The sequence below is a fragment of the Phoxinus phoxinus genome (genome assembly GCF_949152265.1).
Source record: "Phoxinus phoxinus genome assembly, chromosome: 9".
NCBI classification, from domain to species: Eukaryota; Metazoa; Chordata; class Actinopteri; order Cypriniformes; family Leuciscidae; genus Phoxinus; species Phoxinus phoxinus.
Genome location: NC_136884.1, coordinates 6,274,058 through 6,562,415, shown reverse-complemented (window position 1 = coordinate 6,562,415; position 288,358 = coordinate 6,274,058). Strand labels below are relative to the sequence as shown.

Here is a 288,358-nt window from a genome sequence, read left to right as displayed (position 1 = left end):
TTTTGGGGCGTCATTCTCTTCTCCTTCTGCCGCCGGTTGCAGAACCAGACCCGCACCACTTCCTTCTCTAGCTGCAGGCTGTCCGCCAGCGAGGTGATCTCCACCGCCCCGGGTTTCGGGCACTTGAGGAAATGGCTCTCCAGGGCCCCTTTGACACTCACCTCGATGGAGGTCCGCTTTTTCCTCTTCCTCCCCTGCGCGGCGATCTTATCCAGGCTGGTCGGGCTTCCCGAGGTGGAGTCCGCCTCCTCCAGCCATTTGTTGAGCAGGGGCTTGAGTTTGCACATGTTCTTGAAGCTCAGTTGGAGCGCCTCGAACCTGCAGATGGTGGTCTGAGAGAATACGTTGCCGTAGAGGGTGCCCAGCGCGAGCCCCACGTCCGCCTGCGTGAAGCCCAGCTTGATCCGGCGCTGCTTGAACTGCTTGGCGAACTGCTCCAGGTCGTCCGAGGTCGGCGTGTCCTCGTCCGAGTGCAGGCTCTGCGGGTGGCCGTGCTCGCTCAGATGCGGGCTGTGGTGGTCCTCGTGGTGCATCCCCGGCTCGCCGTAGACGGGCTGAGAGTAGATCAGGCTTTGCCCGTTGGAGGTGCTCATGCTCGGCATATGCGCGGTGGTGGTCGCGCGCCAAGCGCCCGCCTCGTGATGCTGGCTCTGCTGCACCAGATGCGCTTGTCTCGGCGAATGCTGCAGCTCCTCCACCGGCTTAATGTCCTGCTCACCCAGCGGGCTGGCGGGCCACGGCGACCCCTCTCCCCCGTGAGACAGCGCCGCCGTCAGCCACTGGTGCGCGTGGCCGAGCGTGCTCCCGCTGCTCTGCAGAGTGGTGTACTCGCTCTGCAGAAGGCTGTGCGCGTCCCTGTAGGCCGGCGGCGGCGTCTGCTGCATGCTGCCGGGCTCCGAGCTGGACAGGATGCTGTAGTGGTTGGACGCCGCGGTCGCCATAGTTTCTACAGCTACTCTGTGCCACAGGCGGCTCCCCAGCGCGCCAGAGCCGCGAAGACGCAGAGGCGCGCACCTGAGATCCGCCTCGCGCTGCTGTCTATTGGTCAGGACGGCTTGACAGATGTGGCATCGGCGCGTTCATTGGTCGCAGTAGATTCGACACAGAACCCCCATCCCATTGCGCTCTCCCGAAAACAAGCACAGAGGGATCAGCAGTGACAGGGCGCAATGGGCTCCAAAGGTATCCAGCCTGGCTTTCATTAAGTTTTTCATTAAGTTTAAATGTTTCAGTTCAAAATTATTATAATGCTGTAAGGTAATGATTGTGCTGATATGTATAGGATGATCATGCCAAAAGAACAAAATCATTAATTCTGACTAGCATTCGTTACTATTGGCTATTGTGAGTGTTTTCTACAAAAAGGACTAATTTTTTTTTCTTTTTTAAATGAACCGTGAAAACTAGCACATGAAAACAATTTAATATTTTATTACTGTCGATAGCCTATATTGTGCATGTCAAACAAACAATGAAAAAAGACAATACAACGGCGCGTGTTTTGTATATCTTATATTTAATTAATATAAGTGGATAAAAACAAGCTGCTTTTCAAAAATGAATAAACATACATGCGAGTGCGTAAGATAGTTCATACCGAAAAAGAAAAAAGACTAAGACATAATCATGCACAGAATTAATAATTGTTACATGCCCTGCACTTTAAAATATCTTCATCATCCCATTTTAACTTCTATCTAATTAATGTAGCTAATTTGTGTTTGTGAGTTTTAATTTCATTTTCTTCAGTAATGAATTCAAAATGGTTGAAAAGTGCAGTGAGCTTTAACTTTTAAAAAACTTAAACTTAAAAAATGAAGGCAATAGTTAACTGAAGGTTTTAACGTTTTTTTTTAGCACAACCAAAGCATCTTAATAATAGAGTTAAATTAATTTACAGAATTAAATGCTTACAGTAGCTATGGAGATTAAACAGGTGTCTGAGAATGAATAATTATTCAGGAATAACTAGCCTATATAATAATAATGACATTTGTTTTATATTTGATTTGTTTGTATTTTATTTTCATGGCTGAAATAACTGCACTCTATGTTCTGATGGGATTTCAGAGTCTCTCACATGGCTCAAGGAGGGGACATATTTCTCGGGCCCCTGTCCGTTGCCATGGCGAGAGGTGAATGAAACAACGCCGCCCACGTCACAGCTGCTCGAGCCTTTTCTCTCTCTCTCCTCGCGCACATAAAGCCCATTTCAAAGCCTGAAAAGCGCATGCAGGGCATCGCAGGGCCGCAGGGCCAGTGAGAGGTGAATGGCAGTCTCTACCTCCACCCCAGCCACAGCCTTTTGTAAACATGCACCCACACAATTTTCTGGACACTTTTTTAGCATACACTCTTGTAATGCATCATAAGACACTGCAGTGTAAAAAAAAAAACACACACAAAAAAAACATGATCGTCCCTTGATACTTTTTTATGTGAATGTAGATTGCCAAATGCTCAGGAGTTTTGGTGAAATGCAAAAAGCGGTCGTGTTAATTGAGTTGTAATTTTAAGATTCAGAAGCTTTAACACAGTCGTGCACGGCCAAGCAGAAAATACATTAGCTTAATAAAGTAATATGCAAACTATGGGCTGTTCAATTACACATCCTAATAACGCATAAACGATGCTAGAACCGTTAAAGGGACGAAAAGGCCCGGCGTTTACTTGTATTAAACAGTTATCTCTCTGCTATAGTTCTCCACTCGGTGTTTGAGAGAACAAGAATTAATGATGAATAATCTCAGCAATAAATTAGCAGTAATTATATCGACCCTGTGCTGGAGTTATTTAATTTCTCATGGCTTAATTAGATAGGACTGTTGAGTAACTAAATGTTCCAATTCAAAACATGATCATCATGGGGATTTTTCTTTTTATACTTTTTCATAGCACGAACAGAACACTCTGGTAGCACCGAGTGTCCTTAACAGACATTATATCATCAGTTTGCTACATTATGAATAGCTTAAATATGAAAATATTATATATTTATATATATCTATAAACATATTATAAACATATTTTAAATATACTAATCTATTGAGCATAATATAATATAATGAATATAATTGCATAATATATACAGTGTTTATATATTTAAGGTTCAAGGTCCTTATATTTTCCATATTGCATACATACAAATTACTCTCAGTTGTGCAACAACAATAATACAAATATATGATCAAGAATATGACATGAATAAAAATAAAATGAAAAATGAACACAATTTAAGTAGGCCTAGAATAGTACAAAAAAAGAAAAAAGTATATTTTCCAAATATACAAAAATATATATAAAATGTTTACTAACACATTTCTATAAATTGTTGTGATTGAAAGTAATACAGGAACAAATTTCTTATTTTGTTATTGCTCACATTTATAATAAAGTGCACTGAAAAACAAATCAATTGCAATTTATTTCATCCTATATCTCAATTGTGTTGTGTTTTCTGTCTGTGACATGAGTTTGAATGTGTGAGTGTGTTTGTGTGTGTGTGTGTTTGTTTGGGGTTCACCTGTGGTAGATACAAGGGGTGGATGAGCTCCTACAGACCCTCATTCACATGTAATTAGTCTGCACAAAGGGCTCGTTAAATCTGTAATCCCACATGCCTCCTCTCCCTTTGATAGCGTTGGTCAGCTGTGAGCGAATGGCTATTATGCTCCTTATAAAAGAGGGGCAGTTCAGCTCTCTGTATTAAGACCCCCACTGTGCACAGCAAAACTGGGGTCAACAGCACCCCAAACACACATCCATGCAGCAGAAACACTGTCTCGCCACATGTGTCATTAGATCAAACTGCAGTTCCACCTGTTTCTAAAATATGATGGCATGAAAGTGAGTTAAAAAATAGCAAAATACTGATTAAAGCTCTTGGCAAGCATAATGGCAAACGGCACATTTTACAGAAGAAATATTTAAAATCGAATAATGTAAATAAATTATTTTGTGTAAAAACTTTATTTGACCAATACGTAATGCAATTTAAAATAGTATTAATAATAATACTTCTCTTCCTCTTTTTCTCTCACAGCCAGACCCAATATCTCCCTAATTTTTATTGGGCAGTTGTTTAAATATGTATAATTTTGAAGCCCAGCAGGCATGTCCATCATTACAACAAAAATGCAGAATTACATATATTTTTCACAAGGGTGTGGGATTTTAATGGGGTTATAATTTGAGCTCCTGCGTGCTTCTATGGTCTGAGCATTCAGATTTTAGCTCCATGTCTGATGTTCTTCTAGAGCATTTGTGAGGATTATGTATTTTCCATCTAATTGTGACAAACATTTGGCGCTGGTTCGGGTGAGTGGGGAAATGACATTGCATCATCAGATTAAGTAGGTAATCCAGAGGTGTCTGTGTCTCTGGCTTTGTGTGGGAGGATATAATGAACACACTAATTAGGGGTATTATTTAGATAATGGGTGTAAATCTTTGTCTGAGTAGCTTAGGCGGTTATGATAAAACTGTAATGTGCAAATCCAAAGTCATTAAGATATTTAGTTGATTGTCCAAGATCTTTGGAAGGCGGCTAACTGATACCGCTGATTGATTCCCTTGTTCCCTGAACTTTTATGACTTGATGGAGGAAAAAACAACTCAAGTCTCTTTCTCCTGTGCTCTCCTGTGCAGGAGTTTGGTAGTTTAATGGCTGATTGGATTTTACCGCCTTTGCAACAGACCATTAAAAATCCACATGGATGTTTTTTCTCCTCTTGTATCCTGATCTCAAGATGTGAGAGTATAAATATAAGAGGTCATGTTTTCAGGGTCACTGTGGCTTTAAATTTTCTTCCAAATCGAGGCACATAACCTTTCTTTATGTACTGTATGCTTGAACCTCAGCATCACAACATCCTCATCATTCTAGCTAGCACATTTAACACTAAACTAGGGGAAGTCTATACTTGATTCTGATCGGTCAATATCGCCATCTGATATTTATTGATATTTGTCATCGTCCATGGCAATGCTGTATCAGAAATCAACATAACTAAAACAGATAATACAAACGTAAATAACGCTATCTTGTATTTCAGTTAGAGATTATCATGCAAATGACTTTAGTATTTAGTCTTTTCTGAATTATTAAATAAAATGATTCAAGTAGAATTATAAACTATATTAAAACTCAATATTAACTCAACATTTCATGTTCAAGGAAACAGATGACTGTACATAATCTTTTATATTCATATATATGAAGTTCGGCAGTAATACTCCAAGGACACCAGAACTTTAAAATAATCTTATGTTAGCATCAATGCATTCCCAGGCCTAGAACATTTGAACTCTCCAAATGTATGAACATTCCAATTCTAGAACATAAAAAAGCAAGAATCTCAGCATCATTTAATGTTCTAATGTCGACATACATTTCAACATTATATCAGAACTCTCCTAATTTGTCCTCCACATCAGATTCAGATCTAGAACAGTACATATACATGTGTGAATGTCAGCATCAAAACACCTCCAATGCTATAGATATCTTCTATAATGAAGGATAACATTTGAACATTATAGAATATTGGAACTCTCCTAATCTTTTGAGCATCAGAGGTGGACAAAGTATAACTTCCTTACTTGAGTGAAAGTACAGATACTACTGGTCAAATATTACTCCGTTACAAGTAAAAGTTGTAAGGACCTATTTTTACTTAAGTAAAAGAAGTACTCGTTTTTTAAAAGTACTTAAGTATCAAAAGTAAAAAGTAAATGTCAATGCATTGTTTTATTATTGTTGCATTGTTGTATGTAATACTTATAGTACCTTGTGCCCCTGAATCTATGCCTGCCTATACCTACCCTCATATCAATATCAAATTTATTTCTAGTTCCATAGAGGGATTAAATGAGATTGAATAAATGCACTCAATAACGTCCACAATGGTTTCGGACACCCAAATGGCTGTTCCCTCAAATAGTGCCCTATTTAATGTTTTTTGGCTTTTAGTATGAATATGTTAGCCTTACTGTTATCTATAGTGTTCTCCAAAACAATGACAAAATTCGCATTTAGAAGACCAAACCCAACGTTGAAAATGAAAATTGGGTTGATGTCAGTCGGGTTCTGACGTCAACCTGACTTTCATTTCCAACCAAAATCCAACGTCTGTCCGACGTAGAATGTTGACGTCAACCGGACACGTTGGGTTCTGACGTCAAACCGTTTCCAGAAAAAATAACACTCAAGTAAAGTACAGATACTCAAAAAGTGTAGGCCTAAGTACAGTACTCCAGTAAATGTACTTTGTTACTGTCTACCTCTGGATCTATAACAGTAAAATTATATTCATGTGTGAATATTAGCATCAAACACAGATGATGTTCTAGATATCTATAATACAATTTCAACATTTTAGAACATTAGAACTCTCCTAATGTCTTGAGCATCAGAACATTCCAGTGATCTAGAACAGTAAAATTATCTTCATAAGTGATTATCAGGAACAAAACTACCTTTCAGTGAACAGTTCTTGAAATAATAATTTTTTGATTCATCTAAAGAACCTTTTTACACTATAAATAACATTTTATGCAATGAAATGGTTAATGTTTTTCATGAAGCCACAGATGCTGATAAATAACCTTTAATTTGAAGAGTGTAAACAACTCTCTTCATGTGTGACCTCAGCATCAGAACATTCCCATGGTTCTATAGAACTCCCCTCATGAACCTCAGAACACTCACATAATTCTAGAAGAGTAGAATCCTGAAAGCCCACGGATCGATAAAGATGGGCTAACCTCAGATTAAACCCAGATTTCAACCCCGGTTTGTTTCTCTGGGGATTTATACAGAAGTATATCAGTCCTGATCAATACAGCTGTCTGAACTAGGGGTTAAAATGGCTGTTAATCTATCTAGTTGAACACTGATGGCCACACTAACAGCTGAAGCAGGGCTGAGTCCGTGCATACGAATCCCAGGTCAGGACAGACAGCAGTGATGGACTGTGTGTGTGTGTGTGTGTTTAGCTGTTAGTGAGCATTAAATTGTTCAATTGCACATTAAAAGAATACTACTACTTTGTTTAGAACTTTCCCCACTAACAGGGAATGTTCTGGCAATGTTATGAACAAATGTTCTTCCAGTAACATTTATATACAGTTAGTTTAAAGTAATCTGGCCTTTAATAATGTTCTCAAAACGTTAGCACAAAAACATTATTATATTTTTTAGTTGAACGTTTATACATTTTTTATTTTTAAATGTTACTACTTGTTTCAGAATGTTTAGAGAACATTCAAAAGTAACATTCCCATAATGTTTGAAGAATGATCAAATGTTTCCTTAATGTTCGCATGGCCGAGTAAAAATGTTGTGTAAAAAGTTATGAAAAAAATTCATAACTTAATGGCAACATACCAAAACATTCTTCGGACATATTTTTGTTAGCTGGGTTGTGTGTGTGGTTAAGTGGGTGTTAAAATATGATTGTGTATTGTATATATGTTCTATGCATGAATATGCATGTAAATAAATATGCTTAAAAAGTGTGAGACAAACAAGAAATTCTGTGTTTTTTTTAATACACATTTTCTCTTTTTCTCCTCTCAAGTCTCACTAAAGCGTTCACCACGTTTAGGTCACTTTCCCAAGAGCCTGTCTCCCCCTTCCCAAACAGATAAAAAATAGAGAAAGTAGGAAAAAAAGAATTGAGTGGTTTAAGGCAGGACACCATCTGTCCTCCGCCATAAAGGACCAAGGACATCTTGCGGTGTTTGTGTGTGTGTGAGTGGGAGGGTGAGATTGTGAAGTGGTTTGCTGGCCCAACAGAGGGGCTAGAGGTGAGAGATTTGGAGAATGAAGGGGTGAAACAGAGAAAGGCTGAGTGGCTGCTCACAGAATTCCTGCTAAGAGTGAAGCAGTCTGCGCTGTCGCTGGTGCTTCATTTAAAGCTGCCTCTGTGAGTGTGTGTGTGTGTGTGTGTGTGTGTGTGATTAGTGGACCCCCAATTGTTAGCGATCTCCTAAAGCTGCCTCTTGCAGCTGTGACCCCCGCGACCCTGTGGCACCATGGCAACCGTGAGACCTCCATCCTCTCCCAAAACTCCCATTAGTTTCCAGTGTCATCTTCTAATAGACCAAAATAATTCAAAATATATAGGGAACTGCAAAACTGGCCTCATTTTACACCCAAAAGGGGGATTTCACAGCAATGCAATAAAATAAAAATTTTTGGTTCCCCAAAGCACCTTTCAGTGAACAGTTCTGAAAATAACCAATGGTTTCTTAGTGTAATGAACACTTTAAAAGTGAGGAAAGAAACTTTTTACACTATAAAGAACCTTTTGTGCAATGAAAAGGAACTTTCTTCATGGAACCATTAATGCCAATGAAGAATCTTAATTTTTAAGAGGAAGTTGAAATCTGTTTCTAGATTTGAGTAAACACAAATACAAATGTATCCATTTAAAGAATTCCACATTGTAAGATGTACTTGTCATTTTCCGCCAGGACATTATGTGTTGGGTTTACGGACATTTACTTTAACAATATAATGCAACACAATGCAATGAGAATTCAAGACGGAAAATTCCTTATTACCGCAGTATATTGTGCCCTATTATGGAATTTATTATACTTAATTTATAAAATCACATTTGAATTATTTCTTCCATATAAAACAATTATTGTTGTAAAAGTCTAAGTTTGAACTAAACTAGAAAAAAAAATCAATTTCAGAATGGTTGATTAAAAACTCTTTACAAGTAGGCCTATCTTCCAAATATCAAGTTACAACACTTGTATTAACTGTTGCAAACCATCATAGTTTAATATTATATTTTTTTGTCATACATTTCTTGGTTTGATGATAGTGATGGCTGATTTTACAGTATTTTGGCAGAAGCTATAGTTTCTATGGTAATTTTTTAAGGGGAGGACAGCAGAAGTGAAAAATGCCTCTGGGATGATACAGTTTGTCTTCATCAAACGGAAAGAAATAAAGATAAATTGATGAAATAGCCGTAACAGAAGGGGAACAAAGTACCATGACACATGCTAGTGCCGTTCGACTACATTTCCATACACAAAGCAATTCATGTACACACACACACACATTACACACACAACCTCCCAGCAGTGGCTAATGAGATGGTTCTTCTACTCAAAACAGTCAGAGTGTGTTTAATGAAAAGTGGTGTGTGTGTGTGTGCGTGTGTGTGTGTGTGTGTGTGTTAAATGAAAGTGTAATTACTTTGTGTATATTAACAGATGTGCTCTGTTTGCCATGGTCCAGTGCAAACGGACCGAGGGCTGTTTCATGAGATTGTGTGTGTGTGTGTGCTAATGTGTGTGTCTATGATGGCTGTGAGAATACTTCATAAATTCACTTGCGTGTCTGTGGAGGTCAGCGTGTCTCATAAAGACCCTCAGTGTTAGCAATAAATGCTAACGCTTTTTATTGCTAAAATGCGTCCGAAAAAATGCCACAGCAGCACAGCACCAAGTGTGTCTTAATGTAAACATTATAAACTAATGCTCTCTTTGGGACAAATCAAAAATGAATTTTTGCAGTGATGCCATAGCAGAACCATTTTTGGTTCCCCAAAGAACCGTTCAGTGAACAGTTCTTAGAAGAACCAGTTTTTCCCTTTAGCGTCGAGAACATTTAAAAAACAAAGGTTCTTTATTGGCATCTGTGGTTCCAGGAAGAACCCATATGGAACCTTTCCATTGCACAAAAGGTTTTTTATAGTGTAAAATGGTTCTTTAGATTTTTTAAATGTTCTTCACACTAAAAAAAAAGGTTATTTTAAGAACTGTTCACTGAGATGTTCTTAGGGAAACCAAAAATGGTTCTTCTGTGGCACAACCACTTTATGAAACCTTATTTTTAAGAGTGTAAACAATATGTTGTTCAATGTAAAGCTTCCACAGACGTTAAAGGGTCTTCATGGAACCATTGATGCCAATAAACAACCTTTATTTTTAAGATTGTAAAAACCAAGGAGGTCTGTGTCCTTCTTGAATACAAATGAATGCAAACAGAAATTTGATGCTTGAGGCTTCACTCAAGATGCGTGTGTGTGTGTGTGTGTGTGTTTGTGTGCACATGAGCCAACGCGAAATCTCCTGTCACCGTCAACCGGCACACATCACATACTGTTTTTCTGGAACGCTCTGCTCTTGTTTCTGACTGTTTGTTTGTGTGCTTGAATGTTAATGAAGTGGGAGCCCAGCCGCTGTTTACAGGCTGGAACAGTCGTTCCAGGAGTCTGACCTCCTTAGAGGGACACGCAACACTCTGTATGTGAATGAGGAATGTGTGTGTGTGTGTAATTATGTGTATGTGCCTGTGTGTTTCAGAATGTGTAGGTGTGTGTGTTGGTCTGAGGAAGGGAAAAAAGAGGCACTCACTGCTCCTATTGAACTTGACCTGCAGGCCTGATCAATGTAGCACAGCGTGTGACGGAATGAGAGAGCCGACTTATTACCCTGGAGAAAGAGCGAGGAGAGAGAGAGATGATGGAAGGCAAGACACTTTAGTTAAAGGCAGAATCTTGAAGGGGTAAAGAGAGCCGACGGGAAGAAGAAGAAAAAAATGTAGTGCAGCATTTGTATTTTTCCTTTGCTGAGTCTGTGTATTTCCATTACTCAGAAGAGGACGCTCTGTGAGGTTCATTTGCACACAAGAAAAGCTCTTTGATCTGTGTTATAGGGTGTTTAAAACTGCTGAGTTTGCCCCAGATTAGCTCTCTTGTTTTATTATCTTAGCAGAGATGAATTTAGGGATGAATGATCGTTGCAAAGGTTGTCCAACACCCTCTTTCCTTTTGCTTTTCTATATGCATCCTGCTCAATTTAATAGTCATGATGTTTTGTTTACATTTTATTGAGCATGTTTAATATCTAAGGTTCAGGTGTCTGATTCTGATACAGATTCCTACATGTCAGAATCTTGATCCTGGTTTGGATTCTGACTCTGATTTTGATTCAGATTCTTATCCTGACTGTTCACACAAGTGATATCTATAAAGATTATTATAATAATAACTATATGAACATCCACACCAACGAACAATAACATTCTGTTATTCTAAGCGCTAGCTGCAGTTATTTTGCTTTTTAAAAAGTTTCTGATTGGCTGTTAATATTTTTTTAGTGTTCATCAGCTAGAAGTAAAATAGTTTTGAAAGTGATTTTAATAATATTGTTCCTCTGCGTTATTATCATTATGAGGTGTGGGTGTCTCTATTATCAATTAGTATAGTTATTGTTGTAGTTATCATCCCTGGTGTGAACAGGCCTTGATTCTAATTTTGTTCCTGATTCGAATCTTGATCCTTTAATTAAGGGTGTGTTCACATTTGGCAGGTTTGGTCCGAATACATTTTCGTGGGAACACATTTTTAGGGGGAAACAACACAGACCGAAGATGCAGCAGCAGATTTTTGTTTGTGTGTGATGGAGGAATGCTTGGCACTCTTTTGACATATTTCTCAGTTCTCAGCTAGTAAAATCATATGTATGCACATACAACCAGCACATTTAGCCCAGAACACAGCATTGTTTTTTTTAATTCGGTAAGTTCTGCCACAAAATTGGTCTTAAAAGCCCTTTTTTTTTTGTATCTTTACCTTAAATTAGAAAAATTCTAAGCAAACCAGGACTAAATGCATCATTTATTTTGTGGCCCGGACCAAAATAACCAAGAGAACCGAACAACAAGTGTGGACACTGATTTTGAGTTTTATTTTTATTTTGACTCTGATTTTGATTCAGATTCTGTTCCTGACTCTGATTTGTTTTGTAGTGGCCAAATGTAAGTCTTTGAGTAGTTCTGATTGGCTGCATCCAAAAGCTTAGAAAAGCTGCCTTCAGAGGACGGATTCCAAGGTAGGAAGGCATCAAGGCACGTCCCAATCCAATGTTAGCTTCACTTCCTGTCTCCTGAGATACCTTAATCTGATTGATTTTTGAAGGCAGCATAGATGTATCCTTCACTGCCTTTGATATCCCACAATTCTGTGCTTTCCATTCTGTGACAGTAAAAAATAAAGATGGCATCTGAAAGTTGCCGTGGTCAGTTTGTGTGTAAATCGTTTTCCACTTCTGATGTAATTTCTGGTGATAAATTTCTATTGTAGAAATTAAATATTAGTTTACTTCTCACCAAAGATCGCTCTATTTTGCTGTAGATCATTAAACCGTTATGCTGCCTCAGAAGTCTGTCTGAAATCAGTTTCGTGAGGTAGCTTTGTGCGCAAACGCTGCCTGCAAAGTCATTGCCTGCAGGGCAGTTAGGTAACAAGTCACATGCCTGTTTTTGGACACAGCCGTTGACTGTTAATGCAGCAAAGCATCATGGGAATGTGCTGTTTTTGCTCTCTCTCTCTCTCTCTCTCTCTCTCTCTCTCTCTCTCTCTCTCTCGTAGGAGTGTATTTAATTGGGTTTAATTGGGTATATATATTTATTTATTTATTTAGGTTTTTAGTACCATGGGCTGTTTTGTCAAGTGGTACTTGTGTAGTCAAGGCTGTGAGAGAGATGGTTGATCTGGGTAGAACTATTTACCCATAACTCTGCATCCAGTGCACATCAGGTGTGTGTGTGTGTGTGTGTGTGTGTGTGTGTGTGTGTGTGTGTGTGTGTGTGTGTGTGTGCGCGCGCATAAGGCAATGATGCAAAATCCAGCATCTCTCTGATTATCCTCCCACGGCAACAGTGGCCTGATTGTCATGGTTACGGTCATGGTTAAGGTCACCGATACGCCTGTCTGGGGCGTGATGTAAATTAGAGGTTGTGGTCCTGGGTCCCGTCCCTCTGGTGACCTTTGGCCTTTACTCACCTGTTTGTAATCGATGGATCTGGAAGGTTTGATTGATTGCTCCTCAGAAATGCCACAGGAGCAAACTAAGATACTACTTATCTGCACACGCTCATTTGACTTCTCGTGAGGTCACAGATGTCGGTGCATGCGCAATTGCATGTGTCTTCAAATAATATATGTTGCCCGTCTGCATGCATGCGGTGTGATTTCTAAATCAATTGCACGTCAGCCAATAGAAATTGATGTGGCTTTGAGTAGCAGAAGGCCGTCCCACCCACAGGATCCCTCAAATTCAATTTGGAATCAGAGGGCAGAGAAGAGGTGAGCGACTCAATATCTCATTCATTTCAACAACACACAAACACACACGGACGCGCACACATCACAAATACCCCAGAAATAGACCCCCACCACTGCTACCCCACATAAAACCTCAGATCTCAAGAGCAGGACTTATTGAAGACCACTTGCCCAAAGTAAATCCCCCCATGCCCTACTCTCCACGCATGCTGGGTAATGACTTGGCTTGAGTTTTAATGTCTACCACTGCCCCTGGGAAGACAGCGTGCATCTTTTTTTTGTTATTGTAAAGCTCACAAAACAGCCCTGGCATTCATCAGGAACGCTAAACGTTAAATACTCAGTGAAAATGTTCATCAACCTCCTGCTCCCTTCACTCCTCCTGCCTGTTAGTGAGTGAGGAGGAGAAGGAGCGAGTGTGATGGAGGAAACGCTCCAGTGCTCAGAGTCGCAGTGCCCCCGAACTCTAACCCGTGATAGATTGGGTGCTCCTGCAGCGTGACAGACGAGCGATTGATGGAAGGAATGGCGGATAGATGAAGGGAGAAGCGTAGAGAGATAGTGTGAGGGGAAAACAGAAGGGAAATAAGCTTGAAGCGGGTGCTTTCTTTAATTGTATAGTAAATGTAAAATGTTATTTTACCTTTATTGGAACATTAATGGTGTTTTTATTATTATTATATAAATTATATAATTATAAATTATATAAGTATTGTTATTATATAAATGATTTACATTTAAAAATGAACAAATAGTTTAAGATCACTGTCAGATATTAAAAGAATATTCCAAGTTCAAATCAAGCTGTATTGACAGCATCTTGTGAATGAAGTTGAGTTACCACAGAAAATGATTTTGACTGTCAGTGGTTCCAACCTTTAACATCCATAGAACATTTCCATTGCACAAAAGGTTCTTTAAATTGGAAAAAGTTTATATAGATATTCTTTGAAGAACTGTTTACTGAAAGATTTTTTGGGAAACCAAAAATGTTTTTTGGCATCATTGCGAAAACCCCCGTTTGGAACCTTTATATTTAGGAGTGTTGTTCCTGTGGCTCAAACAGTCAGGGTTTGATCCGAAATGCATGAACTGATAAAATTACAACTTAAATAGATAGATAGATTTTATTTGTCCTCTAGAGGAAATTTGTTTCCACCATATGCGATCCAAACACACATTGAATATTAAGAACATGAACATATAAGCATATACAAAAAAACAAAAACAAGAGAGCATACCTGACGTATCAATGGTCGTGTTTTCTATGTATTTAGAGCTCATATAGATACATGAATACAACTCTAACTAAACTTGGCCTTTCTACACATCGGCAACCTATACGGCCAGAAGGCAGAAGGATAAAATACTTGTAAAGTGGGTGTTCTGAGTCATTTAAGATTTTTTGTGCCTTTCGCAACGTAAATGTCAAGACACTATCCGATAAATTGGGGGTAGGGATACCAATAATTTTACTTGCTAAATGAGTTATCTTTAAGAATTTGTTCTTGTTGGTAACTGTAAGCATATGAAAAAACAAATGGCACCATAAGTAAGGACGGGCTCAATAAGAAGCAGAAGAAGATGTGGCTGAACAGACAAGTGCCTAAGTTTACAAATAGCTGTCTTTGTTGACAGCGTTTGTAAACCCCTAGAGTGTGCTGGTTGAAATTGAGATTTTGATCCAAAATAATGCCAAGATATTTGAAATGCAGTTCATATAAAACATAAATATGTAAAATATATAACTCACTGGGCACTTTATGTACACCTGTTCAATTGCTTGTTAATGCAAATATCATCACGTGGCTGCAACTCAATGCATTCTGAAGTTCATCAGAATGGGGAAGAAGGGTGATTTAAGTGACTTTGTGAAATCTACACAAAGAATTAAGGCAGTTCTGAAGGCAAAAGGGAGTCCAACGGTACTAGCAAGGTGTACCAAATAAAGTGTCTGGTGAGTGTAAATGTAAAAAGTTATTCAACGGACATTTAATTGAATTCCAGGCAGAGGAACTTCTATTTATGTGTTGCTGACATAATTCCTGTGGGTATTTTGCATTACTTGCCTTTCATGGTTATAAGATAAGCTGAAAGATTTGCAGGGACGAGATAAGTGATTTTATCACACACTTATATAGTTTTACTTCATTTATCGATTTGTGTTCAATTTACCAATTGAGGGACAAATGACGATCATTTTCTGTGGTAATCGACAGCATCTGACGTTTGTTTTGAACCCAGACTACTGTACTGAAATAATATTGAATATTCATGATCAAATCTTTATTATTCATAGGCTTCCACAAAAATATTCATGATATCAGTGCCTTTGGCTATCATGTGTTTTCAGAGCACAGAAATGATTCTTCACTAATTTCATCTGAGATCTAATCTTATCAAAATTCTGGTAGTGCGGAAGGCCCGACTCGAGGTTTGTGTGTCTCTGTAATGGAATTTGTTTCACTGCACAGAGTTTAAGCACAGCTAGTGATTCAGTGCAGCAGGGCATCTGGGTCTCTCTCTCTCTCTCTCTCTCTCTCTCTCTCTCTCTCTCTCTCTCTCTCTCTCTCTCTTCCGGCCTCCACGGCACAAGCGTCATTTGTTGACTGGCAGGCAGCGTGCCAGGAGCAGCATCAGTAAAATGCTGCTGAATTATACAGCCTTTACGACTCACGCTATAAAGCAGCCGTTTAAGGGGAACATCGCCATTTAAAGAAAAGACATAGTGTTGCTGTTTAAAGCTTTTATTGTCCATAAAACAGACTCACATTGATTGTCAGGGAAGGACCCTCACTAGGTTGAGCATAATAACTTAAAATGAATGTGAAACAGGTGTGTGTGTGTATTCTTAGGGATGTTTCAGGTGCATGTGCATGATAATTCCTCTGTATATTCCTAAAACATATTTCTTTAATTATATGTTGTTTGTGTGTGTGTGTGTGTATATATACAGTAGCCTATATATATATTTAATACATCAATTAGTTAAATGCACATACACATATCTATGTACACAGGCATCTCTCTCTCTCTCTCTCTCTCTCTCTCTCTCTCTCTCATCACACACACACACACACATATATATATATATATAGGCTAGTTGCTTATATGTGAATATGCATAATTTCACACCAAAATTAAAAGAATTAAGTAATTTTATTTTGTTACAGAAAATGCTGATTATGATTTTTTTTCAATGTGACATTTTCATAAAATTTAGAAAATAAATGAATTATTGTAATGCATAAAATGTATTATATATTATTGAAGTAATTTAAAGTAAATTATTAGTATCTCATGGTATTTACTGCCTTTATATTCATCATTAAAAAGACCATTTTACTTGTTTTACTCACTGTATAGAAGTAATAATAATCTATTGAGAATCATGAGAATATGGCAATTACAAAAAAACTCATTACAATAATGAGAATTTAAAAGGATGATGTGCTTAATTGTTGTTAATATAATGTCACAATGCAAAGAAAAATATCATATCAACCTAATCATATCGACTGAATTATTAATTTTCCCAAAATATAATTTCTTATTTTTTGTCATACGGTTTTAGTTTCATTCACCCATATGGGTGTGTGTGTGTGTGCAGGTATTTGTTTGATGAATTGGTGGCTGCTGTTTCTTACTCTCTGTAAAGCTGTTTAAGAATCCAGTCACATTCTAGACCGGCAGTAAAAGAGCCCTCTCCCCCTCCTCTCTCTCTCTCTCTCTCTCTCTCTCTCTCTCTCTCTCTCTCTCTCTCTCTCTCTCTCTCTCTCTCTCTCTCTCTCCTCCCTTCATCGTTTTCTCCTTCCCTGTAGCTCTTTCACACTCCTTTCTCTGTGTGCCCCCCTTTACCTCCCCCACCCCTCTCTCTCTCTCTCTCTCTCTCTCTCTCTCTCTCTCTCTCTCTCTCTCCGTGCAGCTGATAAACCCTCTCACTGCGTTTCCAGGTCTGCCACCCTCACATCAGCTAGACACTGATCTCTGCCAAGCTGTCAATCAAACACGGTACAGACGACTGATACGCAGGTGAGAGACAGACAGCGAGAGAGAGAGAGAGGAGAAGGAGGAGGGAAGGGCTGCTAAGGTCTCTCTTGATTCCTCACCGTCTCTATGATACACTTTCTCTCCGTTTTATGACTCTCGCCCCTTCATCTTTCTCCTCGTTTCTTGTTTGCGTCTTTTGGTTTTGTTTAGTTTCGTCTGACTGCCAGTATAAACACACCTGCCTCGTCCTCGCAGGTTTGACACGCCGATGATTGACAGCCGCACTGAGGGGCGTTCAGTCAGCGCGAGGGTCTGAGAAAGAGAAGGAGAGAGCGCACTGACAAACAGTATGGCGTTTTAAATGTCATTCTTCATATCTGTCCACTTCAGAGTGTGTGTTCAACCCGTATCACACTGCTGCAGCCTCAACGCACACACATACGGCGGCCGGAGACCAAAGCAAATCTACTTATTGTGAGCTCCTTTGTATTATTTCTTTTCGTGCTTGACACACAGAAAGTGAATAATCTGGTGCAAGCGATGCGATAGCGACCGAACAAAAGAGAGATTCATTCAGCAAAATGCCAGTCATCATTTTCAGCAGAATATGTCACGGTGATATAACATGCTGGGCATACCACATAAAACCATAGGCTACTATTTGAAATTTATTAATTTTGGGACATATAGCATAAACTTAAAAAAAAAAGTCAATGTGCCTCAGTGGTTCTCAACTTTTTTTTTTTTAAGGACAAAATTAACTGAATACACCATAAGATTTTAAGTAATGGGCCAAACAAATTAAAGTCAGCATGAAATGGAAAGTATGATTTTATTTTCTCCCCTATTGGGACGTATATACGAGTCAAACAGCTTCTTAAACTAGCTATACAAAATGTTTGGTTGGATGTTGGATAGTTGTCATTTGCCAATAGTTCTGTGATGACTTATTTTTGTAGGCTAACCCAGAAGTTAGCATCACCCAATGCTATGATTTTTCCATTTGATTTTGGATTATAGCAGAAAATAAGGTATGTGACCAAAATAAGTGTTTTATTATACACTTTATCATGATAATCTTCACAAATGAACACAACTTCAATGAATTTTGAAACCTAAATACAATCGCCTTATAAACAACTACACTACGGTCGCCTGACTTCAACATCACCATCATAGCTTCTGACAACTCTTCCAGTCTTTGTTTAAAAACATTTTCCCTGAATGTTCGAGTTATAGTTGCAAGAGTGTGATTGAGAGTTTACCTGTTCGGCTTGTGATGTTTAATGTCCCTGACAACCTCCGCATCCCATTTAGACACTTCAAGACAAGTAAAAGCTTTAAAAAAGGGTGAGGCTACTGAAGTATATTATTTAGTAGAATAAAACGTGAAAATATCCTGACCTTATTTTAGGTAGGCTCCAAATTCATAGTAGGCTATTCATAAAACAGTATGTGAAAAGTACCTGGATGACTACCTCCGGCGAGATTCTGAAGTGTGCATTTGACACTTTACTGTCCCATAAGTCCATTGGGAGAGGATTTGTGAATGGAGGTGAAGTGACAAAACTGACGACGGTCACACGGTAATGACATCATGGCAGATGTAGTATGTCCAAATTTCATTCATTCTTCACATTCATATACAGAACATGCTTTTTAACAGTCGTGCAGTAAGTTTCAAACCAAATGTAGTACCTGTATGCGATTTCGGACACAGCAATTGACTTCGGGACGATGGAACCAGAAATATCGATTCTGGGTTTTGGCCTACAAAATTACATCATCGCTGCAGGACATTACTGCGATCTCATGTAAGGGGGAAGTTGCTTGATGGGATAGATCTTTGTCAGGGAAACTGTAAAAAAAACAAAAAAAACAGTAATTCCCTGTGTGCCAATTCACATAATATCCACCCTTAATAGTATTCAAGATTAGTGGCCTTAAACAACCTAGATGGATAGTATGCGTATTGGGATGCAAGGATTATTTTTGTGTTTGGTACAGAAAATACTTGTCACCTTTAGTTTAGATGGTAACACTTTTCACCTGAGAAAACATTTTCTACTGTGAATTTTGTTCCCAAAATACAGCATGACAAAAGAAAGAGTCGGAAGCAATTACAATTCGCATTATTGTAACATAAAAAAATATGATGACAGTAAAAAAGCGTGTGACTGTTGTTGTACTGGTGGCTGAATAACTGATCAGTTGGAGACATAAGAGCCACCATCATCTTCATCTGAACAGCTGGAAGTTAGCAGGCTGAACGGTCACGGGGTCACGTTCAGTACAGCAATAGCATGACATTCAAATTGCACATAAAGCATAATTGTAACCCAAACCGGTGAGGTGTCTCACCATGGCAGGGGCCAAAGAACTTCACCACACTAAATTCAGCTTTATTCAACCGTCCATTATGTAATTACACTCACGCATACACAGACACAAAGACTTGAGCAAATGATCATCTAATTGCTGCGGAGCGGTTAACTGTATGTGTTGCTGTCCTTGTTGATTAGATTCTGTTTCAGTCTTTGCATCTGAATGTGATGTGTGAGGTGTTCGTGTGTTAGCGCATTAGCGAGGTGTCGGAACGAGGGGCCCATCAGCTCGTTAATGAGCAGAAACGCTAATCGTGTTTCACACTGACACAAACGCAATTAAAACATCTGTACCGCGGCGACCTGATCTTGCACGTCTTTCTCTCCTTTCCCTTAATGCTAATGTTTTGCAAACAGAGAGCGAGAAATTGCCAAGTGCAGTTGACTGTTATTATGACACCTGTCAATCATAATGGCTTTAAAGTCTTAATTCAGAGCAGTGATGTCTCACTTTTCATAAATGAGAAGACGGTAATAGCCTGTATGAAAGCTGCTGCCATGATGCTAAAGTCTTTAGAGTGATTGTTAGCACTTTGCTAAGTAGTAACATTCTGGTTGTTTGCTAGGTGGCTCCTTGTGAAAAAGAAGTAAAGTCACATACAAAATACATATACATACACACAGATACACACACACAGTGTATTTACAAACTTTTATGTTAGATGTGATTAATCTATTTGACAGCACTATTTAAAATGTACTTCAATGTAAAACTTTAAATTTGACATTATTACAAATTGCCTATCTTAAAAGTGTACTTAAGTGAGAAACATTGTCATGAAAGTGTTCCCTCTTTAAGTGTCTCTTTAATATTAATTTCATTAATATTATACAATGTGTGCAGTAACTACTGCCTTGTTGTGCCCAGGAGTAAATCAAAAAGACATGAACTTTCTTTTATTCCACGTGCTCTTAAACTGTTTTATAAATAACTTACAGGTTCTCTTTGTATGAAGCCTGATGTATTTCTGGTTTTTCTATGCACCTGTTTTGCTCCTCCTGATTGTTACTTCTATTTAAATTTTAAAATTTTAAATTAGGTACATAAGGTTGTTCTGAGTAGGCCTATGTGTTCTGTTTGATACATTTCAGGGTTTTGTCCTTCAATATCCTGCCTTGTCAAACTTTTAAATAAACTAAACTAAACTAAACTAAACTACAAGTGCACATTCAATACAATTAAGTGCACTTCTTTTTCACAATGGGTCTCTATGACATTCTATTATGACATAAATCTCTAAAGTATCTATTTTTCCTATGTGTCAAAGTCAGATTGTCTAGAAAAGTAACAAGTCTCTTCAAAAAGCCACTTTTGGGGATAGTGGTGTTTAAATCCATAACTCTAAATATAAGCAATAGCAATAGTTATGATTGCGTTGCATGAAAATAATAAGCATAAACAATAAATTAGGAATAGGATACAAGCTATTGATATGCATTTGTGGTCAAACACACTCAGCATGCAGAAAAGGCCTTTAACAACCCAAAGAAAGGCACATGTCTCTGCAGGGGAGTGGGGTTTCTCATTTATTATGACAAATTAAAACCAGCGTTTAGATTATGATATTCTAAAGCTCACCGCGCTGCCTCGCTCTCTCCGTCCCACCCACAGCCCTCCCTCATCCTCTAAAATGATGCATGGATGGTCGGCCTGGTGTTGTCCTTGTGATGGATTAGAGCACTTTGGGGAAAATTTCAGTTCACGACCACCCTTGAAGAGAAGCTTAAGTAAAACTCTCTTTAATATTGTAATGGAGAATAGAGAGAGAGAGAGAGGGAAGCACCAAAAATGAAACCCCTTTAGATGATCTATGTAGGCTATATGAATCGCATGTAACTTTGAGAGGAGGATACGGGATGATTGATTTGCGGTTTTCCAGGTAGATTCACTGTATCCAGGAAAGAGTTGCAGATTAGGTCCGTCACAGTGTGGATTTCAGCTGATTTCTGTGGACAACGAGAAGTAATTATCACACTGAAGAGATATCAGATCACCTGCTGGTGTTTAATACACTTGGATGGCCTAACACCCACACATAGACCCTGATATTATTAAACCACTTCCTTAAGTAACCAGCGGCAATAAACAGATCAGATGTCCATTTATACATCAGTGCTCTTTAAAATATGATTAGACAAAATAGCCTAATGTCCAGTTAAGGTAGGCTATATAGAAATGTGAATAGTGTAGAATGAAATGACAAACAGAACGATTTTAAACCCACTACCATTGACTCCAATATGATAATGAGATTGTAATGATATGATAATTGTATGGTAATCTGGCAAGGTTATTCAGAAGGGGAGGGGAGGTTTCTGACGGAGCAACTGTCAAAATGTCACACGTTATAAACATTAAAAACAGAAACACTAACTGAAATACACATATTGAAGGATAACACTGGATGAGACGGCTTCTATAACTCATAATTAGACACTCAAATAATGCAAGTGGCTAATAAACGGTTACATTGTGATGATACAGTTGATAGAATTGTACAATGATAGCCTACTTACAGACAGGATCAAAATAAGAAGCATTATATAGCAAACATGCCAAGACTGGCATAAACTGGCAAATATACAGGACATAATAAGGCTTCACTGTCGAGGAATAAATATCGAGTTCTTCACAGTTTTTGGGGACGAGGGCTGGGAAATGTATGTGCAGTGCTGCTCTCTAGTGGTGAGTATTAGTAGTAGCGTCGACATCTACTTCCACTGAAGTTTGTTTCCCCCACAGAAGTTTTTTATTATTATAATTTTTTACACCAATTAGGCCTGCTACGACTGTCTCTCAACGTCGTATCCACCACAGCAATGACCCCTAAACGTACACATCAATATGTTGATACCACATGAGTAGCGTTTTTCCATTACTTCGCAGGTTTTTTAAGTGAGTATACTTTCCAAGGAAAAGTGTCAGCTTGAGATGAGACATAAAAGACGTGATGTTCAGGGTAAATATCCCTTATTTTTACTGTATTTTTTTCCCCAATTATGTAAAAAGATTGAACATATCATTAAGCTCATGATAAATAAAGAGAAAACCCTGTTAACTGATCTTCCTCCTTCCTTTGAATCCTTGCTGACCTGTTCTTATACCGTTCATTTAAATCGGCTAGGCATTCTGAATAAATGAAAAATGGATTGTTCAAATGAACTGGTAAAATGAAATGCAAATAGCAGGTTTCAAACAGAAGCTATATGGTTTATGTTGGCCTGTTTTGTCTTTATGTCTGATATTGTGACATTGTGTCTTTGGTCAGAGTGACTCAGCAGTGTATGGGACGATCAGTTGATGCGATTACAAACTTGATGTCATTGTGTGTGTGCATGTGTTAAATCAATTGCTGTTCTTCAGAGTAAGAAATATTTCTATACAACCATCAATGTAGCACTAGCATTTAGCCAATTTGGTAATCAATCAATCAATCAATCAATCCATCCATCCATCCATAAGCTGGATTCTGAGCCCTTCTTGTTCTTTCTGACAGTTTTACCTGATTCAATCCCTGATGATTGAAGCGGTGGAGGCCATCTCCAACTCCTCCATGTTGAAAAATCTCACATTTGGCTACAAGATCTAGACACCTGCTCTGATGTGACACTGCACTGCAACACTGATGTCTTCAATGACAAAAGTTCTGGTGGCAATTCAATGTTTTAGACTCTAATAGGAGAGTACCATTCAGAGGTTTCCATCACAATGGTGCGGTTTCTCATAGGGTTTATGCCACAGGTATGTTTTATTTAATGGTTTCAGAATGCCATATTTAAAAACTTTTTTCAATGTTCTTATTATGATCACAGATAAGTTATGGTTCAACAGCTGGGGTTTTGAGCAATAAAACCTGTTTTCCGATATTCAAGAGGACTGTGATGGATGATGACCACCAGGTATAACCACAGATGGAGATTTTGGATGCTACGCCACAGATCATCTTGAGGCGCACACCAAAATCCAAAAAATTACTGTTTTACTGTGTCGTGTTACCTGATTTTCTTGACTCAATGAAACTTTCAAACAAATCGAGAGCACCCCAAGAGTTAATGTCATTGTGTCCTTTGCCAAACCTCACCACATGTTTTCTTTGTTTGAGGAACTCACTCCCAGAGCATCTGGACGTTTCTGGATCGCTGGTGATAGTTGGGCTGAGTCAGTCGAAGTGCTAAACAACCTTCCCCTGAATGAGGTTGGATTCTTGGAATAAACATTTTTTCAGGATACTACTCTCATTTCATAAAGTACCTGAATAATCTTTATCTAAACCCAGATTCACATCCAAACAACACCATCCTGCAGCACTTACTAAGAGGCGAGTTAAAAAAAAAGCCCTGAAGAAATAAGGGTAACCCTGATGAAAGCTATATACCTTTGTTCAGTGTTTAGCATAGGGCTGGCTGTGAAGTCTGTCGCTAATGTTGTTAAAGACATCCGTTCCTGAAAAACCTGCTGTGGAGGCTTTGATATCCAACGCTCTGAAGTAGCCTAAGTAATCACCTCTGTTATTCTCGGTAAACTCAAATAACAAATATTCAAAAGCAAATATATTGTTATATTTTCCAGCTAAATGAGGCCTTGGCAAAACCTAGGTTTAATGATATGCATCAATTCAGCAAATCTGGAGAATTGGATACCTATGAGGTCAACATTTGGGAAGAGGCAATTTGGGATACCTCAGAAAGATGTGGTGACACTGTGACTGAAGACTGTGAAGCGCTGCATGATCAACAATAGCATGTGTTTCCTGAATGACGGATACAGAAATTGGGTGAAAAAACATCATCAGTAAGTGTCTGATACCAGATTTGATCTTATTCGAGAATTTCATTTTGTGTATTCCTATCATATATGGTAACTCTCCACCTACCTCTGGCAGAACATTAAATAAAATGCAACCACTTTTGTTTGCAACTGTGCTTTATTGCTCCTTTTGAAATGTTTTTAGGCAAAAACAGGGTTGACAAGTCTGTGGTTTTCCTGTGGAATTGGGAAACTTTTTAACTGTTGCCGCAGGTTGATTCCCCCCACATATTGTATAAATCATATTTGACTGGAATGCTTGTATTGAAATATTTTATATTCTAAATGATAAAACTGCAGCTAGATGTCAAGTTGCGTGATCACTATGATAGTGGTTTTAATTTTGCATAACATTGACTGGATATGTAATTTGGGGAAAGGCATATTTTGTGTTTGTGGTCATTGCGCTCGCTCATTGGCCATTGCTAGTTTTGTTGCGCAGACCTGGCAAGACACATAACACTGTTTAAGCAATAGCAGACACCATTATTCCACAAACACCATTCATTTATAGGTAAACATCTATTGAAGAGAAATCAATGGGTGCAGTAAAAGCCATTTACACATGACAGAACAAAATATGATACAATATTCCTTTTATAGGGCTCATTTCCATTTACTGGTAAAACTGGTCTACCTCTGTTGCAATTTGACCATTGTTTAAATAAATAAAAAGTTACTCTACTCTAGAATAATCTCCAGTCTGTGAGTTGTAAGTGAAATGTAGGCCTACAGCAAAGAAAGAAGATTAATGCTGCACACTCTATTTAGTGTGTTTACAGTAGTCTAACCAAGCAAACATCTGAATGAGAGTGTGTGTATGTGTAGACTTTGACTGTTCATTTGCCACTCATGCCAGTTTCTTGACTACACTGATTAGAAGCAGTATTCCTCAGCTGTCAGGCTGACTGAAAACAATCAAAGCCTCCATACCCCCAATCACCACAGCTCTCTCCCCGAGCGCCGCCGCCGCAATCAGCCGCTGATTAGGGAACCTGTCGCCCTTCTCCAGCCTGCAGCGGGGGTTAATTCCTGCGTCAGATGGTGTCGCAGAGGGCCACGCAGAGGGGAATGAGAACGTGAGCTGGATGATATTGGACGGATATAGCCGCCCTGTCAATCACTTGGGATTCACTGTAAAGGCTCAAAGACTCTCTTCATCTCTCTCTCCCCCTCCTCCAGGGCTGGGATAATCTATTTAAGCCAAATGTGTGGATGCACCAATTAAATCAGACACTGTTTGGAATTTTTTTGCCTATTTTCAACACCTGAAAGCAATCTGATAACATGGTTGGATAAATAATGCATTTACCTTGCGTTGCACATAGCATGTTGCATATTTTATTTCACCACTGATACTATTTTTCATTGCTACTTTTACATATTTATCTTTGGGTATTGTTTCTCCCATCTATCGGTTTTAGATTTTGAATATTTTAAAAATTAAGATTTCTCTTATTTTGTTCTATTTCATTTGGTCTCTCTGGAGCTGAAAGAAACAACACTTCATTGCCAGCAATCACTAAATTATCAATTTGATCAATTGACTTAATATCATCACATTAGACTTAGAGAATGCCTAGTCATAGTTATTATACTTGTGAATGGATACAATACTATTATTTTATTTATGATTACTTAATTTTTATTTTAAATGTATTTATCATATTTCTTAATGCAATCTTTCTCTGCACTGCGGGACTTTTATGATGTGCTTTTGATTCATATTTCATTAAATAATTTATTAAATTTTCCAGGTTTATTTTGAATTGTGACGATGAAAATTTGAATTCTATACAATGATAATTAATAAACAATAAAATAAAAGTGTGCTTTTGTACCAGTGTTGTAATGGGACACTGGGCGGAGATGAGTGTATCTGCGCATGTGCGGATATGAGTCATTGTAAAGTTTCGTAGTTTAATCTCAGCTCAGTTGACAATCCGACCGTTTTTGGACTACCCAGAAGCGGAAAAATTCAACCGAGGTATGTTTTTGTTTCATAACATATTTACCAAAGTGGAGAAAGAGCCACTTAAGCGTTCGGTTAATGAAGGTAAGTTTGTCCAGCCGTTATACAGATGTTCTGTATACGCGTCACTCACAGCATGTCGATGTATGAGTTTAGTGGCACGTTTTTGTTTGTTTTGGTGTGTGTTTATAATAAGGTGCGTTTACATGCTAACATGAGTCTAACTAGATTTAGTTTAGTTGCTAGTTAGTAATAATGCTACCCGTTTTTGGCTTTATAAGTTACTCAACCAGCGTCTAGCTATGACAGTTCTGACATCAGCTGTCAGTTTGGCAACAGTAAGTTTCCACATCATAAAGAAGTTTTCAGTCATGCAAAGTGTTGCTAAACTATGGCATAACACTAATAGGCCTACACTATTCCCCGGTTTCACAGACAAGCCTAGTCTAGACTAAAATGCATGTTTGAACTGTCTTAACTAAATTGACATCTTAAAATATGTCGGTGCCATTGTTTTGTCTCAAGATGCACATTGTCTTTTTCTAAGGCATGTTTACAAAAACTATTGAAATGTACTAAATGAATTTAGGCTTAATCCTGGCTCTATCTAAGCTATGTCTGTGAAACCAGGCCTATGATAAGTTAATGTAACTGATCTTAAGAGAAGTAGAAAGTAACAGGTAGAATCATTCATCCTTACATTAGGAGAAATTATGTTTCTAAAATTAAATCTCTGCTGAAATGTGTTTTGCTTTCACATTGGTGGGATTTCAAAGTTCACTCAGACACATTGTAAACCAAAGAATTTCTCACTTCTGTCTTTGTTATTTGACACATACTGTAGGAGTGTGACTTGTTACTGTAAATTGTTTTGGAGGTAGCTACATTATATATTTTTTCATTTAGTAATTTTGTCTTGTTTTCCAGTACCAATATCTAAACATTCTTAAAATCAAGATACACTCTTATTTTGATTAAAACAAAACAAAAATTTAATTCAAAGGGAAAAACAAGATTTTTCTTACCTCACTGACAGATATTTTTCCTATTTTTAAGCATAAACTCACTTGATTTTGACTTAATATCTTAACTCTATTTCATTGTCTTGATTGTCTTGATTTTTTTTTTTTTTTTTTTTATGTTTTATGTAACACAATCTGTTTTGTTAATCTGTTTTTTTTTTTTCAGAGCCACTTCAGAGTGAGTAAAACTCTTATGCATGACCACCGGACAGTGAAAACGCAGAGCAGTATGTAATGAGATATGATTATATTCCATAATTTAAACATGAGTCACCTGACCAAGTTAATTTTTTTTTATCTAAAAGCAGAAGAGGATCTGTAGGAGGCTAGGAGCCCACAGACACAGGGTGGAGTGAAAAAGTGGTTAGACTATGATTATGCTATTTTGTGCAGTCAGCGGTTATATTATGATCCTGTCTTAAATAGCACATTCTTGTAGCATATAATGGCAGTAGCCTACATTGAATCATTGTGATATCAAATGACAACACAAGGTTCAAACGTTTATCATCAATACAGTCACCAGTAATCCACAATTTACAGCACTTTACAGTATTATCATGTTTACAAAGCCCTCCAAACCTTTTTTTTGGTGTGAATGGAACATAGTCATGTGATCTAGACCAAGGGGTTTTCAAATCTCAGGACAGGTTTGAAAACCCCTGATCCAGACCATTGTGTAATTCTGGTTTGTTTGCAATTTAAAGTTATAAAGGACTCCCCTTAGAGTTTGAACTGAAATGCATGTGATATTTCACGTCCTTGCACTGATTTGCCATTCACAACACTGAATGGAATCTCATGTGGCAGTACCAGTGATGGCATGACTGAGAATGAGATGGAAATGCTGTGATCTATTCATAGTGTAATAATATAGTTGGTATACTGTATATTAATTTTTAGAACTTTGTTTTCCGATTTACACCAGCTTACCTTCAAAATAGTGTTCGAAGCCAACCTGTAACGATCCACACTAGATGAAGTAATCTTCTCAATGTTCCTAGAAGAAAAAGCTCCTATTGTTCTGCTTTTTAATTTTGCTGCTCTACTGACTGGAATAGTTTACAGAAAATGTATGCATATATTTGTTTAATATTTTACAAAATTGGTCATTAGTGCTCTGAACAACTGCTGCTATTGTTTTAGATAGCTGAACTATCTAAACTTTTTTTTTTTACTAAAAATATTTTGTTGTGTGTTTTTGTATATGTCTCTGAATGTAATGTATGTACAGCAGTGGCCAAAATTCATGTCCGGACTTGGAAAATTGACATCTTCAACCTTTATTTAAATATTAATAGAAATGAGTTAAAATATTTGTAATCCTATTACATAGTTGTGTTTGGAGTCAATTGTTTTATTTGTAATAACGCAATGAAACTGTGGACATAATTTTTGGCCAGGCTGTCATACTAAGAAATTATGAACGCATGCAAAAACAAGAAAGAACCAATGAAATATTAATAACTGATTATGTTGTAGTCAATATATGCTTTTTCCTGTGAGCTTTTTTTTTTTTTCTATGATGATTTTTTTTTTTTTTGCAGAGTAAAATCAAACCTGTAGGAAACCTGTTTTTTGCCAAATAATTTTGTCAGATAAGTACCTTAACCAAGTTTAGTTTTTTGTTCTTCCCTCATATTTAATGATGGTTTAATGAAACTTTTAGGGTCATGAAAACAATTATACCCTCCGGACAAAATTGCAGGATGACGTTTCTTTCCCTGCCATGGGTCATTGTAAATAAGAAACGGACTTGTCTGTATAAATGAAGGAGAACAAACAAACAAATAATAGTCACCTGGGATGTTGATGGCATATGTGCCACCGAAACAGAGCTTTTCAGAGGCTGCAAAAAAAGCTGTTTGTGTGCCCTGAAAAGAAATCCTTGTATAATTTGTATCTGTTTCTCCTCCAGATGGCCTCCACGTGGTGGGGGCAGCTCTCCGTGCCGGTGGATAATGGCACTGCCCATGTGGACAACAGTAGCTGTTTCAGTGCCACGCAGAGCACTGTGCTGAAGGGGGTGAATTTCGGAGGTGTGCCCATCGTTCTGCTGCTCGATTTTATAGTCTTCCTGGTAAGTTATGTAGTAAGTTGGGATTCAATTGACTTGCGCTGTTAGCGCCATCCAATTACATCTGCACCAACCAATCAAACCACATAACGCTGTGTATCATCCTGCAGGTGCTGCTATTGGCCTTCACTGTGATTAGAAGGAGACTGTGGGATTATGGGAGACTCGCTCTTGTTACAGAGACTGAAGGGTACGTGACATGAAGGCAGTACTAGTTGCAACGGAAACATACAGTGCCATACTGTTACTCTAGAGAACATAGTATGTAAAAATGTATTGTGAAATGAAGCTTTAAACTAGCCAATATTAGTATTTGTAAAACATTATTATAAAACCATTGTTGCCGTTTCAGAGACTACAGTAAACGGCATTACCGTAGAATGACCTCATCCATATCCATTGAGGAGCCGGACTACGAGAAGGTGAGTTTAGAACACATCATCTTCATTATGACATAATTCATGACATCATCAACATCTTCCTCATTTCCTGTAGGGTTGCTGCTCTTGGGTCACCTTTATCGTCAATATGGAGTAAGTGCTGTTATGTTTATACCCGGAAAGCTTTTGCCTGTTGATATTGTCACTTATTCCTAATTTAAATAGGGAAGTGCACATGGGCCTTAATGAAATAAACGGAGAAGTGAAACTGATCTGTGTGTGTGTGTGTGCAGTGAGACTACAGTCCAGGAGAGATGTGGGGTGGATGCAGTACATTATCTGTCATTTCAGAAGCACTTGGTCACCCTGCTCTTGCTCATCTGTGTGCTGTCTGTGTCCGTCATCCTACCAGTCAACCTGTCCGGGGACCTGCTGGGTAGCTCGCTCATGCAATTACAAAAAAAATTCAATATGGTCTCAAGAATGCTTCATACAGTAGCTTGGCTATAAACCTGAGTGAGCTGCCTCACTGTTCACTGTCCAGAGAGGTACTCAGCTACTCTTTAAGGCAGGGATTTGACTAATAACAGAGATGCTGAATTAGAAAACTTAATAGGAGAAATAGGGTGACTGTAGTCCAAAATATGTTTTTGACATTTTTATATAAAAATGTCTATATTTGTGAATTTAATTAATATAATATGATGATTTATATATTTATTTAATATATATTTTTAAATTATAATATAGTATAATAATTTGTGATACTATTATTGATAGGACTTGAAAATGCTCATAGACAAGCTTGAAAAATACATTTCATTAAGCATGCTTTTATTTGTGATACTGCATTGTAATATTTTCTTACCGATTTGAAATATAAAATGTAATCATGACAGTGTTCTAGATTCTGTTCTTTCTTTTCTTTATTTATTCAAGATGAAAGGGCATTCATTTTTATATATTTTTAATATAATATAATGGTTGCAAAAATCTAATATTTGTCTTCAAAAATAATAAAATACTTGTTTTATTTATTTATTTAAAAAGCTGAATGAAGACAAACATATTTAATTTTTCTTGTATTGGATTGAATTGTTCTTTATTTTTGGACAACATTTTCTTTCTTTTCATATGGCATAATTTTGCTGCCTTCTGTTTGGGACAGGCACTGTTATTATGATGCCTAAATATGTTGGATTTTTTGGCCCCTCACCAGGTTTCGGAGGGTGGTAGTGGTTTATAATTTCACATAATGTCATCATATGAAATATTTAAAAATTCCTTTTCTTAGTCATATGTATCAGTCTCTGCTGAAGGTAAAAAGACTGACATATAACTGTGTTCCAGGCAATGATCCATACAGTTTCGGGAGAACCACCATAGGGAATCTTAAGCAGGGGTATGTACCGTATGTGTCTATGCACATATGACTGTAGGCATCTGTGTGTGTGTGTCTATTTGAACTGTATTTTATATGATGTCTTCGCAGGGATAAGCTGCTTTGGCTGCACACTGTATTTGCAGTTCTATATCTCATGATCACGGTGGCCCTGCTGAGACGCCACACCTCTAAAATGAAGGGAACCAAGAGAGAGATAGTAAGCCATCCTGACATTTCTTTCTCTCACACACACATACATACATGCTGGTTAGTGTCAGTCTAACCCTGGTTTATTTTTCCATAGGCCAGAAACACCCTGTTTGTGAGGTCTGTACCCACTGCAGCCAGCGATGAGAGTATAAAAACTCACTTTGTGTAAGTGGGATGACTTTTCCAATCTCTTCATTTTTAGCCATTTATCCAGACATCTTTTACTGTACATCACATCTCCATGCTATTGCTATTGGATCTCAAAGGCATGGTCAGCATTTGTTCAAGCACAGTAATGATTAACATTAGTTATGGATTATACTTAAATAATAATAATGATAGAATTTTGGCAGCAAATGGAATGTTCATTTGAGCGACGATTGGTTCAAACAATGGCTTGAGTTGGGTCAGTAGTACCTGTTTGTCTGAGCAACGGTAGACAGGGGATGTGTTTGAGAAAATTATCATTATTTTTGCAATTCTGCTTGGTGCCACTGATGCGGAAATCACTCAGTTAACTTTTAAGGTATTAACATGTCTTGATGTATATTTGTTTTCAGGGAGGCATACCCTACCTGTCAAGTGACTGAAGTTAACTTGTGTTATGATGTTGCTAAACTGATTGACCTGGACAGAAACAGGTGAGAATGACAATTTGACCAAATATTATTTGTAGTTGCCCAAATATCTTATAGGACATACTCTCACAGACAATAGTGTTATTTTAGTATCATTGAGATACAATTATATTTTTTATTTTTCATATTTTCCATTTTAAATTCTGTTGAAGTTAGTCATTTTGTTGTGTATTTTTGTCATTTAAATATGTAATAAATTTAGTTTTAGTTCTATCATGGCAATTCTCGGAAGAGTTTGACATGGTAATGGATATGGAAATGTTAATGTATTTATTCTTGGCAGAATAGATATGAATAGTTTAATCGTTATGAAAAGAAACCCTAATTTGAAATGACCATTAACTGGTTCATAACATTATTTTACCGTTCTGTTTAATATTTTAATTTGGCAGTCACCCAATCATGAATTTAAATGATGCATTTTGTTCATGCATCATGTTCTCAACTTCTTACAGGTTACAAAGCTGATTGTGTGTGGGTGCTCAGTTTTGCATGTTGTTTAATACATTTGGCAAAAATCTACTATGATTACTATGATTAGACGGGCAAATACCAGACTGACTCTCTTCTCAGTTCCTCAAATACATAAAACATTAGCCATTGCAAACTTTGTGAAGAACCAGTTTCAAAGAACCAGTTCTTTATTTACCCTTGCACTGCAAACAAGCAGAGACTGTCTCAAAATTGTGCAGCACTTCATTCACGATTGAAGCAGATGGAGCTATACCGTATGAGGTTTTGACAACAGTTTGAGGATCTGCCGGAGTTACGGGGTTTGATCACAAGCTCTAGTATACAGTTCTGTTCAAGTTCTGGTATAAAGTATTGACAAAAAAAAAAATCGAACCATTTTCGGAACTGTAATGTAAAAATACTGATTCTGCTCAGAGTAAACAGATTTTTTTTAAGCCCTTATTGCGGCTGCTGTTGATTATTGTGCTGCTGCAGAGCAAGTACAGAGACTTCTGCTTCTGCCAATCCATACATGACTACACGCTGCTGTGAGCATCTACTGCTGCTGCACAAATAGCATAAATGAAATTACCTGTAGCAGATCTATACAGGGGGAGGTGGAGGGTTTCAGAGGAACTGCAAACACTGACCAACTATTTAAATGTTAAGCAGCAAGCTCATTGGCCGCAGATGAAACTGAAACCAATCAGCTTGTGCCATGTAGTAAATTATGTAATTGTTAGAAGATCGCGTAAGGATCCATCAGCCTGCTCCATCTAGAGTTACATGACAGAACTTCTTGGTATTTATTTTACTACATCAAGTTAAACTAAATGAAAATTGGCGAGGCTTCTTTTGCTACTAGCTTTTAGATTTTATTAAATGGTTTTATTTTAGTCAAATGTAATAACCCTGGTGTATGATCATTAATATTTTAGTATTATATTAAAAGTTCTAGCATTAACTTTTTGGTTTGTGTATTTTTGTTGTTGTAATATTTTGTAACAGAAAACGGGCAGAAAACAACCTGCAGCATTACCGTAAGATACTCGATCGCCAGGGACAACGTGAGCTCATCAACCCGCGCCCATGCAGCCACCTGTGCTGCTGCTGCCACTGTGAGGGGTGTGAAAAGGTGAGTACGACCATCATTAGCAGTGGCCTTGTTTTGACCAAGATTTGGGCATCTAAATAATGTGTGTGTTTGTGTGTAGGTTGATGCTATAGATTTCTACAGCTCACAAGAAGCTGCTCTGCTTGAGGAGGAAGATAAACTAAAGCTGAGTAGGCTGTATCCTCTGGGCATGGCATTTGTCACCCTGCAAAATGAGTACATGGCCGCTTAGTAAGTGATTCACACTCAGACTCAACTGCAAACCTATTTAAAGAAACTATGCACAATAATTATGCTGGCTTATAAGTTTGTTTTAGATTGTTTTTACCAGAATATAAGGCAGAATGATTTACGATTATCTCCATGAAAATAATCCCTAAGATCGTGGATCGGTTCAAAGAAATCTTGTTTATGAATATAATTTTAGACAGAAGCATTTTCTTGTATTTTCCAGTATAATTTCAGCTCACGTGGGTTTTAAACGTATGTCCTTTGTCTTTCCTGACAGTATTCTGAAAGATTTCAATGCTCTAGAGTGTGGAGGCGGGGCAAGGGGTGTGGCCGGAGAAGAAATGGGTGTGGGAATCAAGTGTGGGTGTGGCCGAGAGCCTCAGCCGTCCTCTAAGAGTGCAGAGCTGAGTGTGCACAAATGGAAAGTGTATTACGCTCCTCATCCTCATAATATTTACTGGTATGTCCTATTATGCCTTTTTTGAAACAAGATCTTTAATATTACAACCTGCTTGTTATAGACAATATAATACCAATTCACAATTGTGCTTATCATAATCTCACCTTCTGTCTCTTTCAGGGAGAATTTGTCATTACGTGGGTGGCGTTGGTGGCTACGCTGTGTGCTTCTGAATGTTGCACTCTTCTTCCTCCTCTTCTTCCTCACAACACCCTCCATCATCATCACCACCATGGACAAGTTTAATGTCACCAAGCCCATTCACTATCTGAACGTATGTGACTGAACACAGCACTTATAATGATGTGTGCACATGGATGGAGTTCAGTGGTGTGAAGACTGTTTGTTGTTTTTGTAGAGTGCCGTTATCAGCCAGTTCTTCCCCACTCTTCTACTGTGGACCTTCTCTGCCCTGTTGCCCACTATAGTGTATTACTCTACACTGGCAGAATCTCACTGGACCAGGTAGACATCAACACAGAAACACACACTCAAAGTCAAACATGTTCACTCAATAATGCATGCATGTCTGTCTGTGTAGGTCTAGTGAGAATATGAGCATGATGTACAAGCTCTACACATTTCTGATCTTCATGGTGTTGATTTTGCCGTCACTGGGCCTCACCAGGTAAGAGCTCTTTAAATCTTTCTCCACATTTCTATACACACACTTTTACTGTAAACTAAACTAGGTTGAGGGTTAGGGCTGCACAATTAATTAATTGTGAAATGTGATGATTGATTGACATGATTGAAATTATTTAATAAAAGGGGCTATATGTAAGAATTTTCATGTAATGAAAATTAAAAAAACGAGACTTCCCTGACTTCCTAGGTTGTCTAATGAAAGTCTGTAGACTGATTTTTATGTGAAGGACTTCCTGGGAACATTTGCGTGCCATGCACTCCCGGGAGCCTCCCTACCGTTCAATGACACATGGAATGAATGTTTATACAATGTTTAAGATAATGAGCTGTACTATGTTCTAAGGAAGAAAGCAAATAATTTAGTTAGTTAGTTCTAAGCAAACAATGAAAAATAATTTCACTTTGAGTATTTCGGGGTATTGATTCATGTTCAGTCACTTGCACGTTATGTGTGCATGAGTGCGAGCACGATGGTTTGCTGCAGTTCACTTAATGGCCACCTGTGTCGCTAATGACAAGGGTTTCTGAATTCTGCATATAGCCCCTTTAAATAAGCATATGAGCAACCTTTTTCAGAGTGAAGCGCAACACTGTTCATTTACATGTGAGCAGCTCATGATTCAGTGTTTTCAAATTACTATTATTATTTATTATTGTTATTTTAATTAATATTATTATTATTATTAGTAGTAGTAATATTAGGATTATTAGTTTTCCTAAATACTTTTTTTTCACAGTGAAATAGTTCAATATTAATATTACCAATTTTGTTTAATATTTATTTTATTATTATTACAATCATATTGACATATAATCACAATTTTTTTGCCAAATTTTGCAGCCCTACAAGCACAGCAAACATGAGCTTATAACGTGGAGCTTTAATACAAATTTAATAGTTTGCTCTGTTGTGGATTAGTCGGTTTTATTGTTAACCTTGTCCTAAAAAACAGCAACCACATGTGATCAATGGGCTAAATTTAACCCACAATGAAATGACCATAAATCAGACCATCTTGATTAGTGTATAGTGGGTCTAAAATGTTCCCAAAGTGAGCATGTATAGTATACAGATGTGCTCTCTTTCCACTCAGTCTGGACGTGTTTTTCCGCTGGTTGTTTGATAAGGAGTCTGTGGGAAAGCTGAGGTTTGAGTGAGTATACTTGTGATTTTATTCGCTCAAATCAGAATGATTTACTCGTTTTGTGGCATGCACCTAAAAAACAATGGCTTGGCTTCCCGGCTCCTCTCTTTGTCTGTCTCAGGTGTGTGTTTTTACCTGATCAGGGGGCGTTCTTTGTAAATTACGTGATCACAGCGGCTCTGGTGGGCACAGGCATGGAGCTGCTGCGGTTGCCAGGGTTACTGCTCTACATCGTGCGTCTGGGACTCGCACATTCGGCTGCTGAGAGGAAATATGTTAAACAGGTTGCTCTGACTTTCGATCTTTCACAAATTATTTGGAACTTTTTCTATCCATTTTAGTATTAAGTTGTTTGCTTAAAGTATCCTGGTCTCTTTTCAAAATATAATGTTACAAGATCTTTGTGTGTTGAGTATTTAATTATTTTTCAATTGTTCTTATGAAACCAAAGTGTCATAAAAAAAAATAAAGAAGTATTTTTAACCATCCGTATTTTTTATTGATTATTATACTTTAATTTGAATTGAGCATTGACATTACCAATAAGCTGTATAGGCATTAGGTAGAAAATAAGCCGGATTATCCCTTGAAACTGATTTGAATAGAATTTACAGGAATGTGTTTCTGATCCACTTGTAATCTTGTCTCTGCAGAATCAGGCGTACGAGTTTCAGTACGGCGCAATGTACGGATGGACTCTGTGTGTGTTCACGGTCATCATGGCGTACAGCATCACCTGCCCTGTCATCGTCCCTTTCGGTCTGATTTCTTTTCTCAAGGCCTTGTACACATTATTAGTGTGTGTAACATTACATTAACATAGTCAATTGCAGGTCTGCTGTACTTGTTGCTGAAACACCTGGTGGACAAACACAACCTGTACTTCGCTTACCTGCCCGCCCGCCTTGACCGGCAAGTTCACCTGGGAGCTGTCAATCAAGCGTTGGCTGCACCAATCATATGCCTGATGTGGCTTTATTTTTTCTCTGTGCTCAGGACAGGTAACGTCCACTAGTTGGCTGATTAAATCAGTGTTTTTCAGGCATTTTGTTTATTGTATTATTTTATTTGATTCATAGTGTGTGTTTTATATGTTGACTTCTCACAGGCTTCATGGCAGTCACGTCACTGTTCACACTAGTGGTTCTGTGCGTCACCATCTTTATCTGTATAAGCTACACTTGCTTTGGACACTTCAAATACCTCAGTCCCCACAACTACAACGTAAGCTGCATTGTTCTGTATCAGAGTTTTGTCCGACTTTACAATGCCACTATTGTTATAATTGTACCATAATTTAATAGGTATGATTTAACCACCCCAATTTAAATCATGATAATTTAAACCGCTTACACACACACACACACACACACACACACACACACACGCAAAATTCCTCTACTACATTTCAACTCTTCTCTGTTTCCAAATCCAGATTTCTTATGAAACTGGCATTGTACGCATAAATATAGTTGGCTATATATGTATTGCCTATGATCCTCTACTGTAAGTCGCTTTGGATAAAAGCATCTGCTAAATGCATAAATGTAATTGTGTATGTCTGTGATTCAGATTAAGGAGGAAGATGAAGACACTGCATCAACATGCTCATCTGCTTCGGCAAGTTTCACATTTTTACAATAAACATTCACACATTTTGTTTTCAATTGATAGATTTCGTAATGACCAAAATCTCTCTCTCCATCTTTCTTACTCTACGTAGGCGTATCTTCCTAAAGTTCTGAACCCAGACGCGTCGTCCGAGTCGTCTGATGAGTGCAGCACTCGGCAATCCTACGGCACGACAGACACAAGCCCACCCTTCCTCAGCACTGAGGAAGACTGTCCAGACTCTATCTAACAACAATTATCAGTCTACATGTAGACTGATCCAACTGCCTTTTGGAGGAAATGGTTCTTGCCATATTGGCGGTTGGAGGTCAGTGTGGAGATGGAGGGGAAATACTTTTGAAAAACAATCACTCTCAAGCTTTTTTCATTGTTTTTTTTTTCATACACACTAAGAACAATGAGGAACATTTAATCATAAACTGCCATATAACAAATGCAAAAGAGCTTTTTGGGAATCCATTTCTTCTCACCAAAGAAAAAACTCTTTTCTAAATTGCCACTCAAACACGCTGTCCATACATTTCTACATTACAAAAGCAACTTCGCCAATGAGCACTTGCCAAGGAGTACAAATATATAACTTGAGCATATCAAAGCGCACATGAACACTTGAATCATGGCACTTGTGCCTTGTTGGAAACAACTTAACACACTTTATAACTGTAATTTGTGTGTGTAAATTAGTGTGTGCGTGCGTGCGTGAGAGAGAGAGAGAGAGAGAGAGAGAGAGAGAGTAGAGTGTGCTTACATATTGATTGTCATTCTTAATGTTTTATGTTTAAAGCTAAGATTTATATACATATGTTAATATATTTGATATATTGAGCTCATGGCTCAGTGGCCTTTTCATTGGTCATTCTATAATTTAGGGTACAATTCACATCAGCAAACAAGTGTAAAAACAATATGCTTTCTCAATAAAACAGCTATTGGTTTCAGTTTATATATTTGTATTAGTTTTTATATTTTATAAGTTATTTTTGCAAAGCTTGATCATTAAACACCATTTTGATATTACAAAAAACAAGGTTTTCCCTGGCGACGAGTTTGTCAACTATATAACAAACAAACTATATGCCACTATGTACACTGGTTAAGTGCTACACTTCAAATTACTTAAATATTAAATGTTTTTGGTCTAGTCTGCCATATGTACAGAGATTATTTGAACATACTTTTAAGAATTTCTCTAAGAAAAACTCCAGTTCATGTGGATGTAACTATACCCTGAAATAATATCAAAAGCAGCAGTCTAAATATTTAAAATGTAAAAAATCTGTCAAAACATAGTTGACAATGACATTATGCCTCATAGTTTCAATGGCAGGCCTTGTATGGCCAACCAAATGTTTTTCTTGATCAGGTTAACCTAACATTTTAATATTTATTTGAAATAAAATCAAATATAGAAATATAGAAAATTATAACCGCGTACTCAACATAGTTGACACTGACAGGCAATTCATATACTCCTTGATAATAGGTAATTGGAGATAATGTGTATACAAAATTAAGAGGATATTTACCATAATGTGTTCAAAATATCTACAGCAGAAGAAAAGGACATCACATGATGCTGGTCACATGGTTTTGGGATAACCATTTTTTAGTTATCAGGGGGTGTTTAGGTAGTAACATAGTTGACATAATATTTGCGGACATTAATAAAATTAATATATTTTCTTATTTGAAGGAAAATTAAATTAAACTCAATCTATTTTTCTAAGGTATTTAGATTGTAGAATTTTTTTTAAACTCAATCTATTTTTCTAAGGTGTTTAGATTGTAGAAATAAATTTAATTTGGATGAAAATTATTTTCTATCCATTATTTTGAACTCGAGACCCACTCAAATGTGGACATTGCAAACACTGTAATTTAAGGGATACAAAAACAATTTCAAGCAAACTGAAAAACTGGATGCATAAAATATTGGTGTGAGATTATAGTCTCTTAATGGACACAATATGAAATGTCACGAAAATTTCCACGAAAAAAATATAATTATCATCAGAGGACATGAAATGTACCCTAAATTGTATAATGACCCATTTTTTGTGTGTGTTCTTGTGTATATATGGTTTATGAGGACACAAATTTGCATAATGACATGGGTATTTCAACGTAAACATGGTTTATGGTTTACTTCCTGGGACCCCATAAATTGTGTGTGTCTTAAAGAATGAGTAGAATGTATTTGGCTGATAAGTGGCTTTTTGAAGGCTTCATCACTAGGTGGCACTGTTGCTTTCTGATTGTTCTTGGACTTCTCAGAGCAGTGGTGTCAATTACTAGAGAAAAAAAAAACAATTATGTAAAGATTGAATTTACAGTAAGGCAGTTAGAATAAAGCAAACAGGGCAATGCATAAACCTTAAAATAAAACACTGCTTTGAAAGTATAGCCTCAATACTAGCATTCATGAGACTAGCGTGATAATATATCGCTTGCTATGTAAAGTTCAACTTAAGTGTCCTGATCACATAATGCCTGTAAACCCGGTAACTTTTGCATGATATCTGCAAGTATACCAGAAATGGACTGTTTACATGGAGCAAATTCTAGTTGCAGGAATTGCAGTTAACTAGAAATGAATTACCAAGAAAAGTGTTCCTACGTCAAAGGACTATTTAGAAAACACTGATCAAATAAGAAACAGGGCTTTGCTAAAAAAAAGTTATATTTCTCCTTACTGTAATGCAATGGGAAGATATTGTGTACATGAAGAGAAACTGTTGATAAACTTCCTGTGCATGTGTTTTAGTTCTGTATTAATTATATGATTGTAACAGAAACGAATTGCAGTGTCTGATCATTTAAACGGCTCAACCTCTGTACACTGAGTCTCATAGTCTTAAGCTTTAGATTTTCCTGGAAATGGATGAATGAACGTCCTCTAAACACGCACTTGACATTTCTCCTGACTGCGGTTTTCAGCTCATTAGTCAGGATAGAGCAAAATCGTCTTACTTTAACACCATTAGCAGCCCACAAACTCTGGGGCCGGAGTGACCTGCTACAAACGCCAGGATCAGCGTTCAGAACTCCAGAAGAACAGAAACTGATATAATGACTGTCATTTTTTTTTTTTTTTTTTAGGCAATAACAGACAATAGTGAAGATCTCTTCCAGTGTTTTTCCAGTCAGCTTATAAAGCAGGGTACCATCATGTTGACAGCTGGGGTTCACTTTTAGGTGGCCAAATATTTTATTGCACATACAAAAATCTAAACTTTGGAAGCAAGTTAAGCTTAAGCTTTAGCTTTGTTGAAGTCAGCATTAAATGGAAGTTTGTGATAGTCTTTTATTCCCAATTGTGATGTATGTTCGAGTGAAACGGCTTCTCGAATAAGAAAAATATATGGTGGGACTTGATTCTGTCCATGTGGGTTTGATTGGATGGTTGTGGTTTGCTATTGGTCAATCTTATGTGAGTGACCGATTGCCCCGCTCTCACGCCAGTAAAAACGTCATCAGAAGTGAAGAGATGGGCACATGAATTTATAAAAAATGTGTATGGACAAATAATTTATAATCAACATTTTATAATCAACATAGCAAGATTCCATAATACAGTAAGAATAGTCAATTTTGATAACACGATTTTTTTCCTGAATGTGTGTATTTGGGTGTGTAATAGATCTTTATACACAACACTTTTAAATCAAACATCACAGATCTTACACTACAGGTCACATTTTGGTGTAAAACCACATGTGCACAATCATGTAGTTTTACAACTTCAATTCATTCTGTGAGAGCTAGAAATAACAGCATTTACAGTCTTTGACACCGTGATAAACTCTAATAGACGCAAATGCCCATATACAACTTCAGACAAAAGATGCATTTGTATCAAATAAAGCATGTCAGTAATTATTTATATGGACTGAAACCTGCCGAGAGCAGGTCAAGTTTCACTGAATGGTGTTTGCTGGGAGCCTCAAGGTGGCAAAACTCCCAGACCAATGCATTCTGGTTATAAAGTGAGTCAAGTGTTGGCAGCCAAAGCCAATCTAGAAAAACCTTATTGCTCCTCTACAATAAGGGTAACAGTTTTTTTATTTTTATTAATTTAGCTTGCTAATACAAGCATCACTGTTACTATTCCTCATGATTATGGATTTAAACAAACCCTTAATAGTAAATATAAACTTTGCAATGTAACTCAACCATTGCTGTTTTTGCCACAGATATGAACGATAAATCACACTCTTTTTTCACATGACAAAAAGTTTCATAGAGAAGAGATGCAAGTTGTATATAATTGAGCAACCACATAGCAACACATTAGAAACCGCTTACAAATGGCCTGGCATCATCATCTTAGTAACTTTTGTACAGAGAAAAAACAAAATCTACTTTCTTTTTTTTCTTTTTTTAAGAAAGCACTATTTCTTAATCCTGTAAACTGGACATGATATGGATTCTGTCATGTAACTCTTCTGTCATAATTGAACATGCGCGCGCACACACACACACAACAACACTGAATGGTTCATCTACAGCTGCGTTTGGTCTATCAAACTACAGGAACTAATTATTGTTGCATTTGTATGTGATGTCTTGAAATAGCCCAAAGATGATTCATCCCTCCATTAACACAGGCGAAGATGTTTCCTCCTCTCCTCCCTTCTTCTCTCCTCTTTTCAGATGGTGCGCGCTCTTTTCGGAAGCCGTGATTGATGCCTCTGACCTCGTGACCCGGAGTACGTATGACTGATCTCTATGCCAGCCAACCACAAAGCCCGACGGCATTGATTTCCCCTTCTGATCCCTCCCTTTTGTCTGCTGGGATTATTCCCATGGCAACGCTGGTGGTCCGTAAGGTAACGTTCTCAGAGCCGAGAGTAATAGACCCACGCCAAGCCCTGGGGGTAAACTTATTCCACTTCACCCAGACAGAACTTTAAGGGAAAACTAATAGCAAAGTTTTGTTTCCTTGCCAGACGTCTCTAAAGGTTTGCAGAGTTTACTCAGCGAAGAAACCGAGCCAGAAAAAGGGGGAAAAACGAGAAAAGAAACTGAAGAATTAGAGGGAGAATTCCCAGATTGGGATTTGCTCCGTTATCTGATCATCAGCAGAATAAAGGGATAGTTCACCAAAAAAAAAATCTGACTTTATCTCGGTCATCGTTTACTCAACTTCATGTCATTGAATATGATTTTCTGTCTTGTGTGGAAGAAACAGAATGAGGACAATGACTGAGATGTCTCACTTTTTGTGAGGAACATATTGAAACGTTTTAATTTCCTCTCAACTCCTATCATTCCGTATATGGAAATATGGCATTAGCACTGATGTCGAAGATGTCCTATGTTATCTTACAACATGGTGCACATAAAAGTCATGTGGAGTAGGCTACTTTTAAGGGCCATTCATTCACACAGAACGCATTTTTGTGGCAAGGTCTAGAGATGTGTTTTTAAAAGTAGAAATTATTTTAGCTTTGTGTTATGAGAACGCCTCTGCACGAGAAAATGCAAAAGATGTGAGCACACTGTTAAAACGCATTCGTCTAGCGCGTTTACATTGAAAAACAAAAGTAGGGCAGTGGAATGGAAAAATGTGTTGTGTGTGTGAATGGCCTCTTATGGCGCATTTTGTTCATTTGGAGCTTGACAATCTCATTCACTTAGACTGTACAGAAAAAGATCATCTGAATATTCTTCAAAACATCTCCTTTTGTGTTCCGCAGAAGGGAATAACGTCATATGGGAACAATATGTGGGTGAGTAAATTATTACCGAATTTTTGGAAGAACTATCCCTTTTAATGTAACTCTTTGGTTCCACAGTAAAAAAGAAAGTGTATAGTGAACTGTAAGACAAAATCCAAATAAAAATGGAAAAGGTACTAATAATTTTCTGTAACCCTAAAACACAATAAAATGCATAATTTAAAACACTGGGAAAACACCCGTGAATAAGCAATATGGAATATTCCTTCATATGAGCACAGTACATTTGACCCTATTTTACAGATGGTGTAAATAAACTAAAAGTTAGAGAAGTTCCTTAACATAATTACATAGCATATAAATAATAGCACTGGCTTTTGTATCCATGCCAGAGGTGTCGATTTACGTCAGGCAGCAAAACCTAAACAGAAGTTACTGCACCTATAAGGCCTTCTTAATCGGTCACGCGACTGAGACTAGCATGAGACAAATCTTGCCCAAAGAACTGAAATCCAGACATCTTTACTTCCTTTCCACCCTCATTTCTCTCTTCCTCTCCTCCTCATCCTCCCCTTCCTGTCTCAAATCAAGTCTGCTCATGGTCTTTCAGAGGGGTCTGCGCTTTGTGAGTTATAGCCCGAGGCGGGTGTGATGTTGTTTCCACTAATCTCCTGTGAATGAGGCTGTCCGTCTGTGTGCGTGTTGAACTTGTGTGCCGCTAACTCAACGGGGCCTTTGTGGCTAACCGTTCCTTGACAGCGCTGAAGTACCGTCCCTAATCACAGTAATGCAGACATACGAGCCAGCTAGTGCGCACACACACGGATCTGCTTTAAGAGCGTAGAGAGTGCTAAGCACTTGACACCTGTAACGGATGTCGCTTGTCAAGGTTTTACCGTGCAGGAAAAAGCTCATGCTATAGAGCAGACGTACAGTTTCCACCTAATTTTGTGCAAGACTTACGGTTCATTAGCTCCTGTAGGTAAATAACCTGTAAAAGAATAACAAAGTGCGGTAAACGGTAAAACCATTTGCGCTATACAAACCAGTGTGTTTATGATAATGAAATTAAAATAATATGATGACAAATAAAAGTTTGCAATATAAACAGCTTAACTGGAAACATATTAAAAAAGAAAACAAATTTACAAAGTATGTGAAGTTAGAACTGCCACGATTCTAACAATTTAATCCCAAAATTAAAAGGAAAATAAGAAATTATATTTTGCATAGAATTTAAAAAAAAAACTTACTTTACAACCTTTGTATGCATTTATTTCCATGACAATTATGCAATTTCTATTTAGTGTAATGATTATTATTCTCATTACTGCAATACATTAAGGCAAATAATCCTGCCGGACACAATTATTATTATTATTATTATTATATATATATTTTTAAATAGTTTTTAGTTTAATGCAGCATAAATCGAAAGCAGTATAACAAATGCTGTCCTGGTGTATACATACTTCACAAATTTATCTTTGTCAATTTGGGGATGAAATGTTCTTAATTGTCATTAAAATAATGTCACAATACAAATAAATAAAATTATTATTATTATAAATATATAAAACCATAATTTCATAAATGTTTTCTTTCGATTAACTAACTAACTAACTAACTTGAATAATTTATATATATATATATTTTTTAATGATCATAATTTATATAATTATTATATAATATAATAAATATATAAAACTTAGTTATGTCAATCTGATTAATCGTGATAAATCGCATCTAACTTTAAACGTTTTTGTTTACAATATATAATAATATATATGTACATAAATACATATATATATATATATATATACTTCTGTTTGCTATCATCTTAATCAAACCGCCACGCACACCCTGTATCTTCACACACATAAACATGCTAGTGTGTTCACAACAGGCAGCTGACTTTTCCCGTCACCCAGGGCTGCTGTTAACAGCACGAGTTCACACGTTCAGTGTGTGAAGCTGTTGGTATCACGCAGAGGGCATTAGGTCGGACAGAACACACATCCTGCCAGCTGTGTCTGATGCTTCCTGTTTGTCTCTCAGCAGATGAAGTGCGACCAATCTGTTCATCACACATGCTATAAAAAATTATAAAAATATATATTTGCATTATATATTTATAATATTATTTGTAAAAATATAATGTAAATATATTGCTATGTGAGCAATAAACTATTAATGTGTTTCTCAAAAGTTAATTTTCTAAATAAGATATTTCAGTTTGTGTACCTCTAGTGAGCTGAGTGTCTGTGAGTAGCTATAGCAACAGGCTACTAGGGCTTTTGTTTACCTTAGCAACCACAGAGTCACTGGAGAGTGAGGGTGATTAGCTTGCTAGCAGCAGCTTTCTAACAAGCAAAATAAATACAAACCACTCAAGTAATAATTTAAATTCTTTTGTAAATATACATTTGTCAGTGAATAGAGATGGACTCCGATTCTTTGCATTACTCTGTGGATTTAGCTGCTGGTAATGGTTTGACTTTGAGCAGTGAGCAGAGAGCTGCTCTTCAAACCTCTCTGGTCATACTGAAGAGAAGTTACAAATTCAGCCGGGTTTTATTTTGGGGAAAGATTTTGGGGATAAAATGTGACTATTTTATTGCTCAAGGAGTTGAAGAGGATGAAATGAAGAAAAAAAAGTCTTTGTACAGGTAAGAAATTATGCTTATTCCTTATATAACGGATTGTTATTAACTCATTGTGATTGTGTAACTTATTGGCTTAATGCAGGGCTGTAACATTTGGGGAATACCCCCCAATAATAAGAAATGGCCAATTTGCATTTTCAACATTTTAGACATAAGTTACGATATGAGTGAATGTGTACATTCTTCTTATTCATATTTGTTTTCTTTATTCCATGAATTCCCCTTTAATACTTTAATTAGCCTACTTAAAATGTAAAACTTTGGTCCCTTCCAATGTTCAAGACATGGTTACGGCCTTGGCTAAATGCGTCTCTGCAAAGTTTGACACATAAAACTTTATATTTAATACTTAAATTACTTAATATTTAAAACTTTGGTACCTTCCAATGTTCAAGACATGGTTACGGCCTTGGCTAAATGCGTCTCTGCAAAGTTCGACACATAAAACTTGATATTACAATTTCAAGTCAGTTCAATAGGTTTTATAACTCAATTCATTTTGCAGATGTGATCTTAGTGCCCATTTAAATGAAAGTTCCAAAAACGTGTAATGAAATATTTTATATTATTTTAGTTTTATAGTTTTTTTGGTCAGTTATATTCAATACCAGTATTTCATCTTGTTAATGAGTTATTTTTGAAATAATTTTTGATTCCATCTGTCTGTCTGTCTATCTATCTTTTTTAATCATTAAACAGTTTAAACTGCTTAGATTGGCACCTGCTGCCACAAGCCACTGAGTCCATGACTGCAGACGTGGCATTAGCAGCACAGGGGCGATTCACGGGCGACCTGTCCCATGAGTACGAGCACACAGAGACACGCACTGAGGGAGAGGGGGACGAAGCCACGGAGGTAGAGGTCACGGTGAGAAGAGGGACCATTGGGATACACGACACAGATGGGGCTATAATAAGCATGAGGAAAATAGATTCAACAAAATTAATAAAAGCTCATCTTGGTTTATTTGGTGTATCTGCACTTCATGATTGTGGCATGTTTGTGTCTTTATAAAATGCAGATCTTGCTTTGCTGACCAAACTTTAATTTTTAGAAATCAAAGTGTCTAAACAATTCGAGGAAAAGTGGAAGCTTCAACTAAACACGCACGCACACACAAAGCATGATGAATGTTGTTTATGTGGACGTGGTAATGTTTGGATGTAAAACAACTGTTATTATTTATCCGGTTTTCTGTTTATTCGTGGTTTATAATGTAGTAAACATGGTAGATGGCAGGCGGCTTGTTGAATGTTTATGGAGCGATTAACATGGCTCCCTTTCTGCAGGTGAAAGTGAATGAGGCGAGTCGATTGGCCACGACCGTGTCAAACATCGATAAAGATGTGTCTGTAGTGCCACGTGGTGCATTTACAAAGAGTCCCAGTGGCAAAGTGCAGATAAACCGAAGCTTTGGAGGTATGCTTACAGCCAAACCCTTAGTAGTGTTTGTATATGCTTTCCACCGGAAATCAAATGCAGCTGTGTGAGTATGAAACTAAAGTGAAATGAAATGTCAGCTCACTTCAGTTCTCTGAAGACACTTTCTTGTATCAGTCTTCAGTTCATCTCTTTATGTTGTCATGTATTTGAATGGCCCGTCCCCAGATCAGTTTTAAGTTTTGCACATGATCGCAGGTCTACATCCCACTGAAGCTGCGAAACTTCGCAACTACCTGCACTTTCGTGAGCCGGTTAACCTGAAAAAGAAGTCCATCTTAGAAATGTCTGATTTGAACCCTGCTCTCGACTTTCTAGATCCTTTGAGTGAAGACATTCCCAAAGGTAATTAAAAGGAACAATCTTTCATTACCTTTTATGTGTGATTGATTTATTCTTGATGCGTTTTTATTTCCAGGCACAATATTTTTTTTGAATGTACATGTGGAAGTCTCCAGCTCCCACCCTGTAATGAAACGTTGGCACTGAAGTCCGACCCCTCTTTTGCTTTAGACTTTATAATTCAAAGGTGAACAACACCTGTTAACACCACTATACTTTCCCAAAAATTATGCTGACATGCAAATTGCATTTAGGAAGTCTTAATAGTGGTGGGAAATATGAGGATGGTGTAAAAATCCTTCTGCAAAGCATCCCATGATCCCTGTTGTTGGATTTCCCTGGGTTAATGACAGATATGATTTGGCAGCTGCCTAAGGCCGAGCGAAAGCCAAGGAGACATCTGGGGTGTTGTTCGGCAAACTATGATCCCATTGTTCTCTTTTCTTTCTGGGAAGAAGCGTTTGAGGGATTGCCATTTTCTACATCAACGATAAATTTCCCGTCTCATATATCTTGGTGTGTCTTCCTGCAGTGTTTGTCATTTGGGAGTGAACTAACAAAACAATTATTCAGAAAACTATTCGCCTTGGCTATTGTTGTTCTCCGCAAATTCAAGTCAGACATAAGCTTGCTGAAAGGTATTCATCCAGCATGCTTCATGAAGCTTTGCCCCTAGCTTGCTACAGACCACTACTGATTGTTTAACATCAAGTGTCTCAAGGAATATCTGATTCTGCTGATCCTGAATCTTAACCAGATGGAGTCTGATTTGTTTAACGTACAGTACCGAGCAAAGCACTAGAACATCATTGAGCTGACTCTGCTAAAAACATGACTCTGGCATTTATACCACATAGATTGCAAGATTAAGAGTGACCTCCTGCTAAATGTGACCTTATAGTGTAAAGATAGTTGAGGTAGGAGATAAGTTTATCACCCGTCAAAGACTACGTTAGTTATAGGATAAAGAAGCATTTCCTCGCAGGGAATATTGTTATCAGACTCCGATTTAGAAGGCAAATGCTGCTTTGTTGTTTCTCAGTAGAGTTTGAAGGCGCAGTCACCCTACTGGAGACATGCCCAGACTTAAAGTGTGTTAGAAACATCTCAGCTGTTTCATTTAAGGAGGCGATCTGTCCTTTATTTCTCTCTCTAAGGGATAGCCCCTCACCTCAGGCAGCTCCCAACTAGGCTAAGTTCATTTGTTTCGTCTTTAAAAACTGAAAAAGTAGAGCAGGTCTCAGACAGGGTGCATTTATCCGCCCTGCCTTGCAGTTTCCACTTTTTCCACTTGACCAATCAGGTGGAAATAAACCCCCAATCCCCTCTCAAGAAGTGCCAGAGGTGAACAGGTTCATCTGGACGTCTCAAATAGTGGGTAAAGGAGACTGGGAATGGCAGTGGTATTTACCGCTGCCCTCCTTCGGCTTCACTCAGGTTTCCTTGAATGTGGCCTGGACAAGGAAAAAGTAGGGAGACTTCCCAAGAACTTGGAAAGGTAGAAAATGTTGTATAACCGCATGGTTTTTAAACAAATATCACTGTAACCGATTAAGGGAAATGGTTTTGTCCAGTGTTGAGGGAAGTATCTTGTCTGATCTGCCAGTCTTATCTAATATCTCATTTCTCGGACGAGAAAATCTAATTACTACATATGTTCCTCAAAAGCTTTTCTAATTAGTATAATGTCATGGTTGTGTATTTTGATGAGCTCTCTATAGAACCACAGTCTTTTAAATATTTGGACTTTTTGTAGACTTTTGAGTGTTTTAGGTTAAACATTGTTAGCATTTAATGTTCAGAGCTGCAGTTCAAACACAGACTTCATTGGCACTGAGCTTTGCGGTACTGGGCGCGAGCCAATGTCGGCAGCTGGATGCAGGGGCCACCCAGACAGAAAGACCCCAGAACGTCTCTTCTTTATACACTGCTGTGATAATAGTTATCCATAACTGAGCCAAATCTCTGTCACACGACTTTCTTCTCCAGATTTTACTCTGCTGCTGTCACACTATCAGAGTCTGGACTCTGTCAACGGTTATGTTTAATGGTTTAAAATTCAGGTTCAGTTTATGCAAAATGCTTTTTGATCCTGCACAGTAGGATAATTCTAGTCTTTTTCTTGTCATTTTGCTTACTGTGTGTGTTCTTTATGCAGGGTCATGGAGCCTGCAGCTTGAGCGGGGCGGCACTGTGTGTGTATTACGCAGTTTGCTCTGGCTGGGTCTCACCTTCTTCCATGTTCCCCAGACCCCTCAGCATGGGTACATCTACATGGGAGATGGACTTATAAACCTGGACCTCCCTTTCATGTTATAGCAAGCCAAACTGACTTCAGAAGCACAATCTCCTTGATTTTGGTGCCACATTTTAAAGACAGCACAAGTTATTGTGTAATCAACTCTGTGACCTTACATTCACTGTAATTTTCTTTCTGTCAAGAAAACATAAACACGTCAACATGTTTGGAAAGTTGAAGTTGCGTTGGTGTTTCAACCCTTAAAGCAGACACGAAAGTGTACCTTGCTTTCTCTCTGGCACAAACACTGCACACTCAGAAACAGCTGCTATTGAGGTAAACAACCACTTTATTTGCACATCTGCCTTTACAAATCAGACAGTGGAAAGGTAACCAAAATCAGAGGGATGAACAAAGATCTTTGAGTGTTGATGTTTCAGTGCACTCTGGTTCATCAATTAACAGTCTCTTTGTGGCTGAGGCAATGAACACGAAAAGGTGCAAATTCTTTGCCATAGATCCTCTCTGTCCCATTTAGGAAGTCACTGTTTCGATTGGGTAAACAGCTCTGTTTATCAGTGCTTTATGTACAGTGGTTTGGGGCTGTATGTGACGTTGTTTTTCAGGGCAGGATGTCCGACACTCATTCTCTTCTTACACCACTTCAGCCCTGTCTTTAAGATGGGCTTCACAGACTTCACAGAGTAACGTGTCAGATACCTGCAAAAGACCGTAAGAGACAGTTAAGATTTGTGGGATGCACCCAATATAAAAAATGGCACAAGCAAATATGGCTCATCAAATGTGTGACAAGCACTACTTGGTGCTGTTGTGGTATCCTGAGGTGACCGTACCGGTTGAGAGGTGGGTTGGGTTTAGGTTTTGGAACATGGCCCTCAGGTAAGCGGGGTCTATGATCTGGTAGGAGACCTAGGAAAAAAAATGAAATCGAAGTAGTTGACTTATCGTAACTATTAATATGTATCAAAACAGATAAGGGTAGTTGATGCTTAAATTAAGATATTTTTAAATTTGGGCTAAATGTTTATATGAATGTATAAGGAAAAGTGTATATCTGATGTCCTTTAGCTGGCTACCATTTTTTTACAGTTTAAAACAGTTTTAGATGCTGTATTACATCCACTTTATTGAAATTGACACTGACAACTGGCACGGTTTTCATACAACATAAATAGGGTAACACCAGATTGAGTCCATGATTATAATTCTCTCAAATGAAAGTTCCAACTCACCTGCTCGATGGGCCATCTGTAAACAAATTGCTATCTTGTTATGTTCCTGAGCACAGAGGCCTGTAATGCGCCGGGGGAGCATCCCGCCATCTGAGCGAATGAACTGACTGAGTAACAGCACATCCTGCATCACATATTAGAATGAGAGAGATACAGATAATGGTTACAGATTAAAGATATTTTTAATTAAATTAAAGATAACGAGATACAGATAATGGTAACAGAACTGTCACATGTGCAAGCACTTACGGTGTAGTTGTACTTGTTCTGTAGGTTCCATCTGTAGATAGGACAGGCAGCTTTGGGATTGGGAGGTTGTGGTCGCTCCGATGTAGGCTCTATAACACCCTCAATCTGAGAAAAGAGTGACAAGCATTATATTTTAGGCCTGGTTTCACAGAGAGAGCTTAGATTAAGACAGGTTTAGGCCATAGTTCAATTAGGACAGTTGATTTGAGTAGCTTTTATAAACTTGTCTTGGAGAAATAAAAACATTGATGTGCATCTTGAGATAAAACAAGGGCACTGACATATTAATTTAAGAAATGCCAGTGCAAATTGCTTTCAGTTAAAACAGCTCAAACATACATTTTAGTCTGGGACTAAGCTTAAGCATTATGTGTGAAACCGGGGGATAGTATTGAAAATAGTTCCAAGCTAAATTGGGACTAACATAATTGCTGGTTCAATCCAAAGAAGAGATGAGACAGACAGTTCTATTCTGAAAGCTTGAAGGACCGTCCTTGCAACTTGAGTATTGTTTTGTTTATTGTATGATAAATTGCTTTCTTAAAATGTACACTCGGGATGCTACTTACAACTGTTGTTTTGCCCTCCTTGTGCTCCACCACTGTGAAATACAAAATGCACAAGAATTTATAACATCCCATGATGCAGACATTCAGAATGACACAGAAGTAAACTTCTTGCTTTAATAGCATTGGAGTGCTAGTCAAAATGTGCAAAAATGCTTTTATTTTGCATTCTTCTAATTTATAGTTATTTTTTGGCATACAAATTATGTTAATCGGCAGAACGGAGTAAAACGTTGGGTCGACATTCATTCTGGAAAGTCTGTGCAAAACCACCATACACAGATACTTATTATAAGTATATCAGTCTGATGGTTTTCTCTTATATACTGTCTATGGTGGTTTAATAATAAGTTATTTGATTAGTTGCTTAAAATTGTGTAGAATGTTAAATATTTATTATTTCCTTGACGTAATAACATGTCTTTGAAAAGGTCCTATTACATTTCAATTTCATATAATTAATTGTTCTATTAAATATCAGATTTTCAACGTGCGCTCATGCTTTTAAACAGCACTAGATAAAATATAATATATAATGCATACAAGCTCAATAACAGCTATGCCATAAAGAGAACGATGCTATTGCAGACGTCCCGAAATCATACTCCAGTAAACTCACCATGTCGAAGTCCGCGACACTGCACACTCCCCAAAAAAGAGAACTGTGGTATCCTCTGAAATAAGCCCTTATTGATGAAATTGCTGTGGACGGACCTCAGCACTGTCCTTGCGGACTGCACAACACAGCGCGCCGCCATTCTTTCTCAGAAAGTTACTTCCTGGTTGATTACGCATTTCCGCCTCCTTGTAAACGTGAGTGGAGCGCCAGTGTTGTTTGGCGGTTATTAATGCAAATTCGTCATCCGAGGAAATAATTCATTAAGTAACGGTTTTATGACTGAACGGTTCTTGAGGTGTGAATAACACGGATAAAACCCTGCTCCATTTCACTAGCTTTCGTTTTTAACTTACGGTTTATTTCATTTTACAGGTAAGAGTGATAACTTAAGCACACTTCCACTCCATTTTTCGTCTAGAGAAAGTTACAGTCAACGGCTGGGCCGGAGAGAATGAGGTAATAAGCAACAAATTGTAAATAATTACTAAACTACATTTATTAAGATTAATCACGATCTTTTTGTGCACACAAGGCATTCATTGCAGTTGGTCAAACTGATTGACCATGTATTTTCTGGAGGAACCATCTAGACAAGAGCTGATGTCAGTGAAAGGTAACATAAAAAGGTGAGTTGTTGGTGACATGTAAAAACAGACTATTATTTTGTAAGTGTGACATTAATTGACATATTTGCAATTCAAATATATTGTATATTTGCTTACTGGTTTCTGAAAGAAAATATTAAATTAGCTTAATCAGATGAGCAAAGGTAGATTTAGTAAAGGTAAGTTATTGCTTAAATTTTTACATTCACTGTGTTCTGAGCAACAGGTGTGGAGATATGAATTTGTTGACCACAATTACTGATAGCACTCTTATAATCCAAGCTTTTTTTTCTTAAGATGACAAATTTGATCTAACCACACAGTGAGCTATAACCACGTGTAGTTAGCCTAGTTTTTGCTTTTGCAACAGTTAAGGACTTTATGCTTATCATGAATGCAGTGGAGGCTAAATTCTTCTGTAAGAGTTATACAGTAACAGACGCTTACCTTAGTTATATATCTTATCTACTGTCTACTAGCACCACATGAAGCAACACAATTCAAAGAAATGAACCAAAGGCGAAGAATTCATTCGTTTTATCTGACTATGAGATATCTCTCAGGAGCATCTTAACATTGTGCTGTGATTTGTATGCACAATAGAGTATAAAGGCACTTTGTGTTGATGCAGTGATTTATTCACATACTATCAGTCACTAATCTTGGACTTTTTTTTTTTAGGTTACTGTTACCAAACTGCACCTGCATAACTAGATTTTAGCATACGTCTGTGTCTAAATGAAAGTACTGAAAGTCATTCATGAATTCAAATCAAGTTTTATGAAGTTTGATCTAGACAGTTTGAAGTTGATTTACAGTATAGCTTTCACTGAAACATCTCCCATAAACTTACCAGAGATTTACAGTTGTAAAATTGTCACTGTTTCTAGTCTAGAACAATCATGGATACTATTACTGGAAACAATTGTGTCACTGAATGTTTTTTGAATAGCTTTTTAATATGAATACTTTTCATAAATCATATTAATTTGAATCAGACAGAGCAAAAAAGGTAGGACTCAAATTACAGTTTATGTATGAGCCAAGACTTCACTCTGAATTTATGAGGACTTGTGGTCTGGAAATGCTTTTCTTCCAGATGTTTTCAAGATTTTCACAGTGTGTAAAATTCATTGATTTGTGTACTTAGAGAGTGAAATAACCTCAAATATATCTACAGTGTCTTGATGGGAAATTATATAATAAATAAACATAAAATATGTGTTGATATGAGACGTATTTTAGACATTACGCCTGAAGTGGTGTTTTGTTTCAAACACTGAAGCAGTTAAACAATGATGTAGACAAGCTGTAAAAATCCCCAGCTACCTTCAGAAGAAAAACTAAAAGTTTAGAAAAAAATGACAGAGCTTAACGACACAGGAACATGTCCTGACATTCTCTTACAGTGTTTGAGATGCAGGTGTTTTGCCTTAGGTTTTCGTTTTTGATTGTGATTGTAGAATCTTTGCTGACCCCCTATGTCCCTCATGTAAACAGATTTTCACAAAACATGCAGATTAGGACACAAAGAGACAGTCATTATGTGATTATGCATGTGGATGTTACATATATTGACATCAAGGAGTTTTCATTCTGTTCAGCTTTCTTTTTATTATAAGCTGAATTGTGTGGGTTGAAAAGGAAAACCTCTAGAAAGAAAAGCTTTGACTGATGGTAGGTGATAAAATGGCTCAGATTTGGTCGTCTTGGTGTACTCTCACAAAGAAAGGCCTTTTTGTGAGTTTGTAAAATTACGTAAAAAGCCTTCCCATTTATCTCTCCTCATTTTTAAGGGAACCGAGAATGCCTGAACACCTTATTCACAGTCCTTGGCAAATATCTCAATAGTACTGATGTTAACAAGGTCGTCTCTGTAGTGAACAAGCACATAAATTCACACTGATAGTTATTGGCCTTTACACTGGCGCCCCTTGGATCTGGTGGGCCTTTTGAATTTCTGGCAGCTTCACTAAACTTATTGGTGTGTTGAATAATAGGCTCCTCTTGTACTTTCACACAAAACAGTCGATTAGAGAGCTCTTATGGTGGGGTTGAAGCCCTCTGATTGTTATTATGTCTGTCCTTCTTGATTTACAGATGTAGGTGATGTAGTGTATCACTGAAAGAGGGCAAGATGTCTTAAAAATAAAGGGAACTTCGAAGAGATCTCAGGCAAAGACTTTCAGCTTCATGACATCATATCTTGGGAGCAGAATTTGAGGAAAATGGTGGGAAACCTTTTCCATGAACCTCAAATGTTGTTTAATAAGAGGAATCTTTTGAAAACCATTTGTTGCTTACGATAAAAGACTGGAAATAGTGTTTGTTGTTTAATAATACTTAGTATATTAATATCTGTAATATACTGGCACTCATGATCCTGTGCCGAGTCCCGCTGATATAAGAGCGTCTGTAACAGTAATGTAATCAGTATTGGGACATCTAATCTTGGATTTGACCCAGAATTTAACAGCAGTAGTCTAAAGTTTGTCTATTTTGGGATCCAGAAAGGGCTTTCTGATCAGTTTTGTGTGTCTGTGTGTGTTGGTTGGGTTGCACAAAGCAGGCTTTGTTTCTCCAAACTCATTTCTTTGGTCATTAACACATCAGTGGTCACATTCCTTGACAAAAGAATGGCATGTAAAGTGTCTGGCCACCTTCTCACAGGCTTTGATATTCAAATGAAATGTGTAACTCCCTAAATAGCAGCTGAGCTGAGTGTGGACTGACGGGGAGTAAATCAGATCACTTTCAGAAGATGAAAAGAGTGCTTCTGACGTCCCTACAGACAGAGATGGAGGACAATGGCTCCATGTTGATTCAGTGTCACAGTGAGAAGTTATGGGTGTGCGCAGGAGGTTAGCACCACAGAAACATGTAGGGGGTGACGAGCTTGACTGCAGGAAGAGCCATGTAGAGGTCACAGACGTTATGAGAGTGCTGATGCAGACAGTAACATTGCCTGAGGAATAAGAGCGCTGGTCAGAAGGAAGTCATCCTTATCCGGTATTGTGTTCATAGATAAGCCATCCTCTGAAGGAGTTTTGGATTCATTTTGGATTTAACATGTTATTGTCTCGCTGTTTATGGATAGTGCCGTTTGACTGTGTTTGAATTTAGCCTAGTAAAAATGCCAGTGCAGAATCAGATTACATAATTGTTCTCATGCAGGCTCACTGTCTGACTTTGGTATTTCCCAAATTACCCAAGTTGAAAAGCCCCTGTAATTCAATTAACGCAGAGAGGTTTTGCTGCTTGAATAACCTCAGTGCAAAGCTGCTGTAGCATGAGTCAATTAAGACATTTGAAAACAGACCATCATTAGTTCCATTTTCCTTGAATTAGTTGGAAACCGGACCTAAGTGCTCTGCAAACACACACTTTCACTACACTAGGGTGCACCATAAACGCACATGAACATGTAAACAAACCCTTCTTATATTCAGCATTACTACACAAACTCAAATAGTGTCTCATCACAGACCTCATTCATCAGAAAAAGCCTTTTCAGACACTTCCCTGCTTGTCTGAGTCCAGATGGAGTGATACATGAATGATGGCATTCACAATATCCACAGTGTGTATTCACGGCCCCCTGTCCGTACAGAAATCTGGGATATATCGCACTGCCAGCAACGTGAAATTTCACCCATCCGCACACAGCAACAAATGTGTCTCTTTCATCCTTTCTCTGCCTCCCTTCCTCACACCCTCCCTCCCTCCCTGCCCTTGCTCTCTCTCTCTCTCTCTCTCTCTCTCTCTCTCTCTCTCTCTCTCTCTCTCTCTCTCTCTCTCTCTCTTTTTCCCATTCCCTTTCTTCTCCGCTCCCACACTGATGCCAGGCGGCTGGAGAGGCTCTGGGTGTACGTGCAGAGTGGCAGAGGCTCTACTCAAAGAATCAATGCGCTTTTGGAAAAGCCTCAGGAGATTCAGGCCTCTCCATGTCCCCGTTCTTTCTCTTTCTACCCAGACTCTTCACATCCGCCAGCTTCTATCCTCATGTGCCCTTTTCATTCTCTCACTTCCTCTCTCTTTCTCCTTTCTGTCTATCTCTCTCTCCACCTTTCTCTAGTTCAGGCAAATATATGCGTACGCTTCGGCCCCATTAGCGTTAATGTCATGCAAGGTGCATCCAAGTCAACACAATGACTGATAGACTCCTGAGAGCTTGTGGTGCAGGAAAGGAAACAAATAGCTTTTTCTTTGTCTTTTGCACTTTGTTTGATTGATTTGCGGTGGAATTGGCTCTTTTGGAGGAGACTCCCCATCACTAAGTATAAGCAAAACATGACTCAGCCCTGCATTTAAATGTGGTTATCACTCCTGAAACTTTACAGTGTGTACGGGGCCTTTGAGAGTAAGTCACATTTCATTTATTATAATTAAAACTTTGAAATATATTTACAGTAGGTGTAGTTGCGATTCTCGTGACACCCCCTATGTCAAATGTGCCCTTCGGAGGGAGTGAGCACCTGCCATAAAGATGACATCATTGTCCTCCTCTCACTGTCACTATCAGTCTTGTTCCCCTGTTGAATTATTTGCATGACCATTTGCTTATCATAATCCACCCACTGGCAGCTGGGTAGCTTTCGGTAATAAATGTGGCCCTGAAAAGTGTTTAGACATTTGAGCAGCACTATATATATATATTGCAATAGATACAAAAATATGAATGTAACATCTGCAAACAAATAATGTCAGATATTCTCCCAGATCTAGACTGTCCAAAAACATTTCAGGGTTATAGCCTGCATTACTTAACTGACCTGCTGTGGAAACCTCAGGTATGTTTACCTTTTACTGTTGTGCTTAAACTGTCCAATAGGGGGTAGTATAATTGTTAGAGAGAAAGCTTGCGCTAAACATTGCATTGTGATCATCTTTTACTGTCTGTAGATCCATGTGGACCAGGAGATGTGCCAGATATGAGATATTTGGGGAAAAAACTGAATATAAATTAGTAATATTGCAATCAGCCCTTCTATAATGTTTTTGAATGGACCCAAGATACATTTTATTCTAAACATACTCACAGAAGAGCTAGTCTAGTCTAAACTATAAGTATCTTCAGCACTATAAAGGGAGTTAGTGATGCTAGTCGGGAAAGTATGTGCTTCGATAAGAAATGTTGCTGTTGACAGGCTCATAAGTTAAAAGATGAAATGTAAGATTTTATTAATGCATCATTGTTCTTGTTATCAAAATGACCTTCATTAGCCCCCAATTTATCATTCTTAAGTCAACACAATGAAAAAAAAAATCCTAGAAACAGTCTACAGTTTGTAAGTCTGAAGGACACTCAATTCACATAGTTACAGCGCATTGTGTGTGTCTAAGGTGGAATTCTGTGAAAAACCCCTATGCCCTGTTCTCCGCTCAGTTGGGGGTCATTCACTGTCAAAGACTTGAGACTGTCTCCTTCAGCTTGCCTGTAAGCGTAGAGAGGAAAAGCAGGTAGTCAAGAGCTTCTTTAGTCTGAAGTATAGGCCTAATTAGAAGACACACTCTTAAGAAAAGTGAGGAAAAACAAGGAATTAAGCTACAAAGGTCAGAAACCTAGATAGATCCCATCATTTTAATATACATTTATGTGCACAGAAAAATTGTAGGACATTCTATCTAGTATATTCTTCAGTATAGAAAGAATAACTTTTAAAAACATTTCAGTATTTGTGAGTCAATGTTTTATGATATGACATAAATAAGTAGTACTGGGAAGCAGTGTTGGGGGTAACTCATTACAAGTAACTTGAGTTACGTAATCAGATTACTTTTTCAAGTAACTAATAAATTAACGCATTCCTTTTTTTCCTTTTTTCTTTTTTCCATTAATATGCATTTCCTTCAGCCTGAGGCTTATTCAGTTCACTTTTGGTGTGAAAGGGCCTTAACATTTGCCAAAATATAACTTTTTTTGTTGTTATTAAAAAACAAACAAGAAAGACCAGCCCAGGTGAGAAAAAGTAACGCAAAAGTAATGTAACGCATTACTTTTCATAAAAAGTAACTTGGTAACGCAATTAGTTACTTTTTTGGGGGAAGTAAGGCAATATTGTAATGCATTACTTTTAAAAGTAACTTTCCCCAACACTGCTGGAAAATATAACTGCATGTGCCACTATGTAAATCATCAGAGCTTGACATCAATGCACAAATGGTTTACCTCACCTTTGAACATTTTAACCAAAATTTTAACCGCTGAGTTAGAATAATGTGAATGCAACTAGACTAACTGCACTGATATTGATCCTGATATTGTGTTACAGTACATACATCAAGATGTAATTATTGTTGAGACTAACTTCTGACCAAGAGAATTGTCCAACAAGAGCAGGTTTCTTTGTTTACTGGTCTGTTTATTGGTAGAACAGTAGATTGAAGAGTAGTTTTTGAGATTCCCTGGGCTTGAGTTTTAGTATGCCATCAATGTTTTCCTTTCAGTCATTGTGCAAATCTTTTTTTTTTTTTATGCTCCTTTGGCTCAGAATAGGATCTTTTTTGTACCTGCATCTTATGTACCATTAAACTTTTACCAGGCTTCTGTGGATTCGGTGGGTACCTTGGTGGGTACCCACCACACATTGTGTATTTTCAGAGTTAACCTCATGTTTTAAACCTTTTCATTTTTGCTATGTTTCAAGATATTTTGATAATATTTAGTTTGAAGCACTGAGGGAAGACTGACATTGAAGTGAACCCTACTGTGTTCGGTCTGTGGGGTTTGTTTAGCTGCTTTTGAGGAAGAGGCACAAGTGTTTGGTTTTTCCTTTCTTGCATACTGCCTCCTAAGGATTTCTATCCATCCAAGCAAAGCTCAGTTGAAGCAGGACATTTTCAAAAAGGACTGGACGTTGCCAAGCGGTTGGCATCATGCTGCTTGAAGAATCTCCTTTATGTTTACTTTTCTTATTCTCTTTGGCAAGTGGTCTGCACTCCTGGTCTGCATCACTCCCTGGAGAAGTACTATCCTATTTTATGCTATTCTGCACTTATTGTCAAGTCAGCTGGAAGTTCAAAGATCAATAGCAAGCATTTGTTTTTTAAGAGAACCTAGATTCTCATTTGAGCAGAAAAGCCAGACCTTTACCGAAATGCATGAAGAAATGTGTCAATATTGTGATTAATAAACCTCCTGGAGTTTCCCCATGAACTAAGGCGATGGATAAGGAAAGTTGAGGAGTTTCTACTGCAAATGTGAATGTCAACCCCTGCCAGTGGTTAGTTAGAGGGCAGATGTCAGGCCTCAACACATGTTCTGAGGCGGTGCAGACCTGATTAATCGGCTTGTGAGGTAGCCAACATGTATAATAACTTTGGAGTAGTTTCAGCTATCCTCATACATATATCATATCTTATCATAGAACCCCTCTGAATTCCCGTTTTAAGTTAATATTAAAAATAAGTTACATTGGAAGTTTTCACTCTGTCAAAACGTTCGAGGACATAGTGATTTATTAAGTGTGAGTGTAAGAGGTTTTTTTTCTTCTGTTGGTCACCTCTGCATGAAATGTGCCTTTTCAATAGTAATAGTAAAAAGTCAATAGTAATTACATTTTTTATTTCACTTAGCTAACCATTCTATAATAAAACCATACTGTAGATTTCTGTCCTGAAACAACTCTACAGTACCCTAGTGCAGTATATAATACAATTATAGGAGGAGAAAGGGAGAACAAAATCACAAGACTCCAGCATTAGGGAAACACAACCTTCAAAAAATGTGTTGAAACCACAATCTTTTAACTCACGTCCTCTCTGTCTCTTTACTTAGACACTAGTGTTTATGGTGGGAAGTGTAGGAGAACACTGCACATCAAAGAGATGAGCATGGCTTAGAACTCCTGCTCTCACATCTGCTTGAACAACATGGGAGAGAATCCCAAAGTATTTGGGAAAAATTGATGGGTGTGAAAGACTTTTTTTATCATCTTTATTCATAACATAAAGTCCACTTTAAGTGAGTCTCCCCATGAGCAGTTGTTTGGACTTTGCTAGTGGACTTAATTAAAGCTCTGGCCTTATGAAGCATCTTTCCATGACAAGCAATAAAACACACCCCTGATGCATGACCCTCAAGAGCAGATGGAAGGACGGATGCTTGACACCAAACCAACATGAGATTGTGTCTAAGGAGGGATGCCTATTATTGTTACATCTGTTTCTGATCAATGTTCTGTCAATGGCACGTTAGCCTGTCGGGAATTACTTAGCAGAAAAAAAGGGAGACGTTGTTCTAAACTGTAAGGCAATGCCCTGGACCAGTTTGCTCCGAACCAAGCTAGACCCCAATTTAACTCTCCTCATTTCCATGCAGGAAAACTAAAAACAGAGTTACTAGTTTACTTAATGGAATATATAGTATTTAGGAGGAGGTTATATACAAGAAAAAATCAGAAGAATGTAGTAGTGAACAAGGCTATTTGCTCCTAACCATAGCATATTACAGTCTGTTGGTTCCATAGAACTGACTTGCTACTGAGAGACAGTTTGATTCACTGTTCTCAGTAACCCATAAAAGACAAACCATCAGTTTCCACAGCTGTGCTGCACTGTCCAAAAGTCCAAGAGGGACTTCCTCCGTTCACATGAAGTCTGCTTTCCTCCCATAAGCCTGACAGGCTGTTGATTACTATATAGGGCTCATATGTTAACTGGCTCCCCTACCGGAGTAAGTATGGACCTGATTATGGGTAAGTGCGTTGAATAACCAGAAGCCTCAAGAGAGGTGGTCAATATAAAACAGACCTCTCTACAACACCAACAAATCATGAAGAGGCCTGTGTGTGTGTGTGTGTGTGTGTGTGTATACACGCACAGTATAAATATATTTGCCTATGAATATACTGTCTGCGATTAGAGGAGGCTTTACACGCCAATATTTGGATGTGTGTGAACTAGGATAAGTCCTGCTTTAGGGTTTGTTACCACAGTCATGGCCATAATCTCTGGAGAGGTCTTTGGGAACTTGTATTTGAGAGTTCTTTGGGAACTTTTTAATATGCCCAGTATATTAAAAAATACGTTGTTTACTTGTTTCTCTCAGAGCTGAAGCAACCAGACAGCCCAGAGCCTGGTTTTAAACCTGTGAATTATCCTACAGAAATATCGATAAAGATTTGAACGTAATGCAGATTAATCTTTTGAGGAGTTTGGTTTAAGTTTTTATTATTACGTTTTTATTTGAGAACCATACTTCTCTTCATTATGGTGACCCTAAAATACAGTTTTTTGTCTTTAACTATTGATCTACTAAAGATTCAGGTCTCTGAAGAATGTGAAAAGCACAATCAGATATGGATGAGGTTATCATATCGCTACATAAATGCATAAAGTCTGAACTTAAGATAAAGATTAACTTTACACTTGCACTGGATATGCTTGGACCGGACATTTCCTCTCAGTTTCTCTTTTTGCTTGTTTATCTTGTTTGAGTCTAAAGGTCCTTGCACACAGAGTCTGAAATTTGTGTCCGAAATTTTTGCACGTTAAAAAATAAATAACAAACTTTTGTCCGTCATAAACAAATTTGGATCGGGTTCGATTTTCTACGTTTTTCGTATTCCGTAGCAAGCATTTTGAATGGTGTTTTGACAATTCAGAGCCACCGAATCACGAATACGAAAAACGCATACGAAAATTACGGACTCAGTGTGCAAGGACCTTAAGGGCATTTTTACACTGGGAACGTTTGCTGAGTCTGAGCGTGATTTTCCTGGTGCCCCTTGCAGCGTTGGTCTGATTTCACACTCAACTTGATTCTATCGAAACCTGGTGCACTTGTGTTCATCTTACGTCAATCCAAAGTGCACGACCCAAGATAGAAAACAGAACGTGGGTCAATATATTTCGCTTTTTATGCGCAGCTGAGTAAACGACACTTGGGTTCACTTTCACTAACTGTTTGTGTGTCGCATGAAGGTGGCTTTATGCTGCTTGCTAACTGACTCTTTTGAGGAGACAGTGGATTGCCATTCATTTGCCTCCCTGATTGTACTCGCTATGCACGAATACACTGCAGGCTCACTCTTGCTCGTGTCCAAGGTAAATCGCTGGTTACTTTACTTCCTGAACAAGTGGGCACACAAGTCCCTGTTGCTTTCACATTTACTTGAATTGCGGCACAGTTCGAGTGCAGCCGAACTCAGACCACCTCCTCCAGGTATTCCCGGGTTCGGTACCCTGATGCGATCCCTGGTCCGCATGACAGCTTTCATATTAACAATTTTTCATGCAAACCGTGCCCCGTTCCTAACTAAACTGCCAGTGTAAAAATGCACTAAGTTCCAACCACCTGGGTATTCAAGAGGACACAAGCATCTTGCCTTATTTTGCAGTCAAATGAGTAATGAGACTTCTCTTATTTGACACTGTAAACCTCTGTCAATCCCCAATGAATTCTTTTGGAATCCCCTGTTGTATCAGTGATGAAGAATGGTATTGAAGCATTAATTTGAGAAGACAAGTTCAAGATTCATATAACCACAACCTCTAGTGGTTCTGATATAAGAGAAGCCCACTTGGCTTCATGCCTAATAGATAAGTCACAGACACAAAAATGGCTGGGAGCTTTGCCAGAACGGGTTCAAATAACTTGCCAATCACAGACTGTCAACCCATTTGGGTCTTTATCACATGTTTTTTTTCAGTACTGTATATTTTCTTTAATTAACCAGAAGATTTTTAACAGTGACTATATTCTACTGTGGTTTCTCAACTTTCAGGGGCACGACCCTGTCTCCAATATATATCTTCAGATGCTGAATGTTCAACCACTGCGGGACATTTTATCCATGGACTATGATGCCATTCTCATCTTATCTTGTGCATATGAAAAAGCTTTGTCTTTCCATGTCTGGAGTGACCTCTAGTCTGAATCGTTTCGTACAGTAAGTTTGAACATGCTTGTAATGTCTTGTTTAGGAAGTAGGCTCAGTTCTTTGTTGGATTGTGTGCACCGGTGGGTCTGGAGAACGAGGCCTCTGTTCTCTCAGGTCTTCCCTTTAGGAATGTCTGGCTAGAGGCACTGTGAAGGCCTGTAATCCTAGTATCCTGGCAGTGGAACGCAGTGGACCTGCTCCAGATATTGCTAAGAAGCTTAAAAAACACAGGCTGGAAATTCAATTACCCTTTCCTTCAGAGCACTCTGGTGGTCACGTGAAAAGAAATCACTCTGAGTAATAACTTATTCTGCTCTATCATCGTGAATAACAGCATCTCCTGGGATGGCTTCCCCAAGTGCCCTTGGAGTCCCCCCCCCCTACATCCATTTACAGCATGTCACGTTTTTTTGGACAGTATGGTATACACTGCCTCGAGAGAGAGGAAGGCTGTTTTTCATGGATATTCTTCCATATCACAACTGTCCCATGCAATACCCATTAAGCCGTTCTAAATTCCAATGCTCATATTATCTACTCAAATTCAATATTTGTGTATATTAAACATGTCTATTTGTCCCGATAGATGTCAGCATGTAATGTCATGGTTTGTTTTAAGAAATTTCTTGCTTGATCCCTCAGGCTTGCTTGAACAGAAAACAGACGGAAGTTCAATTGGAATTCTAAGGGGATGAAGTACTGTTGGACGGGGTCGCTGAATTACATTATAGCTATACTGCAACCATCTATTGGAAAGGAGAACAGGGTTCATGTTTAAACCTCAAAACAGATTTTTCTGTTCCTAATGTTCTAGTGATGATAATACCCCTGTTAAATTTCAGCAATAAGGCCAGAACATAGGAAAAAACATCCAACTTTGGCCTAATACTAGCAAATTGCAATATCGCACACAGCAACCTTATAGAAATCCAAAATAATCACTGCACATTTATGAATTATTCAATTATGAGTTTATTCAGTATCTCAGAAGACTGAACGTTTCTCCAATACTTTTTGATTTCTTGATTAACGTTTTTTGTCAATATTTAGCTTAATGACGATATATTGGTATACGATATTGGTGACTCCTGAAGACCAATGTTGAGAGCAGACAGCTAGTTGATGTTACTTCATATTTTAAAGCAGTAGTAAGCAGAACAACATTGCATTATTTAACTTGCAGCCAGGATGGGACCAAACCATTTTATCAACTTTTCTCGGCTTTTGACTTGTGTTGCTTGGGGAATTGTGTTTTTTTCTATTCCCTGTAGAAAAAGAAGGTAAAGGAGTTTATTCTAAACCTGATAATGTGAAGGATGGTTGACAGAGAACATTTTAGTTCAGTTCCCTTCAGAATGTCATCACTTTGAATGAAGAAATCGGGCCCTACAAAGTAAACAATCCAACAAACAAAAAACTAAAAGCTAAACAAATTTAGCCACCAAAGGCACAGCTCATCTTAAAACTGATTGATTTAAATTGTTGATATATTTACAGGTGTGATTTGAAATCAATGTAAATATATATACTTGATGCACTTTTTATCCAAAAAATAGAAAGCTGACACTATTGCTTTTTTGAGGTTGACTGACTCACACATCTGGGTTTGGTTAAGAGTGGAGGTGTTTCCTCTGGGCCGTTCAGCTTTCTTTCACCTCTCGCCTTTCAGAGTGTCGTCGGACTTTACTCTCTACATGGTGCTACTCTGAAATATGACGCATCCATCAACATCTTAGGATTTATTCTTGGTTTGTAGCTCCTCTGAGACCCCTTATCCTTCACTTATCAGCTCATTTTTCTGTCTGTAGAGACCTAACACCCCCATTATCATCTAACACAGCACTCTATGGTGATAAACAGACCATGGAGTTCATGTCTTGGTGATCTGCTCACGTGAATAGAGCCTGTGTTACCTGCTTACCCCTCAGGCTTCCAGAAGGTGATGCTAAATCTGGCCACAGGTGAGGTATGATGTTAGGAGAAAAGATGTTATCCAAGGTTTCTGTCTGTCCAGTGTTCCTGCAGTGACCTCAGATCATTAAGCACATCTTGTTACTGTTGAGGTAGGGTGCTACTAAAATATATCCTCTAAAAAAGACAGCTGTTAATGTACTGAGACAGCTAGATGGTTACTGGTTATAAAATATGAGAAAAGTACCTTTCCCCCCTGGAAACAGGTAATTAAATACTGAATAGATGAAAGAGTTTGTCTGGCTGATTTACGGCAATTCTTACCATAAGCTTAGACCTGTGGTCAGGTTCCTGTTTCAATGCACAGATGAGTATAAGATTCACAGAAGTGGATGAGTTCAGAGAGCCAGACATTTACATTTATCAATTAAAAAAGTTGATTTAATGTATTCATGTAATAAAGTGTTACATTGTCCCATTTGCATGTAAAGACTCCATATTTTCAGTTTACATGGTGCTGGTTCTCATGTCAGAACCAGTGTAATTAACATCATTTATTTCCCTGTTTTTGTGCTTTTTATGATTGGGCAGAGTAGATAGATTTGATGATTATAATGGGAGTGATCTAGTTTTGATGCATAGCACTGTGCCATTCGCTTAGAGCATAGCTATGTCATGCGCACTGCGTAGGCGTACATAACCACATGACCATATGGGGGAAAGTAGAGTTTTTCAATTGTATTGTCAGTAAATAAATAGAAAAGTTAATCTCACTTGTAAATTATGGTGTAAATTCAAAAAGTATCATGTTGTTCTGATTATGCTATAAAGTGTCGTAGTCTGCGCAATAGTTCCTTTGTAACATTTTCAGCTCCCGGACGATACAGCTGGGGATTAGTGCATCTTGATGAGTTTGATTGTGTTACTGTGTTTGTGCATATGTTTGAGACAGCTTTGTTTGTTTGCTTTTTTTTTCTCTTTCACTCTGTCTTTGTCTCCTGCTCTCTTTCGTCCTCTTATTTCCATAATAGGCCTTAGGGTTGAGGTCTGAAATAGAAACAGCTGTCTCCCTCTAGAGCCACCTGGCCTAACACAAACACACAAACAAACATATTTGGGTAATACTGCTTGTCCAACATTATAAAACACAGAAACTCATCATTCTGTCTTGCTTTTTCTGTTATTTACACATACACAAAAGTGACAGTTCTGGTTTGCAATGGGGCACCAGGAAAGAATAGTGTGGTAGTGCCAGAACCCACTGATGTTAGTCAGACTGCAGAAATAGCAACAATACACACACATATCCATATACCTCCAGACAGCAGACAGGGAGTTTGTGCCAAACCTCTCAGCCGAAAACACACATCCACACGCAAATAGTGACCTTAGAGAGGTTTAAACAAACTTGCAAACATAAACACACTGAAATCCTAACAGGCAACCTCATTTTTGCACAATTCGGTTGCTAGACCAGACAAGCATTGCACGTGTAGCTATCCAATCTCACAAAGAAAGGCTGAGCAAAGGCCTCTGTGCTTTTCATCTCCAATGCTTTTACTCATTCATCTGACAAGCGTGGAATTCAGTGTAGAATCTTCTTATGCGCACACACATAATGGTGGTTTAAGTTTAGGTGCAGTGTAAGGTAGTGTCCAGACCACCATGCTCACTGTCCTGTCCATAGACGCAAATTGTCGGTCGCTAATCCGCCTAAAGAGTGGAATCCTAAAGCAGCAGTCAGCTTTGATCCACACCCAGAGAGATAAAAGCTTTTAAGCCAGACAACTGCTTTTCCACTCTTTTTCCGCTTTCCTTGATGTGTTCTCTGTCCTTTTACTCATTTGTCACATCTTTTTTTTGTCAAAATAACCTCACATGTGATAGAAAAGAGAGACCGGATGGCCTTGATTACAAAGACCGGACAGATAGATGTCATTGATGTGAACGTTTGCATTATCAGAAACTCATCCTGCTTTGTGCTGAATGCCATTTGGTTTTAAACATTTGTATATGTTGCACCTGAACCAAGGAGAGGGTGTGCACATTAAAGGGGCAGCAAGCTCAAAGATTTGACTGCAAAATAAATAGAAAATATTTTTGACTAAAATGTTCAAAATGATGTGCACTTATGTGAGTTTTAAAACTGTTTTCTTACTTGTTTCAATTGCTTGGTCCAAAGTTTGATTCCAGCCACCTTCCGCTGCACAAGCAGGTCTTATTTCTCACAGCGTTATTGTTTTTCTTTTTTCTTTTTAACTACAGTATGATTGCACCTTCAATTGGAGTACCACCTGTTTATCACTTTAGTTGGCTAACAAGTCAGCCTTTACTAGTTTACTTGTCTTGTACAGAACAAGCAGAGAATTTAAAACTTTTTGTGATGCTACATTCATAACGATAGATGTCAGTTCAGGAGATGACCAAGTTGTCTGTTAAGTTATAGATGACAAAGCTTAACATAGATATATATACGGTTGTCTTACTGAACACAAAAAGAGATCTGACCAAGGCATTGACTGATTTGTTGTACACACTCTTGCTTGAAAAGAGAACACCCAAATACACGGCTTGTAGAGGTTAAGGAGTACAGCTGGGAGCAGCTTACTGGGTAATTTATCTTTCAGCATAGTAATTAACCAAGAGAGGAATGAAAGCACAACCACCTTACTTCCCTTCCTTCTCTCATCCCTCTCTCTCTCCTAACTACTGAACTGCATTTCTCGCTCTCTTTATCTGAGTATTATTCATATCAGACTTGTACATTATCCCTGGCAACTACACGTGATTCTACTGTGTGTGTATGTTGGCTCACAACTTGTCTCATCACTCTCTGAATGACTACACAGGCACATGCACACACTCCCTGCTTGACTGGACTTCTTTCATGTACATTGCAGTCTGCCTTTAAAAAGATAAAAAACATTTTTCAGTATGATTTTTATCTTCTCTAAGAAGATAAAGATATTTCTCAATTCTACAGCTGCAGACTTTATTTTAGTGTGAACTCTTATGGTTGGATAACAGGTTTTCTGGATTTAAGAACCTAAGATAAAACTCCTCATCCCAGAAACCACTAACTTTCATATAAATATGAGACATAAAACATGCTTAACTGATTTGCTGCACGTATTTTGTCAATGTGTCATCACTATGTTTCGTCATTTAGGAGAAGAGCTGATGTTGTAAGTGTGATATCTGCATCATCACTGCAGGTGGAGGGGATCTCTGCATGTCAACTTTCTGATGTAGAGTGTCTTTATAAGAGATACTTGGCATAACGTTTGGTAAACTTGTGCAGGGTGATTTGAATACAGTTTGTTTTACAACAGACTTTCAACTGACTCTCTTAGAAATAGTAATAGCACCTAATTTAACAGTTATGGTTGAATGAACTGTGTGTGAGTAGAGAGGGACCTTTCCACTTAACAGCATAAATCCATCAGTCACACACAACAACAGATTAAAGTAATTATTCTAAACTCATTATGGTCACAATTTAACCTAATTTGGCTCCTTTCCAGTGATCTCAGAGATCACTGCCTCAAGGAGCTGATACAACCCAGTCTGTTCTTAATTAGATAGTCATCTAATTAGTCAACTTTAATTTGAGTTGCAAATTGCCTTGATCACTGTAAGTGTGATTATAGTATAGATTTATTGACTTTCTTAGCCATTTGTCATGTATGTTTTTTAGCTTAAGAAATGGAGTGTGTAAATGTCAAACATTTCTGTGAAAAGTTTATTAGTGAGATTGAATTTTTTTTTTTTTTTTTTGTGGCAGTGCTGACAGAGAAGCACCTCAAATGTGATCTTTCTTAAAACCATATGACTGGGACCTAAGTGTCATGACTGCATCTCTATAAACACCAACTCCCATCAAAAGTCTGACCACGTCTCATCCAAAAAACTATCCAGAGTGCAAGAAACAGAAAGAGTTTGAATGGGATGGGTGGGTTGTACAAGCAGAGCGTTGCACTGACAATTAGACAACCAAAAGTAAGTCGAAATGAGAAACGAATACCAGCACAAATACAAAAGAGTCTTCTCAAACATATAGACTTCAAAAGTAAATGTTTAGAGAGAGAAGAAGGAAAATAGAGGTCATGACCTGCTCAGTGTTTACAGCTCCTCACGGTTGCCAGGGTACAAATCTCTTAATATGCATTCTCAGTGAATATATTTCTTAACACTTAGGAGCTAGTGAATGTCTTAGAAAGAGATGTGAAAGTGGAGAGAGGGGACATGAAATAAGAAAGGTCAGAAGATCAGAGAGAAAGTGTCCTGTAAGCCCCCTGCTATGGAGGAAATGAATATTTGGGTTGTGACGGACATGTAACTGAGAAGGGTGGTCACCTCTATCTGACTCTTTGTCGCCCCAGCACTGCATGGGATGTTAAATTAGATGGAGAAGATTTAGTGTGTGTTTGTGCGTCTATATGTATATGGTATACTTATCAATTTGTTTTGGTAATCGTGCTAATTGATGTTAAATGTGCCATTACAATGCACTCTTATCTCAGATATCACCCTAGACTCAAAAGTTTAGCGAAAAATATATCAACATTGGTTTCGGGCCCAAATTGACTGAAACCCCTATAATTACTTATAATTTTGTCTGAGCTTTTTTTTCTTCTTTTTTCTAAATTGCACCGAGCACAGAAAAAATAAATGTATACTCTGATGACCCAAAACATTATAACCACCCACAAGTGAAACAAAAAATGTTGATCATCTCCCAACAAGGTCACATGTCTAGATCTGGGTTGATTAGATGGTAATCGTACAATCAGTTCTCGTAGTCAACATGTTGAATGCAGGAGTAAAGACCTGAGAGACTTTGACAAGGGCCAAATTGTTAAGGCCAGACAAATAGTTCAAAGTATCTCTGAAACGGCAAGGCTTGTGGATTTCTCTGATTGTCAGCAGTGATGAGAACCTACCGACAGTGGTCCGAGAAGGTACAAACCACAAACCGTGTTCTGCTGACTGCAAACTAAGTTTTCCCTGATGGCAGTGCATGCATTGTTAAGGGATGGTTTGAGGGACATGATGAAGAGTTCAAGGTGTTACCCTAGCCTCCAAATTCCCCAGATCTAATTCTGATAAAGCATCTGTAGGATGTGCTGAACCAACAAGTCCAATCCACTGCAGCTCCGCCTCGCAATGTATGGGATGGGGCTAATGTCTTGGTGTCAGATACCACAGGACACCTTCAGTGGTCTTGAGAGTCCATGGTTCGGTGGGTCTCCACTGTTTTTTCCGGCACACAGACCAACAGCATATTAGGCAGGTGGTTTTAATGTTTTGGCTCATTGGTGTATACTGAATCATTTGTTCAATACTAAAATTATATATTTTTAAATAGTTCAGTGTAAAATGTTTTGCACAGTATTTTTGTGTGCAATGTATTTTTGTTTATTAGGGCTTTGGGCCAGTTCCAGAATGCTGATTGTTAGATTAGCAACATGCTAATGTCAAACTCGTGTGTGGATGCCTTTAGTTTTTGGTATTTGTTGTTGTTGCCTTTGTAGAGTATGATTAAATAGCATTTTAAAAGCTTGCTGCATTTTTTAGGAAGTGATTAGAGAAAATTAGAGAAATTAGAGAAAACATGAAATTGCCCAACTCATCAATTTTATTTTGACTAAAAGCACGTCACATTGTAATTTGAGCTTGTAAGTATTGCTAGGAGCTTTTTTCCTTGCCGTGCTTCAGTGCTTCAGTGATTGATTAACGAGTGTTAGTGTGGCAAGTATAGTGTCGTCTAATGAATGAAGCTGTGACATTTCTGCTGTCTGCTTAGGAACACAAACTCAGATGAGGATAGGAGCTGAACCCTGTGCTCCATTTCTATTTTTCTCTCTTATCAGCTGACATAATTAAATTTTGAGCCCTAAAAATATAGTCTGCAATGTCTACACTTTTTAGGTACACGGTTTTACCTTTGTCTTTGCTTGGCTATTTGGCTCTTTATATTTAAAACTTGCGCAAACAAGCAAAGCACAAGCACCATGGCCAAAAAAACCAGTCTGAGCTATATTTGAGAAACCAAAGAAAAAGGAAAGACAAAAAAAGAATGACAAAAAGGAAAAAGAAAGGAAGGAATAAACAGGAAAACAAATTACTTGGCTGGGAGGGTTTAGAAGACAGTAAGAGGTTGCTGCTGACAGTAGATTTCTGTTCTCAAGCTAAAAGAAATGTAAATCACTTTTATATCTCTTTTCACACTCTCATATCAAAGATCAAATTTATTAAAAAAGAAAGAAAGTTTACATTTTTGTAAAAATGTAAAAAAAAATATTGTGCGGTGGCTGCGATATATATATATATATATATGTAAACCTACCAACATCTGTTACCATGATTTTTGGAGTGACTTATCGCGAGAGGAAAAAAAAAAGTGTTAGTCACATAACATCGGAAAATAGAAACGCTGTTATTTCGCAATATTTTTTTTGCAAAAGTTTTGTGCAAATCTGCAATGGAAACGTGGCTAATAGTAGAAATGACAAAAAAAAACTGCTTGCGTCATAATGCAAAAAACATTCACATGCTTCATTTTCATTACGCAAACTATAATTTATTATTTTCTTTCTTTGATTTTAGGGTGAAATGTGACATGTTTTCAGATTCACCAAAGTGTTTCCATAGAGACGGTAATGACCTCAAGCAAGATAGAACGCGAAAGAAAGAGAGGGGAAATAAGAATGATGAGGGTGTCTAAAGATAATGAACTTTTTTAAGTGCCGTACATTAACTGCAGGTCAGTGGAGTCTGACGCCGTGGAGGGGGGCTGCAGGAGAGCAGTAGAGCTTTGTGGGGAGAAAAGGTCAAGGCCGGAACGGATGGAGAGGATGGCGAAGGTCAAATGCTGGGGAGGAAAAGACAAACAAGGAGAAAAAGAGGAAGAGGGAGACAAACAGAGAGAGAGAGACAGAGAAGGATGGGTTGAATATGGCCACTAAATCACTAAATGTGGATACAAAGACATCAGCAGCTTTTTATGTTCCCATACAGTCTGTTCTTGTGTTTGTCTTTTGTGTTTGTGTGTGTGGATAATGGAGTTACAAAGAGAGTTTACCAGAAAACAGAAAGGAGGTGATGGGTGCAATTTCCTGTTTCCAAACAAGCAGGGTCTGGCATGAATCATATTTCCACTTTATTTGTGTTTTACATCAACTCAGACCGTAAGCTGTTTTATCACAGATCCACAGTATATTCCCAGGCGTATTTGAGTATTATAGCTGGAGACCAATTATCACACAGGAAAGTCAATCTGTTTATTTAATCAGCCTATATAGCTGCATATCATTACTAAAGTTCAGCTCACACAAGATTGGCTTTGTGCTGGTTTAGTAGATACAGTAGATAGAAAGACATACTTAAATCAAACCTCAAGGGAAAATAAGGACTTGCAGGAAACGTAACCGGTTTAGACTAGCACAAACACGTATGACAAACTATGACATGCCGTAATAAAAGCGAGCCAATGAGGTATTAGATATACAAAGATAGAATGGGAAAAACCATGCCGTGTGTGTGTGTGTGTCTGTCTGTGTGTGTGTGTGAGATTCTATGTGTGGTTTTATGGCTATAATTACATTAAATGACTGGAAGGGCCCATTTCCCCTCCGCCTGCTTAACCGGGTGATTAAGACGGGTCATCGCTACTCACCCGTCAATACTCACACACAGCTCCATTTACACCAATCCTTAACAACACAAACGTTGTGTGATGGAGAGAGAGGGGTTGTGATCAGTCACAAACTCACTCACGCATGCTTATTATCATAGTTATTTTTGCACTAGTTTCCAGTGCTGTTGATACTTATCTGCGATCACGTCTTTATCAGAGCGCTTTCATTCACACACTCTAGGTTTCAGTTTACTGAGAAGTTTGATGAGGCTCCTTCATTCTTCTCTTGGAGGAAAATTGTTTTAGAGGTAGCACAAGTTATCATGTTTAGATGAAAGATTACAAAGAAAAACTGCATGAAGAAGAATGCTTTTCACGTTGACTTTAATGAGAAATTTTAGGAATTTTAGACATTTTCCATAAAACATATAGGTTGTAATAAACATGTGTTTTCATTTATGCTTTTGGTTGCCACATGACTAGCGTATTACAATAAAGTGAAATAAACACCCCCCACCGCCATCACCACCCTTGCAGTTTTACTGCGTTCGCCTGAATGTGCTTTGATGTCGCTAACCCTAATGCAAACACACAAATCAGGGCCACAGAGAGTGTCTGCATTGCGTACAACAGCTTTCATTTGCTAATGGGCTTCTGACCCAGAACCAGGGCCCACCTGTCGCCCCGGGCAACCAGACAGCAGGCGCTGATAAGGTTCTGCAGGCCTACAAGTGCTGTAGTTTGTGGCCGAAACACTGATTCAGCTGGGACATGCCATCTGAGTATGAGACTAGGGTTAATACTGAACTGTTGTGATTGTTTCAGGCAGTTTGTTGACGGTTTATTTTTTACACCGTTTATGTGTAGTCAATGTTTACTACTATTGTTTACAATGATTTTGTTGAAAGGTTCAATTTAATATTAAACATGATGACAGATAAAAAGCTTTCTCACAAAAACCGTACCAGAAAAATGGTAAATTAGCCAGCTATAATGTTATATTATTGCACCCTTTCACCTCACCTCAATTTTTATTAATCCAGCTTTTTTTTAAAGGAGTCTTTGACCTTGATGCTCTTTCTCTTGTCTCTCTTGCTTGTCTCTTTCTCTTCATCTTATCTAAACTCTTTGAACTCTTGTTATATTCTTCTGTGGATTAGTGCAGTCAGCTGTGTTTGGGTGAGAGTGTGAGAAAGTCAGGTTCAGTAGCGACTGAGTTCATCTCATCCCCCCACACTATCTCTTTCCAGGCCTTTTCCGAACTCTGGCTTTCTGCCTATTAACCGTCACCTGTCTGCTCCGTACCATTCATAACTTGTGAAGTGCCTCTTGGAGCAAGAATGTGCCCATTCACAAGAGCTCTTGTGTCTTCCATTTATTCACATAGTGCAAGAAAATGGGGAGGAGGGGTCTTGATACCACAGTGCATACTGGAATGTGTGTGAGTGTTTTGATAGTGCTTGATTGCCCACAGCTTCAGAACACGATCCACTTTAGGATAGATCTGTCTAAATCACAATGCATCACAATATCATATTGTGGATTTTGACTGAAACTGCGTCCACTGTGCAAGAAAGATCCATTGTGTCTGATCCGCAGGATTAGTCTCACTTTCAGCTCACATCATAATCTGAACGCCTTTCGGCACTCTAACCCTCAGATTCAGTACTGTGAACTCTCTGACTTCTGAGTCATCAGCAGGAGATGATTTGAAGTGAGAAGTACTTTAATGTGTAAATAAACCACATGTTCCTATACAGTACTTTACAAGTTGTGAAGTTGTTTCTAGGAGAAAAACAACTAGCTATGACACCTGTTAAGACATTACGACACACTCATTAGCATGCACAACACACACATCCCATAAAAGAAAACAGTGATTAAATTGATGGACGCTGTACTGTTGTTGTTGTTTTTAGTATGATTTCTGACTAAATGCATCTAAATGTCACTGAGTTCTACCTATTTTAGCCAAGGGTTTTCCTGTGTCTGAAATTCCTGTAACTTATGCACATGAGCATTCACATGTAAAGTTTGATGATTGCATAATTGCTTAATAACTGATTATTTAATAATTAACATACTTGTTATATGTAATTTTGTTTACATGGGTCATCATTTTATCTAATGATCTTAATGATTGTAGTAATATCTTGAAATATCAGATGGCAAATGGCTAGGTTTTTCAGATAGTATCAGATAATCTATAAAGCAGACTTCCACCTTCCCCTAATTGATTTAATATGATATTTAATAATAATAACATTTGTATTATCATAAAAAATTATCATATTTAATATAACCTTTTTCCATCAATTTTGTCTAGGCATGGAATACATTTTTGCTCTAAAACATCAACATGGTTGCAGCATTGATTGTTGAGTTATGTCTTTCGCTTGCATAGTAGACTGACTGCTATTTAAAACACAGAGGTTTTGTGCATTTTTGTCAGTACTTCTCTGTGTTGTGTAAGCAGGACTGACGTGGCGTGAGTAAGGTGTCTGTGTTCTTCACTGCCAGTTGTCGTTGTGGGAGGATGTCGTCTTCTTGTAAACCAATAGACACTCTCTAAGCAAATATGTACATATACACTTAGCTGTGTGTCCATTGGTTAAATATCTTCTTTAGCGCTTTGTAGATTATGTTCTAGAACACACATTATACCCTCTTGCACAAGTTTGTCTGTTTAAATGCAAAATAAAGTGTAATACCAGATGTAAACAGGGCTTTAGTCACAATGGTCACATTCAGATTTTTTTCAAATATTCTGGAGATTAGTACTGTTTTATGTATTTCATGTAAAACCAATTGCCATAGGTTGATTTGACAACTAGAATTGAGTAGATTTGCACTTTTTTTTTCTATACCAATTTCACGGTTATGCTCCTGACATGAATGAAGGATTAGCCTAAAAAGGAAGCGTGAGGTTTTTCCCACTTTGCTCTGTTATTTCAAACATGCATAGAAGGTTGTTGATGGAGGTCTGTTTCTGTGTGTTTAAGTGCGTGTGGTCGTGTGTTTGTGGTTTGCGGCTCACCTCACTGGCTAACCGCCTAACAGTGATCTCTCTATTGTCCTGAATATAGAAATATAGAAAATTCTGAACTGTACAGAAAATTCTCGATATATCCGGCAATGCAAAAATAAATTCGTAAATCTCCTGATTCTAAATTATTCTCCTGAGGACTCCTCTAAGCAATTTATCGTATACATTTCTTTAATTATTTTAATAACACATATTTGTCTAATAGAAAGAGATGAAACGAACAAGACTGACAGACTGGGAACAGAGAAATTATGAGACAAGGCTGGAGGCATTAGATCAGAAAGAGAGAGACTTTGAGGAGAAGAGAGTAAAATAGTGATTTAAATGAGAGCATTGATGTGGCATTCAGGCAGAACTGTGGTATTATCTGACTCCCAATCCTGGACTCTCTCCAGCACTCTCTCTTTGATTACAACTTCTCAATGACAGCTTCCACCTCATTCTCATTCGTACACACACACACACACACACACACACAAAATTTAAAGAGGGTTAAGAGATGAATCTATCACATACTGCATGTGTGTGTTAGCAATTGTTGATTGTCTTTTTGTGGACATTACCTTTGTAGTTATTTTTCCCATCAGTTCAGAATTCATTCTTGTGATAAATTTGAGCTTTTAGCTTGTGGATCAGATGTGGGTGAGAGAAATCTGATTCTTGATCAGTGGCTCTAGAGGATTCTCTGATTTCAGTGTCAAAAGCAGGATGAGCTCTCCACTGTTCCTGCCGACCCAGGTGGTTTCCCACTGAAGAATCTCTTTGGCTCCTTCTGTTGGTCAGTTACTATCACAGAGAAAATCAACTGACAATCTATTTACAACAGATTACAGATTTCATAATGAATTAGGGTCTTGATTTCACCTTCACTCAAAATACAGAAAGCTCAGATAACCTGTTGTAGAACGCTGAACTTTAGTTTTGCAAGCAGTTTGTATTGTAGTAGATTATTCAAGGCCTTTAGTAGTAAAGTTGAGCAATCCTCGTACTGACCACATAAACTTCTCCCACACTGCTCCACATCCTGAATGTCTCCAGCACTGTAATGTGGTTTCCTGAATGGTCATTTGTCCACTTGGTTCCAGCTGTCATAATATGCTTTACAACATTCTACAAAAATGAATCAATATGGCAAAAGAGGTGCCTATGACCGTAATCTCTGTGTAGTCTCTCCGTCTCCTTAAAGGAATAGTTCAGTTCAAAACTCATTTCATACCGACATGGCCTTTAAAAGGTGCAATGTGTACTACTTCCCAGTCTTTTATTTTGGTAGCAGATAATGAGGTAAGTGGGATGTTTGCTGACGTCCCTTCAAGGGTATCAGGGGGTATGGGTACAGATCAGGGTCACTAGAACACACTAAGATGTCATACAGTGGGTTGAGCCTGATGAAGAAATAGACAGACAAAGAGAAATGGATAAGGTAGAGAACAACTTGGCTTGAGAGACGGAATGAAGAGGCAATTTGAGGAGTGAAATTCAAACTAAGCACAGAGACTCTGAGTTAAGACAGATCTAAAACTACAGATCCCAAAGGGAATGGAGCTAAACTAATACATAGCCTGCAGGAGGGGGATGGGAATTTTACTTTCTGCTCACTTTCATACATCCACCTCCTCCATCATTAACTCATCATAGCCTTTCATTCAAAATTGAAGCCAAGACGTTTCTGGATATCATAACAGCCATTTTACTTATCTTATCTTATAATTGTTAAGATGGCAACTGAGAAAGTAACCATGCTTTTTTTGGCTTCTGTCCCAGCATACGCTAATACACACCGAGCTGGTTTAACCCTGATCCTCTGCTTGATTTCTGCATTCATGGCGATTCTGCCGTGTTTGTCTGAGAAGTCATACCTCACAGATTTTATGTGTTTCCTCAAGTCTTGAATCATTAAACATCTATGCTGTCCCCCATTGAAGGCTGATTCCCTTGCCTCTACTCTGAGTAAAAGTGAATTTGGCTGGTTTGAGTCCGCTCAAGACTTGTTAGCTCTGGCTGTGAGCTCTCAGATGAGTATTACGAGAAACCCATCATCGTGATGATGGGCCACCAAGCACGAAGTTTTACCTCGTAAAGAGATCTGTCATTATAGCGGAAGATTTGCCCCAGGGGGTCTTCACTTTCACTGCCGCTCTGGTGCTGCAGAGACAGAAGCGCCGCACTGTACACACACACACACACACACACACACACACCAGGGGAAATTGGCCCCTGAAATGTGATACGCACAGTGAGGTAGGGCCATGATCTTTCTCTTTCACACACCCCCACAATGAAACACAAATATATGTATAAAATCAAAAAACTTCACACATGAAACACTTCAAAGTCCCACCTTCCCCATCCAACCATCCATGTCTTGTTGATCTTTAAGGCTTTAGGCTAAGAAATTCCACAAAACCACTCAAATAATCAACCCTTGCCTCACACAAACACAAATTCTTAAAAGAGACATCCGCCAATTACTCTCAAACAAGTAGTCTCACACATACACGCACCACTTTCAAACAAATACTAAAGCCTTATAAATACTTGTAAGTCTTTTAAAAAGCTTTGGCAATCACAGATGTTTTCTGTAGTTTGACCATGTCATTGTAGCATTTTTATAAAAACATTTTTTAATTTTTTTTTACAAGTTTCATAATGATCTTATCCTCGCCAAGTCTTTTAAGAATGTTAAAGAATGCCTCTGCCGTAGTGCCAGAATGAAAAGGAAAATAAAAAAGCGCTCATGTTTGTTTGCTTTAGAGCCTGAGCTGGTCTGCTCACATATTTGAAAGGAATTGTTCACCCAAAAATCCAAATTGTACAAATGTTGTTTTGCAATGTGTTCACACTGCTCTTCACCATAAAATGAAAGCATATATTAACTAAAAACTGCCAAAACCATAAAAGTAGGACTACAATTAGTGTGTCATATCTTCCAAGTCGTCTAAGCCCATAAGAAGTGTGAAGACATGTCATCCCAGATTTGATGTCAGTCTAACCACTGTAAGGCTTATAAGTGATCTCGAATATGTTCTTTTTAGAGTTTGACAGCTAGGCTACTCACTTATATATTTTCATTGTGAGGAAAAGAACACTCAACAGATTCTAAAACATTTCTTCTGTGTACCATGCTTTGTGAAAGGCATTAGGGTGGGTGAATGATGAAAGAAATTAAATTTTTTGTGGGAATTTTTGCGTATGACAAAATGTGACAAAGACTGGAAAAATGCTGGAATGTTAGTGTGACCACGACACACGGAGTAACAAGACATGCTGTTTTCCACAGTATAATTTGTCATTGTGGTCAGGGTGAGACATTTTTTGTTCTAAATCTTGTGAGTAATACTGCCAAAGTTTTTTGGAGCTTATAACTTATTTAATATCTGCCTATCCATTCACAGACAAGACTCTTGTTCTCCTTCCTCATGTCTGCATTAGTATTTATCTCTTACTGTTGCTCCAAGGTACCTTCACCACCACATCAGAAGTCAAAGGTCATAGGCGTAACACCCTCATTCAGTCAAGCAAAGAGGAATAAGGATTTTAGGAAGCATCATGTTTAGCTGATCAGTCAGCCATTTGACATTTTAGCCCAGCCTTGAATCCTGTCCCTGGAACAGACCCTTTGTCAGGAGAGCAATGATGAGGCCTAACACTGTCAGGCAGCTATGACCCAAACCAGTGAGGGGTTACTAGCTTTACCTTCCGGAAGACAACAGGACCGTAACTGGACCACAGGGTGTGTGTTATGGACATAACTAATAATACCCAGAAATCTTTGCCCGAAAGTGATCATTGAGTTTTATCCATGTTCCACCCTTACTAGCTTGATCTGCACCAAAAGGCACTTTGTAATGTATTCTGGTCAGTATAATTCTGGCAACAAAAAACTAGGAACCTTATCTTCTACACTTTAAAAAAAAAATGTATCTCTCTCAATCTCTCTATATTTCTCTTTTTCTTTTCTTTTGTCTTCTTTTTTGTGCGAACTGGGGATAAGTAGCACTACTGCAGTAATTGGAGGCATCCACCAAGGAGCATTTCAATGTGTCATTCAAATGTGTCATGAGTTTTGAGTTCAGGCACGATTTGTTTGTTGTAAATGTGTCCCCTTTTTTTGGGGTCAGTGAGGTTGCTTGTGCATCTTTACACAGTGGGCTACATTTTGCCCTCTCCTTCTGCATACCTAGGAAATTTCCATTTCTGTTTAATGCGCAGGTGCTATAAAATACTGTAAGAGCTTGTAATCTATACCCTATCATTCAGTCATACACCAAACCGCCCAAGCCAACTTTGTGGAGAACTGCTGAAAGTGTAGCCTCTTCAAGAGTTTTTCTGTGGAAATCTTGAGCTGGGTTACTTGCATGATTTCTCGGAAATGTTCATGTGTTCTAATAAAATACATCAGTGTTCATGAAGACCTGCCAGTTTACACGTAGCCCTAGCCCTGTCCTGACGCATGTACACTTTTAGACTCACTGGGACCTTTTTTCATTAGCCTGAATGAAACATCTGCTGAATGTCACCTCATGGAGAGATAGTGCGGAGAGGTTTGAGTGATTGGTACTCATCTCCTTTGAAGGTATCCAACAGATTGGTTAAAGTTACAGATTGAAAACTTCCTTGTTTGAAGGGTTTACATCAAGGCCTGACTGCCGCCCCCTGCCAGTTCTTTCCAAACAGCTATATCCATAAAGATCCTTTCAAGTGCCATATGGTTTGGTTTTGACATGCTAGGCTGTACAGAGAGCTAAGATATATGCTGTGTGTTTACACATGATTGGTATTACGTAAAGTTTCAGAAATGCAGTTTTAGCATGTTGTCTCCCCGATGCCAACCTCCTGTATTTCCGATCTGTTGCTCTGCAGGAACACAAATACTCATGGGGCCAATTTGTCACTTTTGGACTACACCGGGTTTTTTATTTTATTTTATTTTTTTACGGTTAGCAGGTGAATCACAGGGGAATGCTCATTCCTCTTCTATTGATATGTCTTAAATATGAGGGGAGTGTGAGTATTTGCCATGTTTCTGGGAAAGCCTTGATGTACATTCAGTGTAGGGCTCTACTCTTAAAGGTTGTTTCGGGTCGGGTAGACGTGCGCTACAACACTGCTGCACACTTGCCACAGCTGGAGGGGTCGGGGGTCACTCGCTCTGCCATCAAAATGGCAGTGATTTATTGGCCATTTAAGTTTAATGACTGAATTCATCTGCTTTGTGTCCTGTCCAAGAATCTGTCAGAGTTCCTCGGATATTCTGGTTAGCTCAGACGAGGTTTCTCACTGTCGGTCTGAAATACTCCTACAACAGAACTATGGGACTCATCACTGAAAAACAACTGCTCTAACTTTAAGCCACTTAATGCAAGATCAGCATTTGAGCCAAAGTAATTATCAAATACAATGGGTTATTATGAACAAACATATCCATGTTCCAAGTTTAATATACTAATTTTAATACTTTTTTTCTTCTTCTGGAGGACACATTATTGGTGCATGCATGCCCATGCAAAAGTTACCACCATGGTGCTAGAGTCTTGCTGGTAGGTTTAGAGGTTTTTAGTGATGCTATGTGGTTTGCTCTTGTCAAAAGAGTCTTAATGGAGATGAATGGAATTTTTCCATTTGTTTAATTTCCTGTAGGGCTTATATTAATCTGAAAATAACATTATGCTTAAGAAAAATCGTATATTGTATGACAAACCTTTCCACAAGGAAACCCCGAAAAGGATGTGATCTTGAGAAGCATCACAGACATGAAAATACATGGTAGGTGTTTTAAGTTTAAGCTTTTTAGCTGTGGTGGATTGTGTAGACTTGTCTGCAGTCAGTGTTCACATTTCTTTCCTAATATTTTCACTTTCAGTGTTCACAGAAAAACTGCTTGTGTAGTTTAGAACAGACGCCTACCCTAAACAGTCTGCTGTCCACAGTCACACTTGTGAACATGTATGTAAATGACCCTTCACAACAGATAATGCTTTACAATGATCTCTTTTAGGGAGGTACATATAGGGCAAATGTATCTGTTCAATAAAATGTAACTCGTTGTGCTAACTAACCAATGCCACACCCATATCCATCAAAGTAGCAACTTTTCTCTATTTATGAAAATGACGACACACTCACAAGCCAGTGACATATATGCAATTTCCCACGAAATCATCCCACTCTGTCTAAAATATAAACACTTCTAACGGGATCACCATAGTGATTAGGGTAAGACAAAAACACATTTGGAAGGATTGATGGTGTATTGACTTTACATTTAGTTAATTTTGAACATAAAAAGTTACATAGTGCACCTTTAAGAAGCCAATTTTTTTTTTTTCATTGTTAAACATGTACAAATAATCCAAATATGACCTATTTGAGTTGCCACTTGCAAGGTGCGTGACTAATCACACTGGGTAAAGACTTATTAAAAATGAGGTTAATATGCCACCTTCAAGGATGATGCAACCACATAATCAGGTTTCATGATGAACTCTTCTGCTTTTATTAAGGAATATTCTGGGTTAAGTAAAAGTTTAGCTTTGTCAACAGCATCTGTGCCATGATGCCATATCCAGCCATATCACAGAAAATCATTTCAACTAGTCCCTTGCTTTGACTGTTATGTATTTACAAGGACTGTCTATGGTGCACGCATATAACTGATGCTCTCAATGTATTTGTACATGTATTTAACCTGGAAAATTTTGGAAAACATTTTCAGTAATTTGATTAGTTTCAGAGTAAACCCAATTGAAGGACTGCTTTTTCTCAGCATCCGCCAGAAACCTACATATTTGAGATTCCCTGATGGCTATGGAATATTTTCTGACTGATATGGCAGAAATTTCCCCCAATTCTCTCTCTGGATATTTGAGCTGTGCTTTTACTGGAACGCCAGTTCTTGCATTTAGGGTAGAGTCTAATCTGGGCCTGGCTACGAGCCATTTCATTCCCCTCTGACACGGACCTGTGTGAGTGTGTGTGGAAGGGAGTGGTGTATGCACACAGGACTCGCCCCATACCTGAGTGAGTGATAGTGAAGTGTAATAGATTCTCTTTGTGAAGCACAGATCAAGAGCTGCTAGAGAGCTGAACACTAGACAGAACTATGAATGAACCTATGAATACAATGACCATGAAATCGAGTGATGCCACTCAAGAGAGAAATAGATTTTAAACAAATGCAAACTACATGAAAATCAAACAATACACCTTTTCCGAAATAACTTTTTGTTAATTTTCCTGTGTATGGAATAAATGGGGAAATTATTTAAAACTCAATGCCGCTGAAAATGTTGGTGGTCACTGTTGCGCTCTCTAGATTGATAATGAAAGGTTTTTGGTGACTTCCCCTCTGTGGGCTGTGTTTGTGCACTGAATCTTTCTGGATGAGTAGTAGGAGTGTAAACTTCATTAGTTTTGTCCTTTCTTTGTTTCTGCTGAGTTTGCAGTGTTTCTAACAGGTGGCAGCAGAGCTCATGTCTGTCTGTTATTTTTCAATTAAAATCTGACGTGCGAACCACACTAACAAAAAACAAATGTCTCTTCTCATTACCTCCTACGTCAGCTTCTCTCTCTTTTTTTTTACGTGTTCTGTCCTGCTCTCTTCTGTCTTTTTGTCTTATTTGAGTATATCCACTTATTTCTTTCTCTGAGACTTCCTCCCACTCTTTCACCTTGCACTCAAGGTTTCCACTCAGACTAAACAGCCCTTACCGAGGTGTGTGTCCGTCTGAGAGTGTGTAGAGAGAGAGAGAGAGCTGGTGCCTTTCTGCAGTTGCTGCAGCTGAGACATGCTATTTGGTGAAGGATTTCTGTCACTATGACCAAGATATGCAATCAGGCTGTCTTTATCTAATGTACAGTATTAAGACACGTTTTAACATCATAAATTCTCTTGGTAATCTTACTCCAAGTGGCTTTCACTGCATGGTCAGTAACATGGAAGCAAAGTCCAGTGTTGCCAGATATGGGGAGAAAAACAAGCAACTTACTCTGACAATAAATCCTGTAAAATTCCCTCACAAAAATAAGCCTAAGGGACCCCATAGCTGTCAGTGCTTTCTATGGATGTGTGTAATATGGATCAATGGGAATTGCTTGATTTCGTTGATCTGATTTATAGTATAAATTTACAAACAATCAAAAATATGCCACTGTATGCTGGAAGCAAGTTCAAACATTGAAACGCATGCATGCCCATATTAATAAGCCCAAAATTACTTTAAGAGGACATGGCAACACGGGGATACCCCTTGCACCTGCTATACGTGTAGTGACAGGCAGATGGCGCCAATGCAAGTTACAGTAAACCAAATGAGTCAAGAACTTTAAAAAATGGGTGCGAAATAAAAGTTTTTTTTATATTAAAAATGATTATTAAAAGAAGAGATAGCGCAGGCCTGTGAGATGCTTTCAGTCTCATGAACCGAGTGTCAAATCTAAGAGGATTTTATATATTGGGATGAGAGATCCTATTTGAAAGAAAATGCACATGAAAATCTAGACTGTTCACAACTGCCTACGTGTGAAATTGCCACAAGAGGAAAAACTTGTTTCTACTAAGTGGCATATATAGCCTACTGTATGTAGCCTATTTTGAAAATATGTCTATTAATGTGAAATACGGAAATAAAACAACGAATATTCCATTCCATTGATTTAATATTTATGTGTGAAATTGTTTATGGAAGCCGAAGAAGGGATGTCTTGTATATTCGAGCGGGTCTGTTGTGGGGTCTGGCGCGCTGGCCGTACTGACCGCGGCTCACATGTCCAGCGTGCGCTAGAAGCGAGTCCGTCCATACGCGCGGGCGCGCGCACACACCAGTACGTGGTGATGGACACACACACACACACACTTACACATGTGATCACGCCCTCATTACCTTGCACTCTTTCCGTTTTGCAAGCAACCTTGCATATGACCGAGAAGCCCCAAAAGGGCGTCAGCGCTCCCGTCATGTGATGCTGATGATATTCAAACTGGGATTACGCACATAGGCTACTGTAGACCGCTATGCCTCTGCACGTACGACCTATCATTACGCAGCGGATATTACTTATTACACATGATTAATTATTGATATATATAATATATATTTGAAATGTAATAAAGGAATATATTAAGCCATATTCCATTGAAGAAAATGGGGGAATATCATGTAAGCTACTGAAATTAGTTTTTTTTTCCCACTCATTGTTATATTATTATTATAACTGTAATATAATGTGTATAATAAAAATGTATTAAAAATGCATGTTTTTTTTTCATTGGTGGTCTGACTTTTGGATCAAACTGTTACATACAAATAGCAAAAGAGTAGCCTACAGTCAGCCTTTATAAAAGCTCTGTAGGGTGATCAATATGGGTTTATTTTGCTATAATGTGGGCTACTATAGGCCTACGTTGTGTCGGTTTTTATTTAGCTACTTAGAAAATAAATAAACATAAAATGTTTGAATAATATATTTTTAAGGATAATTAAATCCTGTTGGAACAATTTAAAGTATGCTACTTTAATATAACATACGCTGAACTACGAGTGGCCAGTTATAGTATACTGCGTCGCTATGGACAACGGTCATTATTCAGAAAAATTTGACCAATGAATGACGCAATTGTCCAATCAAAATAAATAATTTCAGAGAGCCATGTAATGTATACAAACTTACAATTAAAAGGATGTTGACTTGACACGATTAATGACTGTTTGTTCATGCCATTAAACTGTAGCCAATAGCCTACCGCTTTTATACAAAATATCTAAACATAATTGATACCAGCATTATGTAGCTAATCAGAGAGCGAGATCTCTCGTTTTACAGAAGCTCTAACAGTAGTTATCAATAAGTCAACATCTGCGCATTGAACTTAACTGAGACACTGGTCGGCACACTGACACCACTATAGCCACGCCCATCGCAGTGACTCGTCCAATGGCGTGAGTTTCAATCTCAGTGCTGTCACGGTGCCAGAACTGACCCGACAGCTGAAGCTGTTCGTTAAAACCGGGGAACGGCGGCGTCCGTGATCATTCATAACGGCAAGGGGGAGAACTTGAGAATCAAGCCGACAAATCAAACAGGAAGCGGAATTAAAGCAGTGTTCATTCGTAGGGACTAGAAGTGCGCTTGGATATAGCATTCTCTCTTCGGCGTCTTTGTGTTCTCACTGGTATCACTGTATGGGCAATACTGAAAGTTTTATCAGCGAGTGAGTTTCTTATCCATTCTGCGTCCCTTTCCCAATGAACCCAACGCACTTGGAGACGGGCGGCAGGCCAAGCATGGGATTACTTTTGTGATGTGGATTGTAATAGCCTTGGAAGAAAAAATTGATCTACTTCTCAACAATGTGAGAGGACCTGCGTCCTGGATTCTCATTTTTCTGGATATTCTGAAAATAATCGGCAACAGCTGAGAGACGTTATAACATATTTTCCGTGGGTCTCACGCTCTCTCAGGTGTCTGCATGCGTGTTGTGAGACCAACATGGGATTGTTGTTGCCCCTATAGGTCTGACCCCGTGTGAAGAAGCCTTTACTCATGTCTAACTTGCTTTCTGAGACCTTTACCAATGCGTTTGCTAAAGTCCGCCTATCATCGGATAGGGTTTTAAAAAGAGTTATTCGCCTTATAAATTCAATCATGAACTTTGCCGTTCGCGCGCTCCAGTTATTTATTGTGACGCTTCTGTATTTTTCAGCTGTCAAGGTAAGTTTTATATTTCTATGCATACATATAGAGTAAGACGCAGACGTATTGGTTGAATTTGAAATAGTGTTATTTCCAATGTAATGTCTGCGCCACTATATTGGACGTCCTTGTGTTTCCCCTTGCGAGGTCATTGACCATGTTTTGCCAAGCTCTTCAAAATTACGTGAACAAGCCAATCTGATCATCCCACATTGAGCCATTTAACACTACAGACAGGTTACAACCGGGGGAATCCAGCGATATACTCAACCAGATAAAGCTGTTTGGAAGTTTGTTGTTGATTTTGGTGAAGGCCCTATCATTACCACCTTAGTGATATTATTACGCTTTAAAGGGGCAGTTACAGTATACAGTTCAGACGGACCAACATATCTGGCCACAATATAGAGATAAATCATTAGGTTGTGATATCAGCCTATCTTCAGACATTCTTCACCAAATAATCTTATTCTTGATGAAATTCGAAACTTTATATTCAAGGGCATTGATTAATACAAATAAAACTGTTAATCAGTTTGACAGTCTGATGAGAAGTTTGTGCTTATGTCAATGGCATCATGTGATTCTCAGCCATTAATTCACAAGTAATGTAAAACCATATACCGGTATATATATATATATAAAAAAAGTGTTTCATTGAGAAGTGCACGTGTCTCCATGGAGCTTCTGCAAAATCTCAAGTGTGAGATCTGACATGTTCACAAGTCTCTAATGCAGAGTTCAAGGCCAGTTTTGATTTGAGACTCCTGACAAAAAGACTATCAAGGCCAAGTCTTAAGTCCCTTTTTAATATAGTTTTCTGTATACTACAGGTGAATGCTATAATTGTTGATATGTGCACTTGATTAAAATTATGTTAAAAAAAAATCAATGTTTAATATACACACACACAAAAAATAATGATTCTTTGGGATAGCTAATCTTATTATGGTTTTTTTAAAACAACTTTGACTTTGAAATGAAATGAGGTTATTTGTTGCATCATCCTAAAACTTGAGTAATGATGCCGTGGTGAATAACTAGTCAAACCTGTTAGGACTCTTGATTATTGATTGTGAACAAATATGTATAACTGCACAGTCTTTAAATATGAACGTCTGTCAAAAAGTTGTTGTTGTTTTTTTTACCACAGAGTGCCTACATACCCAGGGAGGGAGGCAAAAGCACATATGACGGTGAGTTTCTGCTTGAACTCAATGGTGTCATCCAGAGACTGGACACATACAGCGCCGTCTGGTGGATGGGTTAAGGAGGGCAATGCTGTGCCTTTAATCAAACTGACACTGAATAGCTTAGGATAAATTGTTGTATTTATTAGAAGCTCACGATCCAGTATGGTTTGTATTACATCTTAAAACAAAAAATCTCCAAGGGATCATTTAGATCACACATTGCCAAACCGCACATTGCTTAATCTCTAAAGCCTAGAGAACCAGACTACACATTATTAAATTACATTACATTTGTGTTTTTCTTCTACATGTAAAAAAAGAGACTCAAACAGCTGTGCAGAATATACACACAGGCTACTTTGGGGTCTTTTTTTTTTTTTTTTAATAGGTCGAGTGCAACACAAGGAATGCACGTGATTTAAATGGACACCCCTGTCAGTCACAAATTCCTAGAAGGGCTCCCTGATTTCCAAACGGTGTTGGCCATGAAATAATTCTGCAACTCTTGGCCAAAAAGGTCCTAGGTTTTTGGCAAAAAAACAAACAAACAAGTAACTGATTTTCCTTTTTTCTTCTCTTACTTGCAGTGGTGCCATTCATGGAGGTGTATAACAAGTCACTTTGTCGTCCTCGGGAGCTGCTGGTGGAAATTCAACAGGAATACCCTGATGACATAGAACATATCTTCATACCGTCCTGTGTGGTTCTCACCCGCTGTGCTGGGTGCTGCAATGATGAGATGATGGAATGCACCCCCACCGTCACATACAACATTACCTTGGAGGTCAGAGACCCCTAACTTCCAGACTGTTGCTCTCTTTTTCTCTATATATTCTCCCACTATCTGTCTGAATCTTGTTAAGTCTACTTTTTGGAAACCCTACACGCCTCTACCTTGTCTCCCACACTCGAACCCTTTATCTCTCTCTTTTTGGCCAAGCTAACAGGGTTTCTTCTGAATGAGAGTAGCCAATTTTTAGGTAGTGTTGAATGTAGCTTTTACTTAAAGGGATAGTTCACCCAAAAATAAAAAATTGTCATCATTTACTCACCATTTATGAGTTAAGTTTCTTCTGTTAAACACAAAGATATTTTAAAGAATGCTGGTAAGGAGACAGTTGACGGTAGCCATTGACTTTTTCTTTTTTTCTTACTATGGATGTCAGTGGCTGATTACCAGTCAACTGTTTGATTACCAACATTCTTTAAAATATCTTCTTTTGTGATAATTATTATTATTTTTTTAATTAGTGAACTGTCCCTTTAACAATAACACTGCCTTATATGTCTATGATGTGGTGTTTTAATGTTTGTTATTGCTTTTTTCTGTAGATTAAAAGATTGAAACCACTCCGTCATCAAGGTGACTTTTTCATGAGTTTTGCAGAACACAGTGAATGCCAGTGTCGGTAAGAATCCTAATTTCTACACTCATACATGCATATAGCTACCTAAATGGGGACAAATTATTTATTACCCATGAAAAAAAAGGGTATTATCCATTATCCTTATCCATAAAAAATAAATAAAAAAAGTACTGTTGAAGACTTTACTATAAGGAAGCTTGTCCCTAGAGGAAGGCTGTCAGATTCAGCTAACTTTTGGGGACACTTCTTTATGTCATATATTATCTGCTCTGTAATTGTATTTCTAGCTGTGTTTATATAACTGAGGGGTGTAAGTGGATGTTTGTCTGTCTGTTTTGTGCTCACAACAAACACGTTGACTTAGGTAATGTCTCGCTCTTTTTGTTGCACTTTCAGGCTGAAAAAAGATCTTCCAGAGAAAAGAGAAAAGTGAGTGACATTGTGTGTGTGTGTGTGTGTGTGTGTGTGCTTTTGCTCTCGCATTATTTTGTCATTTTCCCCTCCATCATTCTTGCATTCATTCTTGTTTCCTAATCTCTCTGCCTTTATCTCAGTCACTCTTATCTCCAGCTAGGTGTATTCCTTCTTGTTTTCCTTTTCTCCCTGTTCCTTTCATCTGAGCTCGTTGCTTTTCATGTTACATAAAGCCATAAAATCTGATCGTGAGAGAACAGTGGAACTCTTCACTGTTGTTTTTAAACACATGATATGAGGTAACAGCTGATTTAGATCTTAAAAATCTTAGCTGCACCATTGTCAAACTAAAGCTAAGCTAAAACTAGGACCGGGCGATTTAATGTATGCATGATATCTTTGCTGGCAATATAAATTCAAACAACATTGTAAATATCTCACGACAATCAGTGAACGTTGTGTTCACTTCTGATTCAACAATTTGTTTATCACTCAAAAAGATATGTTTAAGCAAAAAATATTACTGTCTTATTATACATATGCATACTTTCTAAATGTTTTTCATTTAGTGAAATAAAAAACAACACTTAAAAAAAAGCCTTTTTAAGCTATATTTCCCAGCCCCAGCACAAGACCAGAACTACTGCTTGTGTTAATCCAGCCTTCTTCAGATGAACTGAGATACTCTCTGACCCTTACACCATTATCTGATCTCACTTCCTTTTTGAAGTCTTCATGTCGTTACACGTTGCTCTCTCAAGTGTAAATTCAGCCCCTCAGGTGTGTGAAGAGCTGCGTGAACAGGTGTGCGAGTTTCGCCCTCTAGTTCAATGCCCTCGCCCCACATTCATCTCAGCGTCGGCTAAGCTCTGCTTTATGATTTGAGGTTCATTGAGGTAACAGAGAGATTTGTCATCTCTGAAGTGTCTTTACGTCCGGCGATAAGATAATGTTTTCAGCGTTTGTTTATGAGCCCGTTTCCACTCCTCAGAGATACTGCAGCGGTCAGTCAACCCCCTCTCCGATGCCTCCCTCTCACCAGAGAATGTGGGCCGAAGTGTTTGAAAGTTTACTGATGTTGAGGGTGTTGATCTTGTGGCTGATGTGTTACGGGTCAGAGGTTATCTCTAGGGGTTTATAAAGTTTAAATGCTTTCTGGTTCTGGTAAACAAGTGGCCCTTTGACACAGAGGCTGTTCTACGACAGCACCGTGTCCACAGACACTGATGACAATGATTGAATCTGATCTATGAAAAGAATGAATGTAATCGTAGAGAATAACCAGCCTGATTTGTCAGCTGTGTATAGCAGCAAATTCAACTTTAATAGTCCTGACGAGCTTCAACTTTGTATCGTTTGTAAGAGACGCTGATTTCGCTATTAAATGATTGATGAAATTAAATGTTTTCAAATATTTTTAGTGAATATTGCATATGTCGGCCACCCTGGCCTGCTCTCAATCTCTCTGATACCTTATTTTCATAGAGCATTGAAAAACACATGACCACCAATGCAAATAACCTTAAAGAGATCGCAGCACATCAGTTTGTACTTGATTGCGAGATAGGGGAAAGTTCACATTCTTGCTGCCTGACGTGTCTGACGTGATATGCCAGGATTCTCAGCTATCTGAAAGATAAATGTACGTGTATGTCGCTAATACTGAGTGTTGGTTTGCTGATTGATCAGTAGTTTCATTATTAAGAAAGAGAACCTTTGACGGTTTCCATTAGACTTCACTAACATAAGAGAGTCAAATCTCACCAGTAGACTTTGAGCTTTCAGCTTTGGCTCAATTTGAATCAGTTTGTCTGTGTTTTGCACCAGCCAGGAATCCTGCTAACATTAGTGATGCTTTTGAAGATTTAATGCCTTGTTTATTTATTGAAACTTCTTCGTGAGAGAGATTCTGAAGTATTGGCGAATTTTCCCAGAGCCTGGCTGGCTTTTTATTTAAAATTCATGTCTCATGCCCCTGGAGTTTGCTGTCGTGTCAGGCACTAATACAAGAATAAGAAGAGAAAGATGTGTTTTAGTGGGACATGTTTATTGATGTTTCCATCTGGATCATTTTAGCACTACGTTCACTGCAATCTGACTGTGTGGATGAACTTTTGCAACAACTCCGATTCAGTTTTTGTTTTTCGATGTTCTTCTTTGTTTGTCATGTTCCCTTTTCCAGAAAACCCAGGAAGGGCAAAGGCCAAAAGCGAAAGAGAAAGAAAAACCGTGAAAAAAAGCGGGATTTGTACGTCACCTCTGCGTTCGCCTCCTCTCACCTGCACCTGAGTGTGGCGCTCTTGGTCGTCAAATTAATTTGGGAGGATCTTTAATGTCTCCTTTAATCAGTGTATTTCTGTCGGACGGTGTTAATTGCCATTAATCCATCAACTCATCTGCCACTTAATTAAAACTGACCATGCCGCAAAACCACATGCTCGATCTCTGCTCTCACAGAGCTTGCCTTACTAATGCAGAAGCACATGCTAAAACCATTAACATAAACAACGTTTGGCCAAATTGTTTATGAATTGTTTTTGTAAAAGATACAAACCAGTAGAGTGCAACATTGACTGTCCACTTTTATAGTCGGAATTGTTTTCCCATTCAGTCTCCTTAGGCATCTTCGGTAAAGCGTTCTAAGCCTTTAACCAAACCATTCAACTCCGAGATGAATCATAGGAATACAACCTTTGATTTGAACAAAGCAAGTATTTGGAAAAGAGTCTCTTATGAGAGTGTACTATTCATTCCATGCAGCGTTGTGAATGATGTAATCCAAACAAGAGCCACAATACACTAACAAGTCTGACAAGTCATTAATTGTAGGCATAAGGCAAAATGCATACAGACGATACAATTTGACATGAGGTTTTTATTGCAAAGTCATGACATTGGTTATGGGTATGGAAACTCCTTGGATTTCATCATTAGCAGTGCTTTATGGGAATGGACAGTCAGTGGCCTTAGAAGCAAGCTAGCAAAACGAGATTTGTTCTAATTTCCGAGGTTGGTTCTCACGTTCTCTTATTGGAGGATCTTGCTTAATGATCGTGAGTAGTGCAGCACTTCACGGTAATTGCAAAAGCACCATCGCTTAACTTCCTCTGAGCTCATGGTAGGTCTGTCTGTTTTTCAATGGAGGGGATTGAATGGGATTTCTGTTTCTGGAGCCGTACAGTTGCGCTCTATAGTTTGTGCCACAGGACCTAATAAATAAATGAAGCTCTATGATTGGAGGAGGTGAGCAGTGGGGAGGTAGCCGAGATAAAAACTCACCTGACCCACTCAGCATGGCTTTCTGTTATGGTACTAATTTGTCCGAATATTTCTGTTGGAATCACAACCTTGTTTGTGCCGCTTCCTGTTTGTGGAATGTGATTTATTGTTCTCACATTTTTTATTGTATTATGACCATCATCCTCACATTGTTCTGTCCTCTCTGACATATGAGAAGGATTGTGTGAGATGTTTTTTTTTTTAATTCATTGCTGTGAGTTTTATTGTGTCATGCTGCGTGAGCTCTGCCGCACAGCATTTCGAAAGTCAAACCGCCTGTTTACTTTGGTGCTTCTCCCAGTAATTGGAAAGTGAAATGTATTTCAAAGAAATGCGTACATGAGGACAATCTGCTCCTGTGAGACTGATGCTTTTGAGGTCAGTATTTTTCTGAGGGCTGGGGTTTGGGTTTTCATATAAAAATAAATAAATAAATTAATTAGATTTAAGGCCTGTCGAGACAAAGATCACGAAAGTATGTTTTTGTTTGCACCACAACTATTCACATTGTATTTATGACATTCTCTGGGAAGATTTGAATTTCAAATTTGGATGTACAATCTTATTGTGACTTAATACTAAGAACATCAGTGAGATGTGGTGCTCATGTAGGTATAAATCTGACTTTTCCCTAACACAGTCCTCTTTTTCTCGCAATATTCCTGTCCTTTTTTCCTGTCAAGAAAGTGGCCAAAGCACATAAATGGGTCAACTTAAATTTTGTGAATGTTTTTCATGCCAATCGGTCTTTGTGTAAATAGGCCTTTACACTGTTGTGATTTAAAGTCAGGTCAGGGTTAAATGTAGAATTTAGAATGTGGTTTTGATAAGCCTGTCCTCAGAGCAGTATTGGCTTCAAACAAGGTCAGTTGGCACAGATGCGTGTGAATCTTCCTCTTGGAGTCCATCATTTCGTACTGTACATGTGTCCTGATGACCCTGGTCCAACACTACAAGAAGCAATAAACTCTAACACTGGATTCTTATGCACTGTTCTCTCTCTGCCTTTTATTCCAGTATGCTTTTCTAAAATGGAAAGAGTGAAAATGTAACAATTAGTGATTGTTTTTATTGTTTTCTTGCATCAACTGAGCTTGCAGGTGCATGGCCACATCCTGCCTATAACTTCAGCTATGTACACTACAAAACCCCCTCGGACCCTTAGAAGCGGCGAAACCGTGGTACCAGACCAGGGTGGCTCAAAAAGTGTACTGCTTGACTCACTGAGTGCCTGTGTGTGTATGTTTGGATGAAAGTGTTTAATAATGGCCATTACAATGTGTCAGCAGTAATCTCCCCCAATCCTTCTCCTTTTCTCTCATTCTCTCGCTCTTCAGTAGTCAATGTGAGCCTTGCTGTTCTACATGCTCTGAAAGGAGAAGAAGGTTGTTTGTTCAAGACCTCGAGACGTGTCAGTGCTCCTGTAAACGCTCTGAAGCCGACTGCAGGTCTAGACATCTAGAACTCAACGAAAGGACCTGCAGGTGTGTTTGTAAATCGACACTTTTTTATTGTATCTACACATGTTAGTACAAGACTGGCCTTCCTGTTTTTGTATTGTCATATACACCGCTTGACAAAAGATGTGTTGCTCAGAGGTTGATCTTTTTACATCTAAAGCAATAGTTGAGTCAGAGATCAAGTGAATTCTGTCATTATTTACTCATCGTCACATTGTATCAAACCCTATTACATTTTTACTTCGGTAGAAGACAGATGGAGATTTTTGGCAGAATGTTCATTCTGCCCTTTTCCCTTGAAAGTGTTGGTTGCTTCTTCTTTAAATATAAGCTTTGTCTCAGATCTTTCTCCTAAACAACTGAAAGATATGTTGATATATTGAAAGAGTGTAAAAGGATTTGGTCTGGTAAACGTTGCATATTGGTAAATCAGAGTACAGTATCTCTTCTGAAAATGTAGGAGACATGTGTAAGATATTCTGTTTGTCAGAATGAGCCTTTGTTTTGCAGGAACCTTGAGCAAAGGTTTAATCTTCTTCCTGTTTAGGGTAAAACAATTGAGATGTTATTGAGATTTCATTTGTGATTTTTCTACTTACTTTCCCAGATGTGACGCACCAAGGAGGTGAACCGAACAGATTTGAGAATGGACTCTGACATGAAGGAATATTTCACCAATAATTCACAGCACTTTGAACTTTCAGCTTTGAACTTTGGTCTCATTTTTCCATCACGGAGATATTGAGAGAATGAAGTGAAGGGGTTGGGAGAAGTTGGGGGGTTAATAGTCAATGAAATGCTCTGTCTGTATATTTTCATGATTTTCATGTGTGTATTAAGCGAACCGAGAGACTGAAAGCACAGGATTTGATTTGCTGCTAAAGGGTCTTCGCAAAAGACCTACGTAAACGTTTCTGATCTTGGCTGGCGTGCGTAAAGTCGTACTCGGAAGTCGTACTCAACGAAACACATCACTGGATTTGGGTCTGCTGTGCAGTTTTTCATGTGAATCTAAATGTAAACGGGCGCAAACAAAACATTTGGAGGACTGCAAAACTGCGTCAGCGTCCACTACACGCTGTGGAATCATTCCTCCCAGTACGTGAACACTGAGCACAATGCGTGTGTTTTTAGAGATGGACAAATGAGTTTTGATGGTAGACCGAACTGATTCTGCCGTTGGAATGTCACAGAGTGATGCCATGGAAATCTGCTGGCCGCTGTGGTAAATGTTTGCTCCAGAGCTCTGACCTTGACGAGGCAAACTCAAGAGGATTTTGGTCATATTCACTCCTTAAAGGGATATTCATTCTTTGACATGTTTGAAAACCACTTTGAATAGATTGTGTGATTAGATTCCATGATTTCACACTACTGGGGATTTAAAGGGATAGTTCACACAAAAATGAAAATTCTGTCATTATTTACTCACCCTAATGCCGTTCCAAACCAGTAAGACTATCGTTCATCTTCGGAACACAAATTAAGATATTTTTGAGCTTTCTGTCCCTCCATTGACAGCTACGCAACTGACCCTTTGACGCTTCAAAAAGAGATTGGTTTAGTTCAAATTTTCTGAAGAGATTCAATTGCTTTATTTGATGAATAGATTTAATTTAGGCTTTTATTCACATTTAATCATTGTGGAGGGACGGAAAGCTCTCAAATTTCATCAAAAAGATCTTCATTTGTGTTCCGAAGATGAACGAAAGTCTTACGGGTTTGGAACGACATGAGGGCGAATAAATGATGACAAAATTTTCATTTTTGGGTGAACTATCCCTTTAAGATGACAATTCTGTGCTAGTTTTTTTTTGTTGCCGTTCAGCTAGTCTTGGAATTTTAGTCCAAATCGATTCCCCCAAACAATTCAGTAATTTATGATTTATTATTATTTTTTTGAATATTTTCAGTATTCTATCTCTTTGTATTTAATTTGACCTATTTATGTGCAGTGTTGGACCTTCTTGTCCTTTTTTCGTCTGCAAAGCTCCATGGCTGTCTGGAGAAAAAAAAAAGCTTTTCATCCTGTTTTATTTTCCGTAGATGAACAGAAACATTCCTATAACTGATCAGTGAGTTATGTTGCCAACTGCCTTGACTTTGCCGCCTTACTGCAGATGTGTGTGTGCCGTGTGATCTCTAACAAACTGTGTATATGTGATTTCGTGTGTATACGAGGCTAGTGTTTGTGTGCGTGTATGTGTGCGAGTACGTTTTGGCGAAACAGTCTTGACGAAACCGTCTTGATGTCAGTGTGACATACGTATTGAATAACAATATAGCTGCCAAATGTAAATATAGGCCAAACTCATGTCACCATTTACTTCTACTATAATAAGATCTAACAAGCTGAAACAGTATGCTCAAATGTGGTCTGGTTTGATTGGAGTTTTACAGTTTAAACATTATTTATTTACTCTATGTAAATATGTTGGATATTAACACCTTTTTGTGTCTGTGTAATGTAGTACAGCATATTTATTTTCAGATTATATTGCCCTTTTTCTATAAAATTTTGTCTGAAAACTTTCACAGTTTTGATGAGTCGGTACTGTACAATAACGTGAAAACACCTCAAGATCATAATCTTGATTAACTCATGATTCCAGAAGCATCATTGCAATTCAGGAGCATGTATGATATTAATTCTTGTAAACGTTTGACTTTACTTTTTGTGGACCAGTCGCCTTCTGCAAATAATTTGGTTTAACCTGAAAAATGTCATCAAAGAATTGGTCCCATAGAAAACAGGGGTATGATGCCCCTGCATGTCTCGATTGTATCCATACACACTGCACCGTATTGCATTGGCCACATCCCATTTCTCAGCATTTTCGGCTTCCTGTTGTTGGGTTTAACATCAGGAAACTTTTCAATGACGCTGTTCTAAGTCACTGAAAGTACGTTCGTCATACCGAGCTGCAGGTAAAGCCTCGTGGTAAAAGTATATTCATGATCATGTACACTTTTACATTAATCTTTTACTACAGTTCACTCCATCTCGGCACGAACAGTATTTTCTGCATTCCTGGAATAATTCCTAAATTTCATGAAACATGCTTTAACATTTTTGTAACAACTTCATGCACTTTTAAAAAAAAGTGTTATTTCAAATGCATATCAATGCTTGATTTTTGTATTAGTTGTTTTAGATGTTGCCTAGAGTTGATTCCACTTTAAAGCGATATTTTTGTCCAGAATGTGTCCTCCACGTGGTAGTTCAGCCTCGGAGCACATTACGTAGGAATGTTTTGGAAACTATAAAACATACAAATGTTGAACTAGCCATTACCATTCCAGACATTTCCCATATGTCTCGCTAAACCTGAGCCCACTGGTCCATGTGATCATCAGAACGGCAGCCATCAGTAGATCAGTGTTAATGAGGCTTAGGTTTAAGAGCAGTTTGTGGAACTTTGCGTGTTTGTTTTGAAACAGCTGATTTTAGCCTGAGGGGCGCTCCACTAACACTAGATTAGCCAATATGTTTGACATAATATGACCACGTGAAGCACTTAAGAGCAGCAGATTAACACTACCTATGAAATATAAGATAATCCTCATGCCACTCTCCCCCCACCTGCACATGCCCCTCAGCTGCTTAAATACCCCAGGAATGTTGTAAGTGACTTAATCTGTGATTAGAGGAGGAATTTTGGGGTGGCAGGTTCTCGTCTCCGGTGCAAATCATCATAGTGTTGGATCTGCCAGTGAACTTTACCCCATCAGTTTACCCCACTTAGAGTTAAATAGCATGAACCGGAAGGTTGTAGGTTTAAATCCCAGATATTTCATGAAATTCTGCCAATCAGGAAATGGCCATGTTTCCTGGACTTGTAACTGATATAATTGACTGGTTACTCCACTTAGTACCACTGTTTAAAATATTTAACTTAACACTTAAACCTTTTTTTTTAGCCCATTTGCATGTCCTCGTTCATCACTGACTGTTATTTTTGAAGGTTTATTCAGAATCAGATTCCACCTAAATCTTGCCTTAATTGCAGTTAAAATCATGTATTGTCTGTTCTTTCGAATGTGCAATATTTGTATTTCCCCTCAATTTCCATTCAGCTTTGTTATGCAGTGAAATTTCCCCCCTTTTTAATTTTTCACACAGTGTGTCAGTATTTAAAGGGATAGTTCACCCACAACTAAATTAATTCTGTTATCATTTACTCACCCTCAAGTTGTTCCGAACCTGAATGAATTTCTGTCTTCTGAACACAAAAGAAGATATTTTGAGGAATGTCAGTAACCAAACAGTTGATGGTCCCTATTGACTTCCATAGTACCCCCCCCGATACCCCCCCCCCCGATACCCCCCCCCCCCCCCGATACCCTAACCCCCCTTTCTCTTTTGTGTTCAGCAGAAAGAAAGAAATTCATACATGTTTGGAAAATCCCTTTCAGTATAGTAACTTATGTTCTGTGGTGTGGTGCACTATTTTGGCTAGCTAACTGCTTGTGGTCTTTCATACGCAGTGCTTACATTTCTAATCCGCTATCAATTCTAAACTCTAAACTTACTGTGACAGGGTTGAAATCATTTTGGTAGTAACTTTGCATGGCTGTAACCACCTCTTTTGCATATATACAAATCTGCGCAATGCAGAAATGCATCTATTAGGCTCCGTTTCCTTAAAATGAGCCTAGAATGAGCGTATAGCTGTGAGTTTAGATCCATTGGGACATATAGATCAGAGAGGCACAGTGCTGAGTCTTGAGTTCTTGACATTGATTTTATTGTTTATCAAGCGGTCATAAATTGGTGCCATGTGTAATTGTCATGTTGCTGAAAATAAACTGGAATTTACCCTCATTTCCAGCAGTGGCGTGACCAAGGTCTGCGTCTTTAAAAATCAGAGGCAGTCCACACCCTGCTGTAGAGACGTGCGCTCTGTCAGGAACATACAATTGTCCAATGGCATCATTACTCATCTGTCCACGTCTCACACCTGTGTGTGAGAGCATCAGATTAGGTGCGTGCTCACCTACACATACTGCATTTGCATGTACAACCACCATTTAGTCATCAATCTTATAAAACACAGCTATGCTTAACATTTTGTTGGCATCACTTAGGGTATGGAAATGTCTTTGAAGAAAAAGAGCATGAGTGGGAATGAATAAACTACCCATTTGTAACTTTATGATGAAAAGCTTTGTGGTTTTTTGATGTATAAAAGCGGCTATGATTTCATAGTTTAGAGTCAAATGCACGTGTTACGGATTGTTCTCTGACAGACTGCATCTAATTCACTTAAGTTTGCTTACAGATTAAATAAGGTTTGTAAAGAGACGTGATGACATTTTGAATTTGATGGTCCCTTCGTTGAGAAATGAGCTTTGCACCTTTTTCAATGTGAAGAGTTTTGCATACTCAAACATGAATCAAAGTGGTTTTATAACGAGGAAACTCAATGTATTTCCTGAAGTGGAGCCACCTTTGAGCAGTAGACGACAAGAAGGATCACAGTATATGTGTGTGTTCTGTTATTTAATGCATATGCAAGAGTTCTATACTTTTCTGTCCTGCAAAGACGAGTCAGTCTCGGGGGGGGGCACTCAGATATTTCAAATGCAATGATATAGCATTATCTGTTATCTAACATTCTAGAATCTAATTCTGCGTAATTATGAGTTTGTATTCACTGTCATAGTCAAAAGTCAAATGATTCAAAATGAGTCAATAGAGCTCACCCCCATGTCTCTATTCTATCCTGGTTCAGAGATATGGCTGGTTCAATTTATTATTCAATTCAATTCAATTCAAGTTTATTTGTATAGCGCTTTTCACAATACATATTGTTTCAAAGCAGCTTTACAGAAAATGCATTTCAAAAATATACATACAAAAATACAGTTAGTTAATCATAAAATTTAGGGCATAACATATCGCCGGCGTTGGGTCGTCTCTTCACAGGCGTCGAGTCGTCTCATCACAGGCGTTGGGGCATCTGAAGTCTCCATGAGAGGCTGGATACATAACTGGAGCTGACGAACTCTATTTGAGTTATAGGGACAGGCGTCCCGAGATAACAACAAAAAAAGGCAGATGGGAAATAATTAGCGTAGCTGCTGTTCATAATATGAATGCATTTGATCTGATTTAACTGTAGTATAAAAGGTATGAGATGCATCATGTGAATGCTTGGCTAAAGAGATGCGTCTTTAATCTAGTTTTAAACTATTTTAACTAAATTTATTATGTGGTGACTATATTATTGCCAGGGTGATATTTAAAATGTTCTTGGCAGTTTGGGTCCAAAGGGCCCACCCCCATGTCTCTACAATGTTCTCATCCCGAGATATCCATCTCATTCTTTTTCAGTGAAAGTCTATGGAGTGGTATCTATAGGGAGCTGTATGTGGTTGCTAGGGCGTGGCTAATATGAAATGTCACCATTTATTGGCTACTTGCTAGGCTGATTTAAATGAGTCCCCCCCCCCCCCCCCCTCCCCCCAAGTCTCTACATACAACATTGTGATGCAATGAGTCTCATTTTCTGTTGGTTGTGCATGGAAATAAAAATATAACAAAACAAAAGTAACATTCAGATGTGTGATACATTAGTTCCCACATTTCCGATTCCTGTGTAAATATGCTTATGCCACATTAAAAAGCTCTTTTGTCTGGGGGATAAACCACGGCAAAAAAAAAAAAGATCAATACTTTCATCATTGAATCATACTATGAGTCAAAGAATGAGTCACACACTAAGGCTTTTCACTGCGCTTTAATGTTTCAATTGATTTCAATGTTTTCACTGTGCTTTACACTGGGGTTTAATGTCTTTCAAACCTGGATTTCAAAACCAGGTTAATCCATGAGTAATTTTGAAAGTGGGTTGGTTTTCTCCTCCGACCTCCCAATTTTGTTTAAGAAGATGATTATTATGCATTAAAGATGTCAGAGCGGGAGTTTTGGTCAAATGTGAACAGATCTGTGAAATGACTCCAGTGTGGAGTAAAGCCTAGGACTGATCATCTCTATGTGTGTCAGTTTTAGCGTTAAGTGTGTAGTGTACAAGTCATGCTTATTTTCCCTGGATCTGTCCTCTGAACCTCCCTCCTTCCCCGTCTTTCTTACCCCAAAGATAAACATGCAGTTTTTCTTAAATCACACAATTTTGGAAAAGTATAAACAACCATTGCACGCTCAATCAAAATCTGCAAGACTAAACACACAGTCATCCACACACACAAACACAAAGACAGATTCTCTCATTTGCATTGAAATAAACACTCTGGAATTCTCTTGCATCCCTCTATATATACTTGTTGGATCTCTGTGATTTTTGACTTTATACGATGCAAATGTGAGTCTGTGCTGGGAATCCTCTAGGCTTTTTACTTGAAATTGTAAACTCGGTGTCATAAAGCCCTGGGTTATTTAGGGTGTGTTCACACTTAGCATGTTTGGTTCGATTACACCGAACCCTGGTGTGAATACTCTGTTAGTGGGGTTCATTTGAATAAGTCTCAACGCTGCCAAACAAGCAGACCAAGACCGCCGAAAAGATGGGTCTCGCTCCGCTTCCAAACAAACGTTGGTGCGGTTCGACTAAAATAACACGACGTGGACCACCAAAGACATGTAAACGACCCAAAAATGGGACATGATGTCACAAGATGCAACCTTAAAAAGGACAAAATGCTCAAAGCAAGCATACTTGTTTTTTCTCGTCATAGTTGTGATGTTGCCCATCACAATTCGGTACAGCCATCAGAACCATGTCTCTTCGCAGCAGATCTTCGTTTGTGTGTGACGGAGGGATTCATGACGCTGTTTTGACTCCTTTACACTCTTTACGAGTTCTCAGCTGGTCAAAATACCATCATATGTCGGCTATGCGCATTTATCCCACCACACAGCGTTGTTTTGGATGTTCGGTCATTTTTGTCTCGAAATGCAATAAAAGCAGACCAATCAGAGTCTTTAGGTTCGGTATCTTTTGGTTTGGTGTTAAAATGCCAATGTGAACTATAAGTGTGAACAATATTCCACACTTCGATCATCCTGATCATTCAGGTTTCCAGATTTACATGTGTAAGTAAACCCTGGGTTAAACATATCATTTGCATATTTATAAGGTTAACTTATTGAAGTGGTCCACCTACACCCGCTGTGGTTGGCTCTCAATCTTCTCAAATACAAAAAAAGTATTTTTTATCACTTATGTCACCGTTTACTCTTTTCTCTTAACTGAAACTAAAAGCAGTGCGTGATAGTCTCTGCAAGTGTGAATGAATATTTAATGATATAATCACTGAGACGGATTACTAGTGGTTGTTGCTAAAAAAAAAAAACCTGCCATAAAATATTAGTACTGCATCACTGCAATAATGGTTCTCTGGGTTAAAAGATATTAAGTGCAGTGCGAGAAGCCTGTTTAACTCATTGTGAGTTTGTTTGAACCATTTGGCTGCAATATTACTTGAGAAAATAAGAAATATGTGTAAGAAGAGTGAATGAAATGAGTGTGCAGGTCACGTCCCTATTTTATTAAAAACCTCACTCTCTCCTCAAAGTCTCATAAGCCTTTTTGGCTTTATATGTTTTTGGATCTGTTTTAGGAATTAGTTTTTTTTTTGTATTTGATTGACAGTTGGTAATATTGTGTGTGTGTTCTGACAGGAGTCTTTAGCACATGCTATTGTCTGTCATATCGTCTCTATTTCTTCTCGAGTGTGTGATGGAGTGTTAGCGAGTGATTAGTCTGTAGTGTTGCTAAGAGACCAGTTTAAAGCATTCCACACATTTTCCAATTATTCCTTCATTCCAGGCTGTTAAAATCATTGACATGTGATTAGTGTCTCTTCTGAGGGTTGAGCTGATCCCAGTGTTTCTGTGTTTGGGTGTTCCCACATTAAAGATGATTGAAAGCGTTTTAATAGTAAGAAAAAGGGTGCTGGTTTTTTTGTATGTTGTGATTGTTTTTATGTGCATGCATTTGTGTTAGCAGAAGTATCTAGTTTTTTGGTTGTTATAAAATTCATATTCAATCCATTAGAAATAAGGGTACCACTTTATTTTGATTGTCCACTTTCCATTATGGTCCAGACATTCCACTAACTTAAGTAACGTTGCAACTTTTAAATGTCAGTTTACTAACCCCAACAGTCTACTTATACTCTAATGAAAGTTAGTTAGGATGTAGTTGCAAAGTCACTTATAGTTGAAATGTCATTAAAATAAAGTATAACCAAATACATTTTTATTTTTACATCTGGGAGAATTTCACATGTCCAAATTAAAAAATATATGGGTGAAAATATTTTTTTATTTTCATAAAATAATGGTGAAAATAAAAAGAGCGAAAAGAGGAGGCGTGTTCCGGCCTCCAGTCGCGTGTTCCAGTCGCGCGTTATTAAGATGCTATTTTAAGAGCGCGCGCTTGGCCAAAATGTAGCGTGTGCACAACACGCATACACTTTGCTTCTCTCATCTACACAGACGCAGCAGTTCATATTTTTGCAAACCATACATAATTACAAGGAAAAATATTACCACACGAGGGAAATCATTGTGGTGTCCATGAAGATGTGAAAAAATAGGCATAAATCTAGCTTACACATTTACCCAAATTATTCAGGCTAATAATGACGGATCAAAGCTGTTTGATCAATAGTGGCCAGACACATAGGTATATAAGGACATCTGACAAAGGGGGTTGTCCGTCAAGAACCAGGAAACAAAATTCTGAAGATTGCGAAATCACCTTTACCATCATGTAAGTTGCGTGCACTGGCAAACCCGCCGTTATAATAGCAATCCGCCATGAAACAAGCGCGCCTGCTCTTAAAGGGAATGTGAGAGGACGCTCTGATTGGTTTATTGCACGTTATGCCCAAACCACACCTATGAATAATGAAGCTACTTCAGACCAACCCATTTTAGATTTGCGTCGGGCGCAAGAGTCTTTTATCCCGCCGGTATAATAGCAACAGCGCCCAAGACCCGCCCACAAAGTTACTTGCGTTTCACGTTTGATATTTGCGTTTCAGATTGTTAAAATAGGGCCCAATGTGTCATTGTTTTGCATTACAGTAATGAGAATTAGGGGTATATTTAACTGTAATGAAAAATGCTCCTAAAATAGGTCTATATTTGACATGTTTTAAACGTACAGTTGGGACGGAGCTTTGTTTTCCTCATGAATCCTTTAATTATTTGTGCCATATTGCTTATATTTGATTAATAACATAGAATTACACATTAATTACATATTAATTACACAAGCTCCGAAGTGTCGTAATTCATATTTTTATGGTGTTTTTCATGAAATCAACATGCAGCTAATCAGAGCTTACCTGAGGTGACAGTGGCTTCCCACTCAACACTGATAGTATTACCTTCAGTTGCAGAGGAAAACACACGATCTATGAAGGAATCTGGGCTTGGGTGGCCGATGAGATGCAGTGAATCATTTTTCAGAGACCATCTGCAATGCATTTTTTTATTTTTTATTATATATTGTCCAGCCGCATGCAGAGGGAAATGTGTTGATGTGTTTAGTGAAACGCCAGCTGAAATAAAGTGTGTCGAATGTTAATGTAGCTATACTCACAGTGGAATCAGACACAGGGCTGTGGGAATGTTTACAGCATGTCATATACAGTGTGCCGCTTCACATAAAGGAACTGTGTAGTGTGTGTGTACCTACTTAAGCATAATGCACTTATACACTCCTAATGTACTTTACACCATTTGCTTAAATTTTAATTGAGTTCATTGATTATCGACAGGGAGTAAGAAGTGCAGGAATATCTTGAAGGGATCGTTTATCCCATAAATAACTTTTTGTCATCATGTACTCACCCAAATGTTGCTTGAATCGCATCAGGTTTGAACATGTTGATTTTAAAGCTGGGCGGAAGGTGAGAGGTTTAGTGAATCATGATTGCGACTGACTTATTCCTGTCACAAAACTGTTGTATGATTTCAGAAAACGTGACTTGGACCACTTTTATGATGCTTTTTTTGTTTGTCTTATATTGTTGTTTACTGCATATTAGAAGATTTGGATTTTGTCACTACAAAAACACTCAGGTGTATGAGAACATGATGACAGTTTTCATTTTGAGATTAGGTCAGTTATGACAGTTAAACCATAGAAAGCGCAACTTGAAATATCAAATGGCTCAAGTGAACTGTGGGATAGAGACATGCGAGAAAGATCGGTCAGTCAGACGCATTGTGTGCATGTCTCCGGAGTCATACCGCAACTACAAACATTAGCGTCCCTGTGACTCGAGGTCTGACTGACAGGCCTTAATCTGCATCTGTGTGTGTTTATAAAGGTTATAAAGCGTTTTTTGGTGGGCGGCCAGGGCTCAGGTTGGATCTGAATGCTTTGAAACGGGGTGGTATGCGATCAGCTGCACCGAGTATCTGATTTCTTTCAGTGGAGAGACACAGAAAAGCTAAACGCACACCGATCTCCATCTCATTAGCCTTTGCTTTGTTGCTGTAATCATGTAGCACATTAAAAATAGATCAAAACAGATAGATGCACTTGTAAATGTAACCTAACGGGACAGTTTGTCCTTGAACTATGTTATGTTAACACACACACTAGAAGAGTATGTGGCCGCTATACAGATGTTTGCTTCACCTTTGCATGAACAGAATCAAAGCGGAACTGCAACAGTGTAATAAATCAGCTCAAAGTATGTGACCCATATACTGACCTGACCTCAACACTTCACCGGCACTCTTTTACTGGCTGTTCCTGTCTCTCTCCTTATCACACACTTCCCAGCAAGCACAATCATGCTTTTAATGTTGTGAAAGTGCAACATTTTTACCGTAAAATGAAACTATTTTTACAATGTTTTATTTTGTATGTATAAAATTAAAACTTTTTGGTTATCCAAAATAAATCTCTTCATTGCTTTCATTTTCGGTGACTTAACGTAACAAAAAATTAAATTACAAATGTTGTCTTTATCAAAATTGAGCAAAGCACATTTAGGTTTTTCACAGTAGGTTGTAAAAATTATGCAACATAAGTCCTTCAAACAACAGATGATTTAGCAGGCATTTACTCAACACCACTTTAAACTAAAAACGGAAACTTTTATTAAGCATTTTATAACATAATTTACACAACTGTGTTTTGGGGGCCTGATAGCGCAAACTTTTGCATACGGGTTTTTGAAAACGATACTGTTAGCGTCTCCATGCAAACTACAAAATCATGAATTTGTGAAGTGTGTTCATGCATGCATATCACGTGTTCAGTCTATAAGTGCGTAGTGTTTCTTTGCAAAGTGGCATCGCCAACTACTGGCCTGGCATGCATACACCATTTTAAGTAGTTTCCGCGGATCTGTGTGGTTTTGATAAATGTGTTTATCCTTAACCCATATTTAATATAATTTCTTATTTTCTTTAACCCTGTGTAGTTTGGCTAATGGTTTTCAAGGATGATGGCATGTCACGCAGAGATGTTGGCATCTGGCTAATTTGACTAGCTTCTACCAGTTGTACTGTGTGTGTGCCCAAAAATGAGTTTGATTAGATGCACAACCTTTGACATCAATAACAAAAGAAATGGCTAGCATTTTCTCCTCTGTTTTAAAAGCTGATAAGCCTATTAATTTTGCTTTCATAATTACGCATCATTGTATGGTTATGTTGCAATGTATTATTAGAATTTAGCATTGTTTTCCAAGTAATGTGTTTACCAATAACATCTGAAATACACAAGTATACGTTTGGATTATTCTGAATTCAAAACATGAATCATTATTAGCAGAGTTTTATTTGTATTTCTTAAAATTTTAATTTGATCTTGGTCATTATTGTTATTATTGCGTCCCTCATGCATTTTTCTCATTACCTTTCAGAAGTCACTGGATCTCATTCATGAAACACTAGAAGAATTTGCATTAGCAATTTTTGCATCCAATGCAAAATGTACTTACGGATCATTTATATAATGTGGTGTGAAGGATAATTGAAGGCTTTTTAAAGCCTAAATAAAACATTTAGTTGCAATTTGCTCTGATTTTGTAGTAAAAATGTGTTGAGATGATGTTTTAAGTGAGTATTTTTAGTAAGATTTTTTTGCACTTAAAATATAACTTCTCAAGTCACAGTTTGATCTGACTTTTTTTTTCTCATTGTCTTTTGCTTCAGTGTCTACTTTTAAAACAATACCTAACTGCAATCAACATGTAACATTGTGAAAATGTTTTGTAGGCATGTACACCGTTGCAGCACGACATTGTTTGCAATGCGCATGAGTGTGTGTGTGTGTGGATTACTTGCACCTGCTGTCGCTCTGACATACGAACGTACATATGTGAGAAACTTTCCCTTTCTTTGCCATAACCTTTTGTTAGCATCCTCTCCTCTCACCTTACGGACCTGTGACCCTTTTGTGTGCTGTGCTTAGGGACGATGTCATCACCGTGGGCCTCAGAGATGGAAAAATGACAGAGCTATGCAGGGGGCCGAGAGTTTCTGGCTGTAACGGGACCCTGCAGATGCTTCAGTCATGCCTGCTATGAGAGGCCTCAACCCCCTCCTCCGGGGTCTGGATGGCCCGACCACCTCTGCTGGGGGTTTGGCCGGGAAGACGTGGGATGACCAAACAACACTGAGGTGAGTTATAACCTCTGGCAGACCATCACAGTGACTTGTGTGTGTGTGTGTGTGTATGTTGGGTAAAAGTGGCCTGATCTCATATGTCATACGAAAGGCTCAGAGAGAGAAGAGGGTGAAAGAGTAACAGAGAGGGACAGAAATAGGGGGAAGGAGAGAGAGGGAATGTGTATAGATGTCACTGAGGTTACCCTCACACAGCAGCAGAAGACAATTAAAACACAAACTATAAATGAACTTACTGGAGTCACAACACCGTTTTAAAAGTCGGTATTAGCTGTATGAACAGAACCGCAGTCAATAACTATTGCCATCTGTTGTGTTAACCGTAGCTCAAGGCGCACTCACCATAATGTACACTGCAGAAGGGTTCTTACTCTGTATTTTTTTTTTTACAGTAGACATATCTAAACATTCTTAAATTGAGATATATTTACTTAGGAAGCAAAATTACTTAACGTCTTGTCTTCTAATGTCTTGTTAATGTTTATGATTAAAATTGAGTTATACTGTTAATGTGCGAAAAAATATATGCCACTTTAAATTAAGTTTATTTTTCTTAACCCATTTGGCAGATCTACAAAGTTGTGTTATGAAACTCTACACTGTGCAGGCTGATCGGTCCTTAACTCAATCTGCTCGTAACCACATCAGGGCACAGCTGATTGGTTCCTGCTGTATCAGTAGCCAATGAGCTCGCTGCTCAACCTTCAAAAACTGTTCAGAGTTTTCTGTAGCAGTTGCAGCACGCTTTCAGAAAGCCTCCACCTCCCCCAGCTCCACCTGTATCGATCTGCTACGGGGTAATTGATGTACACTATATTGCACAGCAGCAGCATGTCTTACTTGCTCACAGCAGCGTTGTGTGTGTGTATTGGCAGTAGCAAGTCCTGTACTTGCTCAGCAGCAATAACTAACAGAAGCAGCAATAACAGCAGAAGCGTAGCCACAAAATATTCATGGTTTTTCCTTCTGAAAAAATATTGAATGTCATTGCTTTTCAAGTAAATGTTACTTAATTTTAGTGAGAAAAGACAAAATTTACTGCATTTTTCTGCAGTGTATCCTTTGCTGTCAACCTCTCTCAGGCTCAGGAAATTTGCAGAACATGAACAGGTGAAAGCACCCAAAATGAAAAATAAAAAAAGACAAAGTCTTGATATTTAATAAAATGAACAGAAGGGTTCTTAGAAAGACTTTGAGTCAGTGTGGTTTTCCTGGTTGGTTTAAAGAATATCTTAGTCTTCCTGTGGAAAAACATATGCATAAAAATGTCCTTTGCTGTCCCTAAATAGAAATGTATGTAATTGTAGCTGTCGCGGAGATGAAATATTTCCCATAGTTTTAAAGAGATCCAGAGAATCTGTCATCTTTTGAGCAAGAGTGTCTTCTTCTCGCATACATGATTGTTTTCCTGCAGGATAGATAGAATAATACTATAATGCTTTGGCTTTTACATTGTAGAGGTTTGTAAAATGTTTTTGTTGGATGAGGTGCGTTAAAAAGTCTTGATATTTAATATCATTATTTGTCACTTTGTTTCTGTCACTCCTGATTTTGCAAGTTGTAGTATAAATGACACGACTCGCTAAGAATGAATTGCAGAAGCATTCTGGATTGTTTTAGCACCCGGTTCATTGAAGGAATTAAACAAATCTGGTTATAGCACTCTTATTGGCTATTTAAGGAAAACAAAAGTGCACTTGAATACACCTTATGTCTCTTATCTAGGGCTGTGTTTCCCAAAAGCATAGTAAGCCTAAGAGACCATTGGTGGCAATTGTTCTACGATCAACTCAATGTTTTTGGGAAACGCAGGCCCGGTCTGTTGTATTATGAAGCATTACTGTGTAACTTTTATGCAGGCTCACAGATTCATAGAGCTGCAACATCTGTCCCTGATAGAATTTGACAAATGCACCTCCCTTTAAGTGTGCATTTACTATTATATTGTGCTCAATTTCATTATGTATGTGCATTTTGACCACATTTAAACCCATTCACATTAGATCAGTCTGCAGACTTCATCTGGGCGATGTGCTGCTGCTGTGGAAGGATTGCCTCTCTCGTTCTCTTATGGTTTCTCTCCCTCACAAATCTGATTTTCTATTTATATCTGCGGCATCTCCACGTAGTGCCAGAACAGTGTGAGCGTTACACTCGGGCAAATATGGCTCTGACATTTTTCCCAAACGCAGGCCAACATTCACTTACAGCATTAGACTCACACACTCCTCTCTCCCATATTCAGTATTTTTAAAATCCTGATTTTCTAGACTATTTATTTTATTCTACTTTAATACTCTGAAAAAAAGCTGGTGTAGGATTACCTTAACAGACCTCTTACTTTGCAATTATTTGTGAAATTCACTAGCAATTTCTAAGACACGACAAGTAACTTATGAACTTAAAGAAAGACTGAAAAAGTATTTTCTTGTAAAACACTCTGATAATCTTTCTTTAATTTACAACATTTTTGTTGTTTTGTGTTGTGACTATTTGTATTACTTTTGCTCATATAGAGCTAGTGATTTAAACAAACCCCTAACTATTAAGTATGAAACTTTTCTTCGTATTAAACTTTTATGCTATGTATATGAATTGAAGGCAATCCAAGCCAGATATACAGACTAGAATATATAAGGAACAGGTTTTTTTTTACTTGAAAATCACCTCGCAACCACGTAGCAGCACCCTAACAACCGAATATAACTTACTAATTCTAACCATTCAGAAAACCCTGCATCATGGTGGTGAGTTGCATCATAATAATAATAATAATAATTTATAATAAATTTATTTTTTCAGTAAATGATTAGCAAAAGAATTCAAACTGTGAACTTTCCTTTGAAAAACGTTTCTCAGTGGTATTACACCATCTTTCGTTGCTTTGGCATTTGCTACCATGGTGTGTGTGTGCGTGTGTGTGTGTGTGTGTGTGTGTGTGTGTGTGTCATCACTTTGCCCACTGACAGAGGATAAAACAAAAAATGGCAAATGAACAGAAGAGTTCTTAGAAAGACTTTGAGTCAGTGTGGTTTTCCTGGTTGGTTTAAAGAATATCTTAGTCTTCCTGTGGAAAAACATATGCATACAAATGTCCTTTGCTGTCCCTAAATAGAAATATATGTAATTGTAGCTGTCGCGGAGATGAAATATTTCCCATAGTTTTAAAGAGATCCAGAGAATCTGTCATCTTTTGAGCAAGAGTGTCTTCTTCTCGCATACATGATTGTTTTCCTGCAGGATAGATAGAATAATACTATAATGCTTTGGCTTTTACATTGTAGAGGTTTGTACAATGTTTTTGTTGGATGAGGTGCGTTAAAAAGCCCAAATAACTCAACGACCCTCCATAAATCTTTGGTGTAGTCATCCCGACATAGACATTTAATTTCTTTGAGATGTCATGTGATGTAGACGAACACTTTCCGCTTACGTTTATTACTGTACTTACCATTAACTAATTGCACAAATGGCCCAAATTACCCAATTTTTTTTGATAGTTTTGATGGATAAGAGCAAATGCAAGGATTGACGCCAACTGAGCCATTTAGCTTGAAAAAGAAGCCAACTTAGACCTTAATGTTGCAAGTTTTTGGATACTTAAAGGTGTTTGGAATGATCAATTTTGTTTTTCTTGGTCTCCAAAGCAAGTCCATGACGGAGAATCATGTGAGGTGAACGATTACGCCTCCCTTAGAAACATCACTTCCAGAAAGCCTTTGGTCAAACGTCTAGAAGAATAATGAGTTGGTTTTGTGGGTCAAATATTAATTAAACAGAATCGGCGATGACCGTTTGCTGAAGCCCAGAAAGCCAGCACAAAATCTGGACTATTTTAGACCATTTCCCGCCTTTCAGTTGCAACACAATGACACTTTAGGAGGGGAAACTGCACATGTGTCAGGATGTCCCTGGTCAACGCAAGTTGCCCGCATGATGGAGATGTGAGAGAAACTTAGCACACATCACATTACAAAATATGTCTGCGTCATCCATCCCAGCATTCTCTGTATGCTTCAATTGAACAATACCAACAGGTGTCAGACACGCTAATACCTGAGAATAGGTGTAGAGACAGATGGAGTCCGATCAGTATAGTGATCTCATTCGACTCGTGCACGCCGGCCGGGGGTTGTGTGTTCAGTATAATGGCAGTAATGGATTTCAAACACGCCGCATTACCTACGTCTGTTAGAAAAACACTGAGCCATTAAGGCCAGAGGGCCTGGCACAGCAAATATTTGGCCATGGATGAAGGTAGGGGTCATGTGATTGGTTTTATGGCACTCAGATTTTCCACATGTAACAATTACTTCAGAACAGAACGTCACGCGGACCTGTAATTACTCCAAATTAAATGCTCTGCAAAGGCCAAACGCTGGCCTGCGAAATCTTAAAGTCCTTTCGAAACCTAATTGTGCACATATACTTACATGAGCGTGTTTCCCATTTGTTTGTGCAGTGATATTTGATAATTGGAACCGAGCTGAGTTTAAATAGTCATTAAAGCCGAATTGAGAAAACATTGTATAACCTAAAAGTGACCCCCCACCCCCCTTTGCCTTCGCAAACACCACTAAATGTTATGCCACAGATGCACTGGCAATGATAGGACACGTGGCATTAAACTCCCGATTGGTTAGGATGTTTGGTAAGTCACGAATAGCCTACTAATGTCCCGTTTTAACAAACCCTCCCCTGGTTGATGACCTACGGTAGCCTAAACATCGCAAGGACGACGGACAGAAGCACCCCTGAAGTTTCTAGGAAACGTCTGTTACTATCTTAAAATCAATACAGTAATGTGATAACGCACCACTGGGTGGAAATCCTGCTTGGATATCACTGCAACTTAAGTTGGCATTTAGAGTTTAATGCTAACGGACAGTTCAACCGTGCTGATAAGACATGGCCAGATGCAGTTGAACAGTGGAAGTGACTGTGGCTTATCCTGTTCTGTTCAAATCTGTTAAGCTGACTCATGCGGTTGTACTCAGTTGATCTCATGCCAACGCTCTGGCACAAAGACTAGGAAACGTTCATCAGGGCTTCAAGAAGAAGGCGACGTAGAGACGTCCCTCTGTCTCTATGGGTCTCTGATAAAGTAACATCGCCCTCCTGTGGCAAGATGCCAAAAGATGCCCAAAGATGCCCACATAAAAGCCAAACTTTGCACTTTTTTGTTTGTACTAGTTGGAACCCTGATTTGGCTAACTAGTTACGGGAATGTTTGAGGTTTGCTTATACAGTAACATGCTGCAGATCAGAAAACTTAGTTTTGACCTGTCCCTGAGTTCGTAAAAACAACCAAAAATTATGTTAACAGTAATGCTTGTAATTTTGTTAACACGTCTATAGAATCAATATTAATTATTCCGTACAAAAATGTGTCATTGGAGGTGTAAAATGTTTAATTCATACTTTTTGGGGCAACTATTCTAGTTTTTTTCTCTTATTAAGTCTCTTATGATCATCAAAACCGCATTTATTTGATAAAAAATACAGCAAAAACAATAATTTTGTTTATAATATTTTATTTAAAATGCAATTTATTCCTGTGATGCAAAGCTGAATTTTCAGCATCATTACTCCAGTCTTCAGTGCCACGCGATCCTTCAGAAAATCATTTTAATATGCTGATTTTGGGTGTTTTGAACGTTCAGAGAACATTCATAAATAATAAAGGGAATTTTAAAACTTTCATAACTTTAAGGGAACGTTAGCAAACCATTCTTAAAACATATTTTTATTAGCTGCAAAGCTTGTGTTGAACCTCAAACTTTCGTCAAAATGCACAACTTTGACTTTTTTTTTTTTTTTTTTACATTTGGTTTCAAAAAACATTTGCTTTTTGCACTGCTATTCTTGTGGTCCCAGGTGCCCCAGCCGGGCCAGTCAGCCAGATTGTCCCCTGCGCAGATGTCCTCCATAAAGCAGGAAGGATGCTGGAACACACTCACGGGACACACGCCGTCAGCAGAATTATATTGTAAACTGCACACTTACACTAAACTCCACCTGGAAGTTATTTAACATTGCAAAAATATATTAGCTGTTAAATCTGACTTTGTCACACTAACTCTCGAGACAATTCATGTGGAATGAGACGGCGAATCGCCTCGCTCTCCCACTCTGACACAAACCAGATGGACAGTCTGGATGCTCGATGTGAAGCGATATAGGTAATACATTAACCTCTGACGAGCTCAGTGACATACACACTCTTATGTAACAGCTCTTTCTCTCGCTGGTTAATATTTAGTGTGTTGAGCCGCTGCTGTTGTCCCTCAGAGGCTGAAGGTTGCCGTGAAGACTGTTTCATCTCCTGTGATTCTGGACCTCCACCGAGTACCAATCTAAACACCACACAATGTTTGGCTCAAAGTCACCTTGCTTATCCAAGCAGGGCTATGGAAATAGTTCAGTGAGAAGCGTCGGAGGATTTTTAAGTGCAGAATTTACTATCAACTTTTATTACAACCTTAACAAGCTAAAGACTCTGCATGTGAGCAGAGAATCTTAAACAAGACACCATGTTGCTTAAAGATGTCTCTCTCTCTTCCTCTCAATGTACACATTCACTCTTAGAGTTATGCAAATAATACATATGTGGTTTGAATGTGCATGTATGTGTTTGTTTACTCACCCGCACCAGAAGCTCTCTGGAGCAAAAGTCACAACAGTGATAAAATCAAGATAGCAGAGTTTTAAAGAGACATTTCTCTCAAAAATTATAATTCTGTCATAATTTACTCGCCCTGTCGTTCAAAGCACGCGTGTGTGTGTGTGTGTGTGTGTGTGTGTGTGTGTGTGTGTGTGTGTGTGTGTGTGTGTGTGTGTGTGTGTGTGTGTGTGTGTGTGTGTGTGGAATATATATATTCAAACTTCAATGCATGTGAATACAAATGAGATTTGAACACTGAAATGCAAGATTTCAATCTTTAATCAATGATCCTGATTGAGGTCTTTACCTCAAAAATAGCTTCAAATATATCATAAAGGGCTTGAAATATACCGTAGATCTCATCTGGAATAGTTTATATGATATGGTACTAAATATGGTATTTTTATAGTGCTTTTTTGGAGCTCAACAGCACTTATTTCTCTTTCATATATGGAAAAGAGAAGCGTGAATATTTCTCCTTTTATGATACTTTTATGGAGCTTTTCTGTCATTTCGGAGTTTGACTGCTCATCATTCACTTTCATTGTACTTTCATTACAGGAAGCTGTAACTAAAAGCTCCTAAACCAAAGAGCACAGCGCTGGCAACGCTAACATCAGGTTTGATTCCCAGGGTAACATTGACGTGCAGCTTGAACGTCTGCCAAATATGTACATTTAATGTCAATTTGAACAATATGGCCATGATATCCTTCAGAAATTTGCCTTTTGTCTTCCAAATGCGAAAGAAAGTCATATGAGTTTGGAACAACACAAGGATTCTGGAACTTTTGGGCTTTAGGGGCTTTAGGCGTAACTTTTACACGAGTTACGTTTTCAACTAAAACCAGAAAATGTGTTATGCATTTTGGCCGTTCACTTACATGACAACGGCATTTTGGGGGCTTGAATACGCAAACCTTTGAAAACGGGTTTTAAAGTGAAAGCTTTGGAAAACAATACAGTTATCGTCTAAACTACAAAAATGCTAATTTGTGGAAACGGTGACATCATGCGCATGCGTATTACGTGTTCACTCTATAGGTGCATAGTAATCTGAACTGAAAGACTGAAGGACTGTGGAGTTTTGCTGTATTAGGTTATGACAATGATGACAATTGTTGTTAATGTTTTTTTGGCCTGGCATGAATAATACAGCGTTTTTAGTGGTTTTCATGGATCACACGGGGATCATTTTGACAACATTGTAGACTGTATGTGAAAAACTAAAAGTAAAAAATGTATCCGTTTTTAGTACATTGTTGTCATGTAAATGTACCCATAGTGTGTTGGAACAGGTGTTTAGAAAGATTGTAAATGATAAATGAAAACACAAGTGGAGAACTGTGTTATTTTAGTATACACTTTAGTAAAGTGTTGTAAAAACTTTTTCTTTTTTTTTCAGTAAGTAATTGTAGTGCTTCAGTTGCCTAACTTCAGAAAAGTTTTTTCTATACAAATATAAATAATATAAAAAAAGATTTTCTTTTATTTCAGCTTTATTTCAGTTAGTTTTTTGTTTTGTTTTAGTCAATGATAATAACCCTGGTGGGCTAGACTAGACATAATATAAAAATCTCTTTTAGACCTGGACGGGTTTACACGTCCAGAAACGGACATGAAGAGTTGCTTGCCTTCACTGTCCTCTTGTCAAGAATGTCACCTCTCCTACAACCTTGACCTGCATGTCCTTTACTGATTAGAAAGCAGAATATCTCTGATGTAGATCATGTGCTCCTCGACTTTAACACTTGAGTTTGACAGGTGTGTGTCATCTGGTGAGGTCACAGGGACAGTGAAAGTGTTGTGTCGAGGTTTTAAAAACACATAATTGTGCACATGGTGAGTAGGACATAGTGGGCTATTTAAAGAGCGACCAGACCAGTCAGCAGATACTGGCCTTTATAGAACATCCTTTCACCTTTACCGTTCACATAAAGGGATAAGAGTGATCACAAGCTGCTTGAGCGGCATTGAAAACTCAAGATTTATTTAAACGCACCCTCGCCACCTCCCGGACTATTCTGGCTGAGCGTCAGAAAAGATTTCTCTCCCTCTTTCTCACGTGGCCATGATAGGCAACAGTAGGCAAATAATTCATATTTACAGTAGGTTTTTGCAAGACAGGACCTGAAATAGTTGAGTATAAACATTAATACGATTAATGCCTTCAACCACTCCCTTCTCCCGCAGGTTTTCCTGGGAGATTCTGAGCAGATCCCCCAATTTTCCAACATAAACATTTATATTAAACACGCAGACAAGCCAAAAGCTGTCATCCCAGCGTGGGTGTTGACATACGCACATTCACAGAAGACAAAGGAGGTTGTGTTTCTTATTTCTAAAGCTTCTGAAGTCTAAACGAGGAGTGGTAGATATACACATTGTTCTCTGTTATTAGCCTTAATTCAGTGCAACTGGGATGACTTACTGTCTAACTAACAGCTGCCATTAATCAAACCGTCACATACACGTACATGTAACGTGCTGGTATCTGTATATTTGAGTTACAGATGTGGGTTATCTGGTATCTCTGAGGATTTCCAAAGAATTGGAAGTGAATTCTGGGTGGAACAGGTAGGAGGATCAATCAAGGCCTTTTAAACTGTTTCATTTCACCACAGCAAATGTGAAACATTGGGTCTTCATCTTGTCTTCTGGAGTGATAACACGAGCTGTGAGAGTTTTGAGAGAACGGAGGAATGATATTACCATCATTGTGAAATCATCTGAGGGTACTAAGGCCTGTTTACACTAAGAACGATAACTATAATGATAGCGTCCACAGCAATGCACAATATCGTTCTGTTTATTATAACACTGCAGTCGTGTCGTCTGCCGCTTAAGCTCTTTATAGCAGGATGGATTCTGATTGGCTGTCAATGTTTTATCGGTAATCATGTGGGAAAAAATCGTGAAAGTGATTCCAACGACACCGTTTCTCTGTGCGGTTATCGTTATAGTTTTACATTTAGATTATTATTTTTTTTAATAGTTAACGTTCTTGGTAGCAGGTGCACGTGGAATCTGTGCCCGCAGAATTCCAAAGAAAAGTTCCGCAGAATTCCACAGAATCTGAACAGCATCATTCCAAAAGATCTGCGCATCCCCCGGGTGCTTATTTTATTTTATATGTATTTCTGCTAATTTAATAATACGTTTAGCTACCAGTAAGACTAATATTATTATATCAGCTTTTTTACTGATTGAATCCAGATTATACAGATTTTCCATTAAAATCAGCACAGAAATATGAATATCCCACCAGTTCCTATATGAATGTCAGCTGTGCTGAAACAGAAAGTGTGAGGCAGAAAAGCAGCAATCATATAGATACAGATAAGGGTAGGTGATGGACTCAAGATTTTAGGTTAAAGTTTATGTGACTTTCTTTTGCTTTTAGCGATCAATACGTGACATGCTAAACTGCAATAGACATACACACTGTACTTCTCATAAGAATTTCATGTCAACTAAGAGGTCTTATATAATCAATCATCTATATATCGCACTGTACAGTCATTTTAGTCACGCTGGATTTGCTAAATGATGGACAAAAATACTGTCATTATGTGCATTGTATGAACTCTGACTTGCTCTTTTTCCACACCCTTTCAAAGTCGCCCTCTCAGTTTCTTTCTTTCAATTCAAGTCCATTTCTGCTTTTTGGCTGCAGACTACATAACACGTCCTTACAAAGTCTTTCGTTCACTCTCTCTCTTTCCCAATTGGCCCATTTACAACTCTCAAGCATATCCTTTCATAGACTCTCTCTCTCTCTCTCTCTCTCTCTCTCTAGTCAGCTGACTGTCTGGCGCTCTGCCTCAGTGGTTGGCTGAGCTCAACGCCGTGGTAACGTGCAGCTTGCCATGTCTGCTGTCGCTACGGGAACCAGTGAGAAACACAGCAAAGCTGGGTCAACATAGCCGAGCTATGCTGCAGATTCATTCAGAAAATCTTCTGTCTGAGAGAAATGTAATACTGAAGGTGTGTGGCTTTCTGTAAACAGAGTTTCTCACAGTTTCTTCACACAGGTGATCATTAAATCCTTAAACCAATGACAAGTTCCCTCATATCAGGTTTATTACCGGTAACTAAAGTGGTAAACAGTGGTTAAGAATCCAAGCTGCAACAAAGTACAATAAGTGTGATAATTTGTTCATTTAATAATAATAATAGGTGTTACATACATTGTGATTATTTATTTATATTTGTAAATATACTTGGAATAGTCATTTTTTACATAGATTTAACTCATCAAAATCTAACTCTCAAAATGTAACTCATTAACTCATTTTATACAAGTTATACAAGATGCAACAAAAAAAATTCTGTGTAGTTTCAGTTTAATGTAATTTAGGTTGAAATGACTTAAACATCCAAGTTGATTGTACTTGTAAATTTACAGAATAATTTACAGTAAAACAGTACAATTGTATTATTACAACAACCAAAAATAACGGTTTTCTATTTTAATATATTTAAAAATGCATTATACTTACCCCTAACTTTGGAATGGTATAGTGTATCGCGGACTCCACAAAAACAGTAAGCAGCAAATATTTGATAATAACATGATTGATATAATAAGTGTTTCTTGAGCAGCAAATCAGCATATTAAAATTATTTCTGAAGGATAATGTGACACTGAAGACTGGAGTAATGAGGAAATCACAGGAATAAATTACATTTTAAAATATAACCAAATATTTTAAATCGTAATAATATTTCACAATATTGTTTTTTACTGTATTTTTGATCACTGAATAAATGCAGTGTATGTGAACATAAGAGACTTCTTTCAAACACATGAAAAAAATCGTATATATCTTAATATATATATATAAAAATATGAAAAACTGCGATAACTCTGATTCAGTCATTCAATGTCTAAAGAGTCTTTTTTAAAGAGTGAAAATATCCCCTTTGTTGAGAAGATTCATGAGCACCATGTGCCATCAGATTGCAAGTCAATTACAGGTGTCTAAATGAATCTTCTCTTCTCACAGATACTCCTCATCTTTTGAAACAATGTGTCAAATCAGATGCCCGACTGTTGTAAGAGCCTATCAATGTCAGAATCACCAGTTCCCAGACAGCCAGCTGGCATCAGCGTCTGCCAAGATGATGTTATACGGCTCCTCTTAGGAAACCTTGAAATTATGACCCAGTCTAAAAAAAGGCTTCTCTTCAGTCAGCGAGTGCTTTCAGATTTCAGAAGTTTAAGCTGCTGCCACATTGGCTATTGTTTGGTCATTCAGCAGATGCTATAACGAACGAGGAATGCTTTAACACTAATGAGTGTTGTTGAACTTTCTCAGCTGTCTTTTATTGCTCTAAAATCATGACTTTGCGGTGTTTCACGTCTCTGTGTAATAGATCATAAGGTGGCAGGAGACCAATGCATTTGCTGAGGTCTGATCACAGAATGTTCTAATGCATCTGACCAGTATCCAGATGACTTTACCAGACTGTTTCTGTTCCAGCTATCACACCCAAGTTGGCTTATGTCTGGTACACATCGTACAGTTTTGGGCTGCCCAAGATGAAAGACGATCAATCGTGGCGATTTCTGTGGTTGTAGCTCCTAAACGGTGGTCCTGTGTCGTACAGAGATTCAAAGACGGCTGTTGTCACGGTCTTGCCACCGTGACAACTGCGATAATTTTATAATGTCAAAAATGTAGCATGATCATTCACAGTGTGTTTGCTGCTGCAACCTACCGAGTCTACGGACTATAGCCAATAGAAATGCAACATGAAATCTCCTTTTTCACTTTCTCTTTTTTTTCAGCACACACACTGTAAAAATCACAATAACCACAGGTGTGATTCATCTTGCTCTTTATTTGTTATAACGCATGCTGATGACGTATTCTTCTATACTAACTTGCATCGTAGCCTACGATTCAATGGTAATAATAATGCAACAAAGCATCATCGTGCTGTCTACATGTTGTACGGTGTGATTTGTAATGATCTTACAGGATTGCCGATCGCACAGTCAGGCATAATGGAGCTTGTTTGTGCTGCATCCTAATTAGTGTTAGTGTGCACAAATAATACTTGGTTTCAGTTAACAGACGTGTGAGGATATTAAAATATACATCACTCACCCTCATGCTATTCCAAACCCATAAGACTGCGGTTTATCATCAAAACACAAATGAAATATGACAAAATAAATACAAAATTTGTAACTCTATAGGCTTCCAGTGTTACTTTAGCCGTACAAAAACAGCCCGTTATGGTGGTTGATATTGCAAACTGGTATTTCATATTATATTATTTTCATTTATCATCATATTCATAAACACACTGGTTTGTAGTGCAAATAGTTTTACTGTTTACTGCACTTTGTTATTCTTATAGTTATTTACCTATTGTGGATAATTAATGGGAAGTCAGGAAAAAAAGGTGGATAAAGCAATTGCATCTCCAAACAAGTCTTCTTTTAAACTGATCAATTCAAATGGATTCATTTAACAAAGCCTTTATGACCTTTTTGGATCTTCGAATATCCTGAGGGACAGAAACCTCTCAGGTTTCATGTCAAATGTTTTAACTTGTGTTTCGAAAGATTAACCAAAGTCTTATAGGTTTGGAATGACATGAGGGTGAGAAAATGATGACAGAATTTTCTTTTTTTGGGGGGCGAGCTATCCCCTTAATTCAAATTGGTGGTCATTCTGTGGTCAAATATTTTTTTATAATGATCACTAATGATTACATTTCTTACATTACACTTTGTAGCTTGCTTCTTTATACGGGTATAGTTGCATTTCAGCAATGACAATCTAACAGATTTAAAGCTGCAACCAATAAGATCTAGCCATTCATCAACAAAGCAAACCAGTGACCAATCACCATAATCCAGTAATGAAAAGAGCAAAGCAGCAACCAATGAGAATTAGGCATTAATCAAATAAGCAACTCAGCACAGCTAGAGATAGGCTGATGTCATACAAGACACTGCTCTACATGCATGTGTGTAATAGATGTCTGTCTATTCTCAGCTGGTGTGTATATATATACTGTATGAGAAGCAGCACACACACACACACACACACACACACGCATACATGTTGGATGCAAAGTTCGTGTGGTGCCTCCCAGACAATCAGGTTATTTAAACAGCTTGACCTACAAATAGAAGGGTGCTCTCTCTCTCTCTCACACACACACACACTCGTGTGACGGAGGGGCGAAGGGAGGTACTGGGATCAGAAAGGCTCTGCAGCTGTGGGTCTACGTGAGTCCTGGCAGGGACACACTCTCCCTCTCTCTATCGCTCTCTCCTTCCGCCCTCCCTCCCTGGCATCTATTCCTTTATTCTCCTCTTTATTTTTCTGTTTCTCCTCTCTTTCTTCCCTGTCTAACACCTCCCCCTATCCCCCATGAGACCTTGACAATGAGAGATGTTTCACTTTTTGCTCGATATCTGAGACGTGTGAAAGACAAGCAGAGGCATGGGAACCGAATACACACACCAGACAGAAAGAGCAGAATTTCATTTTGCACAAAATGCACAGGAATTGCAGCGATTGAAAGCACAATATTGCCAGAATGATCTCTTTTGAATGACGTTTGTAATGTAGGAATAATGCATGAGAGTTTCTGTCTCTGCGGATGTTCCTTTTTATAATGCATCCGGTCACAATGACAAACGTGTGTGTGTGTGTGTGTGTGTGTGTGTGTGTGTGTGTGTGTGCGCACAGTGGCCATGAACCAGCCCCGTCTATCCCACGTTCCACCTGCTAGACATACATCACCAAGACCATCTGTGGCATTCTGCAACCTGCTTCCTCAACTCCACACAATAACACAGTGGGCTTGTTAGTTTGTTTCCTCGGCTCATGTGACTTTTACAAGCTAAATATTAAGTTCCAGCCAAGGTCAGATGAAAAGACTCAAGGGAGAGGGAGAAAAAACAGAGAGAGAATGAGAAAGTAAAGCAAGGAGGGCATGCAGGTTGCAACAATGCAGGTGATAAAATGATTACAGTAGAGAGGAGTGTTTTAGCAGTTGGTCACCAGTATATGATGTGACTCTCTTTGTTTCAATACAAACTTGGTCTGTACTGCCACTTTGTGGTCGTAGGTAGTATAATATAATTAATCTCTGTTTGGAAATTAGTTTTGACTTCACTTTGAATAACCCTCACTGTATAAAAAAAACAAAAACATATCGGCCTACACCTTTTGTATTTCTGGGTCAGTTTTGAGCTTATAAAATTATCTGATCAGTAACTTCTCATTAATCAGGGATTGAAGTTTAGAATGTGACAGTGTTTAAAATGATGTTACTAGCCTACATTTACCCCCTTTTTATTAATTCATAAATTGAGAAATTCTTTGAAATTTCAAAAATACACCTAAATGTACATTTCATGAAAGGAAAGTTAGCTTAACGCCTGATTTAGGCAAATGCTCAAATGGCATGTTTATTACAGTACTGTTACTTTTGGTCAAATCAGAGAAGCAGGTAGATGGGTGTGAACCTCATTTGCATGTTAATGGAATATTGGTGACAGTTTATTTTATAGTCTTAAACTCTAATTTAACATTCAAATTTAAAACGTTTATGATTTTACATTTTTGTCAGTTTTTTTGTTAATTAAAAGTAGCCAGATGTCTAACTTACTTTCTAAAACATGTGCATGAGCATATGTAATGTCGCTGATGTTTTTTTAATGTATATGCACTTATGAAGTTATATCCTGCTAATTAGTACAATATTTGTGAAAAACATACAATTTTAGCTATTTTCTTTGAAGTTCTTTTGTTAATTAAATATTTACTTTTGTTAATTAAAATCTCTAAAGACTGAATATTTCTCTCTCTCTAACAACAATGTATTATTATTTACTATAAGCTACACGTTATTACACTAGGCTTGCCTAGTAGCCTACTGCAAAAAACACATCCAGTAGCTACATCACGTGATGCGTTACCTGCTTCGTCTCCCAGCAGATAAACATCACGTGATGCAGTGGATGCGTTTATTATCGTGACGTGATTTGCGCACACCTGCAAACCTTTGACTGCCGTTAGGCCTAGGCTACTAGCTTTAGAGGATTCACTAAATAAGCATAACGGGTTCAAAGCTGGGTAAGAGTTTAGACAACTTTCTCTCTTTTTAAAAAAAGTGATTTCAACACCTTATTTGAACTGAATAGATGTAACTAGGTCTATGGATGGAGAAATGAAGCCTCTTGAATATTTTAAGCTCTTCTCTGATTGCTTCGGAAAAAGATTGGAAGCTTCAGGCTTGTTCGACTTGAACCTTGAACTTGAAAACTTGTTGAAAACGCGCTCTGACATCAGACAGTAGCAGAGCCCGACTACGGTAGGCTACTAGGCCCTAAATGTTTATCAAATAATGTCAGTCATAACGCGAGGATATGGTGCCTCTCAATAAGCTCCCGAGTTCAGCCAGGGCACTGATCCGGTAGTCGGCCACTTAATAGACAATTTCAACGGCTATTATTTGTAGATGTAAGGAAGTGACGTCTTTAGTGAAGTGGATTTAGCTTATAGGCCTACTGTCTATGGGATTTACTAATTGTAGAGTTAAAGAAAGTTATCATGAGCCTGTAATGTTTGAAGCGGGTGTCATAACAATTGTCAGTAGACCGGGAAGGTTTTAAAACGAGCGGTTCATTTATAAATCCGTAAAATCTTACCCTCATGCTGTTGGAGACAGAACACAACTAGCGCAGCACCGAAAAGGGGCGGGGCTACATAATATCATAATAATATTTGACGGTGTATTTCAGCGTAAACATACATCCCTAGCTAGCAGGTAATAAATATAATCGAACTAACATTTATAATTAATGTATTAGGGCTGAAATGTTGCTCGTATATGTAACCAGCAAATTATTTAAATAACATAAAAATATATATAATTAGAGATATCAGTTCTGCTGTTGTTCATAAATACCTGAAGTGATGTTGTACAATGAGAATGTGAAATCATCAGTGTTCAAATGTGTAATGATCCAGGGTCCTTACTGTCCTGAATAGTGTAAACACTTGTGTACTGCACTCCAATGAAAATGAATCTTTTTTTCTTTTTCTTCTTCTTTTTTTTATATGAGGGACCATAGTGGCAGTTCTTACTCACTTTCCCAATGCAAGATAAAATATGAACAAAGAAAAAAAAACCTTTTTAATAGCATAATACTCCCCAGATGTGTCAGGTGTATGTTTTTTTTTCTCCTTTTTTTCTTCTTTTTTTTCAGTGTGCCATATGCCATATTTAAATTGCTGTAAATTCATGACAACATTTCAGATCCTATGGATTGTACCACTACACACTTATTGAAAAATGCAGACTGTTGATATGGTTCTTTCGTGACTTGTCATTTAGCTATGTTTAGCGTTGAAAAAACATGCTCACACTTTGTTTTTGTGAAAACAATGTGTTTTTTGGTGAAAAGACCAACTTAAAACACTTGACAACTATTTTTTATTTTTGTGTTAATTTCTTATTGAAACTTTTCTTCAGATCAAAAAGCAATTATTGTTCCTCACAGTGTCTCCTAATGTTCCTCTCTAGTCTCCCACCAGTGCTGAATTCTCTGGATCCAGGGGCAAAACTGTTTCATCAGGATTGAGCATCACTCATCAGGTACATTTTGGATTCTTTACTGTGACTCACAATTTTATTGATAATTGCAAAAAATGACACTTGCGTATTTGCAGTCTTAGAATCATTTTTATTCTTAAATGTGTTGGTCAATAATGACATTATCTTTCCATCGTGACTTTATTTCAGATTTAAGTGTATTTGCATTTGGAGGGATTTGTGAGAGTCTCAGCATTGCACTTTGGCACAATACTTGTACATCCAGCGCCGGTCTCTGAAAAAACATTCAGACAAAAATCCCTTTAAGTATTGAAATATGCAGTTTCACACATCATATTTCCACCACCCTTTACACCGTCTGCTTAAAACTTTTATCAATTTTTGAATTAACCGAATATTTAAGAAAGGAAAAAAGAGAAGATTGCACTATACAATGACCACAGTCATTTCAATTGACCTTGTATTTATTTGATAAGTAGCCTCATAATACTCAGCTAGCCGGCCATTAATGTAAAATAAACTCTTTCAGGTACTTCCGGTTGAGGTTTATTTATTGATAATCACTATTTCTCCTTACTTAACATTAACAATATTCTTGTTGTATTATTTTGAGGAGGTGTACTTACTCTTGTCTATTTGAATGATAGCTTTGAGCACCCACTAGGTAGTTTTGGTTTGGCACGGTCCAGTGGAAGGCCTCATCAAACCAGTTCACATAAGTAGTCCACTCGCAGGAAGCAGTACAGTGGCCGTTACTTCTACAGCAGTGAAACTGCCACCTGTGTGGAACATTTTATTAATGACATCAGCTCAGGAGAACTCGTGCAAAAAGTCAAAACCAGTCCAAAATCAGAGCTCACCGTCTGTCCTCTTTCCTGTTGTCGTGGTAGCTGCTCATTCCTGTAATGATGTGGTGTGGTGGACACTCAAAGTTTAGCGGTTGGTCAAAATCATTGGCGTAAGGTGACAAGAAACAGTCTGAAGCAGAGCTAAAGGTGTCTTTACAGCCAAACTCCCAGATTCTGTCCTCTTGTGTATTACTATGTTGGCTTCGATTTCATTAGGCACGGAAACAGTGAGGGACAAATGAATTATAACATCATTATAATATTTATATTTCATTATGACAATGTTACTATTGAAATGAAATATTGACTCTTATTCCTTTCCAAACCAAATATGATGCTTTTAATCCTTACAGTTTAATGTTTTGCCCACTTTTTCTGGGGTTACAAACTTAATAAATGATATATAAATTATATTTTATGGCCAATAACATCCATGATTTTAGTGTAATTATTCATTAATCTGTATTGTTGTGGACCACAGTGGCCCACGATATTTTGACTTAATTTAGTAATATTTTTACACAATCTATTCCGAAGTACAATCTGCTTTCTACTCACCTCTTTATGTAGGATATTGACTTTCCTGCAGGGCACTTAAAATCTACTGGCTGATCATAGCTGTTTTCCCAGAGTAACTCTGTAGAGTTTGATTCAGACCAAACACTTAACGTCAAGCTAATATATTGATTTATAAAAACAAACAGTCTTTCTTAAAGTTTCTCACCTTGCCCATTGGCCAAGAGACCCGTCAGCAGTAGAAATAAAGCCGTTCTCCTCATGGTGTTGTCAAATTACAAGATAACCTAAGACAAACCTACAGCTTTTATAAAGACCTCAGGACTTTTGGTCACGTAAGGTCAGTTTGTTGCTTAACAAGTGGGATCCAGTCATGTTTGGACAGGTGGCACTGATTTGACCTTTTTTAGGGTGATTTCTCAGGAACAGACCTGCTGTCCTTAAAAATAATCTTTACTTCGCAGAAATTTTTAGTTGTTTTTATTTGTCAGCACTTTATCCTTGAGAGCCAGTATAAAAGTGCAGAAAGTAAATCTTTAAAAAAGGATCACCATTTCATTTTGAGTTTTACATATATAAAGCACAAACCTCAAGTTTATTTCGGGAATACATGGCCCATTGTTCCACAGAATCACAATAGCATGGCAGATGCTCTTTTCTTCATTCCATGGTAAATATACAGTGCCAATCTCCATGCATACTCCGAATCACAAACATGTTCAATACCAATATTACTAACAAGAGCGAAGTCACCCAAATATTTCTTACACAGATCCACATACAAGGAACAATCATACAACAAATGATTCTCGTCTTCTATCACAAGATGTATTAAAGTTAACTTAAAGATTCTCTCTGGTGTATTACTCCATCTGCCTGTTTCTAGCTAAATGATGACCTGAGCATCTGAACAGGAACAGTGATCGTACCATTTTCTTGGATAACGATGTTTAGACACTAATTTTATCCAGTACATGATACATCTTTTCATATATAGACAATACAAATCTACATAGATCGCCCATAAGAGCTACATTGCTCACACTTGTACTGATACACAGGAGTTTTTTTTACAAAAAGATAACTGAACATTCTCAATACACTCCACTGGCTCAAAGCCCCATATCTCAGATCCATAATACAATATAGGTGCAATGTGGTCGAGCAAATACAAAGCTTGTTTACAAAGCACAAACCTCCCTGCCATTTCTGCTCCAAAATATCTTACAATTTATGCCAGGTCAAATTTAACTTATGTTATTGAAACTGGAGCATCTTTTACATAGTTCAGCGACTTGCATAACTGTGTTGATTTGTTCATTTTAATCAGCCAGTATTAGAACATTGTATCTTCTGTGGGAGAATGGTAAACATGGATAAGCAGAGCTCTATTAAATATTACTATTTTAGATAAGCAGAAAAGCAAATGTGACTCTTTTAGTTTTGTGTTGGGTACTTGATTTGAAAAGCTAAACTTGTGTATGTTTCCTCAGGAAAGGCTAAGGGTTGTTTCACTGAGAGAAGCATATATTACCTCACATTATTTATTGAAAAATAATCAGTTTTGTTAATAACAAATAATGAGACATTCATTAAGAAGGATTTATTCATTAATAAAAAAAAGAAGTGTGGTGTTAGATGTGCTAATCATGCCATATTCTGTGTGAACTATTGCATTAATAAGTTAAATAAGTGATCGGTGAAGTAAATATATTGTCTACTAGTACACTGAAATCATTAGGCTAAGCACTCAAATACAATGTTTTTGGGGTACTTTTGGTTGCAGGTAAAATGGATTTTGCATATTCAAAGCGTTTAAGAAAGATAATTCACACAACCTTATAAGCTGAGCAACATTGTGACAAACTCTAACATTTACTTACAAAGTCATTCATTCCATTTTCTGTTTTCTGCTCTCTCTCTCTCTCTCTCACACACATTTATGCATATCGATGACAGTGAGATATGTGTATCTGCGATATCTCTCAGAGGGATGTTTCTTTGGGGTCTCTGATCTCTGTGACGGGGGGCTGGAATGATAGGATCTCTGTAAAAGTGTGACCTGCAAAGTGAGAGACAGAAACGACAATGAATCAGAACAATGTATAAATGACATTTTTGTGCTAACATTTTGAGAACATTATTAATCGTCAGGTAACTTTGAAAAAACATTCTCTTAACATTACTGGAAGAACGTTTGTTCATAGCTTTGAGAGAAGCATGCCAGAACATTAGCCAAAGTTCTAAGAACGTTCTCTGTTAGCTGGGATTATTTTTCCTTAACCTCAACGCAAATAAATGAAACCCAGCAATTCTCTTATTTTAGTTATTAACTGTCAAGACTTTATCTCATACGTTTCCATTGCTCCAGAGGCAGTTCTGTGTTGTCCATGGAGTGGTCATACGGCAGGGCCTCCGTCTCTTCCTCAGGTTCTCTGAACTCAGTAAACAGGGGGAGCTCAAGCGCCTCTGCAGCGCTCACACGTTTCTCTGGATCCAGAACCAGCATCTGCTCCAGAGCACTCACCGCTGCAAAACACACACATTAGACAAATAACTCTTAGATAAACCTTACAATTCACCCATAAGACCAGCTATGTTTCCATCCAAAGTTGCAAATTAAACGTACAATATACGCAAAATCTGAATATCGCATAAAAGCACCATTTCCCATCCCCTATGTTCAGGAGAACAAAATCGTCCCTGGGAAATTGGAGCAAAATATCTGTAATCGGGGAAGCCACTGTGGCTCTTTTTCCAACATCATAAATGACTTCTCAGAGCGCACAGACAAATGTTATCTTGCATTCAAAGGCGGATACCTGGTGTTTGGGAACGCAGTCACAGTTCTGGGACGTCCTTATACCCAAACATTTCAGAATGGTCATACCAACATTTGAGATGCTGTGCCATGAAATTGGTCCACTTAGTCACAACCTTAGTTGAGGCAAAGTCAAGTGAGTTTTTTTGTGTGTGTTTTGAGGGATTTATTCTGTAAATGTATTTCCATTGTAGTTAATGCACTCAGATTCAACAACTGTCTGCCACTGAGTGCATATTCTTAAAAATGTGCAAAAAAACAACAACTATGTAGTGTTTTTTTAATGCGATGTCCCAGAATAAGCACAAAAAAGGGTAGATGGAAACATAGCAAGGGAATGAAATAGCTTACCCTCTGTGCTGGCTTTGAAGAAAAAAGTGTTTAAGTCTTTCTTTGGTACTTTAGGTAGACCTCTGATGTAGTTTTTGGCCTGTATGGATTGATAAAAAAATTTTTAAAGCATTGTTTGTGCATTTCCATGTCTAAATGTATGTAGTGTTTATTTTGATCTGTAATACACTCACATCTTGGCTTTGTAGCTTCATTATAAAATCTGGTGCTGGCGTTCCTGTGATTTTCATGATCTCTCTTAGCTGGTCCAAGTCTACAAGTCTATGTCAAGGATTCAGTGAAAGAATAGAGACAGTACAAGCCCTTTTCTGCTGTTAAACCTGTGTAATCTCTATTGTGGATAGCATTTTGGGTGAAATCTATGTGAATTCAGTTGTTTGTAAATGGGGAAAAAACAAAAAAAAAATCCATTAAGTTAAAGCATTCGGCTAATCATCAAAACACTATGTGGAAGCAGAAATTGTTTCAGTTACATAATGAGGAAAAAGATACGGTCATTTCCTTTAAAAAGTGGCCTTCCAAGAAACATCTCCGCCATGATGCAGCCCACTGACCAGATATCAACTAATACAGAAAAAGAATGTTTGATCACATTAGTCAATAAAAGTATATACCTCTCTTATCAAAAGTGAACGGGTGTTGCGTCCGAAATCCGACTTTTATTTTGTCACACACACTGTTTTTCGCCCACTATATAGTAGGGAAGTATGCGATTTCGGATGCAGCCCAGGACTCTAGTGTGCCATTGTGATGACCTACAGTGCCATCTAGTGGTTAGGGATGTAATAACTACACCTGTTTGTGAGTAGTGCATCCAGTTGAGGATAACCTCAGGTGCTCTGTACCAACGAGTCACCACATAACCCGTCATTTCTGAATCTGCCTGACGTGCGAGTCCAAAGTCCAGGATCTGAACACATTTTTTTTTATACACATTTCAAGATTTTTGAGGGGACCAATATTTGTAATCTTACACTCCAGCTTTTGAGGAAAGTTGATGTAGACATTCTTCATTTATATTGCACCATAGACCGAGTTGGTTTGATACCTTCAGCTGACAGTCCTGGTTCACTGCCAGATTTCCTGGTTTGAGATCCTGAGGAGCGACAACCAAAGTACACATTTACAAAAAACACAAGACTAATAATACATCTAATAAGAAAATAAATATCTCCTATTTATTACATATACAGAAACATCAATACATCAATACATCATCTCAGAGAGGAGAAAAGAGAAGGGATGGACAAAAGATGAATGAATGTCAGGGTTGAATGAAGTGGTCACCCAACCCCCTCTGTGCATCTTATTAAACTCTCAGAGGTCACATACCCTGTGAATGATCCCGGCTGAATGAATATACTGTGGGAAAAGACCAAGACAGAGAGATTTATAGTTACCTCAAAACTATAAAGAGTGTTTCACAAATGTGATTGTGTGTATGTCTGTGTCTAACCTTGAGACCCCTCAGTATCTGATAGACCAGAAACTGCACCCTGTCCTCGGATAGTCTCTCCATTTTCATCAGCTTTCCCAGATCAGTTCCCATAAACGGCATCACCAGGTAACTGAGAGAAAAAAGGCATTACCTGCTGTTCAGCTGTAGGTTTGTAATGACTGAACCGTATAAGTACTTTAAGAAACGTAATGATCTATATTATGTTAGTTATTATTGTTAATGGTGCACTTTCATAAATAAATAAAAAGGTACATAAGGTTTTAATATGTATACCATTTAGGTACTAATATGTACTTTTGGTACCAATACCTTTGAGGTGCACTCTTTAGGCACAAAGGTGAGAACTTTTGTACCTTTTTTTTCTCTCTGAGTGTAGTGTAAAAATCTAGTAGGCTACATTTATAATGTCTACTTTAGAACTTAAAAGAATCGACTCACAAATCCTGAAATCTGTCCAACAAGATTTCCGAGGTAAAGACATCCAAAAGCCCAATAACCTGTCCAGTTGGTTAGAATAGGATATTAGGGAGCATGAACAACGTCAACAAAGTGAATATAAAAATCTGACCTCTCATAGAGATAGAAGCAAAAACAGGGGTAAGGGAAATAGTTAACCTACATTCTCATGTTTCATGTGCTTGAGGAGTCGTAGCTCTCGGTAAGCGCGTTTGGCGAACAGTCTGGACTGGAACGGCCGGTGGAGTTTCTTGATGGCCACACGCACTCCTGTCTTACGGTCAATGGCGGAACTTTGGATAGATTGAAATGAGTAAGATCAGTTCTTGACACATGTTCTTATAACACTTTACATAAGATTACTAAATGTAATGAAGAATACTAAAGTGCAGTGAAGCAAACTCCATCCATGGACATTATGTGGTCATGTTTCTACGTCTACGTCTGGACCCTAAAATGTGGTCAGCAAAGAGGTTGTGGATTGAGTGTAGTGCGCAACAGGTTCATTACTCAATCTGAAAACTTGAGCAACTTGGACAAGTGAGGAATCTATTAAAGCGGAAAGCCTTCTGAAGACCAACACAATGTCTTTAATTCGGCAACTTCTGCTTGTTAAACCCAGACAATGGCATCAGCAGGGAGGCTTTGTTACGCGACCTCTTGTCTTGCAAAGAGAGAAAAGTTTATAGAGGTTTCACAGTTTCGCCCAGATAAGCCACGAGGCCAGGAAAATAAAGAAAACGGTTGGAATTGTATGACATAATTAAAAAAACAAGGCCAATCTATCAGCGTTCGTTCATTGCACAGCTTCCTTTAGAAATATCCTCCTCTCTACAGTCAGTACTGCATTTTTTCAGCATGTAAAGTCATTTTAACAGCCTATGATTAAACAAAAACGCTCGATTTATGGGGAGTTTGGGGGCTCCAAACAAAAGTTTTGTTGGTGTTAAATCTATGCATTTTCATAAAACCTTCTGCAGCTACAAAAGTTGGAGTGCAACAGAAATCGCGTTCGCCTGAAGTAGCCATAGCAACAATACGCCGCTCGAACGCATTAGAATATTGTTATTATTTATGGATTTGTAAAATATTGGTAGAATATGCTACCACAATCTTTAAGAAAGCTTTATAGCGTAAGACGAATATTTGCACTAAATTCCGAAAACTAAAAAAAAAAAAAGATTTTTTTTTAAAAGCCGAACCCCTTACTTGAATTGAATCATTCGGACACTTTAAAGAATTATGAACTTTTAAATACTTACCAGACCGTTCCGTATGCTCCGGTTCCTATCTGAATAAGATCTCTGTATCTCTCCGGCACGTCCCACACGGTTCTGTTAATGTCCTGGCGGTAAAATCCTGCCCTGGTTCGCAGTGACATTCTCGGAGGTTGTTGAAAGTATATCTTTCTGCCCTTTTTACGTTCTCATTTTTAATCGAGAATTAAGAAGTCCTCACAGAAGAGCGCAAACGGAACGCAACTCGGTAGAGCAGTGGCAGATTTTTTGGGGGCGGTTCAAAGTTTCCACAATTACGCACTGGAGACACACTGAAGCCACTCTAGAACGTTGTAAATCTGCTTTTCTGCATGTTATCAGATTTGTAAATGAGGTTTAACTGACCCCCCTTTAGTTTTAAAATAACCAAGACGGTGATGGGTTTCAGGAAAAGAGTTAAAGTTTTTATTAAGAGAGTGGGTGAGGGGGAGGACGTGTTGGTGACTGGTCGGACTCACAATGGGAGAAAGACATCCAGTCCCACTGAAACCGCTGAAGGCAGTTTTTTTTACTTTGATTAAAAGGCATGCAGGAGACCAGGAGGAGGGTAGTGTTATTGAGGGCAAAGTGCTAAAGACACATAGCCTAACCAGGACAACAACATCGCAAAAGTGACACTCCGTTTGTACCAAGTATTACTGTAGCTGTATTTTGAACTGATACACTGTTCTGTGCTGAAGGCAGGGTAGTTGTTAATAATGGTCATTTGCACAAATTGTAAATGCGTGAATCCACACCCATTTTACCCATTTAACTTCAGATGATGATGACTAGTTTCATGACAGCAATGTTGTTGTCATTCAGGATCTTCCGAAACATGTTGAGAACCATAAGTGTGAAGCCAACTTGTTTTACCACTTCCTGAAATGCAGTTTCCTATTTTGAAAAAACAAGATGCATTCAATCTGCGTAAACATTTGCTGCGTTTACCCAAACGCTTTTCAAATATTGTGTAATTCATTTATATTTAAAAATTCCCGAATTTGTGTATATATATTGAATATATATAGCCTATATAAAAATATTTTCATGTTTTTTCACTTTAGAAATGTGCTTTTTTTGTGTGCACTGTTTTCATGACAATCAAGCACATTTATCTCAGTTTCTAATATGATAATGTCACTAATGCAAAAATAAATAAATAGATAAAAAAAATCTTTAATGATCCTAGAAATAATGTTCTTTATGCAAATTGTATTACTTCTTTCTTTTTCATTTTGGGATGAAATATGACCCCTTGACAGTTCTTGGCGGGTTTTGTGAGATTGACCCAAACATACAGTATAATGAATACAGTATTGAAAACTGACTTGTACTATAGGAAAAACATGGATGTGGAAGCCTATTATATATTACCATAAATTACATGAAACTGCCTACTGGCCCTTTAAATAACTTGAGAATAGACAGACAGTTTGAAACATTGTTTGTACAGCATATATTATTTTTTTTTAAACAAAACAACTCATTAATATTTTTACCTGACATGTGAATCAGTGCGAAAACACATGATGCGTTTGAGGTATGTTATATTCAAATAGCCTTGCAAATGCAAAATGAGTTAAGACAGATTGTGTAACTGATTTGATTTTATGCAGAGACTTTTGTACACTGATGCATATATAAACTTTTTAAGACAGACATCCCACTCCGTCCAATATTGTAAACATATTTTTCTCCAGTGTGGCCTTCTCCTCCTTTTGCTTAATTTATTTTGGTCTTGTACGAAAGACACCATACCCTGCTTTCACCTATAGACACCTGTCTCACATCAAATATAAAAAACACTCAAAACACTCAACTCTGCACACACACACACACAACATGCACCTTGTAATATTAATACTTTTTTTATGTTCCAACAATACCAGTAATGTTTTGCTCTAAATTAAATGGTTGTATGAACTCACGCCCACATACAGGAAGGGTGTCATGCCTTGGAAATACATTGTCATTGTCTCTGGTTGGACTGCAGTCTGTTCATGTCCATCAATCATGTAGTTCATATGTTTGAAGGACGGACAGTTGCGAGGTTTGTATCTTCCTGGATTGTAGTTCCGCTCAGTTTTATTGTTCAACCTGAAGACTTTCGTTTTTTTTGGGAGGATCTTTGAAATTGTTTACTTCTTCAAACACCAGCTCTGTGGAGGGAGAAAGAGAGACTGAATTCCATTGTCACTGTACAGCTCTAAAATTGAAGTAACAAGTTAAAAAACTGTGTTGATTGTACATTACAATGTGTCAATTTCAGCAGATCATGTTTACATTGATCTTCTGAATGAACAAATTGCTTCAGCATGGCGGTGTTTAGTGTAGCAACATGTAATGTAAGACTCCCTCTCACCCTTCCACTCCTCCAGTGTGCGATCCTTGCTCTCAGGGGTCTGATCGTACGGAGGGGCCTCCGGTTCATCTTCAGGATCGTGGTATTGGGAAAAGTATGGATGACACAGTGCTTCACTGGCTGAGATCCTCCCGTCACAGTCTAATACCAGCATTTTTTTCAGCAGATCAACCGCTAAAGGGGTAAAACAATTAGAACTTAGTGATTCACATTTTTGGTATCATTTTATTTTAAGGTGACGTAATTACACGTTACTAAATGTACTTACTATAGTGATAACTAACTCTAAATCAAACCCTAACCATAACCACAACTCTATAGTAAGTACATGCACTTAATTAATATTACTCAGTACTTATTTGAGTAAGTACAATGTTACTACGTCACCTTAAAATAAAGTGTAACCACTTTTTTAAAAACTTTATTACAGACTTGATCGTAAAATAACGTGTTAGTCTCACCCATTGGATTTGCTCCCCTAAATATCTTCCCCAGGTCCTGCTGGGGCATGTGTGGAAGAGACTGGATGTACTTCTGAGCCTGGATGCATAATACAAAAAAATTAGACTCTGCTTTGAATTTCAGTTCATCTATCATCCATCAAGAACATGAAAGCATTGTTAGTATTTATAAATGAAACCAATAACCGAACGATTGGTCTCTTCTCACATGTTCGGAGGAAATCTTCTTCAAAACGTCAGGGCTGGGAGTGCCTACCATCTCCATGATTCTCTTTAACTGATCAATATCTGAAGAAATTATGTTAAAGATTATACAGATTAGCATCATATCCTGATTTAGATCCACCTAGATGTATTTTTATGAATGCATAGGACGTTAACAGTGAAACGAGGCCTAAAAAAGTCTTCATCCCAAGTTGCAACTGAAAGTGAAGTCTGGAATAGGAACCGGATTTCTAGTTCCTTACAGTCAGCTTTTAATGTAATTTGAACCACTTAGGCTGCGCTTTCCTCACCTGCCTTACAGGAAGCAAGACTCACTCAAAAACCACACACATACACACTAAGAGACGGTTTAAGTGGCTCTCATGAACGAAGGATACAATCGTTGCCAGGAAACAAAACCTTCCCCTTCAGAAGTTCACCCATGATGCATCCAACAGACCAGATATCCACTGTAAAACAGATATGATCGTCCTCAATCAACCAGCTGCACAGAACATTACCTATCGATCAATCGATCGATCGAAGGGTTTTTAGGTTAAGCCAGTTTTACCTGTCTGGTTGTAATGCATCCAGTTGAGCATGATCTCGGGTGCTCTATACCAGCGAGTCGCCACGTAACCCGTCATTTCGTCATCTGTCTGTCTGGCTAATCCAAAATCCAGGATCTGACCGTTTTGATAAAAATAAATTAGAACCAGGGAGATGTATTGTGGTAATGCAGGAGCATGGTGCTTGTAGACTGAAAAGGCATCAAAAGAGGAGTTTTTCTCACCCTGAGTTCACAATCTTCATTCACCGCTACATTGCTGGGCTTTAAGTCCTGCAGACATGCATACAAATTACAATTGTGACATTGCATATTGTTAAAACTACCGTACTAAACCCAAATATTTTCTATTATACAATTACTATGGCATGATTTTTTGTAAAGATTCAAGCGGCCTGTAAAGTGGACGCTAAACAAAAGCTGTGGACGAGTAAAGTAAAGTACTCACTCTGTGGATCAGGCCAGCTGAATGGATGTACTGGAGGTTTGTGAGGAGGGGGGGAAAGTCAAGCCATGAGAAGATAGGACAGAGATAAAGAGAGAGTTTATGCTGCAATTCAGAACTGCTTGCTTCAGTTTACATGTGTGTTTGTGAGAGAGAAAAAAGAAAGCAAAATGCACTTGCCTTAAGGCCCCGGAGAAGCTGATAGATGAGGAACTGTACGTGTTCATCTGACAGTCTTTGAAATTTGACAATGTTGTTGAGATCCGCTCCCATCAGGTTGGTCACAAGATAGCTAGAGAGACAGAGGCTTTTTAAATCATCACTCTTCTTGCAAATGCAAAAGTATGTTGTTTGATAACTGGTCAGCTGCAAGTGCAGATGGTTTCTTTTAATCAAATCAAATAGGCCTTTTTAGCTCCACTGACATCTGATCGCTATTTTATGTGCTCTCAAATGCAGATAATTGTCACTGGGCAGACACTCACACCTCATTGAATTCTTCAAGAGAAGCTGCTGGGGTGAAAACATCCAGCAGTCCAATAACCTGGATGACAAGAGCATTTCACATGAGTGACACAAGTGGCGCTAGACTTATGAATCTCAGAATGGTGTGGTTTGCAGGAATGGACATTTGGGATTTGTTTTCTGTCCATATATTTACGTTTTTGCATGTGTTTTCGGAGGACTTACATTCTCGTGCTTCATGTGTTTGAGCAGTCTCAGTTCTCTGTACGTTCTTCTGCTGTGAATGAGGGACTGGAAGGGTCTGGAGAGCTTCTTAACAGCCACTTTCTGACGAAGACGCACATCATATGCTGAGCTAAGGAATGAAAAAGAGTTTTATTTTACAATTATTTGATCAGATTTAGAACTAATGTTTTTGCTGAGACAATTGCCATGATAACAGGATTTTTGGTATGACAACATGACTTGTGGGTTCCTGTTAAATTTGATGGTATTACTTCCTCACAGCAGAGGCCCTTATTAAGCTGGCACTTTATGAAAGCACTCGTATGTTCTTTATTGAACCACATGCTCCAGAGAAACATGTTCTACATGAGTGCAAGACTCACAAGTAATTAATGAGTATATAAAATGGACATTTGTCTCACCTTTCAGAGGCTCTAGAGTCATATCAGTTGAGGCTGATTAGACATGCTAATTATTTTAATGTTTCAGAAGGGAAGCTGAGAAATCAGGTGAAAGGGAAGCAAAAGTAACTGCGTCAGTGAAGGAAGTAAAAATTCCTGCTGCAACTCAGTATTTTTTAATGTACTTTAGCATATTAAATGAAATCAATCAAAACATCTGGCAGGTCTATAGAACTTCATGGAATTCTTCAATATTAATCAAGATGCGAGATGCAGTCCCTGAGTTTTATCTACAAATGAATCATACAATATGCATAATTTTAGTATTTTATTTTATTTATCTAATTTATATTATTATTTTAGTGCCACACTAAAGTCTCTTTTAAAAACAGCATCATACAATGTATATTTTATTTTAATTTATTTTATTATTTTAGTGCCACACTAAAGTCTCTTTTAAAGACAGAATCATGCATCTACAAATGAATCGTGCAATATAGGCTATGTATTTTGATTTCATTTCATAATTGTATTTGATGGCCAGTGGCCACACTAAAGTCTCTGACTCTGTTAAAGACAAAAGCACCCAACCCCCATTTGGGACGCTCCCATCCCTTGATTCAACCCTTCCACACACCAGGTCTGCCCTGCCCCCTTCCTTTAAAATAAATCAGCTCTGCTGTGAAGAAGTCAAATAATCACACAATAGATGGAGGCTTAACGTGAACAATGCAAATTCTCATCTCATTTGAGTAAGAAAGCGTTAGTGGGAGTGTGTGTGAGACAGATATTCTTGGGGTATAAAATGACAGACATTTAAATCAGGATTGTTGTTCATCGTTCTGAATATCTATTCAAATGAAGAGATTACAAACATATCAGGCTTAAGGTGTATAATTAGGATATTGTGACTAAAAGACTATTGCACTGTTGGTTTTGCATGCTTTATTAAAGCACAATGGGACGAGGCTTATTATTAATAAAATACATAACAATAGCTTAATCAAGGCCTCTCATGTCAGATGATACACTGAAATGTCTCTATAATCATATCCCCAGGCTGTTGGAAATAGCTGAACCTCAAGTCGACATGGGATCCAATCAGCAGCAATTAAATCCTCGGTGTAAATCCTTTGTTAGTGTTGTGCATCTTTTAATACGATAATGAAATAATTAGGTCTCAGGTGGTGTCAGGATGTTGTGGGGCATCTGCATCACTGACACTGACAATGAAATGAGCTGCATCGCATCATTTTTCAGAGCTGGCAAATCTCCCTAAAAAACAGGAAGAAAAACTGGTGATAGCTTCTGAAACAGGATGCCATGTGATGCCCTCAAGCATCTTCTCCTCTGCTATTTTTTTTTTCTTCCAGATGCCTTTAGGTTTGTTATATTTGTTAGTTAGCTTCCGTTTAACATTGTCAACCACAATGTATTTCAGTAGGCCTACCCTAATTTCAGCATCTGCCTGAAGTAAACAGGACCTGAAAGCCTGCATCTTAAAAAAAACCCAGATGAAGCAACTCTTTATGTGATATATACTCATTGCAAGTTTAGTAGATACATTTTGCTGTATAGATCAGTATTCATATGTGAAATATTTGTGATATTGTGCCCCTTTAAGCCATTTAACTATTGAAGAATATCTTGACACCATAACTGAGCTCTGATAATATATAATATAATAATATATCAGCTGTCGCAACAGTAGCTTGCAGATGTAATGCTGAGCGGGAATGGCAATGCCTGATTACACAACAATTGTGAAACTTTGTTTCAAAAAAATGTTGGGAAGAGGAAGAGAAACATGTTCACTTGCAAACTTAATTTAGCATATTATACGGATGAGTATGCAACTATTGTTGGAACTTCTAAAATGACATGGCTGACTTGAGCATAAACTTAACTGACTGACATGTTCACAATATTTGCAATTAGTATGGTGAAAATGGGAAGATACTGAAGCCAGAAGCTGCGTCACCATGGCAACCGTTTCAGTCAGTCGCAGCACGAGGGAGGCTGGAGGGCTCTAGTGTTGTAGTTGAGATGACACAGAGTGCAATGTAGATCTCTCAGAATGAGTGCATTATGGCAGGATGAAATATCTGGATGTTTTCCCATTCAGATGGACATCAGATGGGGGTGTGGCACGGCAAAACTCGATGGCCTCACTTTACCGGAACCAAATAGGCCTAGCATGTTGTCTAACTAGAGCAATATCGTCATATCAGACGGGCATGTTGGAAGGTTGTTTATGCAACCTAACTAAACAGAATCTGAAGCCTTAGTATGTGCTCAATCTGTATATAAATGCAACTGATGTGAATACCTGCGAACACCTGTTTTCTTTCAGATCTGCCTTTTTGTTCTGCCAGATACATAATGCATCACTTCAGATGATTTTTTTTACTTATCTACAGACACGCCACATCAAGTCAGGCAGACATTACAGCTCCAGGAATGATTGACACATGCCAGTAAACAAAAGGAGCAGCAGCCTTCATCACAATATAATCAAATATAAACAGCATTGTTAACAGATATATTTTCAATATTTCTCTGCCAGTGGTTAATTATCATTGTGGAAAAAGTAAGATGATTGTTTTCTCTTAAGATGCATGCCGGATGTTGTTTTGTCAGGCTTTATTCCTGCCTCACCCTCTCCTCTTCTTGGACGCTAAATTACGAATCTTACTATGACGAAGGCTAAGCTAATGAATATTAATTTCTTCACGCCGGCGTTGCTTGCTAACTTTCCTGGAGCGCCCAGAGCTAATATTCATGAACCACGCCTTCGACAGCGGTCTGGAGTCGTTTCAACCAATCATCGGTTGCGTCGTTAATATTCATTAGCCAAACCTTACTCATAGTAGTGTTTGTTAACTCGCCTGCTGGACTCACCATACGGAGCCATATGCCCCCGATCCAACCGGTGTGAGATTCTGGTATCGCTCTGGCACCTCCCAGACAGTCTTGTTTAGTTCTTGCCGGTAGAATCCCGGTCTTGTCGACATATCTTCCGTTTGAAAAGACGTTCTTTATTGCAAAACTGTCGGGAAAAATATTAACGCATTCGCATGGGAGATATGCCTATGTGTGGAGGCAGCCGGCTTTAGTTCCTCTTCATCTACTTGCCAGAAATGGGAGGAACCGTCTGTGATGCGTGTGTGTGTGTGTGTGTGTGTGTGTGTGTGTGTGTGTGTGAGAGAGAGAGAGAGAGAGAGAGAGAGAGAGGGAGGGAGAGAGAGAGAGTAATAATACAAAATAACAACTGTATATGCCTATTATAACGACGACACATCTAAAAATTAATCGTTTACTTCTACAAAATATCATCACTATACTATAGCCTATATCATTCAAAAAGTAATCTTAACCAAATTGTGCTATTTACATACAAAATCAAACTGCTCAAGATTTATTTTGAAATAAAGGTTTATTACCTTTCATCTCAATATAAACTATTACAATTGTATGAAAATATAGTATTTATAATGCAAATGCAGACATTTTGTAATGCAAATAATTTGTTATCAGTTGATCGAAATAATCAAAACATTTGAAAACATGTTGAAACATTTAAAAAACATTATTTAAATAGTTATGAATTATGCATAACACTGAAATCTTACTGAAATTAAATACATTTAAATGGGTAACAAAGGAAAAGAAAACACATGAATGACAAACCTTTAAAAAGAAATAAGCAATAATCTCAAATAAGAAACTCATGGGCATACAGAACTATCTTTTACTTTAATAAAGTTCACTTATAGATCATAAACTGTGTAAACTATGACAAAACAAATAATGAAGATTCACAATTTTACGTAGATTCTAAAATATATTTAATATATGGCAGCTTCCCATCAGCTATGCAGATTTAAAATCACTACATGCACTATTAAAGATTTAAGAGGTAAAACTAACAGATAAATTTATTATTTTGTAATGCAAATGACCTGCACACCACCAAACAGGGCTGAATTTTACTATAACTGTTTACAATCAAAACGAAATTTGCTTATCAATGTATCATGACTCAATTTCTGCGATCATCAGCAACCGACTCCAAACTTGGAAACAGCTCCGCCTAGTGTTTCATCCCTGATGAGACATGACAAAAGAGTTATTTTTGGCTTCATTAACTCTTTAAGGCACATGTAAAATTGACCCTGCATTGAGCATTCAGTTAAAGATGGACAAAACATAGAATATGAAAACTGTACACACATCTAGTTATGATCAAAAGCACAATAATGCAAAAGACGAAAAAGGCGATAACATACTGACCTGACAAATAAAGGGAAGTTGCTCATGGCAGCAAGCATCCACCCTTCTGAACTATTCACTAGTCTGATGTCACTGCCGATAGTGACAGTTGTGCAGCCTGTACATATTAGAGTCACAGATGCAGATTAATTTTTCTATAAGCTCTTAATTCAGAAAATATTATTGGTCATCAGACAGAATAATGTATGAGGCTATGTTTTTAATGTCAGTATGTTGGTCTACTTACCCAGAAGCAGAAAGAGTTGCACAGACCACAACATATCGGCTGTAAATATATATTTCACATTAGATAATGTGGTTCTTAAATATCAGCATGAATGAAAACATGAAAGATCCATCTTCTACTTTAAATAATAATAATGTATCATACAAATGCAATGTTTACATACTAATTTTTTGGTTACACTTTATTTTAAAGTTTCCTTGTTACAGTGTAATTATACATTTAAATACTGAGTAATATTAATTAACAACATCTACTTACTATAGGGTTAAGATTAGGGTTGGGTTTAGGGTTAGTTTATGATGTTTAATTTATTGTTATTAATAAAGACGTAACGTTAAAAAGACACTGTAAAATATAGTGTTACCAATCTATTTTAAAAATTTCATATGATGGCCAATAACTATGTAAAATTACTCTAAAACATCACAGACTGTCAGTGTACATGGAAGACAAAAAATATAATTAAAATAATATTTGAAACAGCTCATCACATGAATGCAAATGAAAACACTGATGATATGGTGGTACCTGGTTAGATGTTCGTCTTTGATTTCCTCTTCATAGGATTGAGTTAGTCTGTTTGAAAAGTGACGTGGACTGCTTTCCTCTTGTTCAAAGACACTACAGCCTGAACACCTGATGTTTCTGTCATCCAAACAGATTCATATAAATGTGAATTTACATTTAATTTTGTGCATTTTTTTCTTCCCCCTAAATCCCACTGGCATCCACATCTGATAAACAAAACATCTAGGAATTCAACAACACCTGACCTGTTCTCAAACAAATGACTATTTCAACCGGAACAATATGCAAAACTCTGTAGGATGCAATTTGTTTATAGGGACATACAATACGAGCTTAGTAAGTTACAGACTCTCTGAACTTTTTGGCTTGCTTTGTGAGCGTGTTTTTAACCAAACGCATAGAGAGAATGTTCCATACCTGAAATGTGAAGGAACTGTTTTTATTGCATCTAATAGGTAAACTTATTCCTGTTCAGTACTTTGTCTCATGCATATGAACTTCTCTGGTATGATGGGTTGACCATGGAAATACAAACAAATGTTGTGTTCTAGTGGTCAAGAATTTTGACATTTTGTTTCCATATACTTTGCATGTCTTTGTAAAGGAAAATCCATGAAACTGGCCCATAAAGAATATCAGATATTTTGATATTTGCATACTGATATATTTCCTCTTCACAGCTATATAAGAAAGGGAATTTAAAAAGCAGAGCATTCCAATAATTCCCATTGAAATTTGCATTGAAATAAACAACATAAATGTTGTTTTTACATTTAACAGTGCATGTTTCTGCAATGAATCGCTGATGAGAAATTCACTCCTGGTTTCATGGCGAATTGAATCAACCACCTCCAGAGCATTGTGTATTCTCTGACTCTAAAAGATGGACTGTTGTACAGTAAGAGCTATCTTTCTTATGCTCATCATTGTCATGTAATGTCTTCTGAAGGGAGGAGCCAAGAAGGCTGGAGATTCCACATACAAATACAATCACCTGATAACATCCTTAACTTGACCTCACACCATCACGGAGACGAAGACGCTTCCCAAAGGTCTGACATTTTAACAGGTTAAAGACGTCTAATAATCATTACCTTTTTATTAGATACTGGCAACTTGTGTAATTGTAGTTGATTTTATGTGCCTCAAATTCTTCAACTTCCTAAATTCTTCAACTGGCTATACATTGAATCTGCTATTAATATGTTAAACCAAAGCACAATAAAATATGTTTCCTTCCTAAATAAGAAATGCGATGATGATAGTGTTATAATCTAGGGTTTTGCAAACATTTTTGTGGCAGAAACCATTTTTAATAAACAATAGAACAGACCTTGAAGTTGACTTTTTCTTGTTTATTAGGCAAAACAGTCAAATTAATAATTTTGTTTTTCTTTCAGGCACAATGTTAAATTCCTTGTGGCTCATTCTCATGCTAGGTATGAAGCAACATGCAGACATACACATTGCTCTCTGTATAAAGTTATAAGTTGTAAAAAAAAAATACTATTCTTTCTACTTCAAAACTTTTATATGTAATTCATTGTGAAATATACTAGCAACTCCCATTTCTGGCAAGTAGATGAAGCAACCATTTTTTTTTTCAGGGTACTCTTGAAAGATTTAAATGATTGTTAAGACGTATGTTATGGGTTTGTTTGATACATTTTATCATTCATCCAGATTTCGGAAATGGACCTCCAGTCGAAGCTTTTCTTAGGTTGATGAATGGTATGGGCTTTTGTTCTGGACGAGTGGAGGTTCTCTATAATGGAACATGGGGAACAGTGTGTGATGATGGCTGGGATCTGTCAGATGCTGCAGTGGTGTGTAGAGAGATGGGCTGTGGGGATGTGATAGAGGCAAAGAGTGTTGCGTATTTCGGACAAGGATCAGGACAGATATGGATGGATGATGTAAACTGCATTGGCACTGAGACCTCACTAAACAACTGTAGGACAGACGGATGGGGAATACACAACTGTGTACATCATGAAGATGCTGGAGTCATCTGTGAAGGTGATGAAAGCTACGTAAATATTGCATTTACTGAATAAAGATAAACATTTCTGATCCCTTTATTTTTTTCCTATGTTAGCCTTTATTAGGTTGGTAAATGGCATTGACTCTTGTTCTGGACGAGTGGAGGTTCTCTATAACGGTCAGTGGGGAACAGTGTGTGATGATGGATGGGATCTGTCAGATGCTGCAGTGGTGTGTAAAGAACTGGACTGTGGGAGTGTGATAGATGCAAAGAGTGCTGCTTATTTTGGACAAGGTTTAGGACCTGTGTGGATGGGCGCTGCACAATGTACCGGGACTGAGGCCTCATTGATGAACTGTACATCAACAAAATGGGGAATACAGAGCTGTGGACATTTAAAAGATGCTGGAGCCTATTGTAATAGTGAGTAAAAAGGTCTCTGATACATTTTTCATATTGCTTTGAAACCAGTAATGCCATTACTCATTATTTACTCATTATTTATGTCATCCTAAAACAGTATGCTGTTGTTTTTTATGTTGAACATAAATATGAGTCTTTTCCAACTGCAGTTCAAGATCAGAGAAGGTCCAAAAAAAACAAATGTATTGCACGTTTTTAGTTGATGCATTAGCTAATATTAACTAATGGGACCGTATTGTAAAGTGTCACCATTGCATGCCAGATGTAGCTCAACTAGCAAAATGAAAATGAAGTCAATGAACTTTGGTTAAGCAAAAAAACTCAGATTTACATGGATGCAAATTTAAAATTATTGCTTTATTGATTCAGCATTATGAAAGTAGTTTATTCAACAAATTGCACATCAGTTTTTGTAAAGTTGTACAGAGATCACACAAACAGTAACAGTATTATTACATTATTGTATCTTTTGTAATGTGTGTATTTAGTATTTGATATAAAAGCTCTGTTAAACAGAACTCAGCAATTCTTGGATAATAAATTGCATTTGCAAAGAAATGGAAATTAAATTGGTTCACTCTGTGGTCTATAAGAGTGCAAAAGTTTATGTGTAAAACCACTCTTTCAACAGATGTGAAGCTGGTGACTGGTTCCAGTGCATGTGACGGAAGAGTTCATATTCGGTATCGTGAGCACTGGGGCGCAGTGTGTTACACTGGTTGGGATCTAGAAGATGCTACAGTGTTGTGTCAAGAGCTGGACTGTGGAGAACTTGCAGAGCCAAAGGCGTATGTGGGTCCCTCGGTCGGGCAAATATGGATGGATAATGTGGCCTGTACTGGAAATGAGCGGACTGTGCGGGACTGTCCTTTTACTGGATGGGGTGTGAGCAGTTGTTTGAATACGCTTCATGCGGGAGTTTTTTGCCAAAGTAAGATCATCTTACATGTGAACTTCCTCAAACGGTGTATAGCTTAAAGTCACCATGAAATCAAAATGGAATTCCTCATTTTGACTGATTATCGCAGAATCTGTTAAATGATTTATCAGTGCACATCGTTAGTATTGTTTTTTTTTATGTGAACTCAAAATATTCTCTGGTTATGTGTTTACTGGCGTGAGGGCGGGACAACCTGTCACTCACGAGATCGACCAATAGCAAACCAGAACCATACAATCAATTCCCATTTGACAAAATTGAGGCCTGCCCCACACTTTTTTCTTGTTTGAGAAGCCGTTTCACTCAGATATACGTCACAATACAGGGAAGAAAAGACTACTTTTTCGTCTTTTGCCGTCTTTATGAATTATGTCATTCACATCTTACATTCTCATAGTGTTTTCCTGGCAAATGCAATGAAAAGATGCCGTAATGACAAACCGTTCATCTTTTAAAGCTACCGTCAATGTTTTACTTCACAGAAATTGAGAGACAAGTTGTGGTGAGGATTATGGTGAAGGCCAAGATTGGAGTCAATGTCAATGACCCACATATCAAGAAGGATCTTTTGGACAAGGTGAGGTTCATGTGCTTATTAATAAGTGTGATGTGTAGCTTGAGTGTTTTCTTACTAAGATTTCACCGAATTTCACAGATAAGGAACGTGGTTCAAATTGCAGGGAAGTATAGAGTGAACTGGAGAACACAGCCTGATGGGCAGGTATTTCACAAGCAGAAAACAGCCACAGGTTTGTAAACTGAATGGTGTTGTACTACTTATATTTATGTAATATTATAATTTGATATTTTAATTATAAACCTGTTATATTCACAGGTCCTTTTTGAATGACAGAAAAGCAAGAAAACACAGACTCTAACCCTATGATGGAGTAATGCTATTTTCTCTGGTGCTTCACTGTCTTCATTCTTACTTATTAATAATTGTAATCTAAAGTCATCAAAAAATGTGGTAGTAACACTGAATATCAAATCAGACCTTTCACAGAATTTTCCTGAGAAAGAAATGCCTTGTGAAAGAGATGCCTTATATTTACAGCTCTTTTAAGCACTATAATAATTAATATTATATATATGGAAATTAAATGTGTATATAATGTACTGGTGCTTCCTGGTGTCATGAAGAGAGAGAGACCAAAGTGAAATAAAATAAAATAATTTTATATAAATGAATACATATTTAAGAAAATTATTTAACAGACTTTAAATAAATTAAATAAATTGTTTAAATAAATAGTTGTGTTGTATTAATGTATATTGCATCAGAAACCAAATAAACACGTGACCCTGTAAAGAAAATCAAAGTTTTACATTTTTATTTTCCTTTTACCTCCAACCAATGACAATGGCCTTCAAAATGATGACAGACCTTCACTGGCTTTGACCTGCTGCAAACTAAACAGTGATGTTCTTTATATTATCCTTTATTTTATTAAACCTTTTTCAGTATACAAACTCTAAAATGTCTTCATCATCTGGATGATTCTGCAAGAACTGCTGTTCTCTTGAATTGGTCGTGAAAGGTCATTTCGTATGTGGCTCCTGTAGAAATAACAGATGCAAAAACCTGTAACTATTTGAATGAAGATTTGAAATTCTATATTCAAGTTACATCTTTAAAATAAGCCCATTCAGAAGGAGTTTACAAACCTGGTCAAGGATCAAATAATTTCTGTTCCTGAAACACTTGCCCATCCGCCTGAGTTCTCCACTTGACAGAGAAATTTCCAATCTTTTCGACCTCTTTTTTAATCTGTGCAATTCAGATGAACGAGACCACAGACTCTCAATGGCAACAATAGAAAAGTGAAAAAAGGGTAATTGAATTAGGAAAATTCATTACTTTGTCCAGTAGTTTTTTCTTTTCTGAAGGGTCGTTGGGATCAACGTCAGCGTTCACCTTAATCCTGAGCACATTTCTAATCTCTGTAAAGGAGATAGCAAATCTTTATATGGTAATGAAATGATATGGATATGATATATGCTCATTCCCCAAGATAACTGAACCATGCATTTGTTTTAAGAATTTGGTTATTGGAATTATGTTATTACAGTTGTTGTTGTTGTTGTATTTTTTTTGCATGACGTCGTATGGTTTAAGTTAATCATTTTATGTTTAATATAGATATACATTTTCTCGGTTAATATTAGCAAATGCCGAGAACAGATTCTGGTTTGGTCAATGACCCACCTCTGCAGATGATTCCTGCATCATATGCATGAATGCATTGATGGTTTCCCCACCCACCAAATTGGCAGTTCCTGAGGTTTAACTCGTCTCCACTGCATCTGAGGGAATCCATCCATATCGGCCCCTCGCCGGTCCCAAAACGGGCATTTGTCAAGGGCTCTGCGTTTCCACCACAGCCCAGCTCTCTACATAGTACTATACCATCTGCAATATCCCAGCTGTTGTGGCACACTGTTCCCCACCGGCCATCGTGAAACACCTGCACTGTGCCCTGACAGGGGTTGTTGGCATTCACCAACTTCACCTCTAGAAAGAAGTCAGAAGAGTTGCTGATCTGTCTCTGTATTTACATTAATAATAGCGGTGTAAAAATGCATGATATCCCCTTTACACATTTTGTCGACTATAAGTAACCTTGCATTTCACCAAGATTGCAATTGTGATTTTCGAACAGTTGTCAGAGTAAATAGACCCCAAATTAAAGTAATAAAGTAGTGATAAGTCTTTTCAGACTGTGATGATGCATTTACAGTTATTAACATTGTAAAAAAAAATCCATGTACATTTATAACACTATGCTTTGCGTTTAATTACTATAGCATTAAATTATAGAAAACTAGTTAATGCTGCTGTGAGAGTTTTTCTAATACAACGGTTGAGGGAGTTACGGCAAATTTGATTCGAAATTTTTGATTAAAATTTTTTTGTTTTTGTTCACCACTATAGAAGTTTATCCAACTATAATGACTTCTGCTTCTGAGAGCCTCGGAAATGCGAAAAGGGCCCATACATGGGTATATATTTTGGAAACATATGCATGTATAAAAAATTCAATAAATAAAAAAGTACGAAAATGTAGTTCTTAGGCGTCTAGTTTACCTCGGCAGATGACACCTGCATCTTTTGCATGCACACAGTCGTGTACTCCCCATGTCCTCGATGGGCAGTTCTTCACTGAGGCCTCATTGCCTTTACATCTCACATCATCCATCCATATTGGTCCTATACCACTTCCGAAATAACCATCTGTCTTTACCTCTACCGGACTTCCACAGCCCATTTCTCTACAGACAACTATAGCGTCAGTCATATCCCAACTGTCTCCACAAACAGTTCCCCACTGATTGTTTACAAGAACCTCCACCCGTCCAGAACAACTGCTGCCTCCATTTACCAATCTCACTTCTAGACAGAGTAAGTACATATCTCAGACAACATGCATATAACAATAACTGTATTCTGTTTACATATGATCTTGTATACATTTCAGGTCAGAGCTGGTTGTCACGTGTTATGTGATATGTACAATTTATAAATGTAATTTAATTATTTAATTTAAAATAATTTATTTATTTTAATTTGTTGGCCTAAACACATTTTCCATATTTGCTTTAACTGTTAAAATTAGTTAAAAAATTTTTACACAGTCATGAAACAACAGAGTGACAACTAGCCCTGAAATGTGCAATTTTCAACATGGTCCTAAAGTGTAATAAGCACATTTGTTCAATTCAAACCTCTTCTTGTTTGAATTTACCTCTGCAAGTGACTCCTGCATCCTGAGAATGTGTACAGAGGCTGTTTACCGAGCCAGAGAATTTGCACTCGTTCAGTGAGGACTCACTCCCGTTACACGGTAAACTATCCATCGATATGTTACCTGAACCGATCCCGAAATGAGCTCCAGTGTATGTCTGTATAAGAGGACCACAGCCAAGCTCTCGACACAGCACAAGACCATCCAGTAGATCCCAATTGTTGTGACAAACTGTGCCCCATTCTCCACTGTAATGAACCTGTACTGTGCCAGAACAAATGTTTGGGCCCTTTACCAGTTTGACCTCTGAAAGGAGAACAATTCAGATGAATTCCCATTGCATTTGACATGCAATCATTGTAGTTCCCAGAGTTTGTCGTTCACACTTACCTCTGCAGACAACTCCCGCATCGTTGTTGTGTGTAAACCGTCTATCCTTGTTTATCCCTGAAATACAGCTTTTCAGAGTGGGTTCATTCCCAGCACAATCGTTACCATACATCCATATACTACCCGAACCCTTCTTATAAAAAGATCCGCTCGTGACACTCAGCGCACTCCCACAAGCGACCTGTCTGCAGATCACATCTCCACCCAACAGATTCCAGCCGTCATCGCTAACCGTTCCCCAGCCGTAACCATCATAGAGGACCTCCACCCTCCCGGAGCAAGAGTTTTCTCCATCTATAAGCCTAACCTCTAAAGAAGAGAAAGGAGGACGTTTGTGAGAATAATGCTCCTCCAGCAGTCGCTAGGTTTACATCAAATAATCTTGTTAGAAATGAGTTTGAAAATCCTTCATGTAAACACTTAATTTGATCCAAATGAGCTCGATCGGAATGATCTTTCGATTGGGGTGGTGTAGACCTGAAACAATCCGATCAATATGAAATAACGATTGAATATGATCTTCTATATCAGATTCAAAAATACCTTAAGCACATGTTTACCAGACTCTTTTTATGAGATCGTTGTTTACGAATGTCCAATTGTTTATTTATGTGCTTCGAGCTGCTCAGTGGAAACTAAATAAGACCTAAATGACCTAAAGAGGTCAAGGCAAACATTTTCAAAAGTATTTGAAGTTTGTGGCATAGTTTGTTATTGTAGGGACATCAACGTTAAATTTTCCCCACGGTTCATGAGTTCACACTTACACCCAGAACCCAGAGTACCCAAGTTGGGATAGAAATAGTTAGAAGTGAGGATATGGGGTGGTGGAGGGATGCTGGGAAACTGTCATGGAACAGAGGTATGCTATTATCTCGGTAGTTGATCAGCTGAATGTGCTCATCCCGTGTTAATTGGGTCAATTATCTAAACGTGCTCCTCCCGAACTTTGATAATGAAACCATTATTTGTGTGAATAGGACATTTCGAGACTCACACCTGTAAGTAAATCCGTTTGTCAATCCCAAAAACTGACAAGTGTGAACGTAGCGTTGGATTGACAAAAATTAGCGCATGTAATCATAAAGTGTATTTTTTTGCTTTAATTTCAGATACCAGAGGGCGTACCTACCTGAACAGGTGACTCCAGCATCATTCGCATGTGTACAGGTGCTCACTCCCCAACCGCTAAACACACAATCTTTCAGTGAAGTCTCTCGGCCCCTGCAGCTGACGCCATCCATCCATACTTTACCCGATCCCTGAGTGTTAGCATTGTTATGTAAATTCACTGGATTTCCACAGCCACGTTCTGTGCACGCCACCAATGCGTCCACGAGATCCCAGTTGGTGTCACAGACCGTTCCCCACTCTCTGTTATGGAAAATCTCCACTCTCCCTGAACACATGCCACTGCCTCCTTGAAACCTTATGATGGCTGTGGAAGTGAAAATAAAATGTTATGAAACTTCTTTCACTCTTAAAAATAAAAGTTCTTTGTTGGCATTAATGATTCCGTGACCTTTAACATCCATGGAACCTTTCCAATGCACTAAATGTTCTTTAATATTGGGAAATGGTTCTTTATTGGCATCGATTGAACCTTTAACATCCATTGAACATTTATTTGGCACTAAATGTGTAAATAAAGTGTAACCAAGGTTCTTTAGAGGGGACCCAAACTGGTTCTCCTTTTGCATCGCTTTGAAATCTCCCCTTTGGAACCTTTCTTTTTAGGAGTGTTGGAATGATATATGATTTAGAAAATAACGTGAATGTAACCTACAGTCACAGACAACTCCAGCATCTTTCGTGTGGTCACACGCGTCGGTGTGGTTTTCCCAATCGCAGTCGAACACCGAGCTCTCATTCCCAAAACAGTTCAGGTCGTCTGTGAGTAGTGGTCCCGAACCCTCGCCAAACACATCACCAGAGTGCATGGACAGGAGAGGACCACAGCCCGCTTCTATGCAGATCATGTGGCCTTCGACTTCATCCAGCGCTTCATAACAAATGGTGCCCCAGTCGTCACTGTAAATCTCAACCCTTCCCGAACAGCCATTAACACCATTCACCAACCGCACCATAGCGTTATTGGTTGTACTGGTTAAACTGGATGTACTGACGCCTGCATTTTCTACATAGTCTGTTTGAAACATACAAAAAGTTTAGAGGAGTCACATACACAATGTATATTTGCGTGCATATACAGTATGTGTGTGTGTCTCACCCAGAAGCAAAATGAAGCTCAGAAAGTACAGCATAGTGACTGAAAAGAGACAAAAGTTATTGTACCAATAGGCAGCGGTAACTGACCACAACTTCAGCAACAGGACCTTGATAATACAGTACTGCTCAACGATGAGTTCAAATGTGATTTATATTCAGAAAAATGCTCAAATATATTCTGAATATTTGACCCACACTTGGATTGAATGAAAATGGGATGTTTGGTTGAACATTTATCTTTTCAGGATAAAAATAAATAAAAAATTACCAAATATGCTAGACAACATTTATTTTCTGACAATAGTCAAATTCAAATTTCTTACAACTACAGTAGTAAAGGCCTATATTATGATGTCATATATTTTGTACATTTAATTTAATTATTCAATTATATTATTTAATTATATATATAAAAAAAGTATTCCTCACAATATATGCCCTTTCATGAGACCTAAAAATCATTTTTTATTATTTTTTAAATATGGTGACACCAAAATCATTCAACAACAAAGTGACAGTTCCACAAAACAGAGCTTGACAAAATGATGTTGAAACATTAATGAACAAAAGATCACTACACATAAACAAATCTAAATAACAAGTAAGGCGTACAAACCTTTGGATGTGACTCGCCTGGTGCTCAGAGGATGAGTGAACGTCTGTTTGAGGCGTACGAGAGCTTTGTGAACCCCCTCGAGCCCCTCCTTCACAGACTACATATGCTCAAAATAACTCGCCAAAATAAACCAACAATCTCCATGTTGCCAGTGGACGACTCACTCACGACTCTCTAAATTCATTTGAGTTAGCTATGTGCGAAAGTGATTTTAATTGTACATATTACAAACTACTCCAACCAATGAACATTTAAGCAATGTCTAATGTAACAGAGTAAACAACAGGGAATTTAAAAAATGCTAAAACACATTGTTATATTATTGGTTCTGATTATTTCTTTCCACGCGTCTTATGAGCAGGACAGCCACATTTGGCAATCAAATCTTGATTTAACTATTCAAATAAGCCAAGAACTGCAAAGAATAGCTTGCAAACTTGCTTTTTGGTGTTAAAAGAATATGCAAATAAGACAAGCTTCTTTAAAAAAAACTTGAGGCTGGAAACATACATGTGAAAGCATTTGCTATATTCCAACAGTGACTAAATGAAAAAAATGTTTTAAAACGTCTTTTCTTTTATAACGGAACTAAACATCACGTTCAGGCTTAAAGAGACTTATATTACTAATATTACAGGGTTTTTTTCAACTGCTTTAACAAAATCCTTACTTGTCACACAATTTCTAAAAACCTAACACTCAAACACCGGAACCACACACCAAATCTGCAAAACCATACACTAATTCTCTGCCTTCGACTCAGTTTTCAATTTCATTAAACACTTTTTGCAAACCACAACACACAATTCTTTATGTAACACACAAACAGGAATTATCTTGATTTCCTTTTTCAAACACAACCTATCAAAATGCCACACTAATTCATCAGTGCCTCACACTAACTCCTCACATGTGCAAACACTCATTGCTTTACTAAACACCAACCAATCATGGCTTCAGAATAGGACTATAAATAGGCCAGACGCCAGAGGTCAAGTTATGGGGTTTTCGGACTGTGTAATATCGTATTCACAACCACAACCGCTTACAGTAAAAAAATTAAAAACGTGCTTTCGTTTTTTTCAAGATCTCTGCACTCTAAAAAAATGCTGGGTTGTTTCAACCCAATCTTGGGTCAAATATGGACAAAACCAGACGTTGGGTTAAATTTTTTAATTACATTTTTAACCCAACGTTTGGGTTTGTCCATATTTGACCCAAAATTGGGTTAATACAAGCCAGCATTTTTTAGAGTGTGCCAATTACTTACAATCTTGTACAGAAATGTACAGGGGCTCGTGAAAGGCCCTTTCATGAGAATAGGTTTTGAATAACTGTGTATTTGATATATCCCAAAATATTATATTATATTGAAACTTTATATTTGCTCGCAATAATTTTGTGTTCCCCGAGAAACTTTACTTTCGCTCGCAAAGCTTTTGAAAGCGAACCCATAGGGCAGAGAGAAGGCAAACATTTTGCGAGATAACTACCTTTTTTTAAAAACATATCTTATTTAAGATTTGAAAGTCTTTATATAACATTTCGGCTTGTTCTTTAAATGCCTCACTGTGCTTCAAATGGCCTTCACAACTTACTTTAATGTCATTTTCATTGACATATTTTTCCTCAGTATTTGCACAGTTGTACACTTGTATAGATTTTAAGGCAAACCAATGCAAATCTCTTCCTGACACATACATTTGTCTTGGTTTTTCTTTTTCTTGCAATGTACATAAAGCACTGACAAAGGCCAAATGGGAGAAGAGTGAGACTGCTTGTAACAACTGCACTCATAAACATTAAAATTCAGCTCACAGAGGTTTGCATAAGGGCGTCATAAGTATGTTCAAGTAACGTCTGCATGATGCTAGACGTGTAAAAGGGTCATAGTATGACCATTCCAATAGTTTGATATGTATTATCTGAAAGGTTAACTAATAACTTTCCACAATGTGTCCAATTTAACTCAAAAAGTTGAAATCTCCAACTTTCTAGAAAGTGTTATCACTTTAATTCTGCTTGAAGTTGGAGTTATTTGGAATATTTAGCAGAAATTTTCACATGTGATTTTGCTGATATACAGGTTTATGACTTCACACAAACATGGTGGCACCCAGGAAGATGTGTAGGTTTAAGTTTATCACAAACATTCAGATTTAAGTGAATGAAATGCGTCAGTGAGTGAAAGTTCCTGCATGATAAGAAGAGAAAGGAGAGTAAGACGTGGTAAGCAGACTTCTCTGTTGATATTTGCACAACTGTGCTAAACATAGCATTGTCATTTTGTTTCTTTTTACATCATCTTCCAAGCATCCCATGAAGATGTCAGGTAGGAATATCCCAAATCCCAACACAGTGTGATGGTCTGTCAAAGTTGAAGGCCTTATGAAATAACAGTTCCTAAGACATGACAGTTTTCAGAATGTAATACTATATTGCACTGTGAACTACTGCTTATTATAAACAATTGTTCACGCATTGAAAAAGACAAATGCTCCACACAGTTTGTTTCAAACAGCATATGCCACACTGTTGTCAATACCTCATGACCACATGACCGCAATATATGGGCATAGGCAAATAAATATGGATTTGGAGTATATGACCGCAAGTGCTCAGGGTTCATTTGACACAGAGCCACACTGGTTCCCTCCAGATTTTCCTATTGCGGTTTTATAATGTGGTTTTTCAATTTATGCGTAAAATAATATCTTACAACGTAATCTGCTCACACTCACACACTAATCTTAGCTACTTATTTAGAAATGCACATTTTCCATATGGGTGTGTAATTTACAGTGTGTTGTAGAACAAAACGTTCAAGTATCGTCTAGTTATGTTTACCACAATTTTACTTGTAATTTTAAGCACCATTATAAAACCCCAAAGGGGAAATATAGGAAACCAGCTGTGAATTCATTCTTGTGAATTGACTATGTCTCTTATTTATGCATTTATTTTGTAATAGTATATTTATATGACCAAATTATGACATAGATTAAATAATGTGTCTATTATTTAATCTATAATCTAGTCTATTTTTTTTATTTATTATAAAGCACATGGTAATTTACTGTTTACAGAGCTAAGAAATTATTGCTAATAAAAACAATTCTAGACGTTTTTGCTTCTGCATAGGATAATCTATATAATTTGATGTCAGCTGATGACAGTCTTTTAACAATGTGTTAAAGATGTCTAACTCTGATATATTTTCACATGTGATTGTGACTAAAGTCTCATATGTGCTGGTTTGTCTCTTTTGAGTGACTCATGAATTAAAATTCATAATCATGTGTAAGAGGTATGTGTCGCTCTCGTGGAGAATACAGGTTCACATCACACAAGAAGAAAGGCGAGTAAACGTGAAACAATTTCAAGTTAATTAGACTCTATTTACAGTGGTGCAATTCACACAAATCACCACAGGAGGGCAAACTATTTAAAGTTTATTAGACTTGATTTGAAACGGTGTAATTCACACAAATCACCACAGGAGGGCAAACTATTTAAAGTTTATTAGACTTGATTTGAAACGGTGTAATTCACACAAATCACCACATTAGTGCTTAACTCGTTTAACTCTTTTTTATTTTTTACTTGTTTGCAATTTTTTTTTTTGAACAGAAGACATGACAGAACATTGGTAGCATTAATAGTTCTTATTGGCAGTTCATATTTTTCTGCTCTCACCCTCTTACAGAAGTGTAGCGCATTTAAGCTAATTAGACTTTCAGAATCAGGAGAGAAAGTGTTGTATTTCAATCACAGCGTCCTGAGTTCAAATCACACTATTGCTGACTTTCAATTGTTCTTATTAGACAAGGTGTCCCGAAAACCAGTTATTGGTGGAAATCCATGATGGTCGAGTGGATAAACACACACTCTTTGAGGAAGAGGCTGTGATGACGACACGGGTTCAAATCTCACTTTAACTGCTTTATTGAAAACTCAGGAAAATAGTCAAATATAAGTTCCTTCACATGTTGAGCCAAGAGATCTGCGGCTCACAGGTAAGAGCGCTGCCTCACGGGTTCAGAGGTTGCTGGTTTGAGTCCAGCTGGGATTCTGCAATAGGAGTGAATTGAAATTAAATTGTTATTGATAGTTGTTATCAAAGAAAAGGCCCCAGACACCAGTAATAAGTGTGAAAGCCACAGTGGTGCAAGGTGCAAGTGGATAAACACACGTTCTCGGCTGATAAGGTTGCACTGGAGGCATGAGTTCAATCCCCACCTCAGTATCATTTATTGTAAAATCACAGGCCTCATCCAGGAGAAAAGTCAAATATAAGTTCCTGCACATGTCTCAGCAAGAGATCTGTGGCTCACAGGTAAGAGCGCTGCCTCATGGTTTCAGAGGTTGCTGGTTCAATCCCAGCCAGATCTCCGCGATACGAGTGAATGCTGTGTGTATGAAGGGATGGGGACGAGTCGGGTCCCCCCCGAACCCCGTCACGATGTCCAGCAGGGGTTATGCTTCTTTATACAATAAAATTAAAAATTTAGCAGACACAAAATTCTGGCCCGCCGTCCCTTCCCCACCTATTTAGGTTCCCATCATTTGCTTTTTAAAGGGGTGACCCTCCAAAAAGAAAATGATGGTAACCTACATGTTTAGTGCCAAACAACAACATTCACACGTCAGAAGTCTTACCCGTCCATCAGCAGAAGTCCCTCATTACAGGGAACGTCTGTCCACACGTCCCAGATCTCTGCTTCTGGTGACTGGACGCTCCAAACACATCCCGGATTCTGGAGAGGAAACATAAATAAACACAGACATTACTTTACATTACATACTGAATAACTAAAACATCAGAATTTTATGTCTAAATGTAATCGGTTACATAAAGTCCTAAAGCTGTACAGTGTTAAAACATATAATACATAGTATGAATGCTGAATCAATAATAATCTTTTGGTTCAATCTACTGTTCTTTTAATGAAGTATTTATTCCCCACCTATTTAGGTTCCCATCATTTGCTTCTCTTAAGGGGAGGCCCTTCAAAAAGAAATTGATGGGAACCTACATGTTTACCACAGTAAAACACACAATCACACATTACATTACCTGTCCATGAGCAGAAGTCCATCATTACAGTCTACGAGTGCCAGATCTCTGCTTCTGATGGCCGGGTTTACGCTCCACAACACATCTCTGATTCTGTAGAGTCACGGCATAAACAAACACATCATTACACACTGTATATCAAAAAAAAAAAAACTGAATTAAAAAAAAAAAAGTCTAACATTTATTTTAGTCTAAAATGAAATCTGCTATACATGAGTAATGCTGTATCAATCAATCTACAGTTCATCTCGTTTAATTCAAATACTGTCTTCCAGGACACAGACTGAAGAAAACACTGAATACTAAAAACTAAAGAATCTACAGACCTACAAACATCAGAACAAGATTACAGAAATGACAAGCAAAGTGTCTAGTCACTGATCTTTACTTCATTGTTTCATGCTTGTAGTAATAGTATGACAGCCGTTAATGTGGTATTTTAATTAAAATGTGTTCTACTCTAATATCCCAGTCATAACCGGAAGTAGAAAAGCTTGAAGCAACAGGAGAACATCAGAGCTTCACACACACACAACTCCGGCTGACTCTCACACCAATCCAGGAAACACTGCAGTAACGTTAGTCTTTCTTAATCCACGTTATAGTGTGAATATCAGAGGGCGATTCATTCAAAGACTAAAAAGGTAACGCTAAAACTAGTGACTGGTTTGATAGAGCGTGCAAATCATTTGGCAAGAGAAATTTACTTTATGCGGAAAGTTACTCACAGGTGAGTCTCGTGACACTCGGTTCCCGCATTTTATCCGTCTGTGAATCGGTTTAATTTGCAGTTGAGCTGTAATATGCGCTGTTAAAGTGACATTAAGAGCTGTCATCTGCACGTGTTGTTGTGATTGTCCTCAAGCGTCATGTTGTCGAGCAGCAGAAGTGTCAGACTGAAGGAGAAACCGCTTCTGCCGCCTAGAGGAGCGGAGGAACAACTGCACTTTACTCTCGTCGGATTATAGTGGCGAGATCACATTTGAGACTTTGTATCATGAAGCAGCAACAAAAACATGTTTAAATCACACAGATGCAGTGAGTGACCCTCTTTTACAAAGCCTGAGCCTAAGTTACTTCATACACATGCATTAGATACAAGTTCAGTGGCGCAGAAAACAATTGTTTGACTCTAAACGAGTAAGTCTGGTCTTTCGTGGTTATGAATGTATTTTTTAACAAAAGAACAGAGAGGACAGAAGAAAAATCCCATTGCAGTGGTGTAATTTACACAAATCCCCACAGGAGGGCGAAACACTTTTATGTTCATTAGACTCGATTTGCAGTGGTGTAATTTACACAAATCACCACAGGAGGGCGAAACAGCTTTATGGTTTTGTTATTTTTTTTAGTCTAATGTTTATGTATATTTAGCTTATATATAAGTATGCATATTTCAATGTCAAACAGCTTTTCTCACATGACACTTGAAATAAAAAAAAATAGTTATATAAGAGTGGCTCTGGTTTTCTCATAATTGAATAATAAATCTAAAGAAATACTTTGTCCAAAAATAAACACACAAACAATCTTGCAGAGTAGTCAATGAGTTATCAATCAATGATGACCATCTTTTACCCAGCTACGTAAAGATAAGCTTTAAATCTAAAACGGTGGCTCAGTGGATAGTTGTCTCCCTTTCAAACTGGAAAGTCTTTATTCAAACCCCACATTTGCTAAAGTTATTCATCATTTAACACAAAGCTCTGGATCAAACCTGTTGAAAACGCTCATCATCTCTGCAGTCTCAGTGGCTCAGGAGAGAAAGTGTTTTATTTCAATCACAGCATCCTGAGTTCAAATCACAGTATTGCTGACTTTCAATTGTTCTTATTAGACAAGGACTCCCGAAAACCAGTTATTGGTGCAAAATCCATGATGGTTGAGTGGATTTACACACACTCTTTGAAGAAGAGGCTGTGATGAAGACACGGGTTCAAATCTCACTTTAACTGCTTTTTTGGAAACTCTCAGGATAATAGTGAAATATAAGTTCCTTCACATGTTGAGACAAGAGATCTGCGGCTCACAGGTAAGAGTGCTGCCTCACGGGTTCAGAGGTTGCCGGTTTGAGTCCAGCTGGGTTTCTGCAATAGGAGTGAATTGAAATTAAATTGTTATTGATAGTTGTTATCAAATAAAAGGCCCCAGACACCAGTAATAAGTGTGAAAGCCACAGTGGTGCAAGTGGATAAACACACGTTCTCGGCTGATAAGGTTGCACTGGAGGAATGAGTTCAATCCCCACCTCAGTATCATTTATTGTAAAATCACAGGCCTCATCCAGGAGAAAAGTCAAATATAAGTTCCTGCACATGTCTCAGCAAGAGATCTGTGGCTCACAGGTAAGAGCGCTGCCTCACGGTTTCAGAGGTTGCTGGTTCAATCCCAGCCAGATCTCCGCGATACGAGTGAATGCTGTGTGTATGAAGGGATGGGGACGAGTCGGGTCCCCCCCGAACCCCGTCACGATGTCCAGCAGGGGTTATGCTTCTTTATACAATGAAACAAAAAAAATTAGCAGACTCAAAATTCTGGCCTGCCGTACCTTCCCCTCCTATTTAGGTTCCCATCATTTGCTTTTTAAAGGGGTGACCCTCCAAAAAGAAAATGATGGTAACCTACATGTTTAGTGCCAAACAACAACATTCACACGTCAGAAGTCTTACCCGTCCATCAGCAGAAGTCCATCATTACAGTGAATGTCTGTCCACACGTCCCAGATCTCTGCTTCTGGTGACTGGACGCTCCAAACACATCCCGTATTCTGGAGAGGAAACATAAATAAACACAGACATTACTTAAAGGACAAGTTCGGTATTTTACACTTAAAGCCCTGTTTACAGATCGTATCTGATGAAATAGAACGGTTAAGATTAAAATTTGGACACATGCTGCTGTCGCGAGAATTTTAGGTTTATTTAGGACCTATTTTGCCAAACGTGTCACACCCGTGATTCTTCCGTTGAGAGCTTGAATAATAGACACTCAAGCGGCGGAGTAATACCGCACCTCACTCAGCACATTTAATACAAGTCATGGAGTTGGACAAAAACTACGATAAAACCTGTTGGAATGCATCTTTTTCAGCGATTTTTTTTGGGACCGTATCAGTGAACACCCCTGACCACTCGGTGAGTTTCACGTCTTTGTAAACGAAAGTTTAATGTGTTTTAGGGAGGAATCTTCCTGTGGCCATAGACAACCATTGTGGGGGTGGGGGGGGAAAGCGATATAAACCTAAAATTCTCGCGACAGCAGCATCTGTCCAAAGTTTAATCTTAACCGTTCTATTTCATCAGATACGATCTGTAAACAGGGCTTTAAGTGTAAAATACCGAACTTGTCCTTTAACATTACATACTGAATAACTAAAACATCAGAATTTTATGTCTAGACGTCTAAATGTAATCGGTTACATAAAGTCCTAAAGCTGTACAGTGTTAAAAAATATAATACATAGTTTGAATGCTGAATCAATAATAATCGTTTGGTTCAATCTACTGTTCTTTTAATGAAGTATTTATTCCCCACCTATTTAGGTTCCCATCATTTGCTTTTCAAAGGGGAGGCCCTTCAAAAAGAAATTGATGGGAAGAACCTACATATGGGGTTATTATTGTTGCAATATTCCAAATAAATAGATTAATATTCACAAATAAATGTAAAGAGATTCACAAAAATGTATCGAATGCACAAATGAATAGATTAAGATCCACAAATAAATGTAAAGAGTTTCACAAAAAATTATAAAATTCACAAATAAATAAAATGAGATTTGCAAATAAATAAAACATTTACAAATGCTTTCTTATTTTCAAACACAACTCTGCCTGGCATTTATTTGTGAATCGGTTCCTGTGCATTTGTAAATCGCTGCACACATTTGTGAATCGGTTCCTGTGCATTTGTAAATCGCTGCACACATTTGTGAATCGGTTCCTGTGCATTTGTAAATCGCTGCACACATTTGTGAATCGGTTCCTGTGCATTTGTGAATCCCCTCACGCATTTGTGGATTTTGAAACACTTCTAGCGCAGACGTGCAGAGAAATCCACAAATAGGTGGACTCCACCCACCGCCTACTCAAGCCAATCAGATAACGGCCACATCGAGCTGGCCAATCGCAGCACGTTATCGCTTCAACCAATCACGTTAGGCTTTACGCTCGGGGCGGGAAGTGGGAACTGACTGATTCTTGCATCAATGAAAGGAGCACTGGAGCGCAGTAGTAGCGCTGAACTGTGTGTGTGGCAAAAACACTCTGTTTTCAAAAGATTGTTGGAGTTTAAGGCCTCTTTATATTTCCATCAGGATACACTCAGGGAATTATGATAATCAGAGATCCCGAGCATCATGAACAGTCTCTACACCGGCAAGAGGCGCGTCACAGCGCGTCAAAAGCAAAGTCTGTTCACTGCTGCCGCTGCAGTTTAAATCATGTAAAACTAGCATGTGTGAAATGTTAACACACATTCCCTATGTGACGTCTGCTTAGCTTTATATGCATAATCGTGCTCTTAACGGCTCTGATCGTAGCCTGCTTATTGACTAGTGCTGGTTACTATCATATTTCGTGATAGTGTACTCGACGCGGGGCAGTCATTGATAGTAAACGGATGTCCGCACTTCTGATGTAGCGGCTACTTCACGCAATTAGGACAAATGTTTTTGCTCATTCGCTTTGCCCAGTGTAGATTGCCTCGCACAGGGTAGACACGATGCATGACATTATACGATTTTGCCTTTTAAAGCACAATCGCAGTGACAAATAGCAATAGGATATAAATAAATGTAATGTAGAATACCAAATATAAGCCCAAATGTATAAATACAAAAACATTTGTCCTAATTGCGTGAAGTAGCCGCTACATCAGAAGTGCGGGCATCCGTTTAACTTACTATCAATGAATGCCCCGCGTCCAGTACACTATCACGATATGATTTAACCAGCACTGGTCAATAAGCAGGCTACGATCAGAGCCGTTAAGAGCACGATTATGCATATAAAGCTAAGCAGACGTCACATGGGAATGTGTGTTAACATTTCAAACATGCTAGTTTTACATGATTTAAACTGCTACGGCAGCAGTGAATAGACAGTGAGTGGCTATTTGCTTTTGACGCGCTGTGACGCGCCTCTTGCCGGTGTAGAGACTGTTCATGATGCTCGGGATCTCTGATTATCATAATTCCCTGAGTGTATCCTGATGGAAATATAAAGAGGCCTTAAACTCCAACAATCTTTTGAAAACAGAGTGTTTTTGCCACACACACAGTTCAGCGCTACTACTGCGCTCCAGTGCTCCTTTCATTGATGCAAGAATCAGTCAGTTCCCACTTCCCGCCCCGAGCGTAAAGCCTAACGTGATTGGTTGAAGCGATAACGTGCTACGATTGGCCAGCTCGATGTGGCCGTTATCTGATTGGCTTGAGTAGGCGGTGGGTGGAGTCCACCTATTTGTGGATTTCTCTGCACGTCTGCGCTAGAAGTGTTTCAAAATCCACAAATGCGTGAGGGAATTCACAAATGCACAGGAACCGATTCACAAATGTGTGCAGCGATTTACAAATGCACAGGAACCGATTCACAAATAAATGCCAGGCAGAGTTGTGTTTGAAAATAAGAAAACATTTGTAAATATTTTATTTATTTGCAAATCTCATTTTATTTATTTGTGAATTTTATAATTTTTTGTGAAACTCTTTACATTTATTTGTGGATCTTAATCTATTCATTTGTGCATTCGATACATTTTTGTGAATCTCTTTACATTTATTTGTGAATATTAATCTATTTATTTGGAATATTGCAACAATAATAACTCCATACCTACATGTTTAGCACAGTAAAACACACAATCACACATTACATTACCTGTCATGAGCAGAAGTCCATCATTAAAGCCAATGTCTGTCCACACAACTCAGATCTCTGCTTCTGATGACTGGATGTAATGGTCCAAACACATTCCGTCTGTAAGGAAAGACATAAAACAGTTATTACTCCATATTCTACATCTAAAAAATGAGAATGTGAAAGTTGGTCTAAAGACTAGTTAATAGATGGAAATGGAATAATTTGTACAGCTGTAGAGTGTGGAAAATATATTGCTGAGTATATTATACTTCAGTAGTGTTGTATCAATAGCAATCTTTTAATTCAATTAAAATTAAGATGAGACTTTCCTTCACAATAAACAAGAGTAATCCTAAAAGGCTGGTTTCCTGCACATGGTTTTAGCCCTGTTCTGTTCTGTTCTGGACTGGACTGTATATGATGATTTTTATTATTTTATGGTTCAGAAGCAAAACCACTGCAGCTCCTCTAGTAAAGCATGAAGTAGCAGAAACATCAGAGCTTCTCACTCCAACTGACTCTATTAACAAACATAAATCCAGTAGATTATTGCCTACAGCAGTGTTGGGGAAAGTTACTTTTAAAAGTAATGCATTACAAGATTGCGTTACTCCCTTAAAAAGTAACTAATTGCATTACTTAGTTACTTTTTTAGAAAGTAACTTTTGCGTCACTTTTTTCCCCACCTGGGCTGGGCTTGTTTTTTTATAACACAAAAGTTTTGGGCAAATGTAAAGACCCTTTCACACTAAAAGTGAAATAATAATCCTCAGGCTGAAGGAAATGTGTACAGTAGAGGAAAGCAAACAAGCAAACCTTTCTATCTATCTATAGTCATTTTTGCTTATTTAACTGAATAATTGAAGGTCAAAAGCAAGTACATTGGTCAATAAAGTGAGATTAAATGTATAAAAAATTATGTTTTATTTAACATATTAAGTTAGTTGTAGTATTCTGATTCTGCATTTCACTGATTTTATTCATTTTGAGGAATATTGAATATTTTTTTTGTGCAAGTGAGATGAGTAAATGCTCACTTTTAGTCTAGAACTACAATAAACATCATGTTTACACACACTCACACACACACGCCTCTGCACTTTCATTTGTCTCACTCTCAACATGAGAGCTGTCAGTCAATAAATGGGAAAACTAAGTAACTTGCGTATGCTCAAATTACTTGTAATGCATTACCCCCTACACTGGCCTACAGTAACACTACAACAACAGCGATGGCAAAAAAACACCATTCCTTATTATTCTACTTCATAATATTAATATCAAATGGCGATTCATACAAAGATTATAAATGAAACGCTAACGCAACAATTACTTCGGTTCATTTGTTCTTCTGAAGGTCTGATGGAGTTCAGCAATAGAGCAGCATGTAAACAAAGCCTAAGTGACAGAGCTACTTATTTTACCAAAGAAATTCTCTTTAAGTGCAAAGTTACTTACCGGTGAATAGCGTGACGCTCAATTTCCGCACTTTATTGGACTGTGTGTCGGTTTATTTGCTAAAAGAGGTACAGTTGTTTGATATTAATAATAACCGTCATCTGCACGTGCTGTAGCGACTGTCATCAAGCGTCATGTTGTCATGGATTCTAGAGGAGTCACTCTGACAGTGAGACCCGCTCACGCCGCCTAGTGGAGCGGATGAAAAACTGCATTTACGTTTCTCACATTCTGCTGTCGTGATTAATAATATACAAATAAGTTTATGCTTGGATCAGGGGTCACATTTAAAGAGAAAAGTCAGGAACAACAGAATTGTACAGTTTTTATTAATCTTTTTTTTTATCCACTCACTCACTCACTCACTCACTCTCTTACACACACACACACACACACACACAATGAGATCTGTTATTCAAGGTAATGATTATTAACTCCATTTATAATTTATTAAAGACTCTTACATCAATTTGCCACATTCACTTACAGTGCAGTCTGTACAAATACAACTAATTAGTGTAGCCTACATATTTAAAAAATGTGGTAGTGCTATATTTGGCATGAATCATCATAGGTAGTTTAATTTACACAGCACCTTAATTTAGTACAAAACAATGAGAATATAAAAATCAAGAAATGATATGCAAGACAAACCCAGTAAAATAAACATGATGAGGTGCAATATATAACACTGTTTTGATGGAGAGAGCACAAATTATTCTTACAGTGCTTCACAAGAACTTGTCATATAATCTCAGAAAAGAGTGTGACAATTAACAAGAAGATGAAACGAAGCGTTAAAAACCAGCACCATTTAATGAGTGACATGTCTAGTGTGGGTGACGATAAAGTCACCAAGGACACTTTGAATGTGTGTATTGTGCTGCTCAGGGGTCTTTGTGTGGTGCAGTGCTACATGGGGACAAAAAGAGGTGACTCACTGCTTTCTCGAGAACATAGACGTCCTTCTGTTTAACACATGATGCCACAGAGATAAATAAATAACCAGTGGCGTTTTAACACATGAACTCTGAATGACACAACCGCTTTTCAAGAGGGACCCTGCCTCAGATTCAGGGGGTACCTCACAACCTCATGAAGTGATCATATTTACATAAAAATTAAACATTTCCACAGTTAGACACAGTGAGTGACCATATAAATAAATATGGTTCATTTCAAAATAGTATATAGCCTATGTTAGAATACTGTAGTTATGCAGTCATTATACATAAAGTGTGCTTCAGTTATTGGAGAAGATATCATTCTTTTATTCCATTACCAAAGGAAGACCACCATTCCATAAATCACATATATATATCTATATTTACAAGAATTCATTACAGAACAGGAACGGCAGAGCCTCAGTGCTTTAAACATTTGTATGTCGATCGTAAGCCACAGTATTTGTGTCGGTTTAATAAGAAACAAACGTCCTATGGTCATCACAGTAGGATCACTGGGCCTGTAGCAGACCTTCCCACTGAATAGGTTGGGCGAACACCTCCCTTTCAAGCCACATCTCGTAGCTGTAATGGAAGTCTTCGGGCAGGTCGACGCGCTGACCTAGAACGCTTTGGAGGCAATTGTCCACCGGCGTAAACTCGTTGTTCTGATTCTTATCGTAACGCCGCGTGTTGAATTTCTCGATGCTCTCGCGCAGCGCACACTCCTCCGCCTGAAAGTCCCACGGCCGAGCGTCGATATCTGGGAGAAGAGAAGGAAATATAGGAGCATTTGAAAGCTATGACACACAGTATGCATTACATATGAGAACAGGTAATGTGGAACACTATCACTGCAACTGAAGTCGCATACTGTAACAGTGTACCAATTCAGAGGCGGCATCCGTCGAAGTGCGCAGACTTTGAAGCCCACGCTTTCGAAGTCCAGCAAAGTTGAACGAGTGTTGTTAAATGGGACGGGACTGCTCTTGTCGCCTATAGCAGCTGCCGTTGAAGTGTGGCAGTAACGCTTGTACTGGACTTTTTTGAAAGTTCTATTCAGAGTTCACAACCTGTATATATATTGACCTTTGTCAATATATACCTTACATCATTAGATATTCAAGTAAAGCTCAGACTACAGGAGATTGTGAAATCTGGTTGCATCACACACATGAAGAGAATCTTCATTGATTTTCTTCTTTCAAATCTCAAACCTACACACACTACATGATTTGAAAATCCGATGCAGTTGACGTGATTTTTTTTCATTTTGACGAGTGTTGGGAGGAGTAAATCGGCCTGAAACTAGTCTGAGAGCCCGGCTTAAGTTCAAACCCTAAAAGGGTAATCCAGAATTATCTAATAAAAAAAAAAAAATGTAGTCCTCATCAGAGCACAATGATTATTGGGATTGGCTAGGCTGAGAAGGATCCATCCGTACAATCCTTCACGGCCCGGGAAACAAAGGATACATTTATAGGCTGTATTTGAAGGAGCATTCGAATTGGGACAACCTTCGTCAAGCCACTCAAACACATTCAGCCTTTGAAGGATGCAGCCTCTGAATTGGGACACAGCTTGTATAGTAGGTACTACATTTGGTTTTAAACTCACTTCGCACCCATTAAAGTACGTTCTATACAGTATGGATGACATTTGGACATAGTACATTCGCTGTGTTGTCACTGTCATGTGACAGCCTTTCTGGCAACTGTTTTTTAAATACTATGTATTCGGACATCCTACTCTGTTCCTACTGTTTTTCGCACACTTAAGTTTAGGGAAGTATTTGAATTTTGAATACAATGAATGACTCATGATTCACTATGATTCATGTTCAAGGACTGGACACATCTGAAACATTCTAAATTGGAATCTGATTAGTTTATTCAGAGTAACCTACGGTACACTTTCTATAGGGTCTTCCTCCCCTCTGCTCCATGACCCAGAAGTAAAAAACAAAACAGATTTTTACCATTCCCATACGCCCAGTCGTCATTGAGCCGATGTCTGACTTTCTGGTAGATGGCGGACATGGTTTTCATGTTACTCTTTCTCCACTGGCGGCCCAGATACTTGGTCTGGATCTTGAGGAGTTTGAGAACATATAGCTGCATCATGGCCTGTTTGACCTTGAGTGCCCTCTTCAGGATGGGAGCAGATTTGAACACCACAAGCATCTGTAAAGGAAAGACAACCAACAAAAAACAATGTAAATTGTACAAAAAACCATTCATATGAATGCAACAATTTACAAAGAAATTCATTCACATTTTGTGAAGGAGGTGTAGAAATGTAAAAGAAAATGATACTTAATGCTCTAGTAATCTTTAAAATGAATATTTTCTTTCACCATAGTTCTCGAGTGTTTCCATTTGGTGATTTTGTTTAGGATCCTCAGTAGGTTGATGCAGGAGAAGAGGTTACGCCAGCAAAACTGATTACTGTCACCAGCTTCCTGTTTATACACACAGACACACATTCACCATCTTAACAACATTCAAATTGATATTATCTGGAGTTTAAGTTTTAAAAAAACCTGACAAAATAAAAGCAGTGTTTTGTATAATTACCAGGCTTTCAGCTGTGAGTTCAGGCATTTCGTGAACCACACAATGTGGGAAATCCAGGGTACAAATACTGCCATCAGAAAACACAATATGTTTTTTTTAAACAAATTACGGACGCAGGAGTTGGTTTAAATGAGCATAGATCTAAATGTCTACCTGTTTTTGGCACTGATGTAAGACATAATGTTCTGGTTGAAGAATTTGAGGATGAGGGGGATGCAGTTGGCAAACACCAGGTGCTGAGCCACATAATCAAACTGTTCGGGATGTAAAAACAAAACATTCAGTACATCATGTTCATAAATAATGTACTTCATAAAAATCTTCAGCATATGAACAACACTACATATTAATATAAGGAGGAATGGCCATTTAAATCCAGTGTGTTACATAGAGAGGAAGTCAGTTTGGCCCATAATATCTACTGTATAATTAACTGCCAACTTCTCTAGTTCTCACATGAGCTTTCATTAGGCTTTCATGTGTAAGGCATTCATCTGAGACTGAGATGCACACTGAAGAGTGATTTGTCTCCTCCAGTTGTTCTCCGTTTATCACGGCTTTAGATGTCAATGGGGAAACTCTGTCAAAGAGCTACCCAGAATTAACTGTACATCAGCTCAGCGGGATATATCAGTGGATCAGCAATGTTGTTTAATCTGAGCAAATGAGTGATTGGGTAACTGAGAAGGAAAAGAGAAGCTTTAGCAGCTGATTATTCAGTGCCGTATGAAGATGTGATCCTTTAAGTCGTGTGTGAAGGGGTAAACTGGCATGACAAAACAAGCGTGTTATTAAACTCTTCCCACTGCAGTGCTATTTATCACCACTTCCATTCTCCACCAATAGGGGACGACACTTCAACACCCACGTTCATTTTTCATAATTTGTCATGCTCATCATACAGGATTAGTCTGAACTGTGCTGGCAAGACACTTTGTTCTTGTACCCTGCTAATATTTTTAAATGATCTGATGTATGAGGAGAGAAATTCTCAGATTTCTTAGCATCCGAGTGGGTTTTTCTGGTCGAGCTGAAGAAGATCTAAATCCTCTCTTTAGTTTGAAATATTTGACTGATGCATTTATAGTATCTTTTTTTTTAGTTTAAGAGCTTTTCTCATTGTAGTTGTCTTGAGATCAATGGTGCTTTGACGGCGAGCCGATCAGCAGAATGCAGGGTCAGTCAAGTGCAGGAGATCAGAGAGACACAAGCAGAGAAAGGAATGGAAAATAAAGAGAGAGGGAGAGAGAGAGAGACAGGGGGGAAGAGTCTGACCTGGTATATGTGGTTGAGTTTGAAGTGTTTGAGCAGCAGTATCAGGAGAGCTGAAATCGCTTTGACGATAATCTCCTTGTGTCTGTTCACATCAATGCCCAGCTTCATGCTCTGGAGGACGGTGATTCTGTTTCACACACAAACAGGGTAAATGTTTCCTGTGCGCCTAAAACACTGCACTGATCTTTTCATGCACATTTTAGTCTCTGTTGCATGTGCGTTTGTGTGTAGACTTACGGCATCTCCTCTGGCAGAACGTCGGCTAGGATGTTGATAGAATCAGTCTTTGCTTTGGAGGTTGGAGCTGCAGCCAGAAGCAGCTTCAAAAGAGCAATCTACAAAGAGAATAACATTAGTGCAACACTCATACCTGGTTTGTCTGAATAGTTGCATGCATTTAGCACTACACTATTACCAGATGTTATGCATAATCCAATATTGGGAAGTAGATCAGGGAGCTGAGTTTCACGATTTTTCTATGGCACGTGTTTTTGGACAATTGGAGCATTGGTAAAATTTAACAAATTCTCGTTTCATTTTATTGAGATATTAGAGTCAAAGGTTTTTACAGAGGGGAATTCTCTTTATATCATTACATAAACCAGAAAATACTGTCAACAGCCAGAAGGAAAACAAAAAAAGTAAAAACGGTCAGAATATAGATAGGAATAAAACTGGAAAGTTTGCTGTAAGCAAATGCAAATAAATACAGATGCAAATAATAGATAAAGTGCAATAAAATAAACTCTTAAAAGTGTTTTCTTTCCACTAGTCAGCAACTACGCTATAAAATAGCCCAAATTCTCAAAACTGACCAGTGCATTAAAAAAAACAATGTTTTTGCCTGTAGTGTCTGGCCAAAAAAACAGATAGAACTGTAAAATATTATCAGAAAGAAAATGATCAAAAACACACTCAGATGCTTGTGAATATGTAATTAGAATGTTTGTGTAAAATTCAGTTAGAAAGATGAAGTGTAGAGGACACTTACAACATACTGTGAGAGGCTGGGCAACATTCCCAAATATAGAATCTCTGCAGGTGATTCTTCCACCTCCTCCTCACCCTAGCCAATCAAAAGAGACAATACCGATTGACAGCTTAATGGACCAGTAATAAATGCACAAGAATAGTGAACTTGAGTCACTTACCATAGTCATGGGGCACTGCTGCAGCTCCTCCTCTCTCTTGATCTGGACCTCCGCTATGGAGACATACTTGTGCTTGAGAGAGAAAGGGATCAGAGAGAGAGAATTGCCATGGTGACCAAGGATGGATATCTAAACTGTGATTGGCTGAAAGAGCCCCAATAGAGCACGCATTATACCACTGGATTCACGTCAATGCATATCTGTGGCAGAACAGCTGGTAAACCCGACAGATAGAATCCACTTATGGAGTGTCAATAGAAAATTACCATTTAGTATTCATGTATATTTATAGCAATGTTCAAACTATCTTTGTTAAAGAAAACCAATTCCTTTTCTCAAAAATCTTGATTTTGTTTTTGGAGTTTTTTAATGCTTGATTTTTTTTTCTCACATATTTGACATTGTTGCAGCACCTCGCTTCCCAGTCTGTCAGTATCACTCTGGTTAGTTCCTGTCTCCCTCCTTACAAACAGCACAACGTGCTCTGATTGGTCGGCTGGAGCAGAGTGTTGTGATTGGTCAAGCGCTTTGAGCGTGTTCGGGAACCCGCCCCTTACCAGAACAGCAAGTTTTAACCCACTACTAACTAACTCAACCAGGCACTGCCCCTTTATTCTGCGTATGCCTTGGGCGGGAATTATTTAAATGAGGAATATTGTGACGTGTTCGTTCCCAGAAGAAAACTCAAGACTAAAATGAAACAGTGCACACTGATATGAGTGACTATAAATAGCAACATTACACACTAAAGAAAGTTGAACATTTAAAAGGACATAATAGGCCCCCTTTAATCCTCAGCTTTCTAGAAGAATATTAGAAAACAAAAATGTTTCCATGCTCACCTGTTTCAGAGTCTTTACACTCTCATGTATGGGCCGGGGTAACCCAACCAGAGTGTCAGTGTCACTAAAATAACATCAGAAAGAACAAATACACAGTGTAAAACAGAAACAGCAGATTATACTGATTTAATGATAATGAAGGTGACGTTTATTATAGGTTATTATAGATTTGTAACCTCAGTGGAGGAGCTTTAGCCCAGGTAAACTGATCAAAGACTCACTTTCCCAAGGTGAAGCCGATAAATTTATTTCTGCTGGTTTCCAGAAAGTGCTCGATGTCTTTCTCTCTGTGGAAGGAAGAAGGGAATGGACTACATGAGGAGTTTGGTTTGGCTATAAACAGATAGCTTTTTCTTAGTTTAGGACAGGACTGCTACCAACAGACATAAAAAAGATCAACGTAAAGGGATCCCTTCAGGACTGTCATCTTTATGCTGACCTCTTTAAATTGCAGCAACACCCCCTCCTCCCCCTATCCTTCTCATCTTCACGCAGCAGCGCAGCTCAGCACAGCGTTACAATTCACAGGTAAATACTGTAGCGGTAGCCGACTACTGCATGACAAATAATCAAGAGGATTTGATCAATTGAGACTGTCACAGTGTTCTCTGTTTCATTCGTTCCTTTCTTCCTCTATGTTTCCCCATGTTCATCTGTCTCTGTCCACAAATATGCATTATTTAAACCAGACATACTGGAGCCTGTATTTCTAGCACAGGAGCTGAAGTAGATTTTTCTAGGCGGTTAGACGAGTCTCTACAGATACAGTATGGAGCATCAGATACACTACATTTTAAAATGTATTCAAATACAAAACAGTTATTTTAAATATTAAATATCAAATAAAGAATAAAACATTAGCGAATAAAGCAACGTTTCCACCCCATGTGTTCAGGAGAACAAATTCATCACTTCCTGGGAAATGGTCACTACATTTCTGTAATAAAAATCGCTTTTTCCTACATCATAAATGACTTGAAACTTAGAGTGCGCAGATGAAACGCAGTAAATGCTGTCATGTTATCCGTTTCTGGAAGGGAATTAATCCAAAATATTTTGATGACAGACTTTGTCTCAGGCATTTCAGAATAACCAAACCAACATTTGAGAGGCTGTCGATGCAATTAGTCCGCTTGTTAGTCTAGTTATCCAATCACATCCTCTGTTGAGGCAAAGTCATGTGAGCTTTTTTGTTGCGCAGAGGGATTTATTCGGTAAGAGGGATTTATTCGGTAAATGTGTTTCCATCGTAGTTTATGCGCATGTCTTCTTATCGGATGCGCATAAAAGTTGGTGGATGGAAACATAGCTACTGTATTTTTTATCAAATAAATGCAGCCTTGGTGAGCATAATATACTTCTTTAAAAAATATTAAAGACTTATTAACCCCCTTACAAATTTTTGAAAAGTAGTTTAAGTCTCCCTGAACTCATAGCAATAGATTTCTGAAAACACACAGTCATATTCGATATAGTGCAGTTTATGCAGGGCTCTGAACCTGTTCAAGGAACGAAAACAAAAACAAACGAAACTTTACCAGGGACAAAAACTAAATAAAAGTTCAATCATTCTGAACAGAAACGCTTATTTGAAATGACCAGTAATCGGTTAATCGTTTTGTTTAATATTTTAATTTGGCAGTCAACCAATCATGAATTCAAATAGTACAGCCTATGCAAATGTGAGGTTGATGCATCATAGGAAAGTTGCTGACATTATCTTTTGGATCTCAGGAGTTTTTCTAAGCATATGTCACCAACTGTTAAAACATTAAATTTAAGTGAAAATGAATGGCAGGTAATATCCAGCGTGGTGTGTGCTTTGAAACCAGCTAAAAAAGGCCCTGAGTTTTTGGTCATTCTGGCCATCCTGTAGAGTCACATTTGAAGAAAAGATCGTGTACACTACCTGACTTTGGGGGCCCAGGGCAGGCCCTTGGGGAAGGACACCCTCTCAGTCGGGGGCCGCAGCGGTGGTGGTGGCGGTGGCGGTTGGATGATAACGTCTCTGTCGAGAGGGTCGACCTCTCCCTCGATGCCACTGTCCACATCCTCTGGGTCATCTTCCTCATCCCGGGCATCATCGTTCTTGAAAGGGTCCCGTTCGTTGTAAGTGTCCAGGCTGTCCTGCTTGACCAGGGGCTGCAAGAGAAGAAGAAAGAGTTTAATATCAAGTTGCAAATGTGCACATTACTCTGGACCCTGATATCGAGTCTCATTTATAAGTCGTAAAGGCCGTAACACACCAAACCGACATTGGTGAAGAAAGGCTATTGTGTTGTCTTGCGTCGGCTGCGTCTGGACCAAAATGCTACGCTTGAACACACCGCAAAAACTAGCCCGACAGACGCTCACCGACGGCCAACCGCTTGGTGTGTTATAATTTTAAAATCAAGTGGTTTCATTTGGCATCCTTTTTATGTAAAATAAAATTGAAACATCCTAAATGAGAGGTTTCAAATGTTTACAGTCACTGAACGAGACTCACATAAGGGTCACCCACTTACTTGTGGTCATTTTTCATTGTTTAGTCTTCAGATTACATTCTCCATCCATTAGTTAGTTTACTGCTGAAACTTACCGTTCTGTAAACCTGCAAATGATAAGCATCACAAAACCGTTGAATCATTGACGCAATTTTGGGGACTCGTACATTCTAGAGACAACACTGCAACTCCTTTTTCAACATTCCTGTGCAGATTCAGTTCAACTAAGGCACAAAAAACAAGTTCTTTACATCTCTAGTGTTGTGCAAACGGATGAATGGCAAGATTCAGAGCAAGCATCAGGCATGAGGTGCATTAGTGGAGCGTCATCCTTTGTTCCAGTGCAGTCAATGTATGAGTGTGTCTGTGGGCGGTGCTGAGGCCATGAGCAAAGGTGACTCAGCTGTGATTGGTTGCCTATGAGAAGAAGCCATTCTGCTAGCTAGTCTATGTGGATCTCATTGACTGAGAATGTGTGGAAAGATGTGCAAATGGAAAGATAAGAGGAGGAGAGAGAGTTTTGCTAATGTCCGGTAGCCATGGTCAGCTGTATTCCCCAGAACCCTTCCCTTTCCCAAATCAAGTTTCAAAGGAAAAACAAATTGCTGTGAAGGAAAATAGAGTGGAAGAGTGCAAGGCCAGCCCACAACAAAGAAAAATGCACAAAAGGGGTTTAGGGTAAAGACCTGTTTCTTGGCATATGGACTGTCTCCTTCCAAGCTATCAACAAAGGCACTCTGTAGGGACACAAGGAAGAGACGGGAATGAGCCAACAGGAAAACCAAAACCCAGAGAGAAAAGGGCAGAAAGGAGTAGAGAGGGAGACAGAGGAAAGTCAAAAACTGTGCACTGCAAAAAAGAGATTTTCTTACTCATTATTTTTTCTCTTAGTTGTCTTAGTGTCCTATACATTCTTAAATCAAGATCTTAAAAATCAACCCTCATGACGTTTCAAACCCGAAAGGCTTTCGTTCATCTTCAGAACACAAATTAAGATTTTTGATGAAGTCTGAGAGCTTTCTGTCCCTCCATTGTCAGCTACGCAACTGAAACTTGACGCTTTAAAAAGTTCAGAAATAGACTAATCCATAATGAATTAAGTGGTTTAGTAAAAAAATTCTGAAGAGACATGATTGCTTTATAAAATGAACAGATTGAATTTAGCCTTTTATTCACATATAAACATTGATCAGCGAACATAAACCAAACCTGCTTGAAACTCTTGCGGAAGCTCAAACGCGCTGCGTAACACGAGAATGAACGTCATTGGTTTTCCCATGTCAAGCGAACATGCATTGATTCAGGTTTATATGTGAATAAAAGCCTAAATTCAATCTGTTCATCATAGAATGCGATCGTGTCTCTTCAGAAAATTTTGACTAAACCGCTCAATTCATATGGATTCGTTTTACGACCTCTTTATGAACTTTTTGAAGCATCTATGTGGTAGTTGCGTAGCGGTCAATGGAGGGGACAGAAAGCTCTCATATTTCATCAAAAAGATCTTCGAAGATGAACGAAAGCCTTACGGGTTTGGAACGACATGAGGGTGAGTAATTAATGACAGAATTTTTATTTTTGGGTGAATATCCATGTAAGCAAGTTTATACTTTTTTGTTTATTCTTGTTTTAAGCAAAAACTTAAATATTTGTATTATTATTTCAGAATACAAGACTTAATTTCTTAATGTCATTTTGCTTCTACAGTTAATGTTTCCTTCTTTAAGAATGCTTAGATATTTGAACTGGAAAAATAATAAGGAAAAAAAATTCAGAGTGAAACCTGCTGTGATTGGTCCACAATGATGTGCAGACAGACCGGCCAATCGTTACACTGCTAAATTTCACTCTCATTGTGACATCACCATTGCAATGTCAGAGTGTCTTTAAGGGCAGGAGTGTGGTAAAACATAGGCATGTAATCCATTTTGTGTTAATTTAAAAGGTTGTGTACGTTTTTTAGGCTGGGTGGGCCATTATATTAGTATAAATAGGTAGCACAGGTCAGATTTTTTAATCTGATTGTATAGGTTTATGCGCATGAGTGGTTGTGTGTAGTGAGTTCAACTCATGCTGGCACAGTGATTGTACTTCTTCACATGGTTTCTGCTTGTGCCACTGCTTTGAAAGCTGTGTGTTTGTGGTGTGCTTCTCGTACCCTGCGGCTCCGGCGTCCTCTCTTCTGCTGCTGCTGTTGCTCGATGAGCTCCATGGCCGAGGCTGGAGGTGAGGCGGCTCGCATGTTTCGCACCACCTTAATGCTGTCCTCAGGGAGCGGCGGCAGGTTGAACTGCTCTCTCATCCTCACCTTCATCTCCTGCAGCTCCTCGAAACCTCCCAGTGTGAACTGAGGTGCACGTCAACACACACACACACACACACACACACGGATCAATGGACAGAGCACTATAGCGACGGAAGCAGGTCTGTTATTGACTTGATTTAGACTTGAAACAGTCCATGATAGACACATGGTTTGTATTATGAAAAACCTTTTCTATCTGGTAGAATAGAATAGAATTAATCTATAAGTGAAATGGAATAAAATATGTAACTTAGGATAACAGAATAAGCAGTGATTGATGTGTAGAATAGAAAAGAATACAAAACAATACAATAGAAGTAGTAATCTATAAGTGAAATTGAATGAAATAGAATGTAACAGCATAACAGAATGGCATAGAATAGGCAGTGATTCATGTGTAGAATAGAATATAATATAATAGAAGCAATCTATAAGTGAAATGCAATCAAATTGAATAGAACAGCATAGCATAGAATTAGCAGTGATTTATGTGCAGAATAGACTAGAAAAGAATCGAAAGCGTCGGTCGAATCTAAATTTGAACAGTAATTCTGATGTGTGTATATTGAGACTAACCAGTATGGTCTTCCACAGTAAGAGCAACACTTTCTTCATGGGGAAATGGGGCGCATTCATACTGCAGAACTTGGTTACCATGGTGAAGAGGAGGAGGGCAAAAGGCTCTCCGTTATAAAGGGGTGAACCTGAGAGGAGGAGGGAGGTTAATCGCTGCACCATAGAGAAGGTCAACAGCCAAGCACTGCGAACACAATACACACGCACACGCACAAACACTATATTCTGTGAGTCTGTAAGACTTAAGGACACAGTTCTTTCTCACCCAACTCGGTTTTGAAGGCCTCTCTGGCTGCCTTCCTCTCAGGACTGTCACCCTCCGTTTCCACACGAATGGTCTCAACCATCAGATACATGATGCTCAGAAGAACCCTTCAGAACATAATGCAAATCCCTTTACTTTCAATCAGAGTGATTGTGTGTAAGTGTGTGTATTAGTGAGTGAGAGAGAGAGTCTTTGTTTATTGTGACCAAAGGCAAGTATTTTCCTTCTATAATCAGCTAATGCAGCAGCTTTACTTCTTACAGGAAAACAACATTCAGGTCTCGATTATGTTTGCTTGGAGAGAGCCGATATATTGAGCTCAAAAACATGAAGGCATACGAGGCTGCCTCAGTAAATCTGAGAAGTGGATTGTGGGTTGGGTGAAAAGAAGTCATGTTGTGAGAGAGTCTGTGAAAGAAGAAAATGATTCGTTCCCAGTGGACATCTTACCTGAGTTCAGTGCTGTCTGCCAGCGAAATGGCTGGCTTTCTTACCGCGGTGCTGCACGCCTGGTTATTACTGGAGGAAAAGGGAACAATCCTAATTTAAAATAGCACTCTACGGACATCCTTACATAACATCTGCATCAAACGACTCATTACAACCAGCCAATGGTTTTATTACGCCACAAAATACAATATAAATGAGTTTGTGAGAGGCAAACAGGGCATGTGGTCTAATGTCTTGCTTTCATTCTGCAGCATAAATACTAGCTTATTGCACCTGACAAGCTGTCAACCTTGATCATTTGAATATGTTGTGCTTGGCCAAATATGAATCAATGCTCAGAGAAGCTGGAGGGCTAAATGTACGGCATCATTAACAGCAGAAGAGGCAGCGGCACGTCCTCCCTGAGCACAGTTCTGCTGTGTGGGCTGATGGGACAATGGTACAAATACATTCAATCCGCTAGGCAGGGGATTGAAAGAGGAGAGGCATGGTGTCCAGGCTGTCTTTGAAGAACAGATCACAGACGGCCACTCTGAGGCTCTCTGAACACAAGAGCAGGAGGGAACGGAGAGAGGCGGCGGGGGTGCAGGAAATCAAGACCAGAGATGACAGCAGGTATGAGAATGATACACAAATGAATTGTGCCTTTTTCATCTTGCTTTGATGCTTATATTAACTTCATAAGAATATGATTAACATTTAATATGAAAAATTATAAGCCACAGTTTATCATCTGAAATGTGCTGCGAAAAAAAAGCTCTGTTAATTATATTATATTATTTTTAAATTATATTTTGTACTATTAATAGCTTTTATTTAAGTTTAAATTTAATTTCAGTTTTAGTCATTTTATTATATTTTTTTTGCAATTTCTTATTAGCTTCAATTAATTTTTTTGTGTCATTTTACTACTTTAACTTAAATGAAAATTATAAACGTACATCTAATATTTATATGTTATTTAGCTTTATTTCATTTATATTATTAATAGTTTTAGTTAACGATACCAGCACTGATTATATTATGTCATATTACAAAATAAAATGTTTATTGTCTGAAGATTTTTCTAATAAAAATTAGGATACATGAATATAAAATCCCTTTTTTATAATTTAATTTATAAGCGTTTCATGGGAGCAAATAAAGCATTGAGCTAGTTTTTCCATTATTTTGAAGCTTTTTCCAAGAAATATAAATTTAATCAACAATTATTTTTATTAGCCTCTAAATCAAGTGCAAAGTGAACACGTTTGGATTTGTGCCGAATGAGAAAGGTACAAGAGCCCAAGCTTATTTGTAAAGTGAATTTCCCATATAGTTTCAGTTTCGCTTAAAATATATTCGTTTAGGTTTGCCGTATATGATGAACATTGAATGCCACCATATATGTTAGTTGTATACTTTGTTTAGCATTTCTATTCTGAATACCGTTAAAATTGGTTACCGGTATTTACCATTATTTCTAAAATGTAACAATAAAATACATACAGACTTATACACCATTGCAACTTATCTGCGTTTTTTTTTTTTTTTTGTCTCAACCACGCAATTTTGACCCGGTGAGATTTATAATCAGGTATCAACTCCAGGCCGTTGCTATGATGTTACTAATGTGCTCTTTGCACATTCACTTTTGGGTTGCTTTTTAGGGTGGTTGTACAGTATGTGCACTACTAAGAGAGACATCTGATATCACTGATATCACTCTCTTAAATGGAATAGAAAGATCCATTAACATGGAAAGTGTACTTAATGTGGGTAATTAGAGAAATAGAGAACAGGCTCGTTGTGCCGCCCAGGCAGCTGCTACCATACACAGCGGCATTAAGAAACAGAAAAGGAAAAGGTGCACGGCTCATTAGGACAACACCCAGGAGAACTGCAGAAATACACAACCCCTTAAACACTGTTTCACACACACAGTCATGACTGAGCCGTTTCTAACCTGCTCCCTCAGGAGAAAGAGAATAAAAATAGAAGCACTGTTAAACACTTCCCTCGCTGTCTGTCTCTTTCAATACTTCAGTCTTTCCCTGCCTGCAGCAGATGGTCTGGCCTCAGTCACAGATCTCTACGGAGAGACTGAGGCATTTTGGGAAATGAAGACACTCACTCTATCTCCATGCTGAGGAGCTCCAGCAGAGCCGTGAAGATGCCCATGTCGTAGAGGAGGAAGACGTTGTGTCGAGACCAGTAGAGGACGTCTGTCTCGGTGTCACACTCGTCAAACACACCTTAATACACACGCACAGAAGCAGGAAAAAACAAGAAATCCGTTTTTGGTTAAGAAAGGAATTTTTTTGCTATTATTGTCATGCAGGTTTATGTGCGAATTCTCATCAGTGTAATATTTTTCTCAGTTTAGTTTCATTCATATTTTTGAATGAGATTTCATTTTTATGTTAATTCTAGGGTATTTTAGTAATTTTATTATGTACTTTTATCATGTTATTAGTTTTTTTTTCTATTTAATTTATTTTTTTATTTCAGTTTTAGTTTGTATTTCCCATTAAGCCAGTTACAGGTTTCTTCAAGCGTCTAGGAGACGTTGCCACAGCTCTTCTGGATTTAGTCTGTCTTAGTTTTTTCTGTTTCTTCATGTGATCACAGATAGATTTGATGATGAGTTTTTTGTACTCCTTTTTACCCCTAAGCCAAGAACGAAAAAGAACTTTGCCATGGCCTTAATGATCCTAAAATAGATATAGTGTAATATCTTTCGTTTGATTTGGGTGCAAAATATGATTTGTTCTTGACTAGTTTCACCAATTGCATTGTGGTTGCATGTGCTATATTCGTACCTTGGGCCAAATAGAGGATGGCCCGGGCCACTTTGAGCCTCTTGTCCCGATCGGTGACCTCCAGAGCATCCAGCAATCTCATGACATACGCCCTCTGCTCCTCCAAACTCAACTCCATCCACCTCCGACCCTTCACTGAGAGCAGAGGACAGAAGAATCAAATCTCTGTCCATGTTGATCATTTCTGTCATTCTTCCACCACCTCCCATTCTGGTTCATTTCTCACATGTGAGACAGATTAGTCAGGATTTGTGTTGCTCAAACATCCGTGAGAGGGGCGGCACATACTTGTTCACTTCACTGACCTTTCTTCTCATAAATGTTCCTCAACTATATATACGAGAGGGGGATTAGTGAATGCAAATTACTGTACAAACCTTCCTGGTTTGAAAATGCGCTTGGTAAAACATTTGCCATATGCTTATTAGAAAGTTTGTGAGGCAGATTTCTGCTGTAAAGTCTTCAGTGAAAGGAATGTGTAAAATTAAATCACTGAGGTCTTTCATCTGACACTGAAAGATTTACATTGGATTTCTGATGGGAATGATTTTGATCTTGGAGTATTACGGAAATGTTTGCTGCAAAACTCGTTTTCCAGTGCTAATGTCTAAATATTCTTGAATCAAGTGAAACTTACTTAAGAAGCAAAATAAAAATAAAATTATAAAAGTTTCCCTGAAAAATGTATAAATTTTTGCTTAAAACAAGAAAAATCTAGTTTTTCCTTTGAATCCAGCATATTTTTCTGACCCCATTAGCAGATTTTTATTATTATTTCAAGCATAAACTCACTTAATTTTGATAATTTTTCATAAAAAGACTTTATACATTTAAGAATGCAGTTCATGACCCCTTTAAGGTTTTATGTTCTCTGAAGTCCACATGATTTTTACATAAAAACATCCTAATTTAGAAGTAATAGGCTCATTTCTATCCTGTTTTTGAACCTCTATTTTAAACGCAAGTAAATGCCCACTGCTATGATTGGGTAACAGTTTTGTATATTAAAATAATTGTCACCGTCCCTGTTACACGTGTGGAATAGTTTTGAAAATTTACGATGTTGAAAAATGGCAACTGATAAAAATTCAGCCATAGACTTTTGAGCCAGGGATCCCGAATCAGAAGACAATAGACAAAAGAAACAAATATTTTACTTTGCTCATCTCTATCTTGTGTTTGCGTCAGGGCTAAAGAGGATGTAGAAGTAGGCTTCTAGATCTTCTTCTGCAGTGGCGGTCTTTTGGCACACTATTACGTCATACTGAGACGAAATCTGAAACAAGTTGTTTTCTGAGCCTGGTTTCAATAAAATGAAGCATTTATTTAAGAAACTTACTGGACATTATTAATCTCTTATATGCCAAAAGATCAAGGAAATTTTTATTTCTCAATTCATGACCCCTTTAAGTCGTTTTGCTTCTCAAGTAAATGTATCTTGATTTTAGAATGTGTTGCATTTCAAATGGGATTAGTTTTAAATTACAAATTTTCTTGCCTGAGAGAGGGTGGAAAATTAAACTCATAAGTGGACAAAAAATAAATAAAAAATATGACCACTTTGGATGGCAGCAACTTTCAAAAGTACGAATGTGTCTTGTAAACGACTCCAACACGTGACATGAAGTTGCTTCAGAATCAACACAGACGTACAGCGCACACAAACGCTCAAAAGCTAACGTCACGTGGGTCATCCAGGCACTTTTTTCCATTCAGTAGAGACTGCTGTGCCAAGGCAGACAGAGAGAGAGAGAGAGAGAGAGAGAGAGCGAGAGAGAGAAAGAGAGAGAGAGAGGTCTGGTGAGGTGAGATTGTGCACACAGCAGGCAGGGTAAAGCCTGAGGCTACACACACACACACACACACATCGTCACTACATAAACATTCATTAAACTTCTCCTTTTCTCACAGAAAAAGAACTGAGGAATTTTGCTGAGGCTTTATTTCTGTTCCCTTTCAGACACAGGTGGAAATGAAGCTTCGGCCATTTGCATGTGTCCAAGACAGTGTCTTAAGATCTAGTATAACCACTAGCAGTTAGTCAAGGTGGTATTCAGTCTTTCTTTTCAGTATCATATTAGGCCAATCTATGTGTTTATGTAACTGATTTAAAAACTTTATCGACAGTCTTAAAAAAATTAATTTACGTCTAACTTGTAAGACTAGTCTTTGCGGTTTGCGCAACCTGCACTCCAAGCAGTTTCTTACAATTACAATGCAATTTGAGCACAAAAATCTTAAACACTATGATGTTAGTGTGTAAGACGCAAAGTTTCTCGGGGAAACAAAAGTTTTGCGAGCGAATGCAACAGCATTAAAATATGTATTTTCCTCCCATCTCATATTTTTTTCCATCACCATGTACCTTTAGACCTCCGTACATAGGTTTATGCTTAAAACATGAAAAACTATTTTCCAAAGTGGGAAGAACCCGTTTAAAAAATCTTTGGATATTTATTCCATGAAAAAAAATACAAAGAGAAACCAGTGCCTTTTTTTTTGCAGTGCATTACAGAAACATATGACTTAGACTTTTAGCTGTAATATAACACTGGCTACATTACCATGATTCTTGAAGTCTTCCTCAAAGTAATCCCTGTTTAGACTGAACTCTGGTTCCTCTGTGTAGCTGTACAGCTCTTTGTGAAAGAGACAAAAAAAAAGACATATGATTAAAAGAAAACAAGCACATAACATGAGCTTTCCAGTAAAATACATTCATTAAACATTAACTGGCATGCTGTGCATTACATGGCAATTAAAATGCACTATAATGAGTCTGTAGACAGAGAGGCTCAAAATATCCCTAAATACTATAGTAACAAGCATCAACAGCACATAACATTTACAAATGATAAAATATTGTATAATAATACTTTTCCAACATACATTCTACTAACTAGAAGTACCTTTGCAACTACATGACAACTTGCTATACTAACCCTAACCTAACAGTCTACCAATACTCTAATGGGTTAGTTGCAAATTAATACAAGTTAGTTGGTGTGTAGTTGCAAAGCTATTAGAATGTCTAAAGTGGACTATTGAAATAAAGTGTAACCTAATACTTTATATACTGCCACATTTAGTATAATTAAAGGCATAAAAGCTCCAATTTATAATGAAACACATGAACCATGCACAGGGCCAGTGTTAAAACTGCAACATTAAACTTATCAGATATACAGTATATAATTCACATCTGTTCTTCAATTAAATCTATTGTGATATTAAATCTACGTTTAAACTCTTGTAACATCTAAAACTGTTCCTGTTCTGCTTCCATGTTATTTAAATACATCCTTTTAAAAGATTAAATCACTCGATTTCAGTGATTGTTCACCCAGATATGTTTGCGTGACTGACCTGAGAGCTCAGCAGTGAAGCCATCTGTGTCCCCATATTCAAACTCCAGGTTGGGGGACTCCATGGACCCCTGCGGACCAGAAGAAAACAATAACTGCACTGCTACAACAGAAAGTGTCACATGTCTAACATCCTGGAGCACCAACTGCATTTCAGGTCTTTCCACTATTTCATCAGCATGTGCTTTTCCCTGTAATTATGCAAATGTAGCTAGGACACTACTCTAGTACTTCAACAACTACAGAGTGGGAAATGTAAAAAATGTTTACACATGCTCACACATACACACTGACAGTGAGCATTTCCATTAGTGCAGTACAACACAGTAACTCAGTAGCCACAAAGATCTAAAGATTGTTAAGGGTGACTGAATGCTATACAATTTTGGTCGATTTTGTAAGTTTGCAACTGTAATAAGATTTTTGGGTCTATACGGTGTACGACTCTGGGAGAGTTAGAGTTTGTAGCTGTTCTCTACTGACATTTTTGACATTCAGCAGCGAGAGTTAGCCGAAGAGATCACGTCACGTCACGTCACACGCACTGGTTGCCAATAGCGGCTCGCATCAAATTCAAGGCACTGATGTTTGCCAACAGTATAACCACTGGCTCTGCACCCCATACCTCAACTCACTACTTTTGCACCCTACAGAAGCTTGAGTTCTGCAAGTGAATGGTGCCTTGAGGCGTCATCCCAAAGGGGCACAAAATCACTTTCATGAACCTTTTCCTTGACTGTTCCCTGCTTGTGGAATGACAAACAGGGAACAAAAAAACATTTTCAAAATGCCATTTTCAAAAAACAGCTAAAAGACGCAACTTCTACATCAACACTTGACCCATTAATACTAACACTTTCTATTCTATATATATATATATAACTTGCTGTGTATACTGTGCTAGACTAAGGCCCTGTTTAAACATGGTATTAAAAAGCATTTTCGTCAAGTAGAAAGGAGAGATGCTGCTCTTCATATGTTTTTCAGTCTCCTTTCATGTTCATATGTAAATTGAGTGAGCTTATTTCCTCCGTTAGATCAAAAGATCTGAAAAAGCCCATACATTTACCCACACATAAACCCTCCCCTTAAAGAAATCAGGACAGAGGTGGTCGAAAGTGGACAAAATATTAAAAAGGCAGTGTTTTAGACAAACTGGAATAATCGTCAAATCTAAAGCCCAAAGTGCAACTGAATCAAAGCCCAACTAAACCAAAACACAGAGCAACTGAAAGAGCGGAACGCCCCTTTATTCCTTGTAACAGACTGGAATAATTAGTAAATCTCAAAACGGGGCTGCTCAATGTGTCCTGTATCAGAATTGATCTTGACCAAAAACCAAAAGATGCCAGTTAATATTAATCATTTATTCATGCAGCCATATACAATGATTCATCCCTGTATTTTGCATTATCTATATCTAATGTACTCTTTTTGCTACCCACCCACAGACCAGCGTTATCCACATCTTTTCACAATGATTCTGAAAGAGCTCTTGATATTGGTGGACTCAGCTACAGAGTTCAAGACCTGAGATCATTTTCAAAGTGATCGTTGACCTCGCTCTACTTTCTCATAGAGTGCTTTTGCAATACTCTTTACTTTGACAGCTATTAGCTGAACATACATTGATGACTTTACTAGCAGCCGGCCAAAAAAACTGTTCTGTTAATTGAAATAAAGCTGAAAAAAAACACTTCAACAAAAAATAGAAATGGGATGTTGAAAATGAGAAATGTTGTCTTTGCAATAAACTGAAATATTTTTAGGTTGAAGCACACAAATTATTAATTGGAAATAAATAAACACTAAAACAACTAAAACTAAAACTGAAAAAAAAAAAAATTAAACCTAAATAGCAATTTAAAAAAAAATAATAATAAAATGACAAAGCACATAATAAAGTGTAAAAAAATGCATTAAACCTAAATAGCAAAAAAAAAAAATTAAACCAATAAAATGACAAAAGCACAAAATGAAATGACAAAAATTTAAACTAAAATTAACATGAATAAATTAAACCTAAACAGCAATATACATTAATTTTTTTACAAAAGCTCATAACAAAATGACTAAAAGCTAATTTTATATATTAATAAAACTAAAATAAAAAACTTAAATTAGTGATTAGAAATAAAACAAATTTTAAATGTATAAAGCATTAAAGGCAAAAAAAAAAAGGTATATTGGATGCGAGTAATCATCATCACCATAATGCATGTGCAGATTTTATGTATGCATGCAGTTGAACACACAAAACTAATGATTTCTCATGTTTACCCTCTTCTCTCTTTCTCTAGTCACAGACATGTGTGTGGCACAGTCAGGAGCATTTTATTTTGGTCCTCAGGAGCAGATGGCATTGATACTCCTGGTTAAAGGCCCTAACTGAGAACTGTGTGGGAGAGACAGAGAGAGACATGGGCTTTCCTTTTGACAGTGTTACAGACACCTTCCCTAAATGTTATACTCTCTGATCTCCCACAAGCAGAACTCTCATGTCTAACCCAAACCAATGCCAGATACTGATGGTTTTAGAGAAAACACGGCAGGTCAAGGGCCAAAACATCTGATGCAAAGGCAAACTGTGGATACTTATAGACTAGAACAATATCCTATGAACAAAATACACATTTATGCTGTGAATCATGACACGGATTACTCAGACACACAAAGTATCAAATATGATGCATCAGTCTTTTGATAAACATTTATTTTTTTCAGCATTGTATTGCACTGCATTATGTTTCCCCCAACAATAAAAACTGCAGAGCTTTGATCATAAAACTAAGAATTTAAATATATATATTTTTAATTCATATTATTGGCAAATATAGAGTGACCACTGATATTTAGTCATATTTAATCAGTAAAAAAAAACCACATGATACTTTAAAAAAAGTTTATATATATATATATATATATATATATATATATATATATATATATATATATATATATAAAGATGTTTCTGTCTTATTTCATATGTCAGGCTTTACATGGTTAAAATTCCAGATGTTTTCTATTTATATTTTGGGTATATTCACATCAATTTCAACATTGAATCTAAAGTGCAGCTGAATCAAAGCCCAACCAAAACCATAAAAAGGAGCAACTGAACAAGAGTTGCATGCGGAAACATACTGGAATAATCTGTAAATCTCAAATCGAGGCTGTACAATGTGGTTCCATGTACAAGCATTAACCTACTGGACCAAAGACGTGAGTCAATATTCATAATTTAATATTCATAACTCCTTTTATGCAGCCAGATACAATAATTCATCACTAATAGTAACATGCCCATATCATAAGACCAAGCACCGATGTTCACATCCAGTATATTCTGGTTTAATAATGACAGATCACTCACATATTTGACCCTTGAGTTTCACTCCTCGTCATAAACTCCAGCCATGCACATCATTTTAAGGCTTTTTGTGTACATTCAAACAACCTCCCCACCACTGTCCTAGAAAATTTATGCTGCAGGAGTAAAACACGCTCTAATTCCTCTAAAAAACAACAACAAAAAACACCACATTCAATATGCTCAATGATCACGGTTGAGGAATTCATTACCATAACTTCACTAGACTGGACATATTCCAGCACAATATGTGTTACTGTCCTTGAAGACTCAATATGCCTTGAGCAGTGCCAAATAGAGACTCAAATATGCATTTGCTTGCTTTTATTTTTAATGACTGGGATGGATGGATGGATGGATGGATGGATGGATGGATGGATGGATGGATGGATGGATGGATGGATGGATGGATGGATGGATGGATGGATGGATGGATGGATGGATGGATGGATGGATGTTTTAAATAAATGTAATGAAAATAATTCACCAGCAGATTGTATATTACAAATAATTTTAACAAAGTCCCCTTTAAAGCCCAATATCCCAATAAATATTCTATAATATTAGGCTAATATTGACTAAACTGGTTTTGAATATATATCATAATGCATTTGGAATGTATGCCCACTGACAATGATGGGTTAATGTGATGTATACACATTATTAAGAGCCAAATACATACATTCTCGGCATTTTGCATGCGCATGTGTACATATACAGTGGAAGAAGTGGGAATTAAAGACAGAAACAAATGCACCCTTCATGTTTCCCCTTCAAAAGGCACGCACATGAAACGCATGTATATCCCCTATAAAACCATCAGCCAGTCACACCATATCAAATTCCTACGGAGAAGGTATTTTTAGCACCATGCATGTTTCTAAAATAACAGCTCGAGGCATTTAAAAGCCCCCAGCAACAAGCCACCTTACACACATATACACACACACCCCTCTACCCCTGCAAACTGGCAAACTGTCAGTGTGCTCGGATTACCTCCGAATCCTTCAGCTGATGGCTGAACCCATCTCTCTCTTGAGCCAGAGACTTCTGTCTGTTACTGTTAGAATCATTAAGTAAAGGTACCTCCATGTCGTCGGTCTGCTGCATCTGTCAGGCTGAGGAGGATGTGTTCGCCGCACGGAAATACACAGTCACACTGGAACATACGCTGCTGGATTCCACGCTCAGAGTTATCTCCGGCCCCGCCGCTCTGATTGGCTGCTGACGCAACGCCTGCGGCGAGCCACGCCCACACCGCTCTTGACCACGAAAATGCAGGTGCTACTATTGCATTCCAGTGCACATCATCATATGACACTATTTTAGACCATTTTAAAAGCAAAAAAACACAAGACTTATGAGGCATGTTACTTTAATTTCTTTAACGTTGTAATTTACCCTGTCATAAATAGTTTTCTCCTACATAGATCCACACTGTATGGTTTTGTTTACTTAGCCTATGTGTTGTCATATTTGTTGTGAATTGTATGTTTTTACAAATTTTGTGTATATTCTGGTGATTCATAAAAAAAACGAATAGAGAGCACATCACAATGAATGCTTTTCCACTGAAAAAAATGACCATAATTATTTTAGAATGTAAGCCTACAAATTTTATTAAATGTTTATTTTGCCTTTAAATTGAGGTAAACCCTGCAATAATGAGTGTTAGTGTGTGTGTGTGTGTGTGTGTTTTAACACCCCAGTGCATATGCTTGTGTTGCTTATTAGTTAATGTAAAATACATAAAGACATAAATAAAGCCACCAGTCAGTCTAAGAAAGACATGTGGCCTTAGTGAGTGCTGTTGTAATGCGGACAAACAAAGTGCTATTATTCAGATTGAGGAACAGAAAGGACACTGAGTTTTTCTTCTCTACAGAAAGAGCCACATTGTGATGTTTTTGACAGAGAATTATTGATCGTTCAGAGGAAGGGGACACGTTCGGCATGGCGGTGTCAACACATAGGCTATAAGTCAATTGTCTTCAAATCAATAGTTTTTAAATTTGAAAGTGAGAAAGATGCCCACCAGAAATGGCAGACGTCAACAGAAAAGGCTAAGACTGGCAGTGAGGTCACTGAAAGCCACACAACTGTATCCCATTCAGACGATGCACCATTCTTAGGGTGTTTACACGACAACTAAAAACGGGTAAAAATTCCTTCGCGTTATTGTAAATAAACACTACGCATGTGCATGACGTCACCATTTACACAAGTTCACGTTTTTGTAGTTTACATGGAGAAAATAAAAAATTGCCCAAAACGCATAAAAAGTTTTTCCGTTTTTAGATGAAAATGGTGTCATGCTCAGAAGATTAGAGATATAAAAATGGAAATATAGCTATATCTTGCACGCTGCAACTTTTTAGGGTTTACACGACAACGATGTAGGCTACTAAAAACAAAAAAGTTTTTCCATTGAGTTTTTTTTTTTTTTTTGCGTACAGACGATTGTCAAAATGGTCCCAGGAAAACGACTAAAAACGCTGTATATTCTGCTGCCAGGCCAGTAGTTGGCGATATCACTTTGTAAAGAAACACTCACCTAGAACAGGTATGGGTATGTGCATGACATCACATTTTTGTAGTTACACAGAGACGATAACGGTAGGCTATATCGTTTAAAAAAATTGCACTTTCAAATCCATTTTCAAAAGTTAGCATTTTTAGGCCCCCAAAACGCCGATGTCGTATAAATGAGCGGCCAAAACACATGTTTTCCGTTTTTAGTTCCATTTTATTTTCATGGTGTTGTGTAAACACCCCCCTCTCTCATACAACAGGTCAAGAATGAAGATAACCAACAGCAGTAGCCTTTGAATGAGCACTGGAAGAAAGAAAAACTAAAATGGTAACATAAATTAACTGGTTTTGATCAAGTCAAAAATGTAGTTTAACATAACTTAACCACCTAAATACATTGATTTATTCAATCAAAAAAAAGTGTATGTGTTAAATCTTTAAGGTAAAATTAGCAAGTTAGCCAACATTGTGTTTGTTCATGTAGCCTGAAGGTGTGAGTGGCAACAGCAGCTGTTCTCGTTTTTGTCTTCATAGCCTAGTACCCCACAAACCATCATGTGTCCAGAATAAACACCCACTGTTTACACTGTCCAATTATAACTTCGATCTATGAGCTCAATGTCCAGGAATATACAAAGTGACTAAGCTCACCAAGAATAGCAACAGCTTTAGAATACCTTATTTTTAGGTATCAGCCAAGTCAAAATTTTAGATAGCCCTATATGCATAATAATAATTGAATTAGTTACATTTATATAGCACTTTTTCTGTGTGTGTGTGTGTGGGGGGGGGGGGGGGTGGGGGGGGGGGGAGAATCTCCTCAACCACCACAAATGTGCAGCATCCACTTGGATGATGCGACAGCAGCCATATTGCGCCAGAACGCACCACACACCAGCTTACTGGCGGAGAGGAGACAGTGATGAAGCCAATCATAGGGATGATGAAGCCATGATGGACAGAGGCCAAGGGGCAAATTTGGCCAGGATGCCGGTGTTACACCCCTACTCTTTTTCAAAGGACATGGGATTTTTAATGACCACCGAGTCAAGATCTCGGTTAACGTCTCATACGAAGGACGGTGCTCTTTGACAGTATAGTGTCCCCGTCACTACACTGGGGCGTTAGGACCCACACAGACCACAGGGTGAGCGCCCCCTGGCCCCTGCTGGCCTCACTAACACCTCTTCCAGCAGCAACCTGGTTTTCTCAGGTCTCCCATCCAGGTACTAACCAGGCTCAGCCCTGCTTAGCTTCAGTTGGCAACCAGTCTTGGGCTAAAGGGTCATATGGTTGCTGCTGAACAACCTCCCCACTTTATACTGGGATGCCCAAAGCATTTAAAATCCCCTAAATAATAGTTTTTCTAAATTAGGCCTGGCACAGAGCAGTACTCCATCCATCTTGAACACTTTCAGGAAATTAAAGAAAGCAGAACGCTTAATTAGGTCTACAAACAAGCAGTCTCCTCTTCACAGAAATTAACGGATGAGTCTTTACATTGGGAAGGAATTCAGAGGTGTGCAATAATCAAATAATCCATTTGAAATTAATCATAAGCACATCAAAAAAAGTTTTTTCAATAATAACATGTCAGGAATTAGATAAAAAATATGTGTGCAAAAGTATTTCCGGAATGGGTCATTCTTGCTTTCAGCATTTGTGTAACTTTTTTAAACACCCCCTTACAAAATGGACTTGTGTGTGCTCTTTGTGAACCAGTTATAAAAACAAACAAACATGGTAAAACCTGGTATTAAAAAAACATATATGAACAATCAACTCAAACATTGACACCACTGCAAAAAAAAAAAAAAAAATTTTTTTTCTTCTTAACATTCTTAAATCAATATACATTTAGACTTGAGAAGCAAAATGACTAAATATTAAGGATTAATGGATAAATATTAAGCAAGTTTATGCTTAAAACATTTTACAAAATGCAGTGGGTTAAGAAAAATACCAAATTCAAAAGGAAAACAAAATTATATTTCTTACCCTATTGGCAGATATTTTGATTATTTTTATTCAAAAACTCACTTGATTTTGATAATTATTTGCTAATTATAATTTTAAGACTGATTATTATTTATAGGCTACTGTTAACCATGCAAGACAAAAATACTGAGTAAGATTAGGATATTGCATAGCAGTGTAACGTGAAACAAAAAATACCGCAGTCGGTAATACCTGCAAAAAAAGTTTACATTGGTGATTTTTATTTTTGTTCCTCAGGATTACAGATTATTGCTCATCTACCATCACTTGCCATAGGCTATTTAGACATTGTTGACAACTCATCATTAAAGACTTCTTGTTTGTAGTGTAGATTTACAACAATAAATATACAGATGTTTGAACGTCTTTACGTCAACGCTCGTAAGAGGTGCTGGTGTTGAACCATGCGCTCCACGTGATTTTAAAACCATCCGGAAAAAACCCAGGCCTGGGACCACCGTCTACTGCCACACTGCAGCAAAGACCCCGGTTTGTGCACACGAGCCTCTTAAACATTGTAATGCGCGCGCACACACAAACAAACAAACATGTAACCTCAAAAAAAAAAAAAAAAAAATTAAGACAATGGGTTGAACACATTTTGACAAGACGTACACTAACTGATGTGCTTTAGAACAGAGATTGTGTGTTAGCAGATAAAGACCGTGATAGGATGATTATTGAAAAGATGGGGTGTGTCGATACATTTACAGATTTAATACGACGCTCTGAACACAAACTACCGAAGAGCAGCACATACTAACAACATAATGAACAATCATTTATTGACAACCCGTCTTGTGTTTGTAGAGAAAGCAAAGGTTTGTGAGAAAACGTAACACTGTTATTACATGCCTTTAGGGTTTTGTAAAGTAGCACTGCAAAAATCATCTTATTCAGTATTTTTTGTCTTACCAGTAAAAATATCTAAACACTCTTAAATCAAAATACGTTTTTTGAGAAGCAAAATTAAACATTTGTTTTCCTGAAAAATTGATTAAATCAAATTACCGCATTTACATACATAGCCTACCATGCATTCGGGTCCGTTTTGACCCAGAAGAGGGAGGTACATACACTTTTTTTTGTGTGTTTAGTACAAAAATTGGATGCGTGTTAATACTTTTACAGTACACATTAATTTTATTTTTCTGATTTAAAAAATAAATAAAAAAGATATGATACACTATTTATTTTTTTGCATCAATTAGTTAGATTTGTCTCAAATTCTAAACATTTTCCCTTCCCACTGGGACTGCATTTTATTTATAAACATACTTGCTCATGAACACACAGACATTTAAAATTAAAAGTCTGTTTTAGATCAGAAGTTCAGACCAAATAGTCCAAATTTAAAACAGGAAAAAGTCCACATTTCACTCTGCTGCCACCTATTGATGAACAAAATCACCTTGCATGATTCATTTAAATACTTTCCACCCAAAAATTTTGCATCTGAAACAAATGCATATGCAGTAAAGTCAGCTGCAAATCCACGCCTTTTCAGCACTAATTTTTTACTGCATGTCTTTAGTAAATCCTGACAGTAGTTTTTAAAGCCAAAAGAGGGTTTGCATTGGCACAAGCTGTTAATAAATCTAGCCCTTAATATTTTCTTAATATCTTAATGTCACTTTGCTTCTCAAGTAAATAATCTTGATTTCAGAATGTTTCAATATTTGTTGAAAATCCCATCAAAATTCCTGAGTAAGAAATTTTTTGCAGTATGATATAAGCAGCCTAATTTTTGAAATGCCCCAGGAACAGTAACGTAATGTTTTATCATATAACAAGGACCATAAGAAGGACAAAAGTACCAGCTAATTGACACCTACACATGTGACAGTCCTGAGTAAAGGAAAGTGACGCCACATTAAACAGGAAACAGGTAAAAAGTCATTTCGATTCCCTTTATGACAAACACGGATGGCAAAAAAAGAGATAAATATCTGCCATAAAGATTTTCAGAAGTATAGTAAAATATAGGTCCCAATTTTATTAGATTTGAATATCCCAGTCACAAAGGCAGCTTTTGCTCTACAGGCCTGCAAACAGCAAAGCTTTCCTTCAATCCTCTGAAATGAGTACACAGTTGGTCTTGGCTTCATTTAACACACACACATCTCTCTCCCATCGAGGACCTGGAAAGAAACTCAGTACCGGATTAACTGTACATTTGGTATCTCATTGATATAGGCTCTACTTCACAGTATATAAAACAAGGGTTTCATTAAATTTCATATTACACTAGAGTATCTTTTAACATTTAATTGCTTATTCTTATAATGATAGACAGAGGATGAGTTCATAGGAACAAACGATTATGGAAGAGGGAAAGTAAAAAAAAAAGAAAAAGAAAAAGAAAAGTATAAATATCCTAATATACACCCCTGTATTACACAGCCTGATGAGTTTCAGCAATAACATGGATAGATTTGTGAATGCGCACAGTTTGAGCATTTCTATCTCAAACATCAATACTGACATTCTTAAAAACGGTGTGGAAAGAGTGTGTTGCTTTTGGGAGCGAAATTTGAAATGCTAATGCCTCAGCCAATGAGCTTCCAGTCTATATGAATGGTGGGGATAAGCCCCGCCCCCGAATCGTTCACAATCCAGTTAAATTTCAACAGATTTTATTTAGAACCAAGAGAGCGCAAAATGTTAAAATCTGCTGTAAAAATTACGGTAATACAAGTTTAAAAAAAAAATAAACAACAACAAAAGAATAGTGTGATCAACTAAACTAAACGATTTCAAACCCTGCGCCTGACTGTATTCTGTCCCACCCCCCATTTTATATAAAGAAAAAAATCATCATGTAGAAAACAAGAGAACAGGGCACATGCAAGTGGCATGTCCATGACTAAATCATCAGGTATGATTGAACATTCTTTTTTTTCTAATTTTTTTTTTTCTCTTTACCGGAACTTATAGTTAAACAATAAAAGATCTCTAAATGGATTACGTACAACTAACACATGAAGCTAAGAAAAGATGAAACGGTGAAATCTCCATGAAAACGTCGCTAGGTTGCACCACTGGCAGTAGCAGCTCATAAAAGGTTAGCCATGTTATTCTAGCGTAAAATAAATAAATACTGCCATAGCGCTAATTAGCCACGCCCTTCACCCTCAACCAATCAGGTCAGGGCTTCTCCCTCCCCTTCAAAGGCAGGCTGTGACACACAGCTCTGTCTCGCCTTCGTCTGTATGAATTTATGGAGTCTTGGTAATTTCTTTATTCTTCGTTTCCCATCTGTAAATGGATCTAGTACCTAAAAATAAAACATTACAAATGGTTAATAACAGACAGGTTGAGGAGTTTTTAAAGTGCCCCTATTATGCTATTTTAAAGGTTCCTAATTTTGTTTTGGAGTCTCCTACAATAGGTTTACATGCATCCAAGTTCGAAACACACTCATAATATACATTGCAGCTTCAATTCTTTTCTCAGTGTTTGAATCCACTTGATAAAGGATTGGGTTTCTCTAAACCCCTCCTTTCCGAGAGCCTACTCTGCTCTGATTGGTCTGATGGCCCAGTCTGTTTTGATTGGTCTACTGCTTACAGCACGTCTTGGAAACGAATCTCCCATCCTATATCTTAATTTCAGCTCCAGATCTTTCGTAGACGCTGTTCACCGGCAGCCAATGAGGAATATGCGTAGTAACGTATGTAACAGGAAGTGAGACTGGAATTGCTGACGACTCGTTTCAGGGAGTTCAGAATAGGTTCTTTCTTTTAGGAGACAAACTTAATTTGTCATTGTCATCTTTACAGACCTTTTACATTCACTAACAGCTATATGCTGCATGAAAGGTAATATTTGAAAAAGCATAATATGGGCACTTTAAATCAAACTATTTTAACAAGCAGCCGCTGACCTGTAGTAGTTTGGCTTAAAGGGTCCGTTCTTGTTCAGGCCCAGGTATTTGGCCTGTTCGTCAGACAGTTCAGTCAAGTGTGCATCAAACGTAGGGAGATGAAGGCTGGCCACATACTCATCTGCAAAAACAGCAGTTTAGTATTTAAAATTGTGCATCAAGAAAAGACACATCAACACTTCATGCTCACTATTATGTTATTCATAAAAAATTATAATAACATTCAGAAAACAAACTGCTATTTAAAGAGTTTTTTACTTCCAATGCAAAGATTGAGGCTACATCTACACGAATCTGGCTAATACAGCATTTTAGTCTTGTGAAAACTAATCTTTTTGAAGACGAGGAAACATTTGATAATGCCATTTATTTCCCCATTGTAGTGCGACAGTGAAAACGGAGGTATTTCAAAATGATGACTCATGTTTAGTCATGTGACATACTGTATTGACAGACATCTATGTTTATACTGCTATATCTATATGTGCTATTCACTTTCACAGTGTTGCTAAAGATAAATGTTTCTTCGTACAATCTTCATATTTACATTCCTGCAAAGATGACAGAAAATGTACTTCCAATTGCTGTCCTGCGGCAAAACATGAGGGCAGTTGTGTTTAGAAAATACATAGTGGTGGTTGAGTCAGTGCGAACTGGACGCATGCAAGCGGTGAGATATTTGCTAATAAGATAATTGTGCCAGAGCGTGACAAACTTTAATATGCTTGGTCTCTGTATCATCTCAGTGTGCTTTTATTACGTTTCACACATGCAAAGTAAGATGATTTTAGCGCATTCCGAAGTTTCTGTGTGGACAAATAGCGTTTGGAAAAATGCTTGTGTGGACCATTGACTGTAAAAAAAAAAAGAAAGAAGATGGATGACACCCCTTCACTCTCTTCCATTGGTGAAAAGTGAAGCCGCCAAAGATGGCGCTGACGTCTTGCGCAGATATGGGACCTGCTTCTGCGCAGTAGTGAACGGGACCCGAGTCTGCGCAGTAGTGAGCGGGAAGTAAAGGTCAAGGTCATAAAATATCAAGGTCGCGGCCTCACTCCTGCAGAAACGGTCAGTACAAAATTTATTGGTTGAAATAAACAGTTATGGACACGTAGAAATTAAAGTTGAAGCTCCAATCTCCTCCCGAAAATCTAAATAAAAGTCTGTTTGTGCCTTGGTGACTACTTCGATTAGAGAAGCTGTCAATCATGAAGTCACATTCCCTTTTTATAACATCAAATAACGAACTAAGATCAAACTTATCTAAAAAACGAACACTTAAACTTAAATCAGCGTGATAAAAACGACCTAAAATGATAGAAAACATCTTTGGACAAAATGTATTTGAATTGTAATTTGATTGTTTAGTTTCCATCGTGTCCATTAGACTTTATGGGGAGGGCGGGGTTTATGACCTATACTGGGACCAACCACCGATCGAGACGCTTTGGCTTCACTTTTTTTTTAGGACTTGTGCGGCGCGCTTGGTGTGGACAAGTAGCGCTTGGGAAATGCTAGTGTGGACAAAGCGTTTTGAAATGAAAAGTTTTGAAATGTATCCGGATTAATGTGGTCGTAGCCTCAGAGAATCAAGGAAATCTCAGAAAAGCGAATTTAACTGAATATAATTTCTACCTCCTCTTAACCCTCATGTTGGGTTTTGAACACAACACAAGGGTTAAAGAAGCAGTTTGGAATTCAATCTCATATATTTGCGTTTCTGTGAGGATGAGCTGCAGGTTTGAATGAAGAGCAATGGAAAGGATGGGAAATGACAGAACAGTGCAGTCTGCAGTGATAAGTAGCAGCCGTTTGTGACAGCATGACCTATTTTCAGCTGTCTCCTGCTCCTCGGGGTCTATGCAGGATCCTACACTCGCTTAACTCTCTACAACGTGTGCCGCAGAAAACACTGAATCTTTCAACAGGCTGAAAACATCCGTGCACAGCACAGACCAAACCAATTACAGCGATTACAAGCCTAGACAGCCATAATATTAACACAACACTTGAGGATTTCACTCAATTACTGGGTTTACTGCATGCGACACTTGTCTTAATGGAAGATAAGCAGCGCAGCACTCTCAAACAGTTCGCTTCAGGTCATGCATAACCATTTAGAAGGGTTTAGAAATGGCATTTTTTCCATGCACATTTCTACACTTCATACCCATTTTCTTAGGCAGCAGGTAGACGTCCTGTTTGTAGCGGCCTTCAGGAGCATTGTACAACTCTATCAGAGCCAGAGCCTGGGGAAAAAGGAGCAAGAAATCAGTCACCATGACAACAGCAAGGCTGTGACACACACACGCACACACACACATTTTAAGTGCCTGGGGTTCATACTCTCACACAACACACAGACTGAGAAACCCATTCTCTGAATGAAATATGAGTCAAATTCTCTTTTCACGCACACAAAAGCACATTATGCATTTAATAAAGTAATTTGTGTAAAATTTCACTCTTTTGCTCTCTTCTCACCTGGGTAGTAGCCGTGATGGACAGCACAAAAGTAGGAACAGTGGAGCAGCTCAGGTTTAGGAGGCGACCCTGGAAATATACATATTTATTTGGACCATTTAAGACATTAAAATGCTAACAAACATTTTAATCTTTAATTTTTTCTTCTTTATAATGCCTGTGTAAAGCACTCTGAATTACCACTGATAAAATAAATATTTAGCAGATAACATTTATATACCAGATATTTAGCAACACTAATGTCTTTTTTGTAGAGACATTTACTACAATGAAAGTAGTTGCGATTTGAAGACATTATGAAGATGTACTTAAAGTGCTCCTATTATGTTAAAGGTTCCTAAAGTCTCCTATGTATACATCCCACAGTCTTATACAATACAATTACATGCATCCAAGATCAAAAACCACTTTCATTTTCTGAATTTTCTCATTGGAGCATCAGCTCTTTCCTCAGTGTCTGAAACGGTTTGGTGAAGTATTCAGTCTCTCTAAACCCCTCCTTTCCGAGAGCCTACTCTGCTTTATAACACACTACATCAAAGGCAAAACCTGAAAACGCATAATCTCAAACCTCCGCCAGCAACACTATTCTCTTTCCATCTGGCCAGATGACGTGGTCCACCTGCGATCTCACCCGCTCCCAGGTCAATTCAGGGGTCCGCAGACTGGCCTGAAAAGTTGAAGGAAATGTGTTAAAGAATAAGGTGCACAATACAAAAACACTTACTCAGTAACCATGTGCACTGTCAAATAAAAAACATGTGAAATCTCTGAGTTAGAGCAATTTTCTCACCACGTCAATCTCAGTATTGGAGTGGCCCATGTTGCAGACGATACAGCCGTTCTTCATGCGGTCCATGTACTCTCTTACTACCACATTTTTATTGCCTATGGACATCACACACAATAAGAATGAGATGAATGTAAATGAGAAACTTGTTTAGTTGATGAAGGGAGCTATGGGAATGATATTGATCTAAAATGACTCAAAGCGCCACATAATCCTGGGAGTCTCTTGTCTTTTCTCCATAGAACAACTAAATGGACCAAGAAGTTGAACAAAGTCAAAATGCAATTATTAAAAGTAATTTTGTCCACAACACGCTGCGTACAGATTAAACTGTGATTCTACTCTTGAATTGTACAGTTCATACTATAGTACATCTTACAGGAGAAGCTTAAATGCAATCTATAATGAAAAAAAATAATAATAATAATCTATTTTGGAACACGAAAGGAGAATCTGTAAAGTATGTCCATTTTTACATGCAATTACAAAGAATGCAATGATTGCAAAAAGTAGACCATACTTTTCATTTTTGGGTAACTTATAATTTGTTTCCTAAAATATCAGTCAGACAGAATAATAATAACCATGTAAACATTTAAAGTTTACAACAATCAAAATCGGATCTAAAAATACCTGTGCAGGTGATGACGATGTCGACTTGTCGGATGACTTCGGTGAGTTTTACCAGTCTGAAGCCGTCCATGCTGTGTGATGACAAATATAAATTAGAGACTGTAGTCTTTCTAAAGAGTAAAACAATAAAGACTAACCATGAGATTAAATGCTGAATAAGAACTTTGCTGTCATTCAACACAAAACTGACCGGTGTGGCAACAGTGATAGAAACGTTTACAATGTTTAGGAAAGTACTGTACTATGATAATATGAAACGTGCGCAATAATGCTGCAGACTCACCAGGCCTGTAGAGCACAGATGGGGTCAATCTCAGTGACGTAGACGATGGAGCCCATTGCTTTGAGAGCAGCACAGCAGCCTTTTCCCACCTTACAAACACAAAGACCAACAAAGTAATTATTCAGAACAAAAGGGTTCAAAGATAATATTTATAAAGCACACATGGACCCAATGTGACACAAACAGGACATGATCAACATCTTTTGTATCTGAAAAACATTTGAATTAAGCAATCGGGTTGACTTTCCTATTAGAAATCAAAAGAAGCACATTTAGAGGTATTGTCCTCTAGTGGCCATATCTGGTATCTGTTTAATAATGCAGTAATGCAGCAGTGGAGGTGTGGCCACCAAAAATGATTGACAGAAGGAACCGAATAAGCAGACAGAACTGCAGAATGGTCAGGGTTTACATTATTGGGCAAATCGCATTTTCAATGCAAAATTTAAAAATATATTTTATAGATTTTGCAGGGCTGGACATGTCAGATACCAGGCATTGGAATAAACAGACTTAAATTATTTTCCATATAATGCCAAGAAAATCCTGAAGTTCTGAATGCAGCTCTCCAGAGGTTCTCATAGGAAACAGTTATTAGCTAGAAACAATTGCTGTTTATTTATCTCACCTCTCCATATCCACAAATCACCACCTGCTTCCCTCCAAACATCACATCTGTGGTCCTCTTTAGACTTGAACACAAAACACAAACATGCTCAGTAAAACCATACAGCACTATAATCCACATAATTCAGAACCTGCAGAACTGATACTCTGCACATTTAGTCTGCAAAAGGGCATAATAAGTGCAATGTGTGCAATGTGCTCTGATTGGTCGGCTGGACAAGTGTGTTGCGATTGGTCAAGCGTGTTTGGGAAATGTCACGACATAACCGCAAGTTTTAACACACAACTAACTCACTCAACAGACCCCACCCCTTTATTATGTGTATGCCTTGGCCAGAAATTATTAAAGAGGAATATTGTGACATTCATTCCTGGAAGAAAACTCAAGACTACAATGTAGGAGTTTCAGGGAGTTCAGAAACAGTGTGCACTGATATAGAGAAGAACTCCCTTTGGAGGGACTTTGTGCTTTGGAACTTTGCAGACCTTTTCAGGCTCAACATTACACACTAAAGTTAGTTGAAAATGCGAGAAAAAACACATAATAGGATCTCTTTAACCATAATGACTGGGAAAACTATTTTGAGTTAGATTTGGTGACTGGAGACATACCCATCCAAGATAGACTCCCGGCAGCAGTACAGGTTGTCAAATTTCTGCTTGGTCACTGAATCGTTAACATTCATCGCAGGAACACACAACTTGCCCGCTTTTGACAGCTGGTATAGCCTGGGAAAAACAAATTAATATGAGAACAGCTTAGCAAGAAAACAACACAAATCAATTCTGAAGGATCAATGATGGTAATATATAGTAATTATATAATCAATATGTAACACTACCGGTCAAAAGTCTGGAATAAATTATGATTTTTAATATTTTCATATTTCATATTTTCAGTAACATTAAGAAATATTGTTACGGTGTAAAATAACAGTTTATTTATTTTATTTTCATATATTTAGGATCAAAGAATCGTGAAAAAAGTATTACGTTTCCACCCAGATATAAAGCATTTACCACTGATAATAATAATAATAACTATTATTAATAATTGATCAATAATAATTATAATAATTGTGCAGCAAATCAGCATATATTAAATCACAGGAATAAAATACATTACTATAGCAGTGCTACAGTTCTTTGTTAATTAAATAAATGCAGCTTTAGTGTGCTTAAGATTCTTTTGGAATAAAGATAGTTTTAATGTTTTTTATATCTTGCCTCTTTAAAATATTATACTTCAAATCAACATAACATCTGCCAGTTCCACTACTTGCCACTAGATGGAGACATCGCTATTTGATATGGGAAAAACAATTGAGGTCCCCACATTGTTCATTATATGGTTACATTTTAAAGTTTTGACTTAATCCCCACCAAATGTAATTTTTTTTACAATATTTTAATGTATTTAACAAATCAAAGTCTTTTCATAAATGTAATCACCTGTGAACTCCAGTCACGCTCTCCTCTACGATGCCTTTGATCTTTTTGAACATGTTGGGATATTTCTTATAAATCCAGTGGGTCAAATCCCCTCCATCATCTAAAATCTACAAGGCATAAGCTGTTGAGAAACTGAACAGTCATAATGTTTCATAGTCCAGTTGTAGGTGTATATAGTCCAGTTACCACTTACCATGTTGGGCTGCCAACCCTCCACGTTAACACAGCGATCGATACACCACCAGAAGTCATCCTCTGATTCGCCCTTCCAGGCAAACACTGAGAAACCTGCCAGACACGACACACAGGAGTTGATCAGGACAGAAAAGTATATAATAGAATAATGTAAAGGAAATAAGAAAGGAAAAGATTTACCTCCCTCAGCCAGAGCGGCTGCTACCTCGTTTTGAGTGGAGTAGATGTTACAGGCGGCCCACCTGCACTGAGCACCCAGAGCAGAGAGGGTCTCCATCAGCACCTGCAAACACACACACACACGAAAACGCATTCATTTAATTTAAGAACAAATTAAGTCAACATGAGGTCTTCAAGTATTTGGTGTATTATTGTGTGAGTGTGTATATATGTGTGTGTGTGTGTGTGTGTGTGTGTGTGTGTGTGTGTGTGTGTGTGTAGACACTCACAGCAGTCTGTGCAGTGATGTGGGTACAACCCACAATTTTTGCTCCAGCCAATGGCTTCTCTCCCTGAGCTCTCTTCCTCAAAGCCATGAGAGCAGGCATCTCTACAGTACAAAAATACCCACAAAAGTCATTAACACATGTCTATAATATTAAAATAAACATGCTAACAACATCCTTGACTATATAGAAAGAGATTTAAACCTCGAAGACAGGCTGTGTGTGAGTGCACGATGGCGTATTTGGCATGTGGTTACAGGGGCTGAAGGGGGCGCCCTGCTGTGAACATATGGCCTCTCACCATCACAGGAAGAACATCAAAACATGCTTCGCTTGATCTCACACAAACACACACTTTGACTTCACACATAAACAAATACCAACGGCTTAATATGTTGACAGGCCTGCGGACAACGGCATTGCACAATCAGCCGTCATGCTCGTAAAAACAGTTATAGCTTGTCGGCACGTAAATATTAATGCACACAGGGCCCCTCTCACCTTGCTCTGCGATCTCGATCTCCCTGCGTCCGAAGTCGGCCTGTTTGATGTTCTTTATGCAGAAGTCTCCATTGCCCTTGGAGTTCTTCTGCTGCTTGTCGCGGGGAGATGTCTCGTCATCGGAGCTGTCCGTGTACGAGGCGGCTGAAGAAGGGAATATGTATGTAAAGGAATGTAGATTTTATGTCCCCTCCAAAACTGTACTCCGCGTTATCAATGTAATCCTTCTAAAGCGCCCTGCCTGAGAAGCCGCACAGGAATGCCTTTGTTCCCATGACTCACTACATTCGACCCTGAACGTGTGGTAAAAACCCATTTTACGTACAGTAGCCCACCTGACTGAGGTTTAACAGGGCATGAACATGTGAGTCTATAGTGCATTTTGGTGCTTGTACAATGTCATACCTGAGCTGTAACTGTCTGTAGAAGACTGTGAGATGGAGCGAGACAAGGACCTGCGGCCGATCTTGGTGGGACGTTTGTTGAACTCCTGCTTCTGGTCTGCGAACTGGATCTGTCATGACAAAAAAGGGTGAAGATCAGGACAAAAGAGAGACAAGTTCAGGGTGAGAGATCTAAAAGCTAGTGAATTGTAAAAAAAAAAAAAAACTACTGAATTGTTCCCCCAAATGAAACGATTAAAAATAATATCTCTAACAATAATTACTTGCAGATAAAAAAACTTTATGTATATATTGAATTTTCTTATATAGACTTATAAATAAATAATTAACTTAAACCATTTAAATAAACCATTGTCTTCAGCCTCACATGATCCTTAAGAAATCATTGTAATGCTGATTTGCTGCTCAAGAAACATTTCTGATTACCGGTATTATCATTGTTGTCCAAAACAGTTGTGCTGCTTAATATTTTTGTCCTTACTGTCACTTTTGAACAATTTAATGCATGCATGCTAAATAAAAAAACTGTAGTCTCTGTATATTTTTTAAAACAAAAACAAAATATTAAAATATGCTTCAACAAGAAGAACAACAAAAACAACAACTTTAACTAGTGCATACTTGCTGAGGTTGGATTTCACCCCCCGATTGATCTTTGAACTGTTTTCCGAGCTGTAATACTCTGGATAATGCTTAACAGTGTGCCTATTACCACAGGAAGTGTCAAATTATTATGTAAACAATGGCCACTCTTAACACAATGCTACAATTCACATATTAAGCGGAATACTGGGAATTAGCATTTCCTCGCAAAGTGAAAAGTAAATCGTTTAAATCAAGATCCAGTCCTAATCTTTAACACAACTTGACCTGCCAGGTAGGCACTTCACTTCCCCCCACAGTTAGGCAGTGATAATTTCATTACCATAACCCCGACAACTGCACCAGCATCCTTCATCAGTGTGGTCTGCCACCACTAAGCTACTCTCAATGAAAGTCTGGAAAGGCAGAGGAAACCATTGAGAGCTCATCGTAGACGTGTAGATCAACTGCACTACTATTAATGGCCCGGCAGCTGTTGCCTGCAGAGAGGAAAGCGCTGCATTAACCACGAGAGGATTACAGCGTGGTGCATCATCTCATGTTGACTTTATTATCGGACTCAACGGCAAGCCTCAAATCCCCCCGCTCCATCAAGAGATTTTTAAAAGCACGACTATTACGCAACCCTGTGCCATATCGGTGTTCAATCATCCATGTACTGAGTGATCGCAGTGATTAATCTTCAGAAAACAGTGCTGTTTCCAGGATGGACGGATGGCTTTTAGACCATGATTAAAACAGTTATGCGGACAAGTGTGAGGCTTTGACTCACAAACCTTGATTCACACAAACACATCGTTGTGCCCGAAAGCACTTGTCACTCGCAGGGGTTCTGCAACAATAGCCCTACAGAGAAACAAACACCCACAGACTCTGTGAAGTTCAATTTGGCACCTGTTTATCTCTTATTGCTTGGCACAAATGGCCAAAGGACTGTACTGGAAGGACTCTCACAAATCACATACTCCCAGGAAAAACATGATGCTAATCTGATAAGAAAAAGCTCAGGATGCTCGGATTCACTGAGGAATATGTGGCAAAACCAGGATACACGCATCCTAAACCACACCTCTGTTCCAAAACTTGATGAGCATCATATGTCTTCATGAGACAGCAAGACTTCAGACTCAACTCACAATTATCACCAATACAGTTTGATTTTGCTAAACTAACAGCGTGATATTCTAATAAGCAAAAACAAAAAAAACACTGCACACACAAACATTGGGCAAAATAACACCATAAGCTCTGCTATTGAAGATACTGAGGCATTTTCAGACCTGTAGATTGTTTGCTTTGTTCCGAAACAAGGACTTAAATTGCTAGAATGTTGTATTTTCGTCTTGGTTCGGTAGCTTAAAAGCATACCAGAACGAAACAAATATAGCTTTCATTCCCACTCTAAATGATAAAATTAATGTAGCCTATACATGTTATAATACGAGTGGGAATGACTCCTTTGTCAGGGCAGCATTCTTGCAAATGCACTAGCTTCAAATACATTTTAAGATGAAAAGGTGCTCTTTGGTTTATTAACTGCAGTAAGTGCACATCCAGAGAATCACACACTGCTGCTTTTTCCGCAACACATTTTCCATTATGAATTATGATACCGCTTCGTTCGTTGGGTCAGAATGTTTTCTCACCACAACTGAACCGCTCCGAGTTCCTTTTCAATTGGGCCAAGACCAGCTCGTTCAAGCGATCTCGGACCGATTATTTTGGTACAGATGTGAGCTTGATTGCTGTGTTCATATATGCCTAAACCAGGGGTCTCTATACCTACACATGGAGGGCCATCTTTCACCACAATTTATTTCTAGCCCCAATTTAACACACCTGTATCAGCTAATCAAGGTCTTCGGGATCATTCGAAACTTCCAGGGAGGTGTGTTGGAGCTAAACTCAGCAGGAAAGTGGCCTTCCAGTAGCAGGATTGGACACCCCTGACCTAAACAAACCAACTAAGAGAGAAAATGCACCATGTTCTGCAACAAACGAGCCAGGTGTGAAAGCGGCCTGAACTTGCATTTGCACTGGAAAGTCTAACAAGGTTCAATGATGCTGAGAAGAGATTGGACCCCCCTGTCACTTTCAAAAGAAGACAAACACTGCCCCCCTGCTAATCCACGCTGAGCACACAGATGGCTCGGGACTATTTTCATTCCAGAAGGTTAAGCTTACAGCCCCCAGGAAAGCCTGAAGACCAGCCTCACTTTCTCACCTCTTACCTTTCTAACTGAGGGCTCAAAGATCTCACCATCCTTCTTTTTCTTCAGCATGACCGTGAGGGAAGCGAAGAGCGATAGGAAGAAACAGTGCTAAAAGGGAAGGGACTGGCACAGAGGAAGTGGACTTTTATACCAGCTTTACGCGTGGCCAGTCTAAACTGATTCCATGGCCTGTGCAGCACAATGCGAGACTGTTTCCCTTTGGGGGGGGTTGTGCATCTCTCTTTTAATTGTTATTTGTTTAGAGGCTGGAACGATTCTGTTCAGAGTTGGCAAAATGTGCGTGTGTGTGTTTGTGGAGACACTGTTAGAGGTGGTGGTTTAGGAGGCGATTAAAGCGTCTAATGCTCAAGATAATGAAACATGCCAAGGACACATACACTCACACACCACTGGCTTTGACAAAGGGCTCTTTGTGTTTTCCTGTTCACAAAATATATGACCAGGAGGAAACAGATCAGATGTACTGGAGGGACAATTACTCAGGCATGTTCTTGAGTTCTTCAACTTCAACTTTATGGCTAACGTCAGCGTCATGGTCAAAAGTTTAGCTCGTTGATTATCAACTCTCACAAACCTCTAACAAATAAAATATGCCAAGATTTTACACTTCAACATTGTAAAGCAGACAAATTGCTGATGTTTTATGATGATCCATTTATGAAAACAGAGGCAATAGAAGGCTTAGATGAGCTGAAGGTCGTTCTGTAATCTGGTGTGTTCGACCATACACCAAATATATTATTGCACACCGCAGCAACGCCCAGACTGTCCTTTTGCTTTTCTATAGAAATAAAAACCATTTAGTTCAGTTGGACGAAACCATCTGCTCTGCATCTTTCAGTCACAAGAAAATGTCCTCACCATGACACTTGTCTCACTCTTCCTTTGTGAACTGAAGTATTAGAAGTGTGGTTTGAAAACATCTTCCCAGTATGACTTCATAGCTTTCCCACAGACCTGGATCACACATTGCTTTATCTAGGGAGTTTAGAAAGTCAAATATTTGAGAACAATTATCAGTCTTTTGTGGGTTGGTGCACCCTAGCAATGAAAAAAGTTCACACACAACAGAATGGACTAAATACACTTAAAGCCTTAATCAAGCTTAAACAGTAGTGTTTTACACTAGCAAGGTCATGGGTTCGATTCCCAGGGAAAGAAAGAGGTGATCAAATGTGTACCTTGAATGCAATTTAATAGTACACAATGTAATTTATAATGTTCAAAATTAACAGTCAATACATCATCAATCCTACTTCAAAAACACATTTTTATCTACCTGATTTAATATGGCAAGCCTATTATAAGCGTTTATATTATAGACCTAGCGGGATGGCTTTCGTGAGAAATTGCACACGTCACTCGCACATGCATATCTTGTCATATACGTAAATAGAGAAAAGTTGCTCCGGACAGTTTTATGCGCGTATGGTGTGGGAGTGACTAACGAATTGCATACTGTTCCACAAAGCTGGCGAACGACATTTTTTTCGTTCTTTCTTTGTTGATGACGAACACAAACTTTTTTCTAAGAGCAACAGAGTCGCACGATAACTACGCCATTGTGATGGCACGTGCACAATCACTACAACACACCCCTTACAGCATTGGTCTAGCCTTTTGTTCACACAGGGCGCGTTCCGGGACTGATCCTGGCAATGTTACTAGGTCCCCATTCCGGCATCAATCCCGGGACGTGTTTGAGTTCACACAGAAGGCACTCTAGCAATTTTACAGCAATTTCCCGGGATCAGCGCGCTGTGTGAAAGGGGCTATAGTGTACCTTTAAGTCGCTTTGGATGAAAGAGCATACCAAATGCATAAATGTCCATAATGTACATTATTTTAAGTCCAGAAAAACACTACAGGTAAGCAAATACAGATGCTAATACTTGGTCAATGTGCGGTCCTGTTGTACAAACTTAAGTATTTGTGTCAATGTTAACTAACCTAAAAAGATTAGTAATATAGTTGACCTGAAAGAAAAGGTGTCCATAAAGATGGTTTATGTTTATGCTTGGTGCAGCGCCTCATGTCACAACTTGCATTGCATTATACTGCAGTCTTAGCAGACACAGTTCTGCTTAGGACGTTGAAGTGTACAGATAAACTTAGTGGTTGCAGAGAATGATCTGCTTTTGCATTAGGCTCGTCCCTAATATGACACTGCCTGTGGTCTAAGTTCACTGTAAGGGCAGCTAGTTTATTTAGAGAACAAAATAAATGGAAATAAAAAGTCCTTGGGTAAGGGTTTCATGAATATCTAAGAAAAGCTACATTTATGACATAGGAAAAGGTCATTAATCCTCATAAAAAAAGAGACTAGGATAATCAGATCCTCTGAAACAAAGCATTTTGTGCCATTATGACCTTTTAAAATGATGCTGAATATTTTGCCAAACATTTTGTTTAGTATTTTAATCTGTCAGAGTAATGTGAATGGGTTCAAAAAGCTCCATTTCTGAGAATGACACAAAGGTTGTATGTTACCGGAGGAGAGATTCAGGCCACATGAGCAGCACTTCCATGAAAAAAAGATCACTTACGTAAGAAAGAGAAAGAACTAGAGGAAAAAGAGAGACATTCATATCTAGAGTTGGGGTACTCGAACTCGGACTCGGACTCGAGTCCGGTCTCGAGTCCAATTTTGAATGGACTCGGACTTGTCATGCACTCGAATGAATTTGTACTCGGACTTGACACGGACTCGGGACATTTTAGACTCGGAAAAATGTCCGAGTCCAGTCGAGTCCGGGCACTGGATGACACAAAACTAAATTTTGTGAATTTTTTTTTATTCAAAAACGAAACGAAACAACGTTGTTTCAGCGTTGAGCATTGTAGCCAATCACAGTTAAGTGCATAAACACAGTGGCAAATCAGAGGCGTTTTAGAGTCCGCATGCGAATAATTCGCTCAAAATGTATGTTCAGAATCAGCACGAGCTTTATCCTTTCGCAAATCCCCTCATAAACAACAAAGTCTCTCTAGACGCAATATAAATTAAGATATTCACTGTGCAGTGCGGACAACTTCAGTCAGTGTTTATGACAAGAGTTTTAGGGAGAGTGCCGAACGCGGTAAGTGATGGCTTAAAGGGAGCGCTGTTGACAATCTAAATTGTTTTGTTTTTCATACTTCTAGAGGACCAGTGGTTACGTTCACACTGTAAATTATAAATAGTGATAACTGCATTTAAATCTGGGATTGAATCCACTTAATTTTTGTCCTTTGAGTCATGAAATTGCGATGATTTGACACATAGCAACATAAGAACGTGATAACCATAGCAACATTTTGGCGTCTAATAATGTTATCATTTTTGTTGCATTTATACTTTAGTCATAAGTTTACATACTCCTTGCAGAATCTCCAAAATGTTATTTTTATGTTTTTTAATAAGACGGATCATACACATTGTTTCTATTTAGTACTGCCCTGAAAAAGCTTTTTCACATAACAGATGTTTAATAGCCTAAATAAAATACAAACACAAAATAAAGACAAATTACATAGGCTCGATTTTAATATTGTGTCATTACCTGAATGATCCACAACTTTTTTTTTTTTTAATGGTTGAGGAAAAATCCTCCAGCTCCTGCACATTCTTTGCTTTTCCAGCATCTTCTGCATATTTGACTCCTTACTAGCAGTGACTATGATTGTAAGATCCATACTTTCACACTGGTGACAACTGAGGGACTCATACACAACTATTACAAACCCTGCAAACATTTAGTGATGCACAAGAAGGAAGCATCCGTTAAGAGCCAAGAGGTGTAAACTTTTGAACTGGATCATTGGTGTAAATTGGTCTTATTTGTTTAAAAATGCATTCATTAATTTAGTCCAACCCTTCAGAGGTTAAATAAGATATTAGCATGTACAACACAATAAGAAAAATTTAAACATCATCATCTTGCTCAAAAGTTTACCCCTGGCTCTTAATGCATCACGTTGCATTATTAAGCATTACCTTGCAGATTCTAAAAGATGTACAATAGGTAAACGTATGACTGTAACTATACATTGCAATCATTTTGTAAGGTTTAAAATATTAATTTAAGAGCTCAGTGTTGAGACCTTTCGCCGGGATTTGATTGACAGGTGATCTGACCAATTATAATGCAGATACACGCCATTTTTGTTCGACAAACAAACCAAATCAGTTAGTAGATTAAAGGCAGTGGACTTGAACTTGAAAAATAGTGTGTATTGATTTCTTTTTTAGAAATTTGTGCTATAACTAGAAGAGATTATCAGTTCACGTGCTGCTTGAACTGAGGCCTACACATTAAAGCACCACAAAACAGTATTTATCGTTTGAATTTCATAAAAATTTAAAAAATTGAAAGCTGAGACTTTATTTCAAACCAAAAGTACCCTGCTCTGTCTTGTCTGTTGGCACATTGTTAGTGTCCTCTTTGCTCCGACCGAGAACATGTGGAGTGAGAGAGGAATGGCTTGTCGGACGTAGCAACAGTAACCAAGAGGGGCGGGTCTTTGTGAAAGGTCAATTTCAAATCATTTAAATCTTTGTGGACTCGGCCGGACTCGACTCGGACTCGGATGTTAAGGACTCGGACTCAAGTCCGACTCGACCCTCTTTGGACTCGGACTTGGACTTGTACTCGGTTGTTAAGGACTTGGACTCGACTCGGACTCGACAAAGGTGGACTCGGACCCAACACTATTCATATCACACTAGCGGTACGTTTCAGTGACACTGCTGAGAGCTGATGATTAAAGATCAGAGTGGGGAAAACGGTCAGGTTTCTTGTGAATGGATGTCCAAATGTTCACAGTCCAGCTCTAGCATGGTTTTTCACGATGAGAGCTTCCGCAATGAACGCAAACACAGCCGTGCTGCAGGGTGCTGATGACTTCATCATTCATTTATTAAAATGCTGAATTACTTACTCGAAGACAATCATTAGACTCTGGCTCTGTTCTAAACCCCAGATGAACATCCATCAGAAGAAAATGTAAACATTACTAAAAAGACTTTAGACTAAGACCCATGAGGGAGACGAGGTAGACACATTCCCATTTATACCTGGTGTTTTAATCAGTCGCTTTTTCCGACACTTCTGTCCTGATTTCTTTGAGGGGAAGGTCTATGGACGGGTGAATGACGGAGATGACAGAAAGACAAGATGAGAGCATCAGCTTTCGTTTCTTCTCTGATAGCCGTAAGACCATGCCGAACACTGTGTGTGTGTGTTACAAATCAGGAATGGTGAGAACATTGTGCTTGGTATGCCTTTCCTCTTCAAACCCTACTTAGGTCTGCAGCCGACAAAGTTTTAGATCCAGTTTACACCTGTATTTAAAAGAACCATTTTCTTTTTTAATATAATTTAAAAATGTAACTGATTCCTGTGATGCAAAGCTGAATTTTCAGCATCATTACTCCAGTCTTCAGTGTCACATGATCCTTCAGAAAACATTTTATTATGCTGATTTGCTGCTCAAGAATAATTTCTTATTATCAATAGCCTATACTGACAGTTGTGCTGCAAAATATTTTTGTGAAAACCATGAAAATATATGCATTTGATTAATACAAAAGTTCAAAAGAACAGCATTTAATTGTAATGGAAATATTTTAAATAAATTACATAAATGACTAGTACTGTCATGTTTGATCAATTTATTGTATGCACGCTTGATGAATAAAACTATTAAATTCTCTCAAATAAATAAATACATATATATACAGTATATATACACACACTTACTGACCCCAAATCGACTGACCCTGTGGCACTATATAAAGTAAAAAAATCTAAAGCATGTAGCAGATACCAAACACTAACGGTCTAATCGTCTCCCCAACATCCGCTTTATCTTACGGCTCTATACATTATAGATGTGTGCTAATTTTGAAGCAAATAAAAACTGAATAATGAATGCAAAGCGACATGCAATTTTCAGTTCCAGTCCTTGAATAAGTCTGGACGCAGAAAAGGAGCCAAAATAGAAGCTGGCTCATCCATGACCCTGCAGTGACTCTTTTAGATTCCAGTCTCAATGATGAAAGTCATGGCTGGTGTGAAGGGGAATTGTTTATTTAGACTGCTGTGGTACAAGTTGGTAATTGCACTGGTATAATGGTGGCACTTGGCACTGAAAAGAAGAATTTTGCAATGCTTTTATTTACTTAGCAACATAGACGGTATTGTTACAGGCACAACTATTGAGAGGAGAATAAGACTTGAGTTTAGGACTACATTGGTGTAGTAGATCTCCTAGACTCAGAACACAAAACTCTCTGCAGGGCAGAGCTGTATGGAAGTAAAATAATGACAAATGTTTTTGAAATAAAAAAGCCTGTTGAATTGCACTACTTGAAAAAAATATGCATTGCATTAACCATGCTTGTATTTTAATGCATTGTATTTTTAGGCCTCGCATTTTTATGGGCTGAAATTCAACATGGTTGTATATTTAAGCTGTGAATATTACAATTCAAAACATTTCAAACACATTTTCATTCATAAAAATTCAATAATCCATTTTCACCTTTCATATTTCACTTCCAAAATATTCAAACTGTTTAAAAATACAACCTATAATATTCAACGGGCAATTTTCGGTCCACTTTATTTCGCTTTACAAATTCGCTTCCACAAATTCAGTGGTTCAAATTCGACAGTAAATTCAACAGTGACCTCCAGGAACTGCAGGAAAAGCAGTAGATTACCGAGCATAATCTCCATCTGCTGTTAATCAACCTCACCAGCAGGGGGTGCAAGCGCGTGTTGTTGACGAAGACCAGAGCAACAGTTAGAGCAAGCCATTCATTCATAAAACTGATTTTTAGAAATGTAAGTGTATTTGTGATTATTATGAGGGCTGTTTTCATGTTTAATTCAGTGTCTTCACGGTCCCTGTGTAGCCTACATCTTTCTCTACCGTGAACAAGATTACAATGTTATTCCCCCGATGCTGATGTACAGAACAAATGTTACATTTGAGGTAGACATATATTTCTCTTGGTTGTTTTGCCTTAACTTTATATCGCGACGATGTGCTGCAGTACTGGGGTTTCCCTCAATAATTCAGGATTGCTGGACATATAAAACGCTTAACGTATACTAATGGACTATTGATATAGTGATATAAAAGACCAAACTCGCACTTTATTGAGAAGGCTGTACTATATGGCTACAGGCAAGCAGACTCAGAATATGAACTTAACACAAAGTTTCACGCGTTTCCCGGTCATACTGGTTATAAAGTTGGCATCTATGGTTGGCATGACATTCGCACATTTAGGGGCCGTCTCTAAAGTTTCATACGACATTGGTATACACGTTTCTAACTTCAATAGCATTGGAAGAGAATGACTTGCAGTCATAACAACAACTGTAAGTGTTCATGTAGGTGTCAGGCATGATGCACACCTTTTACATTTTTTATATTTATTCATAAATAGAAGTTTGCTATTGAAGTTAGAAACGTGTATACCAATGTCGTATGTAACTTTAGAGACGGTCCCTAAATGTGCGAATGTCCAACGTCAAGCCAACTTTATAGCCATTGGCCAGTAAGTTATGTAACTGGGAAACGCTTAGCGTGAAACTTGCTTGCGCGTTAAGTTCATATTCTGAGTCCATCTACTTGCCTGTAGCCATATAGTACAGCCTTGTCAATAAGGTGCGAGTTTGGTCTTTTATATCACTGTATTAGTCCATTAGTATACGTTAAGCGTTTTATATGTCCAGCAATCCTGAATTATTGAGGGAAACCCCAGTACTGCAGCACATCGTCGCGATATAAAGTTAAGGCAAAACAACCAAGAGAAATATATGTCTACCTCAAATGTAACATTTGTTCTGTACATCAGCATCGGGGGAATAACATTGTAATCTTGTTCACGGTAGAGAAAGATGTAGGCTACACAGGGACCGTGAAGACACTGAATTAAACATGAAAACAGCCCTCATAATAATCACAAATACACTTACATTTCTAAAAATCAGTTTTATGAATGAATGGCTTGCTCTAACTGTTGCTCTGGTCTTCGTCAACAACACGCGCTTGCACCCCCTGCTGGTGAGGTTGATTAACAGCAGATGGAGATTATGCTCGGTAATCTACTGCTTTTCCTGCAGTTCCTGGAGGTCACTGTTGAATTTACTGTCGAATTTGAACCACTGAATTTGTGGAAGCGAATTTGTAAAGCGAAATAAAGTGGACCGAAAATTCCCTGTTGAATATTATAGGTTGTATTTTTAAACAGTTTGAATATTTTGGAAGTGAAATATGAAAGGTGAAAATGGATTATTGAATTTTTATGAATGAAAATGTGTTTGAAATGTTTTGAATTGTAATATTCACAGCTTAAATATACAACCATGTTGAATTTCAGCCCATAAAAATGCGAGGCCTAAAAATACAATGCATTAAAATACAAGCATGGTTAATGCAATGCATATTTTTTTCAAGTAGTGCAATTCAACAGGCTTTTTTATTTCAAAAACATTTGTCATTATTTTACTTCCATAGAGCTGCAAACAACGGTTTAAAAAAAAAAAACTATAGTCATGCCGAGTTCAGAGACAATAAACAAGGACACTTGTAATGGAAATTTCATGAGATATGATAGTCTAGAATTCACTCCAGGACAAAAGGTTGCACATGCACACACATTCTTACATAATCACAGTACGGAACAAGGACGTTTATCACCAGGAATGTCAGGACCGATGGACTTGTTCTGTGCAGAATGCATTCCAACAGGAGAGAAGAAAAAGAGTGGAGAATAATTGTACAGGATAAGATAAACATTTTCTCCAGAAGGCAACCATATGACCAATGAACCATACAAAACCATAACACATGAACCATACAAAAACTGCAGTGCTCTCTGACTACGTCAAACGGAAGAAAAATGTAACGCATACTTGTAGCCAACCAGACATTCTTTGCTCCTGAGCATACAATAATGGTGTCACTTGAGTGTCAAAAATCGAAAATTGATTGAAAGCTTTTCGTGCAGAAGAGAGCAATGAGTTATAGCTCTCTGGATGGGGAAAAATCATCTTTTTTCTCACCCCCTGAGCTTTTCATTACAGGGCGACAGCAACGTCAGCCTGTGGTCCGGAACATCTCTGGAGAATCATTACATTTGTTCTCTGTGGAAAGATGTGCGTGCAGAAATTCAAAAGTATTTTTTTTGTCATTCGTTTTGTCGAGTGCTGCAGCCTGAAGAATATAACTCATAACAAAATAGAACATAATAGTTAATAACATAATTTAACATGCATGAACTGAAATTTTTTACAAAATACATTTTAAAACATTATAACATAACATGCATGAACTGAAAGATGTGTACCTAAATGCATTTTAAATTGCTTTTCAAAAAACATTTTTTTTGGCAACATTATATAGGCCTACTCCATCTCGGATTTAGACGAGTAGCAAAAAACTGTATTACTGTTTGGTTAAAAAATGTATTAAATAAAAATAATTAATTTTAGTACAAACATATGTCGATAAATATGTGTTAACTAACATTTGTTGCGGTCATGCACTACTGCATCATAAAAACTAAGATCTTAAGAACTTAAGTCACTTGTTCTTTGTATATGCTTCAATTGTTTAAAGCTTAATACCTTTGCTGTGACAAACACGGATATGCGACTGCTTTCTCACTTCATACAGTCTTCATCCTCACATGTTCACTCCTAACCAACAAACTTTACAAGCCATTTAAGTGACTCCCATAGCAACTACACTTCACAGTCATAACAGACAGGGTTTAGAGTATGAAGGATATCGTGGGTAATGTGATACAACAAGGCAGCCCGCTCTGACTAATGACGCCACCAGAAATGAGAGAGCCTTATGCAACAGACACCGAGGATCATCTCAGGGCACTTAACCTGAGAAGAGCTTTTGCGACGACCATTCACATGACTCAAATAGTAAATCAGACAAATTAGCTACAGGCAAAAGTCTAAATTGATATGTACGGCCACTTGAGAAAGTTCTTCCAACTAAATGCTTTAATGTAAAGAGGACCTATTATGCATTGTTTACATGTTCAACTTTCTTTAGTGTGTAATGTTACTGTGAGCATGAAAAAGGTCTGTAAAGTTACAAAGCACAAAGTCACCCCAAAGAGAGCTATTCTCTACATCAGTACACACGTTTTTGCAGTTAAAAACTTGAGATGCCGGTCAGTGGAAAGAAAAAAGAGCAGGTCTAGAATTTTTTTTTTTTTTAAGTTTAACTTTTATCTTGAGTGCCGCGTTTATAGAATGCCGTGTCATGCGCTAGACTCTGCAAAAGACGTGAGATGCAAGCACAACGGTTAAAGACGTCCATGACGTAGCGTGCGTTTAAATTGAAAAACAGTGGAAAAGTAGTGCATTAGAATGGAAAAATGTGTTCTGTGTTAACGGCCCCTTATGGCGCTTTTCCATTACCAGTACCAGCTCAACTCGACTCGTCTCGCTTTTCGCTCCGTTTTCCATTGCAGATAGTACCTCCACAATAGTACCTGGTTGTCATAGTGACGCCGTAGGAAACTGCCGTGACGTAATCTTCTACACGACACACACCCGCTATCCACACACACACACAGAACAATGGAGGAAATCGAGTGTATGCTGTTTTACATAGTATTAGTAATGAGTTTATCACGCAATCTCTGGCCAAACTATTTAAAAAAGGCGAGGTTATTCAGGATACTCCATCTGGCGCGCGCAATGATGACGCAGTGAATAGTGATTCTCTCTGACCAATCAGCAGTCTGCCGTGTTTTCACGTCACATTTTAGTATCGCCTCAGCTCGCTCAACTTTTACACAGTGGAAAACCAAACAAAGGCGAGTCGGGCCGATTTAAAGGCATTGGCTTAACAGAAGGTACACAGAGACTATTCATAATTCGAGAACACATTTCAAAGAGATGACCCAACACTAGCAATCGTGTGGAAGACTGGAAGGTGTGACAGGTAATTTGCTTCCTGCTCGGATGACGAACCACATTGTGGGACATGTGCACTCAAGTGTTCGGCATCCGACAGGTAATGTACCTGACAGATTTGATTACCATTTCTTGAAATTCAGCCCTTCCTTTTTTCTTCGAATCCTTCAGCCACAAAATAATAGGATTGTATTCTTACAAGGGCAATATATCACTGGGCTTGGCAAGGAGTTTGACCTTTTCTTACAATGAAGTGTTGAAAAGCACTCAAGCTGTGTAAACCATCTAAACTTTATGTGGATTTTTCCACTCTGAAGAACAGAGGTTAGCCTTAGTGAGAGGGTCTGTTCGAACTTTGCCAGTATTGGTAAACACAAGTCAATCTAAAGGATTGCAATGGAAATTCAGTTACTTCTCTACATAGGTCTACCTCTTCATAAAGTTGTTTCTTGGTCTCTACCTCCTGTATAGTTTATGGCTAAAAACATGGTTTCATCACATCAAAAAATGAAGAGGGTTCTAATAAATGCCTCTATACTCTTGTTCTGTGAATGCATAAAAGCAATCCACCTACGCAAGGAGTTCAGCTGCAAAAGGTTAGGGGGCGGTCAGATACCCCATGGCCAAATTCAGATGCGTTCTGGAGGAGCCACTCGATACCACGTCCTGCTATTAACAAAGATTTCTGAGACAAGTGCCTCTGGATATGGAGATTCGACTGTACTAGAGGAGGAAAAATAGGAAATGCAGAAATGTCAATACCAGCCTACATGATGTGTTGTTCTCATGCCCTCTACTATATAGTAGGTTCTTAAAAGACCTGCTGTGAAAGTTGTGGTTGCAATTGTGAACACAAAAATGCAGTGAACACACCCTCACAGACATGCTGGGGTAATAAAAACCCTATAATGTGTGGAACAGAAACAGATTTTCTCAACTCCTTTAAAACCAAAGCAATGAAAATGACCTATTAATTGTCATTAAAGTGAAATATACAAGCTTAATAAAAATGCTAATTTTAGAAGAAAATTTCAGATGGCACTTAGAGGCTTTTGCATCTGAAGTCTTCATATATATATATATATATATATATATATATATATATATATATATATATATATATATATATATAGTCAAAATCTGCTAATGGAACAACAGTTTTGAAACTTTTTTTTTTTTTTTTACAGGATTTGCATTTTCATGGGTTTAAATAAAAGATTTTTGTTATAAGAGACAATAAGTCAACAGATTTTCGACAGCTGAATGTAACGTTTTTGACAAGCCAAATAACGTAATGAACTTCCATAAAATAATGAACTATGAATAAAGCATTTAGAAAGTCTCCAGGACATTTAATAATTACCCAAAAATCAAACATAGTTCACCCCTCACGCATGTTATTACATTTGTGAAAAACTTAGGCTGGCTGTCGGTTGGAATATTAAAACTAAAAACATGGGCATAACACACTCATGGGTATCAATCACTTCACAGAATGAATAATTACCTTAGGATCCATCTGTTTTCAAATACACATCATTCTAAAATCACAACATTGATGTCTGTCAAAAAATAATCTGCACAATACACGGTAGTATTTACAAAAAGCAGAGGTCCAGCAAATCACGCATTTCCTGGGAAACCCACCCACACAACTAGATGTTTTGATAACATCATCGCTTTCCGAGAAGAGGAAGAAAATTAACGCCTGGGTGGCTTCATATATGTAAACATATACATTTTATAAAACAATTTATGAACATTCCCTAATGTATATGCTATGGTATTACAAACTGATGTGTAAATTAGACTGTCTACAGGAACACCAAAGTAGATCATATCAAAAGCACAGGTTGTCCACTTGAAGGGCTTGTATTCAGGCACAGCCGACATAGATGATCCTTTGGACTTTAATTGAAGCAGTCGCTCTCTCTGAGTGTTCTCCCACCAGTATGAACCTGTTCCTGCAACCCCACTCTGGAAATTTCCCTGTTTCACGGGCAGTGACGAGCGGCAATGATTGTCTAGGTCCTTGGATAAAAGGCTTCTATTTATGTGCCAGATGGTGTTCTTCTGACTAACCACAAACAGAGAGAGTAAGTGCGATGTTCTCTCCGTTCTCTTCATATTTGGGTTAAACGCAGACTGTCAACATGTTCTTTTCACAGTGAAAATAGAAAATCATCCTGCATAATATTCTGAAATTACAAAAAAAACAGATTCACTGCTGTGGGCTCTAGAGGCAAGGAAAGGGGCAGATCTAAAATTAAGTTTCATTACCAAGTAATTGTAGCATCCAGTTTATTAGCCAGCCTTAAATCATGTTTAGCTGTAGAAGAAATCTAAATCGTAAACATTTTTTTAAAGGTTAACAGCTGTTATTTAACACCTCCATGGCTCTAAAAGAGTCCTTCAAAACATCTGGAGACTGGATGTCTAGATAGTAACAGTCTGTTACTCCAATGCAAATTCAACATTTGCACGTATTCTGATTAAATAGTTTAAAAGCAACATAATTATCTATACTATAGTAAAAAAGTTTTCTGATCCCAAGAGCAAGAATGGCAGATTTCAACTCAAATATTTCCAGGAGGGTCATGCACTAGCCAAGCGGATGCCACTGAAATGAATGGGAATTTCTTTCTTTCTCCAGCCATTGCAGACCTGCTTGCTACAAGCCGAGTAATGGGTTTTCAATGGCACACAGTTATCTTTTATCACTGAATTTAATAATGTTGCAACAGTGGTCTGATAATGTATAACATGATATTTAACCATACACACACCATTATCTTATTGTCATCTGTTATGCATGGATAAAGAGAAAGACAAAGAAAAGCAATTTACTGATGAGATAACATCTGCCTGTCTGCACTGTTCACCAACAACCATGAATTCAATAAATAAAGGTCCCCTAGCAAACAACACCACCCATCTGACTTCACTCTGACCGATGAAGGGAAACAGTTTGAGTTTGGTGAACACGAACACAGATGCACAAGTCCATTCTGAGCTTGTTAGATATTCCACTTATCCTGTTAAACTTATCTTAAATCGAGTGCATCATTAACTACAGTAGTTGCAGGAAAAACAATGTTTCAAGACTTACTTGTCATGCATTATTTAGCAATGTTATAAGGAACTAAAATAGTTTATGGAATCTATGTCAAGTCAACACTGCGATATAAGATACAAGAAACCCTTATATGGCAATTGCTTTTATCAAAAGAGACAATGTTATAGCTAGGGCCAAATTGCACAGAGCAACTTTTTCCATGAGGAAATGGAATAGGCGTAACACATGATAATGGAGATAAAACTGTACAAGAAAAAGGGGACGTATGAAGGCTGAACTTATGATCAGTATACTTTTATGGTCCATTTTAAATCACACTAGTAATTTTAAGATGAAACAAGTAATAACTGTAACCTAATGGTGACTAGTAGCCAATGCTACTCTCTATTAAATATATTCAGCTAAAGCTCTCAGCGTATCAGGGCCTCCATCTCGCTAATTTTGGCTTGAGAGCAGATGGTGGCGGCCTTTTTAGGATCATCAATGTGTCTGGAGCTCAATCATTCCTGCTGCTCCATGTTAGGAACAAACAGCAGTTCAGCATAGCAAGCCAGAAGAAAATTACTCAAAATGAATTACTCAAACCAGATACCGATTCATAATTCATAAGATAGCAAACAAGCCAAATATAGCACACTAAAAAGCACAGACATTTGCAACAGGCGCGCTTAGATTCGGCATAAATGTTTACAAAAGCCTGAATTTCATTCAGATCTATCCACTGTATTATCTAATCTCATCCTCTAAGAAGAGGAAGAAATCATCTAATCTGCAGTGATGCAGAAGAGGAAGAACCTCATACAATTTTATGTTGGCCAATGGAGTTACTGGGGCCCAAGACGAGCATGATAGCGCAACAAGACCCTCGAGCAGAAATACTCGGAAAGCGATGCCCTGCTGCACTGATTTATCGACTCTGGCATAGGAGTAGTACATGCAACAATTATGGGTCGTACTCCAACTGCTAGCATTTAACATGCAGAACAAATGGGCCTGAATCTGATGCAGTTATTGGCATGAGGAGAACCAAATGTCATGGTTTAGCATTAAGCTTGTTACCTGTATGCCGACTCGGGAATCTCATTGCAGTTTTTCCCATGATGTACTGCACCACATTTCCTGGGGAATAGGGAGGGGGCATGGGAAAGGATGACTACACGTGCTTTGACGTTCATTGAAAGCAAATCAACAATGAACTACTCAATCGACCCACAAATTCAGCTCAGAGGTAATGTCAGCTCGGGGTCATTGGCTGATTGATGTCAATGAAGCCACACACTCTTTTAGTAATGAAACTCTCTGCTCAAACACTGTGCAATCAGACTGACCGCAACGTCCCAGAACTTTCTGTTCAGAGATGTTCGGTAACAAATGTGCAACCTCCTTAAAGAGGAGTAACAAGCCACAGCAACAAAGACTTTTCAACCCAGTAAAAGATCAGAGGCATTAACTGGCCTTCACTGCTTTGATCTGCAGAGATGGCTGTGGTCCGAAAGAAAAACGATGGACTGCAATTTAGGAATACATACCCAAAGAAATACAAAGACTTTCTTACATACAAAGAAAGTCTAGGGTATGCTAAAATTATAGGTTTGTGTGGACAAACTGCTGCAAATAGATACTTCACTCAACTGAATATGTAATTAAGAACACTACGCTATTCCATAAAGGTCATTTTTAGGTTTGTCTTTTTAAGGCTCACTTAAATTATTAAGAGAGGGAACCATTTGTCTAGGCTAAAGTTGACAAACGCTTTGCAATCCATTAACTTCAATTTATACACAAATGTGGAAGACTCAAGTTTACTGAAAGAAGTTTTCAGCTGGATATCAACATTCAAATAAACTCTGACCTGCACAGCGAACGACATTTGACCAACAGAGGACGCAAACGTCACTGATTGACCCCTTGGCCAATTTCAAGAATACACAAAAATGTAAAACTTGCATGGGTCCAAAGACCTTTTGCATTCTCTAGAGCAGATCTGGCCCTTGAAGTCCACTTTCCAACAGAGTTTCTAGTTCCTACTAGTTTCTAGTAATCCTGAAGACCTTGATTAGCTTGTTCGGGTGTGTTTAATTAGGGTTGAAGCTAAACTCTGCAGTAAAGTGGACCTTGAAAACCCCTGCTCTAGCAAACTCAATGTTTAAACTCAAAACCTGACGTCAGAACAGCACAGATGGTGATGGTTAACTCTACAAGTTATCTTCTCAAAAATGCAACACAATGTTGTAAGGCAAACCAGACCACTAAAATCAAGGTAACTGTCAAAATCATTTCAACAGCTGTGGTCTGAGGTTATTATTTTTTGAGCTGGTAGAAAGGAAAAGGAAGAGAGATGAGGGTGGCCTTTTTTTACCCTTTTGTGAGAGTCTTTTGTGATGCAGCAGTTTTTGAACACAATGAAGGTTCTTTGTGAGGGGCTGGTGCAGGGGTCTAGGGTGCATTCCTTAGCCGTGGATCCTGCATGTGTGTCCCATGCCATGGTCAACTAATTGAAAAACCTGAGGCCCTTTGCACAGCAGGCCAAATACGGACACCATCAGAAATCATCTACTTAACTTTCAACAGTATAAATCAATCGAGTAGTCTCTTCACTTGTGAACGGAAGGCCAATTTTGTCAATGGAGAAGCTTTTGTTCATTCTTTCACATTCCTGGCTAACGCCTGACTGGTGGCTTAATGTTTCACTTGCACAATTGATGCAAATTCACTCCTTTGTTTAACAACATCGCAAATCTGAATTCATTCAGTGAGCAAATATATAAACCAATGGGATTAAATTGTTCTTAAAGGATTTTATTTCACAATCTCTCTAAAGTAAAGCTTACCGTATACTGTTGAGCAAAGAGCCAGAATAAATAACCAACTGCTATGTACGCAGCTTGGACCTGGTGTTCCTGCTTCATACGGCCAGCCGTACAATCAGACAACAGCTGGCTGCCTCCAACAGATTTGCTTCCATGATGCCTATTTTGACTTTTCTAGCCCTGCTATTCTAAACCTTACTCGTGTCGTGACATCAACATCACAGATTGAACTCCATAGGCTTATCAAGCCAGAAACTGTTCACTCTTACGCAGGTTTGCTGGGAAATGGAAGCAACATATGGCAGCATATCTACAAAAGCCCAATCTGAGGAAGTAAAACCAAATGCTTGACAGTGTTTCACTCGCATTTGTGAATAAAAACGTGTGTGCAAATTGTAAAATGTTTTTAGGAGCACGTGTGAATTTTAGAAAGTCCCTGCGGGTCCTGGAAATGTGCTTAATTTGTATGAAATTTAAGTAAAAGTTTTAAACATCTTAAATGGTATAACAAATGTCTGAATTTTATTTTACCAGAATTTGGGGATGGAAAAACTAAAATCGTGAATCGTGTCATTATTAAACTTAAAAAGGCAGTTATTTAATTAAATGTCAACGCTGCATGTTCAAAGTCAAAACACGACACTGTTGCGCGTTCGATAGACTCGCGGTTTCAGAGCCGTTCACAATACTTGCGCATTCACACCAATAGATTATTTATGATCTACTGTTGATGAATTATGACAATTTTTTATTTATGGTGTTTATATTGTAATAGTGACGTATATTTGAGTAAAACGGCTTCTTTAACAAGAAAAAATGTAGGGCGGGACTTGATTTTATGCATGGGGAATTGATTGGATGGTTGTGGTTTGCCATTGGTGGATCTCATGTGAGTGACAGGTTGCCCCGGCCCTCACGCCAGTGAACACTTCATCAGAGAAGTGATGTAGCTGAAAAGCGGGACATTTTTTTTTAAAGAAAAATTATGAAGCAAATGAATTAAAAAAAGAATAATGACGATGTGCATGGATAACTTGTTTAGGCCTAATAAATATGCCAATATTCTACAAAAAATAGGAAGTAAATTTTGATTTCATGGTACTATAGAACATTCAATATATGGATTTTGCTAGTATTGGCACAATCTGTTTATTCACACATAGTCACCAAGTAGACTAGGACTGCACAATATATAATTTTAGCATTGATATCGTGATGATTTTCGATTTTCATTGTTATTTGTGCTCCTAAATTTTTCAACTCTGGAACACGTGCTCCTTAGGAAAAAGGCAAGCATCAAGCCCTGCACAAAAAAGAACAGGAGAGACAGAAGGTAAGAGCGTGAGAGAGAAGTCTGTCACACATCCTCCTGACAGAAACAGCAGTGAGCTGGCACAGTTGTGTTTGTTTGGCTGGCTCGCTCTCACCGTTGCCTCCGCAATACACAGTGTCATTAAGGCACTTGAGAAGACTCTGGATGAGTTCAGGTGAACGAATCCTGCTGCGGTGTGGTTAGGGCAGCCTGAGGGAAAGAACTCTCAGCTGTGCCCTTTAAAGTGTTAGCTGGTCCTGGTTGAAGTGCACCATTAGGGTTGCTGCCAGGGACACCAAGTCATGAATGAGTGTTTGAGAGCAAGAGAAGATGATTCAGAGAGTGCACTGTTATCAGTAATCAGAACAAAACATGCAGTTCAACGTATCCCTCCCTCGTTCAAAGCTTCAGGCTCCATGACCACCATGTAAACGCCACTTACCTGAGAGCACGTCTAGTTCTGTTTAAATCACACGTGTAGTGCTTTTTCTTAAGCTCTTAAGACAATAAGTAGCATAAACAGAATATGGTGACACAGGCCTTCCTATCCTATGGGACATGCTATCATTCCCACATGAATCCAAGTTACAAGTGCAGATAAACAGAAGCAGGTTCAACGTGTAGGTCAATCTCCGTGGTTCCATTCCACCATTAATCAGTCTCCAAACTTCACACCATAGTGAGAAATATTTTCCTGTCAACTGCTCGCTGAAATCTCAGCACACGTCATGTGAGCGATGATGAGGAACTTGGTACAGAGCAAACTGGAACGGAGACACGGACCAAATCACAGTATGCGCAGCATGTCTCCTTGACCCTGATTTCAAAGCAAAATATTCTGAAGCCTTCTGAAAGAAAACTGGAGGAGTAAACAAAGTTTGTTTGAGTGGTGTCTGCATGTCGATCTGACCTTCGATCTGATTTCACAAATATCACCAATGTAGTCTCCAGCAATTGGTTTGCATGCATCCAAGGTAAAAAAAACACTTTAATTGAGTCTGAAAATGATTTGTTTGAAGATTCAGTCTCTTCAAACCCCTTCTTTCCACGAGCCTACTCTGCTCTGATTAGTCAGATGCCCCAGTCTGTTGTGAAACGAAACGCTATAGTGTACATGGTTTGATTTAATACTACTCAGAGCTTAAATGTTACAAGGATACCTAAAAATAAAGAGTAACCCTTGTTTTATATAAAAACTATTTAAATAGTTTTGGTTAACAAAAGCAACACTGCTTAGCTGAAGAAAGTAACAGCAGCTGGTCTCCACAAGCCCCATCTTGACCGGTAGGCTATATATGATACACATGAGGCCTACTTTCTGTGAAAATCGCAGGTCAAATGGGAAATAGCCTACATTTATATTGCTCGAAAAACAACTTTTCCTGATCTCATCAGTCTGAATCTTATCACAAACCTTATTTAGGCTACACTATTGCATATTATTCACTGTAACTAATCCTGTTCTATAAATAAATCACCTATATATAACTTACTGGAACATTCCCCCAGTTTGTACCACACGTGAAAGTCACGTACAGGGCTTCCCCCATATCTGCATCACGTCATAAGCCTGTTAGGTCTAAGCATCCTGGGAACCATAGCTTAGTGACATAACGTCACAACAGTGCAAGGTATGCACAAAGCTCAAGCCTGATGCCAGAGTAACACCGGCTATTAGCACCCCGTTTCCCCTCAACACCCTAAAATCCAGTCGTGTGAATATTCACTGAGATCACAACAGCCCTGAGTCAAACTACAGGCCATTTGCACCTACATGATGTGGTGACAGACAGGCATGGATTAGAGAGACGCGTCACTGCCCTCCCCCTCCTCTCGCCACTTTAGCAGTGTGATGTAGCACATTTACAGGGGAACAGCAAGCATGCTTTATGGGTGGCTAAATTGACTTGATGTTTTTTTCTTAGAAACAGGGCAGATAAAGTCAGTGCATTGAAAGCATCACACCAGCACATTTAGGATAAATGAGTGTCATAAGAGTCTCTCTTCAGATCATCTATATTCTCTATGGTTTATCATCTGTCACTGTCCAAAGAAAAGGTCCAGAGTTATAAGCTACTTCTAAGAAGTACTTCTCAGTGTGCACTTTATATACAATGCCTGGGCAAAAACCAAAAGTCGCTGTTTGGATTTAAATAGACAAATACTTAAAGAGTCTATAACTAGATCATTATGTTTCTTCTGGAGTGTGTAGCTTTTCATTTCTTAAACAACCATGAAGGAAGACACAACATGGCCATATTCCAGGATGACAATGATAGATTCATCCGGCTCAAGCTGTGAAAGAATGGTTTTCACACAGGAATTGGCTCCTATGAGTCTTCACCTTAAATTCATTGAAAGGTTTTGGGATTTTGTTTTTGTTTTTATGGCTGGGCCGTGTATACACTCTGCTTAACTAGTACTTGGGGATGAGAATGAAAATATAAGACCACATCCAGATTTTGCCATTATATGTCATGTTATGGGTCGTTCTGCATCAAATCCTTGGCTAATAATTTCTTTATCAAAATCTTTCATCCTTGAACTGTACACCATCTTCTGTTTGCCAGCTAAGATAAGATAATAAAGATATTTTATTGATAAGAGATTCATTGAGAGAACAGTCTGCTTTAAGTCCTTCCAAGGAACGGTCAAGGCAGATAAGAGTCAAATCTAAGACAACCGGCAAATTCCCCTAATAACAATCTATCCCTGGCAACACAAAGCTTCCGATAGAAAGAGGCGGCACAGTCTTGGCAGGGTGTTATTCCCACTGACACAATAGAAGACTGACATTTCTGAAGTTATATCACACTTAAAAAAAAAAAATGCAATTATAGAGAACCAAAAGTAGCCTATGTTTGAAGAGAGAAAGTCTGTATCTATCATTCACATCTAATTTGACATTGCTTTTGAACAGGGAACAGAAATTACATTTCTTTATTTCAGAAAGTCAAATGGCAGGGCACCATGACACATTGTCAACGAGGACACATGAACAAATCATAACAGAAAACTCAAACATCAACCATTTGAGTGGCAGTGCTCCAGTATTCTTCACTTCAACAAATGCCACAAAACTGACCTGCATACACTCAAACAATACCTTTTTCTCCTCTTTGAAAGTGAAAAGCAAACCTAAATATTAATGTTTACATGCCAAACACCGACAGAGAAAGCACTGGGTAATGTAGCATAAGAAAACAATGTCAACGCAACTGAAACGAAAGAAAGTTTATCATCATAATCAACAGCAAAATCTATTCATAGATAATCTCAACCTACAAATACAAGATAAATCTCAGTGGTTTCTCAGTGTTTGTATCCAAAGAAAATATGGCACAAATGGAACTGCAGTATACTTTAATAATGAAACTTGGGTAACACTTCATAATCACTCATAACAATAATTATTACATTAAATATGGCTTAAATCGTGTACAATCAAACAATACAATTAAAAATTAAAAGTGCAATGAAAAATTAAATGGCTACATGTATGTTGAGATGCACATCAACTACTTATCTAAAACATGTTTGTGAATGACCTAATTTTTAAAGTTATTATAAAAGTGTTGCATACAGTATGTTTGGGAACTGAATGTTTTGCCCCGGATAAAACGCATGCAGCGCCACGACACGCGCACTGCGGGTCTCTTTCAATCATTAGAAACAATCACTCACGCGCTCAAAATCAACGTGATCAGATCAAAAACCAAGGGAAAGTCCTCCGTAGATCTGTCACCGATCATCCTCTGACAGCTGGGAGGTAAATTGACGTGAATTTACAGCTGTTACGGTGCTAGTATTGGTCTGATAGGCCAGAATTATCGCCGCACAATGACACACGGCAGCGGATGAACCGTACAAAACGAGCTCCATCACAGTTCACGTTAACTTACCTTTTTCATTCGCGGTGCCTCGGCCACGGTGCCATCGCAGTTGACAAACGCCTCGCCGCCGTTCTGTTGCTGGTCCGGCCGCTTCATCGCGGACGCCTGCGGCATCTTCACGGGGTTCGGTGCGGCGGTCATCGGGCTCGGCTCCCCCGCCGCGGCCGCTGCTGCTGGTGACGAAGTAGAGTTATTTTCACTCTTCTTCTCCTCTGCCTTGGGTGTCAGTGGAGATATAGCCGGGAGAGAGTCTTTACCGGCCACGTCTTTTAATTCGACCTCGGCCATTTTCGCTGCCACAGCCTGGACTGACATCGCTGCGAACCGCACGGTGCTTCTTTTTCCAATACAGAGAAGCGACACACGAACGGATACGCACGGTAGGATGACGCTCGGCGCTAAGCACCATGGGACATGCAGTTCACGTTACCATAGCGTCTACTACGCATCATGTTACGCATGGTTAATAATAGTGAGCAATGGTAGTGGTATAATAACTAATTTTCCCAGGAGATAGACTTCTTAAAACTTCGTAACAGACGTCTTTCAAAATCGACATTATATAATAATTTTATAATAAAATAACTATTAATATATTTTTAAGGCTTATTATACATGTTTACCATTTTATTATTATACTATCTATAAGATTTATACCAAACTCGGGCAAACATTACTTTGCACTTACAAAAGTACATCATATGGTAATACCACGGTACTAAATAATTACTATGTTAATGTACCATGGTATTTACATGGTAATTATTAAGTACAATGGTATTACCATATGTACTAATTCAAAGAATAGCATGGTTGTACCAGGTTTGTAACGGCCAGTGTTGGGAGACTTCTAAAAACTTTATATTCTCTCACATCTTATGCCTGAACATTATAAAGCAATTTCCCATTGGCATTCTAGGAAATTCCAGTTATAGAACTGGTGAAGCTGCAAATACTATAAAAATAGCACATACTTGTGTTCCTATCATTTATAATCACCCGTAGGAGTGCAGCACTACCATCCAGTGGTTAACCGAAGGAATAGAGTTCAAGGCTACGGAGTGATAAATATAAGAACAATGCTGGGCATTTATTAAATTGAAAACCAAAGACAAAAAAGTGGAAGCTCATTTCATTTCAAATTTCACTTCAGAGTCAGACACGATACAAAATACAAACAACAAACACTTGTTGTGTATGTAATTTGGCACTAAAGATCAGGATCACCTATCCTCCAAGCTCTTCTGTACATTGTCAAAGTAATAGTGAGGAGAAATAAGAAAAGCCCTTCATTGAGAGCAAGTTAATGACACCAAAGCTATCATTACACCAAAAGTAAATGTGTCTTATGCTTGTTGTTCATGGTTGTATGGTTGTAACAGGTGTTCATTCATACAGAAAAGGGTGAAGAAAAACTACCAGTAGCTGCTTTTTAACTGTATTTAACTCCTGCAGTGGCCAACCACTCCGACTAGCCTGGAAGAAGTTACATTCATGTATAACTACATTGTTTTTCTCTTGTATGAACAAAATACAAAAAAAATATTTATTCAAAATCCAGTGGAACAAGGGTCTATTTTGACTCCGTTTCAAGCCATAAATATCTCGGTGTTGAAGTTTAAAACCTTTTCTTCAGCTAAAACGATTTTCTGTGCTTAATCTGTATTTGCATCAAGTTTGCAAGTACAATGCATCTCAAAAACATTCAACATCACAAGAATGTAAAGGTAAAAAAAGTCTATCACATCTCAAGGCTTGTGCAGTGTTTTCCTCCGAACAGCAAAGATGACCATCTCAGTCCCCAAAGATCCAGAGTACATTCACTCCTGAAAGACCAAGATTCACTCTCCTGTTGCAAAAAAAAAAAAGTGTGGAAAAGGTTTCATCCATTTTCGCACTTCAATGTAACAACATACTTTCAAAATTCAACGAGAGCATCAAAGTAAAAACAGCTATTCTAGCCATAAAATTCCTTAAAACCAAGCAGATCACAAATAACATGATGGATCTAAACTCACCCCAGCATGCCAGACTCCTTGGTTTTGATGATGTAGAGGAACATGAGGATGGTATGGAACAAGTTATTTCTGCCCTGTGGGAGAATGGGGGGGGAGCATAAGTCACAAGAACAGAAGAGTTCCTTCACTGTAAATATGGTTAGAGAGTATTAACTCACCTTGGGCAAGCTGTAGACGTGTCCCTGGTAGACAAGCTGAACATGAGGAGGGTTTGTGCTACTTTGATGGATGCAGAACAGGTTCTCATTGGACACGTCTGTTAGAAATTCACACATAAAATGTCTTATTTGGCATTGTTGCAGCACCTCTTCCCAGTCTGTCAGTACAGCTCTGTTTAGTTTATGTCTTTATAAAGCCCCTCCTTCTGAAAAGTGCAATGTGCTCTGATTGGTTGGCTGGATCAATGTGTTGTGATTTGGGAAATGTCCCACCTCTTACCATAACCGCGAGTTTCAACTCACTACTAACTTAACTCAACCAGGCCTCGTACCTTTTTTTGTGTATGCCTTGGGCAGGAATTATTTAATATATAATATAATATTTAAAGGGTTAGTTCACCCAAAAATGAAAATAATGTCATTAATGACTCACCCTCATGTCGTTCTAAGCCCGTAAGACCTCAGTTCATCTTCAGAACACAGTTTAAGATATTTTAGATTTAGTCCGAGAGATTTCTGTCCCTCCATTGAAGCTGTATATACAGTATACTGTCCTTGTCCATAAAGGTAATATAAACATCATCAAAGTAGTCCATGTGTCATCAGTGGGTTAGTTAGAAGTTTTTGAAGCATCGAAAATACTTTTTGGTCCAAAAATAACACAAAATAAGACTTTATTCAGCATTAAATTCTCTCCCGGGTCTGTTGTGAATCTGCGTTCAGGACTCCGCAGTGACGCTGCTGACGTAAGACGCTGATGACGTGTTATCCGGTGCGCCCGAGCTTCGTTTACAGTCTGAGGGAGACGCACGCTATATTCAAGCTATTCTATATTGTTTGCGTGGATATCATTTTTTTAATGGTGCGTAAATATGCATGTCGCGGATGAGACACTTTTACAGCGTGCGTCTCCCTCAGACTGTAAACGAAGCTCGGGCGCACCAGATAACACGTCATCAGCGTCTTACGCCATCAGCGTAACTGTGAAGGATTGACAACACCCCCGGGAGAGAATTTAATGCTGAATAAAGTCTTATTTTGTGTTATTTTTGGACCAAAAAGTATTTTCGATGCTTCAAAAACTTCTAACTAACCCACTGATGTCACATGGACTACTTTGATGATGTTTATATTACCTTTATGGACAAGGACAGTATACTGTATATACAGCTTCAATGGAGGGACAGAAATCTCTCGGACTAAATCTAAAATATCTTAAACTGTGTTCCGAAGATGAACGGAGGTCTTACGGGCTTAGAACGACATGAGGGTGAGTCATTAATGACATTATTTTCATTTTTGGTGAACTAACCCTTTAATACATTGTGACTGCTTGTTCCTGGAAGAAAACTCAACTACAACAGAGGGAGTTCAGTGCACACTGATATAGAGAAGAACTCCCTTTGGAGGGACATTGTGCTTTGGAACTTGCAGACCTTTTCAAGTTCAAACAGCAACATTACACACTAAAGCAAGTTGAACAAGTATAATAAAACTAAGTCTTTAAACATGCCGTATAAAACTCAATGCAACACATTGTCTGAGCATACCTGGTTTATCTGGTGTCTGTATAAAATGCTGGGATGTAAAGGTTTTTCCGTCAGGATACTTAGGATGTGGCGGGAGCCGTGAGTCCAGGTATGTACACAGCACATGCATCAGGATCTGATGAGCACAGAAGTGTGTGTAAATGTAGAGTGCACTGCATCATTACAAATATTATTGATCTCCTCTAAACTGTAATACATTGGTAATGCAACAATGAAATGCTGCAAATGTTTGGAAGAACACACAGCAGAGTCTGTCGGAAGGTCCGTGTCCCATTTGCGGTTTTTCAGATCTCCTCCTCCGTTCCAGCGGAAAGAGCTCATGCAGCCACTGTGGGCTAGCTCTGCAAGACAAGAGCAGTGATACAAATGAACATCATCCCAGTTCATGATATTGGACTACGTCAAGTCGAAATGTTTATAATGTTTAAGCGCAATTGATAATATCAGTGAATTGTGTATTCTGCTCACCCTTGATTCTCTCCACAAGATACTCCTGGTTTGGTGTAACGTCCAGATACTGTACGATTGCATTGAGAGTGGGAATTGCAGAGGCTTTGACCACCGCAGCTTGTTTGAGACTGCTGATACTGGCCTCTTCACGAAACAAGGAAAACAGACGTGAAACATAATAAAGTAAGCTCAATGAACTTCAATGAAGTTACAATTCAATATTTTTAGAAAGAAAAGATTACCTCCGATCTGTAGCTCAGGGCAGCCTATCCGCCTAAGCTGACTGTTGACAGAGTCCATCTCTCTGACCAGATGAACTAGAATGGTGTCATTTATCCACTGCAATAATAAGTCAATTAAGAAAAAGATTGACAATTTATGGATGAAAATTTTGGACAATTGATGATGGACACAAATTTTGGACGATTTATAATAGACGGATGGATGGAAATTTGGACAATTTATGATGGAAGGATGGATAAAAATTTTGGATAATTTAGAATGAATGGAAGGAAATTTTGGACAATTTATGATGGACGGATTGATGGAAACTTGGAACAATTTAGGATGGACGGACGGATAGAAATTTTGGACAATTTAGGATGGATATAGTTACACTATATGGATGGATGGACATTTTTGATAATTTATGAAGGACAGATGGAAGGAAAGTTTGGAAAGTTTATGATGGACAGATGGATGGAAATTTGGACAATTTATGATGGACGGATTGATGAAAATTTAGGATGGACTGACTGATGGAAATTTTGGGCAATTCAGGATGGATGGAAATTTTGGACAATTTAGGATGGCTGGATGGACTCACATTTCTCAGCTTAGCAGTCCAGCTGTCAATATTATCCGTCACCACACGACTTGTAGTGATTCTTGCCCAGACCTGTAATAAATATCTTTACTTTAAAACACTAAAGAAATTGTTTTTGAAATGTATATAAACAAAAGCATTAAACAAAGACGCTTTGAAATGTTGCTATTGCTTTCATCCTCACCTCTTCAGCAGCTTGTTTGGAGCCCAGCTCTGTGTCGTCTTTATTGGCAGATGGTGCCTGTGAACGGCAGGCCGGCTGGTATTGAAACTTCCTCAAGCTCTGTGCGTAATCCCCCACTGAGCGACTGTAGTTCCAGAACGATGGACTGTGTCTTGGAGATGTTGACTCTGGACTTCCTAAATAAGAAAATATAGTAATGTCGAAGTCTTAGCACAGCCACAGTTTGATTCAACACCTTTATGTGCATCCAGGCCTCTTACCCAATTGACTGCGGTGGCTTTTCTCCTCCTCCGTACGCAAAAACTTCTCCAAAGTCTTTAGGTCATCGATGTAGTCCTCCTTACCTCCGGGTGAATTAAAGACGGATGGGGATGTGCGGTAACGAGCACGGAGACTGGTGCCTTCTGCCGGTCCGAGGTTGCTTGGGTAGGGAGAAGAACTCGGACTATAGTTCAGCACCTACAGACATAAAAGTAAATAGGGAAATGCAGTGGGTGAGTGAACAGAATAAAATATTGACAAAACAATTTTTAAAGAAGCATTTCAGAATACTCAACCTTGCCAAATGCCATGGAGGGGGAAAAGGGTCCTCCTGCTGAAGAAGGGCTGCTCAGAGGTGGACTGAACCCAGAGACACAGCCGGGGGAAAACTTGGGGCTGGTGCTTGAGGGTCGTGCAGGACTAAAACTGAGTACATTCTGTCCCTGCAGGGGCGATGACTGGACTGATACAGGAGCTTCTTTTTTCTCTTGTTTCTGAGGTGGAGAGGCTTGAATCCCTATTAAAATCATTTTTATTATGCATTTGAAAAAAAAAATCCGACTTGAATAATACTGTTGAATAGACCTACTGTACTTGAAAAACTTAAAGCACTGTTATTGTCATTTGTTTCTTTGATTTATTATATTCATCCCATTATTTGTAATTTCCATGTGCTCTAATAGTCTACAATCAAAATAACGCCCCCCTCCCTTGTGCAGTGCCATCTCTTCTTTGATGATGTGACTGGCGTGAGGGCGGGACAACCTGTCACTCACATGAGCAACCATCCAAATTAATTACAGATGAACAAGATCAAGTCCGGTCCAACATTTATTCTTCTTCGAGAAGCCGTTTCACTCGGTCGCATGTGTCACAATCACGGTAGGAGAAAAAAAAAACGTGCAACTTCCGTTCCATCTCGACTTTAAATCAATTAATTATAAACGTATGCAAGAAGGAACTACATCTGTTGTATGTTGATATGAGAAATAAGTATTATGCATGATTGTTTTTACCCAAAACACGTTCTTACAGATGCCAAATAACTCACCTGAGCCTCGGAGTCCAAGAAGTTGATGCTGTTCTGGACTAACGGCGATCGTGGTTGGGGCCATAGTGTACTTGAAATACTTCCAAAAGTCAAAAAGCGCATTGAGACTGAACAAGGAAGCCATGGCAAGTTCTGTCCAAGAAAACCATAGATAGATTAAATGAAATATACTAAATGATGGTCCATCACATGAGGATGATCATATTTGGGTGTCTGTGGCATCTAAAGGATTGAAAAGTCTTGTACTAGATCACTGACACCCTTTGAAGATATTATTATTTACTTACCAATATACCAGATGGGCCAGTAAGTTATGTTGTAGTATCTGCTAAGAAGCTTTCCAGACCTAAAAGACAAAGTGACTTGGTTACCTGTGGTTCAGAAGACTTATCAGATTAGGGACTATCATTTTTAATATGTATGACTATGTAACGTTACTCACATCTCTGTATAGATCATCCCAGCCAGAGACATATTTAGCACAGCCCATGCCAGGACAACCTGCCGTGCCTGTTCCTCCCTCCTAAGCTTTATGGTCTTGTCGATGAGGGAGATCATGCCTTCCTTTGATGGGGTCATATCTGCACTAGATCCTCCACTACACCATAAGTTCTTGTAATAAAACAGAAAATATAAACAGACTATAACAAAAGGCACATAATAAATATCAAGGCATCTGAACGACTCAAATAAGACTGCACTGTTTTGTGTCTGAAAGAAAATAAAACTATACAATTGTGAATGTGACACCATAATCCATGTTCACGAGCTGTAATGTTGAGTTACATTATTAGACTTTTAGACAATGTGCACTTGTAAAATACTTCCCTAGCAAACTCTACACTGGAGAACTCAGGCGACAATAAACAAAACACGAAAGAATATAAAGGTTCCATGGGTAAACTGTGTTTAAATGTGTCTGATACATACTTCCTCTGAATCAGTCCTGCATGAACGCGGTTAAGTAGAAAGAGAGTGAAAACAGCGGCAAATAATTTACTTTTGAATAACTTTTCAAAATAAAAGTCTCTTACCGTGAGAAAATGGACTCAGGTTGCAGCCCCAAACCAGTTTGTAAATTCCAGGAATTGTATATGGATAGCAGATAAACCACATATCCTCGGAATGGTTTGAATATATTATCTTTAATATATTATCTACAATAGGATTTCCTTAAATTTCGTGTTAATTGATATGATGATTGAAAAACATTTTATTTTGTTATTATTTATTTGTCAGAAAGAAGCAACTGGTTTTATTTGTAGTAATTATTAAAATGATATGCTGTTCTAAATAAAAACAAAGTTTCGTATATATTTAATTATCTACAATATGATATCAATTCAAACGTTAAAGGCATGGTTCACCCTAAATTAAAATGTTTGTCATCATTTACTCACCCACCCTCATGTTGTTCCAAACCCGAATGAGTTTCTTTCTTCTGTTGAACACAAAAGAAGATATTGTAAAGAATGTTAGTTTTAAACCAGACAATTGACGGCACCCATTGACTTCTATGGTGTTTTTTTTTCCTCTTTTTTCTACTATTGAAGTCAATGGGTGCCTTCAACTGTCTGGTTACCAACATTTTAAATAGTTTTCTTTTGTGTTCAACAGAAGAAATAAACCCATAAAAGTTTATAACAATTTGAGTGTGAGTAACTATGCCTTTAAAAGCAAAACTGCCTGACATATGCAACAAACTCCCTGCAAATCCGGTTTTAAACACTAGAGGTCAGCAAGATATTGTGCAAACCATTATGCCCTTGGGAAAATGGGTACAACTTTTTAGTCGTGCTTCATACCACAGCTGTAAAAAAGATGGAGACCATTAGTATCAACCAAAATTTAATTTCAGGAATACATTGCCTCTCTGCCCATAGGTCCACAAAGTCAATAGCATGACAGATGCTCTTTTCTTCACTCCATGATATATAGCCTACAATGCCAATCTCCATGTATGCTTCAACTCACAAACCTGTGACATTACATATCAACACAAACCATGTATTGGAGACCATTAGGCTTTACCTGCAGTAAAGGAGAGCTGACATCTCTCATTTTATCATTTGTGTGTTTTTCTTAGTGTAAAGCACATTCTAATAATCTAAATAACTTTTTCCATTCTAAAGAAACTTGGGTGCAATGGAAAGGTTCTATGGATGTTAAAGCTCTTTCATGGAACCATAGAAACAAAAAACTTGTTACAGCACAGTTAGGAGTGTGTGTGTGTGTGTGTGTGTGTGTGTGTGTGTGTGTGTGTGTGTGTGTGTGTGTGTGTGTGTGTGTGTGTGTGTGTGTGTGTGTGTGTGTGTGTGTGTGTGTGTGTGTGTGTGTGTGTGTGTGTGTGTGTGTGCGATGACATCATATACGTCTGAGTTCTTGCCTCCGTAATTGGCCCGTTTCCTCCACCAGCGTGGAACACACAAGTGGAGCCAGACACATGCTCACAGGGATTTTCCAGAAAGACGAGGGGCCCAGTTTTAGGGACGCTGAGGAGCTAGGGTTGAAAACGACTGTAAATGTCACAAATGAATGAAGGGCCTCAACCCAAAATGCAATCTGATCCAGAGCGCCCCTGGGCAGAGCCGTTTGATCTGCTTCACATTCCACCTCCAACAGCCAAGACAACAAACGTTACACCATCTCCATGTTCTGACATTATCAGAACTATTTTCACATGCTTCTCTGTTTTGTTTGCATGTGTGTGTGTGTGTTTTGAAGGCGCTTCCTGACATGATGATCCAATTGATCAGCAGCCAAATGCTAATTTCTCAACAGAAGCCAATGCTTTTAAAATGGGCCTTTTTAAGTTTATATACTGTACACCCTTAAGATATTTGGCATGATAATCTGGAGCCTTTCAAGGGACGTCTTCTGCAGACTATAATGATTTGCATGATGGATCACCGAGGTCTACTCTAAACCATGTTTCAATGATCATTTGTCTTTATAGAGCTGTCACCAGTGTTATTTTAGTTTTTATTTTATTTCTGTTAGGTTAGGGTTAGTAGAATAAGTTGACATTAGTCAAGCTTATGTCTGTTGGGGAACATCAGAATAAAGTGTTAGCAGATATTAAGCAGGCATAATACTTTAATGACTGCTAGTTCGCATGTTGCAAAGATAGTAGAATGTCTAGTAAAGTAGACCGTAATGTTTGTTTAGTTTAAGTTTTCTAACTAATAACCATGGCTGGCTGCATCACTGCTTATAATTGAAAGGCATCTGTGTGCTTTCTCCTCAAGATTAGTCTTGCATGCCAACACTGTGATGAATCCAGTCAGCGGAGCACTAACTATTGCTTCCATGACTTGTGCCAAAAGAGTCGTGTGTAACACAGAGCTGTTAATGTTTCACGTTGATTTGACTGCAGCACTGTCCTGAATCAATGTGCAATCGCAGCACACCACATTACCTCACTGTAGCAACATTTGCCAGTGTCTTTATCTGCATCTGTGGCTTTGTTCAGCAGATGGACACTGTATTGGCCAGTGATGTCATTCAGCTTACCATGGGAAAGAGCAGAATAAGCTTTGCTAATTTGCTCATACATCCTAAACACTCTTGTACTTTGCTACTTGCCCTTTAACCATATCCCAGAATTCCATGCAGGGCATCCTGGCTGTGAAACTGATGATGTGGTGAATATAATTCCATTGTGGAATATGCTGTCAAAATTAGATTCTAATCAAAAATGAACATTCCATTAACCCTTATCGTATGAAAAGTTGTTCCGACTGACAAATTCTGAATGGGACTGAATATGCTGACATGTCTAAAATATAATGCAAACATGCATATTGTGTTGTTTACCCAAATATCTGTGGCAGGGTTGTCAGCTATAATGAACGTGTTTAAACATTAAACTTTGACCTGATTCACACAGTTCTTTTTTTAATGTGCTGAATCATCATTGCTCAAACTTAATTGATATAACGAGGCACATAGAACTTGCCAACCCAGACGTGTAAATGATTTCTAATAAGCAAGTCAGATCTGCCTGTTAAGAAGTGTTGGGAGTAATTACTTTTACATTTTAATCTCTTCTTCATAGCAAATATAATAAAACAAAGTACCATAAACAATTTTAAAAAAAGAGTTGTACAGTAGGAAATTGTTTTAGTAGGACTTGGGATCCAAATGCAGTATAAAGTTTATATAAACAAAATGATAGAAGTAAATCCAGGCTTAGAACAAGATAATCCAGAAGCTGTTACATGACTTCGTTTTCAACTAAAAACTGAAAACTTTTTATGTGTTTTAACTGCTCATTTACACGAAAATGGCATTTTGGGGTCCTGAAAATGCAACCTGTTTCAAAGAGAATGTTTTTTTTAAAACGACACCGTTGTCAGATCCGTGTCATCTACAAAAAACGCAAATTGGTGAAAATGGTGATGTCATGCATATTACGTGTTCAGCCTATAGGTGAGTTTCTTTAGAAAGTGGCATCATCACTATGGAAAGCGATGAATATATCTGTTGAGGAAGCAATTATATATTTCCAGATATGGAACTCGTGTCCGGAACCGGCTGGAGAATTTGATCCCAGGAGAGGTCACCACAGTCCTGGGAAGAGCCGTCTCAAGATCAGGGAAATCTCTCTTCTTTGCTATTCTTCCCTCTCTCCCTCTCATATACAGTATGAGTAGGTCAGTGCAGGCGTGTTTTCACAGATATTCAAGTATTAACAATGGAAGAACATCTCTGCTGCTCCTCACAGAATCAGTCGCTGCTGGGAAGGGTCAAGAACCTCCTCTGACTTGACCCTGCGAAGAAGGTCAAAAGAGATTTTCCAAGGGGCATCAGTTATTATTAGACTATCTGTGAAGATAAACTCAAGCGATCTATGTGGGAATGAATTATTTGAGTCTTAGGAAACAGTCATTCTCATCAGTTCTCCATTTATGCTGATTTTCTTCAGCAATCAGAGAGTGGAGCTGTAATATGAATATGTTGTGGAGGAATAACACATGCAGATTAACTCATAGCTCTATGCCAAAAACACTGCAGTATTTTTTCACTGAATCATGGGAAAATCAGATCTGCCCATGCTGGAATGGGAATTCTATTCTTGGAGAGTAGGATGGGCACTGTGGAACCCAATTTGAACATAACATTATTTTTCTGGTTTTATGAGTTTTTGAAGTGAGACTTTTGGATATTTTTGCTGGTTATGGCACACACTCAGAGACCTTGTTCCAGACAGAGTTATTATAGTTAACTAAAGGATAAGATTTCTTGTTTTCATTTATTATGTTGGCTTGTTTCAAATCTAAACTACTATTTAAGCTTATTTTTCTTCTTCTGATGAGACAAATTTTGTCAGTATCATAGAGTTTTAAATCTACAACCACCATACTCGGGTCAGACCTTCAGACTGGTCTGACTCGAGTTGCTAGCTTATACCTTTTCTAATGGATCGGACTTAAGGTTTTCGTTAAACAAACGATCAAAAATACGAAGAATCCCGTTGACTTTCATTGAGGGGGTCAACCCTTTTGTCCTAAAACATGCTAGAAGCATGCAAAATCATGAGAGCAATGTGCTAAGTCATGCTATCGATGTGCTAAATCATGCTAAATCACGCTAACAACATGTTAAAACAGCAACATGTTAAGACAATGTGTTAAAACATGCTAGCAACATATTAACAATTGGTAAGACATGTTAGTAACATGCTAATTCATGCCAGTAACACAATAATAATGCTTGCAACATGTTCATTCATGCTACAATGTAACATGTTACAAACATGTTAGCAAAAGGCAAAATAATGCTAAAACTTGTTAGCAACATGATCAAATATACAACATTCAGAAAAGGCTTTGTCAAGCCAACATAAATGTTTTTCCCAACAAACTTACTTTCTAGTTTTTACCTGATGTAGGCTGGACTAGTGCATACGTGTCCATTTTTTAATCTTCATGGAAAAACATGAATCCTGCAGCCATTTACATAATGAAGATCAATCCCCTGTGAAGATCACAAGCTGAGGATATGGTCATCAACTTTTCATCTTGATCTTGGTCTTGTAATGCCATTTCCTGCTGATAACCCTGGAATGTTTCAATAGAATGAGAGATTATGTAATCATCATGACAAACCCCAATACAGAGATATGAATTGGAATGTGGGCAGGTAATATAAATAAACAAAAGGTGATTGCGAGTGTTCTCGATCCATAAGAAAGACAAATCCCACATCAAATTTCCCAATTTATCTCTCATTTTAAAGGGAAAGACTGCCAAATATACCCCATTTTTCTATATACTACATATTGTAAATATTGTAACTTTATTAAATGTTTGAGTGGGGAAAGTTTTAATTGTTCTGTATTTTGTGTTGTTTCTTTCTAACAAAAAAAAGTTGATCTGAAGAACCTTTTCCCATAGTGTATAAAGAACCTTTTGTGCAATGGAAAGTTTCTATGGATGCTCAAGGTTCCCAATAAACCACCAATGCCAATAAAAAGCCTTTATTTGTCAGAGTGTATACTGTATACAGTCAGTGTCAATGTGGAGATGTTCAAAAGCAATGCTGTCTTTTTCCTTATTTGGATGAAACAGCACATAAGTCAGAATTCGCTCTGCTATGCCTTCATGTAAAATGCTCTCTTGAATCCGGGAGTGGTGACAGGCCTCTTGGTTTGTGGCTGCTGCATGCCGTCAGCAAAGTCCAAGGATTCTGCAGTAGAATTCAATAAAGCAATAAGCCAATCAGGAGAATTAGAAGCTAAAGCTCTAGCGGGCTCACAGAGGGCCCTTTATGTGGAGAAAGGCTGGAGGACGTCCTCACCATCACACACAGCGCTGGTCTGAGAAACATGTACCCTCTGTATCAACCGCTGCTGTTTTGCATTGACTAGCTTGATATCTGTGACTAATCAGAGGTTTGCTTTGATCTGAGGGCAGTTTAGAAAACAACTGGTGATTTTTGTCTTGGTGTTTGAATGTCAGTCTCTTGGTCATTTCCTTTTTGTCCTTGAGTCAAGTGTTGTTTATTGTGAGACTAAATTCCAAAGTGGTGTTTATAACCAATCAGCTCGCTCGCTACAATGGGACCACACCCACAGAGAAGTCTGCGACTAATCAAATCTTTCCAGCTGTACTGCATCCTTCATGTTCCAGACACGAGTGGGGCCTCTGCTTCGAAAGTGAACTTTACATGAGTGCAAATCAGACACTCTAGTTTAGTTCGTTTTAAATTGGTTTGGTCTGGAGGGAGAGTGAATGCTTATTATGTTGTCTAAGATCCATAATTGCTCGATTTCATAGACAAGGCTTATTAAGCCTTAGTTCAATTTGGACATTTAGGTAGCTTTTATAAATGTGTCTTAGAAGAAAACCTTGGTGTGCACCTTGAGACAAAACAAAAGCACTGACATATTTTAAGATATCTGTGCAAGTTACTTTCAATTAAGACAGCTCTGGGACTAGGCTTAATCCAAACTGTTAAAATACACACACACAAGTGCAATCTAGTTCACATTGTAGTTTTTCCTCATAACACGTGTGAGTTTCTACTGATCTTCCTCTGTTTGGAGATTCAGGATGTGATCTCATTCTCTAGAAATCCAGCCTATGTGACTCTTTGCTTATGACTGAAGCCAGGCTTCCCTTTATACTGTATGGACACCCCACCCTGTTGCTCTCTCTCTCTCTCTCTCTCTCTCTCTCTCTCTCTCTCTCTCTCTCTCTCTCTCTCTCTCTCTCTCTCTCTCTCTTTCTCTCTCATCAAGGAGAAACCAATAGAGGCGTGTAATGTCCATACTCAAGATGGACTATACCGTAAATATTTCTTCATTGTTCACCTAATGATTTTATTCATACACAAGAGGTTACAATATTTTCAGTCACATTTAGAACAAACGTCTATAAAATGTATTTATATTATGGTTATGTCTTTATTTTGCAAAAAAAGAAAAGAAAAAAAAGTTAAATAAAAGATACCCAGCAAACAAAACCATGTTCTAAGAACGCTTTGCTAACGTTCCCATTAAGTTATGAAAATTTCATTTTTACTTCTTTTTTTTTTTTAATGTTTTTTTCTTCTTAGTTATACGAACGTTAGGGGGAACATTCCATTTGATCATTCTGCAAAAATTATGGGATTGTTACTTTTGAATGTTCTCTGAACGTACTGGAACGAGTATACAAAAGTACCATAAACAAATCGGGTTGAGTGAATGATTCAATAACTCACTCATAACTACAGTCACCTATCTCATGGTTAAATAATATAAAAAATAAAAATACTTACTGTTGCATAAAAATGCATTCAATCCATGCTTTGCACAGCTACATGTCATGTCATGTTTGAGATATTCTTGAAGCGGTCTACACCTGAATGAAGGGTGAGTTTTATGTAAAAGATTAATAACGTAACCCGATACACAATCAAGCAGTACCTGTAATGCATTACTAAGTAATTAATTACTGTAATTTAATTACTTTTCCCATGAAATCTTAAAGTAAGGGATTACTTTAAATTTTTTCTGTAATTTAATAGTTACTTCTGATATAATTGCATTAAGAGCAGATAGAAGACTAGAACAATTCTATATAAAACAGAAGGCTAATGTTTTACAGTAATGTAACCCTCTTCCTTTAAGTACTTTGGTCAGTTTAAGAATAATTTATGTAATTTTATATAATTTATTTGAAAGAATTAAAAGTTTCATGTTCATCCTTGTATTGTTCAGCTGGTCGAGGTTGATATGGGATTTATAATAAGTGACACCTTTTAGAGAGAGTAATTAATAATTACACTGTTGAAGATGTAATTAGTAGCTAACTTTTTAGAGAAATTTACCCAACACTGCCATCAGTACTGCAGCCTATAGGTTAGTAATTGAATTGCTCAATTAGATGTCTTCACTGAACTGTGTATTTCACTGCTGCATTGTTTCTGGCCTCTTCCTTTAAAACATCAACACACAGCGCATCAGTCCGAATTGGCCAACTGCTGATGCAATAAGACAATAATAAAGTAAGATCTACATTACATTTAACCTGTCTCAGACAAGAGACAAACAGTCTGTCTCTCTCTGTGGTCTACTGGCAGCAGAACCGGCATGCAGCAGGAATCTTTGGATCAAGGTAATTTCATGCTTCTACACATTTTCCCAGGCAGCTGAGCATTCCTTTACCTTTGTGCCATTGTGAAGTGTGATGTGGGTTGACATGTTGTCATAAGACACACACACACACACACACACACACACACACACACACACACACACACACACACACACACACACACACACACACACACACACACACACACACACATACCAAAAAAGGTTCTATATAAGGGGAAATGTCTTAAATGATGGCAAAATACTTTGATGTTTAATGCATTTGTTTGTTTGTGATAAAGTGTGTTTACAAGCTGTTTAATTCATAATTAATTAATTAAAACTAAATCCATAAAATGATCCCATGATGGAACCCCTAGAATGTTGTATGAAGCGCCTGATATATCTCTTATACAGAACCTTCTCTATCTAAGAGTGACAGTTTAATCTTTTAACTGAACAAGTTTCCCCCGCATTAGATCTGCATTTGTTGAGACAGGTTTCTTATCGAATCTGATCTCACACTGTTGTGGTTTAAGCATTTTTTTAAAGTGATAAATTACTCTTTCTCTGATACTGAGTCAGTATAATAATTAATGTCAAGCATCCCTCTCTCTGCATATATGTCTTGAATAATGCTACTGAATATCATCATTAATAAATTCACAATGGATGCTTTTGGGTTTGAATGAAATTCCATTCCAAGACCCACTGCATGGCCAAAACAATTTGTGACTCATTCAGTTACCATGTTAGTTCTTGACAGATAAATGTTTCAATCATTTATCAACTGCATTTGAGCTAGATATGGTTTAAATGTTATTTTGTCTATATTTCTCTTATTGTACAATTTGCAGTTTGTGTACAACTATGTTGTCAGATTTTTTCAACTTGAAAGTTTAATGCATGATTAAAAAGCCACAAAGCTACTCCCTCAAATAGAAAGTTTTTTTTTTTTTTTTTTTTGGCATTGATGTTTCCAAGAATCTTTTACATATAGAAACTTTTCATTGAACAAAAGGTTCTTTATAGTGGAAAAAGTTTCTTCAGATTATTAAAATATTCTACCTAAGAAAAAAAAAGTGTAATTCTTTTAAGAACCGTTTACTGAATGATTTTTGGGGGAACCCACACTGCGAAAATCCAGTTCACTGTCCATTCAAGCTCTTTTCTTTTCTTATTGGCTGTTGGTATTACACTGTTATGTAACCAAACAAGCACAACCTGTCACTTCCCCTTTTGACAGCTCTGTCTTTGTGTCATTTGTGTGTGTCTATAGCTTTGCTCTTCACTATCACAGGTGCACTCTAAAAAATACTGGGTTGTTTTCAACCCATGTTTAGGTCAAATATAGACAAACCCAAACAATTAAAAATTATATCCCATCGCTTGGGTTTGTATTTGACCCAAACATGGGTTGAAACAACCCATAATTTTTAATCATTCTTGCACATAATTGTAAGTCATTTAGTGATAAATTGTCAATGTATAGGCACTATATTTTATGGGGATTTCCACTGTGCAGGAATCTGAACTCTTAGTGAGACATTAAAACCATTTGACCCTATTATTACAAGCTTCAAATGCATACTGTGCAAACAATGAATTTAAATTTTGCATTAAATGGTAACACTTACAAATGGGGTAATTAAATTCACCAGTAAATGGTGGCAGTGAGTAAAATTTGTTGGACATGTGCATCAGCACGTGAGGGGAAATAATATTCAGAAGAAGAAAAAAATCACGTAATGTGTCATGCATGAAAAAAAGAAAGAAAAAGAAACTAATTCTCTCTTCCGGGACTTGTTTCAATACACTGAATGTATTTTTGCACGGGTGGTTGAGTAGTGGTTTAATAAACGATTGGCTAGAATGCCATGCATGTGCCATGGCTGGGCAGGAAGGAGAGAATATGAGCAGTCATTTTTTGCAACGTGAATTGAGGAGGAGGAGGGACCGACATTGCCTTTTGGGTGGTCATTCAGAATAGGAGTTGATCTGCTTCATCTGTAGTCTGTAGTTCAGAAAGAAAGACCCGTGCCTGGGATTGCAGCCTCCGTGATGTAAAAAGTGAAAGTTTTAACAGTGCAGACGACTTATTGATGCCTACAGAACACCATCGTCCTTTTTGCATAGGCACAGCCACATGCAGCTGGCACTGTGAGGTGGTTATATTAGATAGCCTATAACAAACACCGAGAAAAGCCCCAACATGGAACTTTTTTGCTTGGAAAAGGACACAATCATGCGAGCTCAGAGAGATCCCAACATTTTCTGCGATGAAAGAGTATTGCAAAGTCTTCTAACAGTGGAGGACAGATATGTTCCGCAGGGACCCTATTTTAAACGTGTCCAGAAAGATATTCAGCCTTTTATGAGGCGGATGGTCGCGACGTGGATGCTGGAGGTTTGTAGTTAAAGGTTTATTTATGGAAAGTGTTTAGTTAGAGTGTGTAAAGATTATACCGAAAGTAGCCTATGCAATGTAGATTATGTTGGCAAGAATCTGAATTAGCTAACGTTAGCTGGACTTTGGCAGACAGTCAAAGTCAAAAACCATTTCTCAAGTAGGCTAGTCAAACTAAAAAAAAAACATTAGCCCACCTGCATGCATAGCATAGGCAGCCTATATGTAATTATTTATCGATGCAAATATTGGCAAGGAAAGTTTGGTCGAGAAATCAGCAGGAAATGCAACTCAAACCTCCACACTTCGTGATAGGCTAACTTACATGTAATTTTAATATTAAACGCTTTTGTGTTTTTTTCAAGGCATGCTTTATTGGACATATGAGGGTCTGTGCTTTATTTACGTGTGCATGTTCACTGTTTTTTTGCATTTGTGTAATTTTTGCGAATTTTTTTAACAGCCTGTGAGATGATTGTGCGAAATTGCAACTATGATGAGAATCGTCGATTTTAATGTTTTAACTTACAGTTCATCAATGCAACGCAATAGTCGGATCGGATATAGTTTAATTAGAGCGAAACACATGTGTGATATTAACATATTATATGTTGTCATTGACATTAGGAACCGTGTTAGATAAAAAAATAAAAAAAATTACCGTGACGAATCACCAAAGCAGTATGTGTGGGCGTGATTTGGTTTCAAAGCACACCCGGCTTGAAATGAATGAAGATCTTTAGCCTACTCCTCTTTCTCATGAAAAGAGTTACAGTAGGAACATATTGTAGTTGCAAATTGTAGGCTACGAACTTAATATTACATAAAGTAGAATTCAGCTTACAGTAAGCAAGTATAGGCATATATAGCCCTAGCTAATATACATTATAGAAACGTAATAATGTTCCATATATTAAAGCTAAAAAATGGAATAGCTGATGAAAGGAACATAAAGGCCTGGTTGAACAATTTTCAAAATAAAGAAGTTGTCCAATGCAAATTGATTGCACACTAAACATTTGACAGACAGTCTAAATTGTGAATTAATTCTGTCCGTGTCCCTGTAGGTTTGTGAAGAGGAGAAATGTGAAGAGGATATCTTCCCCTTGGCAATGAACTACCTGGACAGGTTTTTAGCTGCAGTTCCTACAAGAAAATGTTTCTTGCAGCTTTTAGGGGCCGTGTGTCTCTTCCTGGCTTCAAAATTAAAAGCATGCCAGCCGCTGTCGGCCAGGAAGCTCTGCATGTACACGGACAACTCTATTACCTCTCAACAACTGCTGGTAAGAGCCACTGATGTCCTTGATGACAGCAAGAAGTCTTCCATCTGCTGTGTAATTCTATATTATTCAAACCCCAGATTAAATACATTATATATTTTATATTAAATAGCCCTATAGTTTGTGAGCTTCTGATTCATCATATTTTTATTATTGTAAAATGTAGCTATGGGATTGTTGGGTAAGTGAATTTAGAGCTTCCTTTGGCACATAATGGTTGTTTTGACATTGAACAGTCTTCTGGTTTGAGCTAAGATGAAATGCTCTTGTGATTTTGGCCTCTGTGGCTGGAGTGAGGGATCTCTGATGAGCGTGAGAATGGTTTTTGAATGGTTCTCATGCTTACTCTCTTAAAACAATGTTCTTTATTGGCATCTACGGTTCCATGAAGAACCCTTAACATCCATGAAACCTTTCCATTGCACAAAAGGTTCTTTATAATGAAAAATGGTTCTTTAGGTTATTAAAATGCTCTTCACACCAAGAAAAAATGGTTATTTTAAGACATGTTCACTGAGAAGTTCTTTAGGGAACCCAAAATGGTTCTTCTATGGCATCAATGTGAAACCCCCCTTTTGGAACCTTTATTTTTAAGAGTGTAGATTGGCAAATACGTTCTACTTCTATCAGACAATCTATTCTAATCTCATATGAGCTGGTAAAACCCTGGTAAAGTCTGAATTGAAATGATCTCTCGATGATCGCTTTTGGATGTTATGTGTGTTTATCGACCGAGGAAGAGAGAGAGAGAGCACAGGAAGGAAGGTAAATTGTTCTATCAAAAAGGTTTGCCATAAATTGCAGTGGTAATTTTAGTACCAACACAGATTCTTATTAGGAGACTGAAGCATTCAGAAGGAGATGGAGGTGTAGGAGTCTTGACCTTAGTGATTTGGTGTCGCTTTGTCAGGGACTGTCCCCAATTGGCGGAATTTTTACTAACTTCAAATCTTTCACACTCTCTCTTCACTCATCAACACTCACATAATAACTCCACGCTTCTCACTTTGGGCTGTTTTCCCCTCGTTTCTTTGCTCTTGAGAGTTTCTCAGAAAGCAGCTTCAGCAGGGCGAAACAAAGCCAGCCGGGCACGTGCGAGGAAGGAAGTTGAGCGTGTGCATGGAATGCTCCGTCGTTGGTGGTGGAGATCAAAGACAAGGGGCGGAGCTTTACATGTTGACCGGATATATTTTACAACTATGATGTCCCTTGGGCATGAAAGATCCATATTTATAAAGCAACTTGACTCAGTGTTCCTGTTTTGAAGAATCACAAGTTGGAGAATGTGTTGAGTGACACAATGACACAACCTAGGCTTTTTAAATACCAGTGTCAGTACAGCTTATGGTTTACCGGTATGTCACAACCTTGTGTGTTAATGCAATACATGTTTTTGCATTTTAAAATCTTTCTGTCTGAAGTATAGCATGCAATTACCACACAAGATTGCAGTTGCCCAGTTGAAACATTAGGGGGCAATAAAACAGACTGCAGTCAGGAGTTTGATTCAGTCAGACACACTTTCATTGACAAACAATAGAGAAGTGATGGCATCAGATATTGATTCTGTGGTACTGAAATAATAAACTATGAATACTGAATAAATATGGTACTGACTTAATAAATTAAGTTCAAAACGTAGGTTCGGGAGGAGCCTAAACATTCAGTCCTGTCAATCATCATTATGAGCGTACTATATAAGCAGCAGACACCACGTCATCTCATTGACACATTCTTCCGGCAGCCCTCCTCCTCCAGTAAATGATCTCTATCCTCTTATGCGCAATTCCATCATAGGTTTTTTAATTCGGAGCTCAAGCTGAACCCCGGGTTCGAGCCTCCTCCAAGGACAGCAAGCCAAGTTAGTTTACTATTAACCTTTAAGGTTGAATGGGCAGGCGAACTAGTGAAACCATGGTATTTATATCATATAGTTTGTGTAATCATCTACAGACTTGTTGGACTTATTGACAGTAAAGTTCATATACATTGTAAAAGGCGATTTTTCAAAATTGTAAGTAAAACAGGTTATTGGAGTACGTTTTCCAAGAAATTACCATTTCAGTCTTTCTACTGAATTTCAAGTTTAATTCAATTACTTTGTCGTTTCTTTGTAATTATTTGTGAAATTTACTTTCAGAGTAAATCCTACAGCAAATTCTATTCAGTGTAGACATTACTAGGTCCACATGGAATCTCTGCCTGCAAAATGTTGCATGACATTGATATATATACATATATTGCATGACATGATATAGTAGATCTAGGCAGGTGGAGCTGGGAGAGGTGGATGGTTTCAGAGGAACTCTGATAGCGTTCTGCACGACCAGCTTACACTGAGCAGATCACTGAACTAGACTATGTAAATAGTGAGCAAGCAGTCTCATTGGCTGTAGAATCAGCAAAGGCCAATCAGAAGATTGAGCTGAAATTGAGAAAAAGACCATCCTCAAGCCATCTGGGCCTGCTCGTAGATTGTATCCATGTATAGTGGGTAATGTAATCTCTGTATGTTATCCTGCCAATCATATTCATTATCTTTTGTTCTCTTTTTGCCTCTCTGTCTCTCTGCTGGAGTGGGAGTTGGTGGTTCTAAGTAAATTAAAATGGAACCTGGCTGCCATCACCCCTCTTGATTTTATCGAACACATCCTGCACAAACTGCCCTTCCCTGAAGACAGACAGACGCTGATCCGCAAACACACGCAAACCTTCATCGCCCTCTGTGCAACAGGTAGGAGCTGAGTGACATTGACAGCATTCATCAAAAAACTGACGGGCCGAATCTACATAACAGCCATTTCTGTGTTGGAAATCCATGATGTGAATGTGTTATGATGCTTTCGGCCTTGTTATTTGCATCTATAAAAGTGTTGTATATTTAACTGGGTGTGTTTCTGCGGCCCTGCATCTGTTCAAGAGGCTGAGGCCTGAACATGAGCCAAGCAAACATGAGAAGAGCTTTTTTGAGCTATTGCAAATGTTTTTGCCGTTGCGTTTAACAATTTTCTCAAGTTAGGAATTTTGGTTTACTGCACAGCTGCTAAACTGCGGCAGTCACTCGAGTGTAGTGTTTATTCAGGGATGACTGTTGCATCCTCTGCATCTGAAAAAAGCAGCACGATAACTCCAACAAAGCAGATGAAGCGAACGACTTCCAGCACAGAATAGAGGAGGCTTTCCTCCCCAACCGAAAAACCGAGGGCCCGTTCTCAGGATCTCAAGACAGAGGAAGAGGGGGAGTAGTTCCTGGAACCTCAAAGCCCTCTGAGAGATGAAGGGAAGGGAGGGAGGAAGAAAGGGTGGGAGGAGAAGGAAGGCTCTCCTCATTTTCCATTCGCAGCTGCAGGAGGATTTAAGCGAGGTAGTGATGTTAAAACAGGTCTGAAACCGGAGAGCGTGTGAATGTCAGGTTAAGGTTTGTGAGGAATTCAAAACAGATGTAAGATGCAGTAAGGCTTCCTCATTCAGACACCACAGATTGCGTAATCAGAACTGTTTTCTCGGAATTTATTTAGAAGTTTCTCTCAGGTGAGTAATGTTCTTGGGAGCTTACTAACCAGGTCACTGATGTTTCGGGATGTGCGTGTGTTTGTTTTTTCCTCAGATCACAGCTTCACCATGTACCCTCCCTCCATGATCGCCACAGGATGTGTGGGGGCAGCAGTATGTGGCCTCCAGCCCAGCCAGAGCAACCAAAATCTGTGGGGGGACAATCTGACGGAGCTGCTGGCTAAAATCACCCACACTGAGGTGGTAAGTGTCCCAACGTCTTCATACTGAAAAATGAAACAATACTACATAGCAAATTATGAGATATAGTTTAACCCAGGATAAGCTCAAGTTTATTTGCTTAGTTGTACAGTAATCCATTCATTCTGTGACAGAACAAATTCCTGTAGATCCCTTTTTTTTATTTTCTGTATTGAGGCATTTCCTATTGAAAAATACAGTTGGGGCGGGACACATCTCGGAGCTCATCTCTTTTTAAAAAGCTTTATTTCAGCAGTGTTATTTTAGCATTGTTGAAATGTATTATATTGTAAAAAAAACGCTTTTGATGCTACATAAAGAATTAAGGGACCAGAGACTTTCCCGTTTCAATGAGCCATGTGTATTACACCACAAATCACCATACAGTCAGTAAACATACAATATACATAGTCATTCAGTTGCAAGGGAAACATCAAATAGTTCAGACTTTTATAGTAGCGTCTTTGGCTACCTAGAGCTCAGTCTTAAGAGTAGTAGGAGCAAGATGAAACGGTACTTAAGTGCAATGTTAAGTGCAACCGAGTTTCTAAGTGGGAGCACTAAATGATATTCAAAGTCACATTACACGCTTTTAACATTAAATAAAGCACATAAACAGTACCTGAGATTATCATTGCCACACTTTGTGTTTTCTGTTCCAGCACGACGTCGCAGAAAAATAGAAACCGTTTCTAAAATATAATCATCGCATGTCGCGGCTGGTAGGACAAAAACTCTGATTAACATGGATACCTTTTATCGCGTCGCTGCGTCGCGTGTAGTTAGGACACTTGATTAAATAAATGCTTTGTTTTATAATGAGGAGGACGTTTTAAGCTATGAAACTTGTTTTAACTGTACAAAGACCTCATATATGTCAAAAGATCATGGCAAATTACAGTTTACAATTGAGTGACAACTGATGACTGGCAGGAAACTAAGACAAAGAAACAGATGACTGATGAAAACAAACACTTAGAACACTTAAAACAGAAACATAGAACAAACAAAGCTAAGCGTGTGTGACAGTCATAATTACAACAGAAAATATCTATCCTATATGTGGGGGGCCGTCGAATATTCTGTACAGTGGGAGTAAAAAAGGTTGAGATCCACTCAAAGGTTGAGTTCACACTATAGAAAGCATTTATTGAATATTAAATTGGACATGTTGGTCTTTCAAAAGAAAGACTGTACGCTTTTAAATGTGTACAAATCAATTTTTCTTGAGAGACAAATTGTGGACATAGCCTACATGTGTGTGTGCAGGACATTCATGCATGACTGTATGGAAATTGAGAAATGTAATTTTATGAATGAATGTTAGTGTGTGTCAATGCAACGATGGCGGTGTGTTTTCAGAGCTGCATACTTGTGGCGAGACACAGGCCTCTCAACCACATCTGTGGATTAAAGCACACTGCTACACACACACACACACACACACACACACACACACACATACATCTTGCCTTCAGGCTGTTTTGAAAGTCTCAAAGTAAAACTTTTTTGAATTAGACCCAAAGAGTGAACGCCCCATTTAAACTCCTCACATACACTCATATGGTTGAACACATTCTTTGTCTTTCCTCAATGTAATATTTAATTTTTTTTCTGGTGGAAAAAACACCACATGCCTTCATTAGCTACCATTCCTTCCTGTGCCTGTAGTTGTCAGGACAACAGGGCCTGTTGTGGCAGTCTCATTCAGTTTAGTGCGAGAACAGCCTGTCAGGTTTCAATTATCCTGAGAAAGACAAGAGTTTGATATGGGGTCATTTCATCAGATCTCCCACTTTCCTGCAGAAAGAGGCAGGCACAATAAGTCAAAGTCTTATTGTTTGATAGTAAATGGTCCTTTGTAGTCTATCGACATAAAGCCTAAACCAGTTTGCAACTGAATTTTGGCTAAGAACTGCCAACTTAAGGTGCGGTCTGATTAGCAAAATTTTGGCATTAAATTTTTACTACACTATTGTCTCTTGTCAGTAGTGCAGTGATGTAGGCATCACAATTCACACAGAAGTCACTTTTTAAACCAGGCAATTCACTATCAATTTCTGAGTGAAATTTTTTTCGAAGTAAATCCTACACCATTTTTTTTCAGTGTAGTTAATGACAGAGATGCTTTCCCCCGAGAAACTTTACGTTCTCTGGCAAAAGTATTGCTTTCCCCCGAGAAACTTTACGTTCTCCTGCAAAAGTATTGCTTTCCCTCAAGAAACTTTACGTTCCCTGGCAAAAGTATTGCTTTCTCTCGAGAAACTTTACGTTCCCTGGCAAAAGTATTGCTTTCTCTCGAGAAACTTTACGTTCCCTGAGAAACTTAACGCTCTCTCACAAAAGTATTGCTTTCCCCCAAGAAACTTTATCTCGCAAAAGTATTGCTTCCCCAGCGTACAGCGTCATTGTAGTATTTGTCGGTATGCCGTGCGTTTGAGGATGAAACTAGTGGGTATAGTGCTTATGTTGGTTTCTACTTCTTTCCTCTATTTCTTCTAGGACTGTCTGAAATCATGTCAAGAGCAGATTGAGCAGTTACTGACCAGCAGCCTGAAAGAAAGTCGTCAACAACAACAACAACAACAGGACGGCAGAGCCAACAGCAAAGGGACACAATCTCAAAACCTGTCCTGCACCCCTACAGATGTCCGTGATGTCAATTTATGATGTCAGTTCCTGTTCCACCACACCTACTCAGCCTACAATTGATTCAGTTATTAATGTATTACTGTATTTAAGTTTTATTTCAAAGCAACATAAGGTGACTGTGACGTCATGGTCATATGCGCATAATATACAAACACAAGCTTGACGTTTTATTAAGGAGCAAAACAGCTTCTGCTGCTGTCTCATATCTGCAGGCGGTGGCGTTTTACATACTTGAATTTAGATTGAATCGGCCTCAAACCATGATTAAATAACGCAGTATGTGGTATATTGCTTAACAAAGAGCATACATCTGTATTGGCTATCATATGCAACTTTATCTATTGATACTATTGATATTTTATTTAATAATTATAATAATAAGGACAGTAATACATTATTATTAAGAATGTTATGCTTTATATCGTACAGAATGTATTGCTTTATTAATTCCCAGAGGCTGTTTTTATATACTAGGTAATTTAGGGTGCATCCAGATGTGATCCCACGAAAAGCTATTCCATCAGTCTTTTCAGTGGGATCAGTTTGCTTTTCATTGAGATATTAATACAATGATATGATGAGTTACTTCTTGGGTATGAGTAACTCCATTAGCATAGGGATTATTTACAGATGAATGTTATTGCATGCAATAAGCATATATGAAAATGTTAAAAGGTTTCTATCCATACATGGTGACCATCACAGCTTCATGAGCACACAGGACGGTTTCAGATAGACTAAGTATGTAGTGGATGTGAAGTAAAGGTGAGGTAGGCAAGGAAGAAAAGAGTGAATTGAAGAATACAGATTGAAAGATTTTGCACGTGATTGAAATATGAAAGGTTTTAGACAGGTGGTTTATGGAACGATCTAACCGTTGGATGAATAAAATGTGCTGTTTGCTCGCTTGACAGTTAAAAACACCATCCCATGTGGGTCAGAGACACTCTCTATGCTGAAGGGATTTATGGTGATTCAATAATTTGGGAGTCTTAAAATCCTTCCTAGCAAATACACAATACAAATGCACTTTGAGATATCACCTCTCGCTGGTTATCCGTGCTATACAAGAGGAGGGCAAGGGTTTTAGTTTTTTTTGGCATTGTTTTTCTTTTTTAAGTTATTTTTGTTTTGGGGCTGGTTTCCCATATTAGGTGTGCTTGCGGGTTATAGTTTTAATTTTAGACCAACAAATTCAGACCATAAACTGATCTAACCAGTCAGCAACTGCCATAGAAATGGTGAGGTTTGACATGCCAAGATTTTTTTTTTTTTTTTTAGTTGTGTTAAATTCATGTCAGCATAGATAGGACATCATCAAATTTCATTAAATCACTTTATTTTATTTGTCTATTTTATTTTATTTTGTCATCTACTTGAACTTTCTCATATATAGGAAGAAGATATTTTGAAACATTATGCCAATTTCCTTTCTCTTTATTCATTAGTTCTTGCACTTTTGAAAATTGATTTATTATGTCAGTTCTCTTTATACTAGTGGACCTAAAAGTAACTCAGAGGTCTGAGGTGTTTACTTAAAGTATAACTGGTTGTGACCAATGTTCCATTCCAACACATCTATGCAAATGAACTCTACGTTTATGCTCAAAGTTTGATTATGAGTTGATGTTCTTGTTTTTAAATCATTTTCACATATTTGGTTTTCAGTGAGTTTGTGTGCTATCATATCCTTATGTTCATTTTGTGTTTTCCCCCAGTTCCCTATTTCTGTGTAAATGTTTAAACTTGTGTTCCAGTGCTGCTAAAAGAAAAAGAAAAATGAAAAAAGAGCTATTGTATACCTTCAGTTTTCATGTTGCTGCTATATCACAGAATCATTGAACGTGTTTTCATGGTGGCTGCGTGTCTGTTTTCTGTTTGCATTTACACTGTCATTTATTTTACTGCAGACGGACCTTTAACAAGCAAACATGCATGCAAGTGTTACTTTCATATCTGCATGAACAGTCTTGCCTTATTTGTTCAATGCTGTCTAACTTGACTGTTGTCTGACTTCTTTCCCTAGCTATTATATTAATATGTTATGAAACGCCTTAATTGTTTTCAAATAATGTTCCTGCCCACAGTCGCATTACCTCACAGTACTTCAGATAAATGTGTATATGGAGGAGGAGTAGGATTAAAAAGGGTAGTTGAACCTCTTTAACTAGTTTGTTACCCTACAGGTTAAAGCCTTCAACTTCTTTTATTAACTTTATTTTGAAGCTTTTTATTAACTTTATTTTGAAGCAGCCACCTGTTAAAAGTTCCACCTCCACATCCCAAAAATATCCAAAGAAGTGTCATTTCAGCAATACCATAATTATTTTCACCCTTTGACTGTAAGTTTGAATATTTACCTCATTTTGGCCTATCACACATTCAATTCAATAAATATCAATTTGAATAAAATGAGCAGTTTTTTTGTTTTGTTTTGTTAATTGCGAATACCTCTGTTGACAAGTAGTAACCGAATGGCGCCCTTCTGTGGTGATTTATATGAGTTACAGCATAACGCTGTATAATTTGTAAATAATAAGTTTTGTCAATTACACAATATGAATTTCAAAATAGACGGAGATAATGATTTAAACGGGCAGGTATGTAAAGTATCCTATTATTTCTCAGTAACATTCAGTGTAATTTAGTTACTCTTTTCTTTTTTACATTTATTTTAATGGCAGGGATAACAAAACTATGCAAAACAAAACAATTGGCAAAAGTTAGAATTTACAAACTGACTACAGGTGTACAAAAGCAGGAATAGATATTAGAAAGCAACATTAGCAACTCGTAATAATAATAAAAAACATAAGATGTAGCAGTGCACTTCCCACAAATCACCACAGGAGGGCGACAGACTTCCATTCATTTAACTGACGTCATTTATCTGCAACACTTTGACTCATGAACCAGGAAGAACACCTGTCATACATTTCATCTACTCTTGCAGATCTGGATTATGCTCACATTTGCATTAACGATCGTTCGACAGTAAGTGATCGCCTGCATTCTGTATGTTTGCTTTTGTTGTACATGCATACGAATGTTTATGATTTCTTTAGGTTATACGGTAGTGACAGAGAGCATATGCACATGATCTACATATGTTCTGCTTATACGCATCACTAAATGCTTCCACGAATGCTTTATTGCACATAGTCAACGACGCTGTGATCGGACATGTTATGTCTGTAATTTAGTTGATAACAATGACCTCTACATGACATGGCATGAGCTGTCCCTTCTGAAGTGATTTATTTATCACTATATACTGTGTGCTTTTGTTTCCTAGTGGGGAAACACAATACAACAGAGATAAATTGCTTCAAGGTAAGTAATTACACGTGTATGTTAATGTTTACCTCAGTGGTTTCAATTGGTTTATGCCACGAACACCCAAAATATGATCATCGTCGTGTGAGGGACTGCCAGTGCCATTCTGTTTAGTTTCTTGACCTAATTTATATTGTGAATAAATAATATGATTTGGAAAATATTTCGTTCCGCCTAAAATTAAAATTAAGTAAGATTTACTCACCCTGGTGTTCTAATAGCGCAAGCGATATAGTTTTTCATCTCCTTTTGTGGTTCAAATAAAAGAAAGAATGACATAGCTACCATCATCAAGCTTTTAAAAAAAGATGCAAAGTTTTACAGAATGATATGCAGCATATATTCCAAGTGTATAGCACAATTGAGTTTGATACATTAATCACTTATTTTTATTTATTTTCATTTTCATATTGTAATCTATAATATACAAGAATTGTATTTATTTACTTGTTGTTATTATTATTATTTAAAATGTGTACACAGTTTTTCTCTAAACATTTTTACGGACCCCCTAGTAGCCTACTCCTTGCGATAACCCCTGCTCAAGATGTGCTGCTGACCTTTTTGGTATGTGGATGAAAACTTTTTTTTTCTTCTCAAATGTGTAGGTCAGGGCATTGACACACTGCTGTCAGAGACGGGACATAAGCAGGCGGCGGCAGCTGGCCGGTACCTCAAAGATCTGCATTTCACCAATGTCTTTGTCAGTAACCTGCAAAGAGCCGTCCAGGTGTGTGTGTGTGTGTGTGTGTGGACTGCAACTGTTTGATTTTGTGAGTGAATTATCCATCATGTGAAATATAACTTATTCTCCTTCTCAAGACAGCTGAAATAATTTTAGGAAACAATCTTCATTCTTCTGCGACTGAGATGATATTGGATCCTTTACTCAGAGAGAGGGTGAGTGTCTATCTCAGCCTATCTTTATTTGTCACCGTTACAGTAAACAACTTGCAGGGAAATGTAAACTTGGTCAGCTGCTTATACTGTGCATTAAATATATAAATATTTGATATAATGTTAATGATAAGATTAACATCAGAAATAATAATGAAAAAGATAAGTAATAATATTAATAAAACTATATATTATTAATATTAATATCATCTCTTCAATTTGGTATCCCATAAGAATTGCTGTGGTGTTAGTTCAAATGCACATGTGTGATGTATTGGTCAGGGTTTCGGGGTGGCAGAGGGAAGACCAAAGGAACATCTGAAGAACATGGCGAACGCAGCGGGTCAGGCCTGCCGAGATTACACACCTCCCGGCGGAGAGACGCTGGAACAGGTAGAAATGGAGCCTTTCTCTAGGAAAACCAGTCTTGAATGTTGCCAAATATGATGCCACTTAAATCCAGAGGGAAATGAGAAGTAGCTTCTCTGAATTTGGAGCAGCTGGCTGTTGTGAAAGTACTTTGTGAAGTACACAAGTTAAAAATTTTGGAAAAATAACGTTTTTATTGAACAAACATACAGTAATATTGTGAAATATTATTACAATCTAAAATAACTGTTCTATTGTAATATATTTTAAAATCTAATTTATTCCTGTGATCTAAGCTGGATTTTCAGCATCATTACACCAGTCATAATGATCCTGTAGTGTAATGATGCATAGGTCCCCTTTAACCAAACTTTTTTAAACTGCAGAATACATAACTATAAAATTGACTATTTAGTCATTTCCACTGTATTTTTTCCACGAGTGTAGTAACTGTTGACTGATTAGATGAAATGCTCTGACAGAAGAAACTCTTTCCATGTTTATCCAGGTAAAGACGCGCTTCAAGAAGTTCCTCAAATCCTTTTATCAGTGCATGTTAGAGGAACACGGCTCATCTGACCAGTGTTCTGCATCCAGCTCTGGACCATCAGGACCAGAACAGCCTGCCATTGCTGGACTAGCCAGTGACGGAGTCCACAACGTACCCGTCCATGCTCTGATTGTTAGTCACGGGGCGTTTATTCGTGTGTCTGTGCGTCACCTAGTGGAGGACCTGCAGTGCTGTCTGCCAGCAGGCCTGAAGATGAACCAGGTGTTCTCCCCGTGCCCAAACACTGGCATCAGCAGGTTCATCATCACCCTCCGCAGAGAGGAGAGCGACCCACGGGCCGCCCGCATCCAGTGTGTCTTTATCAACAGAAAAAAACACCTGGATGATGTCAAAAACTCTGATTAACAGTATTTTGTGACTGTTTGGTTTATCTGGCATGGCCAGTGTTTTTATTTATTGGTCCTTACAAATTCAACGACTGAAGTGAAAAGCACATATAAGTCTGTGTGATTGATTTTATTGTGTAAATTATTTAACTGCAATGATTTATTTATCCTGTAATTGACTGAATGCAAACAATCATAAGAGATCTTTTTGATGTTGTCCGTTATATAAGCACTTTATACTCGCCTCTAAATTGCTGCAGTAGTCATGCATACTATATATTCATGTTTATGCAATAAAGAGATTAAGAGAAATGTAAAGCTAAGAAGTTTTTTTGTGTGGTTAAATCTTGACTATTTACTGTGTAATTTATGTGCACAGAAAATGTCAAATCTTGTGATGCTTTACTTTTAAAGGAGCTACATGTAAAAACAATTATGTATTAATTGCTTTTTCATTTCCAATGTGTGAACAACTTTATGTAAAGGACTTGGGCGGCTTTTCCCCGGAAAAACAAAAGCAATTGACGTTTACGCGCGCTCCCGAGAGCCTGCTCTGAGTCTGACTGACATAATGCTTATACATTGTTCAGAAGAATACCGAAAGAACCATACTGTAGGTCTACTATAATTGCAATATTTCATGCACAGAAAATTGATAAACTATAGTCTCACATAACCTAGATGTATAGTCTAAAATAACTTCTTTCTTGACCTCTTTCTCATCGCTGCCATTTGTGTTTTTGTTATAGAGAGGAAAGCGCGCGGCACATAGGCCCTTTTACATATTCATTCTTAACGAAACGTCGCTCAGCGGTGTGGAAGGTGTCGGATGATCGTGACAGTATATCGCTGCGAGGGTATTCCCAACTTATTTCTACTTCAAAGACGACAAAGACCTTTGACGTGAGTCACTTTTAGTGTTTCCTACGTTACGTGTACACGAGGTGTTGGTAGAAGTTCATTTAACGGCCACAGGTGTCGCTAATAACTAGGGTTTCAATATCTCCAGGTTGAATTTTAAGAGGTATGTAAACATGTTACACTCTTAGGGGGGGAGGTTCATTGGGGTTCATGTTTAACAGGTTATTGATTTATTTTTCTGATGAAAAAGTATGTCTGCAAGCTGTTTAATTTATAAAACTAAATAAAAATATGAATTAAAACAAAATCCATTAAAACATTAAGATGTCCTTTAAATATACCAAAAATACCACATTCTGGCCCACATAAGGGCATTTTGAGATTGTGTACATTTTTATCCTTTTTGTTGAATTTTCCATGTGGTTCTGTCACTGGTTGTGTTTAATTGGACTGTACTTTGTCGTCCAGAAGATGGCGCTGTGCTACTGACCTCTGAAGGAGAGATGGGCCAACCTGCTGATGGAGAGAAGAACAGGACACGTCTCCGCTGCCACCCACTCCAACAGGAAACTATCACCATCTTTGGTCCCTCATTTTTTCCCTGCCGACCGGCGAAGGAAACTTAGTGATCTTCTAAGGGTTGTCATTTTCCTGCCGGTAAGTGGGCGGCAGTTTGGTTGAGTTGGTCACGCAGGGGACCTGGACGGCTCAAATGTACCGACGCGTCCTACAATCCAAGCAGACGATAGACTAGTCTGTGGCCACACATTCTTCAACTCCTACAGAAGCTCCTAAAATATCTGCTCAGACAAATCACATTTACACACACACACACACACACACACACACACACACACACACACACACACACACACACACACACACACACACACACACACACACACACACACACACACACACACACACACACACACACACACGCTGCATGAGTCATTGTGACCCATCAAAGTACTGCAGCATCTTCAGGTATGTTATTGTACACATGTGCACAACCTGGTAAAGTTGCTGAAAAACAGATGTCACTTCTATAGACAGAAAAATGCCACTTCTAAATAAAACCAGCAGTTTTATTTAGTTTCCACACAGTTTAGACATCAAAACAAAGTCACGTGCTCACAATGTTTTGTTCTGTTGAAGTCCCACTTAACCCACTTGACCAGCTGGTTTGCTGAATGTTAATCTGGCAGTAGATCAAACCAGACCGTGAAAACCAGCTAAGAGGCCAGATAAGACCATCAAAACCACATTGAACAGTTTTTTAGTTGTCTAATCCTAAATTTATATGTAATTGTATAATTTTATTTATTCCAGAATTTAATATGATTGCATTAAGTACAATGCAAAAACACTTGTCTTCTTTTTCTTTTCAAATATCTAACAATTCTTAAATCAAGATTTACTTTAAATTTAAAAGGGAAATGGGTTACGATAATAACGCCTTGTTTTCTGAAAAATGCATGAAAAATGTATCGAGTTAAATATCTGTCAGTTAAGAAAAAGAGGCTTAATTCAGAGGGAAACCTTTTTTTTTTTTTTATGAATAAAAATAAGATTCCTTAAGTAATTTTGCTTCTCATGTACATGTATTTTAACTTAAGAATGTTTAGATATTTGTAGCTTATAACAAGATAAAACTACTAAGTAAGAAAATATATATATATTTTCAGTTTATTAATTTACAGAACTGAATTCCCTTGTCTTCTAAACACTTAAATTATAAATTAAATTATAACTAGCATGACACGAGGAAATGTTTCACTTCTATCTGAACTGTAAAAGCCTGTTCAAACCAATACAGTCTATGTAGTCTATGGCCAAGACCGATAACTAGGCTAAATGCTCGAGCTCTTCCAAGCAGGATGGATTCTGATTGGCTGTCATTATTTTATTGTTCATCTGCTGAAAAAAAAAAATCGTTCTGAAAGTGATTCCAACTATATTGTGTCTCTGTGCCATTATCGTTATAGTTGTGGTGTGGTCTCTGCCATGCTTTTAGCCTATATTTAGAAATATTTTTAGAACTATTTCTTTATCGTCTTTGTTGTGAACAGGCCTTAACTCTTACGAATTGAATGGGAGCTTCTACAAATATGGGCTTTCACCTTTATAAGTAACGTTAGATGTAATTACTCTCTTGCTGTCAGCCTGAGCTTTGTTGGTGAAACTCCCCTATTAACACCTCTGAAAGCAGAGTTTAGTTATTCATTTCTGCCTTTTCTGCTGTATAGGTTTGATGACACAGCAACACTCTCATGGGCGCTGTGAAATGAACAATCAATAGGGTTTGCTTAGCACCTTCATTAATCATATACTGAAAGACTAATGGAGCATAAAGAAATCACATCATCCTACTACTAATTATATCAGAATCCATTTTTTGGTTGGAATATGAATTTGGAATGTCGTTAATGATGGAAAGAAGAGACATTTTATTTCCAGAACTGTGTGAGCGGTGTTTATCTTAAATATGAAAATAAGAAAAAGGGCTGAAGGATGTAAGGTAACATCCTGTCGGATGGCATGATGGAGGACGTGGTGGTGGAGAGGTGTATTTATAGAGCGGCTTTCGAAGGGTGCATGCTAATGCTGATCTCTTCAGCTCTACATTTCCAGCTCATAATTAGAGCCGTTTAATTTGCGGGTACTGATTGTACTTCCTGTGCTCTCTATAAAAGGCCCCAAGGGCTGGACCGGGCTTTTCGGATATCCGCTTTTTGAGGGCTGTGGAACGCTCCGGTGCTCCTGTAACCCAGGAATTGCTCGAGGTTAGTTTTCCCCAGAAACAAACCGCAGTGTGACCACACTGGATTGTGCCACAGACCTTGGTGGGGGCATTGTGGGTAGAGAAAGCTAGTGGTGCATTGTGTTCCGGAGTTTATTTTCCCTCGATGTCTCTAAACGGTTGCTTTTGAAGACTTTTTTTATGCTGAACACGGACTGCTGTGCAGCCAGTCTGCTAATTGCCTTGATAAGAGAGAGAGGCTGTGGATTTGTGTGTGTGTGTGTGTGTGTGTGTGTGTGTGTGTGTGTGTGTGTGTGTGTGTGTGTGTGTGTGTGTGTGTGTGTAGGTGTGAGAGGATGTAAAGACAAGTTAATTTTGAATGCAAATCCCCCCAACACACACACAATTAAAAAAAGAAAACTTGGTTAAAGGGCTTTAAAACATCCTGCAAGGTTCATAGCTTAAACATCCCCCTCATTATAAACAATGCATTTATTTAATCAAGCTCCAAAAGCAGCTCGTTTGTATATTGTGGGATCTGTGATGTCATATTGGCATTTGCATATGCATATACACCATAGACCCCGCCTTTCTGAGAGCCTACTCTGCTCTGATTGGTCAGATGGATCAAACAGCTACGGTATATTACACACTGTACGAATGTTTAATATTCAAAAAAGCATTACAAAATTGGCAACCCTTACAGTCACAACAGATAATGTATTTTAATTGAATTTTCTTTTATAAATAATATTGTTCTGTGTAAAGTATCAGTAGCTCCACAATAGTATAGGCTAATTGCAGTGTCATATTCACACACTGGATCCAGCACTGCAGATTGGATTAAATAATCTGATGTTATCAATGGAATGTGTTTAAGCTTCCATCCTAATTCAATTCAATTCAATTATCTAAGTTTCCTGTGTTTTGCATTTCCTCACTCCTTTTTGCTTGGCTGGGAAATAAACAATAACTAAGATGGAAATTCACTCTTTTAGTTGACGAGAGAGTGCATGATTGCCTTTATAACTTTTAACTCATGAATGGAATATTGATTTTCCAAGCAACTCTGAAGTTTTCTGATGTTGCATTCTGGAAAGTTTAATATTTTTAGTTTTTTTTTAAATATTTGTCTAGGACATCTATCGGATAAGTTTTTCCATATTTCTGCTGGGTGTGATCTGTGCAGACGCCATGCCAAAATGAGTGACAACGTTCCAATGCTGCAATGCAGTAAATTAATAGCTGTACCACTGGACAGAAGTTCTCCGGCCTTTCACACCAGCAGAGGGCGATACTGGTGATGAAAGGTACCTAAATCACTCCTGTTGTGCTGTAAGGAAACATTTCTATTAAAGGCTACACCAGATCTTCAAGCTCATGCACGTTTTATTAAACAGGATAGAATCATTTAGAGAGAGAAAACTAACTAAAAGATTACAGAAATACATTTATAATACTACTAATGTTGGTGCTTTTATTTTCCTATCAAAAATGAAGATCATTGTTTTTTGTTAATTAAGGAAATTATTAAACTTTCAGTAGGTTATTATGTTCACTTAATTGAATATTTTGAACTAGAAGGACTAAAACAGTATTTCTTGCAAAACATACTATTTGCAAAACATACTTAAACATACTAGGCTATAAGACTTAATGATTATTAAATGCACTGTATAGTATAGTAAATAGTATTCCTATAGTACAAATATAAAAAGTAGTATATAAATAGTATAAAATAGTATTTCTAGGAAAAAAAACTCCCCACTTTGACTTCATAGTTCTTTTAAAGTAACCATGAAATAAAATGGACAATTCTTGTTTTTTATGAAATATTGTGGTATTTATTGATTTATCCGTGCACGTCTTTTTTTTAAATTCATGTGCCTCAGTAATCTATAATCAAAATAACTTCCCCTCCCTGTTGTAGCCTCTTCTCTTCTCTTTTCTTCTCTTTTCTTCTCTTTTCTTCTCTTCTCTTCTCTTCTCTTCTCTTCTCTTCTCTTCTCTTCTCTTCTCTTCTCTTCTCTTCTCATCTCTTCTCTTCTCTTCTCTTCTCTTCTCTTCTGTCATGCCTGGCATGAGGGGGAGGCAACTTGTCACTCACGTGAGATCCACCAATAGCAAACCACTACCATCCAATCAATGTCCAATGAACAAAATCAAGTCCCTCCCTAAATTTTTTGTTGTTTGAGAAGTCTTTACACATTTGGATAGAGGGGAAAAGACTATTGCAACTCTTTTTCCCCCCTCAGTAGCCTCAATGGAAAACCTGTTTTAGTCTCTGACACTAATTTCCAACACAATAAAGAGAAGGGAATTCCTTTTGAGAATGTGAACTGATCCAACTGTTGCTTTTATAACAAAGTCTGTTGCTCCATCTAGAGTCATTGTTACCTTTTTATGGCTGTAGGGAATATACTGTAATTCACAAAGGGCTGTTTTGGTTTGGGAAATCTTAATGAGTATCTAGAGAGCGTTATCTTTAATGATGATTGATGAACGCATTCCAGTTACTGTCTCCGTAATGAGATATTTATTATGTAAATGATTGCTGCTGCTGCAGTGCCTATTGGCACAGGGACAGAATCAGTGTCGTGGATGAGTCACCCCCCTCGCTCCCTTTGTGTGTGTGTGGCCTGGTAAACCCTACATTTTGGGGACAAAATGTCCCCACAAAGTTGGCAATATCCGAAATCCTTGTCTTTATGGGGTCGTTTTTTTAGTCCCCATGAGGAAAAATAAAACACAGAAAGTTTTTTGTGATGGGTAGGGTTAGTGTAAAGGGGATAGAGTATACCATTTGTACAGTATAAAAATCAATATGGAAAGTCCCCATAAAACATGAAAACGAAACGTTTGTGTGTGTTCCTTCATCAAACAAATTGCTCTGATCTACTCATCTGCCCGCCAAAGCCCCGACCACTTGTCCTTTGGTGCAGTTGGTCCCTCTATTGCTGAAATGACAGAATGGAAAGAGGTGGATACACCCGCATCAGAGTCGGCAACACCATTCTCGCCTGTAGGGAGTGAGAATGTGTAAAGTGGCGCAAGGATGTCTAACAGAATGCCTTTCATTCCAGGGCTGGGCAGCGGGAGCCGGGTGCTGGTGTAGAGTTCAAGGGAATGCTGGGGGAACGCTGGGGTTGTGTCTTGCTGACTCAGCAGAAACCCTCCGCTGACATCATTCTGCTTTTCCTTTATCGTTTGTCAGAACGAAATGCTCCAAAAGAAAAATTGCCTAAACTAGTCACTTTAGTGAAGCCTGTTTCTGTGCAAAAAAAGTTATTCCGGCAGGATCTGTGAACTTCGTAGCAAAGCTGGTTAAAATGAGGGCTGTTGCATCTGACTCTATGCACTGAACTGTGATGTCTGTACCGTGACGGTGTGTATACTGTACATATATTAGGGGTTGTTATAGTAGGGATGTAACGGTACATCACATGTATTCGTCCCGAACTGTCACGGTGGTAAGCTGCTGTTTTTCGATTGTATCGAAAAGTATCGATTGATTATTTATACATTTATAACACAATATCTCGTAATTGTGCGTCTGACTAGATCAGAGTGCATATGAGGACGACCCATACTCAATGCTGAGACTCAGTCGCACAGTGACTCATATAATGAGTGTTGAGAGGTGAGATTAAATAAAATGACTGTGCACTTTGTGAGAAAAAGAAGCAGACAGCATCAGGCGGTTTTTAAACAGTGAAACAACAGTGCAAAAAGCTTAAACACTGGGAAATAATCAGGATTCTGACCTCGATCAGCAAAAGTAAAGTGACCTTTGTTTTTAAGGTGGACAGAAATTTTACCTGAGTCATTGTGCTGTGAGTTTCAGCTGTGCTAATAGTGTGCGGCAGAGCTGAGCTCCTGCTCTCTGCAGGGGTCAGATGTTCTCTCTTGAGTTCTTGTCAGCTCATGAACACACTGTGCTTTTAGTGCTGTTCTTGCAGCTCGTCCTAGCACACACAATCCCTGCCACAAGAGGAACTTCACCACTGCAGAAACCACTTTACATCACTGCTGGTGATATATATATACATATGTTGGGAAAAGTTACTTTTAAAAGTAATGCATTACAATATTGTGTTACTCCATAAAAATTAACTAATTGCGTTACTTAGTTACTTTTTATGGAAAGTAATGCGTTACATTACTTTTGCTTGTTTTTTTATAACAACAAAAATGTTTTCTTCTTTTTCAATTTTTTTGTAAAAGCCAATTCACACCAAAGGTGAAATGAATAAACCTTAGCCTGAAAGAAATGCAAATTCACACCTGTACAGTAGTTGGGGGGTGCAGTTAAAATAAATTAAAATAAACCTTTCGGCTGTGCAGCCATTCTGGATTGAAGAAGAATAGGATGCAGGAGAAGAAAGTTCAGCACGCTTACTTCAGCAATAACAAATGTAAAAAAATTAAACACAAATGTAATGTGTATCTATATTAATTTTTGCTTATTAATATGGTTGAAGTGGAAGTTTTATTATTATTACTATGAATGTTGAAAACAGTTTTTATATTTTTATAGTTTGTGGAAAACGAACTTCCATTAAAAAAATAAATTTTTATTTATTTATTTATTTGATTTATTTATTATTACTTCACGAATAGAAAGATCAAAAGAACATTACAAAAATTTCATTTTTGATCAGTGAATCCAATTTGTTTTGTTGAATAAAATTGTTGATTGCTTTCAAAAAATCGTACTAATCCCAAACTTTTGAATAGTACAATGTGAGTGTGATATATATAAAATATATATATTTTACCCGAGACATTTTATATAAAATGATATATATATTCATATTGTATTTTAACCCCAATACCTTGTAGCATTTGTATTGTAGCTGCCAATTTTATATATATTTGTGAATTAATATTTAAAAAAATTGCTCCAATTAACCATTTATAATAAAATCCATTATTTCACACCAGTCTGGTTTCTGAGCGCCTTTTTTTGTGCTTTTTAAGAAAAATAAAAGGTGAACTGAAGGCGGTCGTGACACTTTTCAATGTTGAATTATTGATCAGCTGTGTCAGCAAGATCACAGGCCTGACTCATATCCATCTCTGCCATTACACTGGACACTTTTACACCCAGACTGCCAGCTTTACTTTTAGCAGAGTGCCATCATGCAGATTGTTCTAGTCCCTGAGCTCACAGCTTGTTTTTAATGAACGGCTGGATGAATGCATGTTAAAGTGGAGCATATGCTGAAGAGAATGCCATTTGGGCGGCGTGTTAAATGTTAAACGTCCGCTGATGCTCCTGATGTCATGCGTGAGTAATTCTCTCCTGGATTTCAGTGGCTCTCCTCAGCTGTCATTTCAATACCACCTAAACCCATGTTAATAAAAATCTAATTGAAAGGGTTTGAAATCACAGTAGATCCAGTTACCGGGTTTGTGAGAACCCCGCCTTGCACAAAGCCCTGTGGAATTACTATATTCTTCAAAACAATTATATTCTATATTCGATAGTGTTTGTGTGTGTATGTGTGCTACTGCTATGTCCTGCCTCTAACCTTAAAAAAAAATCAAGTTCTGAACGTGTGATATACAGTATTCGCATACACCATGACATGTGATATACAGTATTCGCATACACCATGACGTGTGATATACAGTATTCGCATACACCATGACGTGTGATAGCAGCATTCGCATACACCATTAGAAGCTGTTGGAAGTAATTTATTAATCCAAGCTTCTGCTTTTTCCTCAGAGAAATGATGGAGTGAGTCACAGGCTGTTGAATCCTATCAGGTAAACTGAAGAGATGTGCAGCCGATGATTGGGTGCGGCGTAATCTGTCTGAACTTGAGAGGTAATGACAGCTGAATGCAGAAACTCTCACACGTTTCTGCTTTGATCTTAGTTTTGCTCTGTTATCAACATGGACGTGTGGAAAACACATGAATTATGCCACGGGGTGGGTTTGCTGTGCAGTGCATCAGCTTTAATGCAATGCTACCAGATTTATATGCGATATTAAAAGAGCCAGATTGTGTTCCTGGAAAAATCGACTTTTGTTTTTTTACACTGCGTTACATGCATATAGACGTTAAGGCCCTGCAGTGATATCACTGATGCTGATTATTGCTGGTCTGCTCATGTTGGTGCGGAAGGAGTCACAGGGGTTCAGGTGTTTTACTGATTTTCGAATTCTTTGCTAATTGGGCTGTCACTGTTTAGCAAGATGTGTGACAGCTGATGACTACTCAGCAACAAATGTTCAAGTCATGACTTTTAATTTTATTGCTACACACTGTAGTTCTTCTTTGAGCAATTAACCTGCTCTGCTGAATGACAGCTGTCAATCTTAAAGGATTATATAGGTCACCATGAAATCAAAACGGACCATTCTTTGTTTTTTAAGGAATATTGCAGTATTTATTCGTATTTATAGTATTTATTCAGTATTTAAGATTTATCCGTGCACATCTTTTTTCTTCTTCATGTGCCCTCATAATCTTTAATCAAAATAACTTCCTATCCGTCTTGACAACCTGTCACTCACATGGGATCGACCAATAGCAAACCACAACGATATTTTAGACTTATAAATGATCCTAATGGGAGATTATAAAACTAAAACTGGCTTAATGGTTTGCTATTATTTAGAATGTACGTATTTTAGTTGCATAAATATATACTCCTGATATTGGTTGATTTCGGAGTAATGATTCATTTTTGTTCGACATTCCAGAGAAGACAGACAACTGCCGAAATAATATGATTGGCGCTTTTCACACTGCCAACAACAGCGCCTCCCCAAGCGTCATCCAGCCCGCGTTCGCTGTGCTCTGCGCACCTGGGGAGCCGCGTAGCGAAGCGTCCGGCATCACGCGCGGTCCGTACATTCTTGAAGGTGCCTTTTCTCAGCATCATCGCCGTGACATCAAGAGACAGGCAGCCTCCCGGAAAATAAAAGCATCACGCTGCACGAGACGGGGGACGTTATATGATCGGCACGGGAGCGCAATATTCTGGAATTGGGTCGTTGTGTAAACTTCCTGCACAAACAGCCTGGGATGTGACAGACAGGGGTGCCATTGCTCTCCGATGACAAGTGGACTGTTTTTACACCATCCTTCTAAATAAGGAAGCAGGGCTGTCAGACATATGACCACCGTCCCGATTTGGGCGCTGCTAGAGTGCCCATCGCATCCCATGATCGCGCACAAGCCGTCCAATAAGGCTCAGCATGCGACCCCCATTTCACACGTGGAGTGACAGCAGCGTCCCATCATCATCAGACCGGCCAGTTCTTCTCGTCGCTTGCAACTTTCTCTCTCTCTCTCTCTCTTCTGCCTCCCCTCCCCTAATATGATGTCATGTATGGATGAGGCTGGATTCTGAGGTGAGATAGAGATTTTGGTGAGTGGCATTCTCCACACGAGGCTTCGGAGTTACAAAACATGATCATCACCACCTTCTCCACCTCAAGTTGTGTCTCTGCGCTCTCTGCCCGTTCTTCTGCTGCTCTCATCTCGGGCCACCGTCGCATGCCCGAAGTCCTGACCTGCCTCGCTAAATTAAGCCTGCACCACCATGCCGAGGGAAGAAAAACTAGAAGAGGGGTATTTTTAGTGCCATTAATTTTGACCACGTGCCCCGAAGGTAAACCCGATGGCCATTGCGCAAAGGTTCCTCATCAGTATGTCCTGCGAGGCCAACGCGCAACACTGGCCAAGGACTGCCGTTCTGCTCTTGGGATTGCTCCTAGTTGGGATTGTGTCCTCCAGTCCGCTTCCGAGTTGGACTAATAGGACAACTTTATTGGAGAAGCGATGGGAGAGCCTGTTCTCCCGCTCCGTGCTGGGGATCTCTGGAGAGAGACCGGAGCCAAACTGGGAGAATGACTATTTGCTGGGCATCAAAAGAGTGCGGAGGCTGTACTGCAATGTAGGCATCGGGTTTCATCTTCAGGTCCTCCCAGACGGCAAGATAAACGGTGTACATAATGAGAACCAGTACAGTGAGTTCATGGAATAATGCAATATTTAATTGCGCAGAGCTCCGTATTCTTTATAGGCGACACTTGCAGTGTGCTTGCACAGTCCGCTGTCTTTGGAGGCGAAGACAAATCTATTAAAACACACCGTATCCATTAGTGCTAAATATCTGCGCGGGCTTAAACATGACATGAATGCTGGGACGGATATAGATGCCAACTTATTTTTACACCGGCTCCTTGAGCGGCCCAGAAGCGCTTAGAACATGCACTCAAAGTGTGAGGGATGTTCATCTTTTGGCAATAATGTAGTAGCCTAGTGGCGCGAGAGGCCATTTGCGCATCCACAATTGGCACCTGCAGAGGTTCCACCCACCGCATGCCTTGTTGTTCTGAGTCACGCGGAGCCGCTTTATTGTGTGTAACATGCTTGTTCTGTTTGATCAGGTCTCATAGAGATCTCCACTGTGGCCAGAGGAGTGGTTAGCCTGTACGGAGTGAAAAGCAAGCTGTTTGTCGCAATGAATAGCAGAGGAAGGTTGTACGGAACGGTAGGTGTGCGCAACTGTTTCTCTTCATTCTGTCTGCTGCCAATACAACGAGGCTTTGCATCCCTGAAGACATCGTGTGTGTGTGTGCGCGCGCGCGTGCGTGTGCGTGTGTGTTAAACAGGTGATGCTTCCATTGTGCGTTTTCAAGTAATTGATGATCCATGCATTTGGCTCGTGCGAGGGGGGCGCGACTAATACTACGCGACTAATACTAGTGTTTACGGCGTGCTGCATTCAATTTTTCATGCATTATAAATATAATGTGCTCTGATTTGTTGACGTTTGCAAATGCTGCACGGCTTTTGCAAATTATTATTAAACGAATTTCAGGGTGCATTAGATCCAGGCACAGCGCCAAAGCAGCTTGCACGCACTAACAAAAGGTTTATAATAATTTCTTGCATTAAGCCTATAAACAAACGCCTCATTCCTTTTTATTCGCTGGTAGTTGTAATATAGATCAGGTTATTAATAAGAGTAGTCAGACATGTAATGCGTAAGCCTAATTGCAGTTTTCATCTAGATTTCATGTACTGTATAAGAACCCTCAATAACAGCACTAAAAAAATGTGTGCATAAATTAAAATGTCTTGTAGAGCTGCTTGCATTTACGCGTTGTTGTTTTAAATTGTTAATAGCAGTAGTAGTGATTAGTCATATGCATTTCATTCTTTACACATAGTATAAAGTGTGTCCCATGCAGGTTTGAAAAGAACTTAGCTGAAGTTTGGCATAATGTGTGACAAGCGCAGTGCAACACCGGTCCTTTGGGCCCCATGAGCACATGACAGTTCTGTCCAAAAACTGCTGAGTGTTTCAAGAGCATCTCCTGGAGAAGCAGAGAGAAAGTAGTCTGTTCCACAGGCCGGCCTAGCAGTCATCAGTAAAATAATTAAAGTGATTTTGGGATTAGTATGAGGTTAATACTTCAGGTTAATGGTTTTCTTGTAGTCAAGTGGAACCAGACTCGCCTTAAAGTTTCTATGCATTTGTGTGCATTTTCTCAATATGTTGTCCATTTACCCGGTGTGAAGCAAAATCAAGCCATGATAATTTGAGAAACGGATAATTTCAAGAGATTAGATCTATTTGTACTCGCAGATCTAATTAAACTCGTTTCAGTTTATTGCCAAGGCAACACATGAAATGCTCACCTTTACGTCTTTCCAAACTCGTAAGACTGTTGTTCATCTTCCAAATGAAGATCTTTTTGATGAGAGCTAAAGTCCCTCCATTGACAGCTATGCAACTACCACTTTGACGCTTAAAAATATTCATAAAGAGATCATAATACTAATCCATATGAATCCATCGGTTTAGTCCAAATTTTCTGAAGAGACATGATTGCTTAATGAACAGATTTAATTTGGGCTTTTATTCGCATTTAAACATTGATCAGCGAACATAAACAGAAGCTCAACCGAACATGCTTGACATGCTGTGAAGACAAACGTCATTGGTTTTCGCACATCAAGCAAACATGCTTGAGCTTCTGTTTAACTGATAAATGTTTATATGTGAATAAAAGCTTAAATTTAATCTGTTCATCGTATGAAGCGATCAAGTCTCTTCAGAAAATTTGGACTAAACCACTCGATGCGTTCACAAAGTTTTTCATTTGTTTTCATTCATTTGTTTGCATCTGACCAAATGCTGGCATTCACGTCCCTTCTCTTGTCCTCCTCAGGCTACCTTTAAAGATGAATGCCAGTTCAAGGAGACCCTGCTGCCAAATAACTACAATGCCTACGAGTCCTCCATTTACAAGGGATTCTATGTGGCTCTCAGCAAACACGGCCGAGTGAAGCGAGGCAACAAGGCCACCACCGCCATGACGGTCACCCACTTCCTCCCTCGAATATGAGCAGACTCTTGCAATAGTTCTTCATTTGCACTGGTCTCCCCGAGAGATCTGAAAACTGACACACGAACATTACAAGGAACTGCAAGAATATCACCAAAATAGTACTTATTCTTTTTTTTTATATGTATATTTGGATAGGCCAGCTTTTTATTAGAATCTCTGAATATGCTATCCGTCGCTGCTTCTTTCTTTTGTTTATATATATATACAAACATATATATTGACTATGGATGTGGAGGCTCCCCAGCCTTCCTTTCCCTAGTCAGGTGCTTGCCAAGAATGAACAGACTCTGGGATGGATGATGGAAGTCCTCCTCTGCTTTTTACAGTTCTCGGCTTATTACCTCAAAGAGCTACCTTGATGGTTTAAATGGATGCATGAAGTTACGCAGAGATGAACGCTTGTTTATTTTTAGTTCTGTCTGAGCCGACACAAGCATAACGAGTCCTTTTTTTGTATCTTTGACAGTTATTTTGTTGTTTTTCCTCATGCTGTAGGGTTGTGTGAGCACTTAAAAGAAAGCAGATCTCTCTTGCTGCATGTTGCGCTGAGGTGCCTTGGCATTCCCGCACACCGCCCCTTTAACATGCATGCTCTGAACGCCCCGGGGCGTCAGAAATAGGGCTGATATGTTAGCCAGGGCCCCGCGGGGACTCTCCCACAAAGGCCCCGAAGAGGGGTGAGGGGGAGGGGTGTGCATCTCTGCTTTATTTTACCTTTCTCTAATTAGAGAACGTCGTATGAGGTGCGAGAGTGACTCATGAAAAGGCTGTGTTCAGCATTGTCTGCCGTTGACTAAACGTGATATTTTCTAGCAGAACCCCTATTGGAGCTTTGAGGCTGTACGTTTTATTTGGACTAGAATTTCTTATGTTTTTGCAATTGAAACTATTTTGTAAAGAAAACGGGGAAAAAACTACCAGAAAAAATGTGAAATCTACAGGGGAACTGATGCAAGCGCACACTGAAAATGGCTGGTTCAATTATACTATTGCTTATCACAGGTTTGCCTGAACAAAAAGGAGCACTTGAAAATAAGCTTTAAGCATTGCTGTGAATGAGAACGTCTTCTAAACCAATGAAAATACTGTAAATACTGACTGTGCACTGAAGAAGCCAGTAGCCCTGAGCTTTTGTCGCTTGTTGCTAAAGGCACACTGCCATCAATGATGGTATCTGATTCAAGGGAATACGTGCAGTATATATTTATTTATTTTTGCTTCTGGTGTGAGTGTATGTGTGTGCGCACCTGTCCATGTGGATGCCTGTTTGTGCGTGTGTGTGAATCCTGGTAGAGGAGGGCAGTGGAGCCTGGACTCTTTCCTGTTGCTGCAGAGGCACTGCAGTGGCACCCGTTGCTGCTGCTCTATGCAAATGTAATTACAGGGTAGACGCTGTGGCATCCAAACTGAGGGACGCTCACTGTTTTTTTATGATTTTTGTTCGCCTGCCTATGTTTGCATCAGTTTCTGTCACCAAATGTTGCCCCATCATTAAGGCAAGACACTACAGGCAACAAAATTGTTTTTTCACTGGTCAATTTTGAGATTTTGGGCTATTTGGCTTTCCATGCTGTGTTGTTTTGGACTAAGAATGCATCTAAAATAGACGTTTAAGTGTTTTTTTAATTTTTAAAATCTATTTGCACCTGTAGATTTCAATTACAATATTTTTTTTTACTATTGCTAGTGGACAGACATATTTAAAGGCTGTGAGGTTTTTCTCCACTTCAGCAGTAGGCCTACTTTAAAGACTATATACAAAATCCCCTCTGTAAAAACCTTTAACTCTAATACGTCAGCAAAATGAAACAAGTTAAAAACTTTCAGAAAACTTGTAATACAAAAAATGTTTGCAGTTCTTAATGTCACCAGCTTGGGAAGCATGGTGAAATCTATTAGTTATTTTTTCCCTATTCACCTTGGCTGTCTTGCCTTAAAGGGAAATCAAAAGGAATGACACTATTTTAGAAAGACTTATGGGACACCATGGCCTGGTTGTTTGTTCAATCTGTTTGAAGTATGTGGGTCCTCGTGGGTGGGGGTGGAATACCTGAGCTGAGGCCCCGCTGTTGACGTCCCTCTCGCACATAGACAGTCTTGTAAAAGCCACGGTGCCCAGAAGCCTTGAGATTCCTGTAGCACAAGGGTTCTTTCCGGTTTTCCATCCAACTTTAGTCCAAGGTCGTAGCTATGCACAAGTGTTGAACAGGTCGAAAATGCCCGACCAAGGTCTCGTTTCCTTTTCTCATTATTCCAATATCACGTAATACAAGTCCCTTATTGTGTGATAGCATTTATTTGGATCCTGATTTCTTTCTCTTTTTTTTTACGAAAATGTTTTGCTGTTTTTGTCTTTTTACTATGATAGGACATGTGTAGACGGGAAGTGGTAGAGAGAGAGAGAGAGAAAGAGAGAGGGGGGGATCAGGAAAGGTCTGCGACCCGGGACTCAAACTCGGGTCTCCCGAAACACAGTATATGTCGGCACAAGGCTATTGACGCCAACATGTCCTGAGTTCTTTCCTGCTCCTCAAAATCATCCATACTTTTTCCATGCCTGTTCCTGGTCTGTGCACGATTTATTGGTCTACTTTATTCCAAATATTCACTCAGAAATTCATTACATTACTGAAGTAAAATAGATTCATGTTTACTTTAAGCATCTGAAGACGGGCTTTGTGATTTTTATCTCAATGTCAAACTCTTCAGATCACCACGAATCCGCCAAATCCAACACTATCTCTATTAGTGATCCATTAGTGATATGACCTTATTGGGTTATTAAAGTACCCATATGCAATTTTAAAGGTTCCTATTTTGTTTTTTGGAGATTCGTCCAATAAGTTTACATGCATCCAAGGTAAAAAAAAAACTCTTTAATGTATACATTACAGCATCACCTCCTTGCACAGTCTCAAAAACGGTTAATTTGAAGATTCATTTTCTCTAAACCCCTCCTTTCCGAGAGCATGCTCTGCTCTGATTGGTCAGATGACCCAGTCTGTTGTGAATGGTGTACTCTGCTTTGATTGGTCAGATGACCCAGTCTGTTGTGATTGGTCAGACGGCCCAGTCTGTTGTGATTAGTCTACTCTGATTGGTCAGATGGCCCAGTCTGTTGTTATTGGTCTATTCTGCTCTGATTGGTCAGACGGCCCAGTCTGTTGTGATTGCCCATTATCTGATTTAATCTCCAGAGGCTTCCTCAGCGATTGATGCACAGTGAATCGTCGGTTTTACTGTCTAAATTCGAGCCTGTTTATGCAAAGTGGATTTGCTTTCATAGCGCAAAAAACATAATCTACCACCAAACTCCAATCTCAGCTATATATAGCAGTGTGTTAGGGCAGGTAAATGTAGATGTCGTTCACAGGCAGCCAATGATGACCATAGGCTGGCATTATGCAAATTTGTTAGATAGATATGTAACATGAAGTGAGACGAATTACTGACGACTTGTTTCATGCAGGTCAGAATCTATTCTTTTTTTTGGGAGACAATAACTTTATTTGTCATGCACTGTAATCTTTTAAACTTTGCAGACCCTTTACATTGACAAACAGCTATATTACACACTGCATAAAAGGTAATATAAAAAAAGCATAATGGGGCACTTTAAAAATTGAACTGGGTCCTTCCTCTAGCGCAGTGAATATATCAGGACAGACCTCTGCAGGACTGACGCAATACTTTAGGGAGACAAAAATGCCTAAGAATTTCTTGCCAATGCCACGCTGCTTGTTTTGTGGTCTCATCTGTTAAAAGATGTTAAAGGCATTCAGTCGTTACTTGTACATTAGCAAATTTATTCAGTTTTTTCTGCTGTGCCATTGAGGACTGTATTTAGCTGATGTGCCTCGGAATTCAAATCACTGTGAGTCCCAGTGAAAGTTGTACACGTACAAAAACAATAAAACACATTTATAAGACATAAATGTCACTATTTAATAGCTTTTCATACACATTTAATGATGTCAGTGGATAAGCTAACATTTTGGCTTCATTGGAACCTTATTTTAAGATTAATTGATTCAATAAAGATCAAGGATTAATCGGTTTAGCAAACTATACTGCATGGTCAACCTATAAATCTATTTTAATACAGTATGTCTTCTGAATGTGTTGTAATATCTTGAGCACTAATGAAGCGTTAAGAATGGGGGAGTGAAATCAGGGAGTGTTTCTTTAATTTGTGTCCTGATTGTGACAACAACACACTCTTAGAAGAAAAGGTTCTATATAGAACCTTAAAGGATTCTGTAAGCGCTTATAGAACCTTTAAGGGGTTCCATCATGGATTATTTTATGAATGTTTTAATTCATTTTCAATGTTTTTATTTAAAAATGAAACAGATTTTAAACATATTTTATCACTGGAAAATATTAAAATAACACATTAATTATGAAAGTATTATGCATTTTTATGACATTTCTCTTTAGGCTATATAGAACTTTTTTGGCTTTAAAATTGAGTCAAGAACCCTATAGGGTTTTATATAGAACCCCAGTGAACCTTTTTTTCTAAGACTGAAGAATGAGCGATGTGCGTGAACATTTGGGAATCGGAGCCTTCTCATCTGCTGATGTATGTCGCTTGGATTTATAGCAACAGCTGTAAAAATGTTTATTGGGCATAGAATATAGACACCAGTTTCCTGGTAGACTCTGGACTCTTAACGCTCATGAGAAAAACGTATGTGCATGAATGACTGCAAGCTGTCACCGTCGGAATCCTCCTCACATATGGAGGGAGGCTTTCGGGAAGCACTGGGCATTAGAATGGGATGCCAGTTCTTGGCTTTGCAGTGTTTTTGTTTTGAAATGGCTTTTGTGTGGCTGATCCTGTTACAATGAGAGGATAGACCCCGGTGTCTGAGGGGGGTCATTAATCATTTAGAGTGATTTCTGGATTTTTTTCTTCTTTTTTTTCACTAGCACATTTCATAGGCTACTTCAATGCATATACTTCAATTTGTTAAAGGGTAAACAGACAAATTAGATAAAGGAAATAAGAAAGGATATGAGTCAAAATCTGCTATGGGATAATTAAATGTAACAATTCATGTAAAAAAATATATTTTATTGGAAAATTAAACAAAATTGTATTCAAATTTGATAATTCAACTGAGAATATACGTAGAGATCAAACTACATTTTATAAAAATCACCCGTCAAGTTTATAATATAGCCTACAGTTCATCTATTGCCAAATTTATGAAAAAAAAACGATCAAGAAGTCAAGAGTAGAAAATGATCTAAAATATTAAAATCCGTAATGTCAGAATCAAAATGCTAGTTTGTGCATTAAAAAATGTCCGTCAAAATATAACGTACAACTTCCTGTTTCCGCCAGGAACAAACCTTGAACAATGTTCATTAACCCGGGTAAGGTTTTTAAATTGGATTGCCGTTTATTCTTTTTAGCATGCAGTGTGAAGTATTTCACTCCGTTCCCTGATCATTCCGATTTAATTTCAGAGAGGGAAGAACAAATGTATACTCACATGCGTAATGTATTATGTACGTTATTGTCTCTGACAGACAGCATGTTGAAGCCGCTCATGCCGTCATTTTCTTCTCCTTTGACAGCGATGACGTAGTCAAAACATCCGGTAGCGTGGGTTTCCCAGGAAATGCGTGACTCGCTGGACTTCTGCTTCTAGTAAATACTATAGTGTATTGTGCACATAATTTTTTTTTTGACAAGACATCGATGCCGTGATATTCAAATGATGTGGATTTGAAAACAGACTAATTGTAAGCTCATAATTATTTATTCAGTGAAGTGATTGATGCCCATAAGTGTGTTATGTCCATGTTTTTAGTTAGAATATTCCAACCGACTGCTGCCTAAGTTTTTGACGGACGTGATAATGTGCATGAGGGGTGTTTGGGTAATTATAAAACGTGCTGGAGACGTTCAAAATGCTTTTTGTGTTCACTATACTAATTTTACTGAATGAAGTTTACTTTGTAACTCAGAGACTGACTTGGCTTGTCCAAAATGTTACATTCAGCTTTTGCTGAAATGAAAACCAAGTTCTTTTCTGCATGAAAATGCAGATCCTGTTGTAAATATTAGTGAAAAATGACTTGTTCCATTATTACCCCTTAGCAGGTTTTGACTTATAGATATTCTTTAGGGGACACACACACACACACACACACACACATTAGTACAATCCAGGATTTTGTGTGGCTGTTTTGTGTTTCTGTCTGCTCCTCTTTGTAAACACTTCTCTCACCCTTGCCTTAGTTAAGATTTCTTGCAATTATTTTTGACAGAAAACTGAGGACATAATCATGTGTTTCTAAAAACAAGCGCTGATGCTATGTATAAATACAGATTTATTGAAAAATATTTTTTTCCTTTACTTTTCTACGTATGTGCTGTGCACAGCAGTTTAATCGTGTTCCAGATGTTAATAAAACTATTTTCTTTTCTTTTTTTCCCTTTTTTTTCATATGTGTGTGTATTTGTTTCACAGTTTAATTATGCTCAAAGTAGCAAGTACAGTGAGCAGTCAGAACTGATTCTTTTTTAGAAATAATTGCCACTCCAGTCATGCTGTCAGGATGTCACACTCATACAGGATCATTTATACAACATGAAACAGTTCAATAAACTACTCGCAAGTATTCATAAACTTCTTCCCCTGTCATGGTTATTTGAATTTTTGTCTGATTCGCATGTATAAATTTAAGCTTGAGAGTTATGCACTTTATCTGTAAATCTGTTTATATATAGCCTATATATATATATATATATATATAATGTGAATGTTGGTATGGAATGTTTACTTTATTTAGATTTAATTATTTGATCTAATCCAAGCCTATTTAGTTCCTTTATTTTCTTCACAAATTCTTCACACTTTCCATTTTGGAATTCTAAAATATAAATTATTATTCTAAAATATAAAAATAATAAAGTATTTAAGGAATGAAAATATGATCAAGAATAATAGAAAGAAAAACAAGTTTAAGTATTAGACTATGTACAGTATTGACCAAAAGTGATGTCTGGAGGGGATATTAGTTATAATGACCCTACAATTTTGAATAAACCATCAAAATATGAGGATATTTTAAATATGAGGGAAGAACACTACACTTGGTTAAGGTACAGTATTTATTTGGCAAAAAAGGGACAAACTTCAACAGGTTTTATTTTACTATCTTGCATAGAAAAACAAAGAAACTCGCAGGAAAAAGCATCGTTTTTGCGTTTTTTTGTTTTTGCATGTGTTCATCCTAATTTCTTTCCTAATGTCCACACCATTTTTCATGTTTCATTGCGTTATTATAACACACACACACACACACAAAACAATTAATAAAATCTTTACGAAATACTTAATATTTTAACAAAGGAACACAATTTCTATTTTCTCAGCCCGGACATCAATGTTAGCCACTTCTGTTGCTATAATGAAAATGTATATTTATTCTATTATTATTATTGTTATATATTTTTATATTATACACATGTTCATGTTTGGACCATCTGAACCGGTCCCTGTTCGTGAATGAAGCACAAGTTCCCTCTGCTGGTCAACACGAGGAAGCTCAGATTGGGGTCATACCACATTTAGCCTACATTACATTTATTCATTTAGCAGACGCTTTTATCCACAGCGACTTAAAACTGTCCTGTCAGCCTACTGATCGTGCAGAGAAGTCAATTAATAGGTTAGAGAATATTAAATAGCCTATAAATAAACGTAAGCCTATATAAAGTTATACATCTTATTTAACATTTGAGAAACATTTGGAGGCCACCAAATGATTCTCACACGCAAAATAACAACTGAAATGAGCCGAGAGGGACTTTGTATTCTTGTGTCCCATGAGTTCAGACACATAGAAAGTCAAATTTGTGGCAAATTGACAAACCAATTATGGTTTGCATGTCAATTACCTGGACATGTTGAAGCCGCCCCCTCACATCCTCTGGCTCTGGGGGCGAGTGTTGCGTAAAGGATGGTGGCGAGGAGTGGCACAGGATGCGTTTAAATAGCCACGCTCACAAACTTTTACGCATCACAACCTCTTCAGCTCTGCACACTGGTTTTACGCATTGATACTCTGCGCTCTGTGAAGATGCGTTGCGCACTTTCCAACCTGCACATGCTGCACTCCTCCGTCCTTGCGCTGTGGTTCACAGCTTTCCAGGGCTTCAGACCTGCGGATGCTGCCCCCAACCCTTCTCCTCTCCTGGGCTCCAACTGGGGAAACCCGCGGAGATTCATCCATCTTCAGACAACTTCAGATTTAAACAACTTCTACTTGGAGATCAGCCCGAACGGACATGTGCGCAAATCTACAAACCGGGGGTCCTACAGTGAGTAGCCTATACCTACTGTTTTTCATCAGCATAAAGATGATGAAACCGATATTTAGTATATTAATACCTGTAAAATAAAAGTCAAACTGCACCAGTCTGAGCAAAGATGATTAATAAAAACAACTTTTTTTTTCATATCAAACACTGTCCTTTATATCTCCACAGTTTAATCTTCTATCCTGCATTTCAACAGGTGTAATTTTATTGAAGGCAGAGAGCAGAGACCGTCTGGCAATATTTGGAGTGAAAAGCAACCGGTTTTTGTGCATGGATGCAGGAGGGACCCCTTTTACATCTGTAAGTTTTTAATCAAATGCATTTAAGTGAAAAAGGTAAAAAAAGAAAAGTGTAAAAAATTAAGGCATAGGCTAATTTTTCACAGATCATTATTAATACATAAGGCCTGTTCACACCACAACTATAACCATAATGGCACAGAGAAAAGATGTTGGAATTACTTTCAGAACGAATTTCCGCTATGGTCATCATCAGCATTGTAAATCCTGCAAAGTTTTTTATATTTATATCTTTTTTAATTGTATGTACATTTCTAACACTATAAATTATATTACCTTTGCATCAAATTACAAAAAAACTAGTTAACACAGCTTTGAGGGTATAGCCTTTCTTTTTGAGCAACTGTGGGAGTGACGGTAAAATTGGCTTCTCTCTTCCGACTGCCGTTAACAATCTCTCTCTATTTTTTGCCCTCTTTTGAAAGTTGCGAAACAGTATTATAGAGTTTTTTTGTTGTTGTTGTTATTTGAGCAAATGGGAAATTGAAAAATATGTTTAATGTAGTCTCTCATTCACCACTATAGAAGTTTACCCAACTATGATGACTTCTGCTTGTGAGAAACCCGTAAATTGTTATCGTTATAGTTATCGTTATAGTTAGTTATAGTTTTTGGTGTGAATGGGCCTTATGTTTTGGTACATAAGAATAGCCGTGACACTTTACCTTCTTTTGGATTCGTTATTTTACTATTGGTATATTTTTTATGTCTTTAGACGGTCTGCAATAAAGAAGATTGTCTTTTTCACCACAAACTTTTGGAGAACAATCGTGACGTGTACTACTCCACCAAGCATGGCATACTGCTTAACCTGGATGGGGCAAAACAGGTGTTCATAGCTGGACAAAACCTCCCTCAGTCATCTCTCTTCTTATCAGAGAAGAACACTGTCCCACTGGAGCGCCTGCAGCACCGGGAGCGGAGGAACCGGCAGGTGAATCCGTCAGACCCGCTGAACGCGCTCCGGAACGGAGAGGAGTCAGACTCCAGAGCTGCTCAAGAGGACGATGGGGACTTGGACTTTGAGCCATCGGAGGGACAAAACATCTCCAGAGAAACCCTAGTTTCCCCATCCGATGATGACCCTTGGGACCTTCTTCACGACTCAAGCCCCGGCAGTCCCCGGATTTCAGCAATCGTCGGATAGACCATCTTGATCCTCCATGCAGGTGACTGTGGACCCGCCAACGTAAGAGTGTGACTCCATAATATTTTCATCAATGGTCATAAATAAATATTTTAATGGACACATATTAAAAATCAAATTCACATAGATCTGCAGATTCTTTAGGCTGTTTAATCTGCATCCCACCAAATCTGAAGAACCTGTGTTGTTGTTTTTTCACCTGCCCCCATGAATTTGTCTTTGGTGCTGGACACCACCCGTGGATAACAATTGTCAAACAAGAAAGTATTTATTTATTTAATGAATTACATGTTTTATTTATGGTATTTATATGGATGCTTTAAATGTTAGATGTGCAGGGAAATGTTATAGGCATACCCGTTTTACTCGTTTTAAATAAAAGTTTTTTCTTGATTAAAGAAAATATGTTCTGTGGTTTATTTGTGTCTTATTCGTCTTGCAGTAAACCTAGAAAGTAAGTTAGTTTTTTATTATTTTAAGCTATGTCATAAACGCCTAAGTGTGACATTTTCAGAATGGGGAAAAAAGAAAAACAATCTTTGGAGAAACGTGAGTTAGTTAATTCGGACAATATCATCAGTTTTCACCTTTTGGTCACTGTGAGGTTTGTTTGATTGAACATGTCCCTCAGTGGAAAGCTATCTGGTTTAACATCTCAGGTTCCTGTCATTAGAGGGGAATAATGAACACTCAGAATCAATCTGAAATCTGAGTCTCCAAGAATAAACCTTTCCACATTCTGTTTTGTTTCCAATGTCAAAGGCTGCACTTTGGTTATTTTTGGAAGGAAAGGCCTTACAGAGAGCCCACCTTTATGTTACACTATGACCTGGTTATGTAAAAGCTCTACATCTAGAAAGAGGATTTAGATTTTGTAGCTGATTTGAGAGCAGCATGTTTTGAACGGAGGATAAAAAAAAAGGTTTGATACTAGCCTATTGACAAAATTACATTTTACAGTTTCTTATGTAAAAGTAATTTGAGTTACGTAATTTATAAGAAATATGTAGTACATTTTTAATTTACTTTTTAAATTTAAGTTTCTGATGAAACATTTCAATGGAGGTCTTAACAATTGCTTTTAGGCTAAATTGCAATAGTCTAAAAAAAAAAAAAAAAAAAATTGCAATAGTCTATCATTATCTAAAACTTTTTATTTATTTATTTATTACCAAAATAACGATTTAAAATCCTTTAGTAAGTGGAGAGGATGTAACGTTATATATTGTTAAGCAAAGAATCATCAAGATTAAGATCATCATTAAGATCTAACCTAAATAGGCCTAGTATAACCTAATTATTATAATTATTTGTAATAATAATAATTATGATTATTAAGATTTACAAATACACCAAGGGGGTACACTATGATAAACAGCACAAATAAATAAGTAAAATCAAAAGATAGAAGAAAAAAAAGCATATTTTTGATTCCGTGTGACGTGATCTGTGCGTACACGTTAGAATCGTATCCGCAGATTCGACGTTTTTATAAAACGCACAAAGCGTGTACCAATTAAATCAAGTTCGTCGAGGTTTTAAGACCATATAATAATTGAAAACTATTATAATATTTGAATCACTTACTTTGTGTTGAACTGGAAGCACAAGGGTAGACACCTTTATAGTGAATTGCAAATTCGTATATTCAGATAGATTTCCGTAGTTTGTTTTCAGGCGGGACTGTGCCGCCTCAGCTCACTCACACATCAAAACAAAATGATACAAATACAGACTTTTTAAAAGTACCCATTAATTTTTTTAACTTGAACAATAGATATCACGAAAGGTTGTAGAAACACACGGCAGCAGTGTTCATAGCGCATAAAGTGCGATTTTATTCTTTCTTTTTGCACTAAATTATGGACAGACCTTCGAGGTGCGTATTAACATTATATAACGTTTAATGAGTTAATTCATGCCTTAGATTAGTGTTGTTTTGTCACTTTCCATATGTGCTTGCTTCTGTATGACAGCTGTTGGTCTTTGTTTTTCGTAATAACCAGTTACTTCCTAATATTTTCATAATCAATCACCGTGAGTTCAAAAATCTGGAAAGTCAGTGTCCTCTTTGATGCAAACTGTGTTTTCTACCTGTCATCAGAAATAGGAAAGCTGTTAACTACTCAGTCTTCCAAGACGATGATGGTGAGACATCTGATTTGCTTTAAGGAAATCACTTCAAAATCACTTAGAACCTATAAAGATGTTTAACGTTAACTTGCATGATTTATGTGACAGATGAGGACTTTACCTGTGTGAAACCTCCTCCCAAAAAAGCTCGAACGGCTGTTTCGGAGATAAACCACAAGACTACAAGTGCATCTCCAAATGAAGTTGTTAATCTCACCAGCTCAGGAAGCAAGAAGAGGTTACAAAAAGCTTTTTTTGTTTGCCTTTTCCAAACACATTTCACTCAGTAAAAAGTATTAATGTACCACTGAGTGTATGTAATGACTCCATTGACCATTTACTGTTGTGTTATTTCAGGACGTGTCTGGATGATAAACTTTATGACAGAGATTTGGAGACAGCTCTAACATTGTCATTGCTAAACTCTCCAAGAACACAAGATGGAGAGCCTACAACCAAAACAGGTGAATATTTGGCTGGTCTAAGTACTCATTTTCCTCATTCATGAAGTGCAAAGCTGTATTTTGCTGTTATTTATTGTCTTTTTGTGTTCTGCAGATGATTGTGACGCGTCTCAGCCTGCTCAATGTTCTCCACCTGTTCTGATACACTGCAGTGCTGATGACAGTCATTTAGGTAACAACAAATAATTTAGTCTTTTTACTGTTTATTTTTTATTTTTATGCAGCTTTATTCGACATTTCCATGCAAAAACCTTTGTCTATTCTCTAAACAAAACTCTGTGCTTGATTTTGTACAGTAGATGAAAGTCATCCCCATCCAGATTCTCCTCCTGTGCTGTCAAATTGTTGCATTGATGGCAAAAGTTTAGGTAACGCAAGTTTGTTGTTATTCAGATATGAACTTTTGATGTTAACAAAATTGAAGTTTGAAAGTGTAAAAATCAGTGTCAGAAAACTGCATCTTTGGGGCTGACATAAAAAGATAACAAATGTTAAATTTTCTATGCATGTGTGCCTCTGTGTTTATTATTGTCTTTGTTTTCAGGGCTGAATTTGATCAGCATGGATGCCTCCCCTCCCAATGTTTCCAAACAGACTGATGCCTCAGAAGAGCAGAGAAA

The 288,358-nt window shown here is 38.1% G+C and overlaps 18 protein-coding genes, 4 long non-coding RNA genes and 1 pseudogene across 33 annotated transcripts in view; 11 read left to right on the top strand and 12 right to left on the bottom strand.

The window, feature by feature from the left end:
• pou3f2a (POU class 3 homeobox 2a) overlaps positions 1–1,120 on the bottom strand; it is a gene marked incomplete at both ends in the record, with an annotated part of 1,196 nt that extends 76 nt beyond the window's left edge. Inside the window, 2 exon segments of the mRNA XM_079623518.1 lie at positions 1–1,069; positions 1,072–1,120. The exon segment at positions 1–1,069 is cut by the window's left edge and continues 76 nt beyond it. Coding sequence (XP_079479644.1) covers positions 1–1,069; positions 1,072–1,120 — 1,118 coding nt within the window.
• A 19,975-nt stretch (positions 1,121–21,095) lies between these two features.
• On the bottom strand, positions 21,096–22,095 carry LOC307003509. The gene is made up of 3 exons (XR_013798731.1): positions 21,989–22,095; positions 21,326–21,418; positions 21,096–21,182 (listed from the first exon to the last, which is right to left on the bottom strand). It is a non-coding gene; the product is annotated as an uncharacterized lncRNA (long non-coding RNA).
• An 894-nt stretch (positions 22,096–22,989) lies between these two features.
• Positions 22,990–23,813, top strand: LOC307004034 (G-protein coupled receptor family C group 6 member A-like; annotated as a pseudogene). Its single transcript has 4 exons — positions 22,990–23,115; positions 23,200–23,213; positions 23,285–23,371; positions 23,509–23,813. The product of its transcript is annotated as a G-protein coupled receptor family C group 6 member A-like (transcript).
• Positions 23,814–26,129: 2,316 nt separating this feature from the next.
• On the top strand, positions 26,130–40,439 carry tmem63a (transmembrane protein 63A). Of its 2 annotated transcripts, XM_079622794.1 has the most exons (24): positions 26,130–26,265; positions 27,439–27,499; positions 29,191–29,352; positions 29,460–29,539; positions 29,702–29,771; positions 29,845–29,882; positions 30,023–30,165; positions 31,080–31,131; positions 31,222–31,330; positions 31,418–31,488; positions 31,884–31,964; positions 33,423–33,549; positions 33,629–33,759; positions 34,037–34,219; positions 34,340–34,493; positions 34,578–34,684; positions 34,761–34,847; positions 35,962–36,021; positions 36,134–36,296; positions 36,666–36,771; positions 36,846–37,013; positions 37,121–37,236; positions 37,585–37,632; positions 37,736–40,439. In XM_079622794.1, exons 3-24 carry the CDS (start codon positions 29,191–29,193, stop codon positions 37,871–37,873), a joined length of 2,394 nt encoding a protein of 797 aa, XP_079478920.1. In that variant the 5' UTR covers positions 26,130–26,265; positions 27,439–27,499; the 3' UTR covers positions 37,874–40,439. The 2 variants fall into 2 exon arrangements, with proteins under 2 accessions (XP_079478920.1, XP_079478921.1); XM_079622795.1 differs by lacking the exon at positions 27,439–27,499 and having other exon boundaries at positions 37,736–40,436.
• Positions 40,440–45,502: 5,063 nt separating this feature from the next.
• On the top strand, positions 45,503–50,224 carry rsph9 (radial spoke head component 9). Its single transcript, XM_079622361.1, has 5 exons — positions 45,503–45,994; positions 46,691–46,859; positions 47,282–47,411; positions 47,631–47,777; positions 49,933–50,224. Exons 1-5 carry the CDS (start codon positions 45,768–45,770, stop codon positions 50,091–50,093), a joined length of 834 nt encoding a protein of 277 aa, XP_079478487.1. The 5' UTR covers positions 45,503–45,767; the 3' UTR covers positions 50,094–50,224.
• Positions 50,225–50,586: 362 nt separating this feature from the next.
• On the bottom strand, positions 50,587–52,941 carry mrps18a (mitochondrial ribosomal protein S18A). The gene is made up of 6 exons (XM_079622365.1): positions 52,701–52,941; positions 52,085–52,116; positions 51,516–51,620; positions 51,267–51,390; positions 50,868–50,943; positions 50,587–50,733 (listed from the first exon to the last, which is right to left on the bottom strand). The coding sequence occupies exons 1-6, from the start codon at positions 52,837–52,839 to the stop codon at positions 50,589–50,591; spliced, it is 621 nt and encodes a 206-aa protein (XP_079478491.1). The 5' UTR covers positions 52,840–52,941; the 3' UTR covers positions 50,587–50,588.
• Positions 52,942–52,949: 8 nt separating this feature from the next.
• LOC307003657 lies at positions 52,950–54,303 on the top strand. The gene is made up of 3 exons (XR_013798773.1): positions 52,950–53,156; positions 53,233–53,326; positions 53,987–54,303. It is a non-coding gene; the product is annotated as an uncharacterized lncRNA (long non-coding RNA).
• A 32,434-nt stretch (positions 54,304–86,737) lies between these two features.
• vegfab (vascular endothelial growth factor Ab) lies at positions 86,738–97,722 on the top strand. Of its 2 annotated transcripts, XM_079622362.1 has the most exons (8): positions 86,738–87,494; positions 88,630–88,672; positions 89,257–89,453; positions 90,002–90,078; positions 90,433–90,465; positions 92,633–92,698; positions 95,067–95,213; positions 95,797–97,722. In XM_079622362.1, exons 1-8 carry the CDS (start codon positions 87,327–87,329, stop codon positions 95,816–95,818), a joined length of 753 nt encoding a protein of 250 aa, XP_079478488.1. In that variant the 5' UTR covers positions 86,738–87,326; the 3' UTR covers positions 95,819–97,722. The 2 variants fall into 2 exon arrangements, with proteins under 2 accessions (XP_079478488.1, XP_079478489.1); XM_079622363.1 differs by lacking the exon at positions 92,633–92,698.
• A 28,459-nt stretch (positions 97,723–126,181) lies between these two features.
• Positions 126,182–127,709, bottom strand: LOC307004822 (hemagglutinin/amebocyte aggregation factor). The gene is made up of 5 exons (XM_079624324.1): positions 127,645–127,709; positions 127,479–127,557; positions 126,933–127,121; positions 126,699–126,851; positions 126,182–126,346 (listed from the first exon to the last, which is right to left on the bottom strand). The coding sequence occupies exons 1-5, from the start codon at positions 127,697–127,699 to the stop codon at positions 126,301–126,303; spliced, it is 522 nt and encodes a 173-aa protein (XP_079480450.1). The 5' UTR covers positions 127,700–127,709; the 3' UTR covers positions 126,182–126,300.
• A 213-nt stretch (positions 127,710–127,922) lies between these two features.
• Positions 127,923–134,034, bottom strand: mapk12b (mitogen-activated protein kinase 12b). Its single transcript, XM_079624305.1, has 12 exons — positions 133,786–134,034; positions 132,687–132,816; positions 132,506–132,564; positions 132,065–132,176; positions 131,941–131,970; positions 131,657–131,704; positions 131,404–131,518; positions 131,101–131,172; positions 130,782–130,861; positions 130,609–130,687; positions 129,792–129,965; positions 127,923–129,498 (listed from the first exon to the last, which is right to left on the bottom strand). The coding sequence occupies exons 1-12, from the start codon at positions 133,902–133,904 to the stop codon at positions 129,422–129,424; spliced, it is 1,095 nt and encodes a 364-aa protein (XP_079480431.1). The 5' UTR covers positions 133,905–134,034; the 3' UTR covers positions 127,923–129,421.
• A 905-nt stretch (positions 134,035–134,939) lies between these two features.
• Positions 134,940–142,092, bottom strand: mapk11 (mitogen-activated protein kinase 11). The gene is made up of 12 exons (XM_079624307.1): positions 141,815–142,092; positions 138,513–138,642; positions 138,308–138,366; positions 138,003–138,114; positions 137,826–137,855; positions 137,603–137,650; positions 137,381–137,495; positions 137,208–137,279; positions 136,814–136,893; positions 136,606–136,684; positions 136,145–136,318; positions 134,940–135,941 (listed from the first exon to the last, which is right to left on the bottom strand). Exons 1-12 carry the CDS (start codon positions 141,925–141,927, stop codon positions 135,868–135,870), a joined length of 1,086 nt encoding a protein of 361 aa, XP_079480433.1. The 5' UTR covers positions 141,928–142,092; the 3' UTR covers positions 134,940–135,867.
• Positions 142,093–144,774: 2,682 nt separating this feature from the next.
• Positions 144,775–148,616, top strand: LOC307004805 (CD5 antigen-like). Its single transcript, XM_079624301.1, has 8 exons — positions 144,775–145,029; positions 145,361–145,399; positions 145,644–145,979; positions 146,059–146,367; positions 146,999–147,298; positions 147,790–147,884; positions 147,963–148,056; positions 148,143–148,616. The coding sequence occupies exons 1-8, from the start codon at positions 144,897–144,899 to the stop codon at positions 148,151–148,153; spliced, it is 1,317 nt and encodes a 438-aa protein (XP_079480427.1). The 5' UTR covers positions 144,775–144,896; the 3' UTR covers positions 148,154–148,616.
• On the bottom strand, positions 148,617–155,092 carry LOC307004796 (scavenger receptor cysteine-rich type 1 protein M130). Its single transcript, XM_079624288.1, has 11 exons — positions 154,289–155,092; positions 153,674–153,712; positions 153,230–153,589; positions 152,576–152,881; positions 151,444–151,752; positions 151,054–151,359; positions 150,396–150,701; positions 149,517–149,822; positions 149,169–149,251; positions 148,976–149,078; positions 148,617–148,867 (listed from the first exon to the last, which is right to left on the bottom strand). Exons 2-10 carry the CDS (start codon positions 153,705–153,707, stop codon positions 148,980–148,982), a joined length of 2,109 nt encoding a protein of 702 aa, XP_079480414.1. The 5' UTR covers positions 153,708–153,712; positions 154,289–155,092; the 3' UTR covers positions 148,617–148,867; positions 148,976–148,979.
• Positions 155,093–157,793: 2,701 nt separating this feature from the next.
• LOC307004825 lies at positions 157,794–160,286 on the bottom strand. Its single transcript, XR_013799152.1, has 4 exons — positions 160,094–160,286; positions 159,366–159,458; positions 158,948–159,045; positions 157,794–158,359 (listed from the first exon to the last, which is right to left on the bottom strand). It is a non-coding gene; the product is annotated as an uncharacterized lncRNA (long non-coding RNA).
• Positions 160,287–160,652: 366 nt separating this feature from the next.
• On the bottom strand, positions 160,653–166,824 carry LOC307004826. Its single transcript, XR_013799153.1, has 5 exons — positions 166,685–166,824; positions 165,245–165,343; positions 162,035–162,132; positions 161,614–161,858; positions 160,653–161,452 (listed from the first exon to the last, which is right to left on the bottom strand). It is a non-coding gene; the product is annotated as an uncharacterized lncRNA (long non-coding RNA).
• A 168-nt stretch (positions 166,825–166,992) lies between these two features.
• Positions 166,993–190,373, bottom strand: strip2 (striatin interacting protein 2). Of its 4 annotated transcripts, none has more exons than XM_079624284.1 (22): positions 190,177–190,308; positions 185,722–185,791; positions 184,920–184,994; positions 182,356–182,490; positions 181,668–181,788; positions 179,555–179,623; positions 179,105–179,211; positions 178,840–178,967; positions 178,117–178,305; positions 176,645–176,695; positions 175,382–175,614; positions 173,694–173,759; positions 173,473–173,536; positions 172,631–172,702; positions 172,471–172,545; positions 171,717–171,814; positions 171,480–171,606; positions 170,358–170,458; positions 170,205–170,271; positions 169,985–170,089; positions 169,607–169,811; positions 166,993–168,391 (listed from the first exon to the last, which is right to left on the bottom strand). In XM_079624284.1, exons 1-22 carry the CDS (start codon positions 190,198–190,200, stop codon positions 168,141–168,143), a joined length of 2,433 nt encoding a protein of 810 aa, XP_079480410.1. In that variant the 5' UTR covers positions 190,201–190,308; the 3' UTR covers positions 166,993–168,140. The 4 variants fall into 4 exon arrangements, with proteins under 4 accessions (XP_079480410.1, XP_079480408.1, XP_079480411.1 ...); XM_079624282.1 differs by having other exon boundaries at positions 190,087–190,272; XM_079624285.1 differs by lacking the exon at positions 176,645–176,695 and having other exon boundaries at positions 190,177–190,373.
• A 5,228-nt stretch (positions 190,374–195,601) lies between these two features.
• ahcyl2b (adenosylhomocysteinase like 2b) lies at positions 195,602–230,634 on the bottom strand (the record flags this gene model as incomplete). Of its 3 annotated transcripts, none has more annotated exons than XM_079624295.1 (18): positions 195,602–196,897; positions 197,507–197,627; positions 199,677–199,755; positions 199,991–200,059; positions 200,562–200,660; positions 200,784–200,878; positions 201,414–201,484; positions 201,697–201,785; positions 202,325–202,388; positions 202,936–203,052; positions 203,776–203,882; positions 203,969–204,063; positions 204,151–204,253; positions 204,420–204,520; positions 204,918–205,061; positions 205,323–205,431; positions 230,202–230,362; positions 230,450–230,534. In XM_079624295.1, the coding sequence occupies 18 exons, from the start codon at positions 230,505–230,507 to the stop codon at positions 196,891–196,893; spliced, it is 1,689 nt and encodes a 562-aa protein (XP_079480421.1). In that variant the 3' UTR covers positions 195,602–196,890. The 3 variants fall into 3 exon arrangements, with proteins under 3 accessions (XP_079480421.1, XP_079480420.1, XP_079480419.1); XM_079624294.1 differs by having other exon boundaries at positions 230,202–230,365; positions 230,450–230,507; XM_079624293.1 differs by having other exon boundaries at positions 230,202–230,634.
• Positions 230,635–230,905: 271 nt separating this feature from the next.
• On the bottom strand, positions 230,906–237,686 carry tmem209 (transmembrane protein 209). Of its 4 annotated transcripts, none has more exons than XM_079624296.1 (15): positions 237,424–237,627; positions 237,133–237,302; positions 236,978–237,036; positions 236,691–236,822; positions 235,936–236,156; positions 235,639–235,837; positions 235,379–235,554; positions 235,195–235,266; positions 234,611–234,707; positions 234,387–234,512; positions 234,162–234,259; positions 233,919–234,033; positions 232,369–232,466; positions 232,211–232,284; positions 230,906–232,041 (listed from the first exon to the last, which is right to left on the bottom strand). In XM_079624296.1, the coding sequence occupies exons 1-15, from the start codon at positions 237,448–237,450 to the stop codon at positions 231,987–231,989; spliced, it is 1,719 nt and encodes a 572-aa protein (XP_079480422.1). In that variant the 5' UTR covers positions 237,451–237,627; the 3' UTR covers positions 230,906–231,986. The 4 variants fall into 4 exon arrangements, with proteins under 4 accessions (XP_079480422.1, XP_079480423.1, XP_079480424.1 ...); XM_079624297.1 differs by having other exon boundaries at positions 230,930–232,041; positions 237,621–237,686; XM_079624298.1 differs by having other exon boundaries at positions 231,024–232,041; positions 237,515–237,621.
• A 9,998-nt stretch (positions 237,687–247,684) lies between these two features.
• ccnd2b (cyclin D2, b) lies at positions 247,685–258,269 on the top strand. Its single transcript, XM_079624316.1, has 5 exons — positions 247,685–248,179; positions 249,247–249,463; positions 252,035–252,193; positions 253,067–253,215; positions 255,715–258,269. The coding sequence occupies exons 1-5, from the start codon at positions 247,985–247,987 to the stop codon at positions 255,880–255,882; spliced, it is 888 nt and encodes a 295-aa protein (XP_079480442.1). The 5' UTR covers positions 247,685–247,984; the 3' UTR covers positions 255,883–258,269.
• A 426-nt stretch (positions 258,270–258,695) lies between these two features.
• On the top strand, positions 258,696–262,107 carry tigarb (TP53 induced glycolysis regulatory phosphatase b). The gene is made up of 6 exons (XM_079624318.1): positions 258,696–258,858; positions 259,160–259,197; positions 259,809–259,930; positions 260,023–260,100; positions 260,380–260,490; positions 260,975–262,107. Exons 1-6 carry the CDS (start codon positions 258,827–258,829, stop codon positions 261,380–261,382), a joined length of 789 nt encoding a protein of 262 aa, XP_079480444.1. The 5' UTR covers positions 258,696–258,826; the 3' UTR covers positions 261,383–262,107.
• A 10,417-nt stretch (positions 262,108–272,524) lies between these two features.
• fgf6b (fibroblast growth factor 6b) lies at positions 272,525–275,485 on the top strand. The gene is made up of 3 exons (XM_079624321.1): positions 272,525–272,957; positions 273,381–273,484; positions 275,172–275,485. The coding sequence occupies exons 1-3, from the start codon at positions 272,609–272,611 to the stop codon at positions 275,346–275,348; spliced, it is 630 nt and encodes a 209-aa protein (XP_079480447.1). The 5' UTR covers positions 272,525–272,608; the 3' UTR covers positions 275,349–275,485.
• Positions 275,486–283,397: 7,912 nt separating this feature from the next.
• fgf23 (fibroblast growth factor 23) lies at positions 283,398–285,536 on the top strand. Its single transcript, XM_079624319.1, has 3 exons — positions 283,398–283,695; positions 283,892–283,995; positions 284,710–285,536. The coding sequence occupies exons 1-3, from the start codon at positions 283,455–283,457 to the stop codon at positions 285,139–285,141; spliced, it is 777 nt and encodes a 258-aa protein (XP_079480445.1). The 5' UTR covers positions 283,398–283,454; the 3' UTR covers positions 285,142–285,536.
• Positions 285,537–286,592: 1,056 nt separating this feature from the next.
• rad51ap1 (RAD51 associated protein 1) overlaps positions 286,593–288,358 on the top strand; it is a 4,565-nt gene continuing 2,799 nt past the window's right edge. The window contains exons 1-7 of the mRNA XM_079624308.1: positions 286,593–287,020; positions 287,246–287,289; positions 287,383–287,512; positions 287,632–287,738; positions 287,833–287,910; positions 288,035–288,106; positions 288,283–288,358. The exon at positions 288,283–288,358 is cut by the window's right edge and continues 59 nt beyond it. Of these exons, the coding sequence (XP_079480434.1) occupies positions 287,004–287,020; positions 287,246–287,289; positions 287,383–287,512; positions 287,632–287,738; positions 287,833–287,910; positions 288,035–288,106; positions 288,283–288,358 (524 nt within the window). The 5' untranslated portion in view covers positions 286,593–287,003. The remainder of the gene's footprint in view (positions 287,021–287,245; positions 287,290–287,382; positions 287,513–287,631; positions 287,739–287,832; positions 287,911–288,034; positions 288,107–288,282) is intronic.

What these genes read in the sequence shown, in the direction of transcription:
- fgf6b (XM_079624321.1), top strand. Translation starts at nt 272,609, where the DNA reads ATGGCCATTGCGCAAAGGTTCCTCATCAGTATGTCCTGCGAGGCCAAC. An exon ending in ACATAATGAGAACCAGTACA is followed by an intron (nt 272,958 to 273,380) that starts GTGAGTTCATGG and finishes CTGTTTGATCAG; the next exon opens with GTCTCATAGAGATCTCCACT. An exon ending in GAGGAAGGTTGTACGGAACG is followed by an intron (nt 273,485 to 275,171) that starts GTAGGTGTGCGC and finishes TGTCCTCCTCAG; the next exon opens with GCTACCTTTAAAGATGAATG.
- mapk11 (XM_079624307.1), bottom strand. Translation starts at nt 141,927, where the DNA reads ATGTCGACAAGACCGGGATTCTACCGGCAAGAACTAAACAAGACTGTC. An exon ending in CTTGAAGAATTCAATGAGGT is followed by an intron (nt 138,115 to 138,307) that starts GTGAGTGTCTGC and finishes CTGTCTCTCTAG; the next exon opens with CTATCTTGTGACCAACCTGA. An exon ending in GATGCATTACAACCAGACAG is followed by an intron (nt 137,280 to 137,380) that starts GTAAAACTGGCT and finishes TCTGTTTTACAG; the next exon opens with TGGATATCTGGTCTGTTGGA.
- ccnd2b (XM_079624316.1), top strand. Translation starts at nt 247,985, where the DNA reads ATGGAACTTTTTTGCTTGGAAAAGGACACAATCATGCGAGCTCAGAGA. An exon ending in TCGCGACGTGGATGCTGGAG is followed by an intron (nt 248,180 to 249,246) that starts GTTTGTAGTTAA and finishes GTGTCCCTGTAG; the next exon opens with GTTTGTGAAGAGGAGAAATG. An exon ending in CATCGCCCTCTGTGCAACAG is followed by an intron (nt 252,194 to 253,066) that starts GTAGGAGCTGAG and finishes TTTTTTCCTCAG; the next exon opens with ATCACAGCTTCACCATGTAC.
- rsph9 (XM_079622361.1), top strand. Translation starts at nt 45,768, where the DNA reads ATGGACTCCGATTCTTTGCATTACTCTGTGGATTTAGCTGCTGGTAAT. An exon ending in AAAAAAAAGTCTTTGTACAG is followed by an intron (nt 45,995 to 46,690) that starts GTAAGAAATTAT and finishes ATCATTAAACAG; the next exon opens with TTTAAACTGCTTAGATTGGC. An exon ending in CCACGGAGGTAGAGGTCACG is followed by an intron (nt 46,860 to 47,281) that starts GTGAGAAGAGGG and finishes CCCTTTCTGCAG; the next exon opens with GTGAAAGTGAATGAGGCGAG.
- vegfab (XM_079622362.1), top strand. Translation starts at nt 87,327, where the DNA reads ATGTCTAACTTGCTTTCTGAGACCTTTACCAATGCGTTTGCTAAAGTC. An exon ending in CACAGTGAATGCCAGTGTCG is followed by an intron (nt 90,079 to 90,432) that starts GTAAGAATCCTA and finishes TTGCACTTTCAG; the next exon opens with GCTGAAAAAAGATCTTCCAG. An exon ending in CTTCCAGAGAAAAGAGAAAA is followed by an intron (nt 90,466 to 92,632) that starts GTGAGTGACATT and finishes TCCCTTTTCCAG; the next exon opens with AAAACCCAGGAAGGGCAAAG.
- mrps18a (XM_079622365.1), bottom strand. Translation starts at nt 52,839, where the DNA reads ATGGCGGCGCGCTGTGTTGTGCAGTCCGCAAGGACAGTGCTGAGGTCC. An exon ending in AGGAGGGCAAAACAACAGTT is followed by an intron (nt 51,621 to 52,084) that starts GTAAGTAGCATC and finishes CTCTTTTCTCAG; the next exon opens with ATTGAGGGTGTTATAGAGCC. An exon ending in ACAGATGGCCCATCGAGCAG is followed by an intron (nt 50,944 to 51,266) that starts GTGAGTTGGAAC and finishes TTTTTTTCCTAG; the next exon opens with GTCTCCTACCAGATCATAGA.
- strip2 (XM_079624282.1), bottom strand. Translation starts at nt 190,200, where the DNA reads ATGCAGCAGACCGACGACATGGAGGTACCTTTACTTAATGATTCTAAC. An exon ending in TACTGTGGAAGACCATACTG is followed by an intron (nt 178,306 to 178,839) that starts GTTAGTCTCAAT and finishes CGTGCACCTCAG; the next exon opens with TTCACACTGGGAGGTTTCGA. An exon ending in TACATCAGTGCCAAAAACAG is followed by an intron (nt 170,272 to 170,357) that starts GTAGACATTTAG and finishes TTCTGATGGCAG; the next exon opens with TATTTGTACCCTGGATTTCC.
- fgf23 (XM_079624319.1), top strand. Translation starts at nt 283,455, where the DNA reads ATGCGTTGCGCACTTTCCAACCTGCACATGCTGCACTCCTCCGTCCTT. An exon ending in TACAAACCGGGGGTCCTACA is followed by an intron (nt 283,696 to 283,891) that starts GTGAGTAGCCTA and finishes GCATTTCAACAG; the next exon opens with GTGTAATTTTATTGAAGGCA. An exon ending in GAGGGACCCCTTTTACATCT is followed by an intron (nt 283,996 to 284,709) that starts GTAAGTTTTTAA and finishes TTATGTCTTTAG; the next exon opens with ACGGTCTGCAATAAAGAAGA.
- LOC307004805 (XM_079624301.1), top strand. Translation starts at nt 144,897, where the DNA reads ATGTCTTCTGAAGGGAGGAGCCAAGAAGGCTGGAGATTCCACATACAA. An exon ending in TGCGGGAGTTTTTTGCCAAA is followed by an intron (nt 147,299 to 147,789) that starts GTAAGATCATCT and finishes TTTACTTCACAG; the next exon opens with AAATTGAGAGACAAGTTGTG. An exon ending in AGAAGGATCTTTTGGACAAG is followed by an intron (nt 147,885 to 147,962) that starts GTGAGGTTCATG and finishes CGAATTTCACAG; the next exon opens with ATAAGGAACGTGGTTCAAAT.
- LOC307004822 (XM_079624324.1), bottom strand. Translation starts at nt 127,699, where the DNA reads ATGAGGAGAACGGCTTTATTTCTACTGCTGACGGGTCTCTTGGCCAAT. An exon ending in TCAATATCCTACATAAAGAG is followed by an intron (nt 127,122 to 127,478) that starts GTGAGTAGAAAG and finishes ATGAAATCGAAG; the next exon opens with CCAACATAGTAATACACAAG. An exon ending in TATCATTCAAATAGACAAGA is followed by an intron (nt 126,347 to 126,698) that starts GTAAGTACACCT and finishes ATGTTTTTTCAG; the next exon opens with AGACCGGCGCTGGATGTACA.
- tmem63a (XM_079622794.1), top strand. Translation starts at nt 29,191, where the DNA reads ATGGCCTCCACGTGGTGGGGGCAGCTCTCCGTGCCGGTGGATAATGGC. An exon ending in ACCTTTATCGTCAATATGGA is followed by an intron (nt 29,883 to 30,022) that starts GTAAGTGCTGTT and finishes GTGTGTGTGCAG; the next exon opens with TGAGACTACAGTCCAGGAGA. An exon ending in ACTGTGAGGGGTGTGAAAAG is followed by an intron (nt 33,550 to 33,628) that starts GTGAGTACGACC and finishes GTTTGTGTGTAG; the next exon opens with GTTGATGCTATAGATTTCTA.
- LOC307004796 (XM_079624288.1), bottom strand. Translation starts at nt 153,707, where the DNA reads ATGCTGTACTTTCTGAGCTTCATTTTGCTTCTGG. An exon ending in TGCAGGTGTCATCTGCCGAG is followed by an intron (nt 149,823 to 150,395) that starts GTAAACTAGACG and finishes ACTTCTTTCTAG; the next exon opens with AGGTGAAGTTGGTGAATGCC. An exon ending in AGAAAAAACTACTGGACAAA is followed by an intron (nt 149,079 to 149,168) that starts GTAATGAATTTT and finishes TGAATTGCACAG; the next exon opens with ATTAAAAAAGAGGTCGAAAA.
- mapk12b (XM_079624305.1), bottom strand. Translation starts at nt 133,904, where the DNA reads ATGTCACTGCGAACCAGGGCAGGATTTTACCGCCAGGACATTAACAGA. An exon ending in TTGGACAGATTTCAGGATTT is followed by an intron (nt 132,177 to 132,505) that starts GTGAGTCGATTC and finishes TTTTTCTCTCAG; the next exon opens with TTACCTGGTGATGCCGTTTA. An exon ending in GATGCACTACTCACAAACAG is followed by an intron (nt 131,173 to 131,403) that starts GTGTAGTTATTA and finishes TTTCTGTATTAG; the next exon opens with TTGATATCTGGTCAGTGGGC.
- tigarb (XM_079624318.1), top strand. Translation starts at nt 258,827, where the DNA reads ATGCTCACATTTGCATTAACGATCGTTCGACA. An exon ending in CAGAGATAAATTGCTTCAAG is followed by an intron (nt 259,198 to 259,808) that starts GTAAGTAATTAC and finishes TCAAATGTGTAG; the next exon opens with GTCAGGGCATTGACACACTG. An exon ending in ACCTGCAAAGAGCCGTCCAG is followed by an intron (nt 259,931 to 260,022) that starts GTGTGTGTGTGT and finishes CTCCTTCTCAAG; the next exon opens with ACAGCTGAAATAATTTTAGG.
- tmem209 (XM_079624298.1), bottom strand. Translation starts at nt 237,586, where the DNA reads ATGGAACCTTTATATTCTTTCGTGTTTTGTTTATTGTCGCCTGAGTTC. An exon ending in AAGCCACCGCAGTCAATTGG is followed by an intron (nt 235,555 to 235,638) that starts GTAAGAGGCCTG and finishes TTTCTTATTTAG; the next exon opens with GAAGTCCAGAGTCAACATCT. An exon ending in ACCTTCCGACAGACTCTGCT is followed by an intron (nt 234,034 to 234,161) that starts GTGTGTTCTTCC and finishes TGTGCTCATCAG; the next exon opens with ATCCTGATGCATGTGCTGTG.